General features: G+C 42.5%; 5 protein-coding genes and 1 long non-coding RNA gene across 15 annotated transcripts; 3 read left to right on the top strand and 3 right to left on the bottom strand.

The window, feature by feature from the left end:
* Positions 1 to 79,215: 79,215 nt before the first annotated feature.
* On the bottom strand, positions 79,216 to 104,000 carry MRPL22 (mitochondrial ribosomal protein L22). Its single transcript, XM_012755490.3, has 7 exons — positions 103,904 to 104,000; positions 103,777 to 103,825; positions 94,268 to 94,403; positions 88,834 to 88,899; positions 87,688 to 87,765; positions 85,883 to 85,952; positions 79,216 to 79,500 (listed from the first exon to the last, which is right to left on the bottom strand). Exons 1-7 carry the CDS (start codon positions 103,986 to 103,988, stop codon positions 79,289 to 79,291), a joined length of 696 nt encoding a protein of 231 aa, XP_012610944.1. The 5' UTR covers positions 103,989 to 104,000; the 3' UTR covers positions 79,216 to 79,288.
* Positions 104,001 to 105,516: 1,516 nt separating this feature from the next.
* Positions 105,517 to 153,916, top strand: GEMIN5 (gem nuclear organelle associated protein 5). 2 transcript variants are annotated; one of them, XM_012755472.3, is made up of 28 exons: positions 105,517 to 105,798; positions 106,600 to 106,760; positions 107,480 to 107,661; positions 110,311 to 110,462; positions 110,674 to 110,793; positions 112,397 to 112,529; positions 113,596 to 113,761; positions 114,637 to 114,849; positions 116,189 to 116,274; positions 120,332 to 120,414; positions 121,778 to 121,914; positions 123,276 to 123,349; positions 124,015 to 124,196; positions 126,070 to 126,209; positions 127,018 to 127,189; positions 129,625 to 129,852; positions 131,435 to 131,548; positions 131,962 to 132,084; positions 134,197 to 134,292; positions 134,691 to 134,828; positions 136,166 to 136,313; positions 139,934 to 140,053; positions 140,771 to 140,981; positions 142,614 to 142,868; positions 144,652 to 144,814; positions 145,461 to 145,956; positions 148,718 to 148,814; positions 149,406 to 150,654. In XM_012755472.3, exons 1-28 carry the CDS (start codon positions 105,633 to 105,635, stop codon positions 149,571 to 149,573), a joined length of 4,524 nt encoding a protein of 1,507 aa, XP_012610926.3. In that variant the 5' UTR covers positions 105,517 to 105,632; the 3' UTR covers positions 149,574 to 150,654. The 2 variants fall into 2 exon arrangements, with proteins under 2 accessions (XP_012610926.3, XP_075852360.1); XM_075996245.1 differs by lacking the exons at positions 144,652 to 144,814; positions 145,461 to 145,956; positions 148,718 to 148,814; positions 149,406 to 150,654 and adding an exon at positions 152,109 to 153,916.
* On the bottom strand, positions 153,672 to 166,878 carry CNOT8 (CCR4-NOT transcription complex subunit 8). 2 transcript variants are annotated; one of them, XM_012755482.3, is made up of 8 exons: positions 166,794 to 166,878; positions 166,046 to 166,177; positions 161,503 to 161,686; positions 160,104 to 160,297; positions 158,585 to 158,746; positions 157,826 to 157,970; positions 156,892 to 157,002; positions 153,672 to 155,186 (listed from the first exon to the last, which is right to left on the bottom strand). In XM_012755482.3, exons 3-8 carry the CDS (start codon positions 161,617 to 161,619, stop codon positions 155,037 to 155,039), a joined length of 879 nt encoding a protein of 292 aa, XP_012610936.1. In that variant the 5' UTR covers positions 161,620 to 161,686; positions 166,046 to 166,177; positions 166,794 to 166,878; the 3' UTR covers positions 153,672 to 155,036. The 2 variants fall into 2 exon arrangements, with proteins under 2 accessions (XP_012610936.1, XP_075852361.1); XM_075996246.1 differs by lacking the exons at positions 166,046 to 166,177; positions 166,794 to 166,878 and adding an exon at positions 165,345 to 165,433.
* Positions 166,530 to 167,735, top strand: LOC105866256 (uncharacterized). The gene is made up of 2 exons (XR_012913999.1): positions 166,530 to 166,692; positions 167,463 to 167,735. It is a non-coding gene; the product is annotated as an uncharacterized LOC105866256 (long non-coding RNA).
* A 5,116-nt stretch (positions 167,736 to 172,851) lies between these two features.
* Positions 172,852 to 200,507, top strand: FAXDC2 (fatty acid hydroxylase domain containing 2). Of its 2 annotated transcripts, none has more exons than XM_012755481.3 (9): positions 172,852 to 173,005; positions 184,767 to 184,814; positions 186,783 to 186,874; positions 187,000 to 187,103; positions 193,595 to 193,716; positions 195,479 to 195,585; positions 196,081 to 196,186; positions 196,599 to 196,765; positions 198,691 to 200,507. In XM_012755481.3, exons 2-9 carry the CDS (start codon positions 184,767 to 184,769, stop codon positions 198,845 to 198,847), a joined length of 903 nt encoding a protein of 300 aa, XP_012610935.1. In that variant the 5' UTR covers positions 172,852 to 173,005; the 3' UTR covers positions 198,848 to 200,507. The 2 variants fall into 2 exon arrangements, with proteins under 2 accessions (XP_012610935.1, XP_012610934.1); XM_012755480.3 differs by having other exon boundaries at positions 195,380 to 195,585.
* A 445-nt stretch (positions 200,508 to 200,952) lies between these two features.
* LARP1 (La ribonucleoprotein 1, translational regulator) lies at positions 200,953 to 260,067 on the bottom strand. Of its 7 annotated transcripts, none has more exons than XM_012755475.3 (19): positions 259,190 to 260,064; positions 227,467 to 227,528; positions 227,129 to 227,194; positions 225,747 to 225,921; positions 224,674 to 224,802; positions 224,391 to 224,597; positions 224,129 to 224,291; positions 222,663 to 222,807; positions 219,310 to 219,484; positions 219,023 to 219,192; positions 216,381 to 216,773; positions 215,385 to 215,508; positions 215,080 to 215,285; positions 214,492 to 214,598; positions 211,982 to 212,133; positions 208,782 to 208,926; positions 206,509 to 206,618; positions 206,209 to 206,336; positions 200,953 to 204,649 (listed from the first exon to the last, which is right to left on the bottom strand). In XM_012755475.3, the coding sequence occupies exons 1-19, from the start codon at positions 259,623 to 259,625 to the stop codon at positions 204,443 to 204,445; spliced, it is 3,300 nt and encodes a 1,099-aa protein (XP_012610929.1). In that variant the 5' UTR covers positions 259,626 to 260,064; the 3' UTR covers positions 200,953 to 204,442. The 7 variants fall into 7 exon arrangements, with proteins under 7 accessions (XP_012610929.1, XP_075852358.1, XP_075852359.1 ...); XM_075996243.1 differs by having other exon boundaries at positions 224,490 to 224,597; XM_075996244.1 differs by lacking the exon at positions 224,391 to 224,597.
* Between the last annotated feature and the right edge of the window lie 28,291 nt (positions 260,068 to 288,358).

The following is a 288,358-nucleotide window of genomic DNA, read 5'->3' as shown; positions in this document are numbered from 1 at the left end:
TATGTTTATTTTGTTCCATTGCAAATAGGCAGAGCAACTCCTGCTCTTGTCCTTCAATTTCACAGAGTTCTTTCCTTCCATTTAAAATCCTCTTCCCTGGGGCTTTCTTTTGTCTGTGCCCCTCAGGACCGTGCTGTATTATTCTGTTGGCAAGTTACAAATCCTACTAGGTTTCCCCGACTTGATACTGCCCCTTGGGCGTAAGGACAACCAGGTAATTCCTGTGGTTTTAATAAAGCCAGGTTTACTCAGCTCTCTCCTTTCCCCCATCTGCCTTGCCATCTCCTTTACGCAGCCAGTTGCAATGGAAGGATGCCGTGTAGTGTGTAAACATGCACCTTTCTAGACAGAGACCTAAAAAACGCATCCAAAGTTTCATTAGGGAAATGCACAGTAACATGACAAAGAGAGCAAAGGTACAGCATAGATTTTGGTCTCCATTCGCTAGCCAGATGTTGATTTGTGGTGGAATTTCAGAGTTATTAAGATTTAACCTCTCTGGGCCTCAGTTTCCTCAATGATGAATTGGAGATAGTAACTAGGGAGGTTAGCATTTTAACAGCTCAAGGATGTCAACACACTGTGAAGGCTTCCCAGCATTATTCTAATGGGAAATGTTCTATTGTAATCTAATGACACAGATTTCTTGATCTTGGACTCCCCAGCCTCCAGAACTGTAAGCAATAAAGTTCTGTCATTTACAAATTACCCAGTTCAAGGTATTTTGTTGTAGCAGCCTGAACAGGCTAAGAAACCTTCTAAGAGAAGCTTTTCTTTCCTTGTCTGTCCCTACACTAAAATGAATGTTCCCACTCTCAGACATATCTGATTTTTTATAGCACATATTATATCTTTCCACTCATTCAATTCACTTGCCTATCTCCTTCCTTATTCCCACTGCCGGTGTGTGTGACCCATGACAGTGGTTCAATAAATATTAGTTGAGCACATGAATAGATTAATTTATGACAGCAAACAATTGCAAACAATACAAAAATCCAAAAAAAAGGGAAAGGCTAAGGGACTTAAGGTACATGCACTTAATAAAATGCTCCAGAGCCATTCAAAACTATCACTGAAAAGACTACGTTGTAGCATTGGGAAATATTTAGGATGCATTATTAGGTTAGAAAGTGCTATTTACACTTGAGTTGCAACTGTGTAAAAATACAATGCCAGATATCCAGAAACTAGAAATAAACAAAGAAATTTGGAAATAGTCGAGGGATTTGCTAGGATGGTGGGACTGTGTGTCTTTTTCTCTCTGTTTTATTTCTGCTCCTGCTGCCATAATAGTGCTTGCTCAGTGATTACAGTGTGTTTGTTTTTCATCACTAAACTAGGCACACCATCGAACTGCTCAAAAAGGAAAGAGAAGTTTATTCTTATACTGGCAAATGAGGAGGATGGCGGACTAGGGATTCAAACATCTGCTCACAGGTGTATGTGGAACAAACTTCTGTTCACACATTTCTAGAGCCCGCTGGGACATGGTAAAGGGGAAGCCACAAGTAGCATGATCTCCTGAGCCTCTTTTAACTTGGTCATGTAGTTATGCCTCAGAACTAGGACTGCACCTACAATACCCGGGAGGAGGTGATTCCTCATAAGGAAATCAGGGCTGGCTACCTACTAACAAGGGGAAGGATTGCTGGCTGGTCAAAAATAACACCCATATCCACTACATGAATTAAGATTTCTCTGTAACAACTTGCATGTGCACAGCATTTCTTTGTTTTTAAGGCCATTTCACATCCACAAGCTCATTCGATCCTCAAAACTCCTCTTTGTGAGGTCATTGGTTATCATACACATATTGCAGAAGACAGAATTGACACGCATCTTCTTTCTGACTTTGCAGGCTGGTGATGTATCAATGAAGGCAGTGACATCTATGACTAGGATCGTGGTTCCTGGGAAGAAAACCGTACCATAAGTTTTCTTAGTCGGGTCGTTAGAGATGGATTCCTGTAACTACACAGCAATATAAAAGCTAAACTACCAAAGTACCTGAGCTGCCTCTCATGAAGCCGAACAGGAAAGTTCAACAGGTCTCAAACTTCTCCATACTGTGACACTGACAATGGTGGCACTCATGTGTGTGACACACGTTCACGGAAATCCTCAGGGTCATGAACAGTTTCCAGCCACTCGCCAGCATGACTGGCCAGGAAAGCAGCCCGCAGCACAAGGGAGCCAGAAGGTGAGTGAATAAATCATCAAATACTTTGATATTGTCACAATTATTAGTGTGAGAAGCAGTTTTGCACAGAGGCTAATAGGCTTTAGCAAGAGGAAGACATGGCTTCTCGTATTGGTTCTAACTGGCTGTGTGAGCCTAAGCAAGTTTATGTACCTCTCTGAGCCTGTCTTCTCTTCTAGGGATAATAAAACCCATCTTATAGGATCCTAGTGAAAATTAAAGAAGATAGTACTCACGAAGTGTTATCAATACGCTTGGTGCACAGCCTGCATTCAGTAAGTACCAGCTGCAGTTATCAGTGCTGCTAAACATTATTTGAAAAATCCTTCTGAAATGACCACAACACTCTAGACAAGCTCTGGCTCAGAGTGACCTTGTTTCAAGAGTTTTGCCCACAACGGTTGAGAGTTGGACAGTTGGTAGGATAAAGTTCTGGATGAAGCTGGCCCATTCCAGAGGGAATCTTGCCAGTCTCTGTGCCATTTCCTCATTGAGAATTAGACCCCATGGAGGGGTAAAAAAGGAGAAAAGGTCAGAGAACCCATAAAGAGACATGTTGATGGATAGGGGGAGAGAACTTGGCACGTCCAGCAAACATTTACTAGAAAAATATACTTGCAAATCTCTTTGGAAGGCTCCTGAAAGGAAGGAGTGGGCCTTGAAGTACAGGTAAGATCTGGGTGGGAGAGGGGCCAGGGCAGAGCCTCATAGGCAAGACAAGGGGGGACGAGAGCTGCGAGTGAAGGTCCCCTTGCCCTTTTCTCCTTGTCTTCCATCATCCTCTGGCCTTCCCGAAATAACTCAGCCCTTTGGCTAAGTTATCAGTGTTCCAACTTGGTTCTGCTTGCAGTGTTCCCCCAGCTAGCTAATTAAATGTGGCGCATTTAATTGAATCATAGCGAAGCCCATAGCTGATGTCTCTACACCCAGAGGGGGAAAGGTGGACTGTGGTGAAAACCCAGCGTGTCTCACTGGCACCAGCCAGAACTCTGTAGATATTTTCACACCTCAGCATAAAAAGCATGCTATTCAAGGCAATATCACGTATAGATTAGAGTAATCTCCTCAACAAAAGAGAAGAGAAGATATCCCTTTTATACAACAACAGTTCAGTAAATTTTGTTTAGCTTGCGTAGGATACAGTTAATTACAGTAATTTATCAAAGTGGCATAAGGTGGTATTCACACACACAAAGAGTATTTTCCCACAGTTGAAAATCCTTAGTTTTATATAAGCTGAAGCTAGTACTAATTGAATTTTCACTTGGGTAGATAAAATCTTTAACAACTCCGGAATAACTAAATGCTCTTTGCTCAATGATGTGGATCGGGATGATTTACAACACCTATCACACAATCATGCTAATTTTGCTTTTGTATGATTAATTAAAACAATATGTTCATTCTTCCTAAAGTGGAATTAGGGCACCCAAGGAGTTGGCTTTTATTACCAACTTCCCTATCCAGCAATAAAAGCAATTTTCACATATCGTCTTTGAGAAAGTGAAAAGGACACAGGGCCTGGATGGAGAGACTTTGCCAAGTTCAACTCTGCTCTTTGAAAGACAACAGAGGTGAGTCAGATAAAAGTCTCTAGGACTGCAGAGCTGCAAAAGATTTTACATACATTCTCATGAAAATCCCATTTCGCAGATGAGAAAACTGAGGCTGGAGAAGGCAAGAATTTGTCCTCATAAGCCCCCATTTTTGGAAAATCTTACATAGCCTTATTCAGCTACCCTGACACTTAACCCACTCTCTACATCTGTAAATTAGGGATAATAACATCCATCTCATAGGACCTCAGTAATTGGTATCAGTAAGAAAGAGCACTGGACTAGGAGTCTGTAAACCTGGATTTAAGACTGCAAGACCTTAGAGCGCTGGCTCTCTCTAGTACACTTTCTTCTTCTGTAGAACTGGGATGCTAGCACTGTCAATCTTCCAAAACAAGAGGGCGATAGGAAAGCCTGTGGCCAGAAAGATGAATAATAGAATGTTGGCTTCAAGACGACTCATGAAAACAATAGCCATAAAACCAGAGGGTTTTCAGTTTTCCAATACAAGTGTTTTCCAGGTTGCTAACAATATTTTCTAAAGGCTTACCACAAGCTAGACCCTAGGCTATGTACTGAGGCTCAGAGAGGTCAAATCAGTTGCCCAGTGCCACCCAACTTGGAAAAAGCAGAGCCAGGCTTTGTTCCCAGGTGTATCTGAAGACAGAGCTGTAAGATTGGGTTCAAGTAGAAATTGGAGTTTCAAAAGCCTATGGGGGCTGGTCCGATGGTAGTGGGTTATCAGAACTTATTCACATTAGTGTCACTAAAGTTGGTATTCAACCCCCCACTGCTAAATTTGACTGGCTTTAAAAAATAAATAAATAAATAAATAAATAAATAAAAAGCCTACGGGAACTTTGGGAGGCTGAGGGAGGTGGACTGCTCGAGGTCAGGAAGTCAAGACCAGCCTGAGAAAGAGCGAGACTCCATTCCTACAAACAATAGAAAAATCACTCGGGTGCAGTGGTGATGTGCACCTGTAGTCCCAGCTATTTTGGGGCCTGAAGCAGGAGGATCACTTGAGCTCAGGAATTTGAGGTTGCAGTCAGCTATGACAACACCACTGCACTCCAGACCAGGTGACAGAGCAAGACCCTGTCTCAAGAGAAAAAAAAAAAAAAGCCTATGGGAGCCAGGCCAAAAAATTAAATAAAATGAGTGACTCAGGTGTGTGTAAGGTCAATAAGGAGCTAGGGGGCTGGCCCCTGAAATCCCAGATAGCACATACCCCACCTGAATCCAAAAGAGCATTTTAAACTACAGTCTGATCTTCCGCTGGGCCACATTCCACCTGCAGGCCACCAGTTTGCAATCCCGGCAAAGCTGCCTCTAAAAATCCCTGTGGACACTGAAGGACTTCGTGGGAAACTCCAGGGACCACCCTCTGTGAGGAATGGCAGAATGCTGGCAGCTCTTGTGGGCTGAGGGGTGAAGGCTGAGTCAGGTGTTCAAGGCGCCTAGGCACCCTGAAATGTGGGTAAATTGAGTGTGGAAAATTAGGAACATGCTCTTGCATGTGGCAGATAATTCACTTGACTAAATAATAAGTTCTAGGGGCCACAAATTAAGTTATCCATAGTAGTTCAACACAGAGGGAAGTTCCCCAGCTCCAGGAAAGAGACGGGGTTATAACAAACTGCCTCTAATAATCACTGCCATTTACTGATAGCCTATAAAAATGGTCTATGTTAGATGCATTATGTAAAGTAGCCATTATTAATGTCATCCTTGTTTTACATGAGAAAAGTCAAGTTTAGAGAGCTTCCCTTTGAGTAAGTTACCCGTGATCACACTGCCAGCAAGAGGCAAAGTGGAGATGCCAAAGCACTGTACCTTGGGCAGGTCTCCGGGCCTCAGTTTCCCCATCCAGGACAGGAAGGGCTGGGGCTTTGGAATCTGTTCCCTTTTATCTCCAAGGGTAATGGTTTCCCGATGGGGTGAGAGCCTCCAGCATCTCCATCTCCTTCATTAGAGGAGGGAGTGTTCACTGCTGGGGACATTCTTTGGCCACACTGAGCTTTCCTCACTTACGCACGACAACCCACTCCAGTGCCTGGAGTCCCATTCTTGCTGCCCAGGACTTACTGACTGCCTAACAGCTGAAGCATTACAACCATCAAAACAGCACGTAGGCCGGGCGTGGTGGCTCACGCCTGTAATCCTAGCACTCTGAGAGGCCGAGGCGGGCGGATTGCTCAAGGTCAGGAGTTCAAAACCAGCCTGAGAAGCAATATGGAGATACCTTAAAGCGATACAAGTGAATCTACCATTTTATCCAGCAATCCCATTGCTGGGCATCTACCCAAATGATCCAATGACACACTACAAAAAAGACACCTGCACTCGAATGTTTATAGCAGCACAATTCATAATTGCAAGGCTGTGGAAACAGCCCAAGTGCCCATCCATCCAAGAATGGATTAATAAAATGTGGTATATGTATACCATGGAGTACTATTCAGCTCTAAGAAACAACGGTGATACAGCACATCTTATATTTTCCTGGTTAGAGCTGGAACCCATACTACTAAGTGAAGTATCCCAAGAATGGAAAAACAAGCACCAGATATATTCTCCAGCAAACTGGTATTAACTGACTAGCACCTAAGTGGTCACATAGGTACTACAGTAATAGGGTATTGGGCAGGTGGGAGGGGGGAGGGGGTGGGCATATATATACATAAGGAGTGAGATGTGCACCATCTGGGGGATGGTCATGCTGGAAACTCAGACTTGTGGGGGGGGGTGAGGGCATTTATTGAAACCTTAAAATCTGTTCTCCCATAATATGCCAAAATAATAAAAAAAAAAAAAAACAGCCTGAGCAAGAGAGAGACCCCCGTCTCTACTATAAATAGAAAGAAATTAATTGGCCAACTAATATATATAGAAAAACATTAGCCGGGCATGGTGGCTCATGCCTGTAGTCCCAGCTACTCGGGAGGCCGAGGCAGGAGGATCGCTTGAGGCCAGGAGATTGAGGTTGCTGTGAGCTAGGCTGATGCCACGGCACTCACTCTAGCCTAGGCAACAAAGCAAGACTCTGTCTCAAAAAAAAAACAAAACCCAGCACGTAGCCATAGTCAACTCAGGGGTGCACAGCACGTGACCCACCCCCCAATTCCATGACCAGGGAAGACCCAGAGCCACCCTGAGACAGCTGTCCCTTCCCTGTCAGTCATTCAATAAGGGCATGAATGAATCCACAAATATTTACTGAGCACCTACCACGAGGCAGGCATTGCTGAGGACACGGCATTGAATAAACAAACCTCTACCCTCATGGGGCTGAGATTTTAGTGAGGGAGATGAATGGTGAATAGGATAAATAAGTCAAATTGATCAGGTGTAACACAGCAGTGAGTGCAAAAGAGAAAAAAATAGGCCGGGCGCGGTGGCTCACGCCTGTAATCCTAGCACTCTGGGAGGCCGAGGCGGGCGGATTGCTCGAGGTCAGGAGTTCGAAACCAGCCTGAGCAAGAGTGAGACCCCCGTCTCTACTATAAATAGAAAGAAATTAAGTGGCCAACTAAAAATATAACAGAAAAAAAAAATTAGCCGGGCATGGTGGTGCATGCCTGTAGTCCCAGCTACTCGGGAGGCTGAGGCAGGAGGATTCCCTGAGCCCAGGAGATTGAGGTTGCTGTGAGCTAGGCTGACGCCACGGCACTCACTCTAGCCTGGGCAACAAAGTGAGACTCTGTCTCAAAAAAAAAAAGAGAGAAAAAAATCAACAGGCACGGGGGCTATGGAGTGTGGGGGTGGGGAGTGGGGAGGTAAAACATCAGAGCGGCTTCTCCAAGAAGGTGACTTGGGGAAGAACTTAAGGACGTGAAGCCATTAGGATGTCTGGGAGAAGAGCATCCAGGCTGAGGAATCAAATCAGCAAGAGCAAAGTCTCCTCCGGTGTGCGAGGGGACCACAGGGGGAGGAAGAGGCCATGAGGTCAGGGAGGGAGGCAGGCGCCAGACCCTGCCCAGCCTTGTGGGTTGCGGTCCCGGACTTGATTTCGGAAGGTATTGAACAGGGTGTGATATGATCTGACTTAAGGTCACAGGAGGCACCTGAAGGGAGATCTGAAGGGCAGAAGGAGGGAGACCAGTTAGGAGGCCATGGCTTTAAGCCAAGGCAAGAGACGGAGTTGTCATGGACCCAGGGGGTGGCAGTAAGGGTGGTCAGAGGGCTGGGTGACAGAGGAGGGTCAAGGATGCTTCCACAGTTTTAGTCCCGAGCAAGTGGGCCCCCTGTGCCTCCAGCTCCCCCATTCTGGCACACGGGCTCAGCATCACTGGCCAGCTGGGAAATCCAACCTATTCCCTGCCAGAGCGAGTGTACTGGTTTCCTTTTGCCGCTGTAACAAATTGCCACAAAGTGAATGGCACACAAACTTATCTTACGGTTCTGAAGTTCAGAGATCCAGCTTCTAGATGTTTCCCACATTCTTTCACTGTAGCGCTAGATCGCCCTGACCTCTGCTTCCATGGTCACATCTTCTCTGACTCTCCAAGGACCCCTGTGATCATGTTGGCCCCACCCAATAATCTAGAATAATCTTCCCATCTCAAGATCTTTAATTTAGTCACATCTAGGAAGTCTCCTTTGCCATGTAAATTAACACAGTCACAGATTCTAAGGATTAGGACATGGATATCTTGGGGTGGGGGATAATTCTGCCTGCGAAAGTGAGCCACGTGCAATGTGATTTCACAGACTACACAGAGGTGGGCTTTACATCACCCACCTCACAACAGAACAAGAATGTCTGAGGTCTCCATCAGTGGAGACTTCTCAGCAAAGTCACCCTGGTGGTCACCCAGATCACTGGTGCCTCCGTCCTCCTCCCTAACCCCTCCTCAAAACCGCAGCTTCCTCTCCCTTCTGTATTATGGACCACATCAGCACTCTCTGGCTAATACTCTCAAACTTGCACCCACAAGCCCATCACAAGCTCAGCTCAATGAAGGCCCTTCCACAAAACAGGATCCTGTCAGTATTTTCTTCTGGTGCATCTACAAAGGGGAAGAGGTTTTAGAAGGTCCCAGGAAATGCTGTACCCCAGACTATCACAGGACGGCCAAGGAGGATGTCATTGGAACCAACAATTGGCAATTGCATTGCAAAGGAATGTGCTCCTAGCTCTCTCCCTAGCCCACACCTCTGAGCACATTGGCAGTTTCCATCTCGGCACCTGCTCACACGAAAGCTACTGAGGATCTGAAGTTATGGGTTGCCCTGACCATATTGCATTCCACAGCTTTCTTACGCCTCAGTCTGTGCACCAGCGAGCAAAACCTGAATGCTTGGGGACAGCCCGGGAGAACAGCTATGTTTGTCGTTAGTTTGCACATATCTTTACCAGATCCTCAAAAATCCAAGGCCTTTCAGATAGGAACAGGTCACTGTGACCCAAAGAAGGAATTGTTAAGCAGACTGTGCAGGGCAGTAAGAAATTCTGGACAACAGGATGGGGTGTAGTGGTGAAGAGGACACTCTGTCCAATCGAACTGCCTGGGTTGGAATCCCAGCTCACAATCTAAAAAGTCCAACACACAGAAGCAGAGACCAGGATGGAGGTTACCGGGCCTGCAGGGGCAGAGTGGGGAGGTGTTGGTCAAAGGATACAAAATTTCAGTTAGGCAGGAAGAATGAGTTCAAGAGCTCTATTATAAGACATGGCGACTATAGTTAATAACAGTATTTTGTCTACTCGAAAATCCCTAGGAGAGTAGATTTTAAGTGTTTTTACCACACAAAAAAGATAAGTATATGGGCTAATGCATGTTCATTAGCTCAATTTAGCCATTCCACAATGTTCACATATTTCAAAATATCATGTTGTACACCACAATATATTAATATGTATAATTTTTATTTGTCAAATTTAAATTAATTAAAATAAAACCTAGAAGTCCAACAGCAACAAAAAATAATTCCAGCTCCAAGGTTTCACGCTTAGTGACTGTGGGCAAGCTCCTTAACCTCTCTGAGCTGCAGTTTTTTAATCTGTAAAATGAGGCTAATAATAGTAGTTACTTCTTATGGTTGACTGGAAAAATCAAATGAGATAATGCAGGTAGTACCTTGAGCACTGTGTGTGGCCCGTGGTAAGCTACTTTCACTATCATTAGTATTTCGATGATTTTAACTCTCAGGTTGGTGCACATGCTGAATTCCATCAAGGTTATAGATGTTCCAGATTTAAAAGTTAAATCTGGCCTCGACCGTGAGACAAATGAGGTTTGCACAAGCCATTCCTCCTTCCCTAACCTCCACCTTCTCCTGAATTCCCCAGACCCCTCTACCTCCATGCCCTTTGGCCATGTTCCTTACCACCCTCCACTCCTTAAAATCCTCAAATGTGGTCCTCCTGTTTTCCAGCTAGGGAAGCTGAAGCTGGGGACAGCAAGGTCCCACCGCTGAGCTGCTGTCAAGTTGGTGTCCCACAGCTGAGACGTTGTTCTGAAGCTGGTCGGATCCATGGTCCCTGCCACCTCTCTATGCTGCCTCATCCTGTGCCTGTCCCATCAGGACCCTGCCCTCTGCCATGGGTGACAGTGGATGGCAACACTCTGGGGTGATGACCCGTAACCCTGAAAGAACCCTACTCACCCTGAGGCTTGTCTCACCTGGCCAACACCCCAAAAAGGAGACCTCTTTTAATCAGTCCCTCTGATAGCAGACTCTAATTCTTCAGCAGTTAAAAACAGAAAAGATCTTTACTTTACAGGCAGGAAGAGTGAGCCACAGAGGGAAAGAAAACAAGTCCCATTCACTATGTACCTCCGATGTGCCACGTATCACCTGGTCCTTTCTCAGGTGATCACATTTCATTTGAGGGCAGAAAGAGCAGGTGGCCTGGCCAAGGTCACCCAGCTGCGAAGCACTTGATCAAGACTCGCTCAGAACTCCCCTGTTTGAGGTACAGGCATCAGCCCTCCCCCCAGCTTTCCCCTCTACCCTTCATCTCCTCGACCCTTGCTCCACTGTGGTCTAAGTATTCTCCATGCACTAATTTATTTTATGCTTTGAACAACCTGAGGGCAGTACTACCATCACCCCAACTTTACAGATGAGGCAAAGGAAGCCGAGAGGTGAAGTCACCTGGATGAACTCAACACGACCACTGAGACCAAAGGCTGAGTTTCTAATCCCAGCCTTTGTCTCCGGAGTCCACAATCCAAACCTCCGCACCCAACTGCCACCTCCAATATGCCGCCTCTCCTTAAACTGCTGTTAGGTCTGCAAGGTCACTGCGCTTTAATGGAGCAAGGCTCCCTGTGCCCAGTGAAAAATAAAATCAATTAGGAGGTGCCAAGTACCGGTGTCAGGAGCCTTCAAACTGATGGTGCAAAGACTTCAAATGGACCTTCAAGAGTTCTTGCTTCCCCCATGGGGTCACTGGCTCGGGCTCCGTGGACGCCATTAGCATAATGACAGCCCTGCTTGCTGCTTCAGCTCCTAAGCTGCTGCCAGCACCCGAGTGAGGGGCCGCCTCCTCCAGCCTCCCCTCTGCTTCATGCTCCACCGGGCAGTGCGGGCAGCACATCCGCCCACCGTGTACGTCTTAAAGCCCGCTCAGCAGCTGGCATGCCCTTGCCCTTGGGGCCAGCTCACCAGAAAGACCTGTGGGTTTCTCCAAGCTGGCCTGACAGTCAAAAGGAGAGAAATAAATTTTTTTAAAATATGGGCAACATGGGAAAAAACTGGCAGTTTTATCCAGCATGAAATATTAGTTCATTCATCAAATATTATCATAATGTCTTACCTTCCCAAACTCAGTACTTCTAAGCAAAAATCCTGAAAATTAGACCAGGTGCAGTGGCTCACACCTGTAATTCTAGAACTCTGGGAGGCCAAAGCAGAAGGATGGCTGGAGCTCGGGAGTTCGAGACCAGCCTGAACAACAGCATGACCCCTTCTCTACCAAAAATAGAAAAAATCCACTGGGCATGGGGGCACGTGCTTGTAGTACCAGCTACTCCAGAGGCTGACACAGGAGGACCACTTGAGCCCAGGAGTTTGAGGTTACAGTGAGCTATGATGACACCACTGCCCCCTACCCAGGGCAACAGAGTAAGACTCTGTCTAAAATTTAAAAAAATAAATAAATAATTCTGAAATTACACCAAATAGCCAAATATTTTAGATTCCTTAAAAATAAAAATTAAAAAATTGCAAGGATTTGTACTTCACGTCTTTAAAACAGAAGGAACTGCATTCACTTCTGCAAAACAGCCACAACGTATTTTTTTATCCTTTGAAGATAATTTCAGATAGAGAAACAGAAAGTAGAAAACACTTTCTACTAAGAGTTGCGCTCATGTGCGGCAACGGGCTTGGGAATCAGACTTCCTGGTTCTTACTCCAACCTACTACTTACTCACTGTGTGATCTTGGGGTAAATTACCTGCCTGGCTTAGTCTTACCCTCTTCTTCTGTAAAGTGGGGACGATGCACCCATGCGGTGGGATTGTTCAAAGGATTACATGAGATTTGTATGTGAGGCTTTTGATACATGTCGGTTGTCATCACCATGTTATTTATTTTTATCAACAAATATAATATTTGCTATGTTAGTCAGAGGAGACTGAAGCTAGTTGGAACAAAAGGAAAGGGAAAGTACCGACTTACATATCTGGAGGTATGCCAGTGATACCGGCCCCAGACTGGTCAGGATCAAGGAACTCCAACAGCATTAGAATCTGTCATGATTTAACATCCCAGATTTCATCTCGGCTTGGGTCTACGAGCCGTCGTCATTATCTCAGGCTCCTGGGGGACAATGTTTCTCGGATCAATCCCTTATACTTCATGACACAGGGGCTAAGATAGAGCTACCACCTCCACCTTCAATTAAAAAAATTCCAGGGAGGGTATATGCCTTTTTCCAACAGCCAGGGAAGTAGGGACTATCGTCGGTGACCCGACAAGAACCACCTGGAATAGGAGATAAGTTTTCTCAAGGAAGAGAGAAGGACGGAGCAAGGGATGCTGGGCAGACGAGAACAGTCGCTGTTCATTCTACCTGTTATTAACAGGTGAACCAGTTTCTCATGACAAACTCCCTTATATCAATCTATAATATTTGATATATAATATTTGATATGCACACACCATTCAACAAACAATAGAGATGACCCATACTACAAAAGAAGCTGTATAGACTTTGCAAGCAGAGCTTTAGTTTTACGCTTTCTTTTTTCTTCCACAGTGCCCAGCACGGAACAGATACTCTAAGAAATATTTTGCAAAATGACTAATAACTTAGATCTGGAATCAAATTATGTCACTGAATTAGTCAAGATAAATGAGATTATGTTTAGTTTAAAACAAAAGAACTTAGTGCAACAATGCTGCCCCAAGTCCACGGTGGGAACAGATGACTCTCCAGGACAACTGTCCTCCAAGAGACGCTCAGAGGCCCGGGTTAATGGAGGCTCCGTCACCCCGCAGTGCACCATCTGTGACACGGGGCTGCTCAGCCAACGTGCAGAAGCGAGCTCCAGGGGGGTCTTGTACTAGCAATTAAGTCCTTCACTCCAGAAGTGACCCATGTCACTCTACTCACAGGCCATTGGCTAGACCCAGTCCCACCTAACTGCAAAGAAGTGGGGAATGTCATTTTTCCATATGCCTGGAAGGAGAGGGATTCATATGTGTGAGCACCAGCCATCCCTACTAAAATCGATTAAAATAAAACTGTTTTCTATAAATTATACTCCATCTTTAAGTATTAAAAAGACCCAAAGAAAAGAAAATAGCCTAAAACCTATGAATATGGCTTTCCAACTGCTCGGTCATGAACACCATTCCCCAGCTAGAATTACAAACATTTCTGACTTAAACCCTTATTACAGCCCAGCAGAGATTAATTCCATTTGAAAGTTCAAAGTTTATTTATTTTGCACGCTCCACTATTAGATAGAAATGACCTTCAAAATCCAATTGAGCATACAATCTTACTAGAGGGCAATTGACAGTTCTTTGCAAAAGCCTTCTTAAAAAATATGCCTACTCCCTGACCCTGTATTTCCACTTCTGTGATTTAACCTGAGGGGAAAAACATGGATATGCACACAGACTTAGCTATAAGGATGTTTCCTGCAGTCCATTTGTAACAGGGAAAAGAATTAACCTAAATGCTGCAAAAATATGTGGGTAAAATAAATAAAAGAATAATATGCAGCCATTAATAATCAGATTGTGAAAGTGTATTTATTAATGTGAAAAGAGGTTTCTGGTACCTTAAGTGTGTGGAAGTGGGGAAGCAGCCTGTAAAATGGTGCATTCACCACTTATGCCTGGGAAAGATTCTAGAAGAAAATGTATCGAAGAATTAATAAGGTTTATTCCTGTGTGGGTGGGATTATGGGTGTTTTTATTTTCTCCTTTTTGCTAGGCTGTTATTTCCTGCTATTATGAGTATTGCCATTGAAATAAGAAAAACAAAGTTGTTTAAATTATAAATAAACAGTCTCATTGGGCCTATCGCACACCCACTGTTCATAATGGGGCTTTTATCTTAGAAGTTGACTACCCACCATGAGGTGGTTTTTAGTCTTCACTGTTCACACTCACTACTGGCGACAGTAACAGCAGGAACGTTTGTGGGAGACAGCACTTCCCAGTCTATAAGCCCTTTCACATTCATAAGCCTGCCCACAGCTCTAAGAGAAGGTAGTTCAGGCCTTCCTACCCCATCATACAACTGAGGCTCACAGCCACTAAGCGGCTTGCCCAACGGTGGGCATTCCACGAGGATCCAGGGTTCTCCCGGCCACTCTGTCCAGCTCCAGGGAGCACCCCTCTATTCTGGGGTGCCCTCCATATAGAACATAATGTGACAAGTGCCCCCTGGACTTTTACAGTGCCCAGTCCAGCCCCAGCTATCCTTGTTGGATAGCTGCGCCCTTCCTATGCTAATGAGTCATCACCCTACATCAATAATGGAGTGCAGGCCGGGGGTGGTGGCTCACACCCGTAATCCTAGCACTCTGGGAGGCCGAGGCGGGCGGATTGCCTGAGCTCAGGAGTTCGAGACCAGCCTGAGCAAGAGTGAGACCCCGTCTCTACTAAAAAAAAATAGAAAGAAATTAGCTGGACAACTAAAAATATGTAGAAAAAAATGAGCCAGGCATAGTGGCACATACCTGTAGTCCTGGCTACTTGGGAGGCTGAGGCAGGAGGATTGCTTGAGCCCAGGAGTTTGAGGTTGCTGTGAGCTAGGCTGATGCCATGGCACTCTAGCCTGGGCAACAGAGTGAGACTCTGTCTCTAAATAAATAAATAAGTGCAAATAAATGAACAAATTAGTAATCAACAATTTTTTTTAGACAGGGTGTTGATCTATTGCTGGGGCTAGAGTACAGTGGTGTCATCATAGCTCACTGCAACCTCGAACTCCTGGATTAAGCAATCCTCCTGCCTCAGCCTCCCAAGTAGGTAGGACTACAGGCATGCGCAGCCACCATGCCTGGCTCATTTTTTTATTTTCTGTAGAGACAGGGACTTGCTATGTTGCTCAGGCTCCAACAGATATTTACTGAGCATTCCTATAAGTTAGCCCTGTTGGGGTACCTGAAGCTAGTAAGTTTGGTCTTTATCTATTAGGCAACAAGGAGATCTTTGAGGGTTCTAACTGGTAGAGTGACATGATTAGAGCTACGTTTAGAAAGATAATTCTGGTGAAAATAAGTGTCAGTGGAGGTGAGCAAGCCCAGGTGAAGCAGGCAAACAAATGAGTTAGGAAGCTGTTACGACTATAATAACCCAAGCAGGAGAAAACAAATGCCTAAATAAGGCAGAAGTGCCTGAGTTGTGGAGAACATTAACAGCATCATCATTTTGATAATATTAATAGTAGCTACCATTTGTTGAACACTTACTATGCGCCAGATACTGTTTACAAAATGGCTCCATTCAATCTTCAGACTAACCATATTAGGAAGCTACTATTATCATCATCCTGATTTCTGAGGTTAGGAGAGTAAGAGGTTCAGAAGGATTAGGTCACCTGCCCAAGGTCACATAGTCTGTGGCAATGATTACAACTTAGGCCCGTATAACTTCAAAGGGCATCCTCTGAGCCATCATGCTAAGAATTAGAGCTAAGAATTAGAAAAGAAGGTGGTGTCTGGATGATGATGAGGAGGATGATGATGATGACGACGATGATGATGATGATGATGATGATGACGACGATGATGATGACGAGGATGATGATGATGATGATGATGATGACGACGACAGAGGGAGATAAAGACTCCAGTTCCAGAAATGCAGAGTGCCACGGAATGCCCAAATGGACAAATCCAGTAAACACAGGTGGAGGTTAAAGGTGAATCTCTGGAAGCCATCAGGGAGTCGGTAAAAGCTCATTTCATGAGAATGAAAAAGTTCAAGAGAATGCATAGAGCAGACAGCCTTGGATAGAACTCTGGTAACCACAGACTTTAAAGGCTAGGGGAGCATCTTCAAAAACCAAATACAATCAAGGCAGGAGGAAAATCAAGAAAGAATGGGGCCAAAAACACAAAAAGTGAAGAGAGTCCAAAAAAAATCTGACAATAAACTCAATGGTATCAAATGCTACATACTCACTAACAATAAAAGGGGTTAATATTTTCCAGCACTCACTATATGCCAGGTATTATGGTAAGTGCATTGGGTATATTAGTTCATTTAATCCTCACAACAATCTCCCGACTCTGTTATTACTATTACTATCCCCACTTTACAGGTAAGAAAATTACTCTACCCCAGGTACTGTGGCTTGCAAGTTGGGGAGCGAGGATTCAAAGCCAGCCAATCTAGCACCAGAGCAGTACTCATGGCCTCTGCATTGTAATGCCTTCCTCACTCATGTCTAACACTTTTTCAGCACTCAATATATGTCAGTCACTATTCTAAACATTATCTCATTTAATCCTCACAACACCCTTATTAAGTAGGTACCCTTATTATCCCCATTGGACAGATGGGGAAACTGAGTCACAGAGCAGTTGCCCAGAGTCACACAGTTATTAGAACCATGAAGGGACAGTAGACCCCTCCATGAAAAAATTAGAGAACTGTCAATCAGCACTTAGTGAATGAAGATCCACTCTAGAATCCTAATCCACTCAGGAATCCTAATTAAAGTGAAAGGTAGAAATAAAAATTCAGAGGTAGAAATAAAAATTCAGAATTCAATGACAACTAGGGAATTACAAAAGTTTTGTGTTGGAAAAGGCCTGGGATAGTCATCAATTCTATTCACCAAATGCCAGGCACATGGCAGAACTGCACTTTCTAGCCCTCTGTGCTTGTGGGAGGCCACAGAACTAGTCCTGGCCAATGAGTTATGAGAGGACATGACGTATGTCACCTCTAGGCCAGTGGATTACCCCTGGGAGAGCCTCCAGAGTGTTCTTGCCCTCTGCCACAGCAGTCAGCAACCATGGAAATGGGAGCTGCTCCATCAGCCCGAGTCCCAGAGCAAGAGCACATGGCAAAGAGCCCCCAGCTGACCCCTAGTAGACACATGGCATGAACGTGAGGTAAACCTTGGTCATGTAAGTTACTGTGCTGGCTGTGCTGGCCGATGCAAAGCCTTAAACATGACCTTAGTGGGGAAACTGAGGACCCCAAAGGAAAGAGACCTGACAAGTGGCTACCTAGAGGCACCAAGGGCAAGAATCCAAGTCCCTGGCAGCCCATCCAGTTCTCTTCCCTGTCTACCCACTGAGCATCTCAACGTTCCACAACTCACTGCCCCTTCTAACCTGAAGCATATTCTGCTTCTGTAAGTTAATACAAAGGCTGAACTAAACTAACCATTGCCTAATTTTTTTATAAACTATATCCTAGTACAGTGCATTCAGAACTCAGCTTTCTCAAGAGGTACAGGGAGAAGACACAGGGGGTCTGGAGGGGTGTGGGAGTGCCACCTTGCTCTATTATTTATAGAATCGAGGCTAATTTAATTAAGTTTTGACTGAACACGCTCACTTTCACAGACAGTTGCCACCCTCTCCTCCTGCAGCCTCGATCTCCTCGTAGTAACCGACTCCACTCCATCTTCCTTTTGATGTATGAGGCTATAAAACAGGGAGTGAGCAAGTCACCTTCGAAGAGGCCTTTTGTCACTGCAATAACTAGAAGTAATTTACAGGCCCCCGGAACCGTGGGTTCTCTGTTTCTGACTCGGCAAGAGACTGAAATCACACTCTGGAGGCTGGCAGCCAATCAGAAGGTCAAAGAGACTGTGTAAAGCATCCGTCTTCTGGAATGGGGGATAAGGAAACAACAGTGTCCCTACTCAGGGATGAGGCCATCAGCAGAGGTTTTAGACCGAGGATACGGTTTAGGTATTAGGGGTTTCATTTACCTTTGGGGGATGTCCTGGAACATCCTTCTCTATCCTGGCCCCTGTCCAGGTTGCTCCCATCCTTCAGAGCCCAGTTTAACTCCTGCCTCTTCTAGGAAGCCCTCTCTGACTTCCCTCGCCTATGATAAATATGGCTACTGTATTGTAATTGACCTTACAATTCTTTTACGTGCTCTGTATGTTTGCAGGTCTACACCCTGCAGATCAGGTTTCTGTAAAAATAGGTTTCATCTCACGGGCCAACTCTGATCAGTTAGTAGCGGTTGCCTAGAGTGCTACAGTGAGAATTCCACGGCTGCATCCGGGTCCAATGATTAAGAGCACAATGATTAGCAAGGTCTAGATGGACATGGCAGGTTAAAAAGGAAAATGTATGTCATGGGTCTGCCTTCTGTGCTGTAGACACTAAATTCTTTGAAGACAGAGCCCATCACCTGCACTTACTTACATTCCCAAGAACACTTACATAGGCATGGTGCATGCTCAAAAGTTATTTGATGAGTACACATCTCCTTTGGTGACAATGACCTAACTCTAGTGCATTAATTACATGTTCTAATTATGATTCTCGGAGTCCTTAACACATCTATGTGTAGAGCTGACTCTCATTGGAAACCTTCCAAAGCTAGACTTTATGTAAGGAATAGTTTTGACACATCAGCCCCCTAACATTTCTGAATCTTAAAATATTAATGCCTTAATAACACATTTGTGTGCTCAGTTATTAATGATTTTTCAAAGTTATTGTATCTGCCTCTTGTAATTACTATGTGACCTTCATAGGGTAAAACGTTATTCCTACTGTACAGCTTTGAAACCATTTGTTCAGAGTAGCATAATGATTAGTCAGGACAGGAAGAGGGAACCCCCACAAACATTTACCAAACCCCCACAAAGTAAAAATAAGCTCGTAAGGTCTGGACCAGTGTTTCCCAAAGTAAATTTTATCCACAGAACATCAGGATATTAGTAGGGCCACTACATGCGTTTTTGTGGTCAAATGAGTTTGGAAAGCACGAATAGGTTTTTCTACGGTTGGACTTCTCAGAGCTTTCCTGACACTAACATACTTGGTGAATCACACAGAGGTCCCATGACATGAAATACTACCCACATATCTGGTCCCCAAACCACTTTGACAAGAAGCATCTGTGTTCTACAAAACCTTTTGGGAAAAATTTAACCTGGACTTACCAAATATTAATACCTGTTCTTAATTTTTATCTAAAGTTACCAGCAGGGGTAGTAGAGGAACAGCAGAGAAGCTAAGAGCCTGGGCTCTAAGAATCCTACTGGGATCAAGTTGGGCTCCAGCGCTTACTGGTTGTGTGACCATGGGTGAGTCGCTGGATCCCCAGCCCAGTTCTCTCACCTATGACACACAGATTCTAACAAGGCCATTCCTGGGGTTGTCATGAGGACTGACAGGCAGGGAGTCTGAGGCAGGAAGAGCACCTGGCTTATCGTATATACGTAAAAATGTTAGCTGTTGTCTTTGCCAACGAGGAGGAAGGTCAGAGGACGACCTAAAAGCGAAACAAAAAGCCACAGGTTGGGCTCCCTGGGAAGCAGACTCTGAGTTCAGCAGGTAGGAGTTTTATGGAGGAGTGATCTTGGTGTTGGCACCTGTGGAAGGAGGAAACAAGAGAGAAAGTGGAGCCACCACGCAGCCCAGTGACAGCCAATGCCACACAGGGATCTACAGCAAAACTGATCCCTCAGATCTGCCCCTGGTTGGGGCAGGTCCTTACATCCTCTCCTGGATCAGTTATTGGGTGCCAGCCACCCCAGGAAAGCTCTCTGCAACTTCTGTAGCCCCTTGGGGCTGCCAGCACCCCCAGCAGCCAGGACAGGGTCCCTCTCTCAAAGGGAGTCTGAACAGTGCACACAAAACCTTGCACACAACGCCCACCACACCAGGAAAAAAAAGAAAAAAAATCAAAGAACAAAACAAAGCAAAAGCTTCCTGTGACCCTCTGGGAAGGAAACAGGGCAGTCTGCAGACACCAACTGAATCTAGTCATTTATTCATTCATCATTTATTAATGTCTACCATATGCCAGGCCCTGAGGCTTGGGGGTTTTAGAATCAGATACCGATGCTATAGCAGTCATAATAATAATGTTTTCTCTTTAATTTTTAAGGCATGAAAATAAAGATAGGGAAACAGTGAAGGAAGAGATATCAAATCACTTGAAGACAGGATATATTCTCAGGTGATCAGTCACCTGTCAGCCCAGTATGAAAAGGTGTTAATTTGAATGAAGAAAAGGACACAGCAATTTTTTTTTTCCCCACAGCAATACATCAAGATGTTCCCCTGGTGACTTAGCATGCTTGGCAAACTGTGTACGCTGCACAAAATTGAATTCCCAGGTTTGGGGAAGTCTGGACAGGCTAGAGGTACACAAGGATTTATTGCTTTTTAGTACTTAAAATGCCTCCCACTAAATTTGTTGTGACTTTCTCCCCCTGCCCATGGCCCCAAGTTAACCGCAACCTGGAGCGGAGCAAAGGTTAACACCACACCAAATAAAACAAATCAGCCCCAAGGAGACAGGTCCCCGCTTTGCAGAAGCGATAGAGCCAAGTTCCTCATGTCCCTGGAACGCTTGGCTGCATTCCTCTCCCCCCAGGACTGCCACCTGCCCTCCCCTCCGCACTCTTCCCATCCTGCCCTCTTCATCTTGCCACTTAGCGCAGTCTCCCTGGTAACCCCTCGAGCATTGTTCTCCTCTAAGCATAAGGTATCTCTCATTTTTCCCACTGATATTCTCACCTGTTTGTTAATGGGGTTCAGGACACATCACCCCAAAATTTGGCTGTAGGAGACCAGATTAAAGCACCTCAAACTATGCCTCTTTGACGTAAAAATGATTTTGAGCAGATCATTTTGGGGGAAAGTAGACACACCTTTCTCACAGCTCTGAAAAGTGAGAGTAGAAATTATTCTTTTGTAAGCGAAATTTTTATCTGCAAAGTAAATTTCCATTTGTAGGGGTACCTCCCTCTCTGCCTCAGGAAGAGAGACATGACTAAATCATTAGAGACTTATCAAGGGAGAAGGCGTCACTTACATCTGTGTAAGAAGGCTTACCCTTCTTTAAGGTGTTTTTCCTGCCTCCTCCCCATAACCTGGACTTTCCCCACCTCCTCCTTCCCATGTTTCAGGGGATGATAGTATTCGAGCCTGCTGAAGTGTAACATAACTCTTTGACATCTGCTCTGGAAATTTTACTCTTTGAGATTTCCCCAAATATCTACCACGTATAGAGGAGGTACACACGTTATTATACTTTTGTCTTTTTCTTGTTAATTTCTTTTTTTGTCACAAGGAGTCCCAGCTAAGAACTATGAGAAAATTATTCTTCCTGTCCTACAATGTCCTGTCAAGAAGCCAGCAAGCTACTCTGCAGCTAATATTTCACATTTGCATAGCACGCTACAATTTACGACCTGCTTCTGAGCCTCACAGCTGGCCCAGAGACAGGCACTGCAGAAATGAACACCCCCCCACTCCAGAGATGAGGGCACTGAGGCCCAGAGAGGTAAAGTGACTTGCCCAAGGTCACTGAGCAAAAAGGCAGGACCTAAGCCAGGTCATCCATGCCACAAACTAGACCTGCTCACTGCCTCTCGGCCACAGACCGGGCCATGTACAGGCCTTACATGCACCTGACGTGTAGGACAAGTGACCAAGATCTCCGATTGGGGGGAATTAGCTGGAATCCACAGTGAGTGTGCACAGCCCCCCAGAGGTGACCCATGTCTACATGTATGTACAAATGTATCCTCCAGCTTGAGCACACCTATAGAAGCCAAAGTTTCTTGTTCCTCTTTGCATTACTGTCAAGCCAAAGCAACAGATTAGAATTTTAGAACAAAACAACACAGATGTTTTAGCTTTGCCATACCAAGTGAGTTTAGGAAATTATGAAGTTTATTGTTTTAAAAATTTTCCCAGGCAACTTTCTAACGCTTGGGCAATATTCATTCTGCACCTTTTCGTTCACTCCACAAATATTTACTGAACACCTACAGCGGGGAGGCTTTGTGCGAAATGCAGGAGGTACAGCTGAGGAAAGGCAGGCAGGTTCCTACCCTCGGGGAGTCTTACAGTCTGGCAGGATAATACCGTCATTAAACAGGAAAGTAGGATGCAGAATTTAGAAACATCGCTCTTTGTAACTCCATTGGAGGGAGTTTAAAATAGTACAACCTTTTCAAAGGGCAATTTGGCAGTAGCTATCAAAATTGGAAATGTCTATAACTTTGGATCCAGCAGATGCGAAAGTAAAACAAAACAAACTAAAACAGTAGATGCTAAAACAAGGGCAAAAAGTTGTAGGTATGAATACGCTCATTGCAACGTTGTTAGTAAGGGGGAAGAAATCACAAGAAGGAAGAAAGGGAAGGGTAGAAGCAGGGAGGAAAGAAGTGTTAAATGATAAACTTAGGCACATAACAATTTTAAAGAGTTTATTTGAGCATTTAACCATTCATGAATTGGGCAGCACCAGACCACAAGCAGTTCAGCCCTCCACCAAGGGGGTGTGAGGGTAAGCTTCTATAAGGTGTTTGAAGAAACAAGACAAAGAAAATATATCTGATTGGTTAAAGTGGAAAGTTCCTAGATAGAGGTTGGTTGGCAGTTTCAGACTGGCTAAGCCTAAATTTCACGTTATTGTTTACAAGGGCTTCAGTTTGATTTCATAGGAACCCAAGGCGCTGAAGCCGTGTCAGCCTAATGGCCGTCCAATTAAATTTAAAAAAAAAAAACAGGCAGGAGGAAGGGTGGGAGGAAGGAAAAATCTAACCCAAAGGAGTAGGGTTTGAAAATTTGTGGCATATTCATACCATAGAATTCTTTGTCGTCAATTAATATGAGATAGATATATCTGGGCTATCCTGGGAAAATGTTTATGAAATATGCTAAGTGAAAACAAGCTGATGATGGGGCTCAGAAAACAGTGCTCCAAAATGAAGGCCTCAGAAGCAAAAGTTCTTCTCTGACCTTCTCCTGTCCTTCTGCCTCTGAGTCCTATTCTACTCTAAAGCCATAACCATAGAAACTTGAAGCCTTCTTCCCCAAGGCAGGCCATAAAACCCAGAACCCCTTTTCTCAAAAGCTAGCCATAAACCTAAAATTAGTCTCCATAAAACTGGCCATAAAGAAATTATCTGACCTACCTTGTTTGACTGTAGGTCATAAGACCCCCATTCCAGAGAGGGCCCTGCCCCACACCCAGAAGGACGGATGCTGCACAGAGAAGCCAAGAAAAATCTGGACAGACAGGCCTTGCTGGGTTTCCCCCACTCAGCCTGTTAGCATTAGATCTTACCCATTTGCCCCATCATATTTCTACACAGCTGCCCATGCTTTGTTGAACCTAAGCATAAAAATGAATGATTTCCCCTGTTTTCATTCTGAAGGCTTCCACATATACACATTAAATAAATTTGTGTGTCTTCTCTCCTATTAATCTGCCTCATGTCACTGAGTTTTTCAGTGAACCTTTAGGGCAGCAGTCCCCAAACTATTTGGCACCAGGGACTGTTTTCATGGAAGACAATTTTTTCACAGACCAGGAAGTAGGGGATGGTTTCAGGATGATTCAAGCATATTACATTTATTGTGTACTTTATTTCTATTATTACATTATAATATATACATTGTATATATATATAATATATAATGAAATTATATTGTAATATATATTGTAATATATAATGAAATAATATATAATGAAATAATTATACAACTCACCATTGTTTGGGGACCCCTGCTTTAGGGGACCAGGGGTTTAGTTCTCTACTTTGGAAAACAATGTATGTGTTATATGTATCTATATGTGAGCATACATGAATATACCTATATAGGCACAAATGTACACATAAGTGTGTATCTATTTAAAGGCAAAGAAAAAAAAAAATCAGGAAGGATACAGACCAAACTGTTACCAGTGATTATCTGAGGAGTGAAATGAGGATGATTTTAATTGATAAACTTTTCTAATTATTTGCAAGTAATACTGATATCATTTTGAAAATCCAGTTGAACACAAAGAGTATCAAATGCTATGACAGGAAGAAGAGAGTGCTATTTCCAAGCACAAAGCAGGAGTTAGTGGCCCTTCACTTCTTACTGTTTTAATCCGCTCATCCTATAATCTCCAAACATGTCCCAACAAGGCTCCAAGCATCCTGCAATGTCTAACCCCACCTAGTGGCAGACACAGGTGAATTTAATACACCAAACCATGAACAGGGAAGTAGATCTTTTCGTTGTACAAGGAGGGTATATGTGATGGATTTCAAAGCTAAATGCTACAAAATGCCATGACTTGTGACAAGAAGGGGTCCCAGGGAGCCTCGCATACCTCACAGACTTGTTGAGAAGGGAAGATGAGCCCAGTGTGTGTAGAGGTTATGTTTTTCAGTTCACACTCAGTTGTGCGAGAAACACAATTTTCTCCAATTTTTAAATAACTCAGCTAAACTTCTGTCTTGAGCTCTTATTCTGTCAAGATGGCAGAAACTTGTTTACAATCAATACAGTACCACTTACTGTGCCCACTACCACCCTCTGCACACGTCCACACACAGGACACCAGGACTGGCTTAGAGTCGGGGGGGGGGGGTTAGGTCTACACGGGCTGCTGCTAAGATGCCCCTACACCTTGTTAAAGAAAAATTATTCAGACACTTGCTAAACACAGTAAGGCAGACTATTTAGGAGGACTGCTACAATGGGGTCTTGCAGCAGGGGAGGACTGGACTCCAAATACAACAAGGACATGTGAGGATTTATTGGGGGGAGCCGTAGTAATGGAAAGTCACTAAGATGAAACAGCAAAGGTAGGGGACCCTAGATAAACAGGCTGAGCAGGATTCTTGCTGAAGGCAGGCCAGGGTGATAAAATATCAAGGGTGGAAATGAGAAATTTGATGGAGGATGAGTTAGGTCAAGGAGAGTCTTTGTTGGCTTTCGTACTCAGCTCTCTCAGGCCTAGGAATCCCCCCTTGCTTCTCAGTCAGGAACTCCCTGCAAGATCATCTCTGCCTCTCTGCAACAAGACTGGCTGCACCCCTTTTTTCATTTGCTACTCTTTTCCTGGGGCTGAGCTCTCTCTTAGTTCATTTGTGTTGCAGTAACAGATCATCACAGAGTGGGTAATCAGTAAAGAACAGAAGTTTGTTTCTCACCATTCTGGAGGCTGGCAAGTCCAAGATCAAGGACCGGCATTTGGCTGGGTGAGGGCCTTCTTGCTGCATCCTCACATGGCAAAAGGAAGTAGGGCAAACTACCAAATGCCACAGGGAAGCTCTTTTGTAAGGGCCTTAAGTTTGTTAAGAGGGAGCAGCCCTCGTGGCCTAATCACCAATTAAAGGCCCCACCTCTTAACACCATCACACTAGCAACAGCTGAACATTAGAGGAGACACATTCGAACCATAAAGTCAGCCTTTGCACTTGGCTCTTTTGGGCCCAACAACCAGTCTTGCTTCTCAGTCAGGAATTCCCTGCCTAGCTCTCTCTCCCTCCCTCCAATGAGACTGCATAGCCGTGGTTTTCTCCTGCTGCTCCCTTTCTGGGGCTGCGCCCAAGGGGCAGGAGGCAGGACTTCACTCTGCAGATCCATGGAATTCACAACTCTCACCCTCTCCTCCCCACACCATGGGGAGTCTTTGTCAGTCTGGATAGGGCTGTGGGGAATTGTAAATCCCTCTGTCCTCCAACCCTTCCAAGCCGGTTGGTGGGAGGACAAAAAGCCTGGAAGCCCCAGCATCCTCTAAGGAGGGGAAGCACAGGACAGGGCAGAGTAGGGTGCAATGGGGATGGGAGAAAGGAAAATATAAGGGAAAAGAGAGGAGCCCTAATGCACCCTAGATAACACTGTAGCATGGTGGGTGAACATCTGGTTTGAGCATATGATTGTGTGGGTTTGAATCCCCACTCTACCACTCACTAATAGTGGTCAAACTATTTCACTTTTGTTTAAGGATAATCGTATCTACTGCAGGGGGCCATTGTGGGAATTAATTAAAGCAAAAGGACAGCAGACACTGAATCACTCTATCTTCCTTCCTTCCACTTACAACTAAGACTGCAACTTGACGTTGGTCGCCTGTAATTCAATTCAGAGTGCTCTACCCACCACGCCTCACCTGAAGGCGGGAAATGTCAACTGTCCAAGCGTGAGCCTCACACTGAATCACTTATTCTTCTGAAGGATGAAAGACAGTGGTGTCACCTTCAATAGCTCAGCTCCTATAAGGAATTTCCAGGCCGACATCTCTTCAGAATTACAACTTTTCCCAAGGCTGAAAGAAACGATGGTTGGAGCTCATGGCAAAATCTACTCAAAGCCTCCTCGGGGCTTAATCTCAAAGACCTCGCTCAGCAAAGTCTTTACACAGATGTACCCTACAAAGGCTTGAACCAAGGGGCAGGCCTCTCCTAAAAACAAACTTAGGCAGTGGTTTTCCCAGCTTTAACTGTGCTGCATTCTGTTCACCACGAAGGCTTGTTGAAACAGCCTGCCGGGTCCCACCCCCAGATTACCTGAATCTGTGAATCTGGGTTAAGGCCCATGAATCTGCACTTCTTTTTTTTTTTTTTTTTTTTTTTTTTTTTGAGACAGAGTCTCACTTTGTTGTCCAGGCTAGAGTGAGTGCCGTGGCGTCAGCCTAGCTCACAGCAACCTCAAACTCCTGGGCTCAAGCGATCCTCCTGCCTCAGCCTCCCGAGTAGCTGGGACTACAGGCATGCGCCACCATGCCCGGCTAATTTTTTATATACATCAGTTGGCCAATTAATTTCTTTCTATTTTATAGTAGAGACGGGGTCTCGCTCTTGCTCAGGCTGGTTTTGAACTCCTGACCTTGAGCAATCCGCCCGCCTCGGCCTCCCAAGAGCTAGGATTACAGGCGTGAGCCACAGCGCCCGGCCGAATCTGCACTTCTAACACGTTCCCAGGTAATGCTGACAGTGTTGATGGGAGACTGTTCTGAGCACCACTGGATTAGGGAAATGTAAGCTCAAAAGGGAGGACCAACAAGAATTCTAAAGTAAGACAAGGGATTTGCATACGTAACTCATTCCCCCGGAGCAAGCTCACAGACACCGTACATGAAAGAGTACAGTGATCTTTGGCATACCCTGCTCAAGAACTAGGTTCTTCCATTTATTAACACTCGTTATCCCCATTAGAATGGAAAATGTTACATGAGTGATGCTCTGGAAATTTTAGGCTTCAATGAGAAGAATTTCCCCCTCTCCTCCAAAATCCTCCAAATGCCACTCCAATATAAACCACCTGGACAGGACCCAGGGACTCCATTGGTCCTATAAATTCCACATACACATTTCCTCCCACCCACACTCTGAGGATGAAGATGATGCCCTCAGCTTACCCCAGCTCTTCTGTCCTAGAGAGAATAGGCCTAGATTAGCTCCTTCTTCCAGAGACTCAGCCAGACAAGGCTAAACTACACATCTGCCGGTTCGTAAGTCCCTTCTCTAGAAACTCCCCTGTAACTCATGGGATGGGAGGGGAGCCACCGTGTGACCGTATTCCCCACCCTTTCTGATTAGAGAAGGCACAGTTACTTGACTCAACCTCAGCCAATCAGATTCACTCCTGGAAATTTGAAATTGATATTCAGAGACATCCAGTTAGTATCTGAAATTGGCTGGACTCATAATTATGAGGTAGCCAGAGCTCACCAGATAGCCAGAGGAGCAGAGGGAACTAGACTATCGAGAAAAGAACAAAGTAACTGTGCACAGGTTGAGAGAGAATGTGTGTCCCCCAATGGCATTCCGGACGCTGGCTTGTATTTCCTCCTGAGGCCATTCTGGGGACTTCTTCATCCCCACCCTTGGGTTCCATATGACATTTTGTTGTCTTACCGTTATTTTTCCTTTTCTGCTCACTAAGTCATCAACTATTTACTGAGCACCCACTCTGAGCCAAGTATTGTCCTTGGTGCTGACGAAATGATGGCAAACACAGCAGACCCATCCCAGATCCCATGCAACATACCTACAATCAGTTCTGTTACCTGCACCCAGGACACCCAATATAGCCACTTATACCTGTCACAATATAAACAAATGCATACATAGAAAGAAAAGCTGCAGAAAAATATACACAATGTATTGAGCATCTACTATGTGCCAGGCACCCTGCCAAGTGCTTTACATGCACGCTTCTCTCACGATGACCCTATTAGGCAGGTATATTGTCATCCCCATTTGCTCAAGAACACACAAGATTCAAACCTATGTGGTCTAACTTCCCACAGCCACGAAGAGGAAAGAGAGCGAAGAAAGACCTAGAACCATGGTAGATGCTGAGGGAAAACACACACACAGATTCCGGGCCCAACTATATCCGCACATCCTGAGCCATCATCTTGTTCTCTGTCAGGCACTAGCCTTTCTGCTCCTCTCCACCTCTAAAAGTAGAAAAAAAAAGAAAAAAAAAATCAATCCTCCCTCTTTGGAAATCACCTTGAGGAGCAGTTTGGTCTCAGTAATACTTTTAATTGGAAAAGAGCCTTCCAGATTCGGCCTCCTAAGCACAGCAGGGATGCATCTCTATCTGCCTTTTTAGAAAATGGCCCCACCTGGATTGCATATGAATGCTCTTAGGGTAATGCTAGAGAATCACTCCAAATGCTTTCCACCAGCGGGTCAGCACTTACCCACCGGATGCCTCCCCAGGAGCCCCATTCAGGCTCCTTTTCGGTTCTGTCCCAGCCTGCTCCCTGCCAGGCCCCAGAGGCAGAGCAGGAAGCAGGTTTCACCCAGGCAGAAGGAGGTGTGGATGGTTCCTGCCAGCAGCGTCCTCAGTGTGGGCAAGCAAAGCACTCGAAGGCTGGTCGAGGACTCCAGCCTGCGGAGCCCAGGGAGGACGCGGGACTGTAAAGACAGAGACATTCCAGCAGTGTCCAGACCCACTCCGAACTGCGTGCCGCTCAGCTGCCCCATCTGTAAAGCTGGGATCCCCAAACCTGCCTGCCTACAAACAGACGCCACTTATTGAGCATTTTTTAAGTGCCAGGCACTGTGTAAACACACGTGCACATTATTGTCAAAGAATCCTATTAGGCAGGAATGACTGTCTCCACCTTGTAAGCGATGAAACCGAAGTTCCAAAAGGTAAAGCTGGTTCACAGAGTTCGTGCTGGTTCACCTAATTAGCAAAGGGTAGAACTGTCACTTCCCAGAGTCCATGCTCTTCACTACTGGCTGACTTCCGTCACCTTCTATCTGGGAGGATAGAACTGGCACTCAGGAGAAAGAAGGGCAGAGCCACTGGAATGTCTTCATAATTTGCCAGCATTAAGCCTGATCCACCTGGAACTCTGCCTCCTCACCTCCCCACCCCACCCACGAGATTCCTCCTAGCCCAGCTGCAGATGTGTTAGACCATTTTCAGGATCCTAAGACAAGAGGTTTAATCCCAGAAGGCCTCAGCCGCCACCGAACCCAGCAAGTACGCAGGGCTTTGACACAAATGTGCCAACAAACCCACACCTTATCATCATGGCTAGAGATTTTTAACAACAGAAACCTGAGATGTGCTGAGGGAATTGGGGAGTGGGAAATAGTATCAGAGTTTAGGCTTCAAATGCTTCTCTAAAGAGAAATAGGCTTTGTGATAAATTGGGGATGTAACGTCTTTGAAACCCTTTCTGCCTCCTCATCCTCCATCACTCACACACTCTCACAAGTTGCAAGGTGAGCTCCTTCTTTTCTTTCGTCTTTCCTGCATTCTCAAGGTTCTCATCAAAGGAAAACAACAAAAAAGCAAACAGCCAAACATCCAGTCCTCTATGGGAGAAGAAATCCTCATAGACACACATCTCAGAAATTGAAAGATTATATTCTTTCATCCCACATCAGATCAGATGTGTTTCAAGCTACAGAAGAGAACAACCAATATCTTAGGACCAATTGTACCTCAGCTGTCAGCTGGAATCTCTCTGTCCTTGTCATCCAGAGAAGACAGAGTGTAAACTCCTTTAGGGCAGGCATTTTTGTCTTTTTTTCTTCCTACTGCTATATCCCCAGTGCCTAGAATAACATACTGTAGGTTTCAGTACACACACACACACACACTCTCTCTCTCTCTCTCAGTGGCAGGCAGACTTATAAGATGGCCTCAACAACCCCCACCTCCATGCAGCCATGCCCAAGTATCCATTACCTTGAGTGTGGGCTTAGCCTGGTGACTTGCTTCTGACCAAAAGAATATGGCAAAGATGATGGATGTCATTTCCATGATTGATTAGACCCCAAAAGGTTGTCACTTCTGTCTTGCTAGCAAACTCTCTCCCGTTGGCTTTGATGAGGCAAGATGCCACACCAGAGAAGCCCGCATGGCGAGAAACTGAAGGAAGCCTTCAGCTAACAGTCAGTGAGGAAATGTGGTCTTCAGTCCAACAGCCCTTGGGGAACTGAATTTTGCCAACAACCCTGTAAATGAGCTTGGAATCATAGCCCTCCTCAGCTGAGCCTTCAGCCAGGGCTGACACCTGCTTGCGGACACCTTGGTCGCAGCCTTGTGAGACAACCTAAAGCAGCAGGTCCAGAGAAGCAGGGCTTGGATTCCTGACCTACAGAAATGTGAGATAATGTGCTTTAAGTTTTTGGAGTCATCCACAGCAACAGATAATAATATACCCTTACAGTATAGACATTCAAAACCTTCCCCTAGATTTTTGTGAATCACAGATTGTCTATGTTCTCTCTGGATTCGAACTGCCAGATTAGTTTGATTTATGGACCATCTCACTGTTCCCCTCCACAATCCGTAATCCATACTCCATCAATCCAGCCATGAATCGGTGTCCAAAAGCTAACGAAGCAGCTACAGTTCGGCAAACAACTTCAGATAAATATTTGATATCTACAGCCAACAGTTGGTGTCCCACCAAAACCCCATCAGGCCTCACTGAGTAACGCACGATGGCCCAACTTCCCTTGGCCAGAGGGCTTCCTCGGATGGCAGAGCCAGCTCTGCCCACTCCCATGGAGACCAGAGTGCTAGAGATCTGACACGTTATGCAGGCAGTCTCCAACAGGATTGGGTCTATAAATGTCCCAGATCCTTCCCTTCTCAGGTGGGATAGTTCCGAGGCGCACATTCTGCAATGACTTCCAGAGTTAGCCAGCAGAGTTAAGCTCCAGCTACCCACAGTGGTAAAAGTGACTTAAAAAGTACCTCGTACCGGCTGGCCTCCCTTTCTTGCCTCACCACTCCACTCTCCTACTGCGTGTGTCCTAGAATCACCTCCTAAATAAACTACTCACCCTCAAATCCTTGTCTCAAGACCTATTTCCGGAGGAATCCAAATTAAAACAACATCTTTGTAAAAGCCCTTGTGCTCTCCACTTCTAGAAAATTCTTCCCGGATACTTACCCCAGCTCCATGCCAGCCCATGGCCTCCTTCCCTTCCTCTCCCTCTATGGCAGAGACTGCCGGCTGTCCTCAATGTTTGTTCTCCCCTCGTGCTCAGTAACAGAACCCCTGATTCTCACCTGGACACCGGATCGCAGTAATCAGCCTCCTAAGCAATCAGGTGGAACCATTTACATTCTGGCCAATGGGATGTAAGAGGAAATCATTTGTGTGAATGATTCCTGGGAAATGTTCTTCATGAGAGGTGTGTGCTCTCCTCAATCTTTTCCCCACTGGCTAGAATGTGGTTATAATGACTAGGACTCCAGCAGTCCTAGTCGTTGGAACAAGAAGTGACCTTGGAATAAGATCACAGCAGCCTGGATCCCTGATAACACCACCTATCTGTGGCCATTTACACGTGAGAGAAATACTTTTCTAGCTTAATTAAACCTCTGTTATTTTTGTTTTCTGTTACTTACTACTAATCCTAATCCCAACTGCTATAGCCTCTGATATCTCACTCCTACTCCCCAATTCCTATTTAACTTAAATGTAAAATAGTTTATCCATCTTCTTTAGTGACTTATAACCTTAGATTCTTACCTCTCCTACCAAGTGGTTTTTCAGGGTCTTTCTCCAAAGTAAAACAGTACCCTCCCAAAGAGGAACTGTGGTGCTAACTAATAAGATAATATTTTACCATCCTACATAGTCATAATAATTTTACCATTCTACATAACATTTATGCCAGACACTGTGCCCAAATGTTTACATGATTAATTCATCTTTATGAATCCATATTTTCATTTTGTAAAAGTAACAATTTCTTATGCCTTTTCTTTACAAACTATATCTCAAGATATTGAACTAGTCAATGAAGAAGTTTTTCACTATATAAGAATTTCAGTTATTAAATTATGAAAAAATAATAGAACAGGAATAACACCATTTTGCAACCCTTAAAGAATTAATGGATCTATGTTATGATCCACCCATGCTATTAAAATCATTTTTTAAAAAAAAGAGCAGGTTTATGTGCCTGCTGATGGAAGAACACAGCACCTACAAAGTAGTCTTGCAAAATCAAATCAAATATGAATGTGATCATGCCTCTCACTCCCAACTAACAGGAAATGCAGGGACAGAGGAACATGTTAAAATGATACCACATGGATGTAATCAGCAAAATCCACATTGGACATAGGAAATAATCTGGTTTCATCAACAAAAATATTTTAAAGAAAAGCATTGATGATGGAGGAACCCATAGATTAAAAGAAACTGAAGAGGGAGCTCATGTCAGTGAAAAATCACAGAGTAAGGACCTACAAAAATGTTCTCCTCCATAAAAGCAAAGAGAATAGTGGTGAAAACTGTCAAAACCAACCTTTTCAGAACTTAAGAAATTAGCCAAAGGCTTGCAGCCATCTGGGAGCATTTACTCAGGTGACATGACTGAGTCTCAGTGACAAGAGTAAGCTCTGTGGCATTTTAACTCACTCTACTCCCATCCCCTGTCCACAGCTCAGGTAGTACCTGGAAACCAACAGCCTGCAATCATGTGAAAAGCAGCAAGCTGGCAGCCACCAGAAGGGACAGAATGAAGTTGGAGCTCCTCCAAAGTCTCATGCCCAGAGAATTATTATTATTTGACTTGTCTGATGGTTCCCTGGAAGATCCCACTTGAAAGCCTGACATGAAGCTCACTTAGTTTGAACAGACTTTTTCCCAAGGACATTTGTTGAAAGCAATTGTGTAAGATCCAGGCTGTTGGAGTACTAGATAAGGGTTGGGGTAGACAATAGGCTGATCAGAAAGCTTAACAGAAAACTTAAGAAATGAAAGTTGTACAGACGAGACAGCATTGAAAAGTTCTACCATGTTTCCTCAAAAATAAGACCTACCCATAAAATAAGCTCCAGAAGGATTTCTAAGCATTTGTGCAATATAAGCCCCACTCTAAAAATAAGACCTAATGATGGGCATGGCTACTCAGCGTATCTGCACAACCCATGCATTTCGTCATGGAGAGGTAAAGAAGACGAGCAGCCCTTCTCATCTGCCCCAGGAGAGCTCTATTGCTTGACATGAGAAATTAGGGCCAATAGCTCTAAAGGAAATAGAGTCGCAAGAAATTCAGGATGGAATTCGGGGTTTGGAGAGTTATGATGATGTTCCAGACGATGACGACTTAACTATATTTGAATAAATGTAGATTGTTGTACCGTACTTAAAAAAAAAAATAACACATCCCCTGAAAATAAGCGCTAGGGTGTCTTCTTGAGGAAAAATAAATATAAGACCCTGTCTTACTTCCAGGGAAACACGGTAACATACTGCTACACATACAGAGGGCTGCATACACACACAGGGCAATGTGCATGCTGAGAAAAGGCCCAGGAAGGTAGGTCCTAAGTTTTCATTTCTGTTTATCATTAGGGCTCTATTCAAACTGGAAGTTCAGACTAAGAAAAAGTTGTAAACTGCCTAGCTGAGCCTTGAAGGTGTGCCCCAACACAAACACAGAGTTCCTCAACAAAGATCGGAAGACTTACTAGTTCCAAACATTTAAAAATATTTTTGTCCAATCACTAACTGACCACTAAGCTAACTGAGCAGAGACTTCAACAGCCATACATGACAAGGAATACAAATGGTAGAGAATTCTTTTTTTATTAAATCAAACAAACAATAACAAATGGCAACAACAAATCTTCCCCTGGGAAGAGGGAGAAGAATCTGATTTTCAGACTTGCCACATTATATTATTTAAACTATCCATCTTCAAACAAAAAAATTATGAAACATGCAAATAAACAAGAAAATATACCCAATACAAAGGAAAAAAGCAATCAATAAAACCTGTCCCCATGGAAGCCCGGATGTTGGACTTAATAGACAAAAACTTTAAGAGTTATTTTAAATATAGCTAAAAAGAACTAAAGGAAACCACATCTAAAGAACTAAAGGAAAGCATAAGAATGGTATCTTACCACATGGACAGTATCAACAGAGAGATAAAAGTTTAAAAACAAAAAACAAATATAAATTCTGGAGTTGAAAAGTACAATAATTTAAGTGAAAAATTCACTAGAGGGCTCAACAGCAGATTTGAGCAAGCAAAAGAAATAATAATCATTGAACTTGAAAATAGGTCAATTAAAATTATCCAGTCTGAGAAATAGAAAAATGAATGAAGAAAAATGAACAGAGGCTCAGAGAACTGTGGCTACCATCAATGTACCAATGTACAATGGGGCCTTTGGGGTGTGATTAGGTCATGGGGGTGGAGCCCTCATGGGTGGAATTAGTTCCCTTATAGGAAGAAACAAGAAAGCTCAACTGTCTCCCTCTCCCCTTCTTTCCCCCTCTCCCTCTCCCCTTCTTTCCCCCTCTCCCCCTCTCCCCTTCTCCCCCTCTCCCCCCCTCCTCTCCTCTCCTTTCCTCTCTGCTATGTGAGGATACAACAAGAAAACAGCCCTCTGCAAACCAGGAAGGAGGCCTTCACCAGCCCGCAAATCTGCTGGCACCTTGACCTTGGACTTCCCAGCCTCCAGAATTGTGAGCAAAAAGTTTCTGTTCCTTAAGCTATCCAGCCTACAGTGTTTTTGTGATAACAGCCCAAACTAAGACAGAACCGAAAATTAATTATATGTTTATATATTTATTTAACTATAGAGTGTTTGAGAACCACATTACTTTATGCCACTATTGGACTCGGAATATCAGACAGATGGAGGTTCAGGCCTCAGCTTTGCCAGTCACTAGCTATGTGACCTTACTGACTATAATAACAAATAATTATTAATATTCATTGAATACTGCAGATATGGCACAAACGTATCACTCTCCTGTCTCTCTCAGGAGCAAATCACATGAGCCTCAGTTATCTTAGGCTATGATAATCTATGACAATGGCAAGTGGGAGCTCCCATAATACAGTAGCTGCAACATTATGACTTCTTGGCAAATGCTTTTTAAATCATGTCATGTTTTTTGGACAATGTGTAAACTCATTCACAACAATTACTCTATCAACACCCAGGCTACTGCAAAGTTTGCAGCCACCTGCTGGGGAAAGATGTCTATTCAAATATGTTTTTCTTTATGCTCTTGAAAACTAGTGTTTTTAAATGTCATCTTATGTCTTCTTGGTTGTTCATTCCAAAAGCAATAATAATGATAAATGTATTATTTCCCTGTTTTCTATTATAATTCTAAAATAATTTCTCACAAATTCAGGAGGCTCATTATGAGATACCATCAAGAGCAAGTAAGAAAAATTAAAAATACCCATGGGAGGGGTATCCTATATTGAAAAGTTAGAGCCAAATATTAAGGATTTTAAGACCAGGCATATCATAATTAGGTGCTCAGTTGCTCTTGCCAGACACTCAATTGTTAATGACGTTATTTCTGTCACCACCGTGAGTACACTCTTTGGATTTTATTACAAGCATACCTCATTTTATTTCACTTCGCAAATAGTGCGTTTTAGAAACTGACTGTGGGTGGTAACCGTGCATGGAGCAAGTCTATCAGCATGGTTTCTCCAACAGCGTGTGTTTATTTTGTGTCCCCGTGTCGCATTTTGGCAATTCTCACACTATTTCAAGCTTTTTCATTATTATTCTATCTGTGATGGTTATCTGTATTCAGTGTTCTTTCATGTTACTATTGTACTAGTTTTGGGGAGCACCATAAATTGCCCCATATAATGTGGTCCCCAACTCCCAGGCCACAGGCCAGGACCAGTCTGTGTCCTGTTAGGAACCGGGCCACACAGCAGGAGGTGAGTGGTGGGTGAGTGAGCAAGGCTTCATCTGTATTCACAGCCGCTCCCCATCACTCGCGTCACCACCTGATCTCTTTCTCCTGTCAGATCAGCTGCGGCATTAGACTGTTATAGGAGCGCAAACCCTCCTGTAAACCGCACGTGTGAGGGATCTAGGTTGTGGCTCCTCCTGAGAATCTAATGCCTGATGATCTGGGATGGAGCTGAGGCGGTGATGCTAGTGCTGGGGAGCGGCTGCAAATACAGACTATCATCAGCAGAGAGGTTTGCCCGCACAGAGACCATAATAAATCAATTGCTTGCAGATTCATATCAAAACCCTATCATTGAGTGGCAAGTGACAATTAAGCTGCATCTGCTGGCAGGATTTATAGCGGCAAGTGAGCATCTTGCTTCATTTGTAAAGCTGCTTTACAAATGGCAGGCTTTATAGTGGCAAGCTGATGCACTTCAATTGTACAGCTGCATCTGGTGGCGGGCATTAAGTCAGAATCCCACACTTATTTCAGTCCGCATGAGGCCTGCCTAATATTCTATTTACCACTTCCGTCCACACCTCTTTCCCACACTTGTCCTAGTCACAGTTTTGGTGAGCCCACAAGCTAACCCTAGCAAAAATGAATAAAAAAACAAATGTTGCTGGAGAGCTTCTTTGAAAAGGGGGAAAGGCCCAATGATGAGACAACAGAAGACCCTAAGATTGCCAACAAAATGAAAGCTGCATGTAAGAGAAAACACCAAGAGTCCTACTTAAATTACGGGTTCCTTGCAACAGATGATTCACATTCTCCAAGCTCTCTTTGTAGCATCTAACGACCAGGAAACCTTCAAAACTGCTTCACCAGATGGAGACCAAGCACCCCGCATTGAAAGACAAGCCTTTGGAGTTTTTCAAAAGAAAAAAACATCAGCACAAAGAACAGAAGCAATTATTGAAAATTATTGAAGGCCACCAGTAGACTGGACATAAGCAACACGCTTCAGATGTCACTGTCTCCCAACACCCCCAGATGAGACTGTCTAGTTGCAGGAAAACAAGCTCAGGCCTCCCACTGATTCTCCATTGTGGTGAGTAGTATAATTATTTCATTATATATCACAATGTATTAATAATAGAAATAAAGTGCACAATAAATGTATCGCACTTGAATCACCACGAACCATAACCCCACCCCAGTCCGTAGAAAAATTGTCTTGCATGAAACTGGTCCCTGGTGCCAAAAAGGCTGGGGACCACTACCATATAAGACAGCAAACATACGTGATAAGTGTTGCATGTAATCTGACTGCTCCACTTCCTAGCCATTCCCCTGTTTCTCTTCCTATCCTCAGGCCTCCCTGTTCCCTGAAACCCAGCAATATTGGAATTGGGCCAATTAATAACCCTACAATGACCTCTAATCGCTCAAGTAAAAGAAAGAGTTGCACATCTTTCACTTTAAATCAAAAGCAAGAAATTATCAAGCTTAGTGAGGACGGCATGTCAAAAGTTAAGACTGGCTGAAAGCTAGGCTTCTTTCCCCAAACAGTTAGCTAAGTCGTGAATGCAATGGAAAAGTTATTGAAGGGAATTAAAAGTGCTACTCTAGTGAACACAAGAATGATAAGAAAGTGAAACAGCCTTATTGCTAATAAGGAGAAAGTTTGAGTGGTTTGGATAAAAGATCAAACCAGCCACAGCATCCCTGTAAGCCAAAGCCCAGAGCAAGGCCCTCACTCTTTTCAAGTCTATGAGGCTGAGAGAGGTGAGGAAGCTACAGAAGAAAACTTGGAAGCTCGCAGAGGTTGTTTCATGAGGCTTAAGGAAAGAAGTCTTCCCCACAACATTAAATTACAAGATGAAGTAAGAAGTGTTGACGAAGAAGTTACAGCAAGTTATTCAGAAGATCTAGATAATATAATTGATGAAAACGGCTACAACAGATTTTCAATGTAGGTGAAACAGCCTTGTATCAGAAGAAGCAGCCATCTAGGACTTCCATAGATGGGAAAAGTCAATGCCTGCCTTCAATGCTTCAGGTCATAGGTCACCAATGTAATGTCCAGGCCTGGGCTCGAACATTTATACCAGTGACCAAACACCATGTTTACCTTTGAGTCATACTTGTGGTTAAGATTATTCTTCCCACATTCTGCCTAATAAGCATTCCATCTCTTTGGCAGAGGCATGAATTTCTGCTTGCCAGATCACTCTGGCTTGACTACAGGGTGCTCTAGCCTATCTAGGGAAACTAGACAATAAAATGCTGTGGACTATAATAATTATGACTTATAATGTGCGTAATGCTATAAAGTTCACAAAGCTTTTAAAAACACGTGGGAGTTGAATATTCATGCTATCTATGCATTCCCATAACACACTATGCTTCCATTGTTATAGTATTTCCTATACTGTATTTTCCAAGTGCTTATTTTCTGTCTCCATCTCTAAACTGTATACTCCATGATAGGCCAGGGGCATGCATGTTCCACCACATGGTCAGCACTTAATATCTACTTACAGGCTGAGCACATGAATGATCTGTTTTCTCTAGAAATCCTTTTAATGACCCTTTGAAGTGGGCAAAGATCACTATTTTACTAGCCCAAGACTCAGAAAGTCTAGGTCACACCTCTAACATCGCAGAGACAGTCATGATAAAACCTGATCTGGCGATTATTCCCATTACTTTTTATATTCTTAAAGACTAGAACCACATTTTTTTTCATCCCTGGACCCTTTACAGAATTGGTCACAGTGTCTGGCTCCTAAGGAGGCACTAGTAAACTTAATTATTAAGAATTATTTTTTATTAAGAATAAATTAAAAAAAAAAAAGGAGCTTTAGAATCAGAAGGTTCAAATCCCGCCCCTGCCACTTGCTAGCTGAGGGACCTTGGGCAACCTACTTCATCTGTCTCTCTACCTTACAGAAAGGGTAATAACGGTTTCTACCTCCAAGAGGTTGGGAGGATTCAAAGAGAAATTGCACGTGAAGAGGTCAGCAGAGCTTTGGCATTTCCCATGTAGTGCCTTCAGGCCAAGACCCCTTCCCCACAGAAATGGCAGAGGCATCTAGAAAGAATGATGGCTCGGGCTTCCACACCATTTTGTAAAGTGCAGGTGTGCCAAGGGGGTTCTAGGAGGTTCCTAGAGCTGGATGCTTGAACACCCACTGACTGGACCTACCTGGACTGGAGACATTTATAATCCTATTCAAAGTCCCTAAAAGGCATCTTCTTATCCTCTGCTCAATTCACAGCCTGTTCATCAACTCCCATGGGTTCGCACAGCTTCCCTTTGTTTTAAACACTTTTTCCTCGTGGCTTGAATCTGGAAAAGGCTAAATGCTTTTCATCCTCAGTTTGCAAATGAACAACAACAAAAAAATGCTTTTTGTTCAGACTAAAATCTCTGAAGGAACAAGCCAGGGGCTGACAGAGAGAGTAGCCTGACAGACAACATAGGCCAATTAAGTAGCCTAACAGTATTAATAGAACTTTAAGAACAATATGAGGCACCATAATTCTCCCACATGTCTAAAAATAAACAAAGCTCAAAACCAAGAGAACCACAGACTAGATGACAGAAAGTTAGAAAATGCTGCATACAAATCTGTCCCCAGTTTTTTTTCTGTTTTCCAAGTAATTTAGCACAGGGACATGTGCTATATTGGGCCTTCAATAAGGAATCCACTTCGAAATAGTTATGACACTTCATGGGTACTATGTATTGTAGTTTATGACCTCTAGAAGGGAAAAGTTTAGAGCTTCTCTTTAAAATACAACATTGTTTTTAATTTTATTTTATTGCGATAAGAACACTTAACATGAGACCTAATTTAACAAATTTTTAAGTGGACCATACAGTTAACTATAGGCAAATGTTGGACAGCAGATCCCTACAAATTATTCTTCTTGCATAACTGAAATGTTATGCCCATTGATTAGCAACTTGCCATTACTCCCTCTTTTCCAGCCCCTGGCAGGCAACCACCACTCTTATTATATTTTCTGCTTCTATAAGTTTGATTGTTTTAGATACTTCATATAAGTAGAGTCATGCAATATATGCCCTTCTATGACTGGCTAATGTCACTTAGCAAAATGTCCTTAAAGTTGGTTCATCCATGTTACAAAATTTTCTTCCCTTAAAAGGCTGAATAATATTCCATTGCGTGTGTGTGTGTGTGTGTGTGTTGTACAACCCTGTAAATATACTAAAACTCATTGAATACTATAGTTAAAACAGATGAATTTTATAATATAAAATTATCTCAATAAAGTTGAAGGGGGCAAGGAGTAGAATATAATGCCTGGGGAACATTCTTTCTGAAGGCCCCCTGACCAGACCTCACGAAGCTCTCACAGTGCTTCTCCTGGGTTGCTCAATATTCTGACCCCTGAATTAAAAGGGCTGTACAGGAGAGAACAATTTTTTTTTTTTTACTTATTTTTTGGGTTGCTCTGACTCAGAGCATATATACTAATTATTAAGAGTGATACTTAACCTGATCCTACTTGCATTAAAACAGTTACACCAATCCTGAATTTCTAGTTCAAATAAAAAGAGGGAGGGAGAGAGGTGGGAAGATCATCCCAGCCGAGGGAACAGCACATACAAAGGTTCTCAGGAAGGCAGGCAGCTGGCACGTGTGAGGAACCAAGGGGACACCCCTGTTCTGAACATGGGGCCTCCTAGGCTATGGTAAGGAGCAAGTTGCTGTCAACTCTAGAAAAGGGGCTCAAGCTATTAACTATTAAATAACTAAAATAGCTAAAATAGCTATTAGCTATTTTATATAGCTCAAGCTATAAAAGGGGCTCAAGCTAGTTCCTCAAGTTATTAACATTTCAATGAGGAAACAAAAGGCAGAGTATGGAGAAACTATACCAGATCCATATTTTAATGAGTGAAATAATAAAAGTATTGAGATTTAAGAGGCAGTAGTGACAGAGCTTCTGTGGCCCAGTCCCTAACAGGATCAGTGATAGCACCAGTATTTATGCTGAGCAATAATGTCGTCCTCACTGCAGTGACCCCTCAGTGTGACTCGGGCTTTGTTTCTAAATTAATAGCCTCAAGTTTCATCTCTGGCCTCCCCTGAGATTCTGTGAACCTCCTATCTCCATTAATGAACTCCTTCCTTGAATAAACCAGCAAAAGTGGATTCTGTTGTTTTCAACTAAGAACCCTGGCTAATATATTAATATCCTGGCATTTCACACACCTTCTGCCTGAAGGTGGGATTCTTCAACCATCTGAGGAACCTGAGGCCTTAAGGCCACATGTGGCCTTCTAGGTCCTTAAATGCAACCTTTTGATTGAATCCAAATTTTACAAAACAAATCCTTTTATTAAAAGGGGTGCAGCAAAGGAAGATGAAGCTTTTCTTGCCCCCTTTGGTGCTTAAAAAAGAACCACCTTGAAATCAGAAGGCCACAGTTCCCCACTCCAATGAGGATGATGGTAATATGGCTGTTCTGACTCCTTTCATTGTTTTCCTCCTGAAACCAACTTGGAACCCATCGTGGCATCCTCGTCAAACCCCGCAGCCAATGGGGAAAGATGGTCACCCCAAATTCCATTTACTCACATTTCACCTGCAGCATGAAACACTCATGCATGTCTTTCTTGGAAGTTAACTGCAACGGTCAGTGTCTTCATTCTGGTCCAGTGGAGCAGATAAGGACCTCAGGGAATTTGCCATAAAGAACTGGATAGAGAAGGCTTCGTGCCAAGGCGGTGTGTTGTGAGACAGAAGCCCTAGTTTGGAGCCTCAGCTTTACCACTGACACTGATGAACCCTTGAAGGAATCTTGGAATCCATCAGGCCAGCTGTCTCATTTCAAAGGTGAGAACATCGAGTTTTAGAGAAGGACATTAAATTTCAAGTAGGAAGTTAGTGGCAGAAGCTGGATTAGAATCCTGTCTTATCAAACCCAATTGTTGCAGACCCTGTTGGTTTATTTTCCCAGTCTCTATATTCTAGGAGTTTCTTCTTCTTCCCATTATGCACAGGGTTGAAGAAGTTGCTATATTTCTTCAATGTAACCCATCTTATCTGGCCTACAGTTTGTGGGTCCTGATGTGAGCATCTGACTCAGGTTATGCCAATTAGTCTTTTCCAGAAAGAGATAATGAGAGAGAGAGAGAGAGAGAGAGAGAGAGAGAGAGAGAGAGAGAGAAGAGAAGAGAAGAGAAGAGAAGAGAAGAGAAGAGAAGAGAAGAGAAGAGAAGAGAAGAGAAGAGAAGAGAAGAGAAGAGAAGAGAAGAGAAGAGAAGAGAAGAGAAGAGAAGAGAAGAGAGAAAGGAGGAGGAGGAGAGCAGTAGTCAAAGGGAAGAGAGATTCCATGTCCTATTAGAGGCTTACATTATCTACACAAGCTAGGGAACTGTTTGGCAATGGCCATTATCTGCCCCGTTGTCTGGGAAACCCATAAATCAGAGGTGCCCAGGGACGAGGGCCGCTGATTGGTCTTCAGATTCTTTCTATACAGCTTCTGAGAGCTCAGAGATAATTCAAGGATATGCATTTAGTCCATAGACCATGAAAAAGCTGTGGGGAAAGCTAAGCCTACTGGTGGCAACTAAGATGAAGTGTTGGTATGTGAACTAAAAAAAGGAACACTGAGATGCCTTACTCTAAGGAAAGGATGTATGAAAAGATATGACTGCTCATCACACAGTTACTTATATCAGCAAAAAATTGGGAACCACCTAAATGTATAAAATAGAAGTATTAAATAAATTTAGTTGTAGCCCTGAGATAAAACATTATATAAACATTAAATATCCTGTCCTAGAAGAGTATTCAACAGTTTAGCCAGTGCTTTCAATATAATGTTAAGTATAAACAATAGAATACAAACTACAAAAAATATAATAATTCCAATTTTATAAAAATATGTGTATTTATTTATATTTATGTGCATAGAAAAAAGTGGAAGTAGAAGCCATGCTAACAGACATTATCTCTGGTAAATCACATTATGGGTTTGTTCCAGTTGGTCCCTGGTTACCTAACAAAATTAAGGACAGGGAAAAGCAACGTACTCTTGTTCCACCAATCCACTCAATTAAGTTAAATACACTAAATGCCAGGTTTCTTAAAAAGAAAAAGGGACTTATTTACTGGAGTTGTAGACAAATAGGAAGAACTGACACCGACTCCACATCTTTCTAAATGTTCTACTGTTAGTCCTGGGCAGGGTGATTTCGAGATCCTAAGCATTACTCTCGAGTACTGTAGCTAGCAGCAGTTCCAATGTAATCAGCCCTCGTGACTCCAGTTTGCCTCGCTGCTGGGTTCCCGCCAAAGATGCTTGTTCTGGAGAAACCAAAGTGGTCAGTGTGCCACCTGATGAAATGGACGTGACCTGTAGCATCCAAGCTTGTCACCTGGCTTTGTTTTATCCTAGTACCCACCTTGCTCATATCATCACTGGTCTCCCCGTCACAAGATTGTCTCTACAGGAGCAAGGGCATAGTTTTCATTGGTTATTCACTCAAGTGGAAGTAACAGTCCAAACCTTTAATGACCTAACTGGCACAGCCACCATCCCGTCTGTACCAATAAGAACAGGCACAAGCAATAGTTCTGGAACAGTCTCCCAGAGCCATTAACATTTCAGGGGCTGGATTATGGGAAGGCCCAGGGAGGCAGTGCCTGGGGAGGGCCGGGACAGGAGGAGTCATGGGGAGAGACCATCTGGGACTCAAAGCAGCATCTATGTCCAACCATATGGGTGTAATTCAATATTTTAACAACCAGTATGGTCATGCCAGTGTACACAGTCCTACCCATAGACCTCAGCAGGAAGGGTCCCTGCTCTAGGCCCACACATTTTAGAAGGTCCCCCATGTCACAAAAAAATGTATTTAGTAAAGAACATATGGGCATCCTTGTCCATGAGTGCCCAACACTAGCAAGCATGGCCCATGCTCTGAACACCTGCTGTCCAGACCAACACCAATCAGGCCCCACGGAAGCAGTTCTGCTCTTGCCTTGTGTCCTCAAACAGAACAGGACTGAGTTCAAATGCCATGAAGCTTTGCATGTTGTCCACTGCTGACATCAAAAACAGACTGTAGCTCAGAGTACAAGGAGGACTTTTGTGGTGGGAGTGCTTAGGTTAGAGAAAAGGCAAATTAATTAATTTGTTGCATCCTTCCCCAAAGATGGCACAAACATGATAGATTCTCGAATAATGAAGCATCATTTCCAGTAGTGCTGAAGTGCTGAGTGTCCTTTTTCTTTTTCTCTCTCTCTTTTTTTTTTTTTTGGCTTCTCTTTCTATTCCAATATATAGTCCAGAGGTATTCACAGATTAACATGGTATTCATAATTGCACACCATGACTAAAGAATATTTGCCATACTAAATAAGTCATCTATATATTCCATCATGGAAAGGTGTCTGAAATTTATTAAGTAAAAAAGTACAGAACAGTATGTACACTGTGGTCCCATTTGTGGATTTTTAAAAGATCATATACATAAGGACATACTTGTGTGCAGGCATGGGAAATGTCTGGAATTTTCTGTCTCAAGAGAAGGAGACTGGGGGTCCAGCGATTTTACTCTTTATTTAATCCCCTTCTGAAGTATTTGAATATTTGATTCCTGTACATAGATTACTTTTTCAACTTTAAAAAAGACAAGGGTTTAATAAAAAAAGAAATTCCTTACACACTGAGTAAATTTCATTTTTTTTTTTGCTTACCTATATTTTCTAATTTTTCCATGTTAAACATGTATTATTCAGTAAGTTCTTGAATTCGTCAAAGTTATTCATTCATCACTTTCCCTCATTAATTAGCCCAATGTGCTTCCATGGGATTTTCTCCCTGTCTCTGTGGCTGAGAATGTATGGGTTTCTAGTTTTGTGGAAAATGAAGCTACTGTAGGGGCTAAGGGGTGTGGAGGGGAAGACAGACAGAGACAAAGACAGAGAGATAGAGACAGAGAGGACAGAGACAGAGAGAATAATCACAACTGCTGCCACAATCTCCCTGGACAAGCAAACCCAGAAAGCAGCAAGGATAATGTTTCCTGCTGGGGGTATCGAGGCAGGTTTCCCAGCGTCACTCTCCTCTCTGAAAATTACAAGTCCTGGGCCCCTGGGATGGTGCAGAGATTGCAACAGGAGCCGAGGCCAAGAAGGAACGCAATCTGGCAGCTGGTGTTCAGTTAGCATCTCCCCTTTAGACGCAGAGGCCCATCCACACGCCCATCGGCCTGCTAACCTACCAAGCACCTAAGCTTCCCGGTCATTCCAGCACGCTGCTGGCCCTCCAGTATGTGCACAAGCTGTCCAAGACTCTGAAACCAAAGCAAGACGTCTCCTTGGTCCTGAGCTTCCTACTTCCAGCTCCAAATCCCTCTGCCTTTTTAAAAAAAAATGCTTATTAGCTCCATTTCATTTCATCTCATTCTAAAAGTCACTATTTCATTTGGGGAAACAGGACTCCTTTGATCTCTGATTGCCTGGCCATTCATAATTGATAACCTGCCTTGGAAAGAAAGTCACCGTTAGCTGTTCCAATTGCTATGCCCCAAGCTTCAATTATGGAAGCCTCACTAGTTGACAGAACTTTATTCCAAAGAGGCAAATCCATAAGGGATGAGTGACAGGGATGGGGAAGAGCGAGAGAAAGAGAACCAGAGAGACAGAGACGATGAACTCTTCTTCAAACCTCCAGCAGCAAACGCATTGCCTGCGAAGTTTCCAGCACAATCCTGGTTGCTTTCTAAACTCAGACTTTGTAAAATTCCTCTGGCCCTTCTTCCTTCCTTCACCACAGAAGAAAATGGGAGTCCGTGATTCCTTTCTTCCTTTTCCTGACCATTCCAGCATCTTCTTGGCATTGGTGACCTTTCCAGCTTGCAAACGCCCATCATCTCGAAGGCCTCACTCCCAGCAAGCCTTCAGAGTGAGTGATCATGCATGGGACTCCCACAGCACTTAAGGATGGTCGAATTATGAAAATTTAAGTATCAAGCAGGTGAGATTGGAGGAAAAGCAGCATAGGGAGGTGGTTCGTGGGGTGGGGGGGAGGACTGAAGAACAAGGTCAAAGGAAATACACTTTGCTTCCTTGAACTTAGACGTAATCATAGCTCTTCTTAAAAGAATGTTCTGTTACTACATCATTTATATGAGTCTGGGTACAATTTCACTATTCAAGAAATATGTGTATAGTGTCTAATTGCATCTGTTCTGGGGGCAGGGGGATGCTGAAGATATCTGAGCAGAAGGCTCTTTTCTGAAATATTCTATTGCAATGCAAAACAATACACACACACATACACACACACACACACACACACACACACACTCACATAAAGTGACCTGACCCCAAGATAGTTTCACAGGCACCAAAAAGCCCCAACAAGAGGATAGCCCATACCAAGTCATGGGTATAGAGTCTCAGTAGGAAAGAAAGTTGGAATTCAAGCCCCTGCAAAACACAGCCTTCAGATCCCTGCTGCTGCATCAACTTCTTACCAATTTGCTTTGAAAAGCCTGACACAGGCATTTTTGAGCTATAAGCTGGGGTGAGTGCAGCTCTCCTCAGAAAATTTGATCAGCAAGCTAGATGCTGAATTCAAAGTCCAAATCCCTTAATCGCAGGTAACATGTTTTCAAATAATGATGCCACCTGGAAGTCATCCAGCACTTTATATTTTCAAAGTGCCTCTACCCACGTGGTCTCATTTGATCCTCTCTCAGCACTGGCAGCCAGGCAGGGCAGGGAAGAGGAAACCACTGGAGGCAAAGTGATGTGCCCAAAGCCGCACATGTGGGAAGTGATGTCCCCACTTAAGTATGAATGGGTCAGAAAGAAGACTCCAACTCCAGAAATCTCTCTGCGAGGGCTAGCAAGCCTTGCACATGGACTGGGCCTCGAATTCCAAATGTCATTACTCGGCTGACTTACTTGAATGTTCTCACTCCTCCCTCTGCCTGGAATGCTCATCCGCCCAGAGTAGCCACTTCTCCCTCGTTCTTTACGTCTTGGCTGAAATGTTGCCTCCTCAGGCCAGGCGCGGTGGCTCACGCCTGTAATCCTAGCACTCTGGGAGGCCAAGGCAGGAGGATCGCTCAAGGTCAGGTTTCGAAACCAGCCCGAGCAAGAGTGAGACCCCGTCTCTACTAAAAATAGGAAGAAATTAATTGGCCAACTAAAAACATATAGAAAAAATTAGCCGGGCATGGTGGTGCATGCCTGTAGTCCCAGCTACTCAGGAGGCTGAGGCAGGAAGATCTCTTGAGCCCAGAGTTTGAGGTTGCTGTGAGCTAGGCTGACGCCACGGCACTCTAGTCTGGGCAACAGGGTGACACTCTGTCTCAAAAAAAAAAATGTCACCTCCTCAGAGAGGTCCTCCCCACCCACCCTTCCTAGGGGGTAAGCCTCCACTAAGACATCCTTGGCTTTATTGTCTACATAGAACTTAGCACTTTCTGAGATTATTGTCTATATTGGTGATCTCGCTAATCACCTATTTCCCCTAAGAACCACGAAGACAGGGGCCTTGCCCAGCTTGTCACCTTTGCATCCAAGTGCCCAGAACAGCACCTGGTATATAGCAAGTGCCCCAAAATATTTTTGAATGACTAAACTATTTCATTAATACTCGTAAACAACGTTGTAAAACACACGAGAAAGTGTTATTATTCCCCTTTTACAGCTCAGGAAATGGAGGCCCAGAGAGATTAAGTGACTTACTCAAGTTCACACAGCTAGAAATTGACAGAGTAAGGAAAAGAACCAAGGTCTTTGATATCAAGCTCAGTGCTACTTCTAGCCTTTTTTATATAAGAGTTTTATATAAAATTTGAGAAATGAGAAATTCTTATTAATCAAGAATTATTTTATATTCCATTCATTCATTCAACGAAAAATTTTGAGCATTGACTAAGTCCAAGAAAGTCTATTAAACACTATGGGAGATAAAAGGATGTAGACAAGATACACTTCCTGCCTCCAAGAAACTTACTGTATTCTAAGGGAGTTAAAATAAACATATAATTATCATTTCACTATGTAATCAATTAAAAACTTGTGAATGAGAAAAAATAAAATAAAAAATAAACATATAATATCCATAAAATAAAATATGAAGATTTAAGTACCATTACAGATTGAATTATGTTCTCCCCCCCCCAAGATTTATATGTTGAAGTCCCAACCCCTAGGACCTCAGAATGTAACCTTATTTAGAGATGGGGCCTTTAAAGACATACTTAAGGTTAATCGAAGTCATATAAGTGGGCCCCAATCCATGTGACTGTTTTTGGAAATACGGCCTTCAGGGAGGTGATTAAACTAAAGCGAGGTCTTTGGGGTGGGCCCCAATGCAATATGATTCTGTGTACTTACAAGAAGAGGATTCCTGCCCACAGAGGAGAGCCCATGGGAGGACACAGTAAGAAGGCAGCTGTCTGCAAGTCAAGGAAAGAGGCCTCAGAAGAAACCAAATCTGCAGATACCTTGATCTTGGACTTCTAGCCTCCAGAACTGTGAAAAAAAATTAATTTATGTTGTTTAATCCACCCAGTCTGTGGTATTTTGCTATGGCAGCCCTAGCAAACTAATGTAAGTACCTTAATGGAAATAGAGGAAAAAGTTCAGAGGCGGGTGACAACTTCCAGCTCATAAGACATCTGGGAAGTTTCCTGGAGACGACTGTATTTGATTAGGCTTTAGATGGCAAGCCAAATGTCTACAGATGGAGATGGAGGGGTGGGTGGGTGGCTGTCGAGCTCAGCTCAAAGAGCGGGATTTTTCTTCTGTTCATTTTGGAGCCCTTGAAGGGTTTTGCATAGGAGAGTGGCAAGATCAAAACCTAAAATGAGGAACAATAATCTGGCAACTTGCATAAAATAAGACTGAAGGAGAAAAGGAGGGAAATGAGAAGGAAAGGTGGAAGATGATGTCAGTAGTTCAGGCAAGATGAGCTGAGGACCGAAATTTGGGACATTAAAGGTTATAGTGGACACCTATAGTTCTTGCATATTCAGCCTCCATCGCCCCCTTTCTGGTAACTGCCCCTGCAGGCTGGGGACCAGACAGTGGGATGCCGAGTCCAGCCCCCACAGCCGCCTCTGAACACTCACATCTCCACCACCTGGTCACCCAGAAGCCACAGGCTCAGAGAAATCTCATGTACGTGTAGCCTATTGGTGGAACCTACCTTGCAACTGGACTGTTAGCTACAAGAAGAATGGGTTAGCTTTCCAATCTCTCCAGGGAACAGGAAGAGGAAATGGTTGAGAAAGCCAAGTCATGATTCTGCCATAAGGAATGTGCTTTATATATATATTCATATTTTTTATATTTTTATTTATATTTATTTATTGATTTATTGATAGATAGATAGAGTCCCACTCTGTTGCCTGGGCTAGGGTGCCAGGGCATCAGCCTAGCTCACAGCAAACTCCTGGGCTCAAGCAAACCTCTTGCCTCAGCCTCCTGAGTAGCTGGGACTATAGGCATGTGCCACGATGCCTGGCTAATTTTATAAAAAATATATATATATACTTTTTAGTTGTCCAGCTAATTTCTTTCTATTTTTTAGTAGAGACAGGGTCTTTCTCTTGCTCAGGCTGGTTCTGAACTCCTGACCTTGAGCAATCCGCCCGCCTCGGCCTCCCAGAGTGCTAGGATTACAGGCGTGAGCCACCACGCCCGGCCAGAATGTGCTTTTTAAATACTGTGAGAAAACAGATACAGGAGTAATAAACTCCCAGTGTGATCGCTTGTACAGCCTTCCACAGGTCTCTTCACACTCTGGGTCTCAGTTGCCCCATCTCTAAAACGAGGCAGTTGAGCTACGTGATTCCTAAGGACGTCTGCAGCCCAGCTATTTCAGAAGTCTGTGAGAGACACCATAGCCCTGACCCAGAGTTAAACAATCTCCTTCCTGGGAGTATTATCTTCCCAGCCGACAGGCCAGCCCCACACATTTGAACATAATCATTAAACACCTGGCAAGAAGTGCCATCCCACATACAGTTTAATAATTCACATTCCAATCCAATTACTGCAAGTTTCATAAACAAGTGCTGATTAGAATACAGCCGTTTCCTCTGAGCAAGCAGGGTTTTTAGAAGGGAAATTACAATGATTATCTTCAAGATACAGGTATGAATAATATAATAATTTCCCCTCTCTTCTTGTTTTTATAGTTTCCTTCCATGCTGTCTTAGATTGGAGGCTTCTAGACAGCAGCGGCTAACGACAGCTGCCTCTACCATCCCGGCCCCTTTTGGCCCCTGGATATAGTTCCTCCCTGTCTTGCCATCAAAACCCATCTATTGGCCGAATGCCACAGCTCACGCCTGTAATCCCAACTCCCTGAGAAGCTGAGGCAGGAGGATTGCTTGAGGCCAGGAGTTCGAGACCAGCCTGAGCAGTATCAAGAGACCCTGTCTCTACAAAAATTTTTTTAAAAGTTGGCCAGGCATGGTGGTGCACACCAGTAGTCCCAGCTACTGAGGAGGGTTAGGGTTAAGCATGTGTCTAAACCTTATAGTCAGATCAAATATTATGGCCTTTGCTGAAAATCTGAAACAGAGATGTTCTTTCCTGCTGGACATGCTTAAGATTTAAGTGCCAAGAGCTTCTACTGGCCATCAAGGAACCCACAGGGGAGCCACCTTGGGATGAGGCTGGTGTTGTAGGAGGCAGAGCAGAGAGACAGGAGAAATGAGCCTTAGTAAAATTGTTGAAGTTCTCGGCCGGGCATGGTGGTTCACGCCTGTAATCCCAGCACTCTGGGAGGCCGAGGCGGGCGGATTGCTCGAGGTCAGGAGTTCGAAACCACCCTGAGCAAGAGTGAGACCCCGTCTCAACTATAAACAGAAAGAAATTAATTGGCCATCTGATATATATAGAAAAAAATTAGCCGGGCCTGGTGGCGCATGCCTGTAGTCCCAGCTACTGGGGAGGCTGAGGCAGGAGGATCGCTTGAGCCCAGGAGTTTGAGGTTGCTGTGAACAAGGCTGATGCCACGGCACTCACTCTAGCCTGGGCAATTAAGTGAGACTCTGTCTCAAAAAAAAAAAAAAAATTGTTGAAGTTCTGGATCAAGCTTTACCTGATACCCCTAAAGTTTGCAGTTACATGAGCCAGCAAATTTCTTCCATGGTTTAAGCTGCTCTAAGCTTTGACCATGGTTTTTTGTAACTTGAAACTAAAAAGCAACTTAAATGATAGTATGTTTATATGTGATATGTTCTAAGGAAGGAAGCTGTAGTTTCCAGGAGATCCTTGAATGGACCTATGATGCCCTCAAAAGAGATTTTAAATCCCTAAACTAGGAAAATCTCTAAGGCCCCGTGCAGCATTGGCATTCTCTAATCTTAGGAATCTATGAAGTTTTAAATTATTTGTTTGACTGGTAATGTGTAACCCTTGCCATTATAAAAGTTTTATATTTTTAATAAAGTTAGGTTTTTCCATTGCAAAAGAAATACGAGCTCATTATAGAAAATTTGTAAACTATAGGGGGGAAAAACTAAACAAAAAGACAAGCACTGCAAATATTTTGGACATTTCCTCCCAAATTGTTCATTTTTCTATGCATAATCTTATAGAAGTTTTAATATAGCTGAGTTCATACTATAGGTGCAATTTTGTATCGTGCTTTTTCACTTGACATTATAACATAATGCCACATAATATCCACATCGTTACAAACCTTTTGTAAGCAGGCTTTTTAAGTGGCTTCTTAACATTCCATTGAATGGATACTGTAGAATTTACTATATCATTCCCCTAATGTTGGACAAAATGAGGCTGTTTCCAGGTTTTGTGTTTGTTTGCTATTCTATTTCCTTTTCTAACAAAGGACGTCTTACTGAACATAAAGAGAAGAGTTGCCAGCAGTAGAGTGGCCATCCCCATGTCAGGCCAGGTGGCGACAGAGGCGGAAGTGCTGTCGGGATGTCTAGGAAGGCCCTGCCTTGCCGTGGAGACAACTCTCACGGGCCTATAGCTATCCAAGGTTAAGAGGCACCTCCCTCCCTCTCTTGATTCTCCTTCCATTTGGAAGGTGTCCCCCTGGCAATATTCCTGCCGCTCTCCTCGAGGTGGGGTCCCTGCCCTGGGTGGCGGGCTTGGGAACGAGCCCTCTTGCAGAGGGCGAGCATGCCCCTCTGTTCCTTCGTGCTGTGTGCATCTAGCGGGGCATCGGGGCAGCTCTGCGGTGGTCCTGCTTTGTCTATGATGGAGTGACAAGTCTCATTCTGGGCTTCAGTGATAAGAAATCCCTTTAATCTCCAAAATCAGTTTAATAGGTATAAAGGTGATGTGTAGGTAACCTATCTCCTTAGGCTTTTGCAATCAGTTCAATGCGCACTCAGGCAGGGAAGAAGAATTCTATTTATCGGATCTTCTTAAAACTAAGAACTAAGACAATAATATCCTCAATTGTTGCCAAGTCTCTTCTCTCCCCATCTGGCCATAGGCTGTTGGGCTTACGGATTCTGGTTAAAGGACTTAGCTGAAGACAAAACTTCTTGCTACCTCTGGATCTTGGCAATCAATCAATCAATCTGCCCATGCTCAGCCAGATGCAACAGGTAATAGAATTATTATGTATAATAGCCACCACCATGTACTGAGTGACACAATGTGCCCCGCATTGTGTCAAAGGTTTCACATGCTTAGTTCATGAATAAAAAATAAATAGACAAAAAACCCTATGTGGTAGATACTATTATCTCATTTGACAAATGAGGAAACTGAGGCTTAGGAGGTTTATTCCACCAGGCTCAGAGCCCAGCCCATGTCTTTATCTTTCCAGAATCTACCTTGACAGCATCAATGTGGTTTAAAGGGATCTAAAAACAAGGATTATTTGAGTTTCTGGTTTTGAGGTGAAATTCACATAACATAAAATTCCACATTTTAAATCAAACAATTTCATGGCATTTAGTACATTCACGACGTTGTGCAACCACCGCCTGTCTAGTTCCAAAGCATTTTCATCACCCTAAAAGGAAATCCCTTTAAGTCATCACTCCCCATTCCCTTTCTTCCCCAGCCCTTCAAAACTATTAATCTGCTTTCTGTCTCTATGAATTTACCTATTCTGGATATTACACATACATGGAATCACCTCTCAGAGGTTTCTCATGGGCATGTAGGTGATATGTACCCTCATGATCAACTCATGTTATAGATGGGGGACAGAGTCTCAAAGCACAGGCTAGAGAGAATCTGCCATCCGATGCCCGCCTGGCCATTGTGCTGCCTCTTGGACATCTTCTCCCTGACTGTCCAGTCCTCTGCCCATACCCCCATCACATCTGCTCCAAACCAAACCCTCCGGATCACTGGGTGGGGGATTAGGCCTTCTCCTGACCAGATGACCTAGGAAAGCCCAATGATGCAGCCCTTTTTCTCTTGGCTTGGAAGGTCAGCACAATGCTTCCACTGGTTCTGATTGGAGTCCAGCAGTCCAACTAGCAATGGGTCACCTGGGCACAGGAGTCCTCAGGGGCGTCCACATAATTGAACTGTCCCCTGTTGGTCTTCACTCGTGGTGTCAGAGCTTTGAAAACTGCACACATCCTAATATTATCTCTTTTTTTGAAACTAATTCTAGAACTTCACACAGTAGCCATGGCAGTGATCAGTAAGACTGATTTATCATTCCTGTCTACGAATTTTTCTTTTCTCTTTTCTTGTTGGAGAAGGCAGGGCAGAACTTCAGAGCTGTTCAAAATGATACCGTCAGGTGCGGCGTGGAAGAGGCAAAGATGGAGTGGCTGGTGGTCATCAGGGGAGAGAGGGATTGTGCCCCAAAGTGGGCTTTCTCATCTCTTAGGACTGTCCTGCAGAAACACGAATTAAGACTGACACCACCTGGCTGACTCTTTGGGAAATTATAATACATGGGCACATGGCACCTCCTTCACAAGCCAGGTAGGATAATGCTCTCCTGGTCCTCACCTGACTCAAAGAAAAAGGCATTCCCCAAGAGCATACAATTCCAAACTGTTTCCCAAGCCTGTTCCAATTTCTCTGCATCTCACCCCAACAAGAAAACTGCCTACATTCACATGGTAGGGGAATGGGGAAAAGGGAGACCTAACCGGAGAACTGGGACAAATTAGCGACAGCAGCCTTGCCCTCTGCCTACTGTGTCCCTGCCCACCTTTTCCAAGTGTGCTGTTGGCGTTCTGTGGTCTTGACTATCCACCCACAATGGAGGGGACCCCTGGCTCTCCTCAGTCGGGGCAGTGTTCCCTGCCAACACACACACACACACATATACACACGCATCTCCGACATCATTAAGTCAGTAGGCCAACACCCAGGACACCTCCTTGGAGGTGGCTACTACTTAGTGGCTGTACCCATAAGGAAGTCCGTGCTCTAGAGCTAACAGCCCTAGTGCTCGACCACTAAGTGGGTGCCCAGAACACCCCCCTCCACTGCTCCCCTCTGTAGTAGTTTCCAGGGGCTGCCATAACAAATGACCACAAACCGAATTAAAACAACGTAAATTGATTGTCTCACAGATCTGGAGGCTGGAAATTAAAAAGTCAAGGTGTCAGCAGGGCCACAGTCCCTCTGAAGTCCCCAGGGAAGACTCCTTCCTTGCCTCTTCTGGTTTCTGGTGGTCGCCAGGAGCCCTTGGTGTTCTTTGGTTTGTGGAAGCATCATTCCAGTCTCTGCCCTGGTCTTTACATTGTGTTCTCCCTGAGTGTCTGAGTCCAAATTTCTCTCTTCTCATGAAGACATCAGCCATTAGATTAGGGTCCACCCTAGTCCAGTAGACCTGATCTTAACTTGATTGCATCTGCAAGACCCTATTTCCAAATAAGGTCATGTCCACAGGTACCAGGAGTTAGGACTTCAACATAACTTTTGGGAGAACACAATTTAACCCACAACACACTCTAAGAAGATCCAATCCAGAGGCCCCGTGGCATGTTAACAATAGAAAGATTTTCCTATTGGCCAGTTCCTGGGAGATGAAAATCACATTAGCATCAACACCACAAAATACCAATATTTACGGTGCACTTAGTGCCAAGCATTGTGCTAACTGCTTTATGCAGGTTTTCCTGCTAATCTTCACATTCACCCTACGAAGTAGGGACTGTTATTCGTGCCATCTCACAAGTGAGGAAATTGAAGCTTTAGAAAATGAACCTGCCCAAGAGATACAGTGATAGATCCAGAATCTGAACCCAGCTCTTCTGACCCCAAAGCCCACTGAAGTCCTTTCATGCTTTACTTTAGAGCTAAGCTGTGTGACTTTGGACCAGTAACTATCCCTCTCTGGGCTTCAGTAATCTTTGCTTGTAAAAAGAATAATTCCCCCAGGTTTCTAAGGGCTCTTCCTGCTATAAATCCACAGCGCTCTGAATTTTTTCATCCAGATAACTAATCCCTCTGGCCAGCTGATCTATATTCGAAATCTGCCACAAAACAATCTGTTCTCCAGCCCAGCCCCAACAGCAGCCAGACGTCTTGCAGAGTGTGTTTATGCATGACTCAAATAAACGGGACTTCAAATCCCTTCCTCACCATTCTGATGCCGGTTCTGACGGCCTCACCGGAAGCCACCGTCACTGCCATCTGCGTTTGGGCTTCGGGCAGCGCCTGACTCACAGGGAAAAGACCAGCTGCGGCGGCATTCCATTCTCCAACTAGGCTGTGTGACGTGGGGCTCCAGACATCAGGACGGGCTAGAAACAGGCAAGGGGAGGAGGTGAGGCACAATGAAAACACAAGGGTTAGTAAGGGAGCTGCTGGGAAGATAAAGAAGTGCCAAGAGCAAGTTGGAGCCCAAATGACCACAAAGTAATGAAAAGTTCCTTATGGAGCAAGTGCTCCAACCATGGCTGCCTTGTTCATGCAAAATGAATCACATTAATTGGATGCAACCTGTTTCAAGCAGATTTTTCTCTTTGAATGCCTTCAGCAAATATGTGGAGCAGCTGTGCTCTGGCCCCACTTTGCAGATACAAAAACCAAGGCTCGGCGGGCAAATGAGGTTTGGAACCAGGTGTGGCTGATTGCAAAGCCTCCTTTCTCTACAACCCAGGGGCCTGAGGATCCCAATAGATCAAAGAGCCGCCCCCCTCTTTCTAGAGTTTACGTTTCTATTGCTGTCTCGGCTGCCAACTTCCATGAGCATATACCCCCTTTTTTTTGTTCATGGGAAAAGAAGCAAGATTTTATTTTATTAAAGCCAATAACAAGTAAGACTATCTTAGATGCAGTGTCTCAAACAGCATCAAGTGCCTAAGAAGAGGGCAGGAGGAAGAGGAAAAAGAGGTCCTCTTCATCCTCAGTTCTCCTCCCTTTTCCTCCTGCTGCAATGTCACAATCAAGGGCTGAATGATTCCTGCCATTTACCAAAGCTGCAGGACCCTCCTCCCCCAAGCTGTACTCCCCAACACATCTCAACAGAGCACAGAAGTCACCCTGCCATCCATCGCTCCCATCTGTAAGATGAAGATGATACTATTACCTACTTCATATACATCCCGAATCCCATCGCTTCCCCAAGATCCATTCTCCTCAGCTTTCTTTTAGTAAATAAAACCCCAAGTTGTAGTTGGATAGCATTTCCACTTAGCTAAAGACTCCATTTCCCAGACTTTCCGGCAGCCAGGTAATGTACATGTGACCAGATTCTGGCCAATTAGGGTTGCCCGATGAAATACAGGATGCTTGGTTAAATACGGATTTCAGATATAAACAACTAAAACTTTTATAGTAGAAGTATGTCCCAAACTAAAAGTCAGGCTGGGTGTGGTGGCTCAAGCCTGTAATCCCAGCACTTTGGGAGGCCGAGGCAAGAGATTGCCTGAGGCCAGGAGTTCGAGACCAGCCTGAGCAACATAGAGATATTCTGTCTCTACGAAAAATAGAAAAATTAGCCTAGTGTGGTGGCATGCACCTTTAGTCCCAACTACTTGGGAGACTAAGGCAGGAGGATCACTTGACCCCAGGGGTTTGATATTGCAATGAGCTGCACTCTAGCCTGAGCAACAAAAGGCCCTGTCTCAAAAAAAAAAAGTCAAATAATTTTCAGTATAAGTATGCCCCATTTGGACAAAAAAAAAAAATTGGTTATCTGAATTTCAAATTTAACTGGGTGTCTTGTACTTTTATTTGCTAAATCAGCCAACCTTGTGGCCAGGCCAATGGAATATAAGAAAAAGTAATGTCTATAATTTCAGCATCACACCCTTAAGACTAAGGGACATGTCCTCACTTCCCTTTGCCCTTCCTGCTGGCTGGAACACGATTATCTAGGGCGGTGTGTGTACCATCTTGGACCCTGGGGACCACGGAAGCACTCCAGGGCATACGCAGCACAGCAATAGAGTAAAAGGAGCCCAGGCCCTGCACGATCTCGTGGAATATTGCTGGTCTGCTCTCCAGCCCCACCTGCTAGCTCAGACCTGCACGTGAGAGAAAAACTAACTTCTGCCTCATTAAAGCTTCCGTTATTTTGTTCTCCATTAAAAGCAGCTAAACCCATATCCAAATGAATACAAACCTGTAAATGAATTATGGTCATGTGGGTGCCGGGGACATCAGAAAACCTCAAGAAATGTACATTTCCTCTTCTCACTAACAGAGTTGTCTCCTCTTCACCAAATCTCATAGCCCTGTTTCGAAGGAATTCAGCATCTTCATCCTTTTTCAGCAGCTCCCAAAAGCCCCACTCGTTTCAAAGTGCCAGAATGAGGTGGAACGACTTCAGCTGCTAGCTGAGCTTCCGCTTGCATCTGGCTGGTTGTCTGCCTGCCCCACCGACGGGCAAGCTCCTGGAGAGCAAGGGACTTGTCCCTCTTGCTCACTGCTACATCTCCAGCACCTTAAACAGTCCCTAGCAATTAAGAGATACTGGATATATACTTTTGAACAAATAAATAAGCAAGTCTGGATACAGATATCGAGATAGAGATATACTGGGATCACCAAACAAGCCAGAAAGACTTAGCCAATGGCTCCCTCCTTAGGGTAGAAAAAAAGAGTGACAAAACTTCTCTCTGTATGGTGCTGCTGCTATCTCACTAGAGAAAATTCAGGCTTTCGGGCACAAGGCTTGACTCCCCGCTGAGATGCAAACCTCCGCGGGGTAAGAAGTAACATTTCCACGGAATGTCCGACGCGAAGGGATGTGAAGTCCAAACCCCTGATGGGGAAACAGAAGCCACCACAGCCCACCACAACAACTGAGGTCTGCAAAGGGCTTCGTGTTTTCCAAAGCCTCTTCACACCCTTTCCCTCATTTGATCCTCACCGCAATTCTGCCAGGCAGGTGCTAATATTGGGGCCGTTAAAATTATATTTAAATACAATTGTTAGCCACTGAACTATGCACTTAAAATGGTTAAGATGATAACTTTTAAGTTATATCTATTTTACCACAGTGAAAAATAGAAATTAAAATATATATATATGTATAATTATTAGCTGCAACTTCATTTCTGAGATAAACCAAATAAACTGCACAGAGGCCATGGCTTCTAAGAGTCAGTCGCACAGCTAGGAATGGGGGAAGCTGGCCTCAACACTGGGACTTCCGAGTCCAGCTCTGCACCTCCTCCCGAGGGAGAAACACCAACAGCCTTTACTCCACGGCATGCCCAAAACCAACCTGAACCCAGAAGATGAGGGCCCCCGGTTTTCCAAGGAGCTGGCTCATGTGCTTAATGCAGCACAGCTGCTTATAAAACGTGGCTGCAGAGGTCTCCTTCTTCCGTGAGACCAGGCAAGGAGTGGCTGATCCAACAGACGACGGCTCGATACAGATCATGTTGCCGTTTATTCTCATTTTGCGACAACTAATTTGCTGGGGGACCAAGGGTGCTCAATGGTTGCATTAACATCCAAAGTAGAATTAAATATTTATGTGTCCTTTATCTCCTCATTTCTACATGGATAAGTCCTGTCAGTGTCTGTAAAAGATATTTTCATTGACATTGTTCCCTTTGACTCAAAGTTACACTTGAGAAACAAGAATTAACACACCATGGTGTTTTTGTGTAGGAGTGGTGACGGGGGGGGAGGGGCAAATATTAAAGAAAAACACCTCAGTTGAGATTCTAGCACCACATACATTCAGTGTAATGTGGCATGAAGCATCAGGCCCGAACACGTAGGAACTCAATGAGGGCTTCTTGGAAGAACCCATCTTGGTCTCCCGAGTCTCTATTTATCACGTGGCATCACGCTAGGAATGGCGGGAGGGCTTCTTCTCAAGTCCTGGCTTTGTTCGACTGGCCCAATCACTGTCTGAGGGCTAACTGTGAGAGCTACAGTCACAACATGCAGTACATTCTATCGTAGCTGTCTCTTTCCTCGCCCTCTCCCAGCTCTCCCACCTCACAGAGATCATGTTTCTCTTTCATCTGGGCTGCCTGGTCTGGATTTAATACCAGGCTTCTAGCGTTAACTTTGGAATCAAAGAGACTTTCATTCGAATCTTAGCTTCATCATCACCACCTGTACGACCTTGGAGACATCAACCTCATGGATCCTGTTTTCTCTTCTCAGAAGAGGGGCTACTAATATTGCCTACCTCGCAGGACTGTTGTGTGAATTAAGTGAGGAGGTACGTGCAAAGCACCGAGCACAGTGCCTGGTGGCACCGAGAGTTCAGTCAATGGGCTGTTAATACATGTCCCACGATGCCCAGCCCTGAGTCAATCACGTAGCACGGTTTCGATAAGTATTTATTAGCAGTTACCTCAAGATCATGAGAATGAGTGACCTCTTAGTTGCTTTTTACTGTATTTTGTTCAATGCTAGTATTTATTTAGCACATATGATATGCCAGGCACTGTTGCAAGGGTTGTATGCGTATTAACTCATTTAATCCTCATATGGTCCCGTCATTCCACTGGTGGGGGAGAGTGGGAATGTGCACCCGGGCAGTCCGGCCCCCACACACCTGGCCCTTTGAGCCCCATTCTCAATGCCTCTGCCAAGGAACAGCTGTTCCTTCTTTTACAATCAGGAAGACAAAAACAAAATATAATCAGAGAGACAAAAATGTTGTTTTAAAAACGATTTCAGATTTTAAATACATATTTTTTTTAAATGACTGTCAACTCCTGTCTGAATTTCTAAGAACCTGAAGATGGAGAGATGGCTATGTCCTTTAATTCAGATGAAAATTTTTGTGCAGAGCAGAAGTGTAAAGCACAGACCAAGATGCTACGGGAAATAGAAGAAATGAAGTCTTCTCCTCGAGACCCTGTAGGTGTGTGAGGGGAATTATTATTGTCAATAGCTGACAGTCATTTAGTGCTTACTGTGTGCCCACTCACTGTGCTAAAAGCTTTGCCTACATTATGTCATTTAATTCTCATGACAAATTGATGAGCTAGGTACCATGGACATCCCCACTGTGCAAATGAGGAAACCGCAGCTTTCGGGGTTCATAACTTGTTTGGGGTTCCAGGACGGAAAACGTGTATAGGTTAAGTGGCACGTGGCTGCCACAGGCAATGATTCCTATCCATCCTTTTCCCCCCGCTGTGTCTTGAAAAGCAGGGCCCCTCATAGGTGCTTTGAAACCATACTGGTGAAGTGAGTAGCAACTTTGTAATACACTGCCATCACTAAATATCAGTACATTTAGCAGACACTAAACTTTAAATGCAGGCACTTACAGAGCTAGTGAGTTCTAAAGAATTCCACTCCCCGAGTTTATGGACCTCTTCTTATATCTCTTCCACCTTTTCCCCACCTTCAGCATGTGGAGATGGGCCTGAGGTGGAGAGAAAACTGTCTCCCTGCTCTTGCTTGCTAATTCTCAATTTCAAGATGTTCTATTACACCTGATGTATGGCCTGACAGGGCTCATTCTTGTCCACAACCTTGAGCTTGGAAAATGCACAGGGGAAAATTTACTAACAATTGTGTTGGCCTTAATGCACTGGAGGGAATTTTTTTAAGTGAAAGAGGCTCAAGAAGCAGGGACATTTCAAACAGCCAATTATGAATAACAATTGTTTGATAGCCGCGTGCAGTAGATCTTCCAGCTCATTCGGTTTTCATCTAATTAAATCTTTCATTCCCACAGGCAGCACGCCACACAAGCTTGTGTTTGCCTTTGTCGGCAGGAGATAATCAATAGGAGAAATGTGGATGCATTTCAGCATTTATTAGCAGCTCAATTGGAGGTTGTTTTATTTTAATAACATCCTTGCCTTCATTCTGTTCAGGGTAAATCGACAGCTTTGATGAATAACAGACAACAGAAAACTGGTTTATATTATCCCATTAGGAGTAAAGAAATCAGAGAACGAAGGGAGCTCAGAGAGAAATTGAAAAACACTTTAAAACTACACTTTCTTTGTTACCAAAAGAAATAAATAAATAAACAAAAATGCCTTCCATTCTAAAAGATCATCAAAACCATTTGACCTCAGCTAGATGTAGCTCCCCCCCAAAAATGACAATAAACTCCCTCTTTCCTAAACTTACCTCCACTTCTACTTACAGCTCATATTTAGTTATCCTTCATTAATTTCCATGGGAGCAACAATCTGAGTTAGAAAGGGGAAAACTAGGTACAAAGTGCTGTTTGTTTACCAGAAGTGAACCCAAATGGCCGAGTATTCACATCCTCAATAATGGGCACTGGTAGAGGAGTAGGAAGTCTTAAGGACAAGCATGGAAAGTCCAACATGATGAAGAGTTTATAAGAGCTCTCTGCACATCTTGGTCAAGGGGATTAAAACTGTTCAGAAGACCTCTCTTCTGAAATCCTGGCTGATATATCCAACTGTCACTCTCTCTCAGACATCTCAAATTTAACACCTAAAAATCTGAATAATTTACCACAGTGAGATAGCATTTTACATGCATTAGGGTGACTATTATTAAAGGGAAAAAAATGAAATAATAAGTGTTGGCAAGCAGGTTGAGAAATTAGAACACTTGTGCATTACTGGTGGGCATGTAAAAATGGCACAACACTGTGAAAAACAGTTTGGAGATTCCTCAAAAAATTAAAACATAGATGGCCAAAGGGTACAAAGCTTCAGTTAGACAAGAGGAGTAAGTTTTTGAGATCTATTGTACAGCATGATGGCTATAGTTAATAATAATTTAATGTGTATTTTTAAATTGCTAAGTGAGTAGATTTCAAATGTTTGTACCACACCCAAAAAAATAAAGATGTGAAGAGATGGATGTGTAAATTAGCTCGATTTAATCATTCCATAATGTATACATATATGAAAACATCACATTGTCATGCATAAGTATATACAATTATTATTTGTTAATTTTTAAAATTAAATTTAAAAATTAAACATAGAATTACCACGTGATCCAGCAATCCCACTTCTGGGTAAACATCTGTACAAGCAGGGACTCAAACATATGTTTGCACAGCAATGCTCATAGTAGCATTATTCACAATACCCAAGAGGTGGCAGCAACCAAAACTCTATTCCTGGAGGAGTAGATAAGCAAAATGAGGTCTATACATACATGGACTAACAGCCTTAAAAAGGAAGGAAATCCTGTCACATGCTACAACGTGGAAGAACCTTGAGATTTCATTTATGCTAAGTGGAATAAGTCAGTCACAAAATGACAAGTACTGTATGATTCTACTTATATGAGGCATCTAAGCAGCCCATCTCATAGAAACAGAAAGTAGGACGGTGGTTTCCAGGGCTGGGGGCACAGAGGGAGAGGGGAGTTGGTGTTTCATGGGTACAGAGTTTCAGTTGGGAAAGATGAGAAAGTTCTGGAGATGGATGGTGATGATCGTTGTATGACAAATACATAGAACTGCACACTTAGAAATGGTTAAAACAGGAAGTGTTATGTTATATATATTTTACCACAATAAAAAAACTGAATATTTTGATCCCCAGATTTAGTTATCCTTTGATATTTCCCACCTGAGCATATACTGCCCATCCATCCATCCACCCTATAGCTCAAGCCAGGAACCGACCCTGATACCTCCCAACTCCTGACCACCCCCAGTCAATTCTACTGCCTAAAGGAATGTCCAACCTCTCTACTTCCTCTTACCCTGCCATCCCCCTAGTCTAGATGACAGTCCTCTCTTACTTGAATTCTGAAATGGCCTCGTACCTGGTTTCCCAGCGTCAGCTCAGGCCCCACCCCCCACAGGCCGTTCTCCACCAGCAACCAGGCTGAGCTTTTGCAGACATAAACCAGGTGCTGCCACTACCTGGCTCCCATGGCACTTAGAATGAAATCTGGCTTAGAATGAAATCCAAGCCTACCTGTCCCTGAAGTCCGTCAGCCTACCTTGTGGCCACATTCTCCCTCACTGTATTCTGTGCATCTCAGCACACTCTATACCTCCTTTAGTTTCTCAAATGAACTAGGTTTCATCTTCATTCAGGGCCTTTGCCCATGGCACTCACTACCTTTGCCTGGAACATTCTCCCCTCATCAACTGCCTGGCCAACCTTTCCTTTGACGTCAGGCCTCAGCCGAAATGGCACTTCCTCAAAGGGCCCTTTGCAGATGCCACATTGCTTAAAACAGTCCCTCCTCTATCCTCCCAAGCACTCTCTTCTTGTCTTCTGTGGTAATTACTGCATGCCTATATTTGTATATTCCTCCCTGCCCAGTAGACTGTCAGATTCCTGAGGCCAGCAACTATGTCTGTCTTGATTAATATTCCCAACACTTACTATAATATCTAGTACATAGCTGGCACTCAGTAAACATTTGTTGGATAAATGAATAAAGAAATGCATATTCTTTTAGGTCACCCCAACAATGAAAACAGAAAACCTGCCTTTTACCCAGGCAGCCTCCACCTTTTGCTTTCTTAGATACCCCGACAGGTCTCTGCACAGTTATCTGAAACCTGCTCCCAGTTCACTAGTCCATATCCCCCCATAACTAGCTGATATTGGACATACACATTCAAAGGCCCTCTTGCAAAAGGACCTCGATTTTCCTGAGATGGGGATAAGAGTGATGCTTGTCAAAGACAAGGTAATTGCTTGAGTTGTTTCCTGCAATGATATAAATCTGTTGACAAGTGCCACACAGCTGTTCCTGTTCCGTGGTTTTCCATGGCATGCTGCCTTCTGTATTAGTGAGCAAATTCCTTGAAACAACATGATATCAGCAATACAGACGGAATATCAGATTAGGTCTGTAGTTGCCAAGCACCCTGGAGCGGCCCTGATCCCTCACCTCAGTAGTGATGATAAAGCCACCGTCACCCTCCGCAGTTCCTCTTCTCTTTTGCAAGCGATCTTCCCCTGGGTAACACCCCAACACACAGTACTTGGGTAATGACCAGTGCTACTATTATTATTGTAATTAAGGACTCTATTTTATTTTCATTTAATTAGTAATTATTTTAAATGACATGGCTGAAGAGCTGCTGCAATGGGTGTTTCCTGGCAGTCAGTCACTACTACTTCTCCATCAATGCAGAAATATGGGCTATTTTGAGGTCAGCCATTAGAGGCTGTAGTCATGAACACCTCTCAGTGCCATATGGAGTAGTCTAAACCTAGTATCTTTTCACAACAATAGCTTCACTTCTATACCATTAGAGAGAAATGGGTAAAAACTGTTTTCTCTCTAGACAGAGCTCCCACGCTGGCAGCCCCTTGTGTATCTGAGAGGAGGAAAACAATCCCACAACCCAAATCAGTGTTAATTCCTTTCTGTGTCCCCCCTCAAGGATGCTCAAGTTCATGCCAATATTTAATTGGCCACAAAATGCACACTTGTTGTGTTGGGGTTGATACCCAACAAATCTGGTAACGAACCAGGGGTGAAATCTCAAACCCGTATGACAAAGTGGTAGAATATGCCCATGGACACACTGTTTTTGCATTATAAACATTTAATAATCACCTTATTCCTACAAATAAATATTTTCTCTTCAAATCGCTGACTCTAGGGAAAGAGTAAGATGAGTGTGGAACATCTTTTTGTGTCATAAAGCAAGGAAGTGCTCAAGCAATGAGGAAGAACTGTCAAAGGGACATAGGAACCAACTTGAAATGGCTCCTACTGACCAAATCTGGGAAATTTTGAGCATTAAAATAATGACAGTAACAGATTACAATCCAATGAAAAAAGTAAGCACCTATGAATCCATACTGATAGGAATAAATGAATAAATAAATGAGAAGAGAAAGATTTTCTTCATAGTAGAAAGACATCTAATAGATGCAGAAGGAATGATGATGACATTAGAAAATCAACATTTGGCAACCATCACAGTAATAATTAATTCAGTCAAGAAAAATCAATGGCTGCTAAAACTCCAGTGAGTGAAATGTTGATGAGGAAAGAGATATTTACAGTCTCAAAGTCTCTCCTCACAAGATCTTTATTAATTACAGAGAGTGAAGAGGAATTTTACAGTGGAGACACCTGGCAGACTCCAGCCTAATAACTGATTAAAGTGAAAAACACCAGTAACCAGACAGACATCATGTGCTGCCTAATGGGATACAATGAAAAAACCACAGCACTGTGACATTCCAGCCAAAATGCTTAACTTAGGTCTAGCCAGGAGGAAATAGGACAAAACAAACTGAGGGAGATACTACAAAATGAGTGGCCTAGAACCTTCACCCATGTGTAGGTCATGAAAATCAGAGACAGGTTGAGGAACAGTGCCAGGTTGGAAAAAACTAGAGAGACAGGACAACTGGCTGCAATGCACGATCCTTTGCCACCAGGAGCGTCACTGGGACGATTAGCAAAACTTGAATGGGATCGCTAGATGAGGGATATGCCAGGTCTGTGGACTATCCTTACACCTTGTCTATGAATTTGAAACTATTTGAGAATAAATTTTCTTTCTTCCCTCCCTCCCTCCCTCCCTTCCTTCTCCTGCCTCAGCCTCCCGAGTAGCTGGGACTACAGGCATGTACCACCACGCCCAGCTAATTTTTTCTATATATATATATATATATTAGTTGGCCAATTAATTTCTTTCTATTTTTATAGTACAGATGGTGTCTCGCTCTTGCTCAGGCTGGTTTTGAACTCCTGACCTCAAGCAATCCTCCCGCCTCGGCCTCCCAGAGTGCTAGGATTACAGGTGTGAGCCATCCCGCCCAGCCAATTATTTTTCTTTAAATGCACTCTTCTATTTTCCTCGAAACAGGCAACCTCTGTTTCATTTTTCACTTTTGATAGTAGTAGGAAATAGCCGTGTTTTTCCATTATTATAAGAAAAATAGCACAAGTATAATGAAGAAGGGCACCTGACACATGACCTCAGTATTAGGGACACCAGGCAATGGTGAGGGGTGGGGAATGTTGCTACTACTTTTCTCTATAAATCTTTTAGTACTATCAGACTTCTTAAACTACATATATTTATTACTTTGATAAAAATGAAAATTCATTAATTTTTCAAATATGCAGAGATTCGGAATTTAGGCTTTCACATGAAAAATGTTCAACATCACTAATCATTAAGGAGATACAAATCAAAACCACTAGAGGGTATCACCTTACACATGTTAGGATGGCTACTATGAAAATATAAATAAATAATAAGCATTGTCAAGGTTGTGGAGAAATTGGAACCTCTGTGCACTGCTGATGGGAATGTAAAATGGTGCAACCACCATGACAATGGTATGGAGCCTCTTCCAAAAAATTAAATATAGAATTACCATATGAGTCAGCAATTCCACTTCTGAGTAAATACTCAAAAGAAGTAAAAGCAGTGACTCAAACAGATATTTGCACATCCATGTTCATAGCAGTATGAGTCACAATAGCCAAAACATAGAAGTAACCCAAGTGTCTATCAATAGATGAATGGATAAACAAAATGTATATACACACACACACACAAAATAGAATATTAATCAGCCTCAAAAAAAAACACAACAAATTCTGATACATGCTACAACATGGATGAGCCTTGAAGATATTATGCTAAATGAAATAAGCCAGTCACAAAAAGGACACATATTGTATGATTCCATTTATCTGAGGTACCTAGCATAGTCAAATTCACAGAGACAGAAGTAGAATGGTGGTTGCCAGGGGCTCCCAGGAGGAGAAATAGGGAGTTACTGTTTAATGGGTACAGAATTTCAGATGGGAAAGATTGGAAAGTTCTAGATGGATTGTGTTGGTTGGTGGTCACATAATAATGTAAATGTACTTAATGTCACAGAATTTATACACTCTAAAGTGGCTACAATTTTTTGTTATATATAGTTTACCACAGGTTTTTTAAAGAAGTATTTAACCTTTGGAGTCAAACCTGGGTTCAAACTCTGGCTCTGCCACTTAATAGCTTTGTGACCCCAGGCAAATTATTTGTTTGAACCTCATGTTTCTCACTGATTAAGTGGTAACAATATTCAAACTTGTGAGACAGGAATGTTATGAGGAGGGAGAGCATAAATTTAGCAAAGTGCCTGGCACACTGTAGGCATGTGATAATATTAGCAAGACCATAAATGCCCAGAGACATGAAAGAAGAGGTCGTCTGTGTTCAGGTTTGTGGTGATGAGTCGTGATGCTAGAATGAAAAGCAGGCCTCTGTAAGACGAGGAGTTTAAATTTGTCTTAATGCCTGTGGATGGCTACTGGAGGGTTGTTACAGCGCAGTTTAGAGAAGGGGAGAGGGGAGTAAAACTAACCTAAAGTTTTAGGGAGTAGGAGTCTGCACATTTCACTTAGTCATGGGCTTCCTTCTCTCCATTAACACAGGCAAGCAACACTGTTGGCTGAAGGGAAAACAAATCATTAAGCGAAATACCACATTTAACACTCTCACTCTGCACCAACACCTTATCAGAACAAGGAACTCAGACATAAAGAAGTAACTAGCCAGTTGGAAAATCAGACTTGTGGGGGGAGGGGGAAAGGGCATTTATTGAAACCTTAAAATCTGTACCCCCATAATATGCCGAAAAAAAATATAAAAAATCATATGAGAAACTTCGAAATGCAAAAAAAAAAAAAAAAAAGTAACCAGCCACATCATAAAGTCGGCTTAAGCAGGAACTCCAAAAGACTGTTCTTTCCTTATCTCTACTTCAAATCACTGGGAGGAGATACAGGGGCTCCCCACTGTGTTCTCTCCCCATCCCCTGCCCCGGGCCTGGCTTTCTTTGGACTCTTGACATCTGTGATGAGCAGCACTGGTTCCGAAGGCAGTTCTGCTAAGGTTACAATCTGCACATCCAAGGATGGCCTGTGTTACCACCTCGTCTCATTTCAAATTCCACTGCGGTCACATCTTCACCACCATCCATGTGGTGCCATTGAATCAGCTGCTCTCCCATCATTTTTCTCCCCACTTATAAAACTTAAGGTTTTATGTGAAAACTCCAGGTAATGAAAGTAGAGAAAGCACACGTTTCTCCTTAGTTAGCTGCATTACCCCATTCCTGATTCTGCTCACAGTGCTCAAAATGAGATTTTTAATTTTACTGTTTTTTTCTAATTACCTATGCAATACGTATATATTCCACTTAGAAAATATTAAAAGTATAGAAAATTAAAATAGTAAAATTAAAAGTTGCCTTGGCCGGGCACAGTGGCTCATGCCTGTAATCCTAGCACTCTGGGAGGCCGGGGTGGGTGGATCATTTGAGCTGAGGAGTTCGAAACCAGCTTGAGCAAGAGCGAGACTCCGTCTCTACTAAAAAAATAGAAATTAATTGGCCAACTGAAAATATATAAAAAAAAATTAGCTGGGCATGGTGGCGCATGCCCATAGTCCCAGCTACTTAGGAGGCTGAGGCAGGAGGATCGCTCGAGCCCAGGAGTTTGAGGTTGCTGTGAGCTAGGCTGACGCCACGGCACTGTTGCCAGGGCGACAAAAGTGAGACTCTGTCTCAAAAAAAAAAAAAAAAAGTTGCCTTATCACCTAGATTTCTCTCTTCATACTCTTAAGATACAAATCGTTTTCTTTATGGTTTCTGCCTTTGCTTTATAAGAAGCTTTCTCCATCCCAAGTCAGATAGATATCACCATTTTTTTTTCACTTTTTATTAAACATCTCCTATTTTCCACTTAGGTTCTTTTAAACTGGCCTTGGTTTCAAAAGTTCAAAGTCTGTTAACTTATATTAAATCATGTGGCTGCTTTCGCTGGTAGAGCATTGGCTAGGGAATTGGAAATCAGACTGGGAAATGAAAGTAATTGATCTTCACCAATGGAGTCAGCCACTCTGTGCCTAAATCCCCCTGTGTGTAAAATATAGGAAATTACATTTGGACCCCAAATTTGCCTTTTTTATTTTCTATAGTAAAATATGGCACATACACAGAGGGGTGCACAGTATGGTGAACAATCATAAAACAAATGCCCACTTAACTATCATCCAGATTATTGAGAGAGAAGGAAAGAGACCTTCAATGGGTCTTTTCTCAAGGACGCTCTTCCTTTACTCTTGTAACCACTCTCCTAAATGTTAAGGTCTTCACTTCTTTGTTTTATTTTATGCTTTTATCTTCTATGTATTCATCACCTATATTTTTAACATATTTCTAAGTTTTTTATAGTTTTTTATTCATCTCTATAATCCCTTGGGAATTTATCTTATCATATTAATATGATGGAAGGAATCAAAAATTATTTTTCCCCAAATGATTTACCAATTATTTCAGCATTGTTTAGGACACTTTTTTCCTGAACCATTTTTTTAAGGCTCAGGTTTCTTGAGATGTGATTCACATACAGTAAAATTCATCCTTTTTAATAGTTTCATGAATTTTGACAAATATATCAGTTGTGTAGTCACCATCATAATCAAGACATATAGAAAGAGTATCTCCATCATCCCAAAAAGTTCCACTGTGCCTTTTCGTAGTCAATCCTCAGCTTCCACCCCTGCCCCCAGCTCCTGGAACCACTGATCTGTTCTTGACCCTATAGTTTTGCCTTTTCCCATATATCAACATAATATGATCCTACAGTAGACAGTCTTTTAAGTCTGGCTTCTTTCATTTAACATAATGCTTTTGAGATTCATTTATGCTGTTGCTTGCATTAGTAGTTCATCCATGTTATTGCTGTGTAGTATTCCATTGTAAGAGTATACCATAATTTGTAGATTCAATTTTTCACTGTTAAGTAGGATACTAGTTATAGGTTTTTCATAGATGACCTATTAGGCTGAGGAAGTTCTAGCTTACTGAGAGTTTTTATCATAAATGGATGCTCCATTTTTTTTTTTGTTTTTTTTTTTTTTGTTTCTAAGACAGGGTCCAACTCTGTTGCCCAGGCTAGAGTGCAGTGGTGTCATCGTAGCTCACTGCAACCTCAAACTCCTGAGCTCCAGTGATTATCCCACCTCAGCCTCCCAAAGTGCTAAGATTACAGGTGTGGGCCACTGCACCCAGCTTAATGCTCAATTTTAACAAATGTTTTTCATGCATCTATTGAACATTGCATCTTTGTCTGCCCTGGGAGTAATAGACTTTGCTACCTAGAAGACTTGAGGCTTTAGTCTATCTTCCAGGGAAAACTGTTCAGGGAATTGTTCAGAGAAGTGAGCAGGGCTTTGTGCCTCTCCCCAGCCCCCATCCCACATCCACTGATCACCCTGAGCCCTGTGGATGAGCCAGTTTGCTGCCCTACCTCCAGTAGCTTAAGGCTTTTGATTCCCATGAGAGAAGAATCCAGAAAAGTGCATGGCATTCTGTGCCCCCAACAACCATTAGTTGCCACTTACCTGCCTGCACCACTGAGGTGTGCTGGAGAGAGCCAGTCTCCTGCTCTGCCCTCAATATTTCTTGTGAGCACTCTCTGGAAATCTGTGGAAGAGTTTGCAGCTGAGTGTGAACTCCCCTGCTACCTCAGCTGCTATTCCAGATTTATACACTAGCCCACACATGGATTTTGACAGCGTTTTATAATTTAGCTGATTTCTTCTAACCCACATGAATAGTGGTGGTCCATTTTCCTCTTGTGTTCTGCCAGAGCTTAAACAGTTTGCATAGCCCATCTCTCCTTGAGAGAAGGAATTTGTCATTCTTTTGAGTTAGGTTACTTGGTTGCCTCACAATCTCATCTTTCTCATGGGCTCAACAAAAGTAATGATTTTGCCATTTACCTGTCATTTTCATTGTTAGGGTGAGAGTGATGTTCATTGCAGCTTTCTGTGTCCTAAGGAGGAGTGTAAATACATTTAAATTCCACTTTTATCCTACACCAAATGTATAAATTTGAGCCTGTCTGGGAAGCGACTTTTATTCTTATATAAGAATCATGCTGTTTTAATAATAAATCTTTCTTTCTAGCAGTGTAAGTCACCCCTCAATCTTCCAAAATTTCTTCATCCCTTTATTAAAGCTTCCCAGGTGACTTTAGAATATATTCTGTAGTTAAAAAAAATACTTTTGACATTTTTATTAGAATTGAAATGGCTGAATGATTGAGTTATGCCATACAAGAACATGGTATGCCCTACCATTTATTCAAGTCTTCCTTCAAATCCCTCAGTAAAGTTTTACAGTTTTATTCATATTGATTATTCCTATATTTTAGCCTCTATTTTTAATGCCTTTTTTAAATTATATTTTCTGATGACTGCTGATTTTAAAAGGTAAAGCACTGATTTTTGCATAGTGATTTTGTAACCAGCTGCCTTACTGAATGCTACTTCTAATAACTTTTCTGTTGACTTTCTTGGGTTACTACATAACCAATTATATGCAAATAATAATTTGTCTCTTCCTTTGCAAAGATTTTTCTCTTATTTCATTTTTTTCTTGTGTTGACTAAACTTTCAGAAAATATTAAATGATTGTAAATAGTGGGCATACTTGTCTTGCACTTGAATTTAGTGGGAAAACACCAGGGCTTCACATTAAGTATGATGATACCTGTGGCAGAAACAATAAATTAGCTTACTCAACAATCCCCTTCTAGTTTGCACATGAGAAAGAAAAGAGCAGCCCCTGACATTCAGAAGCTGGCCAGGCACTCACAGCTAGGCCATGCTGTTCTCTGTTGGACAAAAACCATGTCACAGAACACCAAACTCAGACAAGGTTGCTCTGAGACCAAGATTAAATGAAACAAAGCAAGTCCACACTATAATTTTGTCTAAGCTCAAACAAAAATAAATTCACTGTGCCACCCACAAAATACCAAACATTCCCTTCTCTTGGCTAAAATGAGTGAGTGTTCTTTAACAATTATGCCTTTTTTTCTCACTCGAGGTTGCCCTCCTTATTGATAAAATTTGAAATACTTAAATCATAGAATTGTCCCTGCTTTCTGACAGCATCCAATATAGAACAGACTCTTGCTTCCTTATGCCCTCCACAAATCACCCAACCAAAGCCCAAATCCTATAATAAGTTCTATCTGACACCTCTTATTGAGACCCTCCCATGGCTCCCCATGGTGTATGTTCTATCTCACTGCAACAAGTTAGAAATCCAACTTGTTCAGCTGGAGTGGTGTTTCTGATGGTTTCTGGTTGGAGGACACTAATATGCTTTAGAGACTAGAAAACTAAACAGTACATTTCCAGAGTTACAGCTAAGTTTCAGTCATATGTGTCAATCATTTATATGCATACAAGATTCAGCAATGGAAGATAACAATGTGGGTAAGTGATCACCTTCCAAGAGATTATATATTCTACCAAGACAGTACACAGACATCTGGCCCTTTTGGAGCAGCTGTGGTGGAATCTTGATGTCAAGTCCGTAGTATCATGAGTAGTCTTTCCACTACAACAGTCCTGTTGTGGGAAGGGAGGTTTTTTTCCTTACTGTATCATTACCCTGATTATATTGTTCCTGGCTATGTAGCTTAAAACTCTAGTTCCTGGGCCCACTTTGAGATTTTTTGAGCTATCTAATATTCTTTAATAATTCCCTTTTGCTTAGTCTTATAAGATACTGGAAAAGGATGCTTTCTGCTTTGGTGTAGTGTCATTGACAAAGGCACTGTGATAGATATCAGGATGCCAAAATGATTGTGAAAGCACCACTTCCAACTTCCAAATCTTATCCATCCTTTGGTGAATTCTATCCTGGAATCATAGAAAGAAGGGGAATCGGGGAAATGTACTTCCAGGTCAACCAAGTAAGCAATAGAATGGCAGAATGACTCCTACATAGGATTCTTAATCTCTGTATGCTATATGCCCTTTTCCCATACTTAATGTTTTCATTTGCATGTCTTGATTGGATTCACAAGATCTGTCCATTTCAATTATTTTTTTTTCCCAAAGAACCAAGAGTTAGGAGTGTTCAATCATCAAGTAGTTTGAATTATAAATTTATTTTTAAAAAGAACAAATTTTTAGTTTTAGGGCAGTATGATTTTTAAAAGTGGTCTATATAATTCTTATTTGGAAGAATCTATTAAGGTCTTCTTTGTGGTATGCCTAGAATCAATTTCATAAATTTTTATAGCCATTTGAAAAGGATAGTTATTCTCTGTGGGATACTAAGTTTTGAAATATTTATCACAGCCATTACTGTGTAGCAAACTACCTCAAATCTCAGTGGCTTAAACAATAAGCAGTTACTATTGTCCATGAGTCTCCTGGTCAGTTTGTGTTGGTTTTCCTAGTTTTCACTGGGCTCATTCATGCTTCTGTGGTCACCTTTTGGTTGGGTAGGCAGCTGTGATGTAGGCTGGGCTCTCTCACATGTTTAGGGGTTGGCTGGCTGTCAGCTGCGGGCCCACAGCTCTCTTCCATGCGGATCTCTAGTCCTCCAACAGGCTAGCCTGGGCTCGTTTACAGGGCAGAAGCAGGGGTCCAGGGAAAAAAGGCCAAGAAAGGCCTGTGGCCTAGTCTGAAAACCAGCAAACTGTCACTTCTGCCACATTGTGTTGGCTAAAAAAGTCACAAAGCCAGCCCAGATTCTAAGATCCATCTCTTAATTAGAGGAACAACAAAGTCATATTGCAGAGCATAGACAAAAGTAAAGAATAAAGAACTGTAACTAGATAGATAAATTATTTAAATCAGGTTTTCTTACCCTGGTGTTGACCATCGACATCTGGAATTTACAGGTATCTTCAAAAGGTTTAGAAATTTTCTAAAATCGACTGCAGAATATGATCTTCCACGTGTAAACAATGCTTTAAGGTTCATTTAACACTTTTTCCTTAAATTCCACTTTGTTTGATATTAATCTTGCCATCTTTCCTTCCCAATGTGGAATTTTTATAAGCCTCCTTGGGGCATAAGTGAAAACAGTAATTCTTTCAAGTCCCTATTGGACAAACATTTAAAAATTTTTTATTTTAGTGCACAAGTGTGATTCACCTACCAATATTTCCTTACTTGCAAAGTATTTGTAATACTGTAACAGATATATCCTAAATTATACATTAATTGAGTCATAGTACACTGGTTTAAGAATCTCTCTCAAATAGAAATGCTATTATAGAAGGGGCACGCTCTGCCATGAAAACTACTCAGATGTACTCTGAACCATCGTCACAACAAGAAAGAGTCACTAAATAAGATGATCCTGGACAATTACATCAGAGAGACAGGCTTAGGAAGTACCCATCTCTAGAAGTGTTAATGTCACCTATGCAACTTTCTCTTGCTCTGTAATCTGTCCAGATGCTCATCTATTCCAAAAACATTTCCTGTTTTAAACCCACATGTGATTAAACTCCTCTTAATCAACTAAAACTATTACAACTTCTGTATTAAGGTGAAATGCATGGAAAAAATCTAATTATTCTTCATCACTTACAGAGAAACATATCCATTGCATTTTGCAGTGTTTTACAAAATAAAACATTCTTTACCCTCAGGCTTAGCTAGAGCCTTATAAAGTTTGCTGAATCTGAGTCAGCTCCAAAGATAGTATATACCCCATACTGCATCCCACATAGATTTTAACTTGTAGAAGGATAAATTGGTCCTAATGTTTATACTACTAGAAACACAACCCCTCAGTTAGCATTATGATACCATAACTCTCTACTGCTCCATATGATATTGTTTTTACCCTTCTCCCTCATTGTATCCCTTTAAGTAAATAAACTCCCCCTGAAACAGTAACTATTTTTCAGAGCCCCCTGATGTCTGCTCCCACAGCCTCCTGGCAAAGCCCCCTCCCCAAATTCGTTAATACTTGGCACAATAAACAGTTACAATGGCCAATAACAGTGTGTCTTTCCCATCAGAGAGTGAGCTCCATGGGGCAGGAGCTGTGTTTACTCTGTTTACTGCCTATATCCTTAGCACCATGCATATAATGGTTCAGTTCCTCAATAAACTATGCTGAGTTGAATAAAACAAACACTGACCTTTTTTTAAAAAAATCTGGGCTGGGCACAGTGGCTCATACCTATAACCCAAGCACTTTGGGAGGCCAAGGGGGAAGGATCACTTGAAGTGAGGAATTCGAGACTAGCCTGGGAAACATAGTGAGCCCCTATCTCTACAAAAAAATTTAAAAATTAGCCAGGCATGGTGGTGCACACCTGTAGTCCTAGCTATTCAAGAGGCCAAAGCAGGAGGATGGCTTGAGGCCTGAAGTTCAAGACCAGCTTGAGTGACAGAGAGAGACTCTGTCTCTTAAAAAAAAAATGTGCAATTTAAAAATCTAATGCATGTTAGTGGTCAGGTTAATAGTTACCATTGGGAAGAACAAAGGGGGTAGCGTCTGAGAGAGGGCAAGAAGGGGACTTCAGGTTTACTATTTTTTTTTTTTTTTTTGAGACAGAGTCTCGCTTTGTCGCCCAGGCTAGAGTGAGTGCTGTGGCATCTGCCTAGCTCACAGCAACCTCAATCTCCTGGGCTCAAGCAATCCTGCTGCCTCAGCCTCCCAAGTAGCTGGGACTACAGGCATGCGCCACCATGCCCGGCTAATTTTTTCTATATGTATTAGTTGGCCAATTAATTTCTTTCTATTTATAGTAGAGACGGGGTCTCGCTCTTGCTCAGGCTGGTTTCGAACTCCTGACCTCGAGCGATCCACCCACCTCGGCCTCCCAGAGAGCTAGGATTACAGGCGTGAGCCACCGCACCCAGCCCAGGTTTACTATTCATGTTCTATTTCTTGCACTGGTGGGGGTTTCTTGGGTAAGTTCACCAGCTAATCATTTATTGAGCCCTTTACTTGTGACTGGTGTGCTTTCTGAATAAGCTACACTCCAGCAACAAAAGTCTGAGTCTATCATAATTCTTTGAAAATGAAGGAAATTTCAAGCATTCAGAGATTGCCATTAAAGAATAATAGGTGTTAGTTTCTAAACATGTAAAGTTATAAATATGTGTATAAAGTTCTATTTAAACATGTCCATAAAGTGCTTAAAACAGTACCAGATACATACTAAGTACTACAGATTAGCTATTATTACACTTTATAATATACTAGAAGCAGTTCCAAATGAAGCCTTAACTGTAGATCATAAGCAAATTTTCTTCATTACAATTGAAGGCCTGTTTTTTCCTTAACTCTTTCAAAATAGCTTCAACAGTCTAATTGAAGCAGTGCCTTCATTTACATAATTTATAGTTACAGGTCCATCTCACCATCCAAAGAAGTAGCAACTCCAAGGCTAAGAATCCTAGAGCATTTCTGCTGAAGGAGAGCATAGAGATCTGGTGATTCTCCCACAAGCAAATCACTGGGGCGTTTGTTAAAAGTGCAGGTTCCCTGGTCTCTCACACCAAAGCTTCTGATTCACGTAGGCTGAGAACAGGGCCCAGGAATCTACATTTTTACACAAATTCTTCAAGTGATTCTGAAAAAGGTTGTCTACAGAAAACACTGAGCCACTTAGATGAATGAGGCCAGTAAGGGAAGAGACCTGCCTACAGCCTTCTTTCTGACCAACAAGCATACAAGGCCCAGAATGAAGGCCACCCTTTCCACTCTAGTGTTATTTCCATGACGCCACACTATAACAGAATAAATCTGTCCTAAATAAACCTTGGTTTATTCCACTGAGCTCTGATGCCTTTTTACCCATGCACTGTGTTAACTGGACAGACACAAAAATCCAGCTGTATATTTATTAGGTATGCAGAACCAGGTACTTTAAATCTAGTTTAAATCATAGCTTCATATTTACACAGTGTGAATCTGTGATCATTATTTGAATTTCGTGTGCTTCAGTTTCTTCCACTTTGTAAAGTGGCAAAACAATACCTACATTTGCAGGATGTTGTGAAGAATTACGTAAGATACTAGCACAGAATTTGGCAAAGTACAAGGTCCCAGCAAATAGTATTATTTATGCTATCTTAAAACACAGCACTAAAATTACATTCTTGATTCTACTAGACTAGTGTTCTCAAAGTGTAGTTCCCTACCACAGAATCACCTGGAAGTGCTTATTTAAAACACAGATTTCTCAGGCGAGGTAGCTCACGCCTATAATCCTAGCACTCTGGGAGGCCAAGGTGGGAGGATCACTTGAGGTCAAGAGTTCAAGACCAGCCTGAGCAAGAGCGAGACTCTATTTCTACTAAAAATAGAAAAATTAGCTGGGCATAATGACACGTGCCTATAGTGCCAGCTACTTGAAAGACTGAGGCAGGAGAATCACTTGAGCCTGGGAGTTTGAGGCTACTGTGAGCCAGGCTGACGCCACAACACTCTAGCCCAGGCAACAAAACAAGACTTTGGGCCAGGCGCGGTGGCTCACACCTGTAATCCTAGCACTTGGGAGGCCAAGGCAGGCGGATTGCTCGAGTTCAAGAGTTTGAAACCAGCCTGAGCAAGAGCGAGACCCTGTCTCTACTATAAATAGAAAGAAATTAATTGGCCAGCTAATATATATATAAAATATATATATATTAGCCAGGCATGGTTGGCACATGCCTGTAGTCCCAGCTACTCAGGAGGCTGAGGCAGAAGGATGATTGCTTGAGCCCAAGAGTTTGAGGTTGCTGTGAGCTAGGCTGACGCCATGGCACTCACTCTAGCCTGGGCAACAAAGCGAGACTCTGTCTCAAAAAAAAAAAAAAAAAAAAAAAAAGACTTTGTCTCAAAATAAATAAATAAATAAATATAAATAAAACACAGATTTCTGAAACTAGCCCCTTACAAGACCTAGTGAATCAGAATCTCTGGGGTGGGGCCCAGAAGTCTGCATTAACAAGCACCCCAGATTCTTCTTTTGTACACAAAAGTTTGAGAAATATTGGACTAGGGCTATGGCCAAAGAGTGCTTCTTGCCAATGAAAACATGCGTATCAGGGACAGCCAACTAGTGTTGAACACTTTAATTAGAAACTAGCAATTTTCTGCAAACAAGAGGTAAGTGAGTGCCACCTACTGCCTTATTTTAGAATGCAATGCTGAGGTTGGTTCAATTTCCCAGTAATTGAATTCACCCTGAAAAATTAATCAGTCCTAAACACGATATCCAAACAATATAAAGCAATGTTGGAAGAAGACATAAAAATAGACTTTATTTAACTTTCAAAGAAAACTTTCAAAGTTAAAGGGTTTTTGGAGTTTTAAATTAGCATAGCTAATAAACTCCTATAATTTCAAATTACTGCTAAAACAGTAAAGGGAAATATAATCCCTTACCCACTGGCCTGTGCCAACAGTGAAAGGAAAGACAGAACCACTGAATGTCCTATAATATTGCAATGAAAAGACACAGTCATGCTAACCTCCACTATACCCTCCCCAGGTTCCAAGAGAAAATCAAATGAAATAAGAACACTCTATTCAAATCAAGTATCAAAACTGGTGCAGGACACTAGTTGGATAGTTAACATTCTCTTCAAAAGGGATTAAAAAGGCCTTCTAAATTATAGTTTATTATTATGTTTAAATATGATTTCCCTTTCCAAGTTGCAAATGCATACAAATATGCCCAGAGGCTCAAGAGAGATGGGCAAAGCCTTATAAATATTCATATAAAACTAGTAGTTATATACCATGTTCCTTCCAATAATTCAATGATAAATCCATAAAAAGTATTTGTCTTTAAATTTTGTTTATTGTTAGAAAATAAATGCAAACCATATACACTGTGAAGTCTGAATACCCTCATCATAGAGCATGAATGATAGTCCGGTTGCGAAGCTCCTGAATATATTCTTTGGCGTGAGCGACTGCCGTCTTTGGTGCCTCACGTGGAGGTGGGGGTCCTTCCACCAACTTCACAAAGTAATGGCAATAAACTTTCTCCATGATCCCGAAGTAACCTCTGCCGTGGTAGCGGATGCGTTTTAGGCACTGGCCTCGCCCTGAGCCAGACACAGCTAGACAGAGAAGAAAAACAGAATTATATCAAATAACTGCTAACCACAGCTTGATCAGCTGAGGAATTTCTGTCCTTTCCTTGACTGGATCCTGAGATTACAAGATCTCACTGGTTGACTGGAGCAGGCTTGTCTCAAAACGAGTCTCTTCTGAGTACTAACTAAGAACCAGGCACTATTCTAGTGTTGGAGAAACAAGAACAAACAAGACTGGCAAGGCCCTTGCCTCCATGCAGTTTACATTCAGGAGTGGAAAGGAACAAAAATAAAATAAAATGATAATTTCAGTTAGGGACAAGTGCTATAAATAAAATAAATCAGAATGATATGACAGAGGTTGCTGGGTGCAGGGGCCAACTGCAGATTGGGGGTGTCAACAGGCAACCCTGAGGATGAGATATTTGACCTAAAACCAGAATGAATCATCCATGCAATTATCTAAGGGTAGAGTACTCTAGGCAGAGGAAACAGCAAGTGCTAGGAATGTACTTGGCTTGTTTCAGGAAAAGAAAAAAAATTAGCATGCTGAAGCATAGTAAGCAAGGAGAAGAGTGATACAAACAAGGGAAAGAGATCAGAGATAATGGCAGGGGCAAGATTATATAGGGCCCTTGTAGGCTTAGGCAAGGAGTACTGATTTTACTCTAATTGTGATGAGAAGCCATGAGAGTCAATGGTTCCCAAATGCTGATCCTTAGACCAGCTACATCAGACTAACCTACAGAACATATTTAAACTACAGATGCTCAGACCTCCACGTTTGGGGATTCTAATTTAGTATATTTGGGGTGGGCCTTGGAAATGACATCCTGATCAAACATATACACTTTCACCCCTGCCCCAGAAACTCTGATTCACAGCTAGTTTTAGAAGCTCCAGCATTATAACTGCCTCCTCAGCTCACCTCCCTCATTCTGCATATTAAAGTCTGACCTTGAAATTTGAATAACCTTTTAAATAGTTCATAAAAAGAAATCTATTCCTCTGTTCACTCACAGTAAATCAGAGTAATAACCACCTTCTACTATTTTCTGAATGTATTTAATCAGTTACTTTGACTTAATAAGCCTTTTAAAAGGGTAAACATCTATAGAATACATATCAAATTATCCATTTTAACATTCACCATTCTTATATGCTCACTGTGACATAACTTTATAAATATAGGGACTAGATCAAAGTATGTACTTCACAACCCTCTAACTACAATATCCTTTCATGAAGTGAGTTTCTGCAGAAACCTCCAGCTTTGCCAAAGAGAAAGCTAAGGATGAAAGTAATTAAGAAAACTAGAGTCTTAGTGAGATAAGAAAAGAGCTACTGCCCTTAATTATATGTACTTCATCCACTGAGCATTAAAGAAATAAGCTTATGAATTTCCAAAGAGAAAGCAGCACTGCACAAATCACTTTGTAACAAATCACTTTGTAACGAAGCCCCACAATCTTATTTGTAGGTTCCCTGGATCAACCTGTCCAAAGGAAACCTACAAATAACAGTGAGACCGAAAAGAGAGTAGAAAACTTCTAAAACACATTTTAGAAACATGATGGCTGCTTCTATCCAAAATTGCTACTCTACCCAACTTGAGCACCAATTTCTGAATACTCTAAGGATAACAAACACTGATCCAGTGAAAGATATATCAAAACTAGCTAACTGTGCAGCACTATATAACCTGTTAAAACACAATAATCAACCCTATCAGGGTCTGTGTCAACTCTCACTTCCCTTTTCCCTCCCCTAAAACACAAATTATGGATATCTGCACAAGAGCAGAAGCTTACTACCTGCTAAATGCCGGTCATGATTTCATCCTAAAGCCATAAAAGATCATCTGCCTATCTTACAGCACATAATGCCATAATTTCTTTATGTTAAAACAAAAACATCAGTTCTTCTGATACATGAGGATTCTTTAACACAATGCAATTGGAATACCCAACACAGCCATCATGAGATATGAATGAAATCAGGACTTACAGCATAGCTTCCAAACTGGTTTCTGATTCCTCTCCTCCACTAATCCTGTATGTCAGGGGTTGCCAACTGCTTTTGTATGTGGAACCATTCCAATTAAACTGAAACAGCATGTAGAAGCCCAATATATAAAACACTACCATGTTGATCTGTTCTGATTGAAACATTGGTTGGGGAAGATCCAAAACTGTGCCATTCATTCATTCAACAAATATTTCTGAGTTCCTACCGGGTACCAGGCTCTGTCTTGGACTCTAAGGATATAGCAGTGACCAAGATATCAAGGGCTCTACCCCTATATTTCCCATAGACCACAATTTTAAAACTACTACTTATAGTTAATAGTGTTAAAACACTACTTTAATATCTTATTATTATTTAATAAAAATAAATCTCTCACTCAAACCTCTTCAATACAGTTTGAACCAAATGCCACAGCCTGCCATGTTCAGCCCTTTGGAATCTAGGCCCAATTTATCTTTCCGATTTTATCTATTCTAGGTCAACCCTCTACTTCCTTTATACCATTCTACTCATTACACCACACAATCACTACTTATTCCAACATATGTTCCTTTGCTTATACGGTTACCCCACTCTGAAAATCTGCTCTTCTCCCAGACATACCTCCAAATCCCCAAAAAGCCTATCTTTTGGGAATTTGGAGGTATGTCCAAATTTTGCTAGAAAATCTCCATGACTATTCCTAACACATATTGACCTTTTCTTCTCCACTCAAACAATACTGTATTTCTCTCTTTGGTCCTAAATCATATGCTATCTTTGTAAGTGTTCATGTTTCATCTGTAAAAGTCATCTCTTCAACCAAACTTATATTCTGTTTGTTTTGTCCCAAAAGTTCATGACTCATGGGAACAGAAATGATTTTGAAATACATTATCTGCTAATTAATGCCATTATTTTCAATACAGAGATCTCTGGTAAATTTTCTCAAATTCTGACCTAGGTTTCAAAGTTTTTCCAGTACATATAACACTAATGGTGTACATGGTTGTACACCATGTACACAATGGTGTACAAAGGTCTAACTCAAAAGAACAATTTATGTTTTCTTCCAAAGGGATATTACTGTCAAAAAAACAAAACTACAAGTGCTAGATATTTTAAACTGATATAAAAGATATACCATTACCTAATTATATGGGTAGTATGCCCACTGAAGGTACTCAAATACTTTTTGAATGGAAGAAAACAGTAAAGACATCTCAAAAAGAGAACAATCTGTGCTCTTCTAAAGATAATATTCAACAGGTACCATGTACTTAAAATATTCCCAATATTTCCTATTACTATAATAGTATTTCGGTAAATGTGTATCTTGAAATTTTAACAGTAGAAACCTTCCCCTCCCCACCTCCATCACTGTTAGCCCAGAAGACAGATTAATACAAAGCCAATCAATCACTTTACCTAAAGTGATTCACTTTAGATGCCATAAATCACTAAGCAGTGACATTTTATTAGTCCATATCCACTTTTTAAGGCCTATTCACAATGTCATTCATCATCATTATAAGACTAAAAGGAAATTAACTTTCTAAATCTGTGGTCATGCAACAATAGGTATTAGCTTTAGACCAATGACCCAGACATTTGAAAGAATTACCATATAATGAGAACATATGCAACCAAAAAGGCACTTATTAATACCTTAAAATGCCTATATTTATTTCAGGGTACTAATAGGGCCACTGCTGAACTGAAATGGTAGTCAACAAATAACTAGTGTTTCAAAACTCTAATAGAAGTCTATGGGCCGGGCGCGGTGGCTCACGCCTGTAATCCTAGCTCTCTGGGAGGCCGAGGCTGGCGGATTGCTCAAGGTCAGGAGTTCAAAACCAGCCTGAGCAAGAGCGAGACCCTGTCTCTACTATAAATAGAAAGAAATTAATTGGCCAACTGATATGTATATAAAAAAAAAAATTAGCCGGGCATGGTGGCGCATGCCTGTAGTCCCAGCTACTCGGGAGGCTGAGGCAGAAGGATTGCTTGAGCCCAGGAGTTTGGGGTTGCTGTGAGCTAGGCTGACGCCACGGCACTCACTCTAGCCTGGACAACAAAGCGAGACTCTGTCTCAAAAAAAAAAAAAAAAAAAAAGAAGTCTATGGAATGCAACGTCTAGGCCTTTTCCAAGAATACAATGAGATAAACAGTTTCCCACATGTTATCTGTAAGAATCAATAAGAAATTGTTTAAATAGCTTCCCAGGCCTCTCCCCAATGGGTCTGTGGCAAAGCCTAGGAATCTGTACTTTTATTAAGAACCTCAGATGATTCTTATTGAGGAATTTAAACAAATATAGGGACAAAATCCCAACATGTCATGATAAGATATTTCATCTTCCTGAGGTTACTCATCTTTTTTGATTATGGAATTTGGCATCAAAATACTTAGTGAATAAAAATTTTTTTAAATCATTAGACAAATCCAAATTTATTAGCCCTACTTAAGAAAAGTGACTTTATCACAGAACTAGATGAAAAGAGAATATAGGTAGGACTGATATTTTTCAGTCAAAATGTGCATAAGGAGAACTCTGAATTAAATAGCCATTCATGCAGGACTGGTTAAAAATATTTTTGCTTAATGGCAACACTAGACCTTGCTCCTTTCATTTGAAATGACAGGATTAAGCTCTTTATTCTATTTTTCTTTACTACAATTAATGAAAAGAATTTAAAAGCAATTATTGAAAAGGATTTAAGGACAGTTACTGAAAAAGATTTAAAGATGAATCCTATTTCATTTGCATCTGAAGTCCATTACAAAGTCTATCAGCTAAGAATCTCACAATCCTATGAAATTGAAAAAAATTAAATTTGATTTGATATTCATAGAGCAGGAAAGATCACCAAGAAGTTTTAAGCACATAGTCTTGCTCCTCATCCATTTCCTCCCTTCCAATGATTCCAAGCCCTCCTCAGCATTATTTATTCATGCTGCTCCCAGAAGAAAATGCTTATGATTAACTACTGTGGCCCTGTACCTTCTGAGTTGCCATTTCAATCTCCCTCTGCATCTGTGCATGTATTAGAATAAAATTATACAAGATTCAGCTTTAAAATAAGATATTTCAATTGAAAATCATAACTAATTTGTATTTCAGAAGGATGCATGGTTGCCAGCATCAATTCCAGGTAAGTTGAAGTGAGATTTTAACCTAACCACAGTAATTATCTCCAGTAGGCAGAGGTAATGTGACAAAGTGGAATTCAGATGATCTTTTTGTCTTTAATTGTTGAAGAATTACAAAGTACAACTAATTTCCCCTGTAATTCAGCCTCCACCTCAATCTGGAGAGTAGCAGTTCTCCATATCTTGAATTTAAAATATCTTTAGATAAAGCAGTCCTCCTTATATGTAGGTTTGGCAGATTGAGAAAATTTTGCTTCAACATCAACATCTCTGTTTGATTACAAAACTGCTGAGGTTAGGAGTAATTCCTGCTGTGGTGAGCAGAAACCAATAACTCCAACAACTACTCCACTTTACTGTGGTATCAGAAGGGAGCAACAGAAGTCTATAATAAATGTTGATCTCCTTCTAGGAAAAGAGCTGTGCAAAGGTATGCTGCAAAAAAAACCCTTACATTTGTATAGTGCACTCATCATGCTTCCCAAAGCATTTTCACTAAATTCAATTTGATATGGAACAAGCATATAAAAGCAGAGATAATGCTTCAGGATGTAATAACAAAGAAGAACAAACACATTTGGGTCATCTGAGCCTTCCAAGGTCCCTCCATTTTTATGACTCAACAGATCTCCCATTCTGATAAGTGGAAGGTTAAAATACAGGACACCTTTATGGATTAGGCTTCTGGCTTAGCACATTATAAGTAAAGATTTTTTAAGTCCATCTGTGATCACTATTTATCTCCTGGTTGACAAAGAACTTATTTTCTAAAAAAAAAAAATCACTTATATTCTTTGTTTTATTATGATTAAAAGACCCCTCTATATACCAGTCTTGGTAGCCATTATTTAATAACTTTTGGCAATAAGTTTCATGATCTCAGTATCATTACAAAACAGGTAAGAATAAAACAGCACAGTTATTATCATTTAGAGTAAGTTTAAATTGACATGCTTAAGGCTGAAGAGTAAGTTATTACCAGCAATTTTCACCAGCGAATCAAGTTCTGAGTAGTTAGATATTAAAGACTGTTGCTACGTTTGGGGGATGGACACGCTTGAAGCTCTTACTCGGGGGAGGGGGGTATGGGCAATATATGTAATCTTAACACTTTGTACCCCCATAATACGCTAAAATAAAAAATAAAATAAAATAAAGTAAAAAAAATAAAGACTGTTGCTAGATAAAGAATATGGCATTACTATTGGAAGACATTTTCCAACACTAAGAATACTAAAAATCTTACCTATATATAAATTGGATTTGAATTCCACATTGTGCTCTCTCACTGCCATATCTTGTGCTTCTAAGAGAACCTTAAACAAGGAAAACAAAGGCATTTATATGGCTAAACCTGAACTAAAACAGAATGAATTCTTCATCTCTTGTTATCTCTGTTATATGACTGCTAATTGCTTGCCTCTACTTTATAGTCAATGTTAAAAAGAGAATATCAAGTGACAAGAGTACTAAAAAGAGGGGAGCTTTCCCTCCTCACACAAGAATTACAAATATAGGGGACACAGTCCATTCTACTACATTTTAAATGGCACAAGTAAGCTGTAAAGAAGGAGACAGCAGCACTTGTAAGCAGTAACCCTTGGCAAGGAACATTATGTCTTTGAATCAAAGACTTATTTATCAAAAAGTTCATGAAACTCAAGAGCTAAATCTTATTAAAAATTTGTAACTTTAGATCCAAAGTAACCATTAACAACATCAGACAAGTAGAGAAAAATCATACTTGAGAATTTCCTTTAAGAAGTTAATTATTAAATTTACTCTCCATGGATATTTTGAATTAAGTTAACTTCCTCCACAATACATTTTTAAAATACGACAATTGCTCTCAGAAATAAAAGAAACCAAATTCTACTCACTTAAAGATAAGACATAGTACAAGGCTGAGTACATAACAGATACTTAGCAAATGCATTCTGAATTGAATTAAATACAGTAAAACCACAGCATTACAACAGAACCTCTTAGAAGTTTGAATCCATCAATCTCAACTATTCAACTACTAAACTGAAAGAACAGACATTAGGTGAGAACTAATTGAAAATACAGAAAATAATGCTGATATCCCCAGATGGTAAGGGAGAATAGTCAACACAACTTTTTGAAACAAAAATATTCATGTGCCTAAAATGAGTCAGCACAAATACCATCAACACATCTGTTCCTAGCGAATCAGCTACACTTAGAGTTGGAAGGGGCTTTAGATATTATCTGATCCAATCCCATAAAGTTTAGAGGTGAGAAAAATGGAACCAGACTGGTTAAGTGTCTTGTTCATGGTTATAAGAAAAATATCAGAGAAAAGACTACATTGCAAGTCTCTTGAGTTCCACTCAACCAGTTATAAAATCATAAATTCTCATTTGGAATTGACAAAAAAAAAATCTAGAAACATACCAAGCCCCAAATCATTAAAAATAAGATTTAGGCCGGGCGCTGTGGCTCACGCCTGTAATCCTAGCTCTTGGGAGGCCGAGGCGGGCGGATTGCTCAAGGTCAGGAGTTCAAAACCAGCCTGAGCAAGAGCGAGACCCCGTCTCTACTATAAACAGAAAGAAATTAATTGGCCAACTGATATATATATATAAAAAAAATTAGCCGGGCATAGTGGCGCATGCCTGTAGTCCCAGCTACTCGGGAGGCTGAGGCAGAAGGATCACTCGAGCCCAGGAGTTTGAGGTTGCTGTGAGCTAGGCTGACGCCACGGCACTCACTCTAGCCTGGACAACAAAGTGAGACTCTGTCTCAAAAAAAAAAAAAAAAATAAGATTTATTGCATCATAGACAGTAAAAAAATAAATAAATAAATGCCTGGGGCAAATAAAAGCATGTCTGGAAAAAATATCTAAAGCATACATCATTCCTAAGGTATAAGGATAAAATAAAACTAAGTGCTCTAAATCCATATTATATTAAGTATGCAGTCACAACAGAAAATTCAGGGAATTCATGATTTAGAGTGAGCTTACTAACAACAGTAAGACAGTTGCATCCCCCCATTCTCACCACCACCATCGCACCCAAGTCTACCTCTTTGATTATTTGGGCTCCTTTTTTGTCACTGAATTCCAACTGAGCCAAAGCCTGGTCAATGGACATTCCTTGTATCTATAATTAAAGGGTGATAGACAAGAGAGAATAAAGAAATTAGTTTACAAAATCCATGTTCCCTTTTCAATGAGAAATAAAAGCCTTACATGGACCAAATAACTTCAAAAAACAGTGAACTGAACTCAGGCAAAAGAGAAGAAAACAAGTTTGAGAAGGGAAACCATCTTCAAGTCAAAATCACATTTAAACATTTTAATCATAAAACCTAGATTATAGGCTGGGTGTGGTGGCTCACGCCTGTAATCCTAACACTCTGGGAGGCCAAGGCAGGTGGATCGCTTGAGCTCAGTTCGAGACCAGCCTGAGCAAGAGCCTGAGCAAGAGCGAGATCCCATCTCTACTAAAAATAGAAAGAAATTAGTTGGACAGCTAAAAATATATCGAAAAAATTAGCCAGACATGGTGGCGCATGCCTGTAGTCCCAGCTACTCAGGAGGCTGAGGCAGAAGGATTGGTTGAACCCAGGAGTTTGAGGTTGCTGTGAGCTAGGCTGACACCACGGCTACCCTGGGCAATAAAGTGAGACTCTGTCTCAAAAAAAAACCTAGATTGTAATAGTTTCAATAACATTAAAAGAGAGCAGATATGATAAACAGAGACCACAGGTTGGCAATTGCCATACTAGGCATTAAAGGCATCGCCTTCTACAGGGTAAATATATTACATGTATATTTGCTCCTTTTGTCTCTCTTGACCTACAGATTTCATTTTCCAGGGAAAAACACCCAAAAAACAATAGTTTTAAACTAAATTGAATCAACTTTTACAGATAAGTAAGCTTCCTGGATTCTGTGGTGATAGCCGGACTCCTGATGCCTTCACTTTAAATATCTAATGTGATTTAGTTTATCAGAAGGTAAAAATTAAAAATCATATATCTCTGAGCATTATTTTTTTGATTACCTACCAATTGTCATTCTTTTGATTACCTACCAAGTGTTTTATATTCCTCACTTTTTAGAGGAATCAAGGCAAATTATTTTGATTTTTCAAATTCGGGGAGAGAGGCACTCACAGCTTTTTTTCTTAGGTATTATACAATAATTAATAGTCAGTTTAGCTTACCAACTTTGCCAAATACCACATCTTGTCTTTGCTATATTTTATTTGTCTTCTACAGTGGTAGATCTCCTTACAAATAGGAAAACAAAAAACAGAGAAAACTTTAGCAGATTTACAAAAACAACAGTAACATATGCTGTTCTTAATGTTTTTTCACTTTCTACGCCTAACAAAAAGTGCCACAAGAAATAAAAACATTACTAATTTGGAGATTCTTTTTCCCTACACAAAGTTGTATTTTTCCAAAGTCTTACTATTTTAAAGATTACTAAGGAAGAAATAGAAACTATAAAATGGCTAGTTTATGCCAACATTTGCAACATTTCTATCCAGAGGAATGGTAAAAGATTTAAATGAAAATGTCTTGAAAACATTTAGTGGGTTAAAAGAACAACAAAAAAGAAAAAAATTCACTATTAATGAGAACAATGGCAAAATGGAAAGGTAAGTGTGTTCACATGAAAAGCCAATATTTTAGGTGGTTGGTCAAGAGCTTAGGTTTCAGATTCAGACTGCCTATGTTTAAATCCCAACTCTGTCATTTACTAGCTACATAACCTTGGGCAAGCTACTTGTCCTCTCCCTGCGTAACTTTCCTCTTCTTTAAAATGAAGATAATGGTATCTACCTCATAAAACTATAAGAATAAGATAAAATAACCTACGTAAAGAAACCATTTTTATGGTGCCTGGAAGATGGTAAGTTCTTAGTAAATATTAGCTTTTATTGCCTTCTATTTAAAGTGGTAAATATGTCCTGTTTTTTTAAAATCAATCATCTACTAAACAATTTATAGTTCACAAAGCACTTTTCAGACTCATTATTTCATTTAAACTAACTCTATGAATGGATAGGGGAAACATTTTACAACCCTTTTACAAACTGAAAATCAGAAATCAAGTGACTTATCCAAGACCACAAAGCTTGTGAGAGACAAAACTGGAAATCAAAGAACAGAAAAGTACATAAAGCCCCTACCAATCCCTAACACAATGTCTAGCAGGTGTACCTTCAAAAGTTCCCCTTCTTACTCTAAAAACCATTTTCTTTCCACTACCATACCATACTGCCACTTTTAAAAAATTAGAAAGCATTTGTTAAGGCAAGCAATAGCAAGGAGATCTCAAAACTTTTATTAACAACATTCTGTCTCCTGCTGGAAATTTTCAAGTGCCTTAGAACTACAGAGTTTTCTCAAGTGGCCATCTTTTAATATACAGCAGATTTCATTTCAGTTGTAATAGAAGCAGACAGCCTGAAACTATAGCAATAGCCTAATTACATTTTCAGCAATAAAGTGTCCTGGGGAGCAAGGGAGAGGAAAGAACTGTCATAACTTATAATATTAATCTGCAAAAATTAATCTACTCAATGAAATCTTTTATATAGAAACCTTTTAATTCATGGATTCCTATGGTGGGATATCTTTAAATTTGAATTGTATATAATCATCTTCAAGTTTTATTTAAAAAATAGAGAGAGAGTGCACATGCACAATCCTGGCAAGAACAGGGTCAAAAAGGAACAAAGTGTTTACAAGAAAGGGGAAAGTTTCTTAATCATCCTCTTCAAAAACTAAAAAGCTCAACATTTACTTTGGGCAGGTGAAATGTCTAAGGGCAATTTCTTAAGATAAACTAGACAAAAAGTCTCAGTAAATAAACCTATCATGGCAAACAGATAAAGTGGAAAATCTGGAGACCAGAAGCCCTAGTTATATATTGCTGCCATTAACTAACCAATACAGTAAATTAAGTAAAGTTAAGTGAGGATATGATGTGCAAAATAGCTATTCAAATGAAGTAAAAGTAAATCTAAATTAGGAAATATCTAAGCCAATAACTTTTAAAGAAATCAATTTATTTTTAAATGCATATAATAACTCAAATGAGTAAAAATGTTACCTAATAGAAGTCCTTAATACAGCTCTATGTGAGTCACCTTAATGACTTATCAGTATGTCAATTAATCCATAAATTTAAAATATCCTTCTTACAGAAATGGTTAAAAGAGTTTTCATACAGTCTCACCACACTTTTATTTAACATAGCTTTTTTCAATGATACCACAAAAGTAAACTTAAGCCCAAATTAACAAGGTGTGACTATCATGAAGAAAGCCCTTTAATTTCTCTCTAGCTTATTTTCTTTACCAGATGAAGCCACATATAAGATAAAGTCTTCATAAGAATCTACACTGTTTGGAAAGTGGTGCTTGCTAAATTAGTAAGGTGGTCTTAAAAATATCAGGAGTAGCCTAAAACAAGTCTACATGGGTGATATTCATTTTAATTTACTGTTATAGGTTGAATCACTATCCACATCCACTATTATCTATTAACTGTATTTTCCAATGCAGAAGATCAGAATCAGGTAAACGGTAAATATTATCTGACCCTCTTTTAAACTAGAGATAAAACTAATTTTAAATTTTGCAACTAGCGGTTGGCAAGTCTAATGGATACTATACATAATAGCACAGTATTATGAACTATGTGGATAGGTAAGTGAATTACTTCCTATAAATAAGCTAGGTATTTATGAAGGGTATTAGCATTTTTCAGTCAAAGCAGGTACAGGTGAGGCACCAATTTCAATTTACTAAATACGATTTAAAGTCAGAAAACAGGCCGGGCGCTGTGGCTCACGCCTGTAATCCTAGCTCTTGGGAGGCCGAGGCTGGCGGATTGCTCAAGGTCAGGGGTTCAAAACCAGCCTGAGCAAGAGCGAGACCCCGTCTCTACTATAAAATAGAAAGAAATTAATTGGCCAACTGATATATATAAAAAATTAGCCGGGCATGGTGGCACATGCCTGTAGTCCCAGCTACTCGGGAGGCTGAGGCAGGAGGATCGCTTGAGCCCAGGAGTTTGAGGTTGCTGTGAGCTAGGCTGACGCCACGGCACTCACTCTAGCCTGGACAACAAAGTGAGACTCTGTCTCAAAAAAAAAAAAAATAAAAAAATAAAGTCAGAAAACATTTAGGTATTTTCCAAAAGTCATAATTTGTCCCCAAAAGGATTACTGAAACAAAATCTGTACAAAACAGAGAATTAAATTAGATTGTTCCAAAGTGCATATATATAATCAAACCAAATGCCTTCAAACAGGCATTTAAGGAGAATAAAGTTCATCAAAATAGTGTTACTAGGCCGGGCGTGGTGGCTCACGCCTGTAATCCTAGCACTCTGGGAGGCCGAGGCGGGCAGATTGCTCGAGGTCAGGAGTTCGAAACAAGCCTGAGCAAGAGGGGGACCCCGTCTCTACTATAAATAGAAAGAAATTAATTGGCCAACTAATATATATATATATAAATTAGCCGGGCATGGTGGCGCATGCCTGTAGTCCCAGCTACTCGGGAGGCTGAGGCAGAAGGATTGCTTGAGCCCAGGAGTTTGAGGTTGCTGTGAGCTAGGCTGATGCCACGGCACTCACTCTAGCATGGGCAACAAAGTGAGACTCTGTCTCAAAAAAAAAAAAAAAAATAATGTCACTAAATACAATTTGCAACAAAGTACTGTACTGACATTGTTCTTCTTTGCTAAAGTTAAGTAGATAATGTAAAATCAACTATTAATATTTGAGCTTTGCCATCCAAAATATATCCTGAAGTATATATTTTTAAATATCAAAAAAACTCCAGAAGGAACAGAGCCCTGCTGACACTTTGATTTCAGTATTCTGGGGTCCAGAACTGTTAGAGAATAAACCTCTGCTGTTTTAAGCCAATCAATAAATTTATTAATTAATATCCAAAAAGATGAGCACTACACAATACAAAATTCTGCTGTTAGATTCTGGACCTGACAAATACTGTTATGATTTATTTCTAAATAATACCTAATTTCAAAGAGCTCAGGTAAGGCCAGGCACGGTGGCCCATGCCTGTAATCCTAGCATTCTGGGAAACCAAGGCAGGAGGATTGCTTGGGGTCAGGCGTTCCAAAGAGCTCAAGTAAGAAGGAAAGGTGCTTAACTATAACAAATATTTTATCTATGATATTTGTGCAATTGTGTAACTTTTTGTAAATTCTGGTTAAAAATGGAGTCAATACTTAATAGCCCATATTCTGCAACAAATTTAACTTTCAAGTTCTGGTGTCATGAGAAAACATGAACAGTAAAGTTATTTGTTTAAACTATTAGAATCTCTTCCTCTTCTTATTTCATTATCAGGTGGGAGCTTTTAAAGTCAATAAATTAACTCCCTCAAATCAGAAAAAAAGAAAATGTAAAACTGTACCAATTCAGACTGATACTTAGCAACTAACTAATCTTTTCTTAATGAAAGGCATGCTGTCAAGTTGACAAATGACAGGATCCTTATTATTACTTAGAATAGACATTATTCAGTAGCCTTTATTCCCAAAAACCTTTAGAAGATGTTTGCTGAACTGCATGATTTGTAATTAACACAGTAATTCTATTTCTAAAGTATTCACCACAGTTTAAGGATTCAAATGTTCTCACCTTGTTTATTGTATTCTTATTATTCGTATAAACTTTTTAATAGTTGTGTATGTATTCCACAGTAAATTCACATTAAGCTGAAAGTTGGTTTTGTATCTCAGACTACAGCAATGTCTAACAGTTTGGAGAGGGTAAGAGTTCTGAGCAGCTAAAGATAAGATAAATCTCAGGTAGGAATCCATTGATTAAATTCAAACCTTATGTTCAAAGGTCTGTGACTTACAAACAGAAAAAAAAATCAGTGTGTCTATATTCAACATTGAAAAAATCATGTATATGATTTAAATATTGGCCAATGGTTTAAGTCATTCCAGCCAACTCCACATATTCTATTATAAAGAATTCAGGCCGGGCGCGGTGGCTCACGCCTGTAATCCTAGCTCTCTGGGAGGCCAAGGTGGGTGGATCGCTCGAGGTCAGGAGTTCGAAACCAGCCTGAGCAAGAGCGAGACCCCGTCTCTACTATAAATAGAAAGAAATTAATTGGCCAACTAATATATATACAAAAAATTAGCCGGACATGATGGCGAATGCCTGTAGTCCCAGCTACTTGGGAGGCTGAGGCAGGAGGATTGCTTGAGCCAGGAGTTTGAGGTTGCTGTGAGCTAGGCTGACGCCACGGCACTCACTCTAGTGAGACTCTGTCTCAAAAAAAAAAAAAAAAAAAAAGAATTCATTATCAAGCCTTTTGGAGTCAAAAATCAGTGTCTCAAACTATTAGCTTAGTTTTAGAGTTAAGGCCCTTAACCAGGAGGTCAAGTAAAGGCAAACAAATGAGTGAAGCAATAAACAATCTCTTCAAACTATCAAAGAGATAAATCCAGTACATTTTCTGTGTCAATGAAAGACTCATGGAAATTGTTGTATAATTGTTATTCTTTTAACATGGAATAATAAGTTGTTGCTAACCACATAAGAGTAAGACCACTTTCTCAAAATTAAAAGATTAGTTCTGCCCCCATACTTACTGCAGGTCTCCGAGGTTCTCCAGGCAGTTGTGGAGGATAAACAATTTTATTTTTCTTCTCCCATCTTCGAGAAATGTCAAGAGAAGCACTTGTATGGATATATGATTGGGGTAATACACTGTGAGATGAAAGAAACCTATAAAATAATAGACACTTAGAACCTTTTTGCAGAGTTTACATATCTTCTGAACCACATCAGCTCCATTTTTATGGAACAATTTAAGGATCAAAAGTGGAAACATAATTCTGGAAGTATTCACTAATAGAGACTGCTTTGCTGGGCAGTCTCTATAATCCCAGCAACTTAGGAGGCTAAAGCTGGAGGATCACTGGAGCCCAGACGAGACTGGGCAACAGAGCAAGACCCTGTCTCTAAAAAATAAAAATAAGAGAAATTGATTTTACATAAAACCCCATAAAGAACTAGTTTATTGGAGGCTAAAAAGAACAAAAGTTAATAGTGCACATGTCTAACAGTAAACAGAGAGTAACCTACGATCTCTCACCCTGACTAGCCAACAAATGCTGACTCTTCTATAAATCAGCTTAAGAAAGATTTAAAGAAGAAATATGGGCTGGGCACAGTGGCTCACGCCTGTAATCCTAGCACTCTGGGAGGCCGAGGTGGGTGGATCACTCAAGGTCAGGAGTTCGAAACCACCCTGAGCAAGAGTGAGACCCCCGTCTCTACTAAAAATAGAAAGAAAACTGGCCAACTAAAATATAAAAAAAATTAGCCAGGCATGTAGTCCCAGCTACTAGGGAGGCCGAGGCAGAAAGATCACTTGAGCCCAGGAGTTTGAGGTTGCTATGAGCTAAGCTGATGCCACAGCACTCTAGCCCATGTAACATAGTGAAACTCTGTTTCAAAAATAAAATAAAGAAGACATAATGGATCTCGGACTTGACCTATAGAATTCCTCAACTTTGCTGAGTAAGTAAGACAAATACACAAAACAATTAGAGGACAATACAAAACCACATATAACTAAAATACAGGAAACAGATAGTACAGGATTTCAGAGGTGCCTTCAGGTGAACCTTGAACAAGATTGTTTAACCTTGATCCTAATTGTTCGAGAAGATGGATATAAAACCCCCACCATGTGGCGAAAGCGTGTATCACCTATGCAGAGGCAGAGTTGGGAAGGGAGAGGTCTGACTGAATCTGTTAGGTATTAGAAAATACTGAAAAGGTACTTGGAGCTAGAGTGGATGTCTTTCAATGCCCAACTTATGGGCTGAGTCTTGATGAAGAAGACCTTAATTTCACTATTCCTTGACCTCCTCTCCCGCTCCAACCACTTTGATGATATACAACCACTGATTCTGCCTCTGCCATTTTCCCCAGCATCTGCTGCTCCTCTATATCACTAAATAAAACCATTCTTGAATGGTGTCCTAGAATTTATCTTCAACTTCCCAGTCATATTGTCATCCTGCCAGAGCCAGTCACCAACTCTTATAGATACTTCCCTTGATATAGTTCTCTAATGCTTTACCTCTTCTCCATTCCAATTGCCACCATCCTAGTTCAGGACCAGTTCTTCTCTTTCAGAACTCCAGCAATAGCCCCTAGATTGATTTCTCTTCCATCGAATTGTTCAGTTCTAATTCACCTTTCTCTGCCTGATATTAAATGAGTTACCCTTCCGTAATACAGAGCTTTTCATGTCATTCTCTGGCTTAATAACCTCTGTTGAGATAAAGCAAATGAGTAATTCTGTAATATTCTAATTCTTTTTTTTCAGTGTCATTAAAAACTGGGATTCTTGGTGTGGGAGCAAGCAGACACATATATAAGAAGGGAAGAGGTTCAGTCAAAATCCTGTAAGTACTCACTGAAGAGTACCTACAATGACCAATCCAGGAGCAATTAGCAAACCTAGTACCCAGATTATGGTCTCGAAATACCATTTTCCTGCTGAAAAGAACCAAAACTTCTGCAAGAAATGGCAGATTGCAGATCTCAAACAGAAATGTACAAGAGGAGCCTAGAATATCTTGTCATACCAGAAAGCAAGGAAGCTATCAAAGATTACCAGGGTCATGTCAGAGGGACTCAGGAACCAACTTGTACATGCCCCCACAGGCCAAACATGAGACAATGCAAGCATTCATAAGGAGATAATAACTGTGGTGGGTTGAAATACATCAAATATCTTTAAAACCATGAATTCATAATGAAACTAAAGAAAAAAACTAATTAGGCCAGGTACAGAGGTTCAAGCCTGTAATCCTAGCACTTTGGGAGGCCAAGGCAGGACAATCGCTTGAGATCAGGAGCTCAAGACCAGCTTCAGCGACATCAGGACCTCATCTCTAGAGGTCCTGATGTTGAATATTAGAAATATTAGCTGGGTGTGGTGGCATGCACCTGTAGTCCCTGCTACTTGGGAGGCTGAGGCAGGAGGATCCATTGATTCCAGGAATTTGAGGTTGCAGTGAGCTAGGATGAAGCTACCGCACTCTAGCCCAGGGAAACAGAGTTAAGACCTTGTCACAAAAAAATAAAATAAAATAAAATAAAATAAATCAAAAGTGCCTACGGTGCCCTCTCCTGGCCAACTGTTGGAATAACATTGAATTAAGCATATAAAATGAAACCACCATAAGGTAAAAGAGAATATACAAACTAATTCAAAACTGAGGCTTTTATGAGACTTTTCATTTGAGAAAGGCTGTGAAGAGTCAGCAGAGAAAACAAACCCAACAAAAGGAAGTTGGTGGAATTAACAAATGAAGGCATGCATTATTGCTAAGATCCTCTGTAAAATTGTTTTCCAACAAAAATCTCCAACAAGTCTGCCTATAGCTCTAGTTTACTGTCGGCATTCTAAAGAATGAAAATGAATTTTTAAAAAATTTTAAAGCACTGAAAGGCAGCCTTAAAAGGCACTCTGGATTATCTTTTATCATTTAAAATTCAAATATCATTACTACTGATAACAGCTTTTCACTTACTAGGAAACTCAAATCTCTTTAGCTTCACCATATTTCTGAGTAAATTGGGCAAAAGAAGGCTAGGTTTGAACCAAGGCTCCAGAGTGCCTGTACACATAATATCCACACAGGTGCCCAAAGCACTGTGAAACTGTCAGAGCTCACGCACAAAGAGTATACTGGAACAAACATCCACATTCCCTTACTCTCATTATTCAGCTGCTTTCTAGCTACCAATACTTGAAGAGGGTAAGTTTAAATATCATTTTTAAAATTCTACCCACAGTCATCAGAAAATGAAGAGTAGCATATATAAGCCAAATTATAGCATTAAGAGTTAATTCAGATAAGACATGAGTACCTGAGGACTTTCTAAAGTCACAACTTAAAAAAGAGAAGTAATGCCTATTTATTACTCAAAGTTCATTTTGAAATTTAGTACAAAGTATATCCAAATCCCAAGTGAAGATAATGCTAGCCTCAGGCTAATCTTGAGAATATCATGCTATTACACTCATCAAGGTAAAAAGTTCTTTGTTTCAAAGTTACTTCTAAGAACATTATGTGAATCCTACATTTGAGACTGAATATCCTCCCTCTTGCCTCAATTAAAATCTAGAACAAAGGGGCCGAAGTGATATGTATATTCTCATAACTCAATATAATTTTACTTTGTGAAAGTAAAGGACAAATCAAACAAAAAAACAAGTTTAGGCCGGGCGCGGTGGCTCACGCCTGTAATCCTAGCACTCTAGGAGGCCGAGGCAGGCGGATTGCTCGAGGTCAGGAGTTCGAAACCAGCCTGAGAAAGAGTGAGACCCCGTGTCTACTATAAATTTAAAAAGAAATTAATTGGCCAACTAATATATATAGAAAAAATTAGCCGGGCATGGTGGCGCATGCCTGTAGTCCCAGCTACTTGGGAGGCTGAGGCAGGAGGATTGCTTGAGCTCAGGAGTTTGAGGTTGCTGTGAGCTAGGCTGACGCCACAGCACTCACTCTAGCCTGGGCAACAAAGTGAGACTCTGTCTCCAAAAAAAAAAAAAAAACCAAGTTTAGCAAACAAAAAAAGTGCAATTGCAGCAACTCTGAACCATAATATGCAGTGTTTCTCAACCTCTGCATTATTGACATTTTGAGCCAACTGGAGATCCGTCCTGTGCATCGTAGGATGTTTAGCAGCATCCCTCACCTCCACCCACTAGATGCCAGAAGTCCCCAAAAAGCTGTGACAACCAAAAATGTCTCCAGAGTTTGCTAAGTGTCCCTTGGCAGGCAAAATCACCCCTAGCTGAAAGTCATTATGAGCTATAGTAACAGCAAAAAACAAAACAAAACAAAACAAAAAGTGCTAGTTTTTGTAGATCAGAGAACAAAACCTCTCTATTCCAAAACGTTCCTGTTATCATGTGATAACATGTAAATGGTTAATAAGCCAGATTTTTCTCAACATGTAAGCCAGAGAACACCTAAATTTTATATTCTTATTCATAAATCCCAAATGGGCCCTTAAGGTTGCCTGGCAATCCTATTATATTTCCCTATTTACTCTCCTAGCTCCTACTGACAAATCTGATACCTCATCTTGCTATTCACACTTCCCATATCTCCTCCCTCATTGTCAGTCTCAGCTGATAGCCTTGCTTCCTATTTTGCTGAGAAAACTGAACTATTAGAAGAGAATTTCCACAAGCTCCCACCACCTAATCTATGTACCTACCTGCATGTATGTTTATGCATACCTACTACTTTCTCTCTTGTTAATGTGAATGAACTGTCTATGCCAGGGGTCCTCAAACTTTTTAAACAGGGGGCCAGTTCACTGTCCCTCAGACTGTTGGAGGGCCGTTAGAGAGTGCAGTGCACATTCCACACATGCGCACTGTGGGCCTGGGACGAGTTGGCTGCTAAGCAGGACAGGCAGCGGTGGTAAAAACACCCAGCAGGCCGGATAAATGTCCTCGGTGGGCCGCATGTACGCCTGGTACCCTAGCTATAGCAATCTCATCTCCCGCCTCCTAGGTAACATTCCTTCCTACCTATTTAAGGACACTGCTCCAGCAATTCTTTCTTCCTCCTTTCCATTATGTTTTTACCTTCTATTGGATCACTTCCATCAGCAAACAAACATACAGTACTCTAATATATCTCAGCTTAAAAGAAACAAACCTTCTCTAGGTACCACTACAAAACTCCCTAAATGAGTTGCCTAAATTACCCATCTCCAATTCCAATGCTCCGGTTCACCCTTAACCCTCTGCAATCAGACTTGTGCCTGCATTACTCTACCAAAATTACTTTATCAAGGTCACTGAAGGCATCTGTGTTGCAAGATCCAATGGTTAATTCTCAATCCTCATCCTAAGAGTGACATAAGTATCTCTGGTCACTTGCACTTCCTTGAGACACTTTCTTTACTTGGGTTTCAGGACACTTAGGGTTTTCTTCTCAACTTTCTGCCCACAGTCTCCTCTGTTGTTTCCCCATGTCCCTCCCTGATCTGTAAATGTTGGCTGTCTTAGAATCAATCTTTGGACTCTTCTGCTTTCTATCTACACTCACTCCCATGGTCAACCAGTTTCACATCTTTAAATACTATCATGCACCGATGACTCCCAAATTTACTTCCCTTCCCTGAGCAACAAACTCATATACCCAATTGCCTACTCATATCTCCACCTGCAAGCTTACACATCTCAGACCTAACAATCCCCAAACTGAGCTCCTGATGTTCTCCCCAAAACCTGCTCCTCTGGAAGTCTGCATATCTCAGTAAATGGTAACTCCATCCTTCCAGTTAGGATGGTCTATGAGTTAGACTTCAACCAGACACAAATTCTAATCAAAAGAACTGGCTTGTGAGGGCTTTGAAAGAAAGAAACTATCACATAAGAGACTGTCTAAATGAATATAAGTATCATGGAATTGAAAATGTCCATCTATAAGATCTTGTTTTGTGTATGATTGTTTTAGGGTTTATTCTCAAGCTACAAATAATGGTCAATTTTTCTTTTTTCAAAAATAAATTCAGCATATACTTGATTTCTATTTGAATCCTTTCAATCAAAATATTAAAATAAAAGACCTCTAAATTATACCACCCATATTGATTGTGCATTGTGGTTCCTGGAGACTGCATTCACTTTTAAGAAACATATTCTGAAATGTTTAAGAGTTAAGTACCATAACGTGTGCAACTCACTTTCAAAATGGCTCAGGAAAAAAAAAAGCACATATATTTATTTATAAAGACCATTAAAGCCATGTTAACAACTGGTGGATGCAGCTGAAGGATACTTTAATATTCCTTCAACTTTCCTGTAGGGTTGACATTTTTCCAAATAAATTAAGGGAAATATTATTTCAACCATTAATGCAAGGGCTACTGCTCAACATGCTTTTCAACATACATTACATTGCTAATCATTTTGTATACTCATTGCAAAACAAATATTACAGTATCTCATGTGTCACAAACAGATGCTTATGCTTAGATATATCCCAGTGCAGAGATTCCTAGACTGAAGATTATGAAATTACAAGCAAAGTTGTAAATGTAAGATAAATTTTTCTGAGAAAATGTTTTGTGGCTTTCCTCATACTCTCAAACGAGGTCTGTGACAAATTTGAGAACCATTGTCCTAACAGGTAAGGATAGAAAACCCCTCAGACCACAAGGTAAAATTTAAATCCCTCAGACCACAAGGTAAAATTTAAATCCCTCAGACCACAGGTAAAATTTAAATCCCTCAGACCACAAGGTAAAATTTAAATAAGAGGGTACAAAAAACAATGTTGTCAAATCTTGGGGGTCATGGCAATCAGGACACTAAAAGTACAGATGAATGAAAACCAGAGATAATTTCTACCCTTTACTTTGGAGAAATCTTTTAAAAGTGACTTGACTAAATAGAAAAGTAGACTAACTTATATTTCAGTTTCTTCTTGCCAACTGTTCTATAAAAGTAAAGCTGACAGATGAGAGACATGCAATCTCATCTAAGAGTGCAGAGTGGCTACTGATTGCTTCCAGCATAAAAATCAGATTCCTTTAAAATAATTTCATGGTGATATCGCCCCATCACCTCCACAGTACCAGGCACTATAATAGACATTTTACATATTAGTCTCTTAATTCTCACCACCACTCTCTCTTTGTTGAAATGAGAAAACTAAGCCTCAGAGAAGTTAAGCAAATTGCCCAAGGCCACAACATTTTGTCCCTGGCAAAGACCTGGAACCCAGCTCCTGCAGCCTAGTGTTTATTCTAATATATTACATTGCTATCATCATTTTTCGGCCAAACAGCTGATTCAAGACATTTCCAAATTGGTTTTTCTTGTGGAAAATTTCAACCTATGTACAGCTCAGTCAGTAGTACCTTCACTAGTACACTAGCCCTTCTATTTCTAAACCACCAAAATATACTCTTTCACTCTTTAAATTTAAATTTTAAAAATCACCTGTTCCACAAAGACTCCCTTGATAAATCCCTTTTGGGCCTGTCACTCCATCACTCCCATGTTGACGCAGCACTATCTAAAGCCAGAGAATATTTTGTTTAGATCCTCACGTTGCCATTTATTAACTATATAACCTTCAGTAAGTCACAAAAACTCTCAAATGCCCCCATCGGTAAAATAGGAGACTTGGAATTTGAAGATTGAAAACTGTCAGTCTGCGAACAAATATAGCCTGCAGAAAAGTTGTATTTGGTCAGCATTTTTCTTAACCCAATGCAATGCCTTTAGATGAAGAATGTACTCTACTGACTGCCTGACTACCACAGGCCCTACCACTCTTTCATTTTACATAGACCGCTTCTAGTTCATTCATTTCTAGTCCAGTGCCTCAATGTAATTAAGTTTCCAATCACTGGATCAGATGATCTCTAAAATTTTAGGTAGCTACCATGAACATTGTTTATACTTTTCTACTTAGTTTTCATAGTCATTTCCCCAATACAAAGTCTGGAATGGGGATTCATAAAATTATATAATAATTTCAGAAATGCGAAGACTCTTAGAGCTTATCCAGCAAAATCCAATATTCTTACATCATGACACAGATTAAAAGACTAACCCCAAAATGCTTAAGTTTCTTGTTCTAGCTCCCTAGTACAAGTTAATGCAAGACAATTCAAATCAACAAACATTACCAAAATATTTACTTTGTGTAAGACTCTATGCTGGAACTACAAAAAGGAACAAAAACTGTCTCCAACTCTCCAAGATACACATGCTAGTAAAGGGCACAGACACATATACATGAAGCCATTATGTTACAGAAGACACACATGCTAAAAGGAAAGAAAAATTAGTTTCTTTCTGTTTTAGAGAGATCTGAGAAAACTTCCTGAAAGGGAAAATCTGAGCAGGGGTTTGAATAATAGGCAGGACTGCTGTTATAGACAGGAAGTGTGTGCACTGCAGGAAAAGACAAGAAGCAGGTAAATGCACAGCACATTCAGAAAAAGTAAGTAAATCATACAGCTAGGTGTGGAGTAATAGAAGATAATCTGAGAAAACAAAGTGTAGACGAATCCTAAGAACAAGTGCTCCTTATTTTCTTCATTAACCCACCTCTTCATCCCCTTAGGACCCAAAAACCTAGGACAGGGCTAAATATAACAGGAATTCAATAATAATTCATGCTAATAGAAACATTAAGGGCAGCTAGGATTTAGAGTGAAATTATGACATGCCATACATGTACTAAACATTTCATATGTGTTATCTCACTTAAACTTCACTAAAATAAAAATCTATGATAGATACTAATACTACTTTTCTATCACAAAAGAGATAACTGAAACTTATAAAGAATAACTTTTACAAAATCACAGTTAAAAAATAGATTCACACCCAACTTATCTATCTCAAAAGCCTATGAACTAAACCAAGATAAATGCTAACAAATGCACCAATCAGAACATTTACAATCAGATTACCAATCTCCAAACATCAATAACTGTGTATTGCAGAAGAGGGATAATGAGTAGAAGACAGGGAAAGATTCCAGCTAGATTGCATTCTTTAACCTTTAAAGAACACTTTAGTTCTAATGCCACAGCATGCTCTGAAGAGTACTGTACAAAGCTCCAAAACTTCCTATAACTGAGGGGCCTTAGACAAGTTATTTCAGGGCTTCAATTTCCTTTTCTGAAAAATGGGTATAACAGTACCTACTCGTAAGATGTCATAAGAATGAGATAATGCATACAGAGCACTTAACACAGTGTTAGGCACGATGTAAAAACCACTATTGTCCACAACACAGTCCCTACCCACGTAAGCAAGTAACCAGAAATGAAACAGTCTAACCATGTCCAGAAAAATCAGAAGAGATTGTTCAGAAAACACATTTACAGTGGCCTTTGGGCAATGGGTAATTCTGACCCCTGCAGGGTTATGTAATAAGATAGCAGAAAAATAGGGTGACTTGGGCTGTCTTCGCTTCGCTGGCGCCAGACCTTCACACATTGTCCAGCACACAGGCGCTCAGAAACTGACTGTCTGGTAAAGGAGGCCTCAGGCCTTTCTGAAACTCCGAGGCGAGAGACTTACCCCAAGGCCAGCTTCCCCCGGCTCCTCAGGTCCTGTATACATAATGTACCTGCAACAACAACACAAGCCGTCAACTCAGACCCCACCTCCTCTCCCGTCTGGAGGTTTACCACTAAGAAATCCTTACCCAACCGTCCCAGCACTGCCGCCGCCATCTTTCCCCTTCCCCTACGGAAGCCCCTGAGTTCAAATAGCGTCAGGGCAACACGCATGCGCAATACTCCAGGTTTCCTCCAGGCGGAGAGACCTGGCCTTGTTTACTTCCGCGGAGTTGTCATAGAGACGGCGAACACGCTCCAGTCGCTCGAGGTGTGGTCAGACCAGCCTTGCTTGGGAATGAATGACTTAATAAAGGCTAAAAACTGGTGTACTTTCGGAAATTCACCTGGGTCCAGAAAAATTGTGAAGCCTTACCTCACAAATGGTCTGAAAGGCGTGGGGAACACAGTGCATGAACAAGCAGCCTAACCCTGGGGGCCTCAGTTTTCTTGCCAGAAATAACTACCTCTAAGGCATAAGTTTGTTGTAAAGATCACGTCAGGTCGTGTGAAACCTCTTTTAAAGAACGAATGGTTCAAATATGAGGTATGATGTCCTAATCCCTACTAATCCCCTGGTTGACTTCCAAGAGATTAACCAAGAGAGTTAATATTCGTCAGGCACTGGCAACCATATATATCCAGCAGGCATTTCACTAAGTCTCGTTTATTCCTCACAGCAATCCAACAAGGCATGGATTATCATTTGGTTAAAGTCTCTTAGCTAACAACTAGCAAACCAGTGGTCATTCCAGGGCTGGGTGCCTCCAAACTTGGTGCCCTGGACGCATCTAAATATACGTTTGACCTCTCTATATTGAGAATAGATATTTTATGTTTCTATGTGCCACATAGGCAGGCGTGCCAGATACCCAATACAAACAAGCAATACAGGGGTAGTGCAGAATCTGAGCATTTTAGCATGTTGAAAGTTGGAAGGAAAATTCTATTCTTTTTCTTCCACAGCACTTACCACATATTATTCCCTTTACAAGCTGGCTCTTAAGCAAGCAAATCAAAAGTCACTCCACTTGCTTCTCTTTAATCTTTGGGTACCCAGTGCCCAGAGCCAAAATTTCCGCCCAGTTGCAGAAACTGTTCCTTTCCTTTTTGATTCCAGATTAGTAGTTTTATCTTTTGTTAATTGGCTTCTTGTATATATCTTTCAATCGTCTCCACAACTAGCAAAGTGCCCTGACACATAATGTTCAAAAATAATTCCAGCACTCTGGCAGGCTGAGGTGGGGGAGGGGGCTGGGGGCCGGGGGGGGGGGGGGGTGCGGGGAAGGGGGGAGGGAATTGATTGAGGTTAAGAGTTCGAGACCAGCCTGAGCAAGAGCGAGACCCCAGTCTCGACTAAAAATAGAAAAATTAGCCGGGTGTAGTGCCCCGCGCCTGAAGTCCCAGCTACTCCGGCTGAGGCAGGAGGATCGCTTGAGTCCAGGAGTTTTAGGTTGCAGTGGGAGGAAGCTCCACTGTCCGGCCTCCTCACTTGTGCCTTGCTGTGCGAAGTGAGAATGTCTAACCCCGGAGCCGGGTTTAGGCAACACCGCGCGCTCTCCAGGGATGGGGCGGACCTCCTGCCGCAGGCTAGGGTAGGCTGAGCAGAAGAGCGCAGAGCGCATCGCCCCGCCCTTCCTATCCCGGCGGCTCCGGGAACCGAGCGCGCGGTGCCGGCTGGGCCTCGGTGCGCGCCGTAGTGGCGGCCCGAAGAGGCGGGGTTCACCGTCCGCCCCGCCCCGCTTCCCGGCTGCGGCGTGGGGCTTACGAACAGCTTGACCCAGTGGCTGCTTCCTTTAGCTCCGGCGGCCTGTGGCAATGGGGCAAGAGCCGCGGACGCTGCCGCCTTCCCCCAACTGGTACTGCGCCCGCTGCAGCGATGCCGTGCCCGGGGGCCTCTTCGGCTTCGCTGCGCGTACCTCCGTCTTCCTTGTCCGCGTGGGCCCGGGTGCCGGCGCGAGCCATGGGACTCCCCCGTTTCGAGGTAACTCCCCAACTCCGGGCCCTAGCCTTTCTGCGCTCCACCGGAGCGCCTACGGGGGGGTATCTCCAGCCACTGCTTTCTCTACAGATAGGGAAATTGAGGCCCAGGCAGGAAGAAGAGTCTGCCCATAGCCACTAAGCTGAGTTGCTTCGGGTCGCCAAGAGTGAATTACATACCAGTCTGTGGCCGATCTGTCCCGCCTGCCGACGCTTGCACGTGGGACCGCTCACTTACTGAAAAGATAGCCATTTATAACGTCTATGGCTTCCTTCGCCCGCCCAATGTCCCCTAGCCCCCTGGGAACCTTCTTGGGATTGGGGGCTGCCTACAGCTGCAGACCCTAAGCAAGATCTTGCAAGTATGTAACAATCATTTCTGTAAGATGAATGGATTGAGCCAGATGCTTTCAGCCTCCAAACTAGGCTTTGATTGTGCCTTGGGATATGATGTGCCAGATACTTATTTTATTCTAAACGACTTCTGGGCAGATTTAAGTAAGAATCACTTTCACAGTCTTCATTTGAGCTGCTTCCCAGCCTGTGAATTAAGCACAGCAACCGTTATCAACATCATTTTACAGTTGAGAAGCCTGAGGATTAAAGAGATAAAATGGCTTGTCTGAAGTGTCCTAACAGAGCCAATACCAGCACTTGAGAGTTCTGGTAGTGAGTTCGTGTATATTTTTGTTACACCATGGGTTAAGTAACTCCACAGCATCTGCTTCTTCATCATCCAACAACTCTATGATTCATCTAGGAATCTTGGCTAGCACTTTAACCTAGAGTCTCGTTTTGCTTGAAGTCATAGGAGAGTTGGTGGGACACACTGAAAGAGTATCTGGCTTCACATTTTCTCATCACCCTGGTCAATACAACCTGTGTGCCACCAGCTCCGATGATGGGACTGTGAAAATCTGGGATGTAGAGACAAAAACAGTTGTGACAGAACATGCACTCCATCAGGTACGATGGCTTCCTGGTTTCTCGGACTGTTTTTATGTGTCTGTGCTGAGGGTTCTTCTGCTTCAAGTACAGTTTTGCTAGCTCATCTCTGCAAGGCAACTTGTATAATTGTGTTTATTGATTAGATTAAAAAAACAACAACAAAAAAAAACCTCTGTATTGTAGGCCATCTCAACTTTTGTGAAAGGATATGCGTATAAACCAGAGGCTGGCAAACTGCTGTGCCTCCTGTTTTTGCAAGTAGTTCTATTCATTTAAGTCTTGTCAGTGGCTGCTTTCATGCTACAATAGTTGAGTAGATGAAACAAGAACAATATGGCCCTCGAAGTCTAAAACACTTACTCTCTAGTTATTTATATAGCATAGACTTCTGATATAAACTGTAAATGAGTGAATGGAATTCACTTTTAAACTAGATGGTTACTTGATATACCTACCTTTTGAGAGATCAAAGGAAAAGGAAAGACCTATTTAATCTTTGTAAGAACTTTGCATTAAGCTATTAAAGGAAGAAAAATATTTTTAATGATTCTTTGGTCCCCAGTAGTCTAAATTTTCATATCATTTTGTTAATATAGTGTTGCTGTACAAGTAGTGCTAACAGGTATTTATTATGTACCTCTAATGCACCTACCATTATGCTGGTTTACAATATTAAAAAATTAAGTAAAAATTTAGCATTGACAAATGAGAAACCTACACTTTGTTTTGTTTTAAAGCATACGATATCAGCATTGCATTGGTCTCCTCGAGTAAAGGACTTAATAGTATCTGGGGATGAAAAAGGAGTAGTTTTCTGTTACTGGCTTAACAGAAGTGACAGCCAGCACCTCTTCATAGAGCCCAGGACAATTTTCTGTCTTACCTGTTCCCCTCATCATGAAGATTTAATAGCCATTGGGTAAGTACTGTGCCATCTGTTCTGATGATTTATTTTTGTTTATGATCATATTTTACATTTGCTTTACCTTCTCCCATCCTTTCATTCCTCAAAGGAAGCCATCTACAGATGTTAACTGCTTCCCCTGAGCCCTAGGCATCATTTATTCCTGCATATACTTACTATCTCTCTCACTCCCTCTCTTTGTTTTTATTTCTTTGGTTTCCATGATACTGTACTTTCCTTATTCTTCATTTCTCATTCCTCCAGTCAACCTCCAAATGCAGGAAGTGTCCTCTTTCACCTTTTTCTCCCACTATACTGCCCTTAGATATAACATGAACTCCCAGAGTGTCATATGACTCTGCTCTGTCTCTCTCGTTCTGAGCACTCCCTGAAGATTGAGAAAGTGATAGGACATTGAGATCTGTCTCCTCATTGATCACCAGGATTGTTTCACATGAACTGTCTAAGTGGATGTCCCTTTTTCCCTTACCACTTCATGTACTTCTCGCCCAAAGATGTCTTTTCCCTCCACAGTTTGAAGACTTGACATAAACAACTTTACCAGAATGTTGAAGGAGAAAGTCTGACTATAGTGGGTTCAAGAGACTGGGGTGGGGGATAAGGTAATGAGAGTGCAGAGAACTTTTTCCCAAAATTTGTTGTAAAAATTTGCGTAGACATGAAGCCACCAGAATATTAAATGGAAGATACCAAGGACATGTTTTAATACTGCAGGAAGTACACCTTAGAAAGAGGGAGAGCATGTTGCAGGAGTAAACTTAAAAATACAGGAGTGATGTTAAGAAGTAAGGAGGGGATTAGATTCAGATGACAAGTAGAACAGCTGAGAATATGGAAATAGGTACAGGTTGGTGGGTAGAACTGTTTGAAAGAGGAGAATGTTCCATATTATGGCTTCTGATTTTTTTCAGGCATAAGTCAGAATGGTAGAGTTAGGTTCAGGATGGGGCTGTAACTGGATACAGGTAGAAAGTATGAAAACAGCCATCTCACAGTACTAGGAAAATAAACTTACTAAGGGAAGTTTTAGGGCCATTGTTTACTGTTGAGTATCACACTAAGGATCAGGGTCATGAATTTAAAGTAAACTACTCAAACTGATTGAGAAAGGAGATGGTTAGATTGAACCAGGTTTGGGGTTTTGTGGAGTTAATATCCCTGAGGGAGAAAGAGACAAGGGCAATAATAGTGTTTTTCAAAAGTGATTAGAATGATGGATCATGAAATCTGTGCAGCATGGGAGAAGTATAGGGAAACAAGTATGGGTGAGTGATAGTGAAAACGTAAGGGGATCTGTGGATCGGCGGTGTCATGAAACAGGAGCAGTGTTGCAGTGAGGGCACTAGAGTAAGCAGATGGAGGGTCTTCAGTGATTATTCCCAGAAAGTTTGTTTCAGATTTCAAAATTCATTGATCTCATGACAGTTGGATTGTATTACTTGGTGATTTTCGAAGTCTAGTCTTCAAAGATTGACATATTCTATTATTTATTTTTTTTCTTTTTTTGAAATAAAGCACTGCTAGTATTTGTCCCTGGAGATTTGTATAATGTGCAGGAAGTATGAATAGATACAACCTCTTTGGAGAGTGTAATTTTGTACTTTGTAGTAAAGCAAAGATGCACGTATCTTACATCCTGGCAGTTCCATCACTAGGTATCAAACCTGAAATTTTCTTAGGTGTGTACAAGAACGTTAACAGCATTTTTTGTAATTGCAATAAATGGAAGCCCTTCAAAAGGAAAATGAATAAATTGTGGTATATTCACACAATGTAATACTAATACAATAGTATAAATAACTGGCCAGGAACTAGAGTTACATATATCAATATGGATGACTCACAAACAGAATGAGTGAAAAAAGCAAGCTGCAGAAAGACTGCTCAATACCATTTATATGAAGGTTTAAAATATACATCGTATATTGCATATATTAGGAATACCTACAAAGAAAGGCTAGGAATGATACAACACAAAATTCACAAACGGTGATTTACCTCTGGGTATAGGAAGAGAAGAGGTCTGAGAGAGATTTGATTGAGGTGGGATATTAAGAGGACTTAAGCTCTACTGGCAATTATTTTTTTCTTAAACTGGGTGGTAGATACTTTTTTATGTGTGTGAAATAATTCATTTTTAAAAGGCTATTAGTATTTCTCAGTTTCTCCTGAATTCATAAAATGACAGCTTTGGAATATGCAGGTCTGGAGTATAAAGTTCTGTAGCATTTGTTAAGGTCACAGAAAACTAGTATCACTTGTAAAAAGGAGATTTTTTTTTTCAGTGCACTAGGACAAATTTGTCTCTAATTAGAAGAGTTGCTGGACCCCTGTAAGAACTATTTTTTAATAAGTTTGCTCAGAACGAAAGCATGCTCTACTGTTGAGCTTTGTACCAGGCAACATATGCGGTATTACTTAGTGACAAGCATTTGATCAGGAGGAGTGTTTTAACAAAACCAGGAAGCATGAAATGAGCACTTTAGAAAAACAACAAAACAAAACTATTTTTTGTTCCTTTCTCCCCTATCCCAAATGCACCTTTTAGAAATGCACAATGGTAACTTCTAAGCCAGAATGTTTACTAGAGAGACTGTTCTGTCTTCATTTTTCAGTGATATTTATAACTCTTTGTTTTCTCAGCTACAAAGATGGTATAGTGGTTATAATTGATATCAGTAAGAAAGGAGAAGTTATTCACAGGCTTCGAGGCCATGATGATGAAATCCACTCCATAGCCTGGTGTCCCTTGCCTGGTGAAGATTGTTTATCCATAAATCCAGAGGAAAATTCAGGTAGAGTGGATTTAAGGGAGGGTTCAGTACTTATTAGACCTGAGAAACAAAGTGAGTAGAATTGTATCATTTGAATTATATGTAAAACTTTAGATTTTATAGATCAAATATATGAAAAAGATAGCTAAGTTTTGGGAATGCTTGCAAACTAATTTTTCTTTGACAAGTACATGTGTAATGCAAATTAACAAAATCACCATCTCTCTCATAGAAGAACCTGAAATTCTCAATGGGAAAGTTACAGCACAAACTCCAGTGACAAAAGGCTGCTACTTAGCCACTGGAAGTAAAGATCAAACCATTCGAATCTGGAGCTGCTCTAGAGGCCGAGGTAAAATTCGTGTTTGATATTTCTATTGAGATGTAACCTCTGTTGATCCCATAGAAGTAGAAGCCTTTGTTCTGTCTTATTGTCCAGAGGATGTATCATCTGTCTGAAAGCAGTTCATTACTTTTCTGTGCAGAGATTTGCTTCCCCAGTTGAGCCTGGGCTAGTAGAACTCTCTGTTCTCTGAATATCTGGCTTTAAAGTTGGAGATGAGGGTTTCTGATGCATTGTAGGAGAAGGCAAGGACCCCTGCTTTGTAGAAGGATCCCTGTTTGCCACGAACAGCAAGATATCCGTTATAAGAAAAGGAATATTAGAACATAGCAGGGTCTGGATCAGAGGAATGGAAAAGGTCTCTGTAGTTAGAGCTTTTAATACACAAATGCAGAATAAATAATATACACTCAGCATAGAACCCTATGTTTAAATGTCAAATCTTAGTGTATCCAAATTATGGAGACCCTCAGTCATTTAGCTTTCCCAAGCTTCTTTTTGACACAACTTTTACCTTTAAGCTTATAAATTGAGAGAAACTCTAGGCAGAATGAATATTACCTTTATAATAAAAAATATCACCTTTCTCTTTTTAGTGGCTTCTCTTCTTTCTCCATTTTCCCCCAATTTTTTAAATTGTGGTAAAAATACATATACTATAAAATTTATCATCTTAACCGCTTTTGAATGTACATTTAAGTGGTAATATACATTTGTAATGTTATGCAGCCATCATCACCACCCATCTCCAGAACTCTTTTGATCTTGTAAAATTGAAACTCTGTACCCATTAGACAGTAACTCTCCATTCCCCTTCCCGTTCCATTGACTTCATCAGTGGTAACTAATAGTATAATTTTGGAAGACAGAACTTTTTTAAGGTTTGTAGACTATTTTGAGCATGCTATAATTAAAACTCCAAGTGGGAATATCAGGCTGAGAATCCCTCCAGAATGGTAACCTCAAACAATGTATGTCTAGTATAGTGGCCTTTAATTGTGGTTGTGCAGCAGAATCACCTGAAGAGTTTTGGAAAAGGTAGATTTCTGGACCCTACCTCAGATCTACTGAATCAGAATCTCTAGGGGTTGGGCCCTGGCATTTATTTTTAAAAGCTTCACCTGTGGTTCTGATACATGATACAGATTAAGAACCACTGGTTAGTAGCGTGTCGACAGTTGGCGGGGAGGGGGAATAAAGAAATTTCCCTGCCACAACATGTTGACTGCCAAAATTTCCTCTTTGTTGGATTTCTTGCCAGCTAGAAGTAATCCCAATCTCTGTCTTTCCAACTTTGGCTTGTGTTACCACTTTTGGATGTATAGCCTGGTTGGGTTACCACGTGGTTTCTCAATTCTGCTTGGGAACTCATTTTCTCCGACAAAAAGTATTCTTAACATATGTGACAGCCTATAAGACCTTATTTGATATAAATGTAGCTAGACTAGTATTAACCACTATTTATAATATTTCCATGGGAAAATGAGATCTAAATTCTAAGTAACCAGACTAACAAACTTTTAAACCATGGACTGTGTATTGTGAACTGCTGGTGACTTCACGCATGTAGTTCATCGTCTTGACTGCCCAGTGACCTTCTTTTAATCTGCAGGGGTGATGATTTTGAAATTGCCCTTTCTGAAAAGAAGAGGAGGAGGTATAGACCCAACTGTTAAGGAGCGCCTTTGGTTGACACTCCATTGGTCCAGTAATCAACCAACACAGCTGGTATCTAGCTGTTTTGGGTAAGTCTTTTTTGGTTATGTTTTCTCAAATATATATTTGTTTTCCTGTTTGACCTCAGGTATTCCTAGGCTTCTCTTTGCAGATACAAAAGGTAGAGAAAGTAATGGCCAAAGCTTATATTCTGGTGGGCCATTTGAAATGGAAAAATCATGTGACTAATACCTGTGCTGTCTACTGAAAGAGTTGTAAAAACATCAAATAAGTGTAGCCTGATGGTTAAGAGTGTGGAATCTGAAGTCAGGCCAAACTAAATTTCAGACTCAATCTGTTATTAATGCTTACCTCCTTGTGGTCATGATCAAGACCGTTTACTTTTCTTTTTTTTTTGAGACAGAGTCTCACTTTGTTGCCCAGGCTAGAGTGAGTGCCGTGGCGTCAGCCTGGCTCACAGCAACCTCAATCTCCGGGGCTCTGCGATCCTACTGCCTCAGCCTCCCGAGTAGCTGGGACTACAGGCATGCGCCACCATGCCCGGCTAATTTTTTGTATATATATTTTCAGTTGGTCAATTAATTTATTTCTATTTTTGGTAGAGACGGGGTCTCGCTCAGGCTGGTTTCAAACTCCTGACCTTGAGCAATCCGCCCGCCTCGGCCTCCCAAAGTGCTAGGATTACAGGCGTGAGCCACCACGCCCGGCCTGTTTACTTTTCTGAACATCATTCACTTTGTACATAGAAAGGACAGACAGCTATAATATTTTCCATCTCTTAGGATGGTTATGGCTATCCAATAAATAAAATTTATTAAGCACCTGCTTCCAGTTGCTGTAGATTATAAGTGCATTTAACAAAATCCCTGCTTTTAAATGAGGTAATAGAGTAAAGCACATAGAAATCCCCTAAAAATATTAACCATGGCCCTACGTCCCCACCACCCCAAAAGGAGATCTATCTTAAAGCTTTGGGTACTATGCAAATTTTGAATTTTATAATTAAAGCTATTAGAGAAATCTGTTTAAAAGATAGTCTGATACATTCTTATGATTCAAAAAGAAACTGGCTAAACAGTCACTTGTTTTTATATTGCTTGAGGAAGAATTAATGCTTATATCTTTCCTTCACAGAGGCGAACTGCTGCTATGGGATCTCACCCAGTCCTGGAGACGGAAGTACGCCCTCTTTAGTGCTTCATCAGAAGGGCTAAATCATTCAAGAATTGTGTTTAATTTATGTCCTTTACAAACTGAGGATGGCAAACAGCTGCTACTTTCCACATCCATGGATAGAGATGTAAGAACTGCTTATTTGTGTGTTCAGCATTATAGAATAGTGATTTACAAATTGGGGGGAATTAGAGGGCTTTTTCAAATCACCCGTCAGTCTTTACACCCCACTGCTGGCTCCAATTTCAGAGTTACGGTTACTGATCAACACTAAATATATCAACAGTATAGAAGGAGGGGAAATACGAGGAACCACCAAGATGCTTTTTCTGTTAAAGCAGACTTAACAAAGAAGAGTAGATGTGTCTAGGGAGGTATGTGTGAGATCCTCATGCTGTGGTTTATCTTAGTCTATAGTTTAGGTCTTGGTTTGATCTCTCTGAGAGAGAATTGGCTTTATATTAATATGATAGTCTGTAACGTTACTTCTTTGCAGTTAAGCTAGGTGTATTTGATAGACTTTGTTTTCCCCCACGTCCTTGTGTTAAACAAGTGATGATTAAAAATGTGTCCTTCCTTTTTTCCCTGGACATGATGAGATATTTTCCTTTTTAAGATAGCAATTCTATGATTTTTTCCACTATACAGAGGCCTTCTTCATCATTAGAGTTTGCTGAATGAGGTTACCAATACCAATTCCTAATGGAATGGAAAAACTACTGAACTCTGGGAGATAGGAGGCATGGGCTCTGATTTATTTAATGTGTGACCCTAAATTCACTTGACATCCCTGGGAATAAATATATTCCAAGATCCTATTGAGCTGTGTAATTATTTCTGATATTTTTTCTAAGAGATACTTTTTCTAATTCCTACGGGAAGATTTAAAATGACATTATCCTTACCCATTCTTTGAGTCTATTTTATTTGAAATATGGATTCTTTTTCTTATTTCTCTGCTGTTTTTATGTATAGACCCTTACCCTTACTTAATCTTTTCAGATAAAATGTTGGGACATGGCCACGCTGGAGTGCTGTTGGACCCTGCCTTCCCTTGGTGGGTTTGCCTACAGCCTGGCTTTCTCTCCTGTGGACCCAGGCTGTTTGGCCATAGGCGTTGGGGATGGCATGATCCGTGTGTGGAATACACTCTCCATAAAGAACAACTATGATGTGAGAAATTTTTGGCAAGGTGTCAAGTCCAAAGTCACAGCGGTAAGAGTGCTTTCTTTGAGCTTGTTTTGAAGTTTTTTTCAAATAGTTCTTTTATAGAGAATATCTGTTCATTTAAATGAACTCTGTTGGGAATCAAAAGTTGTTTAAAGGTATTTTCAATGAAGTTTGAAACTAGGAAAGCATAAGGACCCTCTAACCAAATCCCTTATCCCCAAATTCAGAATTATAAAGGCTTCATTCATCTCACCATGTTTTCTTTTTCTTTCTTTCTTTCTTTTTTTTTTTTTTTTTTGAGACAGAGTCTCACTTTCTGCCCAGGCTAGAGTGAGTGCCATGGCATCAGCCTAGCTCACAGCAACCTGAAACTCTGGGGCTCAAGCGATCCTACTGCCTCAGCCTCCTGAGTAGCTGAGACTACAGGCATGTGCCACCATGCCCGGCTAATTTTTTGTGTATATATTTTTAGTTGGTCAATTAATTTCTTTCTATTTTTAGTAGAGATGGGGTCTTGCTCAGGCTGGTTTCCAACTCCTGACCTCAAGCGATCAACCTTAGCCTCCCAGAGTGCTAGGATTACAGGCGTGAGCCACCACGCCTGGCCACCATGTTTTCTAATAGTAAAAAATTAGAAATAACCTGAATGTGTGTTCATAAAAGATACATTAAGTTATAACCACATGTTGGAATGGCATTGAACTATTAAAAATGATAACACAGATTCTTTGATATGGAAAGATGTTATAAATGATTCATGAAAAATACAAATTATAAAACATGGAATGCAGGTTATAAAACAGTATATGTAATTTTTTGTTTGCTTTTCTATAAAATGATACCACTGTTGTAGCTATTTAGTCTAAAAGCAATAAATGTACTTTAAAAAGAAAATCAAACAATACAAAAGTATAGAAAGCAAACATTTTTTTCTTATCTTCCACTCCATTCCCCTACTTCTGTAATCCAGAGAACCACTATTGATAATTTATAATATGTCTTTCCAAATTATCTTAATTATTAGTAGAATCATATTTTCTAAATTGTTCTAGAATATTTTATTCCCACTCCATAGTGTATCGTGTACATCATTTAAATGTTTAAACCTGTCTTTTCAATTTAGTATATCTAAGTTTACTCATGAAAATGTCTGGAAAAAGAGAAACAAAGTTGACAATGGGGTTTTTTAAAAATAGTGAGATTACAGGTCACTTTCACTGTGTCTTTAAAGTTCTTTGTCTTTCTCTTTTAAATATTGAGAATTAGAAGAAATCAAGAGCAGGAAAGTTTCCCATTTGAATGTTTGAAGGATAATGTGAGGATTCCCTTAACTTTATGCCCCTTTTCCTACATATTCTCACTTCTGAACTCTTTTTTTTTTTAGCTGTGCTGGCATCCAACCAAGGAAGGTTGCTTAGCTTTTGGAACTGATGATGGAAAAGTGGGATTATATGACACCTACTCCAACAAGTAAGAAATCAGTGATTCTTGGTTTTAGCTCATTGACCAAAATGTCCATGATAGATTTAATGTTGAGTTCATAAACTGGATGTACATCAGAATTGCATAGAAGGCTTTTTAAAAATAAGATTCTGGCTCTGAGACAAGTGCAAAGCTTGCCATTTTATTTTTAAAAATTATTTTCAGCTGATGATGGTTCCGCCCATCTGACCCTTAGGCACATGTTTTCACAAAATTTTTCAGGCATACAAGAAAGTTGAAAGACTGGTACAAAGAATATCTGTGTACCTTCCATCTAGATTCACCACGTGTTAACATTTTGCCATTCTTATTTTATCTGTGTGTCTACATATATGTGTTTTATCTAAAACATATGAAATGAACCTGACTACATCATGACTCTTCTCCCTTAAAATTCAAAGACTAAAGACATTCTATGTAACCACAATATCCTAGTCACACTTAACCACTTCTGTACAGTGCTCACCGGTCGCAAAACCTTGCCCACAGCCGGGCGCATGGTGGCTCACGCCTGTAATCCTAGCTCTCTGGGAGGCCGAGGCGGGCGGATTGCTCGAGGTCAGGAGTTCAAAACCAGCCTGAGCAAGAGTGAGACCCCGTCTCTACTATAAATAGAAAGAAATTAATTGGCCAACTGATATATATATTAAAAAAAAAAAATTAGCCGGGCATGGTGGCACATGCCTGTAGTCCCAGCTACTCGGGAGGCTGAGGCAGTAGGATCGCTTGAGCCCAGGAGTTTGAGGTTGCTGTGAGCTAGGCTGACGCCAAGGCACTCACTCTAGCCTGGGCAACAAAGTGAGACTCTGTCTCAAAAAAAAAAAAAAAAAAAAAAACCTTGCCCACAGTACGCACAATAGTTTGTGCTATGCATTGACGACGAATCCATTTTGGTCTTGTGTGATGAGGAAAGCTTTAAAGCACTGAAAGCTTGTTTTACTTTACAGGCAACTTTACTTGTAATGTAAATCAGAATAGGTAACATGCATATATGTTTTTATTACGTTATTTTTAAATGTTCACAAGTTTATTTTGATAAACGAAAAATTAGAAAAGTCAATTCAAAATTATAGACTAAAGTTGACGCTCAGCTGTGCGCCTTCATACCACAGTTGTCGGCTACAGTCGATGCTCAGCTGGGCACGTTCATCTGTGGCTATCGACTATAGTCGATGCTCGAACCAAAGTGGTTAAGAAAATTAACAGTAATTTTATAATATTATTTCATATCCAGTCCATGTACAAGTTTCCTCAGTTGATCCAAAAATGTTTTTTCTAGTTCTCTTTTTTTCAAATTAGTTTTCAGTTAAGGTTCATACATTGTGCATTTGTTATATCTCTTTAATCTCATACTGTAAAATAACGTCCCCCACTTCTTTCCTTTCTGTGACATTGCCTTTTCAATTTGAAGACTCCAGATAAGTTGATTGGTAAACTATTGTACATTTTGGACTTATCTAATTACTTCCTTATGGAAGTAACTCTAACCCATTTCTCTACTTCCTATACTTCCTGTAAACTAGAAGTTACGTCTAAAGCTGCATTGTCCATTACAATCGTCATTAGCCATAGGTGAGTACTGAGCACTTGAAAGTTGGCAAGTCCAAACTGAAATGTGCTATAAATGTAAAATACACATCAGAGTTCAAAGTCTTAGTATTTTAAAAAAGAATATAAAATATCTCAATCTCAGTAATTATTTTATTTTAATTACATTTTAAATAATACTTTTAGTTCATTGATTCAAATAAAATGTTATTAAAACTGAATTTCTGTTTTTAACGTGGCTACTAGAAAGCTATAGGTTACATTACATTTGTGATTTGTATTTATGGCTCACATTATATATCTATTGAACACAGCCGCTCTAGAGGCTTGATTGGAGTCCAAACCATTGTTGTTCAGTTTGGTAGGCACATGTAAGCTATTTATACTTACAATAATTAAAGTTAAATAAAATTAGAAATTCAATTCCTCAGTTACACTACCCATATTTCAAATGCATAAGAACCATCTGTGGCTAATGGCTACCTTATTAAAGAGCACTGTTCTAGACCAGGGGTTGGTGAATTATCCTCCATGAGTTAAAGATGGTTTTACCTTTTTAAGTAGTTGCAGAGAAAAATCAAAAAGGAATGTTACATCACATGTGAAGATTAAATAAAATCAGATTTCAGTGTCTTTAAATAAAGTTTTATTGGAACACAGTGACATTCTTTGTTTATATTCTGTCTGGCTGCTTTCATACTACCACAGCAGAGTCAGAGTAGTTTTGGCGGAGACCACATGGCTCAGAAAGCCCAAAATATGTACAGAAAAGTTTGCCTACCTCTGTCCTAGATTCACTTCTAAGTGAGAGTCATTTATTTTACTGCAGAGCTGACCTCCTATTTATATATAGTTCTTTAAGTACTCATGTAGTACCTACGTCAGTTGACTGTTTTTTAATTGTCAAAAAATACATACTATTTTGGCTGGGCGTGGTGCCTCACGCCTGTAATCCTAGCACTCTGGGAGGCCGAGATGGGCGGATTGCTCAAGGTCAGGAGTTTGAAACCAGCCTGAGCGAGACCCCGTCTCTACCAAAAATAGAAAGAAATTAATTGACCAACTAAAATTACATATAAAAAAAATTAGCTAGGCATAGTGGTGCATGCCTGTAGTCCCAGCTACTCGGGAGGCTGAGGCAGAAGGATCACTTGAGGCCAGGAGATTGAGGTTGCTGTGAGCTAGGCTGATGCCACGGCACTCACTCTAGCCTGGGCAACAAAGTGAGACTCTGTCTCAAAATAAAATAAAATAAAATAAAATAATATATATATATATACACACACACACACACACACATATACATACACACACACTATTTTAAAGATTTATGCACTAAAGATTTATTTAAAATATACTCTTTGTTTTGTTCTTCACTGCCCCATATGATCTACAAGAAAAAAACAGCCTTTTTGTTTTTTTCTGTCCTGAGATGACGTCTCACTATTGCCCAGGCTGGACTCAAACTCCTAGGCTAGAGTAATCATCCCACCTCAGCCTCCCAAGTAACTGGGACTATAGGCATGCACTGCGACAGCCAGCTTTACACTGTTTTTATTTAACAAAATAATATATTAATTTAAGTAGCTCTATATCATCACAAAATTGCTAGTTCTGTTGAATTAATATCCTCTGGTTATTATAAGCAGAATATTCAGACTAATACTGGAAAAGGAATATAGTAGGGGACGGGATATTGCTATAGAGATATTGTTAGGCATTCAGCCGGAACTGCTTATTCTGTTTCTTCTAGCCAGAGAAATTGTGGTTCATCATCTAGAATGATCACTATATATTTTTCAGATACATAGAAATAAAGTCATCAGCTAATTCAGTCATAGGTTCTGGAATTCTAAAATTGTGCAAAGAATATAATCTGCATTAAACATCATAACAGTGCTGCCCTTTTTTTCCCCCTACAAAGCTAAGCATTCTTTACTAACACATCACATATCATTATCACCACAACAACGTTAGAAAATATTCTTAGGGGGGAGGGGAGGCATGGGCAATATATGTAACCTTAACATTTGTACCCCCATAATATGCCGAAATAATAAAAAAGAAAGAAAGAAAGAAAATATTCTTAAAGGCAAGGCTTCTTTAAAAGACAGTCAAAACTTTAAAATTTGTCTACTCTGAAATCTTGTTTCAGTTTAAGAATGTTAATGGCGCAGGGTAAGTCTAAAATGACTTCTAGTCTTTTACTTGACTATAACGCAAATACATTTGAATGGAAACATGTGCACTGGCCAAATAGGTGAGAGTAACATTTTTTTTTTCTGGGTAAAGCACATTCAGGACTTAATTATTTGGTATGTTATTTAACTCTGCAATCAACTATTTGGAGAAAGATACAGTTAAATTGTTTTCCTCCAATATCAGCAAGTAAGTTTATAACAGGGAACTTTTAGTAAAAGACGGTCTGTTTCCACTATGCCTTTTTGTTTAAATCTTTCTTTTTGTTCTCTCTCCTCCCCACCCCCCGCCAAAAAAGACCTCCACAGATTTCTAGCACATATCATAAGAAGACTGTGTACACATTGGCCTGGGGGCCACCAGTACCCCCTATGTCACTTGGTAAGTGTCTAGACCATTCTAATTTTTATTATGTTTCTTTTTTTCTTTTTAATTTTTTTTTTTTCCTTATAAGCCATGGCAGGGAGTCTGGGCCATTCGATAACAAATGAGAGTGTTCTCTTTCTTTCGGTTTAATCCTGATATATTAAAGCTGGAAAGAGTCATAAATATATTAAAGCTGGAAAGAGTCATAAATGTGCAGTGACTGCTTATGCGGGGTGCTATGTCCCCAGGGGCTCTTGAAGACAATAGTGGCAGGTGATAAATCAGAATCACTGGGAGAAACCACCCATAATAAGCTTCCCCAAACTCTAACTGAAGGCTTGTTTCTTTTCTGTGAACTAAACCTTTTCATTGTACATATAGTTTTCTTGTGCTGGATCCTGAAACCCAGTCTGATATTCTTCGCTAAAACTTGCCGTCATTTTTTAATTTTGTCAGAATTAGGATGTTATTTCAGTATATTAATGGAATAATGATCATTTGTTTTCAACCACAGTTAAAGCAAACCTAGAATTTCTAAAATGATCGCTTACCTCTGATTCAACGTTTTTCCCCTTTCCCTCTTCTAGCCCCTCAGCCTTGTCTTTCTTATCTGTAATATAATGGGTCTTTCATAATATCTTTTAAAATGAGTGTCTTCAACAGAAGTCTCCGATAAACTTTTCTTAGCCATCTGTGATGAAACATCTCTAATTTTCATAGGGATTGCATCATATAAAGAGGATAAATAGTATAAATCATCAGAACTCAAGCAGCATTGGAATTTATAGTTCATTCAATGAATGTTTATTGGGTACTTGATTTGTTATCTGGCAGTGGTGAAAATAAAACTTGCCCTTACAGAAACCCACCAGAACCACTGTTTGCTTCATAAAAATTAACATGAGGATTTTGGGAATACTAAGGAAATCACTGCTTTGAGGACAGCTCCCTACAGTTAGTCATAGGAAACTCCATAATCCCCCAGCTCCATATATTTAAATGCCCCCAAAATAGAGTACTTATTTGTGAAGAATAAGCAAATTCTCAAAAGCTTTGTTTTAAGAATGTATATATGTATGTATGTTTTCTGATCCCAGCTTTGGCTCCCCTATGTACTAACATTTTGAATGCCAGAAGAATGTTTAAAGCAAATATGTTATATCAGAAATTAACATAGAATTGCAGTAGTGTATGTTTTTCTCCTCTCCCAACAACTGTGTGCAGATGGAAAGAACAGTGACTTTATTCTAATGTATTAGAATTTTTAAATATAAAATTCTTTTAAAACAACTTAGAATGATCTGGTCATACTATAGCAACAAATAGCTAAGCTGGTGAAGTACAAAACTGATAAACTTTCTTTTCTTGTTTCATATAGGAGGAGAAGGAGATAGACCTTCCCTTACTTTATATAGCTGTGGAGGGGAAGGGATTGTGTTACAGCATAACCCCTGGAAGCTTAATGGAGAGGCCTTTGATATCAACAAGCTCATCAGGGACACTAATTCAATCAAAGTGAGTTCCCGTGGTCCTCAGTCTTTTCTTTTTATATTTTTTCATTACCACAGTTATTCAAGTAGGAGACTCAGTCTTTTCTTGAACTCTCAATATCACAGGTTCCTCTCGGTTTCCCATCTTGCATAATAAATGTCATTATTAGAGATATCTATCATGCTAAGTCATATTTCTTAGATGTTCTTATAAATGAATTTGTGGGTTATAACATATATCTTAGGAATGTTTATCCTGGAGTAAAATAAAGAGCTACCCCCAAAAAAGTTTTTTCTCAAGTGCAATGATGATTTATTATCATAAACGTTCAGATTTTACATATAAAGTATCCTTTTCAAGCCAACCACTTTAAACAAAGTGATGCCATAGTAAGAATAACTTTACGGTGTAGTGTCCAAATGTAGCTGCAAGGTGTGTTCCTCAAGAAAAAATTATTATTTTGTTTTTAATTTTTTAGTGCAATAATTTTAAATATACACAAAAGCTACAGAAATAATGCCCATAATTCCTGTATATCTTTTACCCAGATTCCCATATTTAATCTCATTTGCTTTACCATTCTATCAATATATCTGTATGCCAGACTGTCTTTTAAAGTCAGACCTTAAATACTGAGATTTCCTTACCCTTTCAAATGAGCATTTTTGAATTTTTGCTCATTATTTTTGTATGGCTGGCATAAAAGTAACATTTAGTCATAATTGAATTATGTTTTTTAATTATATGCCTTCATTATTATCTAAACCTTAACATTAATAAATAAGAAAGAGAAAATTCCTGTTCCTAAGAAACTTTTAATTTAGTGGCAGTTGAACATATGGATCAGTTCATACTAGGAGTCTGGGCTAGAAATAGAAATTTGAAATCCACATAAATGATAGATGAAAAAGCTGTGGGTGTGTGTATGAAGTGGGCTAAAGAGAAAAGAAGAGGGCCCAGGCAAGCCTTGGGGAGCACCAACATGTAGAGGTAGGAGGAAAATGATTCTGGAAAAGCAGCTTTGAAAGGGATAGGAAGAAAACAAAGAGAATGTGTATAGCTTTTGTTAAGGACCATGACCCCCATATTGTCAAAGCCAGTGGACACATTTCTTTATTGTGAGATAGAATTTCACAAGGTGAAACATTGTAGACATGTAGTGCTTATTGGCCTCTCTTTTCTGTCTCAATTAGGAAATTATTATAGAATACTTGTTCTTAGTAATTCTTTGACTAATTATGTAGATTATTTACAAGAATTGCTGTTGTATAATTGGCACATTTTTTAACTCTAGGGATTCTTTTTCTCATGCTGTCATCATTGATTTGTATGATGTGTAGAGAGAGCAATGTTTATAGTCAAGATTGGTTTGTTTTGCTTTCTAGTACAAAATGCCAGTACACACAGAGATCAGCTGGAAAGCAGATGGCAAAATCATGGCTCTTGGCAATGAAGATGGGTATGTATTTGTTTCTTTAAAAAAATGTGTAGTTGCACATATATTTGATGGCAAGCTGGCTAGCTAATGCCATCTGTAATATTAGTTAGGGAACCCCAGTTGTATTTGGTATTCTGATTTATCCTTGATATCATTGACTGATCTAGCTCTCTCCATCTTTGAGAACTATGGAATTGTTTGGATATTTTCAGGCCAGAGAGAGTATTTGGCTGCTCTGTGTTTTGGCTGTTCTATGCCTCACAAAGTGCTCATCTCCTGTATTGAACTGCCTAAATCTCACTTTGTTTTTTTAAAGTAAGCCTAGGCAGCAGTGTTCTTTAGGTCTCACTATGTCCTATCCAACGTTGATTATAGTAACTTAGTCCTAATTCAGCCACTGGTTTATTAATTCTTTCAGCTTCTCCCTATCACTATTTATTGTGAATGCCTGATAAATATAACTTCTCAAGGATTGTTAAAATTTTTAAAAGCTAAATATACTTGTTGAGAGAATAACTTACTGTGCCTCGTTCCTTATGAGAGAATGACCTTTGCAGTGAAAGAAAGAGTTATCCTAGTTCATCTCATCTTTCCTTGACTAATGGAATGAGGAAGATGTCTGTTTGCCTTAGACTATAATTTTGACCATTCATCCTTCCATCTTGTTTTGGTGTTTCTTATTTCAGATCAATAGAAATATTTCAAGTTCCCAACTTGAAACTGATCTGCACCATCCAGCAGCATCACAAGCTTGTGAATACAATTAGCTGGCATCATGAGCATGGCAGCCAGCCAGAGCTGTGCTATCTGATGGCCTCTGGCTCCAACAATGCAGTCATTTATGTGCACAACCTGAAGACTGTCATAGGTAACTTTGGTTTCTTCCTTATTGGGGATGATACCATGTGTTCAGCTACTTTGGATTGTAATCTGTGTCCCTTTCTTATTTTTGGCATTAAAATAAATATTCTATTATGTTTTTTGTTCTCAAAGGTAATATAGTCATCTGATTTCAAACATGACAAAAATGTTAACTTAGAAAATGAAGTTTTCCCCATGATCCCATTCCTCAATAAGAACCAATGTTATTAGTTTGCTATATGTTTTCTCCAAATTTTATAAAGTGTTTATTAACTACATATATGTATATGTTAGTATGTAGGTTTGCATTGCTCTGTATGTGTGAGAACAATCATCTTTACCTCTCTAAAAAGAAATCATTGTATGTATACTACTGGTAATTTTTTTTCTCTAAATATCTTGGACATCTTTTTATGTCAGTACATAAAAATCTGTCTTACTGCTATTAACAAATAACTGTATATTCCATTATATAGGCAGAGTATAATCCACAATTGACTGACATTTAAATTATTTACACTTTTTATAATTTAAGTAATATTACAGTGAATAGCCTTATACATATATCTTCATAAATATAAATAAATCATTTTCTTAAAGAAAATTTCTGAAAGTGGATTTGCTAGGTAAAAAGATGTATAGTTTTTTTTAATTTAATATATTTTTAAATTATTATTATATATAGTTTTTTTATAGTTACTCCCTATAGTTTTTTTATAGTTACTTGTAAGTGGCTCTCTAGAAAGATTATACCATTTTAGATTCTCTCCAGTAGTGTTTGATTGTTACACACGTAACACACACCCCATTCCAATGTTTCATTGCATCTGATTCTCTTAACCCTGTGAGGGTAGGTACTGTTATCCTCATTTTCCCAATGATTAAATTGAGGCCAAGAGAGGTTAGCTGACTTCTTTAAGTACCACAGCTAGTACATGATAGAGCCTAGATTCAAGCTCACACTGTCTAATTGCAGAGTCTGCATGTATAATAGCAAGTGCTATTCCCTGCCTGATAGGTTAACTTTCATATGTATGTGACTTATTCTTTAAGGCATCTTAAATTTCTTTGAATCCCCTTTAGCACTTAGGAGAACCATAGTAGGTGGTCAGAAGAGCCTTTTTGTTTTTTTAATGTGAGGGAAATGGGATACATTTTTTCCCTAATATGATTAAATTATAATCTGAGGCTAAACTATTTCAGAGTGCTGCAAAGTATGTGTTCTCTGCCATAGTGAAAATAGTTGACATTTTAAATTTTTCTAGAACTAACTTCCAGTGGTTTTCAGAGGATTCTATTTGTAACAAAGAAAATTTTTTTGGCTCCAGCAGTAGGTCCCCCAAGTGTAAAGCGATATGGGAAAAATATTAAAGTGTAGATATGTTTTTTCCAATAATAAATAGTAGGCAGTGTATAACTAATGAGCATATGTTATTGATATATTAATATATATTTGGGGGGTAGATTAAACTATTGTACATTCATAAACATATACACAAAATAAAACAAATGTGACAAAATATTAAAAATTATCAATTTAGGAAAGGGTATATGGGAGTACTTTGTACTAGTCTTGAAACTTTAAGTCTGAATTATTTCAAAATAAGGTAAAAATAAAATGAAACTGATTTGGGCAGTTTTCTTCTTTTTTCTACTACTTAGTAGATATGAAATATAGTGGATGATTTAGAATTCCAATAGTAATCATAAAGACCAGGGTCAGCTTTCTATTAATATAATTAATTAAATTTAAAAATCACCTGGAAAGTGTATGGCAAAATCTTGACTCTTGCCATGTGAACGGCTTCCTGTATGCCCTTTTGTTTGGTTGTTTTGTTTTTTGTTACTGGTAGCAATAACATCTTTCCCTTGCCTTTTAGAGAGCAGTCCTGAGTCTCCAGTGACCATTACAGAGCCCTACCGGACCCTCTCAGGGCACACAGCCAAGATTACCAGTCTGGCTTGGAGCCCACATCATGATGGAAGGCTGGTATCTGCTTCCTACGATGGAACAGCCCAGGTACTATTGTGTCCTTGACCCTATGAGTCCTTTAAATTATTCTTCTTTTCTTCTAGTTGTGGACAAGTTTTCCTTCCCCCCTTATTATCTTCTACAAAAAGGGATTTTCTGAGCTTCAGAAGGCATTTTAGTTTTATTCTACTTATCTGGGCCCTTAGCAGGCTAAAATTAGATTTTTTTTACTTAGATTAAAGGGAAAGTATTGATAGGAACTAGCTAAGTCCTAACATTTTTACAGATTTCATTCTGACTCACTATCAGTATAGTAGACTAAAATTAGTGAAAAGTACTCTCTTTTCATACATGGAAATGTTGGCTAACAAATGACAGAAACAATTTTTAATAACAAATTGATAAGTTATAAATCTCCCAGTTCTGAAAAATAAAAGATGAAATGCCAAGCCAAGTCTATGAGTTCCAGATAACAGAATGAGAATAGACCTTAGGAGCAGGGGATCTAACATCCGTGATGGATGTCTGTCTCAGTGTTGAGTTGCCTGCACAAAACTGGGAGCCATGAAGGGCTGCCTTCTATAAAATTGAGATCAGAATAATTCAAGAAACAGTGAGGAAATTGACCATTTGCCCAGAGACTTGAGAACAAAAGAATCACCTACGAGAAATTAAAACCCTAATTTTTGCATTAGATGTGGACTATTTTCTTCATGATATCAAAACCCCTAGCCCCAAAATGAACATACAGTACTGATTTGAAACAGCGACATCCATTGGGCCTCAGAAAACTTATGCCCCCAAAACAGTAGGATAACAGAAATTGTTTATTCTGTCATGTGACTTTTGGGTTTAGGTGTGGGATACTCTTCGGGAAGAGCCCCTGTGTAATTTCCGAGGACATCGAGGTCGACTGCTTTGTGTGGCATGGTCCCTGTTAGATCCAGACTGCATCTACTCTGGGGCAGATGACTTCTGCGTGTACAAATGGCTCACTTCCATGCAAGATCATTCTCGGCCTCCTCAAGGTCAGTCAGAACCTGGAGCCCATAAAATGATTGCCTAATTCCCTTTCTCCCATCTTAATAATGGAGTTGATCTGGGTTGAGCAAGCAAGACATTCGTGCAGGACAGGACTGTCAGTATGGTTGGGATCTGGAGCCTAAGCAAGGAAGGCAGCCATCCGGGGCCTGCGGGCAGCAACACCCAAATAGTAAGGAGCACACCTAGCTGCCACATCATAGTTTCTAAATGTCATTCTCCACTAAAAGGATCGATGGCTTCTTGGAGAAATAACTGGTTCCAGATTGGGACAGGGAAAATACAAAATGGCATTTTCCCTTGAACATCATCTTATGCTAGAGAGGAAGGACGTACTCAAAAGAATTAAGGAGACACATCAAAAAGACAGAGAAGACCAGGCGTGGTGACTCACGCCTATAATCCTAGCACTCTGGGAGGATCGTTTGAGCTCAGGAGTTCGAAACCAACCTGAGCAAGAGCAAGATCCCGTCTCTACTGTAAATAGAAAGAAATTAATTGGCCAACTAATATATATAGAAAAAATTAGCCGGGCATGGTGGCGCATGCCTGTAGTCCCAGATGCTCAGGAGGCTGAGGCAGGAGGATTGCTTGAGCCCAGGAGTTTGAGGTTGCTGTGAGCTAGGCTGATGCCACGGCACTCACTCTAGCCTGGGCAACAAAGCGAGACTCTGTCTCAAAAAAAAAAAAAAAGAGAGAGAGAGAGAAGCAAGCTTTAAAAAGCTTCCACTGACCAAATCTAACACTGACAATTTGAACTTGAAAATAAGAAGAGAATTCCATTTCTGGCTAAGAAAGATTAACTAGTACCAGACTTGCCCACCCTTCATAAACAACTAGAAAACTAGACAGAATATATTAAACAACTATAAATTTACCCCCAAGAAATGATGATAGGTCCACATAAGGACTTGTAAAAGAATGCTCATAGCAGCTTTATCCATGATCATCAAAAATTGGAAACATCCCAACTGTCCATCAGAAGATAAATGAATAAATTGTGTTGTATCCCTACGGTGAAATTCTACTTAGCAATAAAAAGTAAGTCTGATAAACATAACAAAATGAATGAATCTTAAAAACATTATGCCAAGCAAAAAAAGCTAGGCACAAAAGACCACGTGTGGTATAATTCTGTTTATATGAAATTCTGGAACAGGTAAAACTAAACCACGGTGACAGCAGATTAGTGATTGTGAGGGTTCAGGGAGGGGGTGCATCTTACTGCAAAGTGGCATGGGGGAACTTTTCAAGGTAATGGAAATATTTTATATCTTGTTTGTGGTGTTGATGGGTTACGTAATTATATACATCTTTCAAAACTCATCAAAGTATTAAAAAGTGAGTATATTTTATAATATTAAATTATACCCCAATAAAGGTGACTTAAAAATAAGCAAAGGATAAAATATTTTAAAACTAAAAAAGTAAATAGATTATAACCTAAAATTGGAATCCATGGGTCCATACTGATACAAATAAATGAATGCCTCAATAAGTTGGGGAGAAGCAGACTCTCACTTATAGTAGAATGCTAACTAATGAATGTAGAGTGAATGATGGAATTAGAAACTCACCATTTGGCAGTTGTCATAATAACAATTTTTAGTTAAGAAACATCAATGGTTACTAAAACTAGTGGATGTAAATACTTAGTAACTAGATAGAAATACTTTTTTAGGAGGTAACCTACGAGACACCCCTTTAATCAAATGATCAAACTAACCCAAATAATAGGACAAGTAAGAATTAGGTGTTCCCTCATAGATTGATTGCCCAGAGTTGAACACAGCATCATTTCTGTGTATTCCAGCTGAACATGTATAACCTACATCTAATGAAAAACATCAGGCAGATATAAATTGAGGGAAATTTGACAAAGTAACTATCTTACTGTAATCTTCAAAAGTTTCAAGTCATGAAAGTGAAGACCAGTCAACTGTTCCAGGCTGAAGAGAATCAGAAATTGCATGGAATATGTAGAGAAGGCAGTAGGAATGTATCAGTGTTAATTTCCTGATTGCAGTGTTTGTATTATGGTGATATTGGAGAATGTCCTTGTTCAAAAGATACACACTGAATTATTCAGGGGTAATTGGGCATCATATTTATGATTTAATGAAATCCCAAAAGGATTTGGTTAATGCTCTGGTAGTAACTCTAATAATTGATTGAAAAGGAAGGAAAAGGGTAAGAATGTTATTAAGAATAAAAGCTGGGCACTGTGGTGAGCATCTGTTGTCCTAGCTACTCAGGAGGCTAAGGCGGAAGGATTGCAAGAGCCCAGGAATTCAAGTCCAGCCTGGGCAACATAGTGAGAACCTGTCTCAAAAACAAAGAGTAATGAAGGAATTACCACCTAGAGTGCTTTTAACTAACAATGTATATTTTAGTCTGTTCCTTTTTATTGTGATTCCTGTAGGCAAAAAAAGTATTGAATTAGAGAAGAAACGACTTTCTCAACCTAAGCCAAAGCCCAAAAAGAAAAAGAAGCCCATCTTGAGAGCTCCTGTAAAGCTGGATTCGATGGATGGGAATGAAGAAGAGAGCGTCAAGGAGAACTTGGGACCTGTTGAGAATGGCGTGTCAGACCAAGAAGGGGAGGAGGAAGCTCAGGAGCCAGAGTTACCCTGTAATCTCCCTACAGTGGGTATGTAGCAGAATCCTGTGCTTCCCTAGCTCTAGGATTTCATAGTTATGTCTGGGAAACTAAGCAGGGTGCCCACTCAGTTTGAAACTTCTCTGTCTCTGACCTGCCTTTTTCCCAACTCCTTAACTTAGGTGTGTCTTTGGTGCCATTGGAAACTGCATTAGTTTTTTTATTTAAAGCTTTCTAAGTCTCTAAAATAAACACCTTTGAAGTTTTAAAGAGGATCTAGTGAATGATTGAGGTGGAAACAGTAAAATTCTGTAGAGAAAATCTTTTAATCAACTTGAGCAGGGTAAGACCATGGGGCAAAGTGGAGTAGGGGAGTATGAACATATAAACTTACATGGAAAAGCTTTAACAGCATGACATTGTTAGCCATGTTTAATGAAAGAAACCATTGTGCCTTACGAATGTCTGACCGAGAAGCTCCCACCCCTGACAAAACTTGCAAGTTCTCATCCTTCCTACTTGAAGTATTTTTTTCCTGGCTTTGTGTCTTCTCACAGAGAAAGAAATTATGAATGGTTATTAGGTTCTTCCAGTCAGTTAAGCGATAGTGGAACTTCTCAGATTTCTCACAAAACAACATTCCATCACCAATTTGTAATAATATAATCTAGTTTAAAGAGGAAAAAAATGTTATTGGGTACAATTTTAGCACTTTATTATTCTTTTATATGTTTACCTTAAATATCTGGTACCTGTTACCCAGTAAAATGAATGATTAGTAGACAGTATACATTAGAAGCAATGACTCATGCTTAATTCTAAAACAGAGTATTTTGGTGTGACAATTAAAATGACCAGAATATATGGTACAGGGGCATCCCTGACCTGACCCTCTCCATCCCAAAGGATAGCTGTTAGACCCATAGTTTACGTAAATAAAGAGCTATAAGACTAATGGTTTATCTTTTAAGCTCATCAAATGCCTTTCTGGCCAGGTGTGGTGGCATGTGCCTGTAATCCCAGCTATTTGGGAAGTTCACTTGAGCCCGGAGTTTGAGTCCAGCCTGGGCAACATAATGAGACCACATCTCTTTTTTAAAAAAGAAACACAAAAAAGAAGGCTTTCTATCACAAAATGGCTGCACAAAATGTTCTTTACACCTATGGATCAACAGCTTGTTTTTTAAAAAGTGTGTGTGCTCAGGATTGTGACTCCATATCACATCTACTTAATATTCTGTATTGGTAAACTTATTCCTTGTTAATGTAATTAAATATGCAGTTAGTACTTTGTGACCTAAATATGTAAAAAGTACTTTGTCACCTGATCAAAGTTTGGGAACTGCTGGGCTTATGGTATAAAGTTGAGAAAGCTAGAAGCTTGTACCTTCTCGTTAGATAGTCAGAGTTCTAAGTAATAAACTTAAAGACTCCTGAAACACAACTAGTTTGTGACGTGGGGAAGGAGATACCATTTATGCTTCCTTTCCAATGCGTTTTATCTCATATGTTTTGGTAATAGATAAGATTGCATTGCTGAGCCTGGAATAGCTCTTAATTTTTAAAAAGAACTAGATTCTGTATATAGTATTTATCCCAAACGTTTTTCCTTTCTTTTTCCCCCATGATGTAGTTTCTAGAGAACCAGTGACCTGCACTCCAGTGTCCTTGGGCTTTGAAAAGTCAAAAGTCACCATTAATAACAAAGTCACTTTTCCGAAAAAGGAGCCACCTAAAGAGAAGCCAGGTTGGTATATAGTAATTAAAATACAGTGTTTTGTCAAAGCATCCTACAGTATTACATGCAACTGAAAATTCAAAGGTGTATGGTTTTTGTTCGGGGTGCTTTTTTAGGTTTTAAATATTTATAGGTGTTTTGATTTTATGTTTCAATTTTGGGTCATGCATTTGAACGTTTTTTAAGCATTTGATGAAATGTTTTGCAGTTGTTGATATTGCATCATGAATGTTAGGAAGGGCATTTTTGTGTGTATTGTGAACATTGCCTGCAGCTAATTTATTTTGAAAGTTTCTGTATAGGAGCAGAAACTTTCTGTGCCCAGTAGTATCCCTCTAGTAGATTACATTCACACAATAGGCATTCCATTTTGTTTCTGCTCAGCTCTCCTTCAGATGGTCTATACTTTTTTTATATTTCAGAAGCCTTAATCAAGAAGAGAAAAGCTCGTTCCATGCTTCCACTGAGTACGAGCCTGGACCACAGGTCCAAAGAGGAGCTTCATCAGGACTGTTTGGTACTAGCATCTGCAAAACACTCAAAAGGTATAAAAACACTCTTCCTTGGCCCATCCATGGCCTTCTGGGAACTGGCATATGAAGGGCATTTACTTATTGTTGAATGATTGAGCAAACAGATGTCTGAAATTATTGTATTTTTATGTTCTTTTCCAGCCTTCCCTCCCCCCTCAAGACCCCCCAGGCCCTGCTGCCAAACTCCCCATTCTGACCTGTCAGCGCTGCCAATGCCTTTGAGATGTAGTGCTCTGTTTTTATTGTTCTAAATCTAGTTGCTCCCAGCCATCTGTGTGCCAGATATGTATGTTGGCTTAGGTATCTCAGCACTAATAGACTCCTTCAACTGTTTTTCCCCATTGCACAGTTTTTTCTTCATTGAAAATATACCCATGATGTAGCAATTCCTTAAAAAAAATTTATAAAAGTTTTTGTTTTAGAGGAAGTTTCATTAAGAAGCAATTTTTTATTATTTTTTTCAAAGCCCTAATTTAATGCCCACTATTTTGATATTTGAGCACTTTTTAAAAAATTTTTATTTCTACATATTGAAAAGTGATGCACATGATAAAATGAAATCGAAACAGTATAAGTAGAAAGTAAATCCCCCACCAGGCACAGTGGCTCAACACCTATAATCCTACTGACTTAGGAAGCTGAGGCAGGAGGATCACTTGAGGCCAGGAGTTCTAGACTAGCCTTGACAACATAAGAAGACCTCATCTCTAAAAAAAATAAAAATAAAAAAAGAAAGTAAATCTCCCTCCCTGTACTCCATTTCTTTCCTACATTCACTATCTCCCCCTACCCCAACAAGTGACCACTATCTTAGATTTCCATTTTTTGTTGTATCTTTTGAATTTTGTACTATATTGTATTACATAAACTATTATCAGTTTCTTGTGTCTCAGAGACATTTTATGGTTTTTATTTATTTATTTATTTTTTGAGACAGTCTCACTTTGTTGCCCAGGCTAGAGTGAGTGCCGTGGCATCAGCCTAGCTCACAGCAACCTCAAACTCCTGGGCTCAAGCAATCCTGCTGCCTCAGCCTCTCGAGTAGCTGGGACTACAGGCATGCACCCCCATGCCCGGCTAATTTTTTCTGTATATATTAGTTGGCCAATTAATTTCTTTCTATTTATAGTAGAGACGGGTTCTCGCTCTTGCTCAGGCTGGTTTCAAACTCCTGACCTCGAGCGATCCTCCTGCCTCAGCCTCCCAGAGTGCTAGGATTACAGGTGTGAGCCACCGCGCCCAGCCTGTTTTTTATTATATATAAAGCCTTTTTAGGCTGGGCGCAGTGGTGGCTCACGCCTGTAATCCTAGCACTGTAGGAAGCCGAAGCAGGTGGATCACTCAAGGTCAGGAGTTTGGAACCACCCTGAGTAAGAGCGAGACCCCGTCTCTACTAAAAATAGAAAAAAATTAATTGGCCAACTAAAAATATATTGAAAAAATTAGCCGGGCATGGTGGCACATGCCTGTAGTCCCAGCTACTCTGGGAGGCTGAGGCAAAAGAATTGCTTGAGCCTAGGAGTTTGAGGTTGCTGTGAGCTAGGCTGATGCCATGGCACTCTAGCCTGGGCAACAGAGTGAGACTCTGTCTCAAAAAAACATAAAATATTTTTTTAAAAAGCCTTTTTGGAGTTTTGAGATGACTTCCTATAACTTATACAGCTAACCATAGGTAGTTTTTCATTATTTCTCTTATTGAAAAATAATTGACTTTTTTAAAATGCAGAGAATAAATCAATATTCATTTTTGTGGTAGGTCCCCAGTGAATTTTAAGGACATTGTTTTACTTATTAATGTTTTGTTTGTTTTTTACAGCATTTAAATATGTATTGAATTTTGGTTTGGCTTTTAATGTTTTCTTTCTTTTCCCAAATCTTTCTTTGAGCAAACTATAAACTAAATTGTCTTATTTGGATTTAGCTAAGGCTGAGCTTTAAAAACTTTTAAGTATTTTAATACTTTGTTGCCTTTGTAACTGCAGGGGTAGTTAAACAAGGGTGTAAAGCTCTGATTTTCACAGAAGCGGGTGTTCCAGACATATATTTAGAATTATTATACAGAAAACAGTAACTAACCTATATAATGCCTTCGTCTGATTTTTTTTCTCTTTTTTAAATTAACAGAGCTAAAAGAGGATGTGTCTGCTGATCTTGAGGAAAGATTTCACCTGGGACTTTTCACAGATAGGGCTACCCTGTACAGAATGATCGAGATTGAAGGTGAGACAAAACCAGTCAGCATAATCGCATCCATCTCTGTACTTTCCCAATATTTTGTATGCCCCTCTTTTATGGCTGCTATCCTTTGGTACAATAATGGACAGTTTTACATGTCAACTAAGTTTTGAGCTTTCTGACTTACATATTCTTATACACCTCTTGCATCATCATAGGATCCTAAACATACACTCTTCAGTCTGAGTGCAAATGAAGGTGAGTACCTGGACAAGTGACCAAGTGGGCTTCAGGCCCCGTTATAAGGTGACTTACCAATCAGTGAGTAACTACCTATTTTAGAAGTTCATTCCTCTCTTTTTTCCTGCCTTTTTTTCCCCCAGAAGTCAGTGAAGACAGATGTTTCTGAAACATCTTGCAAACATTATCTCTCTTTCAAACAGGAAAAGGTCACTTGGAAAATGGCCACCCTGACTTATTTCACCAGCTCATGCTTTGGAAAGGAGATCTAAAGGGTGTTCTCCAGACCGCAGCAGAAAGAGGGGAGCTGACAGACAATCTTGTGGCTATGGCACCAGTGGGTATGTTTTTTTTTTCAACTAAAGCTCTATCATCTGTAGGATACATCCACTAAAGATGGCTCTTAGTAGTAGCAGTCTTAAGCTTAAAATCATTTACAAATATAGTTAGATACAAAGCTGATTCTGTTTACAATGACCAACAAATTAACCTGACCCTTACAAATAGGCAGGCCACTGACATCTTTAATGGTAGAAGCTTAATTGGTAAGAACTTCTCAAAGAACAATTTGGCCATGCCTGATAAATTTTAAAATGTAGTGGCACACATCTGTAGTCCCAGCTACTTGGGAGGCTGAGATGGGAGGATCACCTGAAAATAGGAGTTTAAGGATATAGTGTACTGTGATCATACCTGTGAATAGCCACTGCACTCCTGCCTGGGCAAGATAGCAAGACCTCACTCCTTAAATAAAAATGCATGTAATCTTTAGCTCACGAATTCTAATTACAGATATTTATCTGACTGTGCTCACACATGCAAAATGACAAATATACGTGGACTTTCATTGCAGCATTATTTGTAATAGCAAAAGATTGCAAAAACCTCTGTGTTCATCAGTAAGAGACTGGCTAAATCATGTATGTTTAAACAATAGAAACCCCCACAGATACCAAACAAATAAGGCAGCTCTGTGCATTCAGACATGTATTAGAGCTCCAAAATGTAGTAAGTTTGAAGAATTAAGGTGTAGATGTACAACAGGAATATTTACTACTCATTTGTATTTACACAGTAATATGGTTGTATATTCAGAGACTATTTCTAAAGGTTTCAAAAGAAACTGGTATTGATAATTGCCTAGAGGGAAAGGAATTTCTGTGAGGAGTGGTGGGAGAGTACCAGGATAACCAGGAAACATTTTATATACTATGCTCAGGGTTTTCTAAGCCTTTTATTCAAGTATGCTACATATGGAGAGAACAGTACACAGATCATGAGTTTACAGTGAATTTCACAAACTGACTACACCCTTGTAACCAGCTCCCATATCAAGAAACATAGTAGTACAAACACCCTGGAAGCTCCCCTCAAATTCCCTTCCAGTCACTGTCTCTCCCCACCCTAACAAGAGTAACCACTATCCTGGACTGCCATTCCTTTCTGTATCTTTTGAATTTTGTACTATTTTGTATATATTACATAATCAAAGAAACAATTTACATTTCAGAATGTGGATGTGGGCGGAGAGGTAGATGAAACAGCTAATTGGTAATGGCCCTAATTGGTATCTAAATGTTCTACTTAATGCAGTGACTATGAAAAGAAGACATTGTTTCAATCCAAATATATATGCTTTTTTTTTTTTAACTATTAATACCATCTTTCATTTTTTCAGCTGGCTACCATGTATGGCTGTGGGCCGTGGAAGCTTTTGCCAAACAGCTGTGTTTTCAGGATCAGTATGTTAAGGCTGCTTGTCACCTACTTTCCATCCACAAAGTGTATGAAGCTGTGGAGCTGCTCAAGTCAAACCATTTCTATAGGTCTGTATGGTACTAGAGTTGAGCCAGTAGTTAGATATAATTATGAAAATAACCTAAACTTCTTTGTTGTTGCAGTAGCACCAATAGAAGAAACAGCATAAAACAAATGAACAGCTTATTAAATTCTTACAAAGAGGGACTCCATTTTTAATCCCCACCTATGAAAGGAAGCAGAATCTTGGCAGCTATCCCAAAATTTCTCCATGTACCCCAAGTTTATTTTTTTTTGAAGAAATATATAAATTCCAGGCTGGTGCTATGGCTCACACCTGTAATCCTAGCACTCTGGGAGGCCAAGGCAGGCAGATTACTAGAGGTCAGGAGTTCGAAACCAGCCTGAGCAAGAGCGAGACCCCATCTCTTATATAAATAGGAAGAAATTAATTGGCCAACTAATATATATAGAAAAGATTAGCCGGGCATGGTGGCGCATGCTTGTAGTCCCAGATACTCAGGAGGCTGAGGCAGGAGGATTGCTTGAGCCCAGGAGTTTGAGGTTGCTGTGAGCTAGGCTGATGCCACAGCACTCACTCTAGCCTGGGCAACAAAGCAAGACTTTGCCTCAAAAAAAAAAAGAAAGAAATCTATATAAATTCCAGATTTCATAGAAAAGCCTTTCCCCAATTCTGTCCTCATCCCCTCTTCTCTAGAAGTAACCACTCTCCTGAGGTTGTTATGAATCCTTCCTGTCCAAGTGCTTATTCCTCCATAATACGTATGAAGTACCAATAAACAAAAGGAGAAAAATATTTCTTACAGACAGCATACACTTGAATCTTGTTTTTTTGTTGAGACTGATAAATCTTTTAAATGGCAGTGTTTAGACCATTTACATTCAATATAAATGTTGATGTGGTTGATTTAAATCTACCATCTTGCTATTTTTTTGTTTGTCCTATTTGTTATTCACTCTTTTTTTCTTCTTTTCCTGGTTTTTTTTTTAACCAACTGAGCATTTTTTTAATTTTTAGTACTGACTTACTAGCTATATCCTTTGTGTAGTTCTTAATTTTTTATTTTTTATTTTTAATTTAAATATTTAAACTAAATATTTAATTGAATATTTGATTTTTATGTTTAATTTTTTTAATTTTTTATTTTAACTTCAGGCTTTGTGATGAGCATTTTTAATTTATCAGAGTTTACTTTCAAATTATATTGTACCACTTCTTGTATACAACAGTATACTTTTCTTCCTTTCTGCTATTGTTATCATATATTTGATGTGTTATAATCTCACATTATACTGTTTGTATTTTTGCTTTAAACAAGTGATCTTTTAAAATTATTTTAATGATTTATAAACATTTTTTATTTTTACCCACAAGCTTATTATTTCAGTACTTTTCATTCTTTTATGTAAGTCCAAGTTTCCAATTGCTATTAATTCCTTTACCTGAAGAACTTTAACTTTTTTTGTAGTGTGTTCTGGTGGTGATAAACTCCCTCAATTTTTATTTCTCTAAAAAATATATAATTGCACTTTCATTTTAAAGAATCTTTTTACTGGGTGTAGAATTCTAGATTTTAAGTTTTTATCTTTCAGTGCTTCAAAGATGTCACTTCATTATCTTGGCTTGCATTGTTTTGACTACTACATTTATATTTTATCTTTGTTATATATGTATGTTTGTGTTTTTTCTTTGACTGTTTTTACAACTTCTCTGTCAATGATTTTCAGCAATTTGATATGATATGCTTTGGTGAGATTTTCTTTTTATCTGTGTTGTTTTAGTTTTGTTGTCTTCCTCAAAAGAGTATTGAACTTTGTTTTGGCAAGTAGTAAAGTTATTTGTGGATTGGCTTAATCTTTTTCATGGTTTCTTTTTTTTTTTTTTTTTTTTCATGGTTTCTTTTTAAGCTTTGTTAGGGCAGGTTTAGAGAAATTCATATTCTAGAATTAGTTTGGCCCTACTGCCTTCTGATGTCTTAATTAAATGCCTTGGTACATGACAGGTCAAAACTCAGATGTTTCCAGGCCCTGAGTGAGCCCTGGGAATTGTACAGCTCACAGTTACCTAATTAGCCTAAGAGTTCCCTGTTTAGCCTAAAGAGTTTCCTACACACATGCAACTTTGTATTTAGCCAAAGACTCAATGGGATCCCCAGGCAGAGTTCTGGAGATCTTTCTCTGGACAGCTTCTTCCTTCCTCGTATCCTGCCCCTCAACTTTCAGTTGTTTCCTCTCTTCAAATTAGTGGGACTACTAAGGTGTTCTGCTGGGGTTCCCCTTAGGAAAATGGCTTTAGGCAGAAAGTCAGTGCCATGACAGGGCCCATGTCATTTGTTTTTCCTTCCTCTTAGGGATGATCCTGCGCTGCCTGTTGTCCAATGTCTGAAAACAGTTGTTTCATACATATTTTGTCCAGTTTCCTAGTTTTATGACAGGAGGGTAGTTTTGGTCCTAGTTACTTCATCATAGCTGGAAGTGGAAGTCCCAAAATCCTTTTTAAATATTGCTCTCTCTAGATTACTTTTATCTAAAATACTTTTTTTCCAGCTATAACTTCATGTTGGCTGTAACTCAGAAGTTATATGTCACCTGGAAAATATTTGTTCACTGAGTTATACAGATCTTCCAAATGTTAACATATTTCATTATAAAATATTTTTTAAAATCACATTCCTTATCTCTATCAATCTCATCAGAAAATTTTAACTTTTGGGATGCTGTCAAGCTCAAAGTGGTAGGTACAAATTTTCTAAAATTCTAATTTTCACTGGAAGGCTTAAATTTTTTATTTTTAGAGACAGAGTTTGACTCCAGTCACCCAGACTGGAGTGCAGTGGCATGATCATATTAGCTCACTGTAACCTTCAAACTTGTGGGCTCAAGCAGTCCTGCTGTCTAATCCTCCCAAGGTGCTAGGATCACTGGCTCAAGCCACCACACCCAGCAGAAGGGTTAATTTTAATCACTGGCAACAGACACTGTTGTTTTCCATGAAGTGGCAGGCTTACTTTGTTCATTTTTGAGAAAATGTCTGCCAGATACCCAGTACTATATAACTATTATTTATCTGTTAGTCATTTTTCGAGATGAAATGAGATTCCATGAAAAAGCAGCTAATTCAGCTTAAAGTAAGTTTGTGCAGGATTTTTCCCGGAGACAACCATTGTACTTCAGCATGCAGCAGAGAACACAAAATATTCTTCCCATTTTGTCACAGGGAATATGAAAGTGATATGGACTTGAGGGATTTAGTAGAGTTAGTGATTTTTTTACTGTTTCACTGAGGACATTTGCCTTTTTTTTTTTACCTGTAAGAGCCTACCTTGATTCTTACTCAAATTCAAGGAGTTTTACCCACCATTGCTTTTATACAATCGGTGCAAACGTCAACACAGTAAAAAGGGCAAATAACCCCTTGGCATTGTTACTCAAATAGTTTTAACCTTGGGAATCTGCAGACTACACTTTAAGAACTGCAGACCTAGGTGAAGAAATGAATGCAGCATGTGTTTTTAATTTGCCTATGTAATGCAAGAGTATGGTTTTTTGTAGGAAGTTGGAACACTGAAGACAGGCCAAAAGGAACAGTCCTATCTTGGAATCCTTCCTAGGGCCTATGACAGAGGAGCTTTTACAAATTGTCTGAGGTGTCTGTTCTTCCTTTCAGGGAAGCGATTGCGATTGCCAAGGCCCGGCTGCGCCCAGAGGACCCAATCCTGAAGGACTTGTACCTCAGCTGGGGAACTGTCCTGGAAAGAGATGGCCATTATGCCGTAGCAGCTAAATGGTAAGCCTGGGGGAGACGGGTACATCCAAACATAGAACTTCAGCCAGAAAGAACAGGTCAAGAATAAAAGTAGTAAATTTAGGCCAAGCATTGTGGCTCATGCCTGTAATCCCAGCCATTCAGGAGGCTGAGGCAGGAGGATCTTCTTAGCCAAGGAGTTCGAGGTTGCAGTGAGCCATGATCATGCCACTGCACTCCAGCCTGGGCGACAGAGCAAGACCCTATCTCAAAAATAAATAAATAAATAAATAAATAAATAAATAGTAAGAAATTTAGAGATGGAGGTAAAGTGGCTACAAAATAAACAAAAGATCTGTGTATTCAACCCAGTTTCCAAAGACTCATCAAGATCTACCTCCTGATTTACTTATTAAGTCACCATAACTATTCAAGAAAACTCAGTAGCAGACTCAGAAATTACACCTTTTTTTGATGTCTTATACCATCAAATAAGAAAAATGAGAGGGACTGACTCACCTGTTTGGGTTTAGTTGAGCACATGTTGAGGTTCCTTATGTACTTACCCCATTTGATACTGTTTCTCATACACTGCACTGTGCTGGCCTCACCTTCTCAGGAACAACTAGAGGCAGTGACACACCTGGGACCACAGGAATGCACATGCAGCACAGTGGACAGAAAGAAATGATTCAGTCCTCTGGGGGGTGGGAATAGAAGATCTGTTTATGACACTTTGGGTTTTTCTTTGTATTATAGCTATTTAGGGGCCACTTCCGCTTATGATGCAGCCAAAGTTTTGGCCAAAAAAGGGGATGCAGCATCGCTTAGAACAGCTGCAGAGTTGGCCGCAATCGTAGGAGAGGATGAGTTGTCTGCTTCTCTTGCTCTCAGATGTGCCCAAGAGCTGCTTCTGGCCAGGAACTGGGTGGGAGCCCAGGAAGCCCTGCAGCTGCACGAAAGTCTCCAGGTCAGTCTGTTATTTCATCTCCTGGTATTTAAGAAAGAAGGGTCTCAAATTCTTTTCTAGTCAAATCCAAGTGAATAACCCAGTTGCACAAGCTATACCGATTTGGCAGTTATCCTTAGAAGTGTCCAGCAAACCCTGGCCATGCTACCCCACTGAAGTCTTTTGGCTTGTTAGTTGCCATATTCAGAGTAACAGTAATGCCCATTGCTTATCAGTTTGTACAAAACATCTATGAATAGACTTTACTCAGCCCAGCCCCTGGTGTGGCAGTCTAGGGTTTCTTCATTGATGTAATCAGCACTGTCTTCCTTGAAGAGAGAGAGTGGTTGGCCTCTAAGAGAAATTGTGGTGCTCTGCCTCTACCACCCCTCTTAACTATATGCTATAAAAAAAAAAAAAGTGGGGGGAAATAGAAATGTTTTATTTCTTAAATGTTTATTTGTTCCCGTCTGGTTAAAAATGAGTAACTTACCACTGCCTTTTTTTGATACATCAAAATTAAGATTACTTTTAAAGCATTGGCTCTCTCATTCTCACTAGTTTCCAGAACAGGTAAACATTTGGTCCATTTTAGATGACTTTGCTTGTGAGGTACCAATGTGAGATTTTAAGTTCTTCTTCCCCTAGCAGGGTAACTCGGCCTAAAGATAGTTCCTAGCTGAATATTCAGAGTACAAGGAAGACGCTAGGTGAGGAGGTAGCTTTCTGGGAACAGCAAAGTAAAAACAGAGGCAAAAATAGTACACCCTGAAAGACAGTAAGTGGTACTATCTTTTATACCATTGTATATAAATAATATACCTAACGGGTATGACCAAATTGGGGTATGACCAAATGTAGAGAGATTTTAATTTATCTACAACCAAAAGAAACTTTCCAGAATGGTTATTTAGGATTTTATTTTTTCTCTTAAACAGCATCCTTAACGAAGCAAAAAAACCCTATAAGCTTATGCTAAGTATTCTGATAAAGGGGCATTTTGGCTATATGCAACAGAGACCCTTCCAAACTTAACTGAGAAAATATTATTATAGAGGTACACAAGGAATCTCATGGCAACTGAAAATCCAGCAAAAATAAAAGATTTTCCAGGCCTTTTCTCTGTGTTTCTGTTCTCTACCACCTGAGTTCTTCTCTTAACCATACCTGAACATGGCCCCTAATGCCTGCCCCAACTCTCAGTTCTACTAAGCTTGTCTGCTCCAGCCAGCACCTTTGGCCCATGTCACTTTTCTTCTGTATTCCCAAGTCTGAGGTTTGGCCAGGGAGAAAGAACCTGATAAGCCCAGCCCATCTCTTCACAAACTGGGCCACAAGGCGTAAGTGGCTGGCTTCTAAGGGGCTTAAATTATAGTGGGCAGGGCTATAGTTGGGGTTCCATGTTATAAAAATGATTGCTTGGTCTCCAAGGGTAGAATTCCCCCCAAAAAGACACCTAGAAAATGTCTATCAGATCACCCCTTTTTGTACCCCTCACACATAACTTCAATTGGGCAAGCAGCTCACTAAGGGGCTTTGGTTGCTGCCGAAGCAAAGGAGAATACGTTGAAGAACTGGGGGAAGCTCTCTGGACAATCCAAGCTCTTTTCCTCTTCTTTATAACTGTTCCTCTTCTTTGTCATTGGGATCCAGGGTCAAAGACTGGTGTTTTGCCTTCTTGAGCTACTGTCCAGGCATCTGGAGGAAAAGCAGCTTTCAGAGGGCAAAAGTTCCTCCTCCTCTTACCACTCTTGGACCACAGGCACGGAAGGGCCCTTCGTGGAGAGAGTGACCGCAGTGTGGAAGAGCGCCTTCAGCCTTGACACCCCAGAGCAGTATCAGGCAGCCTTCCAGAAGCTGCAAAATATCAAGTATCCATCCGCTACCAATAACACCCCCTCCAAACAGGTACTCCATCTGCACCCGCTTTTGGCATTAGTCAGTCAGTAGTAGGACTTCCTTCATCTATGTCTAGTGTAACAAAGGGGAGCCCAGGCAACCTGGAAAGATCCCTTCAAGCTAAGTAAAGCCCTTTAGCTTTGAAGTTAGTCTTCTATCAATATTCACTTTTTAAAAACAATCCCAAAAATACAGAAAAGCACAGAAAATAAGTACTCATCAACCAGAATTAACAAATGTTCACATTTTGTTATTTTTGCTTTATAGGGTTTTCTGGTTTTGTTTTATATATTCATTTGAGGTTTGTTTGGGGGTTGGTTTGTTTTTTAGTTTGGGCTTTTTTTTTTTTTTTTGATAAAAATTAAAGTCCTGGCCGGGCGCTGTGGCTCACGCCTGTAATCCTAGCTCTTGGGAGGCCGAGGCGGGCGGATTGCTCAAGGTCAGGAGTTCAAAACCAGCCTGAGCAAGAGCGAGACCCCGTCTCTACTATAAATAGAAAGAAATTAATTGGCCAACTGATATATATATGTAAAAAATTAGCCGGGCATGGTGGCGCATGCCTGTAGTCCCAGCTACTCGGGAGGCTGAGGCAGAAGGATCACTCAAGCCCAGGAGTTTGAGGTTGCTGTGAGCTAGGCTGACGCCACGGCACTCACTCTAGCCTGGGCAACAAAGTGAGACTCTGTCTCAAAAAAAAAAAAAAAAAAAATTAAAGTCCTTCTTATTCCCTTCCTCAGCTTTGTTCCCTTTCCCTAGCTCACTAAAAGCATCTGCGTCATACTATATCTATTATTTTGCAGCTTGTTTATTTTAGTGGTTATTGTTTGTAAAACCTATCCATGTTGAGACAAAGAGATCAAGTTGGTTGATTTTAACTGTTCTGTCCATCTTATAAATACACCTTAGTTTACCTACTTCTTGTTTTTAAAATGAAGGCACATTGTTATGTTTATGAGGAATAAGACTTGTCAAATGGTACACTTTGGCAAAGTCTGGCAGTTTCTTATAAAGTTAAACATCCACACAACCCAGCAATCCCACTACCTAGACATTTCTGTCAAAGAAATGAAATCAGGTGTCCGCTCCGCACAAAGACTTCCACACAGATATTTATAGCAGCTTAGTCCACAATCGCCAAAAACTAGGAACAAATATCAGTTAACTGGTGAATGGGTATGTAAACTGTGGTGTGTCACTGTAGAGTACAATGAAATACTCTGTGTAACAATCCAAGGAACAAATTACTGGTACACGAATGGTATCAGTGAATCTCAAAAACATGCTCAGTAAAAGAACCAAGACATAAAAGATGGCATATTCCATGGCTCTATTTATAGAAATTCTATTAGAAATTTCTAATAGAAAACACAGAGTGACAAAAGCAGATCAGGAGTGGGGTGAGGGGTATCTTGATTTTGGTGATAGTTATTGAACTATATATGTTTGTCAGAACTTACCAAACTGTATACCTAAAATTTATCCATTTTATCTTAATTATTAGGTTTTGTTTTTTAAATCATAGCTTTTAGTTCCAGAAACTCACTTTTTGTTTTAATTAAATGCCAATATCGAGGCATTTGCTCAGAGTGAACAGACCAAATGTGTTCCTGTGCAACCAGATATGAGAGTTTCTGGCGAGGAAGCAAAACTGGGTAGAGGCGATCAGAGGACCTTTCACAGACATGGACTGTATGTACTTGTTTCCAAGTGCAGCTAATGGGAATAGTCTGGTGTCATCCTTGGTGCCGGCCATGGGAGGATGGTTAACTGAGACTCTGGCTCCTTTCTCCAGCTCCTGCTTCACGTTTGCCATGACTTGACCTTGGCAGTGCTGAGCCAACAAGTGGCCTCTTGGCACGAGGCCGTGCAAGCGCTGCTGCGGGCCGTGGTCCGCAGCTACAACTCGGGGAACTTCACCGTCATGCAGGAAGTGCACGCAGCCTTTCTCCCTGAAGGTAAACGACCCCCGCCTCTGCCTGGCGCACACTCATTAACGGACAGTCTTACTACCACAAAAATGGTGTGGCACTGGGGGTACCTAGGTTATTAAAAGATAAGAGATTGCCCAGTTATGTCATTTTAGTAGAAAGTTTGAATTATCTTACCCAAGCTTTTAGGAGGTTAGCTAGAATAATTGTGCTGTTTTCCTTTACCTGACCATACCCACCTTACTGCCTCCTGTCCACTTCTACACAGTCATTTTAAGAAAGAGAAATAGGAGTGGAGTCACAAGGTAGTAAGACTAGAAAAGCACAGCAGAAAGATGGACATTCCTTGAACTGCGTGATTAGTCACTGAACTAAATCGCTGTGATTTTCAGAGACACAGTGTGATCTTACCTCATGTGGCCCCAGAGCCTTCAGTAGGATGGAGGGAATACTTTTCTATCAGGCTTTGAATGACTTCTAGCCTGTAGCAATGAGAATGTTGTCCCAAGCCAGGAAATGTTTAGCTCAAAAGCATGTGGTCCCATGGATCACATTGCTGTTCTTTTTTGGGGGGTCTGCCTTTTGAGTGGTAGGAGATAGAACATGAGGGCAGGAAGCCAGATTTCTGACAGATAAAGAGATGCACAACCCAATCCTTTTCTTCTGCTCCTAGGCTGTGACCACCTAAGAGAGAAATTGGGTGACCATCAGTGCCCCGCCACACCAGCTTTCAAAAGCCTGGAGGCCTTTTTTGTTTATGGGCGTCTGTATGAGTTCTGGTGGTCTCTCTCCAGCCCTTTCCCCAAATCCAGTGTGTGGCTAAGGGCTGGTCACAGCAGAACTCCGTCTGCTGAGCAGAGCCAGCAGTTGGACAGTGCCCACACTGAAGAAAATGAAGCTTCTCAGCCAGAGCCAAGCAGGCCTCCAGAACTAACCTTGACACTCACAGAAGAAAGTATGCAAATGCTGAGTGCTTGTAAGGAACTCCTTTCAGAAAAGCATGCCGGTCTCCAAAACTCACAGCGAACTGTTGCCGAAGTCCAGGAGACCTTGGCAGAAATGATCCGCCAACACCAGAAGAGTCAGCTTTGTAAATCCACAGTCAACGGTCTTGACAAGAATGAACCTGAGCAGGAAGCAGAGCAGTCCCTCTCTGGTCAGAGCCAGAGGTGAGTACTGAGTCAGGTACAAGATGGGATGAAAGGTATCCTGCTGGTGGATACTCATATAATTAGGTCAAAATAACATGATGCTATTGATCGGGTCATTTGGAAGCAGTATAGTGTAATGATTAAGACACAGGCTTTGGGGTCAGATGTGGGTTCCAAACCTGACCCTGCTGAGTGACGTCCGGCACGTTTCTTAATGTCTCTGGTTTCAGTTTCCTCATCTATAAATGAAGGTACCAGCTCCTACCTTGAGGGTTTGGGGAATTAAACAAAATCACATATTGTTAGTAACAGTAGTAACAAAATCCTACCATTGTGTCCTAAGTAGATTCTCCAAAAAAAAATCAATCATGTAACATGTGGAGCTGCCTTATTGCATCATTAATGAAAAATATTGTTTCTCGATTATTTTGTACTGTTATAAAGAAATACACAAAAAGGGTAGTGTACGAAACTGTACAATGAACTGAGAAAATCCCAAATGATCAGAATGCTCTCGCTTCCATTAAAAACAGGCCAGGTGCGGGATAGGAGCCAGTCACCAATCACTGGGAGAGCTGGATTCGCATCGTTACGGGGCACTGTGCGGGAGGTTTGCTGTGATTAACTTTTATTGCTCGGTGATTTTGCTGAGTGCCTTTTACCTTGATTATGTACCCCAGCACAGGGCCTAGAACATAGCACCTAATAATAATCAATAAATGCATAGCTGTTATTACTAACTTTAACAAGTTAAAACTGAGAAGCTTTGAAGCCCTTGTTTTTAGTCCTCTAAAAATACTCCCATTGAAATCATGAGTCAGACATTTGAGTCATTTCTCTAATAAGCTATGACACTCCTAGGCAGCTTTTAGGTTTGCTTTCTGTAACAAAAAATGCTAAAAAGTTCTCTGATCCATTGGCTCCTAACCTTTGGATCACAGGACCCTTTTGAGAAGCTTAAGACACCCTGCCCAGAAAAATTTGCATCCACAGATCCCCATGGTTAGGAGGCCTGGCTCTATTTGACCATTCCCCAGAAAGTTCCAGACCTGCACTTGGCTGCAGTCAAATACCCTACAGGTTCTAAATTTTCACTGGGGCTCTGTGTCTAGGGGTTTAGAAAATAGTGAGAAGTAATACTGCGTCTTGAAAATTTTGTATCACATCACATTAAATTGCTTTCTCTTGATCTCTATATTTAAAGACTGGAGGTAAAGAGCCAAGCAACAAAGGAATTTTATTTATAAAATGAGATAAATGTTATTTGGGAATAACAAACAAGCTGACTCAAAAATGGGCAAAGAACTTGAGTAGACATTTCTCCTAAAAAGCCAATAAACACATGAAAAGATGCTTAGTATCACGGATCATTAGGGAAATGCAAATCAAAACTACAGTGAAATGTCACCTCATACCCATTACATTGTCTACTATCTAAAAAAAAAACAAACAAAAAAAACAGTTGGTACAGTGGCTCACACTTTAGGAGGCCAAGCCTGGAGGATCACTTGAGGCCAGGAGTTAGAGACCAGCCTGACCAACATAGCAAGACCCTGTCTCTACAAAAAATAGAAAAATTAGCTGGGCATAGTGGTGGACACCTATAGTCTCAGCTACTCAGGAGGCTGAAGCAGGAGGATAACATGAGCCCAGGAGTTTGAGGTTGCAGTGAGCTATGATGGTGCCACTGCACTTTAGCCCAGGCAACAAAGCAAGACCCTGTCTCAAAAAAGGAAAAAGAAAAACAGAGCAGGAAAGGATGTAGAGAAATTGGAACCCTTGTGCAATACTGGGTAGAATGTAAAATTATATAGTCACTGTGGAAAAAAGTATGGCAGTTCCTGAAAAAATTAAGAATAGGGCCGGGCATGGTGGCTCATGCCTATAATCCTATCACTCTGGGAGGCCAAGGCGGGCGGATTGCTCAAGGTCAGGAGTTCGAAACCAGCCTGAGTGAGACCCTGTCTCTACTAAAAATAGAAAGAAATTAATTGACCAACTAAAAATATATATACAAAAAATTAGCCAGGCATGGTGGCGCATGCCTGTAGTCCCAGCTACTCGGGAGGCTGAGGCAGTAGGATCGCTTGAGCCCAGGAGATTGAGGCTGACGCCCCAGCACTCACTGTAGCCTGGACAACAAAGTGAGACTCTGTCTCAAAAAAAAAAAAATAGGATCCAGGGATGCCAAAAAGAATTGAAAGCCGGGTCTCAGAGATAATCATACACCCATGTTCATAGCAGTGTTATTCACAATAGTTAAAATGTGGAAGCAACCCAAGTGTCCACTGGCAGATGAATAAATAAGCAAAATGTGGTATATCCACACAATGAATATTATTCAGCCTTAAAAGGAGGGAAATTCTGACATATGCTATAACATGGATAAGGACATTATGCTAAATGAAATAAGCCAGTCACAAGAAGACAAATACTATATGATGCCACTTATATGAGGTACTCAAGAGTAGTCAAAATCATAGACACAGAGAGTAGAGTGGTAGTTGCCAGGGGCTAGAGGGAGCCAGAATGGGGAGTTACTGTTTAATGGGTATAGAATTCCAGTTTTACAAAGTGAAAGAGTTCTAGAGATCATGGTGGTGATGGTTGTACAACATTATGAATGTGTTTAATACCAATGAACTGTATATTTAAAAATGGTTAAGACGGTGAGTTTTACATTATGAGTATTTTACCACAATAAAAACAGTTGGGGCTGGGGGGACGGTTACCTGGGGCAAGACATATGACTTATACCTCTTTGTTTTTTTTAAACTAGTAAAGAAGAAAAAAATGAACCAGTTTCTCTGCCTGAATTAACCAAAAGGCTTACAGAAGCAAATGAGAGAATAGCTAAGTTTCCTGAGGGTACTAAGGTAAGATTTATAGCAGCTAATTTGGTGAAACATTACTTTTTTGTATTATCACTTAACTATATCAAATTCTTAAAAGGTCATCTACTTCTCTGTTCAGGTTCTAAAATCTCTACTCATTTGTGTATGGTTAGAAATTAAGGATCTAATTACCTTTGATTAAGCTAGAATGTTTTGTGAGAGAATTGTTGATCACACAAGCAGTTTTATACCTCAGTCTTCAGAGAACCCAAATTTAATAGTTGGGAGGTAAAAGTAAAATTTAAACTAGTATTTGACAGCTTATAGATGGATAGGTCTAGTTGCCTGTGGTCCTAGTATTAATAGAAGCAACATTAATTGGGTTGATTTGAGTGGGGCTCTTGGAAGATGACTTTATCAATTGAGAAGGACATCCCAGAAGCCATCCTAGTTTTGAGTATCATCTCTCATTGTAGTAACTTATGATCAGCAAAAAAGGACGTTACCTCATGAGAGAGCTGGCTCTGTTGTGCCCGAGAGATGTCAACACATAAGTCAGTTACTGGTGCCTTATATGCCCATGTTTGTGGCTTTTGGAAATGCTTCCTTACTCATCCTCATATCATCTTTCAGGCCTGGCCCTTCCCAGATGTGCTGGAGTGCTGCCTAGTCCTGCTTCACATCGCGTCCCAGTGTCCTAGCTATGTGACCCGGGAAATGCAGCAACAGGCTCAAGAGCTCCTTCGGAAATATGGCAACACTAAAGCTTACCAAAGACACTGCCAGACCTTCTGCACGTGAACTTTCAAGGACCTTGAAGAAACTGTGCCAAATTCTAAACGTTTGACACGTTTCACCTCTGCAGTTACAACTAACCAGACATTCACTCTGGTCTCTAGATGTTTTTGCAGTAATCCAAAATAATGCAAATGAGGGTTAAGAGTGAATCAACTCTCTCTACCCTTAGACACCGTGGAATCTGACTTTGGACTCAATTGTGGTTTTCTACTGGAAAAGATCATGAAAAGCCAGCAGTAGTAATTCAGAACTAACACCTGCAGAGTGATTGTTGGTTATCTCTAAAGCCTTATGCAGGTTTCACCCAAAGAGGAGAAACTTTTGTAATCACCCAAAGTGTTATGTTCTTAAACACAAGCTACCTTTGTAAACACTTCGCCTGATTGTAAACATGTCATTCTTGAGATAGAGTTGCTGTATTTCATGACTATTGGAGTAGTTTTTAAATTGTTTTTGTTAACCTGAGCTCTCCCTTCTGCTCTTCAAAGGTTGAAGTTTGAATGTGAAATAGGCCTTACCCATCATGTTGACTCTTTATGCTGTCTGAACTTTAGGTTGGAACTTTGGTTTTATTGTTTTATGTAATTGCTTATTTGGACCAATCAGTTACTAAAACTTTAGAAGAACAAATAACTGATCCAAATGTGTGTTTTCCCTTCAGTTTTATAAGAAATGATTGAAAGCAATCAAATAGCTTGGGACAAATTATTGTTTCTGTGGTTCTTAATCCTTTTGGATCACAGGACCCTTTTGAGAATTAAAGACACAGATACTCTTTGAAGATAAATGCATATTCCTAATTTTGCGTTTATGACTTTTGGACTATTAGACTTCAACTTTAGCAGAATAGGACCCTAAATACTATTTAATTATAAATTCTTGTTCTCTTTGGTTATTTAGACAGTTGAACAATGTCAAGAAAAAATGTTTCTATAGTATCTCATTTGCTGGATAAGAAAATCATAGTCTGGAGTAGGGGTGGAAGACAGCACATCTTCCAGATAATTGAACTGTTTTCTTTTGGGATTCACTGTGAAGGCTTTTCTACTTGAGTGTCTATTTTCCAATAAATTCCTAGGGTTGGGGTTGTGGCTGACAAGAATAAATTCATTAATAGGAACACTTTCCATGAAGGAAAACGTTAGAGACAGTTGTCAAAGACATTTGTATGTGCTTAGAAAGGAAATATTGTAGAATTTAGATCCTCATAGTTCTTTTTTTTTTTTTTTTTTTTTTTTTTTTGAGACAGAGTCTTGCTTTGTTGCCCAGGCTAGAGTGAGTGCCATGGCATCAGCCTGGCTTACAGCAACCTCAAACTCCTGGGCTCAAGCAATCCTGCTGCCTTAGCCTCCTGAGTAGCTGGGACTACAGGCATGCACCACCATGCCTGGCTAATTTTTTCTATATATATTAGTTGGCCAATTAATTTCTATTTATAGTAGAGACGGGATCTCGCTCTTGCTCAGGCTGGTTTCGAACTCCTGACCTCGAGCAATCCTCCCACCCCGGCCTCCCAGAGTGCTAGGATTGCAGGCGTGAGCCACCGCACCTGGCCGATCCTCATAGTTCTTTATACAGTTAGGTGAACTTTAGGAAGAGGATGCATTATTACTAGGGATGGAGAATCTTCTTGACTGCAAAGAGTAGGTAGGCATGGCTAAGTGGAGAACTGGATACCAGTTCTACAGTCTGCAAAAACAACCAACTTCAGGCCGGGCGCTGTGGCTCACGCCTGTAATCCTAGCTCTTGGGAGGCCGAGGCGGGCGGATTGCTCAAGGTCAGGAGTTCAAAACCAGCCTGAGCAAGAGCGAGACCCCGTCTCTACTATAAATAGAAAGAAATTAATTGGCCAACTGATATATATATAAAAAAAATTAGCCGGGCATGGTGGCGCATGGCTGTAGTCCCAGCTACCTGGGAGGCTGAGGCAGAAGGATCACTGGAGCCCAGGAGTTTGAGGTTGCTGTGAGCTAGGCTGACGCCACGGCACTCACTCTAGCCTGGACAACAAAGCGAGACTCTGTCTCAAAAAAAAAAAAAAAAAAAAACAACCAACTTCACTTACAGAGATGAAAATGTGTGTGTGTGTGTGTGTGTGTGTGTGTGTGTGTGTGTGTGTGTGTGTGTGTGTGTGTGTTCCCCTTGAGTAAAGAGCAGTAACTAGAATTCTAAATTCCTTTGTGATTTGCCAAAACCATCAGCTGTGGGTGGAGGAATCCTGCACACTCCTCAGTCATTGCCTTGGTAAGAACAAGAATTACTATTTGAAACTTAAGCAATAAAACTACCGAATAGCAGAAGAATAATAAAAATGACAGCTCAGTTTCTTCTTAAAGTCCTCTCTTTCCAGGACTGTACTCAAGCTATTATAATTTGAATAAATGGCTTTCATTTATATCTCCCTATTTATCAGAGCCACAAAGAGCCAAAGCATCAAGGATTGACTCTGAGTGAAAAGCATATATCACTAAGCAATTTTTTGGTCCTTTATCTGCATCTAAGTAATTTTATCTCTAATTTCTCCCCTCTCTCCACAGAAGTCCAAGCCACCATCCCAATACCCAGATGACTGCACTGGCCTCTCCCAAAGTATCTCTGAATCTGCTCTTACTACTAATTCTCCATTCTTCAGCTGGCAGTGGCTATAATTCTAAATTGCAAATCAGGCTTCATCAATTCCCTGTTTAAAAACCTTACAGTAGTTTCCCATTGTTCTTAGATAAAAATCTTGAATGTGGTTTACAAGGCCCTGCCTGGTCCCAGTCTTACTTCTTGGCCTCCTGTCCAGACAGGCTCATCCTTACTTCTAGATTCCAGCCACACTGGTCTCGTAGCTTGCTGGAACCCACCAAGTTTTCTTGTCACCTCAGAGGTTTTGTCCATGTTGTTCCTCTGCCTGGTTCAATCTTACTCATCTTTTTTTTAGACATCAGCTTAAATCTCCCTTCTCTAAAAAGACTGTCCCTTAACCTCAACATCAGTGTCTTGTACTTTATAGCTCACAAATTGTATTTGTGTGACTCATTCACTGTTTGGCAACACAGATTATAAACTCCAAAGGTGGAGATTATGTCTTCTAAGTATTTACAGCACCTAGTATTTAGTAGGCACTTAATGAAAATTTATTGACTGAATAAACTAGGAAATGACAAGAATAATCATTGATAGGTTGGACTAAAAGGGCTCTAAATTGAACTCTATATTCATACCAGTACTAGCTGACAGCTAGGTTTGTGGTTGGTATTCAACCTTACTGAGTTAGCAGAACACTGGAATTCAAGAACATCTGGCAGTAGATATAGGATTGAATTATATTCTGAGTTATTCCCTTGGTTATCCTATGGCACCATCCTTTTCTGAGGATAACCACTTTAACACACAATGAAGTTCCTACCAGTTCTAATAGACTTGAGCTCTTTTAGTACCACTCTGATAAAGCTATCGCTTACCTTTCCCATGCAAAGACCAGACTGAGTCTGTCAACCCTTTATCTCAGCATTTCTCCTGACATGTACATCTGTCCTCAATTATAGAAAAGATAAATTTCCTATTTTAATTCTAATTTAGAAGGACATCTAACTTAGGGATCACAGTCATCAGCATGCCAAGGCACCCTGGTTGAGAACCACTGACCATGCTGCTTTCACATATCTTACAGTGATAAATCTCTTCCTATGTGTGAACTTCCCAGTCAAAATCCTCTATCCGCTCCTATATCTGACTTTTTACAACCTCATTTTTGTGCCAATAGAAAAGGTACAAAGTCCTGAGCCAAGTCTAGTATATCTGAAGTTCAAGTTGCCTAAAAAAATCCCACTAATTAACAAGCTAATCCACCATATATAATAAGAATGACCCCAGGAAATAAACTGATTTCTGATTTCCTAGAAAGACCCCACAATCAGCAGAGGGTATGACATGCAAAGACAATTCCATTTGCACAGGTGCACATTTAAAGCTTCCTACCAAGTGAGGTATTTTGTATGCAAGCCAACCAGTGAACAATGGAGGCAAGATGCTCTCATGTCACTGACCATCTTCCAGATGCCTTCTTCTTCCAGAGCCAGCAATTCATAGCTATGAAAGACCAAACCATCATGCCAGTGGTTAAAAAGAAATCTTTATTTTACAAAATTAAAAACATAAATAATATTTACAAGCATCTTAAATACCAGCTTATAATACTTGACATCTTTGAATCATTTCAAATTGAGTTTTCCATAAGCTTTTAAAATGCAAGACTATTTATCCACTTCAGTGAGTTACCAGGTTTTATTTCCACCATTCCAAAGGGGTTTTTGGCTTTTTGAAATTTCCCATACTGTAGTCATTCAAAAAAATACACTATACTTTTTAAATGACTACTAGCTTTTTAAAAAAAAGTCCTGAGCTTCTTACCGCAGTTGTGGGATAGTACTCCAAGGGAATGCTATAAACCAAACTCCTTTATTGCCATGTTTACATGTAACCACTGTAACTTTTTAAAGACTCACATTCCCGGTACTCACATTAATCCATCTCCCAAACTTCTCATGTTTGCTGGAAGAAAAAGCAGGGAAAATGGAAAAGAGGTGGGAAAATACAAGTGACCATCTGAAATCACATCACTGAAAACAACAACAGACTTGGGACCCCAAAATCTGATCTTACTGATTTCCTTCAGGATCAAATCCAGGATACTTTATTACGTGAAAACTTAAAATGATTTCAGATGATGCATATGTGACAGCACATCTCAGTGGCACAGTGGAACACAGACTAAAAGACACTTCAGTGGTCAGCTTAATACCCACTCTGGAGTTTCTCATGAATGAAGGGTAGACAGATTCAGTAGAATTGTTTGCTTTTAAGAAAAGGTTCATTATCTAATCTTCAAATTTCAGCACCAAGCAATTCATTTCCATATAGTAATACATGAAGAAAGACTACCAAAGTGTGAGGAAAGCAAATGTCCTCGAGAAGGGTGAGAAAGGAAAGGAAGACTCAGTATCTATAACCCATTACACAAGAATGCCATTTTGTTCCATTTTCCCTGGAAGCCCTCAGCTCAGCTGAGAATCACAGCAAGAATCTTCATCATCAGAGATTAGCAACAAATTTAAAAGAAAAAGAATGACAACAGGTAAGAGTTATATACATTTTACTAGTTTGTTTCAGACTTGTCCTGTATATTTAAAAAGGTGTCAAATGAGCCATGGATGCTGGTGGCAGGAGGCAAACGGAGAGGAGAAGCTCAGGGATGAGGAATAGGGAAGACTTGTTTACAAATTCAGAGCAAACTCCCCTCTTCTGGATCTAAAATGAAGACATCTTTTGTCTTCAGTAAAACAAAAGTCTTTCTGCTAGATGCAGATGGTAGGTACAGTTTGCTCAAAAGAAGCATTTTTTCTTGGGAAAGATGAGTACACAGTCAGCACAGTAAGCACCACTCTGGGGTCAGGCCCAACCTGCAGAGCCTGCCACCATCACTGCTGTATGTTGTTGATAATCGCCAAGATGCTCATCTTCTCCTGGGCAGAGTCCACATCCTCATTCTGCTTCTGGGCAACTCCTGTGCCTAAACCATAGAGCCGCCCACAGTACTTGGCATCATCAATACTGTCCTCAAAAAACAACTGCAGAATGGGACAGAGAACCATGGTGAGAATCATGCCAGGAGTCATGCCAAGTACAAACACTACTACATCAGCACCTTCTACCTCTTAAGCCCTGAAAATCTGACAAATTAGAAAGAAACTAACTTAGCAAAGAAAGGCTCCAAACTTTCCTATACATAGTATTTTCATGCTCCTTTCTCTAAAGGGGAAAGGCTCTCCTTTCTGAACAGATTTTTGCTTTCCATGAATTCTTTTACTAGATCCCTGTGCTGTTGCTGCTTAGTATACCTGCCCCCTTCTCTTTAACAGGCAGGACAATGATTAAGAGCTTGGGCTCTGGACTCCGAATGACTCATTCTGTGACCTTAACAAAGTTACGTTAACTTTTTTTTTTTCTAGATTTGAACAAGTGCAAGTAGAACGCCAACTTTTTTTAAGTCATGGTTCCCAGTCTATAAAATGGGATAGATGATATAATAATACGGCTATTATGAGGAGTGAAATAATGGACATTAAGCACTTAACAGCAGGGCATCTCAACCTTGGCACTATTGGAGCAGGATAATTCTTTATGTTAGGGGACTGTCCGGTATATCACAGGCTGTTTAGCAACATTCCTGGCCAGCAGCAGCACAACACCCTCCCAACACCAGGTTGTGATAACCAAAAATGTCTCCGGACATTACAAAATGTACCCTGGCAAAATCATCCCCAGTTGAGAACCACTGACCTAGAACATTTTCCAGCACATGGTAATGGCAGCAGTTGTGGTTCATAGTTAAGTGTAACAAAGAGGAAACATACTATCCCTCTCCACATTCTTTGCCCTGAAAAGGAGATCCATGTCTCTGTTACCAGTTAGTGTGATTTGTTCCTCAAAAGTGTCAATAAAATCACCATTTTAATCTTTCAAAGTAGCTTCTCACTCCCTCTACATTTTCAAACCTGAGTGGGCAAGTAAAGGAATTCACTACAGAGTCATTTCACTAATGAGTTATAGTAAACTCAATGATATTTAATAATTAACAGAACTTAGAATAACATAAATGGGTGGTCTAACAAATGTATTCCTATTATAGAAATCAGAGGCCAGGCACAGGGGTTCATGCCTGTAATCCTAGTATTTTGGGAGGCTGAGGTGGGATGACTGCTTGAAGTCAGGAGTTCAAGACCAGCCTAGGCAACATAGCATGACCCCTCTACAAAAAATTTTTAAAAATTAGCCAGGCGTGGTGGCTCACACCTTTAATCCCAGCAAGTAGGGAGGCTGATGTGGGAGGACTGCTTGAGTCCAGGACTTCAAGGTTACAGTGAGCTATGACTGTGCCACTGCACTCCAGCTTGCACGCACTCCACCCTGGGTGACAGAGCGAGATCCCATTTCCAAAAAGAAAAGAAATCAGAAGAAAAGCAAATAGCAAATAGTTTAAAGGATTAGAGCTGCTAGGAATACCAAGTATACTTCTGGACTTGGGTATGCTCAAGAATACTTGGGTATTCTAAAGTGGCTTCCACTTTAGAAAGCTGCTTTTGCCTCTCAAACTACATTTGGTATGTTGAACACCATAACAAACAAACAAACAAAAAACAAATGCTTTCAAGGTGACCATCAACTTCCAACAGAAACCATAAATGTTCCAAAAACTTCAGCCCACGAAGATCACCCACCTCCTTAGCCTTCAGCAGTTACTGCAGAGAGGCCCTTGCATTCGAGGAAGCTTACCTCTTTCATCCTGAAGAACGCCATTCCTGTCAGCAGCGAGTCTGAGCCTGCCTGGTGCTGCCTTCCAATCCTCTGCAAATCCAACTGATCAGCTACTTCCTGAAGACCTCCCTGGAGATGTGGAGAAAACAGATAATATTACAGACCCAACATACGTAGTCAACTAAGTCCATTTGTAAATTCACTTAATTCTGATGGCAAGGAGTGGGAACAAGCCATTTACTTAACAGGCCTTAACATCCCCTTTTTAGCCCTTAACTCTTCTTCCCTTTTTCCACATGATACACTGTGTTACAGTCTACTTTTTGTTCTTTTCTTTTGTATACAGTTAATTTTGCCAGACCTCTGCCTTTAAAAGCAAAACTACCAAAAAACAAGGTTAAGGAAACAGTACATGCCAATCCAATACTAGACAGTAAACCCCTATGTCAATAATTTATTAGAGTAGCAAGTTCTTAAACTTTCTTGGGTTAAGAGTCCCTCTGAGAGCCAGGTGCAGTGGGGCATGCCTACAGTATCAGTTTTCAGAAGGCTGAAGCAGCAGGATCACTTCAGCCCAGGAGTTCAAGGCCAGCCTGGGCAACATAGCAAGAGCAAATGAACCCCTCTGCTGAGAATCTGGTACTCTATAGTAGACCCCATCCCTAACAAATTGCACATATATCTCATGCTGCCAACTATTTGACTATGTTCACAGGCTTTAAGTGAAGAATGCCTGCCTTATGATGAGAGTAGAGGCTTTCCTGGTTAAAGTTACCAAGCACACAAACACCTGTGCAAATCAGCTCTCTATTACACCTATCTAGCACATCACTGGCACCTAGCAGGCACTCAAGAATGTATGCTGAACACATAGCAATAACGCAAAATAAGCCTGCTTTTTTTCTTTGTTGTTGTTGTTGTTGTTACTGGTATTAAGAAACATATTGCATACCTTAAGATTTTTGCAACTCTTCATCAGGTATTTCACATCATAAATGGATGGGAAGAAAAGGTTCAGGATGTGAAAGAATTCATGTTCCTCTTCTGGCAAACGAGAATCCGTAAGCAATTTTACCATGTAGCCGAAATCATAGCCACTACAAGGGAAGAATGAAGCATGGAGGTAAAAAAACAGCAGTTACCAGGCCCCAGCGTGCAACTACTTTATTTCTCAAAGTTTATAATGATACCTTGGTGTTAGGAACTTTCAGTTTTCCAGAGTAGTTTATCCTACTGTAATCTGAACTTTCTGTTAAATAACAAGACTAATATGGGAGATATAGAAGAGAAACCAAGGGTTTATTAATGTGGATTTGATTCATCAAAAATCCAGAAGTAGAGAAAAGGTAAAATAACATCTCCTAAGAGGAATCTGGTTTTCAGTTACCTAGGAAACTCCAGGACAGTCATTTAAAAGACAAACAAGTGCCACAACCCTTTCGACCCTCCATATTTCCACTTGGAGTTAAAGTATACCCACTGATGGTCATAGGAGAGAGCCCAATGCTATGTGAAACAAACCAGTATGAGCACCAAAGTATTTTCTGAAAAACTAAAACACAACTTAAATTTAAGTTAAAACTTAAATTTCATCTTCTAACTGCTACTGATGACTACAATAGAGCCAACTGCACTGTAAAAATGACTAACAATTCAATTCCCTGCTCCAGTGTAGCCAAAGCAAGAAAGATACATTTTCTCTGGGACTGACCTGTGAAATGACAGCCATTTGACATTGTCACAGAGAACCACTCCTGATGTCATAAGCAGCTCTGCAAAGTGCAATGTGTCAATCCCTTCCTCTTCATGCTTCTGAAACTGCAGTCCTGAGTTAGCAAGGAGATCTATGGAATCTTGGGAGTACATGTCCTCTCTAAAAAACAAGGTGTTCATTTATTAGCTGGTGGATAATGAAACAGAAGTAGTGGGCAAGAATATTACCATTACCTTATTATTATAATACAAGTATCTTGAAATGCTTTTCATAATTAAGAACAGGTCAGTTCATTCTTTTTACCATTTCACCATGCAAGCAAGGATGATCTTATTTTTGTGACAGATGGAAAATGGGATTTTTCCCCCAACTAAATTTTCTAATTATAAAAGATCCACATTTGCTCATTATTTTTAAAAACAAAACCAACACAAAAATATTAAAAATAGCAAAAGATGAAAAAAATTATGTTCTTATAATGCTACACCACAGATAATAACACTTTTATACATTCTTCCAGACTATTTTCTCTATCTAAACATACACACCTATATCCCTACATCTATATATCATTGACCATCTTTTCAGATCCATACTCAAACACATCCTTTATAACTCTGGCATAATACTCTATTATAAAGATACATCCATTAATTTAACCATAGAAATATATTATCACTAACACAAAAGTAGGAAAATAAGCTAAAGAACTCCTTTTCCACTAGATTTTCATTTGCTTTTCATATAAATTTGGGTTAGATAATCAGAAAGAAAATCATTACAATCTTACTTTTTTTCCACTAAATTAAAAATCAGTGTTGGATGGGCACAGTGGTTCACACCTATAATCCTAGCACTTTGGGAGGCTAAGGCAGGAAGACCACTTAAGGCCAGAAGTTCAAGACACCAGCCTGGGCAACAAAACAAGACCCCATCTCTACAAAACATTTAAAAATTAGCCAGGCATGGTGACATGGGCCTGCAGTCCCAGCTACCTGGAAGGCAGAGGTAGAAGGATCTCTTCGTGAGCCCATGAGTTTAAGGCTAGCCTCATCAATATAGTGAGACCCTTAAAAAAAAAAAAATAGTGTAGAAACAAAAAGTGGAATGGTAGTTACCAAAAGCTAGGAGACAGAAAAGAGGAGTTGTTTAATGGGCACAGTTTACAAGATTAAAAAGTTCTAGAAATCTTTCATAACAGTGTGAAGTCATTTAACACTACTAAACTATACACTTTAAAACAGATCTTTTTCCCATAATGTAATCATTAAACTGTGACAGTTCTTTAAATAGGGCTTTATCTTCTTTTATTTGTATTTTACTTTTTCTGTGAACTTCACAGAGAAGTAAGGACTTTACTTTCTGAGATTTCCTATTCCACCCTCTGCTTGACTTCTCTAACACCTACCTCGGTTCAGCAGAAACAAAACTCAAAATTAATAGAATCAGTTAGAAATCGGTCTGCACAATGTAGTGTGACCTAAGCACACCACCAAGAGGTGTCTCAAACACTTACGTAAGATTAAATTTGAAGTTGAACTGCCAAGTGTTGATTCCAGAAGGATATTCTCCCTTCTCGTTCGTGAATGTAAGGCCCAGCTGGATGATTTTTAAAAGGTCAACATTGCACCGCAGAAGCTGATACTGGTAATCTATGGAACTACGAAATTCACCGATTGGTCGTACCACAACACCTGGAAATTCTGTGTCCTGGAAAAGGAAAAAGTCTCTCAATGTAAGATTTCACAAAATAGTGATGTTGAATTGATAATTTATAAATAAAATTTTACCTCGATTTATAAAAGTTACATGAAAAGTCCCAAACTTGGGCATAAAATTCCTCCTTAAAATACTGACCTTGCTGGTATCTACTGAAGAAGCACTAGAATCATGAAGCTTTGCACAACAATTTAATGATCCTACATAAGCAGTATGTGAACAGAAGTAACTGAGTAAACTATAGGTAAATATGTAGTCAACTGAGAACATTCTAGGTTGAGAACAACATATGAATAAAAATACAAATACAAATGGAAGTGAAACAGCCATTCAGAAAAAATTATAAAGAGCCATGTTTAGCTGGAATATAAAGACTCAAACAAGATCATGGAGTTCTGAATACCAGGCTAAGGACTTAATTTGATAATCTCTAACGCAGAGTCACAAACTCCAAGCAGCTAATAATGGTAAGGAGTAAAGCAAGCTGGGCATGAAAATGGTAACAAGTAATAGAGACTGGAGTAAAACAGAGAGCACGTGCCTTTCTGCAGGAGGCTCTTAACATCATCACAACATTCATGTCCCTCTGCAGCCACTCAATGGCAGGCAGCAATGTGTACCACATACTGCCAGATCTTCCCATTTTTTTCCAGAGATGCCAGAAATCTGGAATTTAAGTGAGGTCTCTTGATTTTTAAATGCTGGCAACAAATTTTTTAAAACATTGTACAAATTCACCATATATGTGGAATAGATGTGCCCTATAGGCTGATATAACTTCTACTTCAAAGACTTAAATACAGTGACGCTACAAAAAAATCTAAGTGCTAGAGGTTATATCTTTCTCAGAGGCACTGGCTACCTTGATGTTTCATAAACACAACACAATCTTTCATCAAGTTTAATTTACCATGGCTTTAGTGGAATATGATAATTTATTTTCAAAATCTCATATTAAACATTTCCTAATCCTATACAAGAAGGTAAATCAAGCTGGGCACAGTGGCATGAGCCTGTATCCCAGCGACCTGGGAGGCTGAGGTGCTTGAGCCCAGGATTTCAAAGCTGTAGTGCAATATGTTTGCACCTGTGAATAGCCACTGCACTCCAGCTCGGGCAAAATAGCAAGACCCTCATCTCTAAAAATAAAAATAAAAAATAAAAGAGGGTGAGTTAAACAGAGTAGAGCTCCTTACCATGGCAATATAACTGTAACTGAGCACGATTTCTCGGATCTTCCTCATCTCTTCTTCTAGATTGCTGGCCCATACTTCACAGATAACCTGGCTATTCTCCACAAGTGCTGCAGGCATCCTGAAGAAACCTGAGAAGTCGCTTTCAGCTAACTAGTGTTAGAGGGCAAGCCAGACAATGTTTGATCTAGATTCAAAAACATATTTTGAAATCACGTTAAATTTACACGCTGGTATAAGACGTGAACAAAACATTGATATCAAAATAATAATTTACCATAACTTCATTAGTTTGCTAAAACATTAAGATCATATTTATTCTCCATTTTACATGCTGGGGAAACCTGTTTTGTCAAAACACACATGCGCGCATGCGCACGCACACACACGCACTCTTGCTTTGTCAAAACACACACACACACAGTTCTTTCCTGAAGAAACTAAAGTTACTAAAGAAACTTTTGCCCGTGAAGCCCTCTAGCAAAATGAAACCACTACCCTAAACCAGTTTTTCATCCCTCTGTAGACGACCCAAAGACTAAAATAATCCCGCTACCACAAATGTGCCCTTATCCATGACTTTCACATCACAGATATCAAATCATGGAAACATTCCTAATGGAATCACTTCAGCCATCTTAAATGTACCTAGGATCTCCAAAAGCCTGAAAGAATGTCGACCTGAATTCTCACACTCAAGTCTTTCCACCCGTATCATGAAAATGGGCATGGGGCTCTCCCTTTGATTCTCCCAAAAAGGAAATTCTCCCCTGCCCAATGCAAAAGTCAAATACAACTAAAGGCAATTAACTAACTTAATGTAGTGCCTCTTTAGATTTGTACAAACAGATCATGAAGGGATTTCAGTGGTAAACACCACTCCCACTTGCTAATTTGAACCTTGATAAAGCACAATGAAAATCAGAATTTGGGTTATTAACATCTACCTTTAAACATACAATAATAAACTAAGCAATTCAATAATAAGAATAAAGCTGGCAGGTATAAATAATTCAACCAAAAACAGAATAATTCATTTTTTGGGAGGAAATTGGGAAGGGGAAAGTATTCTAGTTCAGCCTCAGAGTAATGTTGTTATTACAGCAAACTCAACATGAGAGGCTTAGTTATAAAAAGACCAAAAACGGAGCTTATCATAAGGGTGTTTACTTCTAAGGCAACCCTACCACATGGATCCTCAACACAATAGTGGGCTCCAGTGTATGTATTTAAGGGAAAATTCTTAGAAACAGTAAAATGAATATAAGTGGCTTTCAAAGGACCAAGCAAGGAAAATCTTTGCTTTCTACTTTCAAGATTAAGAATGCAACAATGAGAATCTGGAACAAAACAAAATGGGCATCAAGTATCATTGTTTCTCTGAGAAATTTCTGAGAAATCTTTTGGTTTGTCAGCAAGCCTTGAAGATTCCATTTAGTCAAGGTATCCTACACTTCTACAGATGTCTCTCTGAAATTAGTTATTTTGTGCTATCTCCCCAACAAATATAGATGGAAACTTCTTAAAGGCAGAATCAATTTCTTTTCCTGTTCCTGTTCTATTAAAGGCTTATCAATGAACAAATAAAAGGGAAAAACTGGAGTTCAGACTGCATTCAGACTAAATGACACTATCTGACCATATATGCTGGGACTCAGAAATTCAGTTTCCTAATTTTGCTTAAGATTTTCCCCTGCAAAGGAGCTTAAACTATTTTCTATGCACATTTAATGTTAAATCAGTGCCACTTTCTTATTTCCCTAACTGAAATTAATGCAATTCCTTTTTGGCATGTTTTCGAACACATCCATAAACTACTTTAGAAGTGATAGGTATTACACTCATGGGTTTTTGAGAAACAGTTTCCATAAAAACAAAAGCCACAAAAGGGACACTAGCAAAAACGCCTTTGAGTTCCATTTACAAAGGGATTTATTTTCATTAATAAAAAGCTAAGCGCTGTTTCCTACAGATCACATGGGACAGAAATAAGGGAAAAAAATGTAACCACTATTAAAAAGCTAATCATGGCTGGGTGTGGTGGTTCATGCCCGCAATCCTAGCACTCTGGGAGGCTAAAGCGGGCAGATAGCTCGAGGTCAGGAGTTCGAAACCAGCCTGAGCAAGAGTGAGACCTCGTCTCTACTATAAATAGAAAGAAATTAATTGGCCAACTAATATATATAGAAAAAAAAAATTAGCCGCGCATGGTGGCACATGCCTGTAGTCGCAGATACTCGGGAAGCTGAGGCAGGAGGATTGCTTGAGCCCAGGAGTTTGAGGTTGCTGTGAGCTAGGCTGACGCCATGGCACTCACTCTAGCCTGGGCAACAAAGCGAGACTCTGTCTCAAAAAAAAAATCTAATCATTGCTATATGTATCTGACATGGGAATGGCACAAGTCAACCACTGGCAAAAAATCTTTAAGAAACTGTTGCACCAAACCCTTAGCTAGGAAATCCGTGGAGAAATAGACATTAGCTTGCACCCCTCTGAATGTAATCCCATTCAAAAATTAAAAATGAATTATACTACGCATATTTAACACAGCAAGTCAAATTACTGAATATGCAGGCCAAAAAAGAGAGAAAATAGCAACTTTATTATTTTTTATTTATTTTTTATTTTATGAGACAGAGTCTCACTTTGTTGCCCAGGCTAGAGTGAGTGCTATGGTGTCAGCCTAGCTCACAGCAACCTCAAACTCCTGGGCTCAAGCAATCTTGCTGCCTCAGCCTCCCAAGTAGCTGGGACTACAGGCATGTGCCACCATGCCCGGCTAATTTTTTCTATATATATTAGTTGGCCAATAAATTTCTTTCTATTTATATAAGAGACGGGGTCTCGCTCTTGCTCAGGCTAGTTTTGAACTCCTGACCTCGAGCAATCTGCCGGCATCGGCCTCCCAGAGTGCTAGGATTACAGGCTTGAAGAAAATAGCAACTTAATACCAGCAATTCTGCCTGCCACTTCCCACTTAGTGAGCACTTGCTCCAGAAGGAGCCCAAGATAAGAACCACAAACAAACTGTTCCCTTGGTTTGTCTTCTTACTTTTAAGCCTCCTCAGGGCAAGCATCTCTCCTGCATCATGGCTCTAAGCTTTTCAAATATGTTTATTTGTCCACCCAAGACCCTAAAGGTAACCTAATTACTCTATCTGGGTTACAACCAAAGAAACAGTAATAAATTTCAAAGCTGAAGGGAAAACTGTACTTGATTTAGTCTGAAACAGGATTGTAATCTCAAACTTTGCATCTTCCTTGGGAATTTTTGAGGATGATTTTGATCACATGCAGTGTGTGCCTCACAGGCTGACTTAAAAACTTAACTCCTACATGAGCTACATATTGAAACTGTGTAAGAGGAAAAGGTTTTCACCAACACACACTCCTGGAATTACTGACGTCCCTGCCCTGTGCTCATCCGCAATGCAATCTGTTCAGATCGCTCCCGTTGACCTACAGTGTAAACTTCTCCAAAACAGTTCCTTATTTACCCGGGAAAGCTATGGAGAGCAATTAATGATAAAGCCACCAAAAAGTTTTCTCTGTGAGCAATCCAGACCACCAGGCCTTGCTCCAGAGAACGTTAGGTTGGGCCTGGTTTTCCTGGTTTAGTTTAGTTTAGTTCTTAGGTTTAGCCTAAGTGTACAAGGAAACAATTAAGCATCACTTCCCTATTCTAGAGGACTGAACAAAGGCTTTGCCGTGCATGATTACGATGGAAAAGGAAGTAGCACGATAGGAGAAATGGCAGCAGCGCGGAAGAGAGTCCTCTCTGCACGCAGCCGCAGCCGCCGTCCTCTGGCCCTAGCCCACCCCCAAAGAGTGTTGGAAAACACTACCTTGGACTCAGCTGCAGTTAAAATGTTTCTTAAAACCATCTGAGTGGCCCCAGGTCTGTGAGCTGGCTCAGCTACAGCAACGAGTCTGGTTCAAAAAGCCATGGATCAGCAAGGAAAAGTTGTGGGGCCGCAAGAACTAAGGAAGCGGTGGAGAGTTAGAAGGGGGAGGCTCGCAAGGTTCCAAACTCAAGTCCGCTCTGTCTCCCGTCACCATTCTCGTCCCGTTCAGGATCATCCTTTCACTTCAAACTCCTCTCCTCCTCCTAATACCCCATTCTTCCTTTTTGTTTTGTTTTGGTTTTTGTAAAGCAAAGATGCTAAAATTACAGACCTTAGCACCAGACAGACCTAAGTTCGAAGCCAGGCCAGGCCACGTCCTAGCTGTCTGGCCCTGCATACATCACGTCTTTCGTGCCTCAGTCTTCCTATTACGTAAAATGGGTATGATAATAGTATGCACTTCGGAGGACTGCAGTAGGGATTAAATAGAATGAATCATATAAGGTGCTTTGTAAAGTTCTGGCACCTATCCCTATAACATTATTATCGTGTACAGGCGGTTATTATTAGTACGATTCGGTGGGTTTCTTCCCCTTCTCAACACCCTGCCCCTGACTCGCCTTCCTCCTACAGGCCCCCCGATGGCCTCCCACACTCCTTTATCTCACGCTCCTCTCTCCAAGAAGCACGGAGCCTCTTACCCTGACCAGCAGGGCCCGCGGAGCGCTGGCTGGCGGACTGGCGGGCTGACTCCCCGTCAGCAGCAGCGGCGGCAGCGGTGGAGACGGCGGCCTCTGCCCCGGAGCTCTCCTCCCTCTGCCCCGGATCTGCTCCTAGAACCGAGCGAGCCAGTGAGATGGGCGCCTCCATGCCCAGAGTGGCCTTACGTACCGCCCACAAACAACCTGACTACACCACTCTACCCACCCGATCCTCCCGACTCGCCTGCTCTCTAGAGTCACTCCAGACGCGCGCGCGCGCCTGCTCATGCCCGCTCCTCCCCCTTTGCGCGCCCCGGTGACTCTGTGCGTGTTCGCTCAGCCCAGGAGCTCGCGGGGAACAGCGCGCAGGCGCAGAACCCAGGCGGCGCCGCGAAAAAGGTGGGGCGGGGCGGCCTCTAAGGACGCATGCGGAAGGCGGCCCGCCCTAGGCCTTCGCGCGATTAGTTGCGCTGGATCTGTTCAAACACTATCCCTACTCCTCCTCCATTTCGCTTCTCCTTCCGCGCGCCCAAGGAAGGGGCGTGGCCTAGAGCTAGCCCGTGGGCGTGGCCCTGGAAGTACCAAAGGGCGTGGCCCGTCGAAATCGCTTAAATTACTACGCCCCCGCCCCCCTGCTTGGAAGGACGGTTAGGATCGTTGGCAGGAAGGGGCTTTGGGGGAGGTTGATGGGGAGAGAGCCTGACCTCTCCTTCTGTGTTAATGCGGCCCCCTGGATTCTCTCACTTACAAAGCATCTACCTCACGGGTTCCTTTCCGGTAGACAATTCGCTGGGGCTGGGGCGGCACTCCCAAAGCGAGCCTGGGTGACGTCCGCCAAGGCCCGCCTCCCTCCGTGCCTCACAGAGCCGGACGAGGAGCGTTGCCATAGCAACTGGCCCGCCAAGGCCTGCTCGAATTACAAAGAGGAAGCGCCTCCACAGGGGGAAGCTCCCGCCGGGGCGTTCACTAAGCCCCGAGACCTCGGCGGACGAGCAGTGACCCAGTCACATTGTAGTTTCCAGAGCCTTGGGGCCCCGGCCTAGCCCAGGACCTCCTACGGCCCTGCTGCCAGCCCATTGGTTCTCTTTTAATCCTGCATGGAGAGAGGGCTCGCCTGCCCTGGGTAGCGGGTGACGAGGCTGGGACGCGCCACTGCCTCGTGTTCTGCGGCAGTGGGGAAGAAGACAAAGCCGCGACTTCTCGCACGCTGCCTTCAGTTGGGGGCCGCCCCCGCGGTCACTCTCGCAGGCGCTCCGCCTCGGTCCCTGAGAGGAAGTGGGGGTGGCCCAAGCGCGGGTCCAGTCGTAATCCCAGGTGTACCCCTAGTCACCGGCGAGTGGCCTTCCTGCTGTTCACTTTTCACTTTTAAACCTTTCCCCCTAAGAGGATTCTCCAAAATCTGACTCCCTTTTCCTAGGTTGGATGCGGAGCTGGCCTTAAGCGGCAGTTTCAATCGGGATTCCCAAAAGCTGTTCCCCGGGGAGTCGAACTCCCAGCTCGAAGGCACTTTCCGAACTCCACTCCTCTTCTCCCTTCCAAATGAGCGTCTGTCTCCTTCTCTATAAATTAAGGATACGAATGACTGTCTCTCAAGATTGTGGTGAAGATGAAATAGTTAATAAAGGGAAAAACACCCCGTACCGAGGAAGATACATGAGAGTGTTCAATAAATAATTGTTTCTGGACTGTTCTCTCTGCAGTAGTCAGTGTTTATTAGCTCCGCTGCAGGACTCGCAATCATTCGGTCGAGGAATACGGCGATGGAGGAGGCAGGCGAGACACCTTTCCCCCAGTCAGTTCTGTGGATTTCTAACATCCTTTCACCCACTTGTGATTAGATTCAAGACAGGCTGGCCCTACCAGACAGGCACCAGTCACACGAAGAGCAGCCTCCACAATCCTTGCTTGGAATTTTGTTTTTTTCCTGCAGCACCGGGCCTGGTGTGCACTGAAACAATCAAACAGGAAGCACCAGCTCCATCCCCGCCACCACCCCTCACCCAGAACTGCATGTTCATGTCTCGGATTCTTGAAGATAAATATAAAACACAGATGGGTGGTATTTCAGGAGGCATTGGAGTGTTTTAAATTTTAAACAATGGATTTTACGTGGTATGTGAGCTATTGCAAAATTAGAACAATTGTAGAAGTTTACTGATTCTTGATGGGAGGCCCCAGATGAATGAGAGGGTAGGTGGAAAAGAATATATTCAATAATATAATTTCATCTTCGAGAAAACCTATTATTTTTTGCACTGCAAACGACGGGAAGTCAGGTTTGAGAAAAGTCTCAGTTGGGAGAGTGTAGGTTTAAAACAATTGAGAAACACTGGTTATAAAATGGGTCTTCTTAAGAACCAGCCAGCCAAGCCTTCCTGTTATTCTCAGTTGTAAATAAATCTAACATAATGCATTTTGTAAAAGTATAGTATGTGTAGGGAGATCAAATCCAAAATATATATCTGGGTTTGAAATATTCTGAAAATGGAGAGGAGGGTAATTGCCTCCAGGTCAGTACCACTATAAATCACCTTCTGAGCCCACATCTCAAAAACCTGATACATACAGCTGGATGGCTGTCAATTGACTGATTATATTTTTTAAGTTTTTAACCCCCTAAGGCATAGCCAAGGTCTGTCACTTTGCATAATGTTGCCTATTATCAGATTATATGTTTAACTGCAAAATGCACCCAATTGGCTTTTTTTTTGTATTTGGGCTTAACTTCCTGCTTTTGAAGGTGTGTTGTCCCTGCTTTTCCTACATAATACAAATACCTTCCTTTTGCTCCTAGAAATTATCAACAGATCATCAAACTTCCCTTAAATATATATAGAGCGAGGGTCATGTTTCATGTCTAAGCAAGTATTATTTTGATTACAACCAAAAATAAAAATCTACTCTACGATGATTTCAGGTTTCTGAAATATTTTCAGAGTTCATTTTTTTCAAATCTGGAAATATCAAATCTACTCTATTCATATCTTATTCAACTTCTTCCTTAGAGTCTACTAAAGTAACCACATTTCAAAATCTACTTATAATAATCATAGACCTTTAAATATCCAAAGCTCAGAGGGTCCATAAAAATGTTCTAACCAATACATCCACTAATGTCACAGAAAGGAAGTAAATAACTTGATTAAAGTCAGCTAGCTCCCAGTGATAGGACTGGGATTTGAATCTTCTGACTCCCAGTAGAGTATGCAGGATTAGGTGTTCCTCCAGTCAGTGTTGCTTATAGTCTATTTGCTGTGATTGGTGCCCCATGTTGACCCTGGAGGATACACTGGTGAATGAAACAGACATAATTCCTGGCCTCATGGAGGTTAGTTAGCATTTGGTGGCAGGGATTGACAAAACAAGTAAGCAAGCATTCAAGTAAGAAATAAAAAAATAATGGCCAGGCAGCGTGGTTTATGCCTGTAATTCTAGCACTCTGGGAGGCCAAGGTGGGAGGATAGCTTGAGCTCAGGAGTTCCAGACCAGTCTGAGCAAGCGTGAGACCCTGTCTCTACAAAAAAAAAAAAAAAAAAAAATAGAAAAATTATCCAGGTGATGTGGTTTTCTCCTGGAGTCCCAGCTACTTGGGAGGCTAAGGCAGGAGGATCGCTTGAGCCCAGAAGTTTGAGGTTGCAGTGAGCTATGATGCTGCCACTGCATTTTAGCCAAGGTAACAGAGTGAGACAAAAAAAAAAAAAATTGTGATTGCTATCATGAAGGACACTAATGGAATAAACTGGCAAAGAATGACTTGATTAGGGATAATCAGGTGAAATAACTTGGATGAAGGTCAGAGAAGGCCTCTCTGAGGAGGTGGCATTTAGGCAGAGATGAGGACAGAAGGACCAAACCAGAGAGAGGAGAAAGATGGGCACCAGAAGCTGGGGGCAGTAAATTTCAGGCAGAGCATAAGTGAATGTTGCATGCTAGAGGCAGAGAAAGGAGGCCAGGGCAGCTGCAGAGACGAACCAAAGGCAGAATGGCCCAAGATGAGGCTGGAGAGGAAAGCAGAGGCCACATGCTCTATTCAAAGTGCAGCAGGATTCATTGGAAGGATATATAACAAAAAACAAAACAAAATTATAATGAAAAAGTACAGCAGGAAACCCTGAAGGATTTTACTCAGAGGAATGACCTGATCCTGATTTATGTTTTAAAAGATTACTTTGACTTCTGTGGACATAAAGACATTTTAATTTTTTTATTTGAATTACACTAAATTTAGTACAAAAAAACAGCTATCTTCTCCCAGACATGGTAAATATGTTGCCTATGGAAATATTAGATGACCACCTTAAGTTAATTTTTACTAGGTGATTCTGATTAAGAATGAGTTGCACTACATCCTTTTGATTATTGTTATTGTGAAAATCTTCAAGGCTGCTGATTGAACACTAGTACTTTACAAAGAAGAAAGTTGATCTCTGTACAGAGTTAGATGGAAACATAGGCTGATGGAAAGAGCAGATAAGCACATTACTATAGTTAAGTTGTCCTTTGGGGCACTCTAGGCAGTTCTAAAACATTCTCTTCCCTGCTCTGTGTGTATACAACAAACCCATAGTCTCTGATGTCACAGCCAAATCTCAACATCTCTGTTACTTTTTTTATATGACCAGTGTTGAGACTCTTCTTTTGAACTTCTGTAATATTCTACAATGTCCTAGGAGCAAGGGTGCCCCAAAGGCTTCAGAATTTCTCTAAAGTTTCCAACCAGATGTGTGTTTCGGGTAAGGGGTAATGAATTCCATAGAAATTGCTAAGCAAGATTATAAATCTCAACTCCAGATCATCAGAGGTTAGAACTGGGAGAGGCCTCAGAGACCCACTCAATCCAATTCACTCATTTTATGGATGAGGAAACTGAAATTTAGAGAGGCAGAGGTCACACTGCTGGTAGGTGGCAGCACTCTGTTTGAACTGGGACCTGCCTTCTCCAAGGCTCTCAAGGTTCTTTTCAAGATCAGCCAGGAGGAGGTCATCTTACATAACCCTGAGATAACAAGAAAGCTGAGCAATCCCCTAAAGACAGGATGCAGAGAAAGCCCAGGAAGACTGGAAAGATGCTCTCCTCTTTAAGGCTCACCCGGAAATCAAATATTTACTGAGAACCTACTATGTGCCAGAGTTATTAATGCCATGGAAATACATGAAAGCCTTATATGACATAATTATTTAAAATATTACCTGCTACTCCAGGGAGTGTTGACCCCATAAGCTAAAAAGTTCAGAAAGAATAGAACTGGGGGCAGAAGAGTGGACTGAAACAAGAAGGAAATTCTGGGTGTGAGGATCAGTACAAGCAAAGATACAGATAGGGATAACAGGAAGTAGGAAAAAAGTTTCTGCACATTACAGTAGGTAAACAATAAATGTTTGCACATAACTGTGATGCCTAGAACATTATAAAGTAGGAAGGGATGGGAACTAATGTCATATGAGGGGAGCCAGAGCAAGGTGTGCCTTGGAAGTCAGGTAGTAATTTGATCAATGCACAATACAGACTTGTTCTGCCAAAGGATATATACATTACATAAATACCTGGAATATTGAAAAAAATATTGGTATCTCTGAAAGGAGAGATGAGGAAAAACAGGAATAAGTTGTACAAGGTGTATTTAATTTGTGAGCAAGCATTGAATATTTACTGAGCTCTTGCCTTGTAGGCAAGGAAAGATAACCAAGATGTGGTACTTTATTAGCCAAGTAAAATCTGACACACCTGTACTATCAATGGAAAAAAGCCAAACTCTGCAAAATAATTTTAAAGAGATTTATTCTGAGCCAAATTTGAGGACCATGACCCAGAGCAACTGCCAAGAGGCCTTGGGCAAGTGTGAGCATTTTAGTTCACAGTACAATGGGACAGCATGCAGCCATTATAAAGAATATGGCAGCTCTTAAAGGTACTATATGGAACAATCTCCACGGTCTGAGTGTTAAGTGAAAAAAGCAAGGTGCAGAGCAAATACGTATGGTGGTGTTGCCGAAGGAGTGGCAGGAGTTGTACACATGTCTGTTCACACAGGCAAGCTCCAGAAAGATATACAAAAAACTGATCACAGGAGTTGCCTTTTGGGAGGAAAATAAGGGGACTGGGAAGAATTTTAATAGACTTATTTTTCAATGTACTTTTTTTATCCTTTTGCATTTTATAGCATATGCACGTATTGCCTATTCACAAATAATTTTTAGAAATTTCCAAATAAATTTAAGCTTCGGAATAATCAATGGGAAGTAAAAATGAGAGAAAGAGAAGTAAAATTTTAAAAAAAGAAAAATAAATAAATAAAAAGAAATTTACAAATAAAAACTCAGCTCTTTTACAAAAGTGCTCCCTATTTCATGTTCATGGGTTCTCTACCCTACCTTCCCCTGTTTCAAGCTGTAAACTTACCCTCTGTGGTTGAACCTTTCCTGCGTGTCTCTCCCTTGCCTGTCTTCCACGGGAAGAAAAGCAATAAAAAGTAAGAAAATGAGGTCCTCTGGTCATCAGCTTGTACCGCCTACTTTTTATCTGACACCCACCTCTTTTACTGAACCTGCCTCCCATGGGATAGCCACACTTTCTTAAGTTGTGAAAGACGAAGGAATTTTTTAAAAAGACAAAAAGAGGGGAAAAGCTCAGAGTTTGGCCAAATACAGTTTTTTTCAAGCTTCTGATTGAACTGCGTATTTCCTCTCAGCTTTAAGGACATGCCCTTTGGGGAGAAGGGTGTTTTGTTTCCAGCCCACGCAGACCCAAACTTTTTCTCTCATCACGTGCTTGGCCCAAGCCAGTCAGCAGCTCTGTAATGAGATCACCATGGCCAGCCTCCCAGCCTACCCGAGTGACTACAGGGTTAGCCAGCAGCAACAGCAGCCACCAAAGCAGGGCTGCTGGAAGACAAGAGGAGACAGCCTGGATTGACCTGTGCCCAGGACCTCGGAGGAGCTTGGAAACTGCCCACCGCAGAGGTGAGTGGGAGCCACTGGGACCGGGAAGTGTTTGCAAAAGTCAGGACGTGTCCGAGTTCACTTAAAGAAGGGCAAAACACACTCTCCCTCCCTCTGCCCCCACCCTGTCCTTCCCACTTACAGTACTGGTGAGATGTGCCTTTGAACATGTCTTGCTAATATCTGCATCCTCTGTCTGTCTGTTTGTACCATCTGTCTCCGCTGTAGTCTTACTGTTCTAGCAATTGACAGGTAGTTACAATGGACTGGGTTTGGCTTCAACACCATGGGAAGGAGCAACTCCAAAGTCAGAACTCAAACGACAGGCAGATCAAACTAGAAGAGACTGTTGGGAAACAACTACTGCCTAATTGCTTCTTGTCTCTGACCGGGAGGAGATGGGCAAATTATACAACAGTTTTAAAGTCTCTGGATAGATGTGTGGGCTATGAGCAGCACAACCTGGTCAAAGCTGTTTTTATGCAACATACTGGGATTTATCAGCAGTGGCTCCAGTTTTGGAATCGTTAATGGCTTGATGGTACCTATGGAAACACTCCCACAAAAATTATTGGGTGAGGGGCATACAGTCAGGTGTATGGTTGGAGGTGAAAATAGGTTAGTGGTTTTTAGGGTGCTCCCACAGGCCCTCTGGGGCTTAAGGCAAGCAAGACAAGGTGCTGATTTGTGGGTTGCTTCAGTTTCATATGCAATTCCAACTAAATTTCTCTGGTTGGGAGAAGCAATTTGCTAAAACAGAAATGCACTGAGCCTCAGCTTCTGACTTTAGATAGGAAAATTGTTAGCACAAAGGAAAGGTACAGAATGTTTAGTAGCAAATGTTGGGCACATTCTGAGGGCAGAAAAAGCAATGCTTTTGATTCATCTTTTTTTTTTTGGAGACAGAGTCTCGCTTTGTTGCCCAGGCTAGAGTGAGTGCCCTGGCGTTAGCCTAGCTCATGGCAACCTCAAACTCCTGTGCCCAAGCAATCCTGCTGCCTCAGCCTCCCAAGTAGATGGGACTACAGGCATGCGCCACCATGCCCGGCTAATTTTTTCTATATATATTAGTTGGCCAATTAATTTCTTTCTATTTATAGTAGAGACAGGGTCTCGCTCTTGCTCAGGCTGGTTTCGAACTCCTGACTCAGCAATCTGCCCACCTTGGCCTCCCAGAGGACTAGGATTACAGATGTGAGCCACCACTCCCGGCTGATTCATCCTCCCCGCCCCCCCCTCGCCCCCCCACTCTGTTGCCTGGGCCAGTGCCATGGTGTCAGCCTAGCTCACTGCAACCTCAAACTCCTGGGATCAAACGATCCTCCTGCCTCAGCCTCCTCAGTAGCTGGGACTACAGACACACACCACCACGCCTGACTAATTTATTCTATTTTTAGTAGAGATGGGGTCTTGCTCTTGCTCTGGCTGGTCTTTAATTCCTGACCTCAAGCAATCCTCCTGCCTTGGCCTGTGGCTGACATCTTGATTGCAATTTATGAGCAATCTTGATCCAGCGGCACCCAGACAAATTGTCCTGAAATCTAGATCCAGGGAAACTGTGAGATAAGAAATATGTATTGTTTTAAGCCATAAGTTTCACGGTAATTTGATTCCTTTATCTCTTATTTATTCAGCAAATACTTCCTGAGTATCTGCTACATGCCAGGCATGTGCTTGGTGCTGTGGATCTTATAACAAGACAAGCAGGCTTTGGGCCTCCCAGGCATGCAGTCAAGCTGGGCAATAAACTCTTTTTTTTGAAACAGAGTCTCACTCTGTTGCCTGGGCTGCAGTGCCATGCCATCAGCCTAGCTCACAGCAACCTCAAACTCCTGGGCTCAAGCAATCCTCCTGCCTCAGCCTCCCGAGTAGCTGGGACTACAGGCATGTACCACCATGCCTGGCTAAGTTTTTCTATATTTTTAGTCAGCCAATTAATTTCTTTCTATTTTTAGTAGAGATGGGGTCTCCCTCTTGCTCAGGCTGGTTTCAAACTCCTGACCTTGATCGATCCTCCCACCTCAGCTTCCCAGAGTGCTAGGATTACAGGCATGAGCCACTGTGCCCGACCATGGGCAGTAAACTCTTAAAGGATGAAAGTACCGTGCAGCAAAAGGAATGAAGGGGATATTACTGAAACTGACCCAAGGGAGTCATTTTTGTCTCAAAGTTTAATCTTTACCTTCATGTATATCATCTTTTTTCATTTTTAGACACTGAGTTCTCACTATGTTGCCCAGGCTGGTCCTGAATACCTGGGCTCAAGGTATTCAAGACTGAATACCCTAGCCTCCCAAATAGCTAGGACCACAGGCACTTGCCACCACGCCTGGCTATTTTATCTTTTTGGATGACTATCAGTCACTCTTCCTTCTACATAAGGCTCAGAAATGTACAGACCTTGAGTCATAGCAGCTCCTCAAGACCCTCTTCACCGGAGGCTTTAAGCTGTGTAATTACATTTCAGGTCAGTCTCCCAGTCCTGGAGGCAGACTGCTCGGCTTCCCCTAGAGTACAAACGGCCTGAGAGCAGACGCTAAATTAAGGGGAGTACTAATGCTTGGGTCAGTTGCCCTCTCCCTGTGTTAAGGGGAGTAATAATGCTTGGGTCAGTTGCCCTCTCCCTGTGTCATTTCCCCACTTATGAAATAGAATTTATGCCATTCCAAAAACGCATGTAGCACCAGGCAAAGTGTTAGGGAGGCTGGATTTTGCCAGAAACTCTGTGGAGCTTGGAGCAAGTCACTTCTGCTATCTAGGCCTATCTCCTTAGCTATGAGATGGAAAGGGTAGATCAGGTGACCACGAGGTCTTCCTTTTTTCTTCTCTAGGAGTAAATTATTTCAATAATTTTACAAGTTGCTTACAAAGAAAAAATACACATTCACATAAAGATGATATATTTTATACTTATAAAATAGGAAAGCTGGAAACTGTGTCATGCTCCTGTAATCCCAGCTACTCGGGAAGCTGAGGTAGGAAGATCACTTGAGCCCAGAAGTTCAAGTCTAGGCTGGACAATGTAGCAAGATCCCATCTCAATAAACAAATAAACAAACAAACTGTCTCTACTTCTTCCACCCTCACCCTGTTCCCCTGTCCTGTATTCAGATTCTCAAGGTTGTGAACATCACTATAGCCTCATAGTCTTATTTATCTAGGTTGTGGATTCCTCAATAAAAAGCTTAGACAGTCAGAATCATCTGCTTTCAACACAGCCACACTAAAATGTATCTAATTTGGATTATCTCACAATGTATATCAAATGCTCTTTAAGGGAGAATCAATTTATTATTATAAAATACTAGAATCTTTTAGCACATTTCATTTCTTTCTCTTCCCTGAATGCATTCCCTTCATAAATAACTATTTCATATTCTCCTCCTAAATACTTTGTCATTTGGAAACTCAAAGTTATATAGAAATATTTTATAAAATAGGACAAGAAGCATGTCTTATGCACCTCACACATCCCCTGTGTCTAGTGTTGTATCTGGTCCACAATAAATGTTTCTTGAAAGGATGATTAATATTTTAGAGAAAACATGTTCTTCAGTATTAAAACTCATGCAAACATTATCTAGTCCATTATTCATGGCTAATATAGGTCGTTCTCATTCCTTTATTTCCCTTTCAATCTCTGCACTCATCAACACCAATGCATTGTATATTTTTTGCAGTCTCAGTTGGTATAATGAGCACTGAATTCAAGTTCTTCCACTAAATAGCTGTCAAAGCTGAAGCCAGCGACTGAATATCTCTATGCCTCCATTTCTTCAGACAGAAAATGGAGGCATCTGAAGAGATGAGCTCTAAGACAACTTACATTTCTTAGATGTGAGACATCAAAAGGTAGAAAAAAAGAAAAAAAGTCACAAGGAGGAAGCCCAATAAAAATGTAATGATTATAATGCCTTGACATATTAAATATTTACAAATGTTAATTTTACTTGCCAAAATTTCTGTCTTGAACACTGTCGTTGGCAAACAATGTTAAGGAACTTCTCTGGGTGAAGACCCATCTGCCCACAGTGTTTGAGGTCTCCCTTAGAACCTGTCTGACTGCCTGTGGTCATGTAAAACTGAAAACATGTCTACCTGCATGCAGGTAGAGAGGCACAGAAAGCAAGCTGCTTTCGTCATAAAATATTCAGCAGAAGGATACGGTTGTGTAGCTTGGAGGACTCAACTACCTAGATAAATATCTCGGGAGATGGCACATGGGCGTATTGGCATAGCTAAAGAATAAATGGGGCCAGGCGCGGTGGCTCACGCCTATAATCCTAGCTCTCTGGGAGGCTGAGGTGGGCGGATTGCTCGAGGTCAGGAGTTGGAAACCAGCCTGAGCAAGAGCGAGACCCCGTCTCTACTATAAATAGAAAGAAATTAATTGGCCAACTAATATATATAGAAAAAATTAGCCGGGCATGGTGGCGCATGCCTGTAGTCTCAGCTACTTGGGAGGCTGAGGCAGAAGGATTGCTTGAGCCCAGGAGTTTGAGGTTGCCGTGAGCTAGGCTAACGCCACGGCACTCACTCTAGCCTAGGCAACAAAGCGAGACTCTGTCTCAAAAAAAAAAAAAAGAAGAAGAAGAAATGGTATGTTAGAAAATGCTTCATTGGTTCTAATGAAATCAGATGCCAACAGATAAATGGTGCTGCTCCTACAGCCAAGAAGTCTTCCCACCACTGGAAGATAAACAGTCATTTTCCCTTTGGCCAGAAGGTCCACGTGGAGCAGAGAAGTCCAAGGTCAAACTTACATATCAGCCCCTAATCACTCAGTCTCAGCAATATCCAATTTCCATAGCATGGACACAGTGCCCTGCCTTGTGGAATAAACCAGAGCTGCCTCCTTCCAGGGTCAATGTCTTATCACACTGATAGTCAACTAGTCTCTCTTGGTTTTGGTTTTTGATTTCACTATCTGGTTCTGTTTAATTATACTTTATACCTAGCCTACATCTCAAAAGAGTTTAAGGTAGCTTCTAATAAAAGGATATATACAATAGAACAGCTGCAAATAAATAAAAACTGAATAGAAACCATCAGACACTATATACATTTGTTTTGATGGGGGAGAGGGGAGACTGTAATCTGTAGAGAAAATAACCAGGTGCTTTAACTGCTACTGCTTTGATTTTGAACCATGTAAAATTGTTAACAAGGAAAAAAAAAGGGAGACGAAGACAAAGAAACCATTAGGGCACTGGTTCTTAATCATAGTTACCTTTAATAATCTAATGAATGTTATAGACCCTTCTATGATGGAAAAAATGAACATGGAAAAATTTACATATAATTTCAGGGGAGACAAAGACTTCTCAAAGCCCTTCAAGAATAAAAATTATCTGATTTAGAGTAAAGGGAATGCTAATAAAAGGGGGAGCTAGTTATTGTAGGAATCTTCGATAAACTGTTTCCTACAAATGGGCATTGAATTAACTTTTAAATATTTCTATAATTTTCTGAATAGGTAAAATATGCACATGGTGCATAATTCAAAAGGCAGAAAAGAGTAAAAAGATAGCCTTCCTCTGTCCATGCACCCCTGCCATCCAGAAACCATCACTGTAACCAGTTTATTCTTCCAGAGATAGTTTAATGTTCTATGTATTATTCTATGTATGCATGAACATCACATGCACACACACACTTGCTTATTTTCCACACATTTTTTTATGTTCACTTAATACTTTATGTTCACTTAATACTTCTGAAGAGTACGCACAATTATTCCTTATTCCTTGAATGGCTGCAGAGTGTTTCATTATTGGATGTACTATAATTTATTTAACCAGTCCTCCACTGATGAACATCTAGGTTGTTTCCAATCTTTAGCCATTAAAAATAACATTACAAGCCGGGCGCGGTGGCTCACGCCTGTAATCCTAGCACTCTGGGAGGCTGAGGCGGGCGGATTGCTCGAGGTCAGGAGTTCGAAACCAGCCTGAGCAAGAGCGAGACCCCGTCTCTACTATAAATAGAAAGAAATTAATTGGCCAACTAATATATATATAAAATTAGCCGGGCATGGTGGCGCATGCCTGTAGTCCCAGCTACTCGGGAGGCTGAGGCAGAAGGATTGCTTGAGCCCAGGAGTTTGAGGTTGCTGTGAGCTAGGCTGACGCCACAGCACTCACTCTAGCCTGGTCAATAAGCGAGACTCTGTCTCAAAAAAAAAAAAAAAAAAAAAAAAAAAATAACATTACAATGAACATCATGTACATCTACCATTTTTATATACAGGATTATATAATAGAAAAATAATCCCAAGAAGTGTAGTGGAGCACTAAATTTAACTCTGAGCTTACTGGTAGCCAAAGCAAAAAGGAGAAGAAATATGGATTGTCTAATTTTCTTTGCATTCCACAAGAAAGCATACCATTTCTTCCAGAGAGGAAAACTTCTATGCTCTAATTTATTGGAATTTATTATCTGTATCCTCATAAAAAGTATACTACTTCTTCTTAGGAACTAAATAATGGAGTAAGGAGTATCTTTAATGTAGTTTTGATATTCATGCAGCACATTCTAATAGCTATCTTTTTTTTCTTATACCTATCTTGATTAAAAAAAAAAAGTATGGTCTGGGCCGGGTGTGGTGGCTCATGCCTGTAATCCTAGCACTCTGAAAGGCTGAGGTGAGTGGATTGTTCGAGCTCAGGAGTTCGAAACCAGCCTGAGCAAGACTGAGACCGTTTCTCTACCAAAAATTGAAAGAAATTAGCTGGACAACTAAAAATATATAGAAAAAATTAACCAGGCATGGTGGCGCATGCCTGTAATTCCAGCTACTCGGGAGGCTGAGGCAGTAGGATTGCTTGAGCCCAGGAGTTTGAGGTTGCTGTGAGCTAGGCTGACACCCGGGCACTCTACTTAGGGCAAGAGAGTGAGACTCTGTCTCGAAAGTATGGTCTGACTAAAACCCAGCATTCCTTGCATAAGTGAAAATGCAGTCTCAGAGGAAAAGGTTTAGTTTTGAGGTTGGACACCATGTATCCAAGAGCATGAAGAAAGCCTGGGCATTGTCCTCCTTTGAAGGTTTCTTGAGTGTGCCAGATCTCCTGCACTATTCAGTAGTTTATTAGCTCTGACCCAGCCCTCTAGACCTGTACCTGCAGTCCCTGCTGCTCGGGAGGCTGACACAGGAGGATCACTTGAGCCCAGGAGTTTGAGTCCAGCCTGGGCAACATAGTGAGACCTTGTCTCTTAAAAATATTTTTTTTAAAAAAGGAAAGAAGGCTGGGTGTTGTGGCTCACACCTATAATCCTAGCACTCTCGGAGGCTGAGGTGGAAGGATTGCTTGAGGCCAGGAGTTAGAGACCACCCTGAGCAGGAGTGAGACCCTGTCTCTACTAAAAGTAGAAAAATTAGCCAGGTGCGGTGGCATGCACCTGTAGTCCAGCTTGGAATCTGGGCCCTGAGCCTGGCTCTATCACTTGTCACCAAGCGACTCTGGGAAGTCACTTGGCCTCCCTTTGTGTATGTTCTTTCATCCGTGTAACATGGCAGAACAAGATGACCTGGAATGCTCCTTTCCAGCCAGGTGATGACACTAAGCAATAGGGTGGCCAGTGGCTTAACATGTGCCAACTCCTCTGGACTGGTGCGCCTGCCCTGAGTGCTATGGTTAGGACTGTGAGCTTGGTCCAGGCTCAGGTGAAAGATGCCAGGAATGACAGGTGATGTCTACCAGGGAGGACAGAATGTTGGAGGAGAATTTGCTATCTAATTCTTAATTATTATGGTTTTAATTAAATTTATAATTTTTTGAATAGGTAACACATTCATATGGTCCTAACATTTCAATCATATAAAAACAGAAAACATTTATTGCCAATTGATTTTTTGTAAAGGTGCCAAGACAATTCAATGGGGAAGGAATAGTTTTTAATAAAAGGTACTTGGGCTGGGCGTGGTGGCTCATGCCTGTAATCCTAGCACTCTGGGAGGCCGAGGCGGACAGATTGCTCTAGGTTGGGAGTTCGAAACCAGCCTGAGTGAGACCCTGTCTCTGCTAAAAATAGAAAGAAATTAATTGACCAACTAAAAATATATATACAAAAAAAAAAAATTAGCCAGGCATGGTGGTGCATGCCTGTAGTCCCTGCTACTCGGTAGGCTGAGGCAGTAGGATCTCTTGAGCCCAGGAGTTTGAGGTTGCTGTGAGCTAGGCTGATGCCATGGCACTCACTCTGGCCTGAACAACAAAGTGAGACTCTGTCTCAAAAATAAATAAATAAATTGTACTTGGACACCTGGATAGTCACATGCAAAATAATGAAGTTGGACTCCTTTCTTACACCATACACAAAAATTAACTCAAAATGGACAATGGACCTAACTGTAAGAGCTAAAATTATAAAATTCTTCACAAAAACATAGGCTTAAATGTTTGTGACCTTGGATTAGGTAATGGTTTCTTACATACGACATTAAAAACACATTCCCATTCTGCAAATGATACCATCAGGAAACTGAAAAGACAACCCACAGAATGAGAGGAATATCAGCAAGTCATATATCTGATAAGGAAAAGGACTGGCAACCAGAATGTACTATAAAGAACACTTACAACTCAGTAATTTAAAAAGACACCCAAGTTTTAAAATGAGTGAAGAGTTTGAATAGATATTTCTCTAAAGAAGATACACAAATAACCAAATGCACATCATTGTTTTTTGTTTGGTTTTGGGTTTTTTGGCCACTAACAGCTGAATGCACATCATTGTTAGTCATTAGAGAAATGCAAATTAAAACGAGTGAGAGACCAGGCGAGGTGGCTCACACCTGTAATCCTAGCTCTGTGGGAGGCCAAGGTGGGAGGATTGCTCAAGATTAGGAGTTCGAAATCAGCCTGAGCAAGAGCAAGACCCTGTCTCTACTATAAATAGAAAGAAATTAATTGGCCAACTAATATATATATATAGAAAAAATTAGCCGGGCATGGTGGCGCATGCCTGTAGTCCCAGCTACTCGGGAGTCTGAGGCAGTAGGATTGCTTGAGCCCAGGAGTTTGAGGTTGCTGTGAGCTAGGCTGACACCACGGCACTCACTCTAGCCTGGGCAACAAAGCGAGACTCTGTCTCAAAAAAAAAAAAAAAACAAGTGAGAAAACTAGGATGGCTGCAATTAAACAAACAAACAAAAAATATATGTGTATATATATGTACAATTAAAAGTGTTGGTGAGGATGTAGAAAAATTGGAACCCTCATACTTACTAGTGAGAATATAAAATGATGCAGCAGGTGTGGAAATCAGTTTGACAGTTTCTAAAAATGTTAAACCTAGTTACCATATGACTCAGTAATTCTGCTTCTAAGCATTGTGAACAAATGTGAACCTGAAAGAACCAGTCCATCAAGATGAGATCCCCAGTGGCTAACTGGGCCTAAATCTAAAATAGAACCAAGTGGCCATTTGCTGATGAGGGTATTCTGAGTTCTTCCCAAACCTATACCTCTTTAACTTTGGGACTCTCGGAGCTCACCTGCCTCAGCCAATCAGGGCTCAGGTATATCACTTTACACCAAAGGCTACATCTACTCATTTTGCAAGCTATTCACTGGAATAAAATCTCTTTTCTCCAAATTCCTTTTTCAGAGAACTGTTCACAGTGTATATCCAAGAGAAATGAAAACATATGTCCACACAAAAACTTGTATACAAATGTTCATAGCACTATTATTTATAATAACCAAAAAATGGAAACCATCTATATTTCCATCATCTGATGAGTAGATAAACAAAATATGAGATATTCATACAAAGAAATATTATTTAGCAATAAAAAGAAATGAAGTAAAGAAACATGCTACAACATGAGTGAACCTTGAAAACATGCTCCGGGAAAGAAGACAAACACAAAAGACTACATATGGTATGATTTGATTTATACAAAATGTCCAGAGTAGGCAAATTCATAGAAACAAAAATAGATTAATGCTTGCCTAGGGGTGGAGGTGGGGCAAAAGGGTGGACTGGACGGAGAGATTGGGGATTGATGACTAAGGGGTACAAGGTTTCTTTTTGAAATAATGAAAACATTCTCAGATTGTGCTGATAGATGCACAACTGCAAATATATTAATACTAAAAGCCATTGAAATGTACACTTTTAAATGGGAAAATTATATCATACATGAATTATAGTTCAATAAAAATATTTTTTGAAAGAGAACAAATACAATTTTAAATTCCCCTCAGCCTCACTAGTAGAGCATGTAGTCAAATTTAGATTTTTGCCATTCCAATGAGTGAGAAATAGTATCTCATTGTAGTTTTAATTCATATTTTTCTTCTTATTACAATGGAAGGTCAACATTTGTTCAGTTTCAAGGCCATTTATATTGATTCTTTTTTATCATATGCTAAATTTTGTTTATCTACTCATATGCTAAGTTCCTATATATATATATATATATTTAGGTCTATTTCTGGACTTCCTAATCTGTGACATGTCTTCCTATTCATATGCTAGCACCACACTTTTAATTATTAAAGATTTATTTTTCAAATGTGGTAAGAAAAAAAAAAAAAAACATGTAATATTGGCTGAGGGAGGTGACTCACACCTGTAATCCTAGCACTTTGGGTGGCAGAGGTAAAAGGATCGCTTGAGTCCAGAAGTTCAAGATCAGCTGCGCAATAGCGAGAGCCTCATCTCTATCAGGAAAAAAAAAAATTAGCTGCACATGGTGGTGTGCACCTGTAGTCCCAGCCACTCGGGAGGCTGAGATAGGAGGATTGCCTGAGCTCAGGAGTTTAAGGTTGCTGTGAGCTAGGCTGACACCACAGCACTCTAGCCCCAGCAACAGAGTGGACTCTGTCTCCAAAAAATTATATATATACACATATACAAATATATATATATATATATAACATAAAATTTACCAGAAAGTTTATCCTTTCATACTTTAAAATGAAGTTCTCAAACAATTCTAACGATTCTCCTGGCCAATTCCTGTTAGGCTGCATTTTGAAAAAGAGGTTTATGCATATCCATTTACTTTTGCATAGAACTGTTGATCTCCTTCCAAAAAGTACTGGTCCATGGCAGGGTGCAGTGGCTCACACCTGTAATCCTAGCACTCTGGGAGGTTGAGGCAGGAGGACCACTCGAGTTCAGGAGTTCAAGACCAGCCTGAGCAAGAGTGAGACCCTGTTTCTACTAAATAAAACAGAAAAACTTAGCTGGGTGTGGTGGCACATGCCTTTAGTCCCAGTTACTTGGGAGCCTGAGGCAGGAGGATCACCTGAGTCCAGGAGTTTGAGGTTGGAGTGCACTGTGATGATGCCACTCCACTCTATCTGGGGCAGGGACAAAGCAATACTCTGTCTCAAAAAATAAAAAGTCTTGGTCCTTATGTTTAAATCAACCAACTTGTTAGAACTACTCTTTAAGTCCTAAGTAAATCAGTTCATTCTTTTCTCTAACTGCAACAGCTCTTTAGTAACAGAGAAAAATGAAGAGAGAATAACTAAGTTTTTTCAAAAGCATTATATAACATGTTTTTACAGTTGGTAGACCTAGTATTTCTAATCCCCTCCCCCTCCACCACTCTTCCTTCTTTCTGGCATTTTTCTAGCTATTCTTGCTTATTTATTTCTCCATATAAATATTAGGATCAGTTTATCTGGTTCCAAGAACAACAATAAATCTATTGGTTTTAAAAAAAAAATCACTGCCAGCCATTGACCTTGACTTTGTCCATTCCCTACTTCCTTAATTGTATGTAATAACAATACCCAGGCTCACCTGTGCTTTTTCATTCCAGATGAAGGGAGAAGCTAGAAGTATGGGACAGCATGACAAGTCAAAGCAGGTAAATGCCAGCATCTTGTTGCCAAACTGGTAAGAATGTGGCCAGTGGCTCCTCCCTTATGTGCACTCACCTGCAGCCTATCTGACTCTCCCCAGAGGTTCAGGGCTGGCTGACACAGGGTGATGTCCTCATTTCCGTAACTGAGCTGATTGTAACCTCAGCCCCTTTGCCTGCATGGCAGTGCATGTGGCCGTGGGTAGTTAGTTGAAAAGCCGTTTTCAACTGTTGTTATCTCTTGGCCACCTTGCCTGTACCCCTTAGCATGCCCCGTGCTTCAGGCCTTTAGAACCATCCCTTTATATAACTGCTCGGGGGACAACCGAGGCCCCCTGGGGGATGGGCCGGAAAGGCTGGTGACCCCAGCCAGCTTTTGCATTGGGTTCCCGTGCTTCACGGGGACCTTTGCTCTATGTATATTCTCTTCATCTGGGCTGCTAGAGAGATTAAAAACCCACTATTCCTAAAAAAAAATCTAATCCTGTATGTGAAATGGAGGTTTTGATTTGACTTAATTTGGTTTGATCTAACTCAGAAGATGAAAAATTCCCACTGAGTCTACAAAAGTCCCTGAAAACTCTCAGATTCCTAAAAAAAGGAATAACTGGAAAAGCTCAAGGTAAACTGTCTAGCAAACTCAGGGGACATTTGAATGGCCCATGTAAAAGAACAAGTTCTCCAGGTAGGTTTGGCCAATCCAGCCAGAGAAAGAGAGCATTTCCAAAGCTCAAGACTTTGATGAGTGCTAGCCCTTCAAAGCATTCCCTGACCATGAAAAATGACTAAATGACTTCTTGGTCTTTTGATGAAAATGCTGAGAAGAAATGATTCAGTGCAGATTCAAACTGTGCAGAATGAGTTAATCAAAACAATCTGCTCCTTTAGATCTTGAAAGTCTGGATTAGTACATAGCATCCTGTTAGATCATCTCCTCCCACGCCGCACCCCTGCTGACCCGTCCCTGTGCACAGCGACTCGGTCATTTGCTAACTGCAGATGAGCCCCAGGCACCCGCCACAGGGACCACCACCTCCAGTTCCTTCTTACAAAAGAATATGAGCAGACCCCATCTGGGCCTAGAGACATGGCGTCTATGAGTGTGACATATGTCATTCCTGTCCATAGTACAGTGGAAACTGGTGATACTCCTGGCTGGTGTTTTCCCTCTGAAGCGGGGACCTTGTTGTTTGGCCATGGAGCTTGCAAGGACCTGTGGTTTAGAGAACCTTTTGGAGGGGAACACATAAGGACCTCCCAGTGATTGGTGGTGGTCTCTTCTTTACTCTTAGGATGGCCAGTCTTTAGCGGGCAGCCTAGCTGACTCTTGCTGGAAGGCAGAGGAATTATTAAAAGTCAGAACATGTATTCAATTCATTCTTTTCTTCAAAGGCAAGAGGGTGGGATTGGGAACACAGGCCTGGCACATGAACACAAGGAAGTCCCAATGACTGGGAAAGGATTTCCTCATCACAGATTCTGCAGCTCCTTCTATGATGGCTCTGTCAACCCTGCCTGCCCACTGGCATTACCTGGGGAGACCAGGTCCCACTCCTGCAGACTCATGGAATGGGTTGGAGAGGACCCTGGGCATCAGGACTTTTTAAAAGCTCCCAGGTGATTCCAATGTGCAGATAATGGGAATCTGCATTTGCCAGGAGGACCAGTGATGAAAGCCTACAGCTACTGGGGGGCTTGCCTGTTCTTTTAGCGACAGAACTGCCTACTAGTCTCTTTAGAGTCAGGGTAATTCCCTTCCCTCCCTCAACCTTGATCTCTAAATTATTTCCATAAACACACTACTGAGCTTATGATAAGGAGGAGCCTCCCACAGAAGCTGGGGAAAGGTCAGCAGATGTCACTTCCTGGCTAGTTGAGAACCTGGTCCGCTAGCATTCCTGCGGTGCCCAGCAGTGAGCTGGGCATGAAGGCAGGAGGCTGGCTGGGATCTGACACTGTCTTGTCCTCCTCCAGGAGGGACACATCTGGGGCTCCATGAGGAGGACAGCTTTCATCCTGGGCTCTGGCCTTCTCTTGTTTGTGGCCTTCTGGAACTCAGTCACGTGGTAAGTCCACTCCTCCCAGCTTTGATCCAGGATCTGGGGGCAGCGTGGTGGCGCCTGGGCACAGGAGTAGGGGGCTGTCTGCCCACTCGTCTTCACCCAGAAACCTGACTGGTTTTTCTTCAAAGGCATCTTCAGAGATTTTGGGGTGCTTCTGGCTACTTCTGGCAAGCCCAGTGGGAAAGGCTGCTGTCTACTTATGAAGGGAAGGAGTGGATCCTCTACATTATAGGTAAGGCTCCCAAACCACCAGTACTTAGGGTACTTAATTCGGTTTTCTACTGTTTTGTTCTCTACCTTGAGACTTCTCAGTTTATTATTCCAAGGGATGAGGACTTGAAGTTCAAAAGGTAGTAACTCCAAAGAATACTAAACTCTCTCGGCTAGTCTGGAAACAGGGTGTCTAGGAAAAGAAATTGAGTTGAGAACACTCCTCGTGTGAGAAATGTTTTACGTGAAAATGAATGCATGTTTACAGCAAAAATCTTGTTTTCACATGTAATTTCACAAGTGCAAAGAGCTGAGACAGTGTCCTCTGTACATGGTACAATCAGTGCTTGACAGCAAGTAACCACACAGTATTTACTGACAGCATGAATGGCTCCAAACAAGCCTAAGAAGCTAAAATGGAAGGAAAATGTCATTTAAACATAGATATTTATAACAGCACTATCTATAATAATGAATGTCCTCAATCATACATTTATTTACTCAATTATTTATATATAATTTATTTAATATTTTATATGTTATTATATATCATATATAATAATATACATGTATTAATATATAAATGTACATAATGTTACTATGTGCCAAACCTATACAGAGGATATAGAAATATTTCAGATGAAATGTTTGCCTAGCCCATTAAAAAAACTGTATCACAGTCTAGCAGAGGAGATAAAAAGTGTCAGTTGTCAGGAAGCAAAAGCACTTATAAAATGTGCCTGAGAGGCCAGGCATGATGCCTCATGTCTGTAACCCTAGCACTTTGGGAGGCTGAATCGGGAAGATCACTTGAGCGCAGGAAGTTGAGACTAACCTGAGCAACGTAGCGAGACCTCATTGCTACAAAAACAGAAAAATTAGCCGGGCATGGTGGTGCATACCTGTAGTCCCAGCTACTTGGGAGGCTGAGGCAAGAGGATCACTTGAGCCCAGGAGTTTGAGGTTGCAGTGAGCTATGATGATGCCATTGCACTCTAGCCTAGGCAACAGAGCAAGACCTTGTCTCAAAACAAACAAACAAAAAAATGCCTGAGGGTTGTTTTCAGCTAGAAGGAGAGCTCTGAAAATGGGCTGAACATTAAATATAACAGATTCAATGGAATCTTAAACAACCATTGAACAATGTAGATTACTTACGTGTATGGGGAAAGTGGTAGGAAAACATTTTATATACTTCTATTACAATGATGTGAAAGCCACCTATTATTTGGTGATAAGCAAATACCAGGAAGATAAAATATTTGTACTTTTAAATGTTAAATCTGGAAGAAAGTTCAAGATCATCTTATGTTGTGGTTTTCTTGCTGTATTCCTTATGGAGCCTTTGGAGTTTCAACTAGGCAGACACGTTGTTGGATGGCTGATTGGGTAACCACCAACCTAACATTTTTTTTCCAAAATAAAAAAAATAGTTCAGTTCCAAGTATAAAAGTAAATATGTGTTCATTTTAAAAATAAAAATCAGGCCAAGTGTGGTGACTCACACCTGTAATCACAGCACTTTGAGAGGTTGAGGTGAGAAGTCGCTCCTTTCTTCCCCTTTCCTCCCCTGCTGTGACATTTCAGGCCTGGGTCAGAACTCAGGGGGCCCAGGGATTCCAGCTGCTGTGTCCTGCAGGAAGGCTAGCTTTAAGAAGGATGGGGCCAAACTTCCTATATCTGAACTCACCCACGTGCTCCCTTCTGCTGGTGTGAACCCCATTCCCAGCTCTGCACATCTGTCTCCAACTACTGGAGCCAAGGCATCAGATGCTCTGAATAATAAAGCCATCCAGAAAGTTCTCCGTGGGGAGCTGGGCACCACATTCTGGTTTGCACCCTTGGGGCCAGGCAGCCAGGAATATCACAAAAAGTCTCACCTCAAAGCTGAGCTCCTGTCCCCAGCACGCTGGAGCCACAGAGCCCAGGGGGATTCAATACCCAGGTCCTTCTTTCTCCTGATTCCCTCTTCCAGTGAGAACATGTGTAGTTTTCACCCAAGACCCAATTTTGACAGAGCCTGACAAAACAGTCTCAGCAGGCCCGGTGACCTTTGTCCCAATTTTCTCAGTCCTAAAGAGCAAAAGCTGTTGAGGGTCAGGGAAAGACACAGTAAGACCAATAGGAGGTGAATGGAACTAGCTAGATGTATTTGTTTCTCCTGTGGAAGCAGGATTTGGAGTTGCTCTTTCTAGCAGATATCAAAGCTGTGGACTTGCATCTGCTCACAGGCTGCAGGCCTGAGCGACAGCTGGTCAGATGGCATATTTGTTGTACACTGTGAGCTCCTCCAGGGCCGGGGCTGGGCCTTGTTCCCCACTGTTTGACCAGCACTCACCACCTAACACAGTGTCTAGCACTGAGGGGTCAATCAAAAAATATCTGTCAAATGAATGAAATTGCTTAGTCCCAAAGTCAGCCAAGGGGCTTAGATACACAATTGCATGCTCCCAGCCTAAACTTTTCCTTCTAAGTACTTACCATGCTTACAATTAAATAATTGCACGTGCAATTATTTGTTTAATGTGTGTCTCCCTGACAAGACTGTCAGCTCCCTGGGGCAAGGACTGCTGTTCACAGTGGTATCCCCAGTGCTTAGACCTGACAGGTAGCACTCAATAAATGCTTATTGATGCCAAGATATGCACCCGCAATAAATAAATAAATACATGCTTGTTGAATGAATAAATGAGCACAGATGGCAGAGGTGGCCACAGTGAGTGGGTCAGTCCACCTGCCAATCATGAAGGCCTGAGCTGCCGTAGGTGGTGAGCCCATTCCCAGGCCAAAGGAAACTGGCATAAGGTTCTTTATTTCAAGATGCTGACAGTGTTATGGGAGAATTGTGGGGATGGGGGTGTGTTAATGTCTAGGCTAAGCTGTTCTAAGAAAGAATCTGTCTCCTAGAAAAGGTCTATTCATTTACAAAAGAGAGAAAAAAGAGTGGGAAGCAGGTTTATCAGGTGGTTAACCAGGGCCCTCTCTTTGCCTCCAGTTAAGTCATTTGGAAATTTAGCCTGGGGCAGATAGGCTGGGTTTCCACTTGACATTAATGATAAAACCTATTTCACAGGGCTGTTAGAAGGCAAAATGAGATGTGTCAATATTTACTACAGGGCCTTATGATGGCACCAATGCCCAGTAATGCTTTCTAGAGTTGTTATCAATATTCTTTTGCCTTTTAAGATTGCCCTTGGATAAAGAGCAATCAAAATGTGTACAGGCCGGGCGCGGTGGCTCAAGCCTGTAATCCTAGCACTCTGGGAGGCCGAGGCGGGCGGATTGCTCGAGGTCAGGAGTTCGAAACCAGCCTGAGCAAGAGCGAGACCCCATCTCTACTATAAATAGAAAGAAATTAATTGGCCAACTAATATATATATATAAAAAATTAGCCGGGCGTGGTGGCGCATGCCTGTAGTCCCAGCTACTCGGGAGGCTGAGGCAGAAGGATTGCTTGAGCCCAGGAGTTTGAGGTTGCTGTGAGCTAGGCTGACGCCACGGCACTCACTCTAGCCTGTGCAACAAAGCGAGACTCTGTCTCAAAAAAAAAAAAAAAAAAAAAAAAATGTGTACAAATGTCAATGTGACAAATAGTGTGTACAAATAGAAGTGTGTCCCTTTCTTTCCTTCTGTTCTTTCCTTCCTTCCCTCCCTTCCTCTGTCTCCTTCCTTTTCTTCTTTCCTTCCTTCTTTTATATGGTCTCTGTCTATCTGTCTTTCTTTTGTACTTCAGATACTGCCAAACTTCTTTCCAGGACATTTATACCCATCCTATTCCCCACCGTGCTGGCAAGTATTTTCCATGTCTCACCTGCCACAAGACAGGAACAGGAAGGGTGCTGGAGGAGGGCATTGAGTCACAGAGTTAAGTAAAATGTTGTATTTGCCCTTTGGGATTTCTTTTTTAATTTTTATATTTTAGAAAGCGTCTCACTCTGTCACCCAGGCCAGAGTACAGTGGTGTGATCATAGCTCACTGCAGCCTGAACTCTGGGCTCAAGTGATCCTCCTGCCTCAGCCTCCCAAATAGCTAGGACTACAGGTGCATGCCACTGTGTCCAGCTAATTTTTCTTATTTTTTTTTAGAGACGGGGTCTCACTATGTTGCCCAGAGTGGTCTCAAACTCCTGGGCTCAAGTGATCCTCTTGCCTTGGCCTCCCAAAGTGCTAGGATTATAGATGTGAGGTACCATGCCCAGCTGCCCTTTGGGATTATGAATCTAGAGGAGGCAGCAAAACAGGGACAAATCAAGTTAGTAGTATAAGAATTAAGTAACACTGTAATGTCACTTTCATAACTGCCACCTAGTGTGGACTAAATGCTATTTGTTTACAGTGGGAGATTGCAAACACCTGGAATGACTTCATGGAGAAGCAGGATATAGGCCAGGCACAGTGGCTCACGCCTATAATCTTAGCACTCTGGGAGGCTAAGTCGGGTGGATCGCTCAAAAGTTCAGGAGTTTGAAACCAGCCTGAACAAGAGTGAGATCCCGTCTCTACTAAAAATAGAAAAGAAATTAATTGGCCAACTAAAAATATATAGAAAAAAATTAGCTGGGCATAGTGGCGCATGCCTGTAGTCCCAGCTACTCAGGAGGCTGAGGCAGAAGGATCGCTAGAGCCCAGGAGTTTGAGGTTGCTGTGAGCTAAGCTGACACGACGGCACTCTAGCCCAGGCAAGAGAGTGAGACTCTGTATCAAAAACAAAAATGGGAAAGGCAAATCTAAATTTTAAGTCTTGATTAGTATCTTCTAAAATATTGTACAGAATATCAGTGCTGTTGGACGTTAATAGCTGGGGTGGCCGTATAATTTATTATCCAAATAGGGACACATGTGAGAGTGAAAGGTGTTATTAATAATTATGCTGGAACAATAGATGTAAATTGAAACTGCCCCTTAGATTCATGGAAGCTTATATAAAATAATAATGAAAAAAAGAAACTTCCCTAGGCAAGCAGATGTATGACCATCATATTCTTAGGTATTCTGAGAAAACAGAATACCTCCTAAGTATTGTAGGATCAAACAAGACTGGGAAAGGTTGAGTTTAACCAACAGGTTTCTCTGCTGCAGGAATTCTCAGAGCCGTTAACACACTAGTATGGACCACGACTCTCCAAAACAGTAGGGTCTGAAGACTATTTCACCAAGGAGCCCAGCCCCTTGAAAGATGAGTTTCCACTTTGGAAATCAACCTAAGTGCCCAGCAATTGATGAGTGGATAAAGAAAATGTAGTAACTGAGACAATTCTATAGAGTGAAAAAGAAAAGAAAATGTGGTTAATGTGTATATATACACCCTGGAGTACTACTCAGCCACAAAAAGGGATAAAATAATGTCATTTTTAGCAAGTTGGATAGAACTGGAGAAGGGAAGTTTCTCAGGAATGGAAAAACAAACACATGTTCTCACTAATAAGCGGGAGTTAAACAATGGCTACACAAAGTGGTGTGAAGGACACTGGAAACTAAGAAGGGGGAAGGGTAGGAAGGGGGTGAGGAATAAACACTTATCTATCAGGTCCAGTGGACACTGTTCTGGTGACGGGCACAGTAAAAGTCTGGACTTCAGCATGACACATTCATCCATATAACAAGAACACTGGTACCCTCTGAAATTTTGAAATTAAAATTATATGTATAAAAAAAGAAAGATGAGGCCGGTCGTGGTGGCTCAAGCCTGTAATCCTAGCACTCTGGGAGGCCGAGGTGGGCGGATTGCTCGAGGTCAGGAGTTCAAAACCAGCCTGAGTGAGACCCTGTCTCTACTAAAAATAGAAAGAAATTAATTGACCAACTAAAAATATATAGAGAAAAAATGAGCCGGGCATGGTGGCGCATGCCTGTAGTCCCAGCTACTTGGGAGGCTGAAGCAGAAGGATTGTTTGAGCCCAGGAGATTGAGGTTGCTGTGAGCTAGGCTGATGCCACAGCACTCACTCTAGCCTGGGCAACAAAGTGAGACTGTCTCAAAAGAAAAAAGAAAGATGAGTCTTCCACTTAGGGGAATGCTGAGTAAATGACACCTGAAGTTCTATTTCTCAGTTAGGAGGATAACAGGGATTAGGTCTCTGGCCTGACTCCTAGTCCAGTGCTCAGTATGAACCATACCATATCAAACACCCCTCTGCTTCTCCTTGGCAATTCATAAAGGGTCCCATGGGCAGACTCCCAAATGTTAACCTAAATTCATTTTTACTTTAGAGTATAGTATATATCTTAATGTATTTTCTCATATATATCGGTAATATGAAAGCCACCAACTACCGTGAAGGTTGTTGTCCTGATTATATAGCTAAAAAAAATACACTCTTAGTTGCCCTGTCCTAGCTCTCATGCTAATTTGTCACCCAAGAGTAAAGGTATGCCTATGGTCCTGAGCCCTAAGACCCCCCTAGCAAGGGACTCTCTATGATGCAGCCCCACTCACCATAAAAAGTGTGTTCACTTAATACATGTGTCATGAGAGCCTGAAGTCAGCCCGATTGTTTCTGCTTCCCAACCTCAGGAGCCACCCATGTGCCTAGCCTGTGCTTCTGGACCTTCAATGGGCTTCTACTGGTGGTCGACACAACTGGGAAACCTAACTTCATTTCCCGCTACCGAATTCAGGTTGGGAAGAATGAACCTGTAAGTATTCCTGCAGCTTCTCCTGGTTGAAACACAGAAAGCAAGAGCCAAAACCCACACTCAGAGTTCTCATCACTGGCCCAGGAGACACCATGGCCAGTGTGAGGCAAATTATTATGGACAAGGCTGCCACCGTTTAGAAGGTTAGAGAGAGGAAATAATTTGCCCAACATCTCAGAGCTACTCAAACTAGTGGCCAGTAAAGAGTAATGTTCTGGCCCCCGTTCCCAGCCCAGGCCCTGCACTTGTCTGCCGTCGCATGGGAACAGAGCCGGCAGTGGCTGGGTGCTGAAACACAGGTAACAGCGGCCTGAACAGTGGATGACAACAATAGATGGATAGCATAGATTCTGAATGTGGGAGTGGTGGTGGTTTTTTAAACAAGTCCTCGTTCCTACATATTCAGTTCAACCTACAGTGCAAAGTTCTAGAGCAAATCCATGAAAAACAAGCCTGAGGCCCTGCTTACGGGGAACTCTGACTCACACGGCACCGGGAAGCGTGTCCCACTGCTCCCTGAGCACGGTTCGCCTGCTTAGTGCTTTATTTTCAGCACCTAGAATGCTGAATGGTACATAGTAGATTCTCGATAATGAATAAACAGATATGATACCCATCTTGGTCAAGGTTTCCAGAAGAGGTAGATGGCGTCATCTTACATGTCCTGTCGAAACAGGCCATCCAGACCTGGCCTCACCTTGAGAAGGAAGTAAAAAATCAGAGTGAATTCTGAAGTCAATGCAAGCAGTGCCTGGAAAGGCTGGAGGAAGAGGCAGGCCTCAAGTCTGGGCATCATTCTGAACTCAGCCCAACCCTGGGGCAGAAAACCCTCCAGCTTGCACAGGGAACTCAGGGAGGAATCCCTTCTGACCAATCCCAAAAGAGTCCATCAGGACCCAGGAAGTGACCTTTGGTCACTGGGCTATTCCCTGGAGCCCCAGTTCTCTGACAAAGGGAAGAGGGTCAAGGGGTTACTGATTCTTGGGGGAAATGCTGGCTGTAGTACTGAAGCCGAATGGAGTTTGGGCATTTGGGGCCAGGGCTCCACAATGCACCCAGGTGAAAATGCTTGGCCAGACCCCCATCCTGACAGCTCCACCATGAAAACCAGGAAGTTAGTCAAGAGGCTAGATAAGTAGCCCCCTGGCTTACGTCCTTCATTGTTCTGGGCCTAGTCCAGTGAAGATGGACCACATGAGGAAGCAGATGACCTTGATCTCTGCATCCAATCACGAACAAGGTTCTCCAATGAGGAGGAGCTAAAGGGCTGCGATGGGATGTCAACCTGAGGTGGACCGCCTTCTCTAAGAACCACGGAGGCTCCTCAAGTTACCTGCAAGGAATACATGGGGCCTGGCCAGAGAAATGGGGAGGACAGTGGTATTTTCAGAACAAGGAAGGAGAAGGCAGGTTCAGGCAAAGCCTGAGGGCTGCTGGGAGTTTCCAAAGGCCGTGGCATTACTCATCAGCCTAACAGCGAAGGCCTTATTCTGCAATGTTTCCAACCCCAGGGCTGGGTGGCAGTCAGGAGCTGCTGGCTATGCCCAGCCATCACTCCCTGAGTGAGGGCCTCTGAACAGGTCACAGCGGAACCTTTTTTCTAGAAGGGAAAGACCTACTTCTCACACTCTTGTCTGTCTGTCTCCTTCCTTCCCTCGAGCAGGTGGACCCAGTGAAGCTACGCCAGTCTATCCGCACAGTTCTTTTCAACCAGTTCTTCATCTCTCTCCCCATGCTGGTTTTCCTCTATCCCTTTCTCAAGTGGTGGGGAGACCCCTGCCGCCGTGAGCTACCTACCTTCCACTGGTTCCTCCTGGAGCTGGCAATCTTCACCCTGATTGAGGAGGTCCTGTTCTACTACTCACACCGGTGAGCAATCCCTGCCTGAGTAAAACTGGCTCCTCACCCCACCCAGGGCTCCACAAGGAAACTGGAGGCCTCTGAATTGTAGGTATAGGACCAACACCCCCTGGCCTCAAGTCTTCCATTAAATGGTTAACAGAGAGACAACTATCTGTCCCATAACCGACGACTTGGGGCAACTGAGGATTGTCCAGAAAAGAGCAAGCTTCTTCATTCATGTGGCCGGCAGGGCAGTTTCCAAATGACTTCCTTACTGAATCCTTTCTGGGCATCATCCCCACTTTCAGATAATACAAGTGGGGTACACAGGAAAAGTAACCCACACCCAAGTCATGCAGCATAAGGGTGGGGTTGGAATCCGAAGACAGGCCTGAGTGCCAGTCCCATGTGTTTTCTACTTGGCTCCATGAATGGAACCCTAGTCCCTACCTTTGGTTTCTCATGGTCTGGTGGGGTAGGGAGGACAATCGGCAAATTATTAACTATTAACTATTTCTCCAGGCTCCTTCACCACCCAATATTCTATAAGAAAATCCACAAGAAACACCATGAGTGGACAGCTCCCATTGGTGTGATCTCTCTCTACGCACACCCCATAGAGCATGTGGTGAGTAGAGCTCTACTCTCCCCAAAGGTGAAGGACAAATGCCCCCAACCACCCTTCCTAAGTTCTGCTGCAGAGAATTAGACTACGCTGGCCCTTTCTTTCTTCTTCCTATTAAATAGCTGCCATTTATCACTGACCTGCCATAGGCCAGGCTAAATTTCTAACAAGTTATCTCATTTAACCCTCGCAACAGCCTTTTTACTCCTGATTTTGCTAAATGAGGAAGTTGAGGCCCAAATAGTTAATAACTTGTCTCAAGTCACAAAGGTGACTGTCTTCAACAAATTAAAGTCGTGAAACTCTTTCAGCTTCTCCAGATCCGAGTCTGGTACCACCTTAGGGCAAAGTGGACACCCAACTGTGTCCCCTCCCTCTCCCTGGGCCCCACCTTCAATCATCCCTCCTCTTGCAGGCCTCCAACATGCTGCCGGCCATGGCGGGTCCTATAATAATGGGCTCCCATTTATCTTCCATCACCATGTGGTTTTCCTTGGCCCTCATCATCACCACCATCTCCCACTGTGGCTACCACCTACCCTTCCTGCCTTCGCCTGAATTCCATGACTACCACCATCTCAAGTAAGGACCCCTCCATCAGCTTCTAATGTGGACACTGGTGTCTGAATTTAAATGTGGGTGCTAACTGGGGGAGAGGTCTGAGGGTCAGGAAAATAATGGCCCCACTGGGACCACCTTACTCTTTTCCTTTTGTCTGACATTGGGTACAACCGGGGTTTTTTAACCTTTACTTGGGTTCTGGACCCTTTGATATCTGATGTAAGCTATGGACACTCTATTCAGAAAAATGTATATATGCATACAAATCCTACGTGCAATTCCAGGGAATTGTGCACACTCGGAAAGCCCCCAGGCTTTTTCTTTTTGAGACAGAGTCTCACTCTGTTGCCCGGGCTAGAGTGCCGTGGTGTCAGCCTAGCTCACAGCAACCTCAAACTCCTGGCCCAAGTGATCCTCCTGCCTCAGCCTCCCGAGTAGCTGGGACTACAGGCATGCGCCACCATACCCAGCTAATTTTTTCTATATATTTTTAGTTGTCCAACTAATTTCTATGTTTAGTAGAGACAGGATCTCGCTCTTGCTCAGGCTGGGCTCGAACTCCTGAGTTCAAATGATCTATCTGCCTCGGCCTCCCAGAGTGCTAGGATTACAGGAGTGAGCCATCCCTAGGCTTTTTCAAGTGTGGTCTATAAACCACCTAGACCAGGCCAGGCGTGGCGGCTCAAGCCTATAATCCTAGCACTCTGGGAGGCCAAAGCGGGCAGATAGCTCGAGGTCAGGAGTTCGAAACCAGCCTGAGCAAGAGCGAGACCCCCGTCTCTACCATAAATAAAAAGAAATTAATTGGCCAACTAATATATATATATAGAAAAGATTAGCTGGGCATGGTGGCGCATGCCTGTAGTCCCAGCTACTCAGGAGCCTGAGGCAGTAGGATCGCTTGAGCCCAGGAGTTTGAGGTTGCTGTGAGCTAGGCTGACGCCATGGCACTCACTCTAGCCTGGGCAACAAAGTGAAGACTCTGTCTAAAAATAAATAAATAAATAAATAAATAATAAATAAAAATAAACCTCCTAGACCAGATTTAACTGAGATTTTTTGTTTAAAATGCAAGTTCTTCCAGCCTGAGCAAGAGTGAGACCCAATCTCTGCAAAAAAAAAAAAAAAAAAAAATAGAAAAAAATTAGCTGGGTTAAGTGGCATGCACATATAGTCTCAGCTACTCAGGAGCAGTGAGGCAGGATCACTGGAGCCCAGGAGTTGTAGGTTGCAGTGAGCTATGATGATGCCACTGTACTCCAGCCTGGGCAACAGACCCTGTCTCAAAAAAAAAAAACTTTCTTAGGCTGCGGCAAGAGGAATGTTTGAACTCAGGAGTTCGAGACCAGCCTGAGCAACAGTGAGATCCCATCTCTACTAAAAATAGAAAAAATTAGCCAGGTGTTATGGTACGTGCCTGTAGTCCCAGCTACTCGGGAGGCTGAGGCAGGAGGATCACTTGAGCCCAGGAGTCTGAGGTTGCTGTGAGCTAGGCTGAGGCCATGACACTCTAGCCCGGGCAACAGAGTGAGACTGTCTTAGAAAAAAAAAAAAGTTTCTTGAGTTCCTCTCCAAATGTGCTGAATCAAAGCATCTGGGAGAGCAGGGCTTAGAAACCTGCATTTCAGTAGTGTTCCAGGGGATTCTGATGCAAGTGCCCTGAACCATACCTGAACAGCCTTAGTTCTGCCACAGGTTCTCAAACTGTGTATCAGGATCACATAGTGAGCTTTTCAAAGGCAGACTCTGGATTTTGCAGGTCTGGAGTGGCCCTGGGAAGGTGCATCTCTAACAATGCATCAGGTTACTCTGATGCTCGTGGTCAGGATGGTGGTGACAGGAGTCGGGGAAGAGGGCTGAGAAATGTGTGAGGGGCCAGCATAAATAAAATGGGTATCCATACAGGGGCCTCCAGCGCGAGCACTGCACCTTCCTCTCTCCTGCAGGTTCACCCAGTGCTATGGGGTGCTGGGGGTGCTAGACCACCTCCATGGGACCGACACCCAGTTCAAGCAGACCAAGGCCTATGAGAGGCACATTCTCCTGCTGGGCTTCACACCGCTGTCTGAGAGCATTCCTGACTCCCCAAAGAAGATGGAGTGAAAGAGCCACCATGCTGTCTGCTCAGCAGCGGATGCAGAGGTGGCCTGAGGCCTCCTGACTGCACCTAACAACCTGCCTTCTTTAGCCACATACTCTCTAATGATGTCACCACTAGGGCAGAGGGAAGGTCAGCTTCCGGGAAAAGGAGGGCCAAGGATGGGGTTAGGGCTTCCCCCAAACTAGTGTCTTTGATGTCCCATCATAGGACCAGGACTTGGTTTAAGGAAAAGGAAAAAACCAGCTCCTCAGAATAGAGGCCAATCACAAGGAGGAAACCACTTTGAAAGGGTTCCCAGGAGCACCCCAGTCCTCTGCTGTGAAAGGGGCGTGGGGTTCCACCCCAGACAACTCCACTGTGGCCTAGGCAAGAAGCAGCGAGTGGCAAAGGTGACAGCGGGACTGGAGGCCACCTGGCTTCAGGGAGAGCTCCTTGTGGTGCCAGGGGGAGGGGGAACCAGATATCACTTTGCCCCTCCTTGTCCCAAAAGCCTTTTCCCGTACCCTACTTGGGACAGGGCCAGGACACCCTCACATATGGTTACAGGCGTCAGTTCTTAACATGCCAGATGCCAGCCACCACTTCCCTATAACACACACATGTACACGCACACGCACAAATCAGTGACCACATTTCAACTCTGCCCCAACACAAATGTCTTCCCTCTCTGGAAAATAAGAAAAAAATCACAGGAGCTCCTCCCTGGACTAAAACTGAGATACCAAAGAAATGCAGACCAAACCCCAAAATCTTTAGGATTATGTGGAAACCAAAGACCAAACCTAAAGAAACTACTAAGCTGAGGGCCCTTTTGCCCACAAAGGAGTCAGAGTTGCTGCCCTCTGGGGACACCCATCTGAGGCCCTTTAGTAGCCTATCTGAATCAGGACCAGAGGTTAGAACCTTCTTTCTCCCCCAACAAAGAGCCCCCAAAAGCATGGCTTAACAAACGGCAAAAATCCCTTTTTCCCCAAATGGCTTACCATCTTTCTCAACACCATTTATTCAGTGATTTCACCAGGAACCTTATTATCTACAACAAAACCACAGCCTGGCACTGTGGCATGTGCCTGCAGTCGCAGCTACTTTGGAGGCTGAAGCGGGAGGACCACTTGAGCTTAGGAGAGTTGGAGACCAGCCTAACAAAACGGCGAGACACCGTCTTAAAAAAAATAAAACCAACAATACAACAAAACCACAGAGCTGCCTAGGTTGAAGTGGTCCCTGTTCTGGCCTCCCTTCTGCAGCCAGACATGGCCAGGAACCCTGTTGCTCCCCAAAACAATTTGAAGACCACTCTTGGATTTGAAAGACCATTTACTAAATTTTTATATGCTTTGTGCTTATTTCTAGCTTTCAGTTTTCTTCTGTTAAGAAAACCACTTGCTGTGGCTTTAACATCTGATAGGGCCAAGTCTCCAGGCAGGATTGTCAAAAAAGACTTCTTCCCATCAGCCCTAGGAACCCAGAGGACTTGCCAGGTAGGCCAACAGAGCACTCATCAGGCACATCCCTCTGGCCTTGGTGGGCCCAGCTCCTTCCCTAGGATGGTTTGTGACCTTAGCTTCAAGTTCACCTTCTGATGCATCAAAGCCTACGTTCTCACAGCTGATGGCCTGCACCCATCACCTGTTTCTACAAATAAAGATTTGGAAAAGTCTATCTTCAGTATACTTATGAATGGTAGGATATAAGGAAAAAGTGGGTAAAAAGAGATGTGTTTTTCTCCCTTTAAGTTCTTGGATTTTAAAGTACTTGGGAACCTGAGGCCTTGGGACCACATGTAGCCTTCTGGATTCTTTTGGCTAAATCCAATGTATTTGTTGGACTGGTATCTCTCCCTTTTATGGCTATAGCCATGGTTCCCATATCTCACCTAAGACATGAGGTGGAATTCAAAGCAGGAAGAAGCTCTATAGGCCACCAAGAAAGTCATCTGTCTTAGAAGCTGTGTGAGAAGCCCCCGCCTTAAACTCCCACAGAGCCAATGGGAGAGCAGCATATGCACATCCAGAATGCAGTGTTCTCTGGGGTCTGGAAAAACCCTAACACTGGGATCCATCCCTCACACCCAACAGCAGTACCCCAGATGGGACATCAGCCAGTATTTTGCCTTTTCAAGTTTTTATTTTTATACATTTTTTTTGTATTAAAAAGAAAAGCATAATTACCACAAATTACAAAGGACTAAAGCAGGACTAGAATAATGAATGAATCACTTCAGCCTGGAAAGCAAATACTCTCAATAATATTAATGTTATAATACAAGCTCATTCAAGTATTTTACATTTTTTTTTGTCCTTTTAAATGTGATATCCTAGCACATGGTAAAGATAATGTACTACGAGCGTAAGGTGGAACCTTCTCCGCAAAGCCAGATGACAAGTTTTCCTCTCCAGTGAGAAATGGGCTGTAAGTTCTTATCTTCTGTGCCATCAACATGGCTGAAGGAGGAGAGGGTGGGGGCTGGGGAAAATCCAGGGACCTTTCCACACAGGAGCTACTTTGGGGTCCCATTCAGGAGGGTGCCAGATAATCCAGATCACTCTACCCAAGGCATTTGGCAAAAAACCCTCACCCTCCCTAACTAGTTGTCTTCCTTACCCCTCTCCTCCCCACTTTCAGGGCCTTCTGAGCAGCTTTCTTTCTTTTATAAAAATCAATTGTCAGGAAAGGGGGGAAAAAGAGCTACAATGGAACAAAACAGAAACATTAACAACTTTGACATGGGGGATCACACCTCTACCTGAGCCCCAGGGGTCCAGGCTGGGGCAGGGCCGCATGGCCCTTCTCTACTGGTAGTGCGTTTGCTCCTAGGCGCAGGAGAGGGCGAAAGAGAAACCTGCCCCTCAACAGGGCTGAGGCACACAGACCTTCTGATGTTTGATGCCCACAGGTTGTGTTGGCATGGACCAACCTTGGGAGGGTACAGAGGGAAGAGGGGTTCGGGCAGGCTGTTGCTTTGTCTCAGGTCTTAGATCCCCATGGGAGGATGGTGGGTGTGAAGTGGCTAGCCCTGATGGCTCCTGCCACTCCTGGCATGCTTGTCACAGATACATCGGTCCTAAATTCAAGTGTCTTCAGAAAGTGAAGATGTAAACTACTCTTTGCAACATTAACTCCTAACATGTTACAAAAAAAAAAAAAAAAAAAGTCCCCTCCACCAGCCTATGTTGAGATGAAGTCCTCACCTCCCTGCCCCAAAGGGGCTTCCTCTTTCAGGGTTGTTTGTGGAGAGGATGGCAGCCCCCTGGCCTGGGAGTAAACTTTAGATAAGAACAGCCTTTCCCCACACCCCCAAGCCTTCCCTGTGCCCCCAAACCCAGCAGAGGACAAACACTGAGGTTTCTATGGTGCTGGATACAGTACAGGGCTGAGTGACCTGAAGGAAAGAAAGGGGGAATAAAGGGAGGAGGAAGGGGTCCAGGAGTCCAGTGTCTGGTACAGCGTGGGGCAGGCACCAGACTGGTAAGGGAAAGGCCTCAGAACCCACTGTCATAGCAGATACCAGACGCTCATCACTGGTTCGAGACGAATGGGTCACAGGAACTGAGATGGGCTTCCCACACACAAACCACTGGGAGGGCAAAGATGGGGAAAGGGCACAGGCTGAAAGCAACAAGGTGCCCAAGACAGAGGGCAAACCCTTGTCAGCCTGGGATACTGTCTCCTACTCCCAACCTTTGGGACCAACAGAGGAACCAGTTGAAAAGGAGGGCCAAAGTTTCAGTAATTGAGCAAGGAGACCACAAACTTCTCTGTGTTGCCCCGTTCCCACTGAGAGTGAACACACAGTTATGCCCATACCCGACACACATCCCAGTCTGTGTGGGTCAGTCCTTCATCATCCTCCCTAGCTTCTGACGACAGCAGACTCCAGCCATTCCATTGTCATTCACAGCCCAACCCAAGCAGTCAGTGGCTGAAGAAGAGAAGTCAGGTATACTCTATGTCCACATATACCTTCCTGCCACAGGGCTTCACCAGCTGGCAGGATCCCCCCAGCCCCCAACTCCTCCTCATCCCTTGTTCCCAGGCAGGGTCAGTTGGAGGGTGGGCAGAGATAGATGGCTTACATAGGGGGGATGCAAGATGGGGAGACCCCACCAGACCCTAGGAGGAGAACGGCGTCTTTCTCCACCTTTTAAGAGAGATATAGCCTTCTTGAGGTCTCAGAGATCTTTCAGGACAACACAAGGAACATTTCCAAGCCTCAGCTGCCAGATGTTCACCTTTCGCCCCTGGGGTGGAGGAGAAGTTCAAGCTGAGGAAAAAGTGTGTTCCAGATCCAGGCCAACTCTGTTCTCCAACAGTTTGAAGCAAACTTAGCCTTGGCGTTCCAAGAGTAGGATGAAGGGTGTCACGGCAGGACAGGGCCTGGCGTGAGGCAACAGCAAGCAGAGCGAGGACATGACAGTGGCAGCGTGTATAGACACAGGACATCAGCTTCAAACGATGCAACAGCAGGAATATTTTGGGCACAGCTCTGATATGAGCCACCCCCGACTCTCTTGCCTCCAGGCAGGAGGCACTGTACATGCAACTCAGTCCAGAGAAAGATTCTAGCCAGTCCAAGCCCAGGCACATCCAGAGAAGGTGGGAGCTCTTCAGGTTGACTCCACCGAGGAAAACAGGCATTTGGGTATTTCAGATTCCTGTTCCACAATAAGGCAACTTTTAAAAAAATATTATTTCCAACAACAAAACAAAAATTCCAAGGAGAGGGGAAAGACATCACTCTCTGTGGATTAGGTGAGGGTTTTCCGATTTTTTTTTTTTTCAGTCTTTTATGGTCAATTTTGTCTTTTTTTTTTTTTTTTTTTTTCCATTTTCCCAAGGATGGAAAGGTCAGAGAAAAATAAAATAAATCATCTTTCAATAGTCTTTTCTGGTATGAGCAGCGTCTTTCTGGGCTGGGGAGTAAAGGGCATGGGGAGAGGAGAGTTGGGAGAGGCTGAAACCTTCCCCAAACCCCCACTTTTAGATCCTTTGGTTTCCTTCTCCCAGAAGATGGCAGAAGGGCATGGTGGGGACAGCAGGGAGAGAACATGGTGACGACAAACCCCAGATGACCAAGGGGCTGGTGCTCCTGGGGCCTAGGAGCACTGCTGGAGCCTCCCGTGGGACAGTGCTAGACAATGGGGCCCGCAGGGCCTTCTTGTGGGCTGCATAGTTGGCTTGAGGGGGAGCAGGAGGAGACCGTGGGTGGGGATCAGGATTGCGGCCTACCAGCCGCGGGCAGGGCTGCCAAGTGATTTTGGTAATCCAGACGAACTATCAATAATTTAAAACTTGATATATATATATGTATATATATATATAAAAAAAAAATTCCCCCCTCACCCTCCCCCCTGAGAGAAAGCTAGGATATGCAGAGTCATGGAGAGAGGAGGGGGAAGGGGATACGTGGAGGATCCTGGCCAGGGGTACCTCTCATAGCCCAAATGGTATACACACATTGCTACTCAGCACAAAGGCCTGTCCTAATAACTCCAGGCCTGTCCCTTTTCTGTCCCCTCTCCTGGGACTAGGCACCCCCATGGATTCTTGCCCATCCCACCCCTTTCCCCCCTCAAACCCCAGGGCTAAGGGGCTTTTCACTTTCCCAAAGTCTGTGTGTCCGAGTGCTGGCTTGTCCATTTGGCATCTTCTCGGATGGGCTGGCCGGTGGGTGGGGTAGGGGGTTGGTTGACAATGTTCGCAGGCCTGCTGGAAGACTGGGAGGGGCACCGCTTCCTGCCCTCACCGCCACCTCCTGTTACCACTGAGTGTCGCTTGTGGTTGCCCTCCTCACCCATGGGGGGCTGCAATAGAAGAGGGAGTCACAGGTGATTGGGGGTACTATCCACAACCCTTCCTTGCCAGGCCTGTCTAGATACCTCCTACTCTCTACCTACAAATGCAGACAATAAATGGGTTTAACCTTAAAAATGAATTACGAGTTATTAAGCATTTCTCCATGCCAAGTACTATGCTCTTTTATGCACATTCTCTCATGGAGTCCATACCACCCCCATGTGATGTAGACATATCATCCAATTTCACCAATGAGGAAGCTGAAAGCACAAAAAAATAATTTGCCCAGGGTCTCACAGTCTCACAGGTAATTGGTAAAGACAAAATTTAGGTTCAACTTCTCCCAAAGGCCAGGCTTTTATCCATACAACTTTCTGCCCTCCTTCTGAGAAGGGATCTCTTGCTGAGGAATGCAGAATGTGGCATGCAGTGGGCTGAGACGTCTCAGCTCAGAAGGCCCGAATGTTCTCGGCATCATCTCATTCCTCTCAAGGCCCCAACAGTACAATGAGCAAAAGACTCAAACTATGATCCAGTTTGAGCCTACCACTACCAAAGGTCTTGTAACACCAAAGACCTTTCTTTCCATTTTGGGAGACCAAAGCTGAGCCCTTCTTGTTCCATCTTAACAGCTCCACAAGGGTTCTCTGAAATTGTACCTTCCCTCCTCCCCAAGGGTGGAAAGTGCCTAAACATGAAAGAAAACAGAATTTGTTTTTATACTGGGAGACCTGAGCAGCTCTGCCACTATCTCTCATTGGGTGGCCATAAGCCTCAGTTTACACTATAGTAATGATAATGACAAGCCCTGCCTACGTCACATAAAGGTTAGATAAGGTCAATGTAAAGTGTCTGGCACATAATAAACACTCAATAAATGGCAGCTTTTAAATAATAAATGTGAGGACTATTATTGCCATCAACTTGTATATGCCTTCTAGCTAAAAGGTTTGAGGGGAATAAGATGACTAGTGGCAATCTCTACTACATTACAAACTCTTTCACTCATCTCTGGAGTCCCTGAAGCAACTAGCACAGGGACACCTAATCAGTATCTGCTGAATCAATTAAATTATTCCAACTACCACTTCCCATGATACACCCAGTAGCAATAACCCAGACCCACCACTGGATGTCACTGTTGAGGCATTGTTCCAAGAAAGCAGTAGACTGGAGAACTAGATGTTAATTTATAAATGAGGGGCTGGAACTGGCCTTTTCCAGAAAAAGCAAATACATTTATCTTTACCTATCCTGATCAAATAGTAGTGGCTAACTGGGGCACAGCAGCAAGGAGGGTTGTGAGATAAGGGGAAGAGCATTATGGTGGTTTGGCAATGTCTGCCACAGGAAGGGGAGACAGGAGCAACAATACAACTACCTCCCATTAGCCTTCGCTGCCATTTCTTACCCTCCATTTCAGAGATGAAGAAGCTAAGGCCCAAACTGTGGGAGGCACGGAGAAGGATCCCTGGGCTAGTGGCATAACTGGGACCAGAATTCAGGTATCCTGATTCCTGTTCCAGTTTTCTTTCCTGGACAACTAGGATTAGAAAGAGAAACTCACATCTACTCGGAAGTCTTCAAGACGTCGGAATTTGCCGAGGTATTCTTGCAGTTTGGGGTCAATGTCCAAATTTTTGGCTTTGGAATATTTCAAGAAGGCCCAGAACTTCTCTAGCCCATAGAGCTGACCTGTAGGGAGAAAGGAGAGAGAGGTAGAGAGAAGTTGGACTGCTGAGATGAGGATAAAGAGGTTCAGAGGAGAGGGGGGTGTGGTAATGATACACAGAAGGACTCAGGTCAATCTGGGGAGACAGGAAGGCCTAGATGACCAGGTCTTGTGGAAGCCAACGTTGGCTCTTACCAGCTTCATAGTCCTTCACGGTTTCCTCCTGAAAATCCTTGAATATATCTACCCGGAATTTCTTTTCCAGGCCATAACTGTAGTATCGAAAAAGGCACTCTAAACCATATCTGTAGGAGAACACAAGCCAGAAATCAGAGCACAGTTTCTTCATGTTTATGCATGTGCCTGCATAATAGTGGAACTATGAAAACAGTTTAAAACAACACATTACTCCTATATTGAAAAAATGGCGGCTGGGCGAGGTGGCTCACGCCTGTAATCCTAGTATTCTGGGAGGCCGAGGCAGGCGGATTACTAGAGGTCAGGAGTTAAAAACCAGCCTGAGTAAGAGTGAGAGCCCGTCTCTACTACAAATAGAAAAAAATTAATTGGCCAACTAAAAATATATAGAAAAAATTAGCCGGGCATGGTGGCGCATGCCTGTAGTCCCAGCTACTCGGAAGGCTGAGGCAGGAAGATCACTTGAGCCCAGGAGTTTGAGGTTGCTGTGAGCTAGGCTGACGCCACGGCACTCACTCTAGCCTGGGCAAGAAAGCAAGACTCTGTCTCGAAAAGAAAAGGAAGGAAAAGGAAAAGGAAAGGAAAAAGAAAAGGAAAAGGAAAAGGAAAAGAAAAGAAAAATATGGCAAATATACTTTAAGAAAGCTAACACTTAATTCGAGTCTAAATGGGTCCAGCATTAAATGTTCAGTTTGCCAGGGGTCAGCAAACTCTGCCCCCTGCCCACACCCATCTGTTTATTCTTATTCATTTACATAGTGTCTATGGCTGCTTTCTGCTACAAGAGCAGAGTTGAGTAATTGCAACAGAGACCTTAAAGCCCATAAAGCCTAAAATATTTACTATCTGTACCTTTTCAGAAAAAATTTGCCAATCCCTGGTATAAGCTCTTTAAAAAGCCATTTGACCATGCCAATTAGTAGGTTTGTTCATTTTTCTGACTTAGTAATTTCACTTCTAGGAACATATGCCAAGAAAATGGCCAAAAATGCAGATTTAAATCTTACAGATGTACAAAACTGTTTATAGCAGCATTATTAAGTAAAATATAAATGTCTAAGAATAGAGAAGCAGTTAAGAAAAATCATGCTCAATCCATACAATGGAATAGTATAGACTAGGTAAAAGCATAACGTAATGTACACTTAGGGATACTGAAAGATGCTTTCAATATATTATGAAGTGGAAAAAAGATGCCTGAAAGCGCTGTATATAGAACAATTCCATTTTTGTAAACAAATATGTAAATTGTACAACTAACTCATACATGCAGGGTCTGGAAGGGCACAAACTTAAAGGGCATGCATAGGACAATCTCAACACATTAAATATGCCAAGAAGAGCTGGGAAGTGTTGATGACAGAACATCAACACTTGCTGTCTCTGAAGGAAGTTTTCTCTAGCTTTTTCAATTATATCTGGACTTTTCAAAAATTGCTTACAGAGAGCACATTTTACTTTGAAAATTGGAGGAAGGGAAGGACTCTTAAAAAGGTTTTTTTAATAGCAAAATATTGGTAACAACCTAAGTATCTATTAATAAATGGAGACTGACTAAATAAATCAGGATATATCCATATAGAGTACGATTGTGTTATAGGCTATAAAAAAGAACAAGAAAAATATTCATGTATGGATACGGAATGATTTCCAATATACATTAAGCTAAAAAAAAAAGGAGAGTACAAAAGAATTTATAACGTAGACCATCTATAGCATAAACAAAAAGAGTGGTAAAGGAGTGGGAGAATACACAGACTTGTACTGGCTCACGAAGATATAATGTATTTTATCACATTGACTGCCACACTAGAAAAACATATATTTTTCCTTGGGGCCATGGTGTTTTATTACAAAAATAGAATGAAAACTTCAAAAACAAAACGATCCTTTTTAATTTAATGAAAAATTTGTTATTTTTTATTGTTTTCTGTGCATGAGTTACTTATGTTTCACGAGGCCTGGGATCAAATACAACTCACATGGCAGTTACTGTGTTAAAAAAAGGAACAAGATTCTAACAATAATGGTTTCCTGTACAGAAAGAAACTAGATGACAGAAGAACAGAAATGAGAAGATGACTTTTCCCTATATAATCTTTTAAATTTGAACCATGTATATGTATTACTCATTTAAAAATAATAAAATTTTCATAAAATATAAGAACTACATACACAGGCAAGGGATTTCCAATTACAATTTTGGAAGGAGACCCTTTAAGGACCTCTTACCATGTCCAAGCACCCACCAGAGCCCATCTCCTGCTCACCTGTAGCCTTCTTTGGCATCCTCCAGAGCCAGCTGCTTGAACTCCTCATACATCTTCTTGTTGAAGTGATCGCGCAGGAAGAAGGACCAGAAGCGGAAAAGAGTGTTCATCTCCTGAGACTGGCCAATGCCCAAGCGTTTCCGCTCTGATGGGGAAGGAAGGAAGAAAGACATGCCTCAGGGTCAGGCTGCCCTTACTACAGGGACAAAGGATTCCGGAACCTAAGGATTTGGTCCTTTTCTTTTATCTCAAATTCCCTTGCTCTTCATCTACTACTACGTCAGTCACTCGGCAGTTATGTATCAACAACCACTAACTACTCTCTGTTAGGCCCTGCACCTCACCAGAAGCAGGTACCATCAGCTTCTGAATCATGTCATCAGTTTAGCCCTTCACCTCAACCGGCATCGCTTTTAAGTGTAGTCACAAGAAGGCAAAGCATGAACAAACAGTTTGTAAACTTTAACAAAATATAGTCTGCTCATTACCAATAATTATCTCAGGAGTCCTACAATATTGACAACTACAAAATAGTAACAACAAAAAATAATACCCAACAACAAAAGCGTAAGCAACAAAATATATAGATAAGATGGATACCATTAAAATTAAAAACTTCTTGCATCCAAAAAGTGATGTGGCAGGCTGAGGTGGGAGGATTGCTTAAGGTCAGGAGTCCGAGACTAGCCAGAGCAAGAGTGAGACTTATCTCTACTAAAAAATAGAAAAATTGGACCAGACATGATGGCATGTGCCTATAGTCCCAACTACTCAGGAGACTGAAGCAGCAGGATGAGCCTGAGCCCAGGAGTTTGAGGTTGCTAGGAGAGTTAGGCTCACATCATGGCACTCTTGCCCGTGACAGAGAAAGACTGCCTCAAAAAAAAAAAGGGAAATAGGCCGGGCGCGGTGGCTCACACCTATAATCCTAGCACTCTGGGAGGTTGAGGCGGGTGGACTGCTCGAGGTCAGGAGTTCGAAACCAGCCCAAGCAAGAGTGAGACCCCCGTCTCTACTATAAATAGAAAGAAATTAATTGGCCAACTAATATATATAGAAAAAATCAGCCGGGCATGGTGGCGCATGCCTGTAGTCCCAGCTACTCAGGAGGCTGAGGCAGAAGGATTGCTTGAGCCCAGGAGACTGAGGTTGCTGTGAGCCAGGCTGACCCCATGGCACTCACTCTAGCCTGGGCAACAAAGCGAGACTCTGTCTCAGGAAAAAAAAAAAAGGGAAACAACAGTCCATAGAATGAGAGATAAAAAATACTTGCAGGCCGGGCGCTGTGGCTCACGCCTGTAATCCTAGCTCTTGGGAGGCCGAGGCGGGCGGATTGCTCAAGGTCAGGAGTTCAAAACCAGCCTGAGCAAGAGCGAGACCCCGTCTCTACTATAAACAGAAAGAAATTAATTGGCCAACTGATATATATATAAAAAATTAGCCGGGCATAGTGGCACATGCCTGTAGTCCCAGCTACTCGGGAGGCTGAGGCAGAAGGATCACTGGAGCCCAGGAGTTTGAGGTTGCTGTGAGCTAGGCTGACGCCACGGCACTCACTCTAGCCTGGACAACAAAGTGAGACTCTGTCTCAAAAAAAAAAAAAAAAAAAAAAACTTGCAAATCTCATATCTGATAAAGCACTTGTGTCTAGCATATATAAAGAACTTCTGAACTTAATAATTAAGACAAATAACTTAAAAAAGCTTAAAAAAGGATCTAAACAGACATTTCTCCACAGAAGATGTATAAATAGCCAGTAAGAATAGGGAAAAAATGCTCAACATCATTAGCTATCAAGGAAATGCAAATCAAAACTATAAGGAGATACTGCTTCACATGCAGTAGGATAACTATAATAAAACAAAAACAAGTGTTAGGAGGATGTGGAGAAATTAGAAGCCTCATACAACTGTGACTGCTGTTAGGAATAGATGCCTTCACTTTGGAAAACAGCCTAGAAGTTCCTCAAAAGGTTTTAAAAAGGTTAACCATTAGTTACCACATGACAGAGCAATGCTACTCTTCTACCCAAGATAAATGAAAACCTAAATCCATAGGAAACTTATACATGCAGAGTAGCATTATTCGTGACAGACAAAAAGTAGAAACAACTTAAACATTCATCATGACAGATGGATAAGCAAAATGTGATTTATCCATACAATGGAATATGACTTGGCAACATAAAGAATGGAGTGCTGACACATGCCGCAACATGGATGAACCTTTTCATAAACTCAGGGAAAGAAGCCAGTCACAAAGGACCATATATATACAGTAGGATTCCATTTATGTGAAATGTCCAGAATAGGCAAATCCATAGAGACAAAAAGTAGACTGGTAATTCTGTGCAGCGCGATGGCGGTGGCGCATGTGTAATGGGGAGTGACTGGTAAGGAGGACAGGGTTTCTTTTTAGAGAAAAATGTTCTAAAATTGGTTCTAATGATGGACACACAACTCTGAATATACAAAAGCCATTGTACTGTACACTTTAAATAGGTGAATTACATGGTATGTGAATTCTATTTCAAATAGAAGTTATTAAACAGAATACACAGAGTAAGGAAGAGGGAAGCAAGACATGAACCAAGAATTTAGCAGCCATATATTGCTGAATGAAAGGGAGTGGGTGGGTAAACTACAAGTAAGTCATTAGATTGGTTCTCCGTCACAGATTCTTTTCCCCCTAGAACCCCTTAAAAATGTAAAAAAAAAAAAAAAAAAAGCCCTGAGCTTCAGGGTACGAAAACAGACCACCACTGGCTGGATTTGGCCCACAAGCCAGTTTGGCAACACCTGTTCTAGAGAACACATGCATTTCTGATGTGTTTGCAAACACATTGAAAACAGATGGAAAGTCCATTCCTTTTGTAATGGACTGTGGACCACACTGGACAATGGCTGAATTAGCAATCTTGCCAGAGGCACAAAAACACTTAATTGACTTTTCTTTTTTATAACAGAGGAAGATCAAGGAATAGGAATGTTCTGTGTGCCACGATCTCTTAGCTTCTTGCATTTCAAAACTATCTGGTGGCCCTAGCCTACCTTCAATCCTCTTGCTGTAACATCATGCCACTTTTTGCTCTGAAGTCAGAGGAAACAGTCACCTGTGCTGACCCCCCTACCCCAACTTTACACACTCTGGATCTAAGTGATGGCCCCAGAGGCTCAGTCCTCGCCCCCTGCACTTCTTACCATTAAGGCAGCGCCTACGATACTTGTGGTAGACATGTTGTGTGAAGCCATTTTCCTTGAGCAGCTCATGGGAAGGATGCTGAAACTTGGGCAGTGACTGAGGTGTACAGCCATAGCTGCCAACTGCAGGCGTCCCTTCTGAAGGGCTGGAGCTACAGAGGTCATGAGAGAGAGTGAGTGTCACCGGTCACTAGGCTCTCCACAGCAGTCCCATCATAAAGCCAGGAGGAGTCACTCTGATCCCTTCTATCAGCCAAGATCAGCCTCTCACAGAGCACCAGACAACAAGGCTCAGGTACTGTGCTGAGCTGAGCCCTTAACTTACATCTGTGGGTCTGAGTAACTCTGCATCAACCCTCAGAGGATTTTACAAAGAGGTCACCGAGGCTCAGAGATTGGGAGACTATTTAATGAGCTATTTAATGACAGAAATCTGTCCAACACCAAAACCTGTGCTTTTACTCATTAATTTATGTAATTTTTTTTTTTTTTTTGAGTCAGAGTCTCATTGTTGCCCCAGCTAGAGTGCCGTGGTAGCCGTGGCATCAGCCTAGCTCACAGCAACCTCAAATTCCTGGGCTCAAGCAATCCTTCCGCCTCAGCCTCCTGAGTAGCTGGGATTACAGGCATGTGCCACCATGCCCAGCTAATTTTTTCTATATATATTTTTAGTTGGGCAATTAATTTCTTTCTATTTTTAGTAGAGATGGGGTCTCACTCTTGCTCAGGCTGGTTTTGAACTCCTGACCTTGAGTGATCCACCCGCCTCGGCTCCCAGAGTGCTAGGATTACAGGCGTGAATCAATGCACCCCGCCTCTAATCTTTTTTTTTAAGAGATGGGGTCTTGCTCTGTCACCCAGACTGGAGTGCAGTAGCATACTTGTAGCTCACTGCAGCCTTGAACTCCTGGGCTCAAATGATCCTCCTGCCTCAGCCTCCCAAGTATACAGAAATTTTAACATTTAACTTTACTTAATGAGCCATCATGTCAATCCATCCACAGCTGACCCTTGAACAACACAGATTTGAACTACATGGGTCCACGTATATGAGGATTTTTCTTCTGCCTCTGCCACCCCAAGACTACAAGACCAATCCCTTCTCTTCCTTAGCCAACTCAATGTGAAGGCAAACAAGATGAAGACTTTATGATGATCCAATTCCACTCAAGGAATAGTAAATATAGCTCTTATGATTTTCATAATAACATTTTCTTTTCTCTAGTTTACTCTATCGTAGGAATATAATACATAATACATATAACATACCAAATACGTGTTAACTGACTGTTTATTATTTTATCAGTAAGGCTTATGGTCAGTAGTAGGCTACTGGTAGTTAAGTTTCTGGGAGTCAAAAGTTATATCTCCTAGCACTCTGGGAGGTGGAGGCAGGCGGATAGCTTGAGGTCAGGAGCTCGAAACCAGCCTGAGCAAGAGCGAGACTCTGTCTCTACTAAAAACTAGAAACAAAATTGGCCAACTAAAAATATACAGAAAAAATTAGTCAGGCATGTAGTCCCAGCTACTCGAGAGACTGAGGCAGAAGGATCGCTTGAGCCCAGGAGTTTGAGGTTGCTGTGAGCTAGGCTAACACCACGGCACTCTAGCCCAGGCAAGAGAGTGAGACGCTGTCTCAAAAAAAAAAAAAAAAAAAAAAAAGTTATATGTGGGTCTGACTGTGTAGGGGGTCAATGTCTCTAGCCTTCTCATTGTTCAAGGATCAATCGTGTATTTTTTCTAAAACCATGACTATTTTCAGCCTGTAGGTAGGGACTAGAGAGAATAGGCTGGTAGCCCCCAACCTTGAACACTGGGGCCATTCTACTGAAATAAAAAGAAGTCTGGGTCCTACCCCCAGAAGCTGAGTCAGTAGATCAAGGGTGGGGCCAAGAAATCTGTATTTTTATTCAACTACGTTGCTATCCTCTCTCAGGTGGGCAGCAGATACCCAGTGGCTCAAGCCTATAATACTTAGCACTCTGGGAGGCTGAGGTGGGAAGATCGCTCGAGGTCAGGAGTTCAAAACTAGCCTGAGCAAGAGACCCCATCTCTACTATAAATAGAAACAAATTAATTGGCCAACTAAAAATATACAGAAAAAATTAGCCGGGCATGGTGGTGCATGCCTGTAGTCCCAGCTACTCAGGAGGCTGAGGCAGAAGGATTGCTTGAGCCCAGGACTTTGAGATTGCTGTGAGCTAGGCTGATGCCATGGCACTCTAGCACAGGCAACAGAGTGAGACTTTGTTTCAAAAAAAAAAAAAAAAAATCAACTCAGAGATATTCTCTGCGTGTACTAAAATCTCGTCCCATGTGGCTACAACACCACTTCTTTTGAAAGAAGCCTTCGCTTCCCACGTCCTGAACTAAGCCTTCCATACAACTGCTTTTTGGACTTACATGAGGGTTCCTTTAATTTTCAGACCAATTTTCTTGGTCCGGTGGATTTCACAGCAACCCTACTTCTCTCACAAGCACCTGAGCTTCTTCCCCACTCCCCCAGGTACCTGATGGAAGCAGTCCGGGGCCTGTGCTCACGGGAATCCATCACCCAGCCTACATGGCTCTCCAAGGGTGGATTCGAACTGTGTCTTGTCTTCCTTTTTCGAGGCATCTGCAAAGGTCAGTCCAGAATTTATTACTATTTGTTTGTACTCCTATAACTCTGAGGAGCATTAAGCACTCACAGGACTAAGATTGCCCTCGTATGTGCGTGGTATCTCACATTTTACAACAGCACTTGCACATCTCATATCTATTTTCTCACAGAATGTTCTCAGCTGTGAGCTAGGAACTGGCATGCCTATTTCACAGGTAAAGAAATTGAGGCTTGGGAGTAAAGCGATTTGCCTAGGAACTCACACTTGGTCAGTCCTCCTTAGGCCTTTTCATGGCTACATGGTGCCACTACTCCCACATTTAGTTTATTCTGCAGATGTGGTCATTCAATCTATGTGAGCCCACCAGCCTAAGAGCACAAAGCAAGCAGGAGATTCAGCACCTCCTTGGCTCAGACAAGGCGAGGGAGAAGCAAAGCACTGGAACGCAGCCCAAGTGGGCCCAAGACTCTTAGCAGCCCAGCAGGAACGCCTCACCTTGGCATCTAGTGTTCGTCCTTCTTTCACCACTGGGTAAAACCGTGACGTCTGGCTTGAGTCTTTGAGCTGTGGTGTCCGGGGCGTGCGGGGGGTCCTGGCATTGCGGTAGTTTGGCGACTCTGGGACAGTGGTGGGTAGAGAGCGGGCGATGGTGGAGGGCTCAGGAGCACCAAACAACTTGTTGGCCAGGGCGTCAGTGGGAACTGCAGAGATAGAAGGGTCAGCATGCAGGGGAAGGCCCCCCAGTCTGAGGGCTCCAGACCGCCCTACCCACACCTGGGTCTCAGGTGTCTGCCCTTCACCTTGCTGGAACCGAGGTGGCCCAGGAGGAACCTCCTGGTTGGGATCCACAGGGGGCTCAGGGGTCAGTGTATCAAACTGCTCCCGGCTGATCATGTTGACTTTCTTGAAGTTCTCGACTTCTTGCTACAGAGGGTATGAGATGGGTGGGGAAAAATGTTAGTAAGCAGGCTGTTCTAGCCTGTTTAGGAATCAAGACTGGCAGGAAGTTGGAGAGGGCAGCTCCCACGTCCACATATGCAGAATTCTAGTCCCCAGGCTCTAAGCTGCCCCATCACCATTCCTCAACCAGTCACATTGGCATGAATGTGCTAATCCAGAAGAGGACAGTACTTGCCCCACCCTTCCTACAATAAGACTGAGATCAGGCTGAATAGCTCCCCAGGACTCACTACAAGACTCCTCTGAAAGCTCCAGTGCCTCCCATCTCTTTCTGCCACTGTTCATCATAGTAGCTGTGCACCTCTCTCCTTACCTCCAGCAGACACAATGCTACTTGTTACACTGGCTCACCAAAGGCTCACCCCCCACCAAACATACCCACTCTGTAAAATCCTACAACAGAGACGATTTGACTGTTTTCCAGGCAGCAGCAATTTTCTAAAGGACCTATCTGTTCTCCATTTCCCACACTCAAGGAAAGATCCTTAAAGGGCTTTTAAACTTTTATATGTGCCTAAATATTGACCAAAAAAAGTGACAATCTAAACCTTACTCTATTCGCCACAAAAGTATCTAGCTAACTGCTATGACATTAATATAGATGCTCAGGTAGGACAATAATCACTCCCGGCCACATGCATGGTTACATATTCACACACCTCCACTCGCTCTTAATGTTCCAGCAAGGTGTTGATCACCACCCCTTTCTCAAACACAAAAATATTGAGGCTCTGGACTAGAGGGACCTGCCCGAAGTCACACAGCTATGAGCCTGCCTCTCCTTCAGATATTACTGGCCTCCTAGGCCCACACTCACTGCTAAGTCCGAGCCTCACCTTGATCTGAGAATACTCAGGTTCAAACTTCTCTGTCCAGAGGTCCTGCTCATAGTAGAAGAGGCCGTCATTAATGACCTTAGCCAGCTCGGCGCTCATCTTGGCACGCGAGGTGTGGTTGCCTGTACGGTCCCCCCCTGGGTGCCGGCGCATATAAGGTGGCGTCTGGGTGACAATGAGGATCTTGTTGACATCCCGGTCATCAATCTCATAGTCAGAGTCCTCATCAGACCAGGCAGTGAAGGTGTTCTTCCTTCCATCCATCTGTTCCATCTCCTCATCAAACAGGAAATCCAGTTCCTCCTGCTCATCCTGATCCTTGGACATGAGCTGCTGGGAGGGCAGCTGCTGTGTCAGAGAGGTCGGATGGGCAAACCTGGGCTCCTCTGACTTCTAAAACAGGGACAGACCAAGAGAGAGGGAATCACCAGGGGTCCTGGGACTGGGCTCTGTAGCTGCCCCACCAGAGGGAGGCTCCACCCCTCAGCATGAGACTGTCACAGCTGGCCCTGGTAATACCAGCAGGTCCATAGGTGTCCTCCTGGGAGCCAGCTTCATAATGAAAGGATGTCCCACAGTAGTCCAGGTTCTTCCACTAACAGATCACATCACAGTCATTCGTGAACAACTTAGATGACAAGTTTTCTAGAGATGGGAACTGTTCTCTCATTTACCTTTATATCCTACATTGCACCTAGCCTGGGAGTGGGCACACAGCAGAAGTTTAACAAGCTGATTCATCCACTTATCCATTGACTCAACATCTCCCAATAACCGGGAACTCCATGAGGAAATGACCATAGTTGCCTTGCTTTCCATTATATACTCAGTGCCTAGACTGGGGCCCAGCCATAGCAGGTGTCTAAATATTTGATGAATGAGCAAATACCCACTAATACTAGATAGATATGAAAGACCTAAAAGCAGAATAATGAGCAAAACAAGGTACCCCTGTACTTGGGGAACTCACAGTTTAGTGGGACAAAAGTTAAGCAACCAGCCAGCCACAATGTGGTATGACAAAGACTGTAAGGAGGATTTGTGGGAGCACATAGGGAGGGGTGCTTAGCCAACTTCGAGATGGCATGGTTAGCTAGGGACGCTTCCTGAAGAAGTAACTAGCAAAGGATGAATTAGTAGGCCAGGTGAATGAAGGCAGGGACAGAGTGTGCTAGGCAGACAGAATAGCATGTCCCAAAGACAAGACAAAACAGTGCCTCCAGCAAGGAGAAAATATTTCAGTGTTGACAAAATGAATTTATCTGAGACTTTGGGGAAAAAGCATTTGTCTACCTCACAGTATTTATCCAAAAGTCAATTCCCTGCTGTGCAAAGAGCTTCCCACATAAACTCCAAACCTATCCCTTTTAAGGTTCAAGATAGGCGAGGTGGGAGTAAGGGCTCTAATTCTGGAATGGGAAACTAAGTCTGCTTCCCATCTTTCCAAAGCTTTCATAATCTATAAGGCCTAGACTAAATCTAAAGTCCTTATCTACTTACTACTTACCTCCTAATGATTCTAGCCCCATCTAACACTTTTCTGAAGGGCTGAAGCTAAAGCAGTGGGGAATTCTGGGTATAAACAGGCAGGGAAGAAGAAGGAGATGAGAGGCAGTCATAGTAGTAAAATAGATAAGGGAGCACAGAATACTACAGACCCAAAGTCCAAGGTCAACTCTCAGGTATCCTCAGAAGCCTCAGCCAAAGAGGTCTCCAAAGTATGGGGTGAGTGTGGGGAGGTGGATGGAGAAAGATTCAGTGCTTGGAAAGGAAGCCATAATTTTAGTTGGGATTAGAACACTAATTAACAGTGGACTCCATCTGTAATACATATATTACTTTACTATTTCCAGAGCTGTCTAACATCCCTTCATCTTAAGATGGGGAAACTGAAGCCCTGAAATATTAAGCAAGCATCTGAAAGACACCTAGCCATCAGTGTAGGAGACCTGGGTTCTAGTCTAGACCGATTCCACATCTGGGCCTTGCATCAGCTCCCTTCCCTCTTCTGCAGTTCTGAGGTGTTTTTTGGTTATTTTTGAGACAGAGTCTCACTCTGTTGCCCAGGCTACAGTGCCATGGCGTCAGCCTAGCTCACAGCAACCTCAAACTCCTGGGCTCAAGCCATCCTCCTGTTTTAGTGAGTAGCTGGGACTATAGGCATGCGCCACCACACTTGGCTAATATACATATACATATATATATGTATATATATTTTTAGTTGTCCAGCTAATTTCTATTTTTTTTTTTTAGTAGAGACAGGGTCTTGCTCTTGCTCAGGCTGGCTGAGGTTCTTCTATATTGAACAGAGAGGATATACTCGGGAGAAAGGAACTGAAAATATAGTCCCAGGAATTTTTATGGGGCAAAAAAACCAGCCAAGAATCAAGAAGCAGGAAACATTGCTGCCAGATGCAATAACATCTCTTCCTATGAAAAATGCTACTCAGGAACTCACATAGTAGTGTACCCTAAAGGGTGGTCCCCACGGAAAATGGAAATAAGCCATGGCAACCTTTCTATAGTCACTGCTGGTGACTTCTACTCACATTATGACCATGAATATCCAGCTTTCCCCTCAGAACCAGAACTCTGAGCCATGAATATCGCCTCTAATCACTCCAGCCCGGGGCCTCACTCACCTTGGGCCGTGCTGGGGAGGGGCGAGGCCTCTTCTTCACTTCAATCCAGTTCTCGGAATCCAGGTCAGGCAGGCTAGCAGACAAGCCCTTGGGCAGCGTCTTTAGGTTGCTGACCTCCTCTGTTTTGGTTGGCACTGGGGTGACGGCACGAGGAGAGCCAGGCGCTGACTCTGAAGGGTAGAAGGGTAAGGTGCTCATCCCTCCAGTCCTCCTCCTGATGTCAGCCCTGAGAAGGACTGCTGGCCAGAGGACAACAAAGAGGCATCCTTATGTCAGTAGGAACATACCTGTCTCCTTCTGATAGTGCTGGCGGGGGACAAACTCGGGGCAGTTGAGAAGCTGCGAGAAATCAGTCTGCGAATAATCCACTATTGGGGGACCAGGAAGAGGCCACTTCTCAGGCTCTTCCCTCCTACGAACTTTCTCATCAACAATCTCCACCACTTTGCTGTCTTTTAGGGCCTGCAGAGAAGAAGGGAGAGACGATTCAGAAGAAAGTCTAGAACAGACTGGATCTTGGAAGATGGTGGACAACTAGGCTCTCACAAGGTTGGGTATGAGTCTAATGCTAGCAGTAGTCTAAGAAAATTGGCACCATCATCCATGATTGGTGGACATGTGAGATGTTCAAATGTATACGAAGTACTAACATGGAAAACATACCTACCCTTTGACCCTGCCAATCTACTTCTAGCAATCTGCCCTAGAGAAGAATACTTACACAAACAGGTGACAGGTAATATAATAGACAAAAGGCCACTCACAGCAACATTCTAATAGGGAAAAACTGGAAACTATCTAACTTGCCATCACACAGGCAATTTAAGTAATTTATGGCATGTCCACTCAATAGAACACTTCTCAGACATTTAAAAACAGCTTTACATGTGCTGAGGTGGAAAGAGCCACAAAATAAATATATTAAGTCAAAAGGGCAGATATAGGTCAGCCTATGTAAAATTCCTTTTTGTGTCTGAATTTTTTTCTTTTTTCTTAACACAGGGTCTTGTGCTGTCATGTGCCCCAGACATGAGGGCAATGGCATCATCATAGCTCATTGCAACCTCAAACTCCCAGGCTTAAGGAATCTTCCTACTTCAACCTCCTGAGTAGCTGAGACTACAGGCACACACCACCATGCCTGGCTCATTTTTCTATTTTTTGTAGAGGCAGGTTCTCACTATGCTGCTCAGGCTTGTCTTGAGTTTGTGGGCTCAAGTGGTCCTCTTGCCTCAGCCTCCCAAAGTGGCTAGGATTACAGGTGTGAGCCACCATGCCCACCCAGCCTTGTGTAAAATCAGAAATACACACAAAGTTTCCTAGGATTCACAGGTAAACTGCTATAGGTATTTATCTTTGGGGAAAAGGGGTGAAAAGTAGAGAGGGAAGCAGAGTTTTCTATTTTAAAAAACCTTTTAAAATCTTTTAAGTGAAAGAGGAGAAAATTTCAACATGTGATAACATACTTTTGGAGAGACTGGGCAAAGAGGCACTTTTGCTCTTGCGAATGCAAAAGGTCCAACCCCTAGCAAGGGAAATGGGCAACATCTAACAGAATTATATATGCATTTGCCCTTTAACTCAGCCATTCTACTTCTAGAAATCTATACCAAGGTTCACTGGCACAAATATGAAAAGATAAATATACAAGGCTATTCACTACAGCACTGATGTGGCTTATATAAAAGACCAGAAACAACCAAAATGTCCATCTACAGGGACAGCAGTTGAAAAACCCATGGAACATCCACACGATGGTGTACTACGCAACAGTAAATAGGAACAAGGAATATCCTTCTATTATATGCCACTATTCTTCAGTTAGTTCCCAGATACATTACATGAAAACAAACAAAAACAGAAACACATGTGTTGTATGTTATCATTTCTCTAAGAGAAAGGATACAAATACATAGACAGGTATTTGCTTTCTTTTTTTTTTTTTTAATGGAAGGATTCAAAAAAGTTTACCTATAGGGAAGAAAAGGTAGAAGTGACAGAATTTTAAGTTAGACATACCATGTTGAGACTTTGGAACCATGTAAATGTTTTACATAAACAAGTAATCATGTTGATAACATTAGGAATTAAGATTTTTGGCATGGGAGAAAGGAATAAAAACAGACAGGGTTAAGATGCCATAATCCTGAATTTTAATAGAAAGTATTAGTGTAATCTCATGATGTAGTTTACCTTTACCAAAAAACCCAAAAAAAAACCAAACCTCTAGAAACAATTACCAACCAAGTAACGATAAGCACCCCTATAACTCAGGCTATGGTACCTAAATACCATTTCCCAAAAGAAAGGAACTAGACTCCCTTTAAAAAGTGGCCAATTCCAGATCTGGGGCAGGAAATGTACAAGATCAACTAGGGTCCCACCGGCCAAAGAAAGGACAATTTGATTCGACATATTAATTGGAATGGACTGAAATAAATGTTTGAATCCATAAGCCTATAAGAACAAATGATACCAAAGCAGCAAAACAAAAAAAGAAAAGAAAACCTTACTGGTCACCTTTAAATGTTATTAGGGATCAACTTTTAATTCTACAAACTGGTTAACAAAAGGAAAAAGATCAAACATTTATCAGTTGTTCTTACACAAACTATACCTCTCAGTAACTGAATAGCTGATGAGGCAGTTACTCCTCAAAGAGGTATTCTAGCTAATAAATGAAGATTACCTTCATGTTGACTGATGAGGAACCAAAAAAAGTAAATAAACAAAATTAAAAAAATTGAAGACTAATAGGATTAAAGTATCACCATTTTGCAATCCTTAAATGAAATAATAGGCCACAACCACTAATGGCAGCTTATATCACAAAAGAAATAATCACATGAAACATTATGTGACACCTTTAGAGAGAACACATCATATCTATAAAGTATGCTTGACAAAGGGGGAAAAAACTCCCAAAACCCATCAGGCCTCTAGATTACCAATTTACAAAATATTGGAGTACAGATGAACATGATAAATGACACCACTGTGTTCTGAGGGAAATTCTACAGAAAATCTAACCTAGTTTATTCAAATATTAAACAGTAAGGAAAAGAAAGAGAGAAAGGAAGAGACTTCAGAAGACAACACATAGGTCTCACCTGAATTCTGATTCTCACAAATTATGAAAAAATTCTTTTTGACAATTGAGGCAAATTTGAAACTGACTACATATTTGGTGATAGTAAAAAAACTGTTAATATTTTCAGATGTGATGATGATACTGTGGTCATGTTTTTTAATAAGTCTACCTCTCAGAGATATGTACTAAAACATCTGTGGACAAAAATGACAGGTTATCTAGGATTTTCTTCAGAGTAATATGAGAGAGGAAACAGATGAGGACGGAGTAAGACTGACCAAGAATTAATACCTGTTGAAGCTGGTGATGGGTTTATTATACTGTCCTGTCAACTTTTGTCAATGTCTAACATTTTCCATAATGAGAGAAAAAGAAAGAGAAAGAGGCAGGGAGTAGGGAGAGAGGGGAAGAGGCCAGCCAAGCCTTGAGACTAACAGAATTAATCAGATGAAGACTCTTCCAGGGCTTTCTGCCTTGGCCCAAAACCCCAGCTCTGTAGGTAAGGACCTTTCTTTCCCCCACACCCCAGCCCCAGGGAGGAAGACATACCGCAAAGATGAGTGAAATGTCAGTGGTAAGGGCCTGCACTCGGTGGAAGGAAGCAATAAGGGTGATGGGTAGGAAACCATCAGCATCCATTTTCCGTCGCAGGAAGAAGTCTCGCTCTAAATTGTCCACACTGAAGTAGTATTCGCTAAGCAGGAGGGGAAAAGAGGCATCACCAAGGGATTGCTGCATAATTTATGAATACCATTCCCTGTTCTGCTATATACCCCAGCAAATCTCACACAGCCTCTGCCCTAGCCTATATACAGTGTTAAAGGATGAACACAAATGATGTTATTCCCACCTTGCTTACATCAAATCACCTCTTTTGCCCTTCAGCTCCTTTGCGTGCCTGACAAACTCTTTATCCTCCTTATTTAATACCCAGTTCAAATACTGTAGGTCACTTTCACATCTGCTCCTAAAACACAACACTCTACTGAAATTATCTATTTCCTTGTATGGCTCCCCCACTGGTCTGTGAGACAATATACCAGAGTGGTTAAGAGCAAAGATTTTGCAATCAGATGGAAATGGATTTATTTATTTGTTTGTTTGTTTATTTATTTATTTTTGAGACAGAGTCTCACTTTGTTGCCCAGGCTAGAATGAATGCCGTGGCATCAGCCTAGCTCATTGCAACCTCACACTCCTGGGCTCAAGCAATCCTACTGCCTCAGCCTCCCGAGTAGCTGGGACTACAGGCATGCGCCACCATGCCCAGCTAATTTTTTCTATTTATAATAGAGACGGGTCTCACTCTTGCTCAGGCTGGTTTCGAACTCCCAACCTTGAGCAATCTGCCCACCTCAGCCTCCCAGAGAGCTAGGATTACAGGTGTGAGCCACCTCACCCGGCCGGAAATGAATTTAAATCCACGTTCTGCTACCTATTAGCTTATGAGACTCTATGCAAGTAACTGGGCCTATCTGCTTGTCTTTAAAATGGGGATTAAAGACCCAACTCAGAAATTCGGCAAATAAAAATTACAGGATTAAATTAATATAATGCCAGTAAAGCACTTAACACTGAGCCTGGCCAACCAGGGGTGGGGAACCTGTGGCCATAGGGCTACAATGTGGCCATCTAGGTCATTAAGTGCGGCCTTTTGACTGAATCCAAATTTTACAGAACAAATCCTTTTATTAAAAGGTATACAGCAGAGAAAGATAAAGCTTCTATTGCCTGCTTTAGTACTTAAAAAAGAACAATCCTGAAATCAGAGGCTGCAGGTTCCCCAGCCCTGCGAGATTTCTTAAGGTAAATATGGTATTACTTCTATAATACACAACTTTATGAAAAGTTAGCTTAAAGGACAAGAGAAAAGCTATCTTTCACAGCTCCAGCCAGAGGCTACAGCTGCTGCTAGCACCAGAAGGGCATGCGTCCAGTCCTCCTCTGCCCGGCTGTGACCTTTTGGCAACCCCTAACCTCACTTATCTCCCAGGAAGAAGGCTCCGTGCACTCACATCTGGCGCTTGATGTAGTCTTTGAGCAGCTCCTGGTCCACGCTGTAAAGCTCAGTGCTGCTGACATTGTCAAAGTAGTAGGTGATGTTGTTCATGTACTTGGGGGTGCGAGGCCCCTCTGCACCGTCAAACTTTCGGTAGCCAAACTGGTAGTCAAAATGGGCTACGGGGGAAACGGGTGTCATGAGGGAGAGCAGATACCTGCCCGCCACCCCCGCCGCACTCCCTTGGACATCCCGGAGCCCAAAGGGGCCTCACGTACTTCGAGTGCCACCCCGGCCGCGTCCCCGGCCGCGACCACGCCCCCGTCCACGGCCACGGAAGGAAGCCCGCGCCCCACCAGCCCCATCACTCTTCACACTCGATGTCTCATCCTGGTCATGCCAGGCAGGCTCCGGTTTGGTCTCTGGTTGCCAGGCTGGGGTGGGGGGGGCCACGGGCACGGAAACGTAGGTGGCAGGCTCAGACCCTATGGGGAGAGGGGGCACTGGGTCAAGCCTGAGGGTGACCCCATGTCCAGGCCCTCCATAGTGGGTAGAACATACCTTTGATCTCCCCGCGGTTGGCAGGTATATGTCTCGGCTCCTGCGGGCGAGTAGGGCGTGAGGCCAGTTTCTCTCTGGGTACTTCAGGCTTCATGTCTATTTGCAATGGAACCCACTTGTGTTTGTTCCCTGGGAGATAGCATGGACATGTGACAAAGGTTTGAGGGGAAACACCCCTCCCACCCAGCCCTACTCAATCCTTCACCTGCCCTGCGCTTAGGCCTAAATCACAACCTGGTGACCCTGGGCAAATCCCTTTCCTACACACCGGACCTCTTTTCCATCTCTAAAATAAGGAGGCCAGGTCAGATACAATGGCACATGCCTGTAATCCCAGCAGTTTGGGAAGCCAAGGTGGGAGGATCACTTGAGGCCAGAAGTTTGAGACCAGCCTGAGCAACATAGATAGTAAGACTATAGTAAGACTATCTCTCTATATAAAAAACATTTTTTAGTAAAGTTAAAATAAAATAAGGCCAATGTTCCTTGGTGGAGACACCTTTTTAACTTCCAATATTGATTTCTGCAAGGTTAGAGAATCCTCTTCTGGAATCAGACATATACAGCTGCCCAGAATAAAGACTATACTTTCCAGACTCCCTATAGACATGTGCAAAAGTATCTATGAGAACTGAGTTAAAGTACCCAACTCCAGGTTGAGTCTCTAAAAGGAAAGAAGCTATCCTTCCCCTTTTCCCTTTCTGCTAGCTGGATGAGTCAATGTACCACAGCAAGATTAAAGGAATTAAAGAGTTGCCATACTAGGCCTGGCCTATTTACACTAAACTGTTATGTAAGAGAAAACTTTTATCTTGTTTAAACCGCTGTTACTTTGGACCTCTATTAGAGCAGCCAAACCTGGACCCTACCAATTCAGCAGGTTTTTGGAAACTTTTATCGTTAAGAGGAGGACCGAGGGTTGAAGAAAGGATTGCTGCCCCAGTGGCCTATATCAGTCTCCCAATGACTTGGGGGGGGGGGGCAGATGAGATTCCCCCAGTAACCCCCAAAGGTCTGATATTTCATGGCTCTGTCCTGCCCCCTTCTCCCAAGTTCTGCTCCCAGCCACTCACCTTTCTTTTTCTGCCCGCTTCGCTGGCAGTCCTCGTCCCCATTCTTCTCCTCCCCTGATTCATCCGATTTGGTTTTTGGGCTTTCCTTACTATCGCACCCCTCTCCTTTCTCCTGTTCCTTCATGTCCTTCTTGGGTGGCAGCTTACGAGTAGGCTGAGGCTTGTGAGACTGGGGCTGTAGCGGGAAGTAACAGGGAAGTGAAGTGAGTGTGAGAGCCCCATGGTATGAGAAGAAGGGCACTTCCTGTCACCAGAAAAGACAAGCAGAAGGAGCTACCGTATGCAACAGCAGGCTGAAACAGATGCACTCTAAGGTTCTGCTTTCATACGTGAGATGCATTCACTGGGAAGTACAATCTAACAGGCCAGGAGGCAGAAGAAACAACTTGTCTCTCCAGCTTCCAAGCCTAAATGACAGAGACAACCCCCAAGACAGGGGTGCTGGGGCCCACAAAGGTCAAGTGTTTATTCCCTGTAGCAGGGCTGTGTTGTCTAAGTAGTCTGTGGAATAAAGAGATGCTGGCCCCTGGCCTGTCAAAAACGAACCTATGAAGTGAAGGTGGCCATAGCTGGGAATAAGGGATCCAGGCCACAGGCCCAGAACAAAAGTGCTGGAAAGGAGAGAACTGACCAGAATTCTCCCCCTTTGCTAGGGTTCAGGAGAGCTATATAAGGTTCCCCAACACATATGGTCTGGAGGTCAGTATTTGCCCTAATGACCACTTTCTTGTTTCATAAACAGAAAACCCAAGTTTAATGATGTGGAACACAGACTTTGGAATAATACAACACATCTGACTTCTAATCCCCACTTTGCCATCAAGGGCTGGTAATTAACCTCTCCAAGTCTCAGCAACCTCATCTGTAAAATGGGAAATATAAAAGAAGAACCTAACTCAGAGTCACTGTGAGGGATAGATAAGATGATGAATAGACCATAGAGTTGACCCTTGAACACCACCAAGGGTTTGAACTGCATGGGTCCGCTTATACATGGATTTTCTCTTTCAACCAAATGTGGGTCAAAAAGACCCACAAAATGTGGCATGCAAAACCAGCATATATAGAGGGCGAAGTTATTATACTCTGGTTCCGCAGGGCTGACTGCAGGACATGAGTATGCGAGGATTCTAGTATGCACAGGGGTCCTGGAACCAACTGCTCAAGTATACCGAGGGGCCACTGTACATGGCAGTTCCTGACACAAAGCAAAGGCTCAAACGATAACAACTCTTAGCTATTTCAATGTTGTCCATTTTATATTAACTAATCCATTTTAAAAACTGACAAAGGTTAAGACCTGAGACTCTGAAAGCTTGAGAACCCAAAATGTCTTTTTTAGATGAGAGCTCAAACCTGCCCATCCCTCCCCACAGACTCACCTGCACACTCTTGTGGGCTATCTCTCCAGGTGTGGGCCAGTTGATTGCGTCTCCAAAGTCACCAACCTGCAAAGCACATTCTATGAGGGGTCCCCGGGGTGGGGGCAGATACCTGTCTCTGCCACTCAGCCCCTCACTAAAGGTCTAGCTCTATTAAGGGATCAGAGGCCCAATCAGTCTGTCCACTCGGACCATCCACACTAGAGGCCCTGAAGGGGGCTCCCATGCTATTCAGAAAGGATCCAGAACTACCTGGCAGTCCAGAAGCACTCACTAGAACAGGAAAAAGGCCACCACTTCCAGGAAGTCCCCTTGGGTTGCCCACTCCTATTACTTACCTTGCTGCCTTTGCGCTGTTTAGGAACAGCTGCCCTCACCACCTTGGCCGGAGCAGAATGTTCTGTGGGAACAAAAAGGGAGAGATGGTTATGCAGAGATTACATGAGGGGGCCACTACCAGCTCTTCACCCTCATTACCATCCCCATCTCACCAAGTGACCTGCTGGTTCTCACAGAAGGAAGAAATAGTGGAGGGGAGAAAGACACCAGTAACAATTTTACCAGCCTCTTCCTGAAGAAATCATGGCAAGTGAGATCATGCAGATAGCTGGCAGCCAAAACCCCAGGAACTGAGACCCTGAGGTGAGAGGGCCCTTACAGAGTATAGCTCTACACCCTCTTGTAAAATAGGGACTGAGGCCTAGAGAGGGAAGTCCATGCCAGAGGTAGCACTATAATTTAGTGCTCTTGAATCATGGCAGATTTCATAAAGGAAAGGCGTGAAAGATCATTTCTGGCCCTAACATTCTAGAAGTCTGTGTGTGCACAGACCAGGGCTAGTGATCATTGGAAAAGCAAGATTAAAAACCCTAAGTAGGCAATCAAGAATTCCAGGGACTACACCAGGGCCAGCCACTCAGGAAAGATTTTTGTCTGCTTCCTCAGTATCCAAAGAAAAGGTGGGCTCCCACTTGACTTAGCAGTTCCACCTTTCGCAACTGATCCTAATGATACAAATTAAACAAAGGTTATGTACAAAGATGTCCATCAAAATGCTATTTATAACTTCAAAAAACTGAAGACAACCTACATGTCCAAAAGTAGGCAACTAGCTGAATAAGGTTCATCCATTTTTAGAATACTCATTAAAAAGATAAACGATCTCTACTGATACAAAAAAATGGATACAATAAATGAGAAAAGCCACAAAACAATCCATTTTTGTAAAAAAAAAAAAAGTGTACATGCACACATACTGTATGTGTACAAACTCTAGAAGAATATATGAGTATTATCAGGAGTTAAGCACTATAATTACAGAGATTAAATTTTTCGACAAAGACAGATTTTTTTTAAGGAAGTGGTTCTAGTAGGTCCAGTCCCTTCTATACCCACATTTGTTTTCCCAACACAGTTCTGAAGGGTTTCTGCCTCTTCCTCCCCCAAAGACCCACAGGAAAGACACATCCTGAGGCTCTGCTCACCCACACTTCTCTCCCATCTCTTTGCCTCCACTGTTGGCCAGCCATGCCAGGGTAAGAGCTGCCCCCAGTCCCTGAGCAGAGAAATTTGCCTAGCTGGTCTTGAAAGGAATGTTCTACTCCTTGATCAGACTCATGTTATCCTTAATGAGTAGACAGTGTCCTTGCCTGATTCCTAGCTGTGAGGCCACTGTATTCCTGGTTTCCACCCCCTACCGGAGCCACTGCCCCCTCAAGACACCCCACATACCTTCTGAGAGCTGCAGCGGTGCAACTCAGCCCACAGCATCCCCCACTCCCAATGCTGGGCAGTCGTGAACCAGACAATCTCAGTCCCAAGAGGAAGGAGAACCTAGACCCAGGGAGCTACTCTGCACCCACTCTCCTGTGACTCCTGGGTTGGCCCTAACACCATCTACTTCCTTGACAAGCCTAAAGATCTTCACCTGCTTCAAACCAGGACCACGTTTGTATACACCTGAGCTATGGCTAGTAATCACTTCTCCCAATACCCAAAGACCACACACAATACCAGAAGAACAGACTAAAAGGCCCGCAACACCAAGTTCATTAACAGTATGTTAGAAAGCGGAACGAGGTTCAGAAGGCAAGGATTTTCCTTAAAAAAGCGAAGCAAAGTTTTCCAGGTCTTGTTTGATCACAAAGGGACATAGTAAAGAACTGAGAATTTAGTCTTCAATGTGAGAGTCCTCCTGCCATGAAGATTCCCTACTCTAGTAGTGATCCCAAGCTGATGAGGGGAATTGGATAGTCTAGGCATACATAAGAATATTCTTTATTTATTTTTTAATTAAATTTATTTATTTTATTTTTTTATTCAAAATAATATTATATTTCTTTTATTCTTTATTTCAGACATACTATTAAGGTAAGCCATGGATGAATATTCTTTAATTAGTCCTGTGCAGAGTGTAAGTTTGTTGAAAAAGCCCTATCTCTAGGTTCCGTTGTCCAGAAGACTCATGGTGCCCTGGTTCTTGCTCTGCTCCCAGCTAGGGCTTCAGGTTGTCCCTGACAAGGAGAACCCAGAGAGGCAGAAAAACCCACTGGGGAGGGAGAACCACTTCTGCCTTTATGTAAAATTCACAGATCTGTTAAAAATCATTTTGAGCCTCAGGGAAATCCAGGAAGGCTTAGATGAGCTGCTGCCAGGCCCTGCAAGAGGCTGAAAAGAAAACTAGGATTTCTGACTTGACTTCAATTACATACCCCTTTCTGGGTCCCCCTCCCAGGTAACTGCCACTGGGCTCGCAAACATATGCACACACAGAATATATATATAGGTCCAGGTGGGCCTGGCATCTGAAATGACTCCCCCCATGAAAACCAATCCTTTACACAGGCACCAGTCCCCACATCCAGCACCATTCCAGCCAAATTTAGGGGACAATCTTCATCCTTTTACCCCTACATTCTGAAACCGCCTGCCACCACTGACCCCAAAGCCTAGCTCAAGAAACACCATCATTCACTTGCCCAAGAAAACAACTGTAGAATGTTAGAACAGCAAAAACAACCCTTATCCCCTCTATTTGTAGATAGGGAACTGAGGCCATGAGAGGAGAAGGGGCTTCCTCAGGACTAGCTGCAGAACCAGGATGGGAGCTAAAAGTCTCGACTCCCTTTGCCAATGCTCTTAATCAGCTCAGAAATTTCTTGGGGCCCAGTGGTTCCCATGTCTCTCCACTGGTAGAGAATGGGTCAGAACCTTCTTGATATAATCTCAGAGCATTTCTCTAATTTTTTCTAAAGAAAAATAGAGTTACTGATGACAGGGAGTAGTTCTCAGAGAAAGAGAGGGAGGTGGAAGCATGAAGAGGCAGGGCCCAGATGGCTGTGTGTCCACAGGTCTCTGGGGCCCAGGATTCCTTAGGGGAGGATAGCAGAGAGAGGCCCTAATAGGGTGTTCCTTCTTAACTAAGGGGCTAACAGGTATCTAGAAGAGGAAGAAAACCACTTTTTGTCCCACAGGACCATTATCAGCCAAGAGCCAGTACTGACTCTAGTTCTAGGAGGTCAAAGGGCCTCCTAAACACACACACACGCATTCGTTAAAAGTGAAACACATCAAAATTTCTATATATAAGAAGCAATCTGAATTTGGTGGTGATGAGGGCACTAGGGGACTTTTCCTGAAACTGTATCTGCTTGGCAAACTCACTATTTTTATTTAGATTACTTAAGATTATTTCAAGAGACAAGGAGTAGAGAGCTAAACCACCACTGTTGATGAAGGATGAAAGGAAATGAGGGATGCAAGGTAGGTGCTGAGGGGTGGTAGGACAGAAAGGAATTACTGTAATAACTGGGATGGTGGGAGCAGGGATGGCAGCCCCCTGTCAAGTGAAGTGGGTGATGACCTCACAACCTTGACTAATGCCCTGAGAGTCTGTCTCTCTGAGCCTCAACTTTCCAGTGTACAATACCCCTTCATTTGAATACCACCTACGGAAGAAAGCTGGGCAGCCCCATCGCTAAGCACGGGGGCTTAGTTATCTGATGGATTTGGGCTGGAGTTGGTAGGTAGGGTTGGAGTCCCTACCTACTCTGCTCCTTTCAGAGCCCCTTTGAAAGTCAGCGTCCTCTGTAAAAGTGAAGTCACAGTTATCTCATAGGGCTGATGGAACCCATTAAATGACCAAAATGTGGTAAGAGTGCGTAGCACATGGTAAATGCTTTGTATTGCAAATCAAATTTACAGAGGAAAATTAAAAGCAATCCTCATCCCTCCCCTTGGAGACAGAGATGGGGGTGGGGAGACACACCAAATAATCTCTCAACATGAAAAAGAATCAGAGTGTATGGAAAAGCTCTTGGAGATCAAATGACTCAATTCACTCAATCTAGATTGCAAATGAGGCCCTCTCCCCAGCCTGGCTTATTCCCGGCAATGACCCACAGGGCACAACTGCCTTCCAGAGACAGGCTGCGTCTGGGCTCCAGAGGAAGTTGCCCCAGGTAAGAGGAAAGAAAAGCTTCAGAACTTTACAGTCTTAAATGGGGGAAAGAAAGATGGGGGAATTTACTACAGATCCCCCAGCAGTGGTTTTGGCATAAAGCCCTGCCTTGTTAGAGAGGAAGACAAGGGTGAAGGCCTGGGGTTCTTTTTCAGTTGAAGAAACTGTGTCATTCCATTTTTTACCCTGCGCAGAAAAGGAGGAGAGCCCAGGCCTCAACAAAGTCTCTCCCAGGCCAGGCTTGGCTCACACTTGTAATCCTAGCAGTCTGGGAGGGTAAGAGGGAGAATCACTTGAGACCAGCCAGCGCAAGCGCGAGAACTTTTACTCTCTACTAAAAATAGAAAAAAAATCAGTTGGGCATGGTGGCCCATGCCTGCAGTCTCAGCTACTTGGGAGGCTGAGGCAGGAGGATCACTTGAGATCAGGAGTTTGAGGTTGCACTGAACTATGATGACACCATTGTACTCTAGCCTGGGGGACAGAGCGAGACCATGCCTCAAAAAAAAAAAAAAAAAAAAAAAAGTCTCTCCCAGCTTACCAAAGGTGCTAAACTAATAAAATCCTGGTACAAACCCAGATAAAAAGATTAAGAAGTATTTCCTATATTGTCTCCTTCCAGAAATATCCCAAGGCTGCTGACCTTTTGAAACAAAAGCTACCCAGCAGGGCTAGATTTTAGGAGGTCTAGGACACAAAGACTTGGTTCAACCAAGGAGAAACTAATGAAGGCTTTTAGAGGACAAGTCACACAGGTGATTCAAATTCATCAGGTCGTGGAAAAAAGAACTGGTAAGAGAAAGGGAGAAGCTGGAATTAAAACTGAAGGACTAGTGTGGGTGAAAGGTGACCTGAGGATGGCTAGTTGGGAGAAAGCCTGTAGGATTGAGAGTGGGTAGCCAGAGAGGACTAACAGATTTCAGGCCCAAAATCTGCCAGAATAGCAAACAAAGACCAAATGTTTATTTGGGGACTAGTATCACCTCTGGAGATTGGCAAGATCTCAACCACTGAGATTTCTCACCAAAGCAGGAGAGATGCTAGCAACAAATTACAGACGTAATAATACTAACAAGTGCAGATATGTAGTAAGCACTTACCAGATATCACACAGTGTTCCAAACTCTCTGCATGGATTCTCTTACTTGATTCTCACAATAATGTTGAATTATTTCCTCTCATTGGTCTCACTTTACAAATGAAGAACCCAAAGCACATGGTAGGTTACTTGCCTTCTACCATGATCACAGCCAGCAAGCAGCAATACAGTATTTGAAGCCAAGCAGTCTGCTTCTAAAAACCTGTGCTCTTAACCAACAGGAGGTGGCAGAACAGCAGCCAAGGAGTCCCAGTTACCACCCTCATTGTGGCCAACAGGGCAGGCTCTTAACGACAGGGCTGCAGCAGCATCACTCTACACACCGGGGTTGAAAACCAAGGTCCACTGCAGGGAAGGCTAAGATAACAGAGCTGGGCAAGTGACACTCCTGCAATTGGATGTCAGCGACCTGACAATTCCCCTCTTCCCTCCTAGACAGAGGCAAGGGAAACTGCCACCAAGCATACCCAGCTGGAGTCTCTAACTCTAGGACCCTTTCAGACATATGAGGAAAGAGGTATGACTTCCAGGCCTACCTTCTAGGTCCTCCACTCCAGTCTCTGCCCCACTGATGCTCCTTAGCCACACCCCGGACCAGACCACAGAGGCCACTATAGGCTCTCTAGCTGACATGGTTTCTGTGCCACCCTCAGCCTCTGGAGATGAGGAAGGTTACTACCAGCCACCTGAGACTGCAACATGGGATCCTGACTGTGGAATGCAGCAAAAGCATCTAAGGGGAAGGTGAGGCAGGCAGGAAAGAGAATCTACGATATACCACCCACCTGTGCTTGTCCCTCCCAGGCCAGCCTGTGGGCACAGTCTGTGAAAAGCCTGGCTACTTTCAGCTGTCACCAGCCTGAGGATGGGTGGAGTCACACGGGGGAGCTTGCAGACTCACAGGTCTTGCCACCCGCACGCAGTCCCCACTCACCCTAGCACCCCCAGACAGGAATGTTCTTCTATGGAGTAAAAAGAATGCAGGCTCAACCCTCCTCACCTTGTTCACCAGTTTCTCCTGCTGCTACCTCTCAGAGGCCTCACTCTGCCCAGGCCTCTCCCGCCCAGATTCCCCCCAGACCTGCAGATGAAACACAGAAAGGGGCTGAAGGGTGCTAGCGGGTAGGATAGTGGGCAGAGAGAGAAGAAGGGAGGAAAACCTTCAGAAGGTCAGAATATGTTGAGTTTTCACTACAAGGAAGTTAGTTGCAGGCCAGCAGCCAGCCCAGGAGTGCAGACTTTACATCCCCTTAGCCTGGGAGGAGGGACAAAGGGCGGGCCAGGCTCTAGTCACATGATGCCAGCCAGCCAGCCTGGCCTGGCCCAGGCCCAGCCCCAGCCCTAGGTGACTATCTTTAGCCTGTGGTGACCAAGGCAGCACAGTGCTTCCACTCTCCCTGCCCAGACATGGATCTGGCCACCCCCACTGCCAGTACCAGTCCCTGAAGTTCTGCCCGAAAGCTAATCAACAATCATCACAGCTGAAATATATCAGTGGCCACCAAAGCCCCTGGCCTCCAAGTGCCAGCGCCCTAACCCAGCCTTTTCTGAAGAGCACATTCACTTCTAGTTAGAACAGTAATAACCCTTTTACTGAGTGCTGACTAGGTGCCAGGAAAACTAAGTTGCTTTCCATGTGTGATTTCACTTAATCATCTCAAAAGGACACCATTATTCCAGTATTCCAGAAAATGAAACTGAGGGAAGGGACTTACCCAAGGTCACACAGTGTATGTTGATGCAAGATGACTCATTCATCATAGATTTCAGTGTAAATTCTCTTCAGGAGATTTTCCTGACTGCCCAATGTACAGTGCTGCCCTGCCGGCAACTCTGGATCAAGTTCTAATTCAGTCTACAATTTAGGGACTTCAGTACTCACTAACGCCTGAAATGGTTGCATTTGGGTGTATCTCATTTCCACTAAACAGTAATCAACTCCTGAGTCCTTACTATGTCTCTGCATGGTGCCAAAATTCTTTACATGTAGCAACTTATTTTCCACAACCTCTCTAGAAGGCAGGTATGACAGTGACTCCCAGTTAACGAATGAACCACAATCAGCTTGTGGGTTCCCACAGGCTCTCCCAGGCCCTACATTTCAGAAGCCAATTCTGTCAGGCATGTTGCTGGGCACACTTGATGCTCTGCTGCATGCCTGACTCCATGACCCTGATGTGGAAGGCTGCTAACCTCAGAGCAGGTTTTCTCCTGTCCCCAGTGGTCAGCCACCACCTTAGGTAACATAAACTCATTTGTATTTTCCTAAATCTTAGGGCATTCTTTGTTGGAAGAGGCTTCTGAATTCCCAAGGAATGACTTTGGATTATCCCCATTACTGGAGTGGAGAGGTTGATCCCAGAACCAGCCAGGGTTAGGACTTGAGAAATTGCCATGTACAGACAGGAAGACTGAGGACCAGGAGGGACCTCGCTGTATGTGAAGTCACCAGTGAATTGTTGCAGAGCTGGCACTAGAACGTAGCATTCCTACCTCCCAATCCAGGGAGGTAGGAATCTTCTGTAGGTCGGGAAGCCAACATCCTTTCTCAACAAAATATACTCTATACACAACCACACACACTCACAGGGTGAGGGGCAGGGCCTAGGGACCAAAAAGTCTCACAGGCACTGTTCCCCCACAACTACTGATGACACTTTCAAGAAAAACAACTTCTCACATGGAACTAGAATACATGACTAAAGGGTGGGGGGGGTGTGGCTCTAGGAGGCACCCCATTTTCACCTCATTTTTCCTCTTCATGCCATGCCAGGAAGGCTGGACCTCTCGGCTCCCTCTGGAAGAAGCCCTGGAGGCGTCTTTCTCACTATCTATCTACCTATCTATTATGAGAGGCAGGCTGGGCACCCACACTCAACTGAGCAGTAATAGCTCCAGCCCTGCAGGTTGAGAACACTTAGTAACTTGAAAATTCCACAGACACGGGAGGAACTTGCCAGGTGTCCCAAAAGCAGACAGGGAGCTGTAATTCTCGGGTAAAGACTAGTTTTCTCAATTGAGGTCAGCCAGGCCAGTTGGCCTTGTCTCCCAGAAGCTGCTGATTTGCCTCTCGCTGAGTATGAGCCTGCCTAGAGGCCCCTTTAGCACTACATGCTACACACCTCAACTGGGAAAAAGTAGCCCCTGGGTTGCCATGAAAGTGGAGACAAGACAGACTCAGCAGCCAGGGTGCTGCCCCACCTGTAGACTCCCCACCTCTGCTCACAGATGCTCTCAAGGCACCAGTATACCCCTTGAGCAAATGTAGAAGGAGAGGGTCTGAACCCTACCCAAAACCCACCCACCAACAATTTACCAGCGTGTTGGGTTAAGAGGCAAGGCAGAGGAGCAGTAACAGCATGGACTTTGGAGTCCATTCTTGGATGTGCTAAGCAACAGCCACCATCAATTAAGTAACTCACAAGGCCAGAGCAGATGAGTCAAAACTGACCAATCTCTCATGTAGCTTTTAACTCCATGGGCATCAACTGGTCCTGTTGGACTTAACCTCTCATTTTCCAAAACTATGAAAGGGGTCCATGATAGCTAGCTTACATGATTGTTTAGCAGATTAAACAAAGTAATATTTAAATTGAGCTTAGAACAAAGAACTACCGTAAATGCAGAGTACTTATTTTTCATTTATTTGAGGCAGTCTTAAATCTGCCTGATGCCAAAAAAGGGGGGTGGGGGGGGGGTAAGAGAGGGAAAGAATATAGTTGGTTGCTAGAATTAGCAAATAGCAACTCAAGGATACCCAGTTAAATCTACATTTCAGGTAAACAGTGAGTAATTTTTTTAGACTTAATATGCCCTATGCAATATTTGGGACACACTTATACTAAAAAATTATTTGGTTTACCTCAAATTCAAATTTAACTAGGTACCCTGTATTTTTACTTGTTAAATCTAGCCACCATAGGAAGGAAGGACTATTGCCCCGTGTTCCAAACTCGAAGTAGGAGAGTGACCAGATAGATCCCTGGGCTTAGAAGTTGAGAGACTGGATGCCAGTCCTAACTCAAGCACCACAGCCCTTGCTGTGGACACATGGTAAGAATCTCCCTCCTAGGCCGGGTGCAGTGCCTCACGCCTATAATCTTAGCACTCTGGGAGGCCAAGATGGGAGGATGGCTTGAGGTCAGGAGTTCAAGACCGGCCTGAGCAAGAGCAAAATTCTGTCTCTACTAAAAATAGAAAGAAAAAAAAAAAAATAGCGGGGAGACTAAAAATAGAAAAAAATCAGCCGGACAAGGTGACGAGTTAAAATAGAAAAAATTAGCTGGGCAAAAATCAGCTACTTGGGAGGCCAAGGCATGAGGATCTCTTGAGCCCAGGAGTTTGAGGTTGCTGTGAGCTAGGCTGATATCATGGCCCTACAGCCTAGACAACAGAGCAAGACTCAGTCTCAAAAAAAGAATCTCCCTCCTGTGTCTGCAGTCTCTCCACTCAGAGGGCTGTGGTTAGGGTGGGCATAATCCTGTCTTGTGTAGTCCTTCCAGTCCTATTATCTTGTCATTTTGTCATTATACCCACTGATCTCCTTAAATGCAGCTAGCTTTCCAGGAAGACAAGCTACCCCTGCTAGAAAGGATTTCAGCCTTAAGATTTTAGTAAGCATTAGAATTATCATCTGAGGAGTCTATCAAAACGTAGATTCCTGGGTCTCATCCTTTAGAGATTTTTGCTTAGAAATGGTGGGGTCAGGAATCTGCTGGTAATTCTAAAGTAGGCTTTCTATGGACATACTTGCAGTTATTTGGATTTAACCCATGAGTTTCAACTGTTAATTTTGACAGAGATATCCAGAACCACAATAGCACAATTAATATTTTTAAATCAAGGTTGCACTTCTTAACCCTTTGCACTCGGATGTCAAGTGTGGATAATGTCGAGTGGATAATGAGAAAAAAGCAAGCGAGTGTAAAAGGTTAAGATGGTAGTAGGTATAGTCATGTGCCTTATGATATTTCAGTCCACATACACAACAGTGGTCCCATATGATTATGATGGATTATAATGGAGCTGCCCTTGCACAGTTACACCATATTTTATAATGTAGTTTTATTGTACCTTTTCTATGTTTAAATATGTTTACAAACACAAATATTTACCATTGTGTTATAACTGCCTACAATTTTCAGTATAATAACATGCTGTACAGGTATGTAGCCTAGGAGCAATAGGCCATACCATATGTTAATAGCTTAGGTATGTAGTAGACGATGCCATCTAGGTTTGTGTAAATACACTCTATGATGTTCATACTACCACCAAATCGCCTAATGAAATTGTCCAATGCCTTTCCCTGTCATTAATGAAAGTATTCCATCATTAATTAATGCATGACTGTACTTGTGTCCTTCTTTTGATATTTTTCTATTTTACATTTATGTTCTTTTGTATGTATTAAATATTTAAGAGTTTCTTGGGAAAAAATAAAATGACAGAGCTGTTGCAAAAGAAATGGGGCCTCAAACTCCCTCCCTACTTTGGCTCCCATTGAGCTAGAGCAGGGGTCCTCAAACTATGGCCCGGGCCACATGCAGCCAGCCGAGGACATTTATTCGGCCGCGGAGGGGGGTGTGTGTGTGTTTGCCACCACTGCCTGTCCTGCTTCCTGCTTAGCAGCCGACTTGTCCTGGGCCAACAGTGCGCAAGTGTGGAATGTGCACCGCACTCTCCAATGGTCTGAGGGACAGTGACAGTGTTTAAAAAGTTTCAGGACCCCTGAGCTAGAGTAAAAGCCAGTGTGAAAAACCCTCACTTCATAGCTGTAGAAACTGAAGACCAGTGAGCTAGCAGGTTTGCAACAAGACTTCTGGGGAGAGGGGTGGGGAGGCACGGCACTTAGTTAAAATGCAGATTCCTGCCACCCTCCAAACTCCAGAAATCAATTTGGGGAGGTAGGCAGAGCTTGGGCACCCGAAGTTTTAATAAGCTTCCTGGGTAATGCCAATGCCAATTGATGTTTGAGAACTGAGCTGCCAGTGAGTGAGACTGACTGGAAGGGACCCTAATCTCCAACACTCAATCCAAGGTCTCACACTTGCATAAACAGGACTTAACCAGCTCACAAGAGCATGAGGTTGCAGGTAGTTTTATTTACACATACAAAGTGAAGACAGAAGAGGGGTGCAGGAGGAGCTCATCCCCTGTTTACCAACCAGTCCAGTCTTCAGCACCAGGAACCAAGACTGGTTAGGCTGAGAAGCCACAAACTGAGTGTCTTGACAGACTTGAGGCCAAAAGGGATAGGTCAGGGCTGGGCCTGGGGAATTTGGTTTTCCGACATGCTCCAAATTCTGGCTGTACCAAAAGAAGGAAAGCTCTGAAGGGAACTGTCTGCCTTACAGCCAAATAGCCTCCGCCCGCTCTTACCCTAAAACGTGGTAGTTTGCTCACCCAATGCCCAGAGATCTGCGTCTCTTAAAATAATAATGGCTACCATTTACTAAGCATTTAACTCAGGAAGCCAGACTTCTTCCTAAGGACCTTTTGCACATTTAGTTTTCTAATCCTCACAATGGAGGTACTATTATCCCAGTTTTAGAAGAGACTCAAAGAAGTGAAGTGGTCAGCCCAAGGTCACACAATGGGAAGGTATCTGACCCCTAGGACTGAAATCCCAAGCTACCCTAAGCCTCTCTCAGCACTGCAGGAGATAAACATGAGGTTCTTGTGCCCAAAGGGATCCAGCTCCAGCTTGCTGGCCCTACAGGGGACTTAGGCCACCAGAATCCACTTCTCTGAGCCCATTAACTCACCTGTCAGGTGGGGATAATGACACTCAGCACAAAAGAAGAAAGGGGAAAGCAGAGTCAGGAATCAAGGAACTGTTTGTTGCAAAGACAATACTCTAGGGCCACCTTCAACCTGAAGGACTGGACTCTGGCCAGTAGCAAAGCCCCAGGGGAATTCTACCCCCTCCAACACATCAGAAATGAACGGATGGGCCGGGCGCCGGTGGCTCACGCCTGTAATCCTAGCTCTTGGGAGGCCCAGGCGGGCGGATTGCTCAAGGTCAGGAGTTCAAAACCAGCCTGAGCAAGAGCAAGACCCCGTCTCTACTATAAATAGAAAGAAATTAATTGGCCAACTGACATATATATATATATAAAATTAGCTGGGCATGGTGGCACATGCCTGTAGTCCCAGCTACTCGGGAGGCTGAGGCAGAAGGATCGCTCAAGCCCAGGAGTTTGAGGTTGCTGTGAGCTAGGCTGATGCCACGGCACTCACTCTAGCCTGAACGACAAAGCGAGACTCTGTCTCAAAAAAAAAAAAAAAAAAAAAAAAAAAAAAAGAAATGAACGGATGAAGGAAACTACAGAAACCCTGAAGGTCAAAGAATAGGCAGGAGAGGAGAAACGGAGGTGAAAAAGCAGGAGTTTTGTACAGGCCCTGCTCCATGGCACAGGGGAGAAGTGAACAGCATAAACCACTGTCCAGATAAATGACCTTTCCTTACCCTTGGTGACCAAGGCTAAGCATATCATAAAGGTACTTTCTCACCCTCCACCACATCTAAGTCTCAGTTTGAGGTAGGAAAGGTTTATGCAGTTCTATAAATTTTACAGAACTGAGACAGTGAGCATCCTAGCTTGTCCCAAAAGCATCTAACTGTTTACTGAGATCCCAGTCCTGGGCTCCTGCCACTGTACCACGAAGCAAAATAAAGTTGCCCACTGAGGGGTCTGTGTACCAGGCACTGGGGAAGGAATGGTGAACAGGAAGGCCCCTATCCTCTGAGGGCTCAGTTTACATATGGGCTTTAATCTTAAACTCCACCTATGATTGGTTGGTCTTGACTGCCTGGGGATGCTGTACTAAGGATTCTCAGGCAGCAAACAGGCTCAGGAAAAGCCTGGGATCAATGTCTGTTACAGGCAGGAGAAAGTTTGGCATCCACAAACATGGGTATTTATAATTCCAGTCTGGCAATGACTGAAGAGTACTCTTCATCTCAACAAGTGTTTAGCCCTTACTATGTGCCAGGTACGATATAGAAGTGGACAAGATTGTCAATAGTCCAGTCCATGAAACTGGCTGATGTCAGAACTAACATGGGTGGTGGTGACATCAATGCTCTTTCCCTCTAGGGTCCACTCCGTCCTCACCCTGGGCAAGACCTGCAACCCTTACACCTGGGCTCTTCCAGAGAAATCAAGGCAAGGCCCAGAAAGAATGCAGAAAGACAAGCAAGAATTACAGAATGGGTGCCTCTGTGGAAAGAGCACTGCGCTGGGATCAGAGAAGCTGCCTGCTTCCACTGGCTCGGCCTGGACCACCCTACTTCCCATCACCAGCAGTGCAGTACAGCTGTTAAGAACCAAGGCTCCAACAGCAGGGTCAGAGTCCTGGCTATGCTACTTCTACTTAGCATGAGTTTTTGTAAATGTGAATAGAGCTCCCAACCATGGAACTGTGAGGATTAAATGAGCTGATATTTGTAAAGTGCTTGGAAAAGTGCCTGGCACATAGTAAACATTCAATATTTGCTGGCTATTACTTTGGAAGTTATGGATCTCTGATTATCTGATTAAGATCAATGACAAACTGTTCCACCCTACCCCAAAGCCCACTGGCCAGCCTCCTGTCAGGGACCTTGCTCTGGATGTGTGCTTAGTGCTCCCCACCCCAGCCAAGGCTTCATTTAACTTTATCTTGAAGAGCTCATCAGTTAGAAGTTGAAAGGCACAGGGCCTGTTTTCAGGAAATGCAGAGCATTTCTGGGCAATACCTTCTCCATTTGGGTAAGCCTTCCTTGGCCTTCTCGGGGCTCAGAAAAGAGAACTGAAGGCATGTGTCTAGAGTACCAGGAGCTACAGCATCTGCATGGGATCTGCCTTCAGGTTCAAGCTACCAGACCTAGTCCTCTAAGAAATCTCCATTGCTGAAGAACTAACTATTCAAAAGGCCTCCTGTTTCTTTTTCCTTAAAGCAACAAACCAGAACAAAGAGAGACCTAGTGTGGGCACTGTGATCTCCTTGGCACCACCTTGGGAGGCTTTGACTCAATTTTCTGTAAAAGAAAAAGGTACCAGATCGCTTCCAAAGTCCCCTTAGACTCTGATCTTCCTCAAGTCTGGGATCTCCAAAGGACTGTCACCTTGGAGGGGTTATGGCAGTGTGATGGAAGTCAAGGAAGGCCTGGAATGGCAGAGAACATCCCAGAGCAACTACAAGCCCAGGCACAGCCAGTGGGAAGCTTTGGCTGCCTCTCTACTCTTAGCCAGCAGCCAGGCATTCCCAGTCCACCACCACCACCCTCACACCCCTTTCTTTCCCAATGCTAAAGAGAGGGGGGCAAAAGGGCCCCCCTCTTTAGCAGACAAACTACTGTCCCACAACTCCTGGATAGACAGGTCAGCAGAATCAAATACCCTTTAAAAAAAAAAAAAAGTATGGATCTACTACTTAGTATCTGTAACTATGCTAAGTGTACCTCCCTTGCCATATCTTACTTAATATGAAGACTGATGCTTATCTTCTTTTTTATTCTCTTGAGTTTTTCTGATTAGTTGTGCTTTGGGGGGTGGGACAGGGACAAACAGGCTCTACCAGTTTTTAACTCTGACCCTGAGCAGTCCCTTAATCTCAATAAGCCTAAAATTCCTTTTCCATAAAAAAAAGGGCTAACTGCCACCTACCTCAGGGGTACTCAGGAGGACTGCAAGAGACAGGAATAAATAAGTGTTTTGTAAAGTCTTAAGAACTATCTCAAAAGCAGTAGTATCAACCAACCCTTTTGATCCAAGGGTTTAAGTAGTAAAACTAGACCCCAGAAGAAATCAAAACATGGTGGCTTAGAATCCTCATCTCAGGCAGGTGCCTTCTTGAACAGTATCCCACATTAATCCAATACAGCTCTCCTAGGAGTGCAAACCCAGTCACCTCCTCATTCTCTGGAGCAGGCCCCTCTCAGCAGAGACTTGGCTCAGTGCTATAGCTGCTATTCCCTGTGATGCAAACAAGCATAGGGTGGGGGTACAGTGATGTGGAGGAAGGCTGGCTTCCCTGGACCATCTGAGAACTAATCCAAATCTGCTGCTCATCCCTAGCCCTCCTCTGTGGGGACAGAGAAGGCCAGAAGCAGGTCAAAGGTACACCTAGGAAACAGTCCAATTTTACAGGCTGACAAACTGAAGCACAGGTTTGGGTGATAGGAAACACAGAAAAAAATGAAACCAGGCTCCTACAAATCTCAGACCTGCATGAGGTTCTTGTTACAAACTGGTCTAGTGTGAAGCACAAGTGTCTATACTAGGCATGCAAGATCGTTGGACAAACTAATCAATTATTTAGAGATTTCTAAGTTCCGACCTCCCATAGGCCAACCCTGTCTGTTTCTGTATTCACTCTGGCCTCGCTGGTCTTTTCCCCACTTCCTACCCACACTTGTTCTCTCCAAGGAGACACAGGCCAGGCCAGTGCTGGCCTGCTTCCACTGGAGGAGGGGGGCTGTGGGTGGGGGAAGCTTGGGGGTGTTTGTGCTGTAGCCTTAGGGGTAGTACTCCCAGGACAAACCAAGTAGGAGGCCTTTGCCCATCCTCCACTGGTTTCCTCTTTGTACTTCATCTAGTTCCAGAAACAAGCAGGGTAAGAACACTCTTAGAAGGCAGCTGAGTGTGGTGGAAAGAAAACTGGATTGGGAGTTCAGGGTACTTGTGCTTTAAACACTAAAATCCCTGTGTGGCAGGCTCATAGCTTGCCCCGTATCCAAAGTGGGGTGTGCGCACAGACACATCACATGTGAATTCCTGCCACAGCTCAGTGGTCTCAGATCAACCCCAGGGTGCCTGCAGGGGGCAGTGAAAGAGTGGGGACTTCACAGGCAGCAGCACTGGGGTTGTGTGCCTTCACGCCAAAGCAATGCAGCTTAACCTTTCTCTTTCATCAGGAAAATACTTCCTTCCTTACCAAGGCTGCTCTGAGGATTACAAGATATGAGCCCTTGAAAGCTTATGTTTCTAAGAGGGGGAAAAAACATATAGCTCACAAAATACAGTAGTCCCCCATTCTCTGTGGATTATTACCCACAGTAAACCAATATTTGAAAATAGTTGTGAGTATAGTACAGTAAGATATTTTGAGACGGACAGAGACTACATTCACATAACTTCTTTTATAGTATATTGTTATAATTATCCTATTTTATTATTGTTAATTTCTTACTGTGTATAATTTACAAATTAAACTTTACATAGGTATGTTACACATAGGGGGAAAAAACCTAGTATATGTAAGGTTTGGTACTAACCTGTGGTTTCAGGCATCCATTGGGGGTCTTGGAACATATCCTCCGAGAATTAGGGGGGAGAACTACTGTATTATGATCCCATTTTGTCTTTTTTTTTTTTTTTTGAGAAAAAAAGGTGTGTGTGTGTAGGCTCACACACACTCAAAAATGTGCTGTCCAATACAAATAGTCACTAGCCACATGTAGATACTGAGCACTTGAAACGTGGCTAATACAAACTGAGAAGTGTTTCAAGCTTAAAAGATAAACCAGATTGCAAAAAACTTACTATGAAGGACACAAAACATTTCATTATCAATTTTTATACTGATTACATGTGAAAACTATATTTTGAATATACTGGATTATTAAAATTGATTTCACCTTTTTTTACTTAAAAAAATATGGCTACTAGAAAATTTTAAATTTACATGGGTAGCATTATTTCTAGTAGGTGGCACTGGTCTGGAAAGATATACATCAATGTTTAGTTGTACTTATGGCAGTTGGTGGGATTACCAAGGGGTTGGTTTTCTTTTTGCTAAAATATATTTGAACATTTTTCTACAATGAATTGGTGTTGCTTGAATAATTTGAAGAGATTTCCCCTTCAAAAGAAGTTAAAAGCCCAACGCATATAATAGTATTTTCCATCCTCTCTGGTAACCCAGAGCCAGAGCACCTCCCAAAGCCTGTAGAGAGCCCGCCCCACCATCCCTTCCTACTGACCTGTAGGCCATGCCTGAAAAACCACAAGGTCAGCATAGCTCTTTCCAGCAGGCATGCACGTGGCCTGCCAGAGCTGAAGAGGAACATCTCTGAGGGAAGAAGGGTCAGGGCTACCCAGCAGGATCAGACATCCCAGGGCCTGGCTTATATTCACTTGGCTTATACCCAGCCAGCCCAACCTGTCAGGGGGGTAACAACTGAGCCTCCAGGCTGGGCCACAGGGGTCCCACACAGACTCCCACCATATGAAGATCTGTATGAGTCCTCTCTCCCCCAGAAACATTTTCCTGGTAGGGTTTGTATACTTCTGAGGTCTGGGAGAATACAAAGCCAGATAATGTGTAAGGAATAAACTCTGAAGTAACTCTGCCATGGGCTCAAATCCCAACTACTTACTAACTACTGGGGAGCCTTGAGCAAATTACTGAACCTCTGTGAGCTGTTTTCTCATCTGTAAAATGAGGATCTTCACTGTATAGCTAGATCTCAAAGGGCTGTTGTGAAGATGAATGTGACAATGAATGGAGTGTGGGGTAGCTCAGATGTAGATGGTCTCCAGGCAGTCTGACCCGGCTCCCTAGGGCATCTGTACTAAACAAGGCAAGCCACCTCTAAGGAAGATTCTAGAGCACCTGGCTAAGCCCAAGGAGACACATCAACCACAGATAAGCACTGTATTCGACAGCACAGGATCGAATCCCTTCATGCAAGTTGTGACAAATGAATGTCTAGCCAGGAGAAATTAGAGAGCAGGGCTGACATCAGAACTCCAGACTGGATCCCCAGACTTTGCTCAGGTAGTTTGCTCTGACCCCACCCTAAAGATCTTACCTGAAATCAAAACCCACAGCAGTTTCTAACAAGTCAGGAAGAGAAAACTGTGATATAAAGACTCAGGGTCAGATCATTTCTCACCTCTAGGACCCACCTTCCCCATCTCGTGGCCCCATACATTAATTCCACCTTCATCCTGGAGCATGGAATATGGGACTAGCCAGGGGAGGCAGCCCAGGCAGGGAGGCACCTGCACTTAGCCTGTCTCTGGGGCCAAAAGACCCAGAACCAGGGAGAAACATCTGCCTGCCTAAGGCCACCCTTCTAACCAATGGGCACATGCAACTAATCAGCTTCTAGACAGTTTGAGAAATGAGGAGGAAAAATAGTACCAATCAGAAAGCTTTCTCTTTAAGTAACCTAGTCTTAGGGAAGAACAGCAAGTTAGTTTAAAAAAAAATCAGGCCCAAGTCACTATGCCATCATCTTCTCTTCTCCATCTCTTTCCTGGACGACTGCAGAAGTCTCCTACTTCCATCTTGCTTCCTCCATTCATTCATTCATTCTCCACAGAACTGAGTAATCCTAAAGCAGAAATCAATCATGTTATCTCTTCCACTGCTTTCAGGAGAGTATCCAAATTCTCCAGACTGGCCTCCAAAGGTCTCCTGTTTCTGATTCTTTGAGCCCCCCTTTCTCTCATTCATACAGGCCTTCTGTCTGTTCCTTGGAGAACTCTTTGCCACTTGGTACCCGCTGTTCTTTCAGGTTAGAACACTCATCACCAGGCTCCTTATTAATCTCACTTTGACTCACCCTTAGAGGCATTCCCAGTACCGCGACTGAAGCTGCCCTCAGCCATCACAAAACCTCTAGCCTCCATCTTTTGCCTTTATACTGAAACTTAATATCTGCCTTAGTCACTCTTACAGGATGTTTGAGATTGAAATCAAAGATGCTATACCAATTTCACAGATGGGAGAGGGGAGTAAAGGTTCACTGGGGCCTAATATAACCTTGGCAAGCCCATGTCTTAACTCTTATAGCTTCCTACTGCAGCTGCAGAGCTTCAGGCCCAATGCTGGTAGAATATAATTTCTGTCCTAGGCCTTAAAGTCTTCACCACCACCTCCTCTCACTCTTCTCCCATAAAAATGCTCCTCAGCCTGTGAGCTGGGTAGCCTATCCTTTCTCCTTTGTATGATGAAACATACAAAGTCTGAGCACATAGGCCTCACACTGGAAGGAAGCTTGGATGAGGGACGGCAAACTCAAGTGCTTACAAGGAACAAGTTGTAGCACTCTAAAGTACAGATAGGTTCTGCCATTGGACAGCAGTCATGAGAGGCCCAGAGTAGCTAAAGTCTTCTAATTTGTTTCCTACATAACAGCTTTACTGACATAATTCACATACCATGCTATTCACGCATTTCAAGTATACAATTCAGTGGGGGTATTTTTTGTATATTCAGAGACTGATTTTTTTAAAGAAAAGCTGGAACTCCCTAGGTTTCCAAAGAATTTTCCTGATTTTTAAATATAGACTATTATAAAGTGTTTTTAAATGCAGGTCAATCAAATCAATTCAGAAAGTAAGCCCCACCATGGCAGCAATGTGTCTTGTTTATTCCTGAATTCTGAGGCCTGAGAGCTAACAGGTACAGTAATCAAAATTTTCTTAGTGATCCAATCTACAAAAGTAGTGTCAACTTGTAGCTGCACAGCCCTACAGCAAATCGCCATCTAAACTGTTCAAATATTGCCATATCGAGGAACTCAGTACCTCCTGTGAATCCATTTAGGGACACTGTTGAAAGTTACTATTTGACTGATGGTAGGCAAAACCTACTAACCCTTCACTACCCACCAGCCATTTGAACTTTCACCATAGGCCACATGAAGAAGCTCTATTTCAAATGCTGTATTTCAAGATAATTAACATTTCCCACCCACCCCAAGCTTTGATTCTCTGGGCAAAATAATTCTAGTTTCTCAACCATTCCATCCTCAAAGAAAAGTGCATATGAGCCAACTCCTCTGTGTGCTCCTTACTTCCTATCTCCTTCCCACATTCCCCAGAAACAGCATCCAACCTCCCATAAACAACCTTGCATTCACCATGTCCAAATTACACCTCTCTGCTAGGATCCTAAATTGGTATCTCTTCCTCATATTACCATTAATATATATACAGAACAGGAAAAGCAAAGAGACCTCTGCTCCCCCAAACAAACCCAAAGCTGCAGAGCAACACCAAAGATGGAGTAGAAGAGTTTTACTGCAAAGTACCTGAATTCATCTCTCACTCTAACATTCTATCACCAGGGCATTCTCGAACACCACATTTTGGGTTTCTCACGGCCAGAATTATGGTCCCCTGTGAGTCCTTAAATTCTCATCCACTATGGAGTTGCACAGACCTGGCCTACTGCACTGGCTCTAAGATGAGACAGGGCTGCCCTTCAGTGTATGCTCAGGACCACGCACCAGGGATCAAGGGGCAGACGACCCAGGACAACAGAGGAAGGCTGGCTTTAGCACCTGACTTCTGTTTAGCAAAGTGAAGAAGTCAAATTCAAGGCCTCAAAAGAGAACAATCAACACTCTTACCATTAATATGTATTGCTATGTGCCAGGCTCCAGCCTAGCTCACCTTCAATAGTAATCCTAGTAGGTGGACACTCTAGATATAGCCCCATTTATCAAAGCCCAGAAGTTACCAACCTGTTCAAGGGCATTCAGTTGGTAAGTGACTGGGCTAATTTAAACTGTGACTGTCTAAAGTTCATGGTCAACCACCACCCCATTCTACTTCTTCCTCCAGTGGTAGAAAGAAAGCAAAATTACAGTTGGAAGCAGGTTCAAGTCTCAGCTTTGCTTTGAATTGACCATGATCCTGAACAACTTCCTATTTCCTTTTTGGGCCTGAAGTACTTAACCTGTAAATGAAGGGTTTAGATTCAATGACCTCTGGGGCCCTTCCAGTTCTAAACACTTCTCATCTCTGAAAGTGGGGAAGAGAAAACTATGTCCCTGAGGGCACCGCAATGAAGACAGAGCTGACAACTAGAAATTGGACTGGGTAAGCCCAACATTCTCAGGAACTGGCTGTAGCAGCCTATCTGTGGGCAAATGCAAACCCACTGTTCTTAGCACAGGTGTAAAAACAGCTGAATTCAACCAAGGGCAGGTGGCTTTGATGGCAAGGAAACCCTGTGCATGTAGCTATCTAAAGTCTGTAGAGCCAAGCTACAGAGAATGGCTGGTCGGGAGCAGCTTAGTATACGGGCCTAGGAAGTTCTCTGGCATGGTACCTCCCCAGGAAAAGGGAGGTGATGGCCACCAAGATGGAACACCCACACACACACTTTGAGGGCCTCCTCTTTTTCCTACTCAGCCAGCTGCAGCAGAAGCAAGCAGGCAAGCGTGAGTTCGGCTTAGGCCAGTCCATCAGCAATTTTGCTCCTTCCAGCAACGAGATGCATTTTGGACAACGTGGTGTTCTGAAGAGTCAGAGATCCTCCATAAACCCCACTCTCTCTACCTCTAAAGGATGACCACTAATAACTGCCCAAGATCTACTTTTCAGGAATGACTCTGAAATCTGCTCCATTTTGTAATCTGGGAACCTTGCTCCAAAGGATCAGACAGGAAACTCGAAACCATCTATTCTTTTTAGAGACAGGGTCTTGCTCTGTCACCCAGGTTGGACTGCAGCAGTGCAATCATAGCTCACCGTAGCCTCGAACTCGGATCCTTCTTGCCTCAGCCTTCCAAGTAGCTGGGACTACAGGCCAAGCTCAGATAATTTATTTTAATTTTTTTCTTTATAGAGACAGGATCTAGCTATATTGCCTAGGCTGGTCTCAAATTCCTGGCCTCAGGAGATCCTCCTGCCTCAGAATCCCGATTAGCTGAGATTACAGGCTTGGGCCATTAAGCCCAACCAAGCCATCTATTCTCAACCTACTAAGAAGTTCTGCCATGTGCCAGTCATCTTTCAAAACAAAAAATCTGACTGACCATGCCACTCCCTCACTTAAAATCGTCAATGAATCTCTATTACCTTCCAGCTAAAATTAGAATTTAGCACTCATTACAAGGCAGGACTACTTACCTTACATTCTAGTCAATAGCCACAGGGAACTCAGTTTCCTGAACTCCAAGGATTTCCCTCCACCAATAATGAGTTTTCTTTCTGGGCCTTTTCTCGCTTAACTCCTACTCATCCTTCCCATTTCGGCATAGGCATCATTTCAGGAAAACTTCTCTGACCTAGACTGAATTAGCTGCCCCTGCTACACAGACAAAGAATCCCATATTTTCCCTACACAGCATCTTCCATACTTAATCTTGAGTGCATGTGCTTCTTGCCAACAGATTTTTATTATTCACTGCAGGGATTCCCCTATGCCTGACACATGTTAAACACTCAAAATGTGCTGAATGAACACCACTTAAAAGTATGAGAAGTATCCATCCACTCACTAATTAAACAGTCACCAAGCTGCCTACTACTATGTGCCAGACATTGCTATAGCTGCTGGGTACACAGCAGTACTCAAATATCAAAGTCCCAACCCGGTGATGAGAAGAGCTAAGAAGAAAAATGAAGCAGGGTAAGAAGGATGGGGATACGCAATCCAACGTCAGGTGTACTTGTCTATATAGTACAAGAGGCCTGAGAAGGCCTCTCCACCATAGTGATCTGGGGTAAAAGCATGACAGAACAAAAGCCCCAAAAGAGTGCATAACACGATACAGGAAAAGTGGGAACTGATGTTGTTGGAAGTAAGGAAAGGGGCAAGTGAGGAAAGATGAGGTCAGAGGTCGGGGTGGAAGAGTGGGGAGGACCAGATCAAGTACAGACTTAGGACTCTGGTTTTTACACTGGCATGAGAAAACACCAGTAAGCTTTAAACATGAGTGACAGAAGACTAGTTAAGAGGCTACTGCAACAATCTAGGTAAAAATGATGATGTGTGGTCCAGGCCAGTAACAGAAGAGGTGGTGGTAGAAGTGGTTAGATTTGGGCAGGGCATGGTGGCTCATGCCCATAATCCTAGCAGTTTGGGAGGCCGAGGTGAGAGGATCTCTAGAGCTCAGAAGTATGAGACCAGCCTGAGCCCTGAGCAAGAGCAAGACTCTGTCTCTACTAAAAATAAAAAAATTAGCTGGGTGTGGTGGCACGTGCCTGTAGTCCCAGCTACTCCGGAGGCTGAGGCAAGAGGATCGCTTGAGCTAGGCTGATGCCACTGCACTCTAGCCCAGATAACAGAGCAAGACTCTGTATTAAAAAAAAAAAAACAAAAACACAAAAACACAAAGTGCCCTGTACACAAGGTCCATCATCTGAGTTTACTAACAGTACCTCAAACTGAAATGTAGAAGTCCCTTCACCACATATGACAGATTATCTGGCCAGCTTTACCAAATTCATCAGTGAAGACCCCCACTCCTCACTCACTCCCCACATCTAGAGATTTGCCCCATTCCAAGGTTCAGCCAAAGGGAGAAAGGTGCCACATCAGGACTTCACCATACAATTCTGGGAAATCCTTCTGGGAGACACCCCAAGCAATCTGCCACAGGAAACTGGCCAGTTTGGCCCTGGTAACTATCACAAATAGGCCCTTCTTGAAAATTCAGCTAACTCCTGATCATCTACCCTGTTCAGGAAAAGGTATGGCTAACCCCTCAGAATGGTCAATTACCTCCTCAAATGCCATCTATCCAGCTTTGGAATGCATCTTCTGGAATATAAACCACTTACATCTGTGTGAGACATTTTAATTCAGAAACAGGGATACCCCATACTCAATATCAATTTGATCCTCAAAACAACCTCCGCACAGGGATTAGCCCCATTCTGTAAATAAGGAAAGCAGAGGTTAGGCAAGCTACCTGAGGTAAGTAGAGCACAGGGAAGGATTTTGCCCAAGTACTACTTTAAACCCCATCACCTTCCCCCTTTACAATGATGTGCTATTTCCCATGTTTTCATTCACTAGGTATCACAACTTCCTTCCTTCCCTGAACACCAGGCAAGGTAAGGTCATCCTCTCTCCTAGCCACTCCTTAGATCACTGGGCCAGCCAGGGAGATTTGTAAGCTTGGACCGGGGCACTTGTGAACCCTCTGGAGGCCCCAACACCCTCATTACTCCCTTTGAGCTCTTCTTGGATTTTGCAAACAGGCACTCCCATCTGCCAAGCTCTCCATTTTAAAGAGGTTTTTGTGGTTTCGGGCCTGCTCCTCCTCCTCTCCCTGCCCACCTCCCAGGGAAAAAAATGGGTGCTGAGTAACAGCTATAAATTGCTTACTCTAGCTTAGGTTCCACTGCAGACAGCCAGTGGCTCAGCAGAGAAACTATGCCACTCCAGGAAGTTCAGAGTTCAAGAAGGCTTGTGACTACCCAAAGATCCAGAAACCACCTCCTAAACACTTTCCCTTACCTGGCAGGCACCGGCTTCCTGATTAGTGTGAAAGCAAATTCTCTGTACCCAGAAGGAAAGGGGCCAGCTGCAGGCTCCTGCAAAAGGCTGCCTCCCCCTCTCCCCTTTAGAAGGTGTCCTAATTGTGTACCTTCTTTAGAAGAGGAGAAAGTGATTTGAACTATAGAAAAAAGAGCCTTAAGCTTTATTTATTGAGGCTAACCTAGTTCTTAGCTGAAAGTGCACTGTAGTAACCAGTTATAGAGTTAAAAACAATCATAATGCTGGGGGGAGGGGGGGAAATGGGCATTTATTGAAACCTTAAAATCTGTACCCCCATAATATGCCGAAATAAAATAAAATAAACCATTTAAATCACAAATAAAAAAAAACAATCATAATGCCATTATTGTCTCTGACAAAATAATTCTTTAAAAAAACCCTAAAACTGTCAAATTTCCTCAGTCGTCAACACAAGGTCTCCTATAGGCAGTTTGTTCGAATCCAGATCACAATGCATTTGACTGATGTCTCAACTCTTTTCATCTGTAACAGTTCCTTCCCCTTAAAAATAATATTTATTTATCTAAAAAATAATCTGGGGCCGGGCAGCGGTGGCTCACACCTGTAATCCTAGCACTCTGGGAGGCCGAAGCGGGCAGATTGCTCAAGGTCAGGAGTTCGAAACCACCCTGAACAAGAGCGAGACTCCATCTCTACTATAAATAGAAACAAATTAATTGGCCAACTAATATATATAGAAAAAATTAGCCAGGCATGGTGGCGCATGCCTGTAGTCCCAGCTACTCGGGAGGCTGAGGCAGTAGGATTGCTTGAGCCCAGGAGTTTGAGGTTGCTGTGAACTAGGCTGATGCCATGGCACTCACTCTAGCCTGGGCAACAAAGCGAGACTCTGTCTCAAAATAAAAAATAATAATAATAATCTGGGCCAGGCACAGTGGCTCACACCTGTAATCCTAGTATTTTGGGAGGCTGAGGCAGGAGGATTGCTTGAGGCCAGGAGTTCAAGAACAGCCTCAACAAGAGTGAGACCCAGTCTCTACTGGCATATGCCTGCAGTCCCAACTACTTAGGAGGTTAAGGCAGGAGGATCCCTGGAGTCCAAGAGTTTGAGGTTGCAATGAGCTATGATGACACCACTGCACTCTGGCCAGGGCAATGGAGGAATAGAGGAGAGGGGGAGGGGGAGGGGAAGAGGAGGGAGAGGAGAATTGGTTTTAGAGAATTTCTCACACTTAGAAACTAGAAAGTGCTACCTCATAGTCAGTTTGTTCCTCTAATCCCATTTTCCCTATCAAATAATAGATAGGTCTTTGCTTCTATTAGATTTGGTTCACTGAAGGCTTTCTCAAAGGCTAAGCCAAGAAAAAAACAAAATTAAAAAATTAAAAAAAAAGATTTGGGTTCAATTTTTTATTTGGTGGGGAATATTTCATAGACAGTGCTGTGTACTTTCTGTTATTATACTGTAAGGCACATTATGTCTGGTTGTTCTATTATACACCCCCAAGCCACTGACTTAGGTTCCTTAAGCCAGAAGAGTCTCTCTTGCCCTCACAGAGCTTTGAGTCAAAACTGGAGTTCTTAATCACAATGCCAAACATAAAGATACACACATATAAGTTCTACTTCAGTTTCCTTCTTTTGTGGGGAGGCGGTTTATTGGTGAAAAAAAAGTTTTCAATACTAAAAAACTTTGAAGACATTTAAAGCTGATCTAATTACCTCAATTATACAGATGAAGACACAGAAGCACAGAGAAAGTATGGCATGTGCTGGTGTCCACACTGCTGGTCATGAGTAGGATCAGAAATGGAATTAACACTCCTAATAAAGGTGATTATTTATAATAAAAATTTTAAAATAACAATTATTAAACAGGCAGCACTTATTAGGTGCTTACTCTGTGCCTGGCACTATGCTAAAAGCTTTATAAACATTATCTTCCAATAATTTCTCACAACCCTCTGAAATAGCTACCATCAGATTCTCACTTAGGATGAGATAATGGTGGTTCAGAGAAGCTGAGTAATTCACCTAAGATTGCACAGCAAGTTAGAAACAGAGCAGATGTTCCAAAGTGCAGACTATATGATTCCAAGGCCAGAGTTCTTCCATCCTGTCTACTTTCTGTGGAAGGAAAGGAAGCGGCCAGAGTCTGAAGTTGCTCTGACAGTGTGGGTCATGGTGATGCCCCAGATCCACACAGGCGCTCAGCTAGTACAACCAAGGGAATCTAGAAAAGGCTCCAAACCCAGGAAGAAAAAAGCAGAGGAAAGTAGAGGTTTATCTAGGGCCAGCTCAGTGTGGTAGAGGATCCCTGTGGTATATCACAGGTTATAGCTGCATTATTACACTATTTTATCTTGTGTCATCAATTTGTTGCTTTTCAGAGACAAAAGAAATGATGCTCAAAATATAAATGCTTAAATCAGACCTTGTCCCCAACTTTAGCACTAGTTAGTCTTATTACATAAAGTTAGAAGTATATATACAACAAATCCACTGATTACTTCTGTTGGGGTGGATGAAGGATTTTAAGAATGATATACAGATGCTCCTCCACTTATGATGGATTTACATCCCCATAAATCCACCTATGTTGAAAATGCATTTAATGCACCTATTGTACTGAGTATAATAGCTTAGCTTACTCTATCTTTTTCTTTTTTGAGACAGAGTCTCACTCTGTCACTCCAGCTAGAGTGCCATGGCATCAGCCTAGCTCACAGCAACCTCAAACTCCTGGGCTCAAATGATCCTTCTGCCTCAGCCTCCCAAGTTGCTGGGACTATAGGCACATGACACTACACCCAGCTAATTTTTCCTATTTTTAGTAGAGATGGGGTCTCACGCTTACTCAGGCTGGTCTTGAACTCCTGAGCTCAAGCCATCCTCCTGCCTCAGCCTCCTATAGTGGTAGGATTACAGGTGTGAGCCACTGCATCCAACCAGTTTGCCCTACCTTAAACATATTCAGAACACTGCTATTAGCCTACAGTTGGGCAAAATCATCTAACATAAACCTTATTTTATAATAAAGTGTTGAGTATCTTGTGTAATTTATTGAATACTGCACTAAAAGTGAAAAACAGAATGGCTGTATAGGAACTTGAAATAGTTTCTTATTTAAATGAGTATCACTACTGCATCATTATAAAGTCAAAAGATTGTAAGCTGAAACATAAGTTGGGGACTGTCTGTACTCTCAAGCCACAACAAACTTTTGGTTCAGTTAGGCTGGCTTTTCCTCACAACCCAGAAAGCACATGTATACTCTCCCAAATAGAATCTTTACAAAAGGCAAATGTAAAAATTAAAACGGGCTGGGCGTGGTGGCTCACACCTGTAATCCTAGCACTCTGGGAGGCCGAGGCATGTGGATTGCTTGAGGTCAGGAGTTTGAAACCAGCCTGAGCAAGAGCGAGACCCCATCTCTACTAAAAATAGAAAGAAATTAATTGACCAACTAAAAATATACATACAAAAGATTAGCCAGGCATGGGGGCACATGCCTGTAGTCCCAGCTACTCGGGAGGCTGAGGCAGTAGGATTGCTTCAGCCCAGGAGTTTGAGGTTGCTGTGAGCTAGTCTGAGGCCACGGCACTCACTCTAGCCTGGGCAACAAAGTGAGACTCTGTCTCTAAAAAAATAAAAATAAATTAAAATTAAAACGTATTTCAAAAAATTCATCACACCACTTCCAAAGTAAAAACAGCCAATTCTTAGGGTCACCAACCTTTAAGATTAACCATACCACGCCTTTTATATCTGTAGATAAGCAAAGTCAATTTTTAAGGAGACATATCCCATATTTCATGGAATACTGATACAACACAAGAAAAGGAAAGATCTCTTCTTTTTTTTTTTTTGAGACAGAGTCTCGCTTTGTTGCCCAGGCTAGAGTGAGTGCCATGGCGTCAGCCTAGCTCACAGCAACCTCAAACTCCTGGGCTCAAGCAATCCTACTGCCTCAGCCTCCCAAGTAGCTGGGACTACAGGCATTCGCCACCATGCCCAGCTAATTTTTTCTATATATATTAGTTGGCCAATTAATTTCCTTCTATTTATAGTAGAGATGGGGTCTTGCTCTTGCTCAGAGCTGGTTTTGAACTCCTGACCTCAAACAATCCGCCAGCCTCAGCCTCCCAGAGAACTAGGAGTACAGGCGAGCCACCGCACTCCACCGAAAGATCTATTCTGATTCAAGCAGCAGAGACAGAATGAATGAATAAATGAGTAATAAATGGTCTCTAAGCCCCTCATATTATATAGGTGGAGAAAAACAGAATCCCAGAGAAAGTTCCACAAAGTCCCAGTCTCCCAGACATCCTAACAGCTACCACATGCCAGGCACTGGGCTAAACTCTTTACAAGTATCCTCACAGGGAATTCTCACAATAGCCCCATGAGGCAGGTGAATCATAAATCAATACCTACTATACAAATGAAGAAGGTGAGGCACAGAATGGTTAAATAACTTGTCCAAGGAGGCACAGCTGATAAGTGGTGAGGCTGGCATTTGCATCCATAGTTTGACCCCAGAACTTCTGCTATGTATCATCTCTGCTTTTAACTTAGACATCCTGAACTTTATCCTTAGAAGGGGTGTGGCTGGGATAAAGAAAAAATTTTTAACATTTTAAAATAACCTAGAGGGTGAGTGGGATCCAAAAACCAAATCCCAAGACTTAAAACTACAAATGTAAGACTTGGAAGCTTAAACCAGAATAGAGAACCCCACAAGAAAGGAGAGATATCACAAAAACATATTTTATTACTAGTTACTGCATGTGTCCCTTAAAGAACTAAAACACCATCAACTGAGCCAAAAGGAGGGCTAAAAATAGGCGTTTGCAGCAAGCTTTGGAAAGCTTTTAGCTTGCTTATGAGGCACTCATTTCTGTAGACTCCCAAAAACATATGCATCACAGAACACAAAAATTCCCAAGACCACACAGCCACTCCACTGGTGTCACATTTAAATCTGTCCAAGCTGCAAATAAAACCAATGGTGGAAAAGGGCCTTAAAGATCCAAAAAGGGCCACCGCCTAACCTTACCAGACAACCTAATCACACAGAATTCTTCTCTCAAAAAGCACCCAAGTCCTAACAGGCTTAAAACAGATAAGCTACTGGATTAACTCAGTCTGTCAAAGACTATTCCAAAGTTTCTAAACCTACGTGTAGATACTCTATTGCTCTAAGAGTCCAGAAAAACAAGGACAGTGCAAACCTAACCCGCTCAGAATTTTGCTTTGGGCACTTAAAGCAAGTTGGCTTCTCCACTCAGAGGGAAAGGCAAGGTGCCAGCCAAGCTGTCTTCTTCCCACGATCAATAACCCCAGTGACGCACACTATCAAGGGCCCCTGGACTTAACACAAAATGCCAGCTCAGGCACCCAATACCACCTGATGTCATGGCTGATTTAAAACCCACAAGGCAGGATCACTATTAGCTAAGCAGCAGCAGCCAGGGTGAGTAGCCCCATTTAAACTTCTGAGGAGTGCTCTCTCCTGGGGATGATTATACCCTTTTGAGTTTAAAGAAGGGGGAAGGACCAAAGAGTGTCTTAAAGTTGTTTTCCCTCACTCTGTGGGTGGATAGGAGGGATTTAAAAGAAAATGGAAGTTTCAGCACTGCCCTTTGCATAAGAGGGTTCTGGAAGGGGAAGGAGGAGAGAGGAGGGCAGGAGAAGAGAACATGGTCTAAGGTACTGTTAGTAAACCCCAAATGCCCCCTCCTCCAAGTGAAGCACGCTGAAAAGAAATAAAAATTGCTACATGCTTTTTTCAGGATTAGCTATTCTGGTTCCCTAGGACTATGAGTGATTCTACTCCATTGAGTGGAAAGGCATTAAGCTCCCCCTTCAACTTTCCCCATTTTGATAGTTTAAACCAGTCTCAACTAGCGACTGCAGAAGGGGAGGAGTTTGGAAAAAGCACTGGGGCTACTGCCAGAGGCCATCGTTCTAGCTATAAGCCAGTTTTAATATTGACCCGCTTCCAAAGAACCCAAAACCAAAGAATCCAGACCCACTGTGCCACGCACAGGCAAAGAGAAGACAGAGGGCACGCCCCCCACCCAAGCAGACAATCTACTGTTCTCGGCAAAGGGAGGCCAAGAGCAGACTCCATATTCTGCACCGCCTCTCTCTCCACGCTGACACGGCTCTGCTGGGATTTCCTGCACCCTCACCTCCCCCAAAAGGGGTCTGGTCTAAAATGGCCAAAAAACGGAGAGGGGAGAGGGAGACTGTGGGAGCGCCGGCCGGCGGTCACATGCCGCTCCCCGCGCGGGGAGGCACCACGCTGTCCCGGCTGCGGAGGAATGCCGGGAAGGGGGACGCGCACTCACACTCACGCACACTTCGGCCGCGCCGCGGGCCCGCACCCGCTTTCCACCCCGAGCGCGGCGACCCGCACCGAACGCTGAGGCCGAGCGGCCGCGAGCAGCCCGCTGACCGCCGGCGCGGCGCATGGCGCCCAACTGTCACCCGCCTGCCCGGCCACTCCCTCCCCCGCCGCCACACGCCCCTCGAGTCGCCGCATGCCCCTCACCCGCCTCACATTTTCCGCCAACCCCCTAACTGGTTCCTCAGCCCATTCACCATCGGGCTCCTCCTTAACGCGGAAGGTGCTCGGGATCGTGGAGGGAAACCACCGAATTCAATGACACGTTGGGTTTCCTCTTCGCCCCGTTGTCCCCCGTAACTGACCCCTCAATCTGTCTCCAAATGGCGATTCTACCGCCTATCATCATCTACCCGGGAACCAAACTTGTTAACTTTCAAACCCCGAATCCGTGCGGTCGGCATGAACTCCTCGCCAGGCGCTGTGCTTGTTGCCCATGACATATGCTCATTAAACATTTACAACATGGGGACGCTCGCGACGCTACCAAAACGGGGAGCGCAGGCGGGATGGGAACAGGGGGCTTCCCCAGTACGATTCAAACCAGAAACCGTCTCTTACACCAAAACGCGGCGGGGGACAGAGGGTCCTTTTCACCCCAACCAGCGCCCACCCACTCCTGGCGAGGTAGGCCCGGACCGCGCCGTTGCCCACTAACCGCTGCGGCCCAGGCGGCGGCCGTGGCCTCCCGGAGGCCGGGGCCTCGGGCAGGGGCAGGCTCCCCCGTGTGTGGTGGGGGTAGGGCACGGCAACCCGAATTAACCAGGAGGCAGTAAGAAAAATTCCAGAGTCACCGCGGACCCCAGGGCCCTGGAGGCCGCTGGGGGAGGGGACTCCCATGTCCCCGGAAGAGGCCCCGGACCCAGGAGAGCAAGGGGAGAGACCCACCTGGAGGAGACTGTCCGTTCACGGTGGTCAGGACCGGCGGCAGCGCGTTCTTAGTCCACGGGTTCACCTTGGGCGGGGGGGCTTCTACGAAGTCTCGGCGCCCGGCGCCCGCCGCTCCGGCAGCTCCTCCGCCGGCGCACGGCTCGCCGCCGCCTTCCTCCCCGTCGCTGACGGTCAGGCCCTCGGCGCCGGGCGGCTGCGGCAGCCGCGGGCTCTCGCGCTCCTGCTGCCCGGTGCCCTCCTTGTGTGGCTTGGCGCAGGGCGGCCGGAGTCTCCGGGCGCCGCCGTCCGGCTCCCCCCCACCGACGTCGTTCGCCCCGGGCTCGCCCTTGGCCTCGGGCGCCGGCGGCGGCTTCTTCCTCACCAGCCCCCCGTGCTCTTCGGCCTGCAAGAGCGGGGCGCCCCCCGGCAGCAGCGGCTCCACCTGAGTGGCCATCTGCGCGCCCGCCCCCCCCCCCGGAGAAGCCGGGCGCGCCCGAGGCTGCCTCCCCCGCCTCGAACTTGGCTCACACAGCGCCCGCGACGCCTTCCTCAGGGGCGCCGGGCCCCAGTCCCTGCTGAGAAGGATCGGGGTTCCCGCTAGGCGCGGCCCCCCTCCCGGTCGGATGCAGCCGCCGTAGATCCGAGGCCCGCTGGCGGGGCGGGGGGGGGAGGAAGGCCCCCCACTCTGCGGTCCAGGCCTCCTCGGCGTGCGTCCCCCCCCGCCCGTTCCTCACGAGGCGCCCCCACCCCGAGCGCAGCAGGCTTCTCGTCCGGTCCCTCCCTCCCCCCCGCCCCCGGGGCGGCCCGGGCTTCCCGGCTCGGGGGCTGCAGCAATATGGACGGACAGGGATAGGCGCGGCGAGCCAAGCCGACCACGCGATCCGCGGCAGGCGGCGGGCGGGCGCGCGCCTCGCGACGCGGCGGGCGACGGGAGGGGACTGCGCAGCGGGGGCGCGCCCGCCGGGCCGGCCCTTGGCGACGGGCGGGCAGAGGCGGCGGGAGCGCGCGCGCACACACCCTCGCGGTCCCGCCCCTCGCCCCGCCCCTCGCCTCCGATTCCTCTGAGCACCTCCGGGGCTAGGGGGTGGGGTGCTCAGACCGGACGGGGGCGAGCACGTGCCTGATGCAATTCGGGATGGGGGGGTGATGAGGGGGGCAGGAGAGCTGGGGGGTGAAGAGGGGGAGGTGTCTTAAAGGGCCAGCGCGTGAGAGCGGCCTCAGGTGGAGCACATGGGAACGGGCCACGCGGCCGGCTGGGCCTGCTCGCGCTCTTTAGGTTGGGTGCCAGATTCAGGGGAAGGAGCCATTAACGTCACCCCTGACTTCCAGAGTACTAAAGGGGGGTCCTCATCCGCCCCGAGGACGCGCCGACGCCGCCCACTCCCCTGTGCCCCGCGGGCCTGGACCTTCCAGGCCCCGCCCGGGTGACCTTTGGCGAGCCGCCCTCACCTCCGCGGGTTGTGTCCCGCTCCTCCCGCGGGCCTGGACTCCGCCGGGAGATGGGTTCGACTCGGGTGAGCCCTTAGCCCTAGGGGCAGCGGGCGCCTAGAAAGTGGGAACAGAGTTACCAATGATCCTCACTTGGGCCAGGCCTTCCCTCCACCCCTAAACCTAGTATTTATGGGCAGGAAATGTCTTTTCTTTCAAGTGAATTTCTTTTTTTCTAAAGAATTGCTTTGGGCGGTGCTGAACCAAAGCTCCATTGGGACTTCTGAGATCTGGCTTTTACCAGATTCCTGGCCTTTACCAACTCCATAGCAGTCATTGCCATTTCCTTGGGCCTCAGTTTCCCTCGTGTATAATGAAGGAGCGGTGTTTTCTAGCGGTTTCAAACTTCAGTGTACGTTAAATTCAATAAATATTTACTGACCTAATACGGTGGGGGCCTGCAGGGTTCTAGGAAACAGGTTTGTCAATAAATCGGGCTAACAAAGTCCCCATGGAATTTACCTTCTAAGGTGAGAAGGAGACAATAAATTAAGTGATAAATTCTTGTCTAGTATCTATGAAGACAATAATTTCTGCTGTAGTAAGTTAGACTAGATGGGCTACTTTAGTTTGGGTGATGAGGGAAGACTTCTTTGAACGCCAACTCCAAACTCATAGGAATCAAGCCTAGTCTGGGATTGGACCTAGAAATCTATGTATCTAGTCACTAGTGAGATCCCTTGTGCTTTAAGGCACCAGGTGGTCCTACTTCACTTGAAGAAGTCCTAGCCTATGTCTGGCTGTGATCTGACTGCTCAAGACATAACATCTCGGCTGGGCATGGTGGCTAAAGCCTATAATCCTAGCACTCTGGGAGGCCGAGGTGGGCGGATCGTTTGAGCTCAGGAGTTTGAGACCAGCTTGAGCAAGAGCGAGACCCGATCTCTACCACTAAAAATAGAAAGAAATTAATTGGCCAACTAAAAATATATATACAAAAAATTAGCTGGCCATGGTGGCATATGCCTGTAGTCCCAGCTACTAGGGAGGCTGAGGCAATAGGATCACTTGAGCCCAGGAGATTGAGGTTGCTGTGAGCTAGGCTGACGCCATGGCACTCACTCTAGCCTGGGCAACAAAGCGAGACTCTGTCTCAAAAAAAAAAAAAAATGATATCTTTGAATGTTGGCCATCTCTAAAACAAGAATTAGAGCACAAAACCTGCTAGATCAGGGAGAGGACTTAATGAAAAGACTCTTGGAACTGCTCCAGCCAGTAGGCCTGGACTATAGGATTGCGGTAACCAGGAGTACTGGGTAGAAGTATTGGTGGGGATAGCCAGGCAATCTGATGTCTAGTTCCAGCTCTTGGCCATCCACAGTAGCTCACAGATGTAATTCCAGCGCTTTGGGAGGCCAAGGCAGGAGGATCACTTGAGCCCAGGAGTTCAAAGCCAGCTTGAGCAGCATAGCAGGATCCCATCTCTACAGGAAAAAAAAATTAGCCAGGAGTTGTGGCACACACCGATAGTCCCAGCTACTCTGGAGGCTGAGGCAGGAGGATCGCTTCACTTGATCCCAGGAGTTGGAGGCTGCAGTGAGCTATGATTGCACCAAGCACTCCAGTCTGGCTGATGGAGTGAGACCCAGTCTCTTTTTTTTTTTTTGACACAGAGTCTCACTCTGTTGCCCTGGCTAGAGTGCCATGACGTCAGCCTAGCTCACAGCAACCTCAAACGCCTAGGCTCAAGCAATCCTTCTGCCTCAGCCTCCCAAGTAGCTGGGACTACAGGCATGCACCACCATGCCCAGCTAATTTTTTCTATATATTTTTAGTTGGCCAATTAATTTCTTTCTATTTTTAGTAGAGACGGGGTCTCGCTCTTGCTCAGGCTGGTTTTGAACTCCTGACCTTGAGTGTTCTGCCCGCCTCGGCCTCCCAGAGTGCTAGGGTTACAGGTCTGAGCCACCATGCCGCCCGAGACCCTGTCTCTTAAAAAAAAAAAAAAAAAAAAAAATAGTTTCCCCCTTAACCCGGGGGAATACATTCCAAGACTCCCAGCAGATGCCTGAAACCCTAGATAGTACCAAACCCTATATATGTGATTTTTTTCTATATATATACCTATGATGAAATTTAATTTACAAATTAGACATAGTAAGAGATTAATAACTAATAATAAAGCAGTTATAACTATATTATAATAAAAGTTACATAAATATTCTCTATCTCAAAATATTTTATTGTATGTAATATTTTCATACTGCAGTTGACAATAGGTAATTGAAACCTCTGAAGGGAAATTACAGATAAGTGGGGAACCTACCATACTAGAAGTAACCAAATAAACAGTTAAGCATAGCTACTTTTATTATCTATTATATGCTAAGTTCTATGGGAAATATTTGACACTCATTATCTCAGTCTTCACAATAACCGAATGGGATAAGTACTAATTTTTTCCCCAAATGTCTATTGAGCCCTTACTATGTGCCAGGCACTAGACTAGGCCCTGGAGCTGTCATTGTATTCAGTTACAAAAGAAGGCAACTAAAGGCCTGCTTGGTGGCTCACACCTGTAATCCTAGCACTCTGGGAGGCCCAGGTGGGCGGATCACTCAAGGTCAGGAGTTCAAAACCAGCCTGAGCAAGAGCCAGACTCCCCCCCCCCCCCCCCCCCCCCGTCTCTACTAAAAATAGAAAGAAATTAATTGGCCAACTAAAAATATATATACAAAAAATTAGCCTGGCATGGTGGCACACGCCTGTAGTCCCAGCTACTCAGGAGGCTGAGGCAGAAGGATTGCTTGAGCCTAGGAGTTTGACGTTGCTGTGAGCTAAGCTGATGCCATGGCACTCTAGCCCGGGCAACAGAAGTAAGACTCTGTCTCAAAAAAAGGAAAAAAAAAAAGGAAGGCATTCAGAAAAGAAAGTAAGATTGGCTGGGTATGGTGGCTCAAGCCTATAATCCTAGCACTCTGGAAGACTAGGCAGGAGGATGGCTACAGAACAGGAGTTCCAGACCAGCCGAGCAAGAGCCAGATTTTGTCTCTACAAAAAATAGAAAAATTAGAGGTAGATTGCCTCTCTCTGCCTCAGTTACAATAACCTTCTACCCGTGAGGGTTATTATAAGGATTAAGTGAGTTAATATTCCCACAGTGCTTAGAACAGCATATAGTAAATATTTAATAAATGTATATTATTATCATAAAAGAGGTAGTGGTCATTAGCAAAGAGTCAGGAAAAGCATTCTTTAAATCCCACAAAGAAGGCAGAACAAGTGTTACCCCATATTACAGATGTGGAACCTGAGGCTCAGAAAGATTAGATGTTTTATTTGAATTCATACTTCTGGTTGGTGGAAGCTCCAGGATTTCTAAAGTTTCCAAATCCAGTGCCCTTTCCCCTTCAGATAATATTCTAGCTGTTGCAAGCTGTCAGTCCTCTGGCCAATTTCAGCCCCCAGGCGTGTTTTGTTTGGCCCACACAGCATTTTTTTTATTATTATTTATTGAATTTAAACATGATGAGATGAGCCCAGCACACATTAGTGAGTCTCAGGTCCACCCCTTCTGGTGTTACTTCCAACCAACCTCCCTCATTTAGATCCCTGCACAAACTGATGCCATGCCAGTCACTAAACACATGGTGTAGAAAAGTTAGGGGACAAAAGAAGAGGTACAGAAGACCCTAGGTGAGAAGTGGAAGGAAGAAGTAGTCAGGGAAGCCTTCTTGGAGGTGGCTGGACTTGAGTTAGGACTTGAAACTGGGGAGTAGGATTTGTTCAGCTTAAAAAGGAGGATATAGGGAAGGTTGTTTTAGCATTTGGTGACCTTCAGGCATGTTTATGAACTTCTATGCCAAGGCTTCCCTGAAGCCTTTTCCTTGGTAGAAGAGAGGAAAGAAATGAGCTGCCCTTTATCTCAGATGAAGCCAGGTGACCCAGGAGGCCCAGAGTCAACACAAATTGTCAGTGCTTGTTGACTGAGTGATTGATCTGTGTCATTCCCTCTGAGGACTCAGGACTGTGCAAGGCACTTGGAGAAAGGTGAAATTACATTAGCCAAAGTATGAACCTCTGCCTTTAATGACAATAATAGTAATAATAATAATGATAACAGCTAATATTTATTAGGTTGGTACAAAAGTAATTGCAGTTTTGGACCACGAATTTTTTAATCATTATAACTAGGCTCCAATATACCTTTATGAATCAAAATAGGAATCATTACAATCAACACATTTTTGCCAGTGAGAAATACGTTTTATTCCTGTAGCGTAAAAATCCGTGCTTTGGGATTCAAGGAACTCTTGGAAAGCATTTTCCACCTCCTGCTGGTTGTGGAAGCATTTTCCCTGCAAAAAGTTGTCCAGATGTTGAAGAAGTGGTAGCTGGTTGGCGAGAGGTCAGGTGAATATGGTAGATGAGGCAAAACTTCCATAGACCACCAAACAGTGACCATGACCTTTTTATGGTGCAAGTTTGGCTTTGGGAAGTGCTTTGGAGCTTCTTCTCAGTCCAACCACTGGTCATGGTGGTCATCACCAGCTGTCGTATAAAATCCACTTTTTGTCACACATCACAGTCCAATCGAGAAATGGTTTGTAGTTGTTGTATCCAAGAAGAGGACACTTCAAAACAATGATTTTCTTTTTTTATTTTCTATCAGCTCATGAGGCACCCACTTACCGAGCTTTTTCACCTTTCCAATTTGCTTCAAATGCCAAACAACTATAGAATGGTCAAGGGTGAGTTATTTGGCAACTTCTCATGTAGTTGCAAGAGGATCAGCTTCGATGATTGTTCTCAATTGGTCATTGTCAACTCAATTGGTCATTGTCAACTTCTGATGGCTGAACACTGTGCTCCTCATCTTCAAGGTCTCGTCTCCTTTGCAAAACTTCTTTTTTTTTTTTTGAGACAGAGTCTCGCTTTGTTGCCCAGGCTAGAGTGAGTGCCATGGATGGCATCAGCCTAGCTCACAGCAACCTTACACTCCTGGGCTCAAGCAATCCTGCTGCCTCAGCCTCCCAAGTAGCTGGGACTACAGGCATGCACCACCATGCCCGGCTAGTTTTTTCTATATATATTAGTTGGCCAATTAATTTCTATTTATAGTAGAGACGGGACTCGCTCTTGCTCAGGCTGGTTTCGAACTCCTGACCCCGAGCAATCCGCCCGCCTCGGCCTCCCAGAGTGCTAGGATTACAGCCACCGTGAGCCACCGTGCCCGGCCCTTTGCAAAACTTCTTGAACCACCACTGCACGTACGGTTCATTAGCAGTTCCTGGGCCAAATACGTTGTTGATGTCATGAGTTGTCTCTGCTGCTTTACAACCTATTTTGAACCTGAAAAAGAAAATCACTTGAATTTGCTTTTTGTCTAACATCTTTTCCATAGTCTAAAATAAATATAAAAGAAACAGCATGTAATAAGTCATTAGCAAAAAAAAAAGCAAGAAATGTGCATTAAAATGATGTATAACATACCACGTTTATTTAAGAATGTATTCCAATACCAAATGACAAATTTCAACCATGCTAAAACTGCAATTACTTTTGCACCAAACTAATATTATGCCATAACTATGAGCCAGGGGCTGTGGATGGGGGATTTTTTGCTGACGGTGGCACTTCCCAAGGAGTATTCCCCAGAATGTAAATAAATGTACACCAATATCGACCTGGTGCAGTGGCTCATGCCTGTAATCTTAGGACTCTGGGAGGCTGAGGAAGGAGGATCGCATGAGATCAGGAGTTCAAGACCAGCCAGAGCAAGAGTAAGATCCTCGTTTCTACTAAAAATAGAAAAAAAAATTAGCTGGGCATGGTGGCACATTTAGTCCCAGCTACTTGGGAGGCTGAGGCAGGAGGATTGCTTAGGCCCAGTAGTTTGAGGTTGCTGTGAGCTAGCTGACTCCACAGCACTGTAGCCCTGGCGACAGAACAAGACTCTGCCTCAAAAAAAAAAAGACTTGGTTTTTTGTCATCTTTGTCTATTGTTAAAATGATTGATTATTTCTCCAGTTTCTCTTCTTCAGGTATTTGATTGGAAGGATTCAGGATCCAGGATTGAATTTCACTTTGCAAATGTCAGCAGGACACAGTAGGTCTACATAATATCAAGAAGTCTTACCTGACTTTTGTTGAATACCAGCCCTGTCATGTGCTCCTACGGGGGGTGGGGGGCTTCGAGGGTTGCCTAGAGTCAGCCTTCTCGTTGTACAGATCAGAAACGGAACCCCAGAGAGGGGAAGGGACTTGCCAAAGTTACACAGCTGTTTAATGCAGAGGCTTGACTGGGTAACCAGAACTCTTGACTCCAAACTCTTTCCAACAGTTCTACTGTATCTTGCAACTTCTCTAAATAAGCTGATTGTGTATCAGAATCTTGTACTTCATAGAGGTTTACATTTGTCAAAACTCATTGAACTGTATACTTAAAATCTGTCCAGTAAAAAAAAATAATAATAAAACAAAATCTGCCCAGTATATTGTTGAAAATTTAACTCCATTTCTAAAAATGGTAAAATAGTACAGCCATATGCTCTCTCATGAAGGGTCAGCATTTAGGGCAAAAATAACGTATGGTCTGAAGGGCTCAAGGGAAGCCCTTAGGAAGGCATCGTGTTGGAGCTGGCAGTCTCTCAGGCAGCGTTTCTGCGGGCATTGTTTTAACAGCCTGCCATTTCTTTAGAGCAGGGGTCCTCAAACTTTTTACACAGGGGACCAGTTCACTGTCCCTCAGACCACTGGAGGGCCGGACTACAGTTTAAAAAAAACTATGAAGAAATTCCTATGCACACTGCACATATCTTATTTTGAACTAAAAAAAAAACAAAAAAACACATGGGCTAAAAGACCCGCATGTGGCCTGCGGGCCGTAGTTTGAGGACGCCTGCTTTAGAGGGTCCAGATTAAGATGTCGGCTGGTGTGTGGGGCTCAGGCTGTGAGAAAAAGAATGTATGGCGTCACAACAGGGTGATATTAGGTGTGGTGAGACGCACCAGTGGGACCATGGCTGCCAAGGGAGTGGCAGCTTCTGATGTCCCACCTCAGAAACATGCATGTGTGTGCGCACACACACACACAAACACACACACACACACACCTTCAGCCGTATTGTGGGTGTGTCCATCCACAAGGTGTGTGTGACTTGGCTGTGCATGTGGTCAGTCTCTGCCCCATTCTGTCTGTCTTAGGCCCACAGAACCTAAGGGACCTCCCACTGCAGGTTCCTGGAAGAGGTCAGCTGAGGGCCTGGAGCTAAAGACAAGGGTCTGAGGGTTCCTGGGACCCAACAGTGTGAGTGAGTCAGAGGAATGTTCAGGAACTCTGAAGGGGAGGGCTGAGGGGAAGCAGGTTAGAGCAGAACTGGAGAGCTGGAACAATGGGGAACACCCCACTCAACAGGGGGGCAGGGGTGGGAAACTGGGGGGAGAGGAGAAGATCAAAAGGCTGGAGGAGATCAAAGAGAGAGAGACTTGGAAGTAGCTTGGGGAAGAGGGTTTTGAGAAGGAGAAAGCAAGTACCAAGGGTTGACAGCTGCACCATTACAGCTCCTCCAAACTTGGAGTGTGGGAGAGGGTAATCCACATATCAGGAGATGTTTAATGAGATGAAATTTGGTAAGTTTTGGTTTCTTAGTCGTTTACATATAAAAGGAAAATTCCATGCTTATGCATTATCAAAAGGATTTGTTCTTTTGAGTAAAAGTTCCTCCCAGCATTGCTTCAAAACAATAGATTTGTTTACTTCACATCTGTTAGGATGGCTCCTATAAAAAAAAACCCAAAATAAAAACAAAAAACCCAAAAGAAACAAAAGAAAAAATAAACAAACAGAAAATAAGCATTGGTGAGGATGCAGAAAAATGGGAAACCCTTATACAATATCAGTGGGAATGTAAAATGGTGCCATCACTATGGAAAACAATATGGATGTTCCTCAAAAAATTACCAGATAGTCCAACAATCCCACTTATGGGTGTATGTCCCAAAGATTTGAAAGCAGAATCTTGAAGAAACACTGGAACAGCCATGTTTGTAGCAGTACCATTCACAATAACCAAGACGTGGACACAACCCAAATATCTATTGATGGATGAATGGATAAGCAAAATGCAGTGTATACACAGTGTATATGCAGTACATATAATACAATGGAATATTATTCAGCCTTAAAAAGGAAGGAAATCCTGCCATATGCTGCAATATGGATGAACTTTGAGGACACTATGCTAAGTGAAATAAGATACTCACAGAAAGACATAGACTGTATGATTCCACTTACATGAGGTATCTAAACAGAGAGTAGAATGGTGGTTACCAGGGCCTGAAGGGAGAGGGGAAAAGAGAGCTGTTTTATAAGGGATATAGAGTTTCAGTTTTGCAAGATAAAAAAAGTTCTGGAAATCTGTTTTACAATAATATAAATCTAATTAACGCCACTGAATGTATACTTAAAGATGGTTAAGATGGTACAGTTTATGTTGTGTGTCTTTTACCAAAATAATAAAAAAAATTTTTTTTAATTTTTAGCCTAACAGAAAAAGCATATTTGCCTGTAGACACCTCTCCTTACTCAATGAAAAAACAGCTAGTTATAAAACAACCAGTTACAAAACAGCTTGTTCAGTACAATCCTATTTTTGTCAAATGTCTTTTTCTATTCTAATATATGCAAATTATTATCATTAGGTCATACACCAAAAGATTAACAGTGGTTATTTCCAAGTGCTGATTTTGTTCTTTTTGCTAATCTGTATCCCTAACTTTTTTTTTTTTTTTGAGACAGAGGCTCACTCTGTTGCCTGGGTAGAGTACCGTGGCATCATCACAGCTCACAGCAACCTCAAACTCCTGGGCTCTAGCAATCTTCCTGCCTCAGCCTCCCAAATAGCTGGGACTATAGGTGCATGCCACCATGCCCAGCTAATTTTTTCTATTTTTAATAGAGATGGGGTCTCGCTCTTGCTCAGGCTGGTTTCAAACTCCTGACCTCAAGCGATCCTCCTGCCTCAGTCTCCCAGAATGCTATGGTTATAGGCCTGAGCTACCACACCCAGTCAGTATTCCCTAACTTTAAGGGAAAATTTGCTACCTATTAAAAAAAACAACATAGCTTAAGCTCCAAATATGAAAAACAACAACAAACAACAAAACTTCATTCTATCCCCTATCCCAGCCTCTTGTCTTGATGTCCACAAAATTGGCATCAGCTGAATTTTTGAAGTTTTATTTTGTATATAATGCAAAATCATTGCTATTAAAGATGATAAAAATACTAACATTTCCTAATAAAGCAAGATATAAATTATCTCATATAATAACCCTTTGAGTAAGGGAAGATTATTAATATTAAATCTATTTTTTTTTTTTTGAGACAGAGTCTCGCTTTGTTGCCCAGGCTAGAGTGAGTGCCATGGCATCAGCCTAGCTCACAGCAACCTCAAACTCCTGGGCTCAAGCAATCCTGCTGCCTCAGCCTCCCAAGTAGCTGGGACTACAGGCATGCGCCACCATGCCCGGCTAATTTTTTCTCTATATATTAGTTGGCCAATTAATTTCTTTCTATTTATAGTAGAGACGGGGTCTCCCTCTTGGTCGGGTCTGGTTTCGAACTCCTGATCTCGAGCAATCCACCCGCCTCGGCCTCCCAGAGTGCTAGGATTACAGGCGTGAGCCACCTCGCCCGGCCCATTAAACCTATTTTGAAGGTGAGAAAACAGAGGTTAAGTAACTCGTGCAAATTCATTTATGAATGTCAGAGCTTATTCAAAGCGAGATTCTGTCTCAAATAAATAAATAAGTCAAGCAATACCCTATTACTCTCCTGATGGCTATAGTATATTCGTTTCAAAGGTAAGACAAAGGTCAATCTCAGTCCAGAAACTCTAAACCACATAACATTCCAGATGGGTGCAGATCGAGCCAATGAATGAGACAATCCCTGGGCCCCTGACACTGTGGGACTATATTCAGGACATTCACCTTCTTTATCTACATGCTAACGCCACTGCCCATTGCAACTAACCAGGATACATGCCCACCTCCCAGGACCAACTTCAATCTGAGAGGAAGACAATATGTAGACAGGGAAAGCTGTCAAATATGGTAATTGTAATAATATAATTTACCTCCAAAAAATGATTATGATGATGTAATTAACACTTTGTATGCAGACATTTCCATCTCTAAGGAGCTGTCTCTGAGAGTCTTAGGGATTATTTTAATATATATCACATCTACTATTGTAGACAAAAGTCTACTGTTTTAAAAGATAATTAAAATTCCTTCCCCTTTGGAATTAAGAAGATTGCCTATAGGATGAATATTATGCCCACCAGACACATGAATAGATCTAAACCTAGGAATTTCAAACATAGGGCTGGAAAAAAATCTTGAAGAATAATTTGTCCAGGAAAGACAACTATCTAACAAACATAATACCAATTTCAGATCCCCTACTCGTGGCAAAAATTACTAATCAATCATAGTACTTTTCCCTAAGAAGCCTGAACTTGTCCTCAGGATCTTTCTCAACGTGGCACTCAGGTAGCTACCACAAATTAATCAGTGTCGAATCCTATTTGCTGTCCTGGAAATTAATTCACTCTGATCCTTCTAATGTGACAGGCAGAAGACTGACGTTCAGAGAGGTAAATAGATTTGCTAAGAGTTGCACAGCAGGCAATGCAAAAATGAGGTTCCTAGGTTTTTGCTTTTCCCTTAAACCCCATCCCTGCCTCTTTGCTCTATTCAGACTATACTTTGCAGATTATGCGGCTTGCACCAGATTCCTCTTTCTTGAATGAGCTATTTAGAATGCCTCTCCCAATGATTTGCTGAGTGACAATGGCCCTATTGCTCAACTTCTTTCAGCCTCAGGTGTTTTCAAGTCAAAAATGGAAACAGTAACTAGCTCAGATTCCTGCTTCTCTAAATGTCAAGTTGGGGTGCTCTTTTGAGAAATGTGAGCTGTTAATGAAATGTCTATGGTTGCAGAGAGAAAGGATCAGACATTCTGAGTGCACCTTCTCTAGGCAAGGGACTGTGCTCCTGCTGGAAGGTATTTTTGCTCTAGTGTGTGTACAAATAGAATAAGACATTGGCTGGCTATGGCAATCTGGTTATGCTGAGGCTTCTTGGAGAGAAGTGACATTTGAGCAAGACTTTGGAGATCAATAGAATTAAATGTTTCTTTTCATTATAAAAGTCATACATGGTCATTACATAACCATTGGGAGAGATAGACTATCCAAAGGAAAACTCATTCTTATTTCCTTTACCCATCAACCATGCCAACATTTTATTTTTCTCTTCCAGGAATTTTTTTACTCCATGCACAGGCATATGATTTTTTTCTCCTTTCACATGGTTATGATTAATCTATGTTATTTGGGTTTTTTGTTTTTTTTTTGAGACAGGGTCTCACTCTGTTTCCTGGGCTTGAGTGCAGTGGCATCATCATAGCTCACTGCAACCTTGAACTCCTGGACTTGAGCAATCCTCCTGCCTCAGCCTACTGAGCAGCTGGGACTATAGGCATACTCCACCATGCTGACTAATTTTTAAATTATTTGTAGATTCAGGCCTTGCTATTGCCCAGGCTGGTCTTAAACTCCTGGCCTCAAGCAATCCTTTTGCCTTGGCCTCCCAAAGTGTTGGGATTACAGGAGTGAGCCACCACACCGGGCCCTGTATGTCATTTTATATTTTTATTTTTTGAAAATTTTAATATACTATGAGAATAATCCACAACCTAGTAATCCTATTTCTAGGAATAACCAACAGAAACACACACAAATGTGCACCAAAAGGCACGTGCATGTAGCACTTTCATAAAAGCCCCAAACTACAAACAACTTGAATATACATCAGTAGAATGAATAAATGAATTATGGCGTACTAACAAAAGTGAAAACTATGCAGCAATGAAAATAAACTAGTTGCACAAAGCAACACAGAAAAATATCACAAATATAATGTTGAGCAAAAGAAGACAGACGCAAAAGAGAACATATTTTATGATCCAATGATATAAAGTGCAAAACTAACCTGTGGCATAGGAGGTTAGAATGGTGCTTACACTTGGGGGCATGGTTAGTGTGGAAAGGAGTGTGAGGGGCATCTGGCTGTAGGTTATAAGAGTATAAGCACTTAGCGAAAATGTATCAAGCTGTACATTTATGATTTGTATACTTTTCTACATGTGTGTTATAGGTCAAAAAAAGTTAATTAATCAATTGCAGGAAAATACATCCATCAGAAAGAGATAACCAAATACATCACTTTGGACAGAGGGAACTGTCCAAAGAAAGTAACAAGAGTAGGATATGGAAAACAGTCCAGCTTGCTTACAATATTGGTGTTAAAATATTTTGCATAAACAAACTACCCCAAAATTTGGTGCTTGAAAACATCAATTTTATTTGTTCAGAATTCTGAGCTTTTGCAATTCTCCTTAATAGATACTAGTGGTTTGCTGAAACTCTCCATCTTGTTATATAATTTCTTAACTATATTAATCACATATGTTTTAAAGCCCATGCCCCATAGTGCCAATATTTAGATCCCTGTGGGCTTATTGCTCTTGTCTACTTTTTGCTCTTGGTTTTCAGCCATGTTTTGGTCTTGTCTACTGAGATGACAGGTAAATTTTGATTGAATACAAGGTATTCTGTATAAAACAATTATAGGAAAATTTGAGGCCTTGGATGGTATTATCTTCCTTCAGAAAGATTTTTACTTTTTCTTCTTACAGGCATATAGACCTTAGTCCTATAAGGGATTGAACTGATTGGATGCTGGACTTCAGTTTTGTCAGGGCTGTTCCAATTCTAATTTACCTCTACTGTTAGGTTGCTGTCCTTTGTGGGTTCCATTTTTTTTTTGAGACAGAGTCTTACTCTGTTGCCCCAGTGAGAGGGCCATGGCGTCAGCCTAGCTCACAGCAACCTCATACTCCTGAGCTCAAGCAATCCTCCAGCCTCAGCCTCCTGAGTAGCTGAGACTATAGGCATGAGCCACTATGCCTGGCTAATTTTTTCTATTTTTAGTTGCCTGGCAATTTTTGTTTCTATTTTTATTTTTTGTAAAAATTATAAATCTTTTTTTTTTTTTTAATTTTCACTCTACAGTTCTGGTTAGGAGGTTGTATGTTTCTATTTTTAATAGAGATGGGATCTCGCTCTTGCTCAGGCTGGTTTCAAACTCCTGGCCTCAAGCAATCCTCCCTCCTCAACCTCCCAGAGTGCTAGGATTACAGACATGAGCCGCCACGGGCGGCCTGTGGGCTCCAATTGAAAACTTGAGGTGTTTATGAGGGATATTCCTTCTTGGTGGACTCTGAAACCCAATTTTTATACCCCAGCTTCATAAGCACTATGATGCTCTGCTCAGGTTCTTAGCCTTTTCTTGAGAAACAGCATATGCTGTGAGGGGGAAAGTGGCAACTGAATATGGGCTTACCTTTCCATGTTTCCATTCTCCCTGGAATCTTGACCCCTCAGTTCTCTAATGCCTGCAAGTACGTACACACATGCATAGAGATATATGAATTTATTTTGTTTAGCTCTTTTAATAATTCCCAGAAACAGGGTTGATATTCAACAAGCTAGTCCACAATTAGTGGAATTGGAAAACCCTTGCTTATGTTGCATTTTTCGGTGGGCAGGAACTATGCCTTATTGCTCTCTGTAGTGCCAGAGCCTCTTTTGCTTTAAGTTCTCAACAGACACGACGTAATAAATGGATAACAGTTTATAAATTACTTTCACTTTTGTTATCCAAAACTATAGGCAGAGAAAGAATTGCCATTCTGTAGTCTTAGATATTGGACCCAAAGAAGACTTGATCAAAGGTCCCCTGACTAAGGTCTGCTGAGATTCAGTGGTCTACCTGGGTCTTAACCAGAACCAGAGCAGTCCTTGTCCTCAGTCTACCAGATGGCACTATGGTATAGTAGTTAAGACATGGGCTTTGGCATCAAACAGACCTGAGTTCAAATCCCAGCTCTGCCATTTACCAACTGTGTAGCCTTGGACAAGTTGCACGAACTCTCAGAGTTTCTGATTCCTCATGTGGTAGAGATGAAAATAATAGGAGCTACTCAGATAGGGCTGTTGTGAAGATTCAGTGAGGCACTGTGAATAAAGTGCTTGACAGAGAAACTGGGTTGGTAAACAGGAGTTGTTATTTAAAGGAGGATCAGCACGGATAACGGGCTGCCTTATCCTAGCTTTCTTGCTCTGAGTTCCGGGGTATCACAGCAACCCGCAACATCTCACTGCCTTTTCCTTTCTGAGGCCTGGGGGCTCCACTCCTGGACGACCATGGTTTCCCTCAGGCAGAGCTCAACATACTTCCCCAGACCTGCTGATAATCTCACCCCCGTGGAGGCAGGGGTTGGGGACACCCCTCACTGCTGAGGAGTCCTCTGGACCCCACCGCCTCCAGCTGAAGGTCTCCCTGAGTTCTGGCTGTCTTGGGTGGAGAGAGAATCAGCAGCCCTGATACCAAGGGAGTGGGGCTGAAGACCGCAAATCTTTCTCTCCCGCTAGTCCCCAAACTTGTCTATGTGGCAGAGTAGTTAAGAGCACAGAATCCAAAGACAGACAGACTTGAGTTCAAATCCCAGCCCCTCTGCTTCCCAGTTGTGGAATCCTGGCTAAGTCTCTTAATTTCCCTGACTCAGTTTTCTCATCTGTATAGTGGAGTTAATAACAGCACTTACAGAACTGTTTACATGAGGCACAATAAATGGCACCTCTTATTTTTTTCTGCCGTGATTTCCCCCCCCCCCAGAATACATAAGGAAGTGGTACAGCTACAGCCAGAACTAGACTTCAGACTCTCCCTTTCCCCAGCTTTGCCCATACCGCCCATAAAATTGCTCATGCTTTGGGGTTAATGCAGTTTTTCCCAACTTTCCCCATCCCAATCCATGATACCAGTTAGATACTTGGAGGGCTAAACTTCTGAGACTGTCTTCGTCCTGACAGTGACTATCCCAGCAGGGATGGGGGCTCCTGCTGTCCCAGGCTCCACCTGGCCACTTAGGGCCTGAGAGCACTATATCTTAGCATAATTGTAACCTGTCACTGTCCCCCAGCTGGAGAACTTAGGGTTAAGAGCCAGCACTTGCCTTGCCCAGCAGTGACACATTAACCCATTGCTGATAAATCAGTCCTGGACCAGTTACTCAGTCTCCTGGTGGGAGTCCAGAGGCCAGAGCCCAGGACACGAAATCGGGAAGAAAATCAGACGTCAGCTCCAGTCCAGGCACTGCCTCAACTCACTGCGTGACCTTGGGGAAGTCATCCCCCTTCGCTGGGATTTAGTTTGTTGTTGTTTTTTTTTTTTTTTTTTTTTTTTTGTCTGAAGCAGAAAGGAGTTAAAACAGAGGAAAGATCTATGAGGTCTCTTCTAACTCTGACATTCTAAGAAATCAGGGATTCTGTGAATTCCCCGCTGCTTGGCCATATTCGGTTCCTGGTAATCTGGTTCCTGTAAACGTAGAGAATGGTACTTTCTCTGACTGTGCAGGTGATCTTTCCACATACTACCGGCTGGTCTCTGAAAATGACTCCTGGCTGGCCCGGACAGAGGGCTAAGCCACACCTGTCCCCTGTCCCCGTCAACTGAATTCCTCTGAATCCTGTGTGTTCAGCTTTCTCCTTCCCACCACACTAGCCCTGTGGAAAGCAGCATCCTCAGTGTCCTGAATCTCCTCTTCTTCTCATAGCTCCCTGGGGTTGCACTGTCGCCTGGGGCAGTACAGAAAGCAAGGAGGGGGGACTTGGCAAAGGAGCAGCAGCCTCCCTGCAGGAGGGGGTAGGGACATGCAAGAAGGGGAGAGGGTGGGGCTGCTGGAGGCAGCTCTTGAGGAGTCTGGGCTGCCACACTGTGGAGGGGCTGGACTTGGCCTTGTGGGCAGTGAGGACACACCAAGGGCCTTTTGGCTCCAGGGAAGGTGAACTGGAGGAGAGAGAGAGAGAGAGAGAGAGAGAGAGAGAGAGAGAGAGAGAGAGAGAGAGAGACTGGGGACTTTTAGAGAAATGCAGACCAAAGGTAACCATGTCGCAGTGGGGTCAGCAAAGAGGAGATATTTGGGAGGTAAACTGGCAGACCAGGTGACTGGGTATCCAACCACAAATCTGACTGCATCGCTGTGCTGGGCGGCTGGGATGATGATGGAGAGACGTTCTGGCTTGTGGGTATGCAGAGAAAGGACCCAAGGGGTGTGGAGAAAAGGCCATAGAGATAAACACATTAAAATCCCTCCAAGGGTGCTTTGTGCTCCCTACAGCTTTCTCTCCGCCAGTCTTCTCAACACCTGCGCGTCATCGTCTCTGTTTTGCAGGTGAGGAACTTGAGGTATCGGCAGAACCGGCACCTCGAATTCCAATTTGCTGGCTCTTGGCCCAGAACTTGACCCTAGAAGACTGCTCACCTGAAGCAGCTGGCAGGAGGAGGTACGGAGAAGCTCACCCTTGCCCAGCTGCTGCCCCCTCCTTTCCCTGGACTCCCCCATATCCCCAACCCTGCCACCAAATGGTGGTGTAAGACCGCTCCGCCCTCTTGGTCTCAGCCTTGCTTTATGTCATATGAAGAGGTGGCTGGGGCCAAGTGAAGGTTTTCAACATTCAAACACAAACAGGGGAGTCCTTTTTTTTTTAAAAAAAAAAAGACAATGGAATCCTTTTTTATTTTTTTTATTATTATTTTTTTAATTTTTAGTTGCCTTTCAACATTCAAACACAAACAGGGAATCCTTTTTTTAAAAAAAAAAAAGACAATGGAATCTTTTAAAAAAAAATTATTATTATTTTTTAGTTGCCTGGCTAATTTTTTCTATTTTTAGTAGAGACACAGTCTCGTTCTTGCTCAGGCTGGTCCTGAACTCCTGATCTCAAGCAATCCTCCCGCCTTAGCCTCCCAGACTGCTAGGATTATAGGTGTGAGCCGCCAAGCCTGGCTGACAATGGAATCTTATATGAATCACTGAAACGAACTAAAATGGAATTGAACCTTCCAAGCTGAAGCAGAGATGGCGGATTCAGAGGCAACATGGTTGGACAGTTGTCCCACTTGTTCCCTGCCCCCACACCCATCATTTGGCAGCCTCCACGACACTTCCAGAATCCCCAGGGTCGCAGGCTCACAGTTTGCAAACCCCTGGACTAGCAGACTCTTGCTCGGACATCCTAGAGCAGGGGGTCTCAGCCTGGGTCCGCTGACAGAATTCAAAATGTCTCTGAACTTGGAAGGAAAAAATTCCATCTTTATTTCCACTCATCTCTAACTCAAGTAAAACGTTGTGTTCTGTTATGAACGTGGGCAATGAGCCACAATAGGATCAGCAGTTCCTGTGACTGTGTGTGTCACTAAAAGAAATAAGGTATTTTCATGTCACATTACAGTTGGCATTGATCTTTCCAAATATCATTTATACTTAGTATTAAAGTTACAATAATTATAGTATTTGCTGCCAGATCTCATTTTAATGTATTAATAAACAAATACATGTTAGTGTATCCAACATTTAAAAATATCTTGATAACTGCATTTTTATATGGTTGGTTTCCTTTGTCACCCTATGCATTTTATGTGTTTAAAAACATTCCGAGAAGGGATCCATAGGCTTCACCGGATTGCCAGAGGGGTCCACGGGATCAGTAAGGTTAAGAACCCCTGTCCTGGCCGGGTGCAGTGGCTCACGCCTGTAATCCCGGCACTCTGGGAGGCCGAGGAGGACGGATCATTTGAGTTCAGGAGTTTGAGACCAGCCTGAGCAAGAGCAAGACCCCATCTCTACCACTAAAAATAGAAAGAAATTAATTGGCCAACTAAAAATATACATATATTTTAAAAAATTAGCCGGGCATGGTGGCACATGCCTGTAGTCCCAGCTACTTGGGAGGCTGAGGCAGAAGGATCGCTTGAGCCCAGGAGTTTGAGGTTGCTGTGAGCTAGGCTGACACCACGGCACTCTAGCCTGGGCAACAGACCAAGACTCTGTCTCAAAAAAAAAAAAAGGACCCCTGGCCTGGGACTTCTCTGCCGAAGAGAGGAGGGAGCTGGGATATTGCTGAATGCTGCCAAAAGAGGGTATGTAGGGCCTAAGATCCCTGGAGACCCCTCTGCTCTGATATGCACGCTCTGAGCCTGAGGAAAATAAGACAGGAAATTGGAGCAGGAGCAAAGGGACTCTGAGAAGTGGAGCAGATGCCAACAGGCCAGGCTGGCATGGCTCGGTCCAGGGGCGCAGAACTGAATTCCTTAGCCCCCACTCCAGCCGAGCTATTCAGGACTCCTGGGTCCCAGTCTTACTTTGGTCATTTCCCCTCCCGGCCTGAGTTTTCTTCTCTGAACTAATAGAGTGGAAGCAATGGTGGCTTCAAGGTCAGGAGACACCCTGCTTCTGGATCTGCCCCTGCCTTGCCTTGCTGTGTAACTTTGGGCAAGTCATCTCCCCTTCCCAGACCAGCTTTCATATCTGTGTCATGAGGAGGTTGGCCGGCTCAGGGTAGCAGATTTCTGGCAGAGGTAACTATCATAGCCCCCCTTGCCATGCCCGCAGCAGACACTGCTGCTAGATCTCCGAGTCGGATTGCTCCATGCCCACGTGTAGCTTCAGAAGCCTTTTCAACACTCCACAGATTGATTGGAATTGGCAAATGAAGGGAAACCTATTTACTATTACTGTACTGGATGTTCTATATCTAGGGTACCACCCACATTTCCATCTCTGATATTCCATGGCTCTAAAGACTGGATCTCAGAAAACCAAGTAAGACACTAGATAGGTGTGTAGACCTATAAGAAAGGCTATTTCTTGGCCCAGCATGGTGGCTCCTGCCTGTAAGCCTAGCACTCTGGGAAGCCTAGGTGGGAGGATTGCTTGAGCTCAGGAGTTTGAGAGCAGCCTGAGTGAGATCCGGTCTCTACTAAAAGTAGAAAAATTAGCTGGGCATGTCTGTGCATGCCTGTAGTCCCAGCTACTAGGGAGGCTGAGGCAGGAGGATTGCTTGAACCCAGGAGTTTGAGGTTGCTGTGAACTAGGCTGAAGCCATGGCACTCTTGCCTGAGTGACAGAGTGAGACTCTGTCTCAAATAAGTAAATAAATAAAAATTTTTAAAAAAGGAAGGCTATTTCTGATCCATGGGAGGGTGTGTGTGTGTGTGTGTGTGTGTGTGTGTGTGTGTGTGTGTGTGTGTAGGAGAGAAAGAATGTTCTCAGCTGGGCTATATACTTTCTCTCATGTAACCTATACCAAAAATGGGATAAAAATAGGACACTCAGATGCTGGAATCTTAGCAGGGCTCCTCATGGTTCAACCGGGCCTCTTGGAACACATGAATGGATGCACGTGGAAATCAGACTTTTTGATTAAAGTAGTGGGAATTGGCATCCTACCAGGATTGGTGCCACCAGGACCTACCTGTCTCCAAGTGTCCTATGTCACAAGGAACATCAGGCATGCAGTGCAGTGATGGCGACCAAGAGTAAATAACACAGGACACTCAGGTGTAATTTACACAAACTCAGATCGTACACAGCCAGGGGGCCAAGATGTGGGCGTGCTGGATGGAGACTTGTGGCTTCTCCCTAACCCATGCAAAAAGCCACTTAGGAAGTTATTTCCGGGTACAGCTAGCCAGGGTTATAGCTGAAGCCCAGACAGGTGATATAACTTACTTAATGTCAGGGCTGGTTCAAGCTAGTAATAGGACCAGGGCCTAGGTACACAAGTAAGGAGGAGAGTGCAATGCAGAGGTGGGATAACCTCAGGCCTGGGGGGCCAGGCTGGCAGCATAAATGAGAAAGTGGGCTGGGGAGTAGTAGGGAGTGTGGGGACTGCAGCAAAGTAGAGGTCACATGCCCTGTTGAAAGGCAGCTGCTACTAGTCAGTTCAAGGTGATCGTTGGCATATGAGAATGTAGATCTATAGTGCCAGATCTCTTCTGATTTTTTTTTATTATTATTTTAGCGTATTATGGGGGTACAAGTATTAAGGTTACATATATTGCCCGTGCCCCCTCCTCCCCCTTCCGATTTTTAAAGAGAAGTTAGAATCTAGATTTTTATATTAAAGATCTCCTTTTCAAATGTTGGCACCTAAATTTTTTAAATATTAAAAAACCACTGTGTAGGCCAGACAAAAGAAATCTGATGACTATAGTCTTTAGCCTGATTTGCAACTTCTGGTGGATTGGGTGAGAGTTCAGTCTCTGAATTTAGACATGCAAAGGTCTGAGGCAAAATTTTGCTGCTTGTTATCTGAGTGAGTAATCTGAGCCTCAGCACTGTCACCTGTACAGTGGGAATAACAGAACGGACTACTGGGAGGATTCAATGAGGTGCTGAGTTTAAAACACCTAGCACAATTGTTAGCCCACAGTAGGTGCTCACTAAGTGTAGCTACTCCACTAAAGTGCCTCTAGCTTCATGGTAATTGGAGGAATCCCCAGCCCTAACTGTACCCCAGTCCACCCTCCTCAAACCTATTTTTCCCAAGGTTTGGGTGCTCAGCATCCCTGGAACTCTAACTTAGATATCCAAGGCTCTCAAACATGCTCACACACAACCTGCATCTACCCTTGGGAGGATGTAGAGATGCCAAGGCTGGTTACCAAGGAAAAGTGTTTAGGAGCCTTCCCTGGGGTTCAGCTGCAACTTTCCAGTGTTGGGTAGAAGAGAGGCTTGCCCCAGAGCAGGGGACTGGCTCACATGACCCTTCAGGGGCCATAGAGTTTTCAACTTTAATTTCATTAACTCCTGGGCACATGCACACACACATACACAAACATACCTGCACACAATATTCACATATATCATTTGCCCAAGTACGTGCCTAAATTCCCCGTTCTTGGAAACTGTCTTGGCCTCCAGCCCACTCATTCTCATGTAGCCTCCACTCAGAGGGAAGGTGCTGCCACAGCTCTTGAAATTAGCATTCCCTGAGATTTATTTACTCAGCAGGGAGCTACAAGACAGGAGAGAACAGGGTGGCTGAAGCCCATATGAATAGAAGGTACTTTGAAAAGTGACTTATGCTCAAGGTCACCAGTAGGTCTGACAGTGTATATTTGAACCTAAGATCCTCTGATTTCAAAGTGCCTGCCCTAACCACTGTATTAGACTGCCACTCACATTGGGACCACATTCCCAGACTGGGTTTCCATCCCAGAAGACTTTCAAAAATACCATGAGCTGCCGGGCGTGGTGGCTCACACCTGTAATCCTAGCTCTCTGGGAGGCCGAGGCAGGTGGATCGCTCAAGGTCAGGAGTTCGAAACCAGCCTGAGCAAGAGCGAGAGACCATGTCTCTATTATAAATAGAAAGAAATTAATTGGCCAACTAAAAATATATAGAAAACATTAGCCGGGCATGGTGGCACATGTCTGTAGTCCCAGCTGCTCGGGAGACTGAGGCAGGAGGATTGCTTGAGCCCAAGAGTTTGAGGTTGCTATGAGCTAGGCTGACGCCACGGTACTCACTCTAACCTTGGCAACAAAGTAAGACTGTCTCAAAAAAAAAAAAATACCATGAGTCAGTGAGATATTTTCTTTTTGTTTATATGATCCTATATTTCAAAAAGTCCCAATAAATATTTTTTTAAAAAAGTAAAAGGATTTAAACAACAAGCAGCCATGATCCCATCATGATCGGAGTAATTCTTTTTTATAACATAATTATTAACAATTATCACAGATAACAATGATTACCACACAGGTCACATTTTACAAAACATCCATTATCTTATCTTGTCAATTCTAAAATGTATTTTTTATCTTTGAATTTTTTTAGTCTTTGAATTTCTCTGAAAATCTGTGGAATAAGCTTCCATGACATACGTACGCTATTTTATTTGGCCCCGGCAGGCGAGCACTGCCAAGATTGCAACCCCCATTTTGCAGCTGGGAAAACTGAGGTTCAAGGAGGTAGGCAACTTGCCTGAGGTCACAGAACTAGTCAATGTAGAACCAGAACAGCAAGCCTGTCTCCTGATTTCCAGCACAAGCTGTGGCCACAGTATATTCCTGGCCTCCAGGGCCTGGCCTTACACCTCCCTATTCCCATCATCCTCCTGGCCACACCCTCAGGCCTGAGGAAAACCTCAGCTTCCTCCATTCAGGGTTCCCCAGCCTTGGCCAGAGGTGAGGTGAACCCAGTGTGGGGACTCCTGGGGCCAGCCCCATATAGGAAGTTTCCAAGCCAAAGGATCCCACTTTCAAGAAAGCACCCCGTTGGCCAAGCGTAGTGGCTCACGTCTGTAATCCTAGCACTCTGGGAGGCCAAGGTGGGCGGATTGCTCCAGGTCAGGAGTTCGAAACCAGCCTGAGCAAGAGTGAGACCCCATCTCTACTAAAAATAAAAAGAAGCCGGGCGTGGTGGCTCACGCCTGTAATCCTAGCTCTCTGGGAGGCTGAGGCGGGCGGATCCTTTGAGCTCAGGAGTTCGAAACCAACCTGAGCAAGAGCGAGACCCCGTCTCTACTATAAATAGAAATAAATTAATTGGCCAACTAATATATATAGAAAAAATTAGCCGGGCATGGTGGCGCATGCCTGTAGTCCCAGCTACTCAGGAGGCTGAGGCAGAAGGATCGCTTGAGCCCAGGAGTTTGAGGTTGCTGTGAGCCAGGCTGACGCCACGGCACTCACTCTAGCCTGGGCAACAAAGTGAGACTCTGTCTCGAAAAAAAAAAAAAAAAGAAATTAATTGGCCAACTAATATATATAGAAAAAATTAGCCGGGCATGGTGGCGCATGCCTATAGTCCCAACTGCTCGGGAGACTGAGGCAGGAGGATTGCTTGAGCCCAGGAGTTTGAGGTTGCTGTGAGCTAGGCTGATGCCATGGCACTCACTCTAGCCTGGGCAACAAAGTGAGACTCTGTCTCAAAAAAAAAAAAAAAAAAATAAAAAAAGAAAGCACCCCAAGTGTGAGGCAGCTTTACAGAGACCAAAGCTGGATTTGGGGTGTGAAGGTAGGATTTTGCCTGGTGTCTTCATAAACCCTGTGCAAGCTAAATCTAAGAGTTTCCCACCTGGGCTCCCCATCTCTGAAAATTACTCACAAGCACATTATTTCTCATATTCCAAAAGGTCCAATGAAAATCAAATATTGACTCTAGATAAGATCTCATGGACTAAAACACCACATTTCTTTGCTTTTGGCTAAACTTGCATCAGCTCAGTGGTTTGTTACTGCTGACCAGAAAACACTGATTGGCTACTATAGGGCCACAATTAATGTAGAAGGGGAAAACCAATTAACAAATGATTATGTAACAGGTGCAGCTTAGCAGACAAAAATCTTTCAAAACAAGGGGTGTGACGGGGAAAGCAATAAAAGGGGAAAGCTGACGTGAAAACCGTGAGCTGCTCATTTTCCCAGGTGGGGGACGTGAGTCTCAGACAGCTGGAGCGACTTGCTTGAGGTCACACAGCAGGGCTGGGACCGGTACTCAAGGCTTCTGCTCCTTAGGAGAGGCATCTTCCCCCCACGCCCTGCTGTCCTGAGGTTCGAGAAGCCCAGAGAATCAGGACCTACCAGGGTTACTGAAGGGGGTCAGGACAGGGAAATGGCTTTTCTCTGTCACCTGTATGGTCCTTTCTGGGGTCAGCTATCGAAGCTATGCTATCTTTCCTCCCCGGGAGTCTGCCAGGGCGGGTAGGTGTGGGAGGCTCTTGGAAAGCCAGCTCTGGGCAAGGTGAAGGAGGTCTCCTTGAAGACATGGAGTGACCAGGCCTTGGGGTCACAGTGTGGCCGTGGAGGGCTTCATGGCATCCAGATTGCAGAGCTGCCTCCTAGCACTAGTCCGGGAGCTCTCCTGGTGGCCAGGCCGGTTTTCCTGCCCGATGCTGGGGGCCTTTAAGTGAGCAACTGCAACTCATTGAACAACATTCCCCTACCTCTCTGTACCTGAGTAGGTGAGCACAGCTAGGCTAGGGCAGACCAGGGACTCAAGTGAGTCCCTGGAGCCAGACTTGGCAACTGGCTGACTCTCCCCTTCCCCACAGCCCTGGTCTGGACTTCTTTCCTTAGCCCCATCTCTACCCCGGGGAACAACGAGGGGTAAAGAAAGGGCAAAATATGAACAAGAAAGTCAAGGACCCTACCCTTACTGAGTTTCTATTCAAGGGAGAGAGGGGTACAGACATGAGCAAGTAAGTAGATTATATAGGCAATAATATCACAAGGAAACGTAATAGGCTGATATGATAAAGTAATGAGGGAAGAGGATTTTCAGTTATGTGGTTAGGGAGGCCCTCTCTAAAGAGGTGATAGCAAAGCTGAGACTTGAATGATGACAAGGAGCCAGTATTGGAGGAGCTGGAACAAGAGTGTTCTAGGCACAGAGAACTACAAGTACAAAGACCCCATGGTAGGTATGTTTGAAGCACAGAAAGAAAGCTGCTGTGACTAGAATATAGTCCATGCCTATATCCCCCTTTCATTTCTTTTTTTTTTTTTTTTTTTTTTTTTGAGACAGAGTCTCACTTTGTCGCCCAGGCTAGAGTGAGTGCCGTAGCATCAGCCTAGCTCACAGCAACCTCAAACTCCTGGGCTCAAGCAATCCTCCTGCCTCAGCCTCCCAAGTAGCTGGGACTACAGGCATGTGCCACCATGCCTGGCTAATTTTTTCTCTATATATTAGTTGGCCAATTAATTTCTTTTTATTTTTAGTAGAGATGGGGTCTCACTCTTGCTCAGGCTGGTTTCGAACTCCTGACCTGCAGCAATCCGCCTGCCTTGGCCTACCAGAATGCTAGGATTACAGGCGTGAGCCACCTCGCCCGGCCCCCCTTTCATAGATAAGGAAATGATTCAGAGAGATGACTTAACTTGCCCAAGATTTCCTCTTGCAAATTCTTTCTTCCTCTCTTTATCCTCATGTGTTAGTGAGGGAAACTAAAGCCTGGAGCCCACCAGCATATTTGGGTTACCAACCCAACAATCATTCCACTATCCTACACTGCTATAATTTCATGCTTCTTCCACTCTCTGGACATATGTAAACTCCCAGGGGAGAAGAATTATGATTTTAAGAGTGCACCACACTGAAGAACAAAATTCTGACCAACTGCATATATAGTAGTCTTAAAAATTCCAGCCTAATGCAAACTGCCACATGGCCGCGCAGGGTCAGTGCCAATCCTTCCTGCTAGGTTTCTGCACACTTTCATTTTCAGAATTTTGTACTCTGATTTTTTTTTTTTTTTTTTTTGAGACAGAGTCTGACTTTGTTGCCCAGGCTAGAGTGAGTGCCGTGGCGTCAGCCTAGCTCATAGCAACCTCAAACTCCTGGGCTCAAGGGATCCTCCTGCCTCAGCCTCCCGAGTAGCTGGGACTACAGGCATGTGCCCCCATGCCCAGCTAATTTTTTGTATATATTTTTAGTTGGCCAATTAATTCCTTTCCATTTATAGTAGAGACAGGGTCTCTCTCATGCTCAGGCTGGTTTTGAACTCCTGACCTTGAGCAATCCGCCCGCCTCAGCCTCCCAGAGTGCTAGGATTATAGGCGTGAGCCACCATGCCCAGCCTGTACTCTGATTTTTAAAAAGGGCTGCCTGTTTTCAGTCTCCATATTATTAGTTGAAGCTTTGGTATTGTTATTCTGACACTGCTGGATAAGTAGTAAGGGAGTTTGGTGGTGTTACCAGAACTAGGACTTTTGGTGCATGAGCAAGGAAATACAGATGAAAGATGAAAGAGATTAAGTAAAAACCTTATAATTCTGGATTTGAATAGGAAGTTTCTGTATGACTTTTTTATAGCTGATCTGAAAACAAACAAACTTACCAAATTCTCTAGTTTTGTCTACTGTTTTCAGGTCTAAAAACAATGCCCAACCCCTTAGCAAACAGTGAGCTCCTCTAGTTCCCAGCCTGTGGTCTCTAAATTCTACCTTCCACTAAAAGGAACCAAGATGTCCTTGAAAAAATAGTTGGTTCCAGTTTTGGGGCAGAAAATGTATAATATATATAGATTATCTTCTATTGTCACAAATCAAGGAAGCTAGAGTTGTGTCAAAGAGAATCGGGAGGCAACTGTATGAGACTCTCATTGGTCAAAGTCAGAACTATATCAGGCTAAGATTACACCTATAATCCTAGCACTTTGAAGGAGGCCAGGGTGGGAGGATCACTTGAAGTCAGGAGTTCGAGACCAGCCTGAGCAAGAGTGAGAATCCTGTCTCTACAAGAAATAGAAATATTAGCTGGGCGTGGTGGCATGCACCTATAGTCCTAACTACTTGGGAAGCTGAGGCAAGAGGAAAGGTTGAGCCCAGGAATGTGAGGTTGCAGTGAGCTGCGATGATGCCACCATATTCTGGCCTGGAAAACAGAGACCATTGCTCAAAAAAAAAAAAAAAAAAAAATCAGGACTATTTAGCATTAGTAAAGAAAACAACCTCAAGGGGTTGAAAAACATCAAATATATCTAAATCCATGAGTTCATAATGGTATTTTTTAAATAAACAAAAAACCTCAGTGATCATCTTTGGAAGATGTTAGGAAATCAACTCATTATTTTGAAAACTGGTAAATTAAAGAGAAACAATTAAACATTTATCCCGTCTGTCCTGTAAGAACTGGCCTTGGGCAACTGACTAGTAGATGAGAGGAAGTATCTCTTTACAGAAGTATTCCAGCAAATAAAACTAAAACAGAGCAAAGGATTGACTCAGAATATCACCATTTTGCAACCCCTTATGAATTAATTGATCTAACTGATAATATTGCAAAAGAGAAACAATAGGCCTCCTGATAGAATTAAACACCAGCCACCTCCTGTGAAGAGATCATGCCCCCAGAATCCAGAAGGAATCTGACCAAGCCTACTGTATGGAGATTGGCAAACTTCCTTTTGAAGGGCCAGGCGGTAAGTATCTTAGACTGTGCTGGCTGTACAATCTGTCACAAGGATCCAACTCTGCTGCTGTAGCACAAAATACAGCCATAGGGCCGGGCGCGGTGGCTCACGCCTGTAATCCTAGCTCTCTGGGAGGCCGAGGCGGGCGGATTGCTTGAGGTCAGGAGTTCAAAACCAGCCTGAGCAAGAGCGAGACCCCGTCTCTACTATAAATAGAAAGAAATTAATTGACCAACTAATATATATACAAAAAATTAGCCGGGCATGGTGGCACATGCCTGTAGTCCCAGCTACTTGGGAGGCTGAGGCAGGAGGATTGCTTGAGCCAGGAGTTTGAGGTTGCTGTGAGCTAGGCTGACGCCACGGCACTCACTCTAGCCTGGGCAACAAAGCGAGACTCTGTCTCAAAAAAAAAAAAAAAAAAAAAAAAAAAAAAAAAAAAAACAGCCCTAGACAATAGCCACAAATGCCATATGGCCATGGACCATAGTTTGCTACCCCTCTTCTTGATCTCACAACTAGTTTACAGGAGATACAGGGACCGAGGAACACGTGAAATGATACCATGGGGATGCAATAAGCAAAATCCAAACTAGTAAAAACTCTAACAGGAAAATCAACCTGATTTTGTTAACAAATAAGTTTCAAGATATTGAAAGAGAGAGAGGAAGAGAGAAGTAAAAATTAAAAGAAAATTGAGAAATATTAATTGCAATGTATGGACCTTGTTTGAACTAGAATTAGAATTCAAACAAGTATAAAGAGAAAAATATTATAGGATAAATAAAGAGATGTGAACACTGATTCAAATATTTGATAATATTAGGAAACTATTATTGACATTTGAAAGTGTTTGATGAT

The sequence above is a fragment of the Microcebus murinus genome, chromosome 21 (assembly GCF_040939455.1).
Source record: "Microcebus murinus isolate Inina chromosome 21, M.murinus_Inina_mat1.0, whole genome shotgun sequence".
NCBI classification, from domain to species: Eukaryota; Metazoa; Chordata; class Mammalia; order Primates; family Cheirogaleidae; genus Microcebus; species Microcebus murinus.
The sequence above is the reverse complement of the archived record's forward strand: the minus strand, read 5'-3'. Positions and strand labels throughout refer to the sequence as shown.

Excerpts from the sequence above, each read along its gene's own strand:
- GEMIN5 (XM_012755472.3), top strand. The coding sequence starts at position 105,633 with ATGGGGCAAGAGCCGCGGACGCTGCCGCCTTCCCCCAACTGGTACTGC. Across the intron at positions 124,197-126,069 it reads CAACCTGAAGACTGTCATAG|AGAGCAGTCCTGAGTCTCCA; the intron begins GTAACTTTGGTT and ends CTTGCCTTTTAG. Across the intron at positions 145,957-148,717 it reads CTCTCTGGTCAGAGCCAGAG|TAAAGAAGAAAAAAATGAAC; the intron begins GTGAGTACTGAG and ends TTTTTAAACTAG.
- CNOT8 (XM_012755482.3), bottom strand. The coding sequence starts at position 161,619 with ATGCCTGCAGCACTTGTGGAGAATAGCCAGGTTATCTGTGAAGTATGG. Across the intron at positions 160,298-161,502 it reads GTTACAGTTATATTGCCATG|GACACAGAATTTCCAGGTGT; the intron begins GTAAGGAGCTCT and ends TTCCTTTTCCAG. Across the intron at positions 157,003-157,825 it reads AGAGTTGCAAAAATCTTAAG|GGAGGTCTTCAGGAAGTAGC; the intron begins GTATGCAATATG and ends CCACATCTCCAG.
- MRPL22 (XM_012755490.3), bottom strand. The coding sequence starts at position 103,988 with ATGCGTGTTGCCCTGACGCTATTTGAACTCAGGGGCTTCCGTAGGGGA. Across the intron at positions 103,826-103,903 it reads GGCAGTGCTGGGACGGTTGG|GTACATTATGTATACAGGAC; the intron begins GTAAGGATTTCT and ends TTGTTGTTGCAG. Across the intron at positions 79,501-85,882 it reads CAAATCCAATTTATATATAG|CTGTGTCTGGCTCAGGGCGA; the intron begins GTAAGATTTTTA and ends TTCTCTGTCTAG.
- FAXDC2 (XM_012755480.3), top strand. The coding sequence starts at position 184,767 with ATGAAGGGAGAAGCTAGAAGTATGGGACAGCATGACAAGTCAAAGCAG. Across the intron at positions 186,875-186,999 it reads TTCTGGAACTCAGTCACGTG|GCATCTTCAGAGATTTTGGG; the intron begins GTAAGTCCACTC and ends TTTTCTTCAAAG. Across the intron at positions 187,104-193,594 it reads GTGGATCCTCTACATTATAG|GAGCCACCCATGTGCCTAGC; the intron begins GTAAGGCTCCCA and ends TCCCAACCTCAG.
- LARP1 (XM_012755473.2), bottom strand. The coding sequence starts at position 259,625 with ATGGCCACTCAGGTGGAGCCGCTGCTGCCGGGGGGCGCCCCGCTCTTG. Across the intron at positions 219,193-219,309 it reads GCACTATCAGAAGGAGACAG|AGTCAGCGCCTGGCTCTCCT; the intron begins GTATGTTCCTAC and ends TCTACCCTTCAG. Across the intron at positions 206,619-208,781 it reads GATGCCAAAGAAGGCTACAG|ATATGGTTTAGAGTGCCTTT; the intron begins GTGAGCAGGAGA and ends GTTCTCCTACAG.